Here is a 288,358-nt window from a genome sequence, read left to right on the forward strand (position 1 = left end):
TCAAATGTAAGTGCTGATCGCCTATTGCAAAGCGAAGGAACTTTTGGAAGTCTGCTGCCACTGGAAAGTGAAAGTAGGCATCTTTCAACTCTATTGAAACCAACCAGTCCCCTTGATGGACCGACTGCTGAATCATCAATAGTGACTCCATCTTGAATTTTTCCTTTTGAATAAACCAGTAGAGATGAGTCAAGTCTATGACTGGCCTCCATGTGCCGTTCTTTTTCTGTACCAAGAATAGAGGGGAATACATGCCTTCGCCTCGTTCACCATCTGGAACAGGAAGAGCTTACGTAAGCTAACGGCACTTGTTTCTTTTCTTCTGCACATGGAAGACGTAGGCATAAATATGAGCCTGGGAGTGTTGTTGAAGACCCAGGTGTGGCCTGAGGAGACCGTCTTGATGGTCCAGAAGTCCCAAATTGAGGCCGCCCAAAGATGCCGGAAGTGGGGCAGGGGAGCCCCCACTTATCATGTTTGAGCGGGCCCAATTTCAAAAGGACTTTCTGGAATCTCGGTTACCAGGGAAGCCTTTTTTGTGGGCTTTTAAAAAGAGGACTGCCTGGATCCAAGATCTTGTAAACTCACGGCCAGGCCTGTATCTGCGTGAATCCCTTGCACGATCAGTATTCTGTGCTCTCTGAAAGGCGCGCTTCTGGTTCTGTAAACACCTATCCTGAGGGAGGAACCCCAACTTACCACCCATAGCCCAGGTTATGGCGCTATTAAGCTTGTTGCCAAAAAGAGATGTGCCCTCAAAGGGAATATTGCACCAGGCTTGTTTAGAAGCTGGATCCGCCAATCAGGGACTGAGCCACAAGGCCCGATGGGCAGTAACCGCTGACAATTATCACCCGGGCCACTAAGCAAATAACATCAATAGAGGGCTCCCCCAGAAAGGCGGATGACAGCCTGATTTCCTGGATAGAGGAGCTCTTGGCTACCTCTTCAGAGATACCTCTAACATTGTCTGACCATACCTCCAAGGCTTTAGAGACTGCTGCTAAGGCCAGGACAGGCTTGCAAACTGTGCTTGCTGTCAAATAAATCTGTTTTAGGTCACGATCAATCCATCTCTCCAAAGGATCTTTAAATGAGACTGTATCTTCCAAAGGAAGAGTCACATACCTTACAAGTCTCATTAATGCTGCATCCACCAAGGGAGCTGACTCAAGGTGTTTAACCTCTTCTTCCCTGAAAGGATATAGTTTTGAAATTTTTGATTGCATAGAACTTTCTGTCCATTTTGCCCCTTTCTTCAGAAATTATAGCACCCACTTCAGTGAGAAAGGAGAAAGAATGTTTGGGAGTCAGGACCCCACCCAAGACTCACCAAGGGAGAGAGGCAAGTGGACTATCTCGGTACAAGTAAAGAAAATATATATCAGAAATACAAAGCAATTTAAAACCAAGTTAACAAAGTTTATTCATAAAAAATATAAAAAATATACATAGGAGCTAAAAAGCTACACAGATGACATGGTGTTTTGACTAGTTTCGCGGGTTTACTGCTTCTTCAGGAAATACATCTGTGAACAGAAAGTACAGTACTTTCTGTTCATAGATAATCCGCTTGACTCTTTCCCTTAGTGAGTCTTGGGTGGGGTCCTGACTCCCAAACATTCTTTCTCAATTAATTTGGATGATGGTACATATATAACTGTTCGCACATTATTATCAACTTGTTATGAGACCTATTCCATTTATTCAGTGAGAAAAGGAAAATATTGACGCTCCTTACTGAGCTGTTTTAAAATTTTTCTCTGTTTAGGAGGAGAAATCACTGGGTCTTCCCAATTCAGAGCTTCTTTAACAGCTTTCACCAGAGAAGGAACCAAGGCTTACTCAAAGCCCATCCCAGGATCATCTGCTTCCGACCCACTATCTGAAGGGGGAGCTGACTGGTGACCAGGTTGGGAAGACTCCCATATCTCATGGACTTGCCCCTCAGCTCCTGACAAGGAGATCAGTGGATCTGGAGGGGAATCACAAGGCTTTCCGGCATCTTTCTCCTGTAGTGACTCTTTCACGACCCGTTTAATTAATGTCTCCAGGTGTTGGTTTGTACCTTCCATCTCATTAGCTGCTTTAGAGAAACAGCAGTCACAGAGAGACTTGCTAACAGGAACAGCCAACATGATCTCCCCGGCCCTTTACTGTGAGATGGAGGGGGGTTGAGGAGAGCCTCTCTTTTGATGTCTGGACTCAGAACAGAAGATGAGTGCCGGTGGTGTCATTTGGAAGACCCGCTCCTTCTATGGGAACTGTGCCTTTGATCAGACCTAAAATGGCTGAAAAGAGGAAAGAGAGAAAAAGGATAGCGAAGATAGAGAGACACAGAGTCACAATAATGCCCTATACTCCACTACCTCATCCCCCCAGCAAGCAGAACATAGAAAAAAAAACTTCTGCAAGAGGGCTGGCCACCAGCAGGCAGTGAAGAATCCATAACTTCAACCTAGACACTGCAGGTGGAAAGCACAGTTAGATATCAGCAAGGGAAAGCATAAACCCCTTTTAGCACTAGTACCTACCTGGGGAAGACTCTGCAGATGCTCCGGGAAGTCGCTACATAAGCCCACGATCATTCCCGAGGCTCTGCAGGCCTCCCAAGGATTTGAATGTGGCAGCGCGTGATGTCACGGCGGCGCCAGGCCCATGTGCGAACCAAGCCTTGCTTTTGTTTCTGGGACTGATAATGCGCAGAACGATAACGAAACCCAGAAGAGGGTAGAGCGGTGGCTGGAACGCACAGGGAACCAGCTGCCATGTATAGGAAATCAGAAGCAGGAAATACATTGAAAAAAACCAAACAACATATACAAACACTGCTGCCATGAAGGCGATACTATCTTACCACCACCTATGATCGATTCAGCCGAGGATACCGCATAGGCACACACACACTATGCTTTAATGCAGGTAATGGCCATCTGCAAACTGCTAGACAATCAGGCCTGTGCGCGCTTGTTTTCAAATGACAGACATGCGTTCAGCTTTTCAGCGCTACTCTGCAAATACATTCCATACACTGCTTAACAGTCAAGGTTTATCGGAGGGACATGACACCATATTGTGCGACCGATCTTGATCGTAGAAGAATCGTCTTCAGGTAGGAGAACCAAACATAGAAAGAAGGAACATGACTAGGAGTCTGGAGCTGAAATTTATGGGTGAGGGGTCCTATTGGGTAGTTATGGAGGCGGGGTCAACCCACACGTATGCTGCCATGGAGCCTATCAAGAAACAAAAAATTCCAAAAAGCACCTTGCAAAATATAACTTGTAACCATCGTAGCAAGAGATTAAGGCTCACTTCACACTGCTGTGATTTGAGATTGAATTTGTGAGACCCCCAAGTCGGGTGACATGTGAAATTCCATTTTAGTCAATGAGAGCTGTCTTAATTAGCACTACTGAAGTTGCTCCGACTTTCTAAATGGCTTCTATACTAATTCAAGGTAACTTCTATCCAACTTGTGCCCGTAGACTTTAATGGAAGTCACCTCCAAGTTGGATCCGTATCTTAACCACTTCAGCTCCGGACCAATAAACACCTTAAGGACCAGAGGTCTTTTTGCAATTTCGCACTGCGCTGCTTTAACTGGTAATTGCGCGGTCATGCAATATTGCAGCCAAACGAAATTTGCGTCCTTTTCTTCCCACAAATAGAGCTTTCTTTTGATGGTATTTGATTGCCTCTGCGATTTTTTTTTTTTTTTGCGATATAAATGGAAAAAGAGCGAAAATTTTGAAAAAAAAAAGATATTTTCTTCTTTTTGTTATAAGAAAAATCGAATAAACTAAATTTTAGTCATACATTGAGGGCAAAATTTATTCAGCCACATGTCTTTAGTAAAAAAAATGTCAATAAGCGTATATTTTTTGGTTTGCGCAAAAGTTATAGCGTCTACAAACTAGAGTACATTTTCTGGAATTTACACAGCTTTTAATTTATGACTGCCGATCTCATTTCTTGAGGTGCTAAAATGGCAGGGCAGTACAAATCCCCCCCAAATGACCCCATTTTGGAAAGTAGACACCCCAAGGAAATTGCTGATGGGTATGTTGAGCCCATTGAATATTTATTTTTTTTGTCCTAAGGGATTGAATAATGACAAAAAATAAAAAATAATAATTTTTTTACAAAAAGTTGTCACTAAATGATATATTGCTCACACATGCCATGGTTATATGTGGAATTGCACCCCAAAATATATTCCGCTACTTCTCCTGAGTATGGGGATACCACATGTGTGGGGCTTTTTGGGAGTCTAGTCGCGCACGGCACCCCGAAAACCAATCACCACCTTCAGGATTTCTAAGGGTGCAAATTTTTGATTTAACTCCTCACTACCTATCACAGTTTCGAAGGCCATAAAATGCCAAAATAGCACAAAACCCCCCAAAATGACCCCATTTTGGAAAGTAGACACCCCAAGCTATTTACTGAGAGGCATGTTGAGTCCATGGAATATTTTATATTTTGCCACAAGTTGCGGGAATATTACAAACTTTTTTTTTTTTGCACCAAGTTGTCACTAAATGATATATTGCTCACACATGCTATGGGCATATGTGAAATGACACCCCAAAATAAATTCTGCTGCTTCTCCCGAGTACGGGGATACCACATGTGGGGGACTTTTTGGGAGCCTAGCCACGTACGGGACCCCGAAAACCAAGCACTGCCTTCCGGATTTGAATATAAAATGCTATAAAAAACAAACTAACCAGAGTCACCCGTAACACTTATACGGTGATCAGTGGTGAAAGGGTTAACTAGGGGCAATCAGGGGGTTCAAATTTTTATTAGGTAGTATATGGGGGTCCCTGGCGCTATATAAAAACCTGACGGGGAACCTAAATAACTAACTGGCTAACCAGCGTCACCAGTGACACTTATACTGTGATCGCTGGTGAAAGGGGGTGAAAGGGTTAACTAGCAGCAATCAGGGGGTTAAAACCATTATTGGGTAGTATATCGGGGTACCTAGCGCTATAAAAACCTGGCGGTGAACCTAAAAAAATAACTAGCTACCTAGCGACACTAGCGACACTGATGCAGCGATCAGAAAAATTATCGCTTAGTGACACTGGCAAAAGGGGGTGAAAGGGTTAACTAGCAGCAATCAGGGGGTTAAAACCATTATTGGGTAGTATATCGGGGTACCTAGCGCTATAAAAACCTGGCGGTGAACCTAAAAAAATAACTAGCTACCTAGCGACTGTAGCGACACTAATGCAGCGATCAGAAAAACGATCGCTTAGTGACACTGGCAAAAGGGGGTGAAAGGGTTAACTAGCGGCAATCAGGGGGTTAAAACCATTATTGGGTAGTATATCGGGGTACCTAGCGATATAAAAACCTGGCGGTGAACCTAAAAAAATAACTAGCTACCTAGCGACACATGCAGCGATCAGAAAAATGATCGCTTAGTGACACTGGCAAAAGGGGGTGAAAGGGTTAACTAGCGGCAATCAGGGGGTTAAAACCATTATTGGGTAGTATATCGGGGTACCTAGCGCTATAAAAACCTGGCGGTGAACCTAAAAAAATAACTAGCTACCTAGCGACTGTAGCGACACTAATGCAGCGATCAGAAAAACGATCGCTTAGTGACACTGGCAAAAGGGGGTGAAAGGGTTAACTAGCGGCAATCAGGGGGTTAAAAACATTATTGGGTAGTATATCGGGGTACCTAGCGATATAAAAACCTGGCAGTGAACCTAAAAAAATAACTAGCTACCTAGCGACACATGCAGCGATCAGAAAAATGATCGCTTAGTGACACTGGCAAAAGGGGGTGAAAGGGTTAACTCTAGGGGCAATCAGGGGGTTAAATCTTTATTGGGGGGTGATAGGGGGCTACCCTGGACCTAACACTAACTGTCCTGACAGTTTTTACTGTCACAACTGACACTGAATGCATTGATCAGTAAAGAAATGATCAATGCAATCAGTGACACTGTGACTGGGGGGGAGGGGGGGCGGGGGGGGGATCGGGGGGCGATCGGGGGGGGGATCGGGGGGGGGGTTTGTGTGCCTGTGTGTACCTACATGTCAGTGTAGTGTTGGTGCACACTTACTTTTAGTCTTCTCCTCGTAGTCCGGTCAAAAAGACCGCCCCGAGGAGAATGACATCACTTCCTCCTTCCTGTGTAAACAATACACAGGGGAGGAAGCTTCTCATTGGCCAGGAGCGATCCAGAGGGGGTGGCCGAAAACCAACGGCCATCCCCTCATCACGGAGCGCTCCTGGACCGAATCGGACCGCCGTAAACAGCGGGAGGGGGTCCGATCGGACCCCCCACCCGCTGGAAGGCAATCACGTAGATGTACGTGATTGTGCCTGCCTGTGCCATTGTGCTGACGTACAATGGCAATACGGCGGTCCTGAAGTGGTTAATTGATGTGATTTGGATCCGACATTACAGGAATATTACCCAGGCATTCCCTGAATTTTCTTCAAAGTTTCTTCAAGTCACTTCAAAGTTGCCTTGCAAAGTCGCTTCAAGTCACTTCAAAATCGACTTGCAAAGTCGCATGACTTTCAGGTCGCGGCAGTCTGAACCGGGCCTGAGCATTAGTTATATTGCAGATTTTCCAGATGACAGACTCATTTTAAATAGGAGTAGGTGCAGTGCTGGATAGTGCTTCATTTTTTTTGGGGGGGGGGGGTGACAAATAAACCACCTGAACCCCCCCATTCAGTCGGTCCATCAGTCAAACAGCCCCCCCGTTTGGTTGGTCAAAATCACCCACTCTCAGGACCCTGGATTCCAAGTTTTTGGACACCTGATTGCCTCTGATTGGCATGTTTTATTTCTCTCTCAGTGGAGGGAGAGATATGTTGTATCTTTCTCTCCTTGCAGGTAGAAAGATGCAATTAAACAAAAGTGTGTAAAAAAAAAAGAAAGAATAAAACATAAAGCAAAAAATAGCTAAATCAAGTTTTGATCTAGGTCAGTGCCAGGGTTAGTGCTTGGGTCATGTCAGGGTCAAAAGGTCATGTTCTGTATATTTTGGGCAGAATTTAACCACTCGCCAACCACCTAACTGTAAATGTACGTCATTACTTTTCATGGTAAATACTGGAGTTATGGGGTTATGGCAGCAGCTAGCAGCTTTAACCCCAGTATTCTTTTTTTTGTTAGGCAGTCGGCTTTAAGTTAAAATTGATCCTAGTGGTGGATTCACCACGGGATCACTTTGATAGGCGGTGGGAGAGGTGCCCCCTACCGCTGCTTCCGGGTGGTTCCCGAGCTTACGGGAGTGGTCGGTAAGCCTGGAACTGATCCAGTTCAGCCAATGGCTGGGCAGGAAGTCGAGTGAAGACAAGAGCCCCCACTTGGCTGTATGTCCTTGGAGGACTGGAGCAATCTCCGACATCAGTTCTGATCCTTGGGCAGATAGACAGGATTTTTTTTTTCCCAAGTCAAAACTACATTTATATTTCTATTACAAGGGATGTTTACATTCCTTGTAATAAGAATAAAATTAATAAAAAAAATAAAAGTTAAACATTGGACAGTGTAAAAATAAAAAGTAAAATAAAGAAGAATTTTTTTTTTTTAAAGCGCCCCATACATAAGTCGTGCCCGCATATGTAAACACATGTGAGGTATCCCCACGATCGTTACCACAAGACCTCCTCTGTAAGGCCGCGTACACACGGGCGGACTGTTCGCCCAACTTTGTCCGCTGAACAGTGTTTGGGCGGACAGTCCGCTCGTGTGTGGGCTTTCAGCGGACAGTTTCAGCGGACAGTTTGACGAACAAGGTTTTTCGGAAATTCCGTAAAACTGTCCGCTGAAACCTTGTTTCAGCGAACAGTCCGCTCGTGTGTAGGCTTGTTCGTCAAACAAAGTTGCGCGCATGCTCAGAAAGGATTTTCACGCCGAAAGTTATAATGCAGTGTATAGGACGTCGTATTTTTCGTCCCGTCGTACGTGCCGTTCACGTCATCGCGCACGGTTTCAGCAAACTGTTCGTTCGTCGTGTGTGGCCATGTCCGTCCATGCTAATTTTGAGCGGACTGTTTGCCGAAACTGTTTGACGGACAAAGTTGGTCGAACAGTCCGCCCGTGTGTACGCGGCCTAACTCTAAACAGGTAACCTGTAAAAAAAATTAAAGTGTCACCTTTGGAGATGTTTAAGTACCATAGTTTGTCGCCATTCCTTGAGCATGCCCAATTTTAAAGCATGACACATTAGGTATGTATTTACTTGGCGTAACATAATCTTTCACTTTATATAAAAAAATTGAGCTAACTTTACCGATGCGTTTTTTCTTTTAAATTCATTGAAGTGTATCTTTTCCAAAAAAATGCCTTTGAAAGATTGCTGCATGAATACAATATGACATAAAATATTGCAATGACTGCCATTTTATTCTTTAGTACCTCTGCTTTAAAAAATATATAATGTTTCGTTTTTTTTTTTAAGTAATTCTTGAGCAAAAAATACAGATTTTTACCTGTAAACAACAAATGACAGAAAAGGATCTGGTCTTAAAGTGGTTAAAAAAAAAAATTAAACATACATTTTTTATCAGTGTCAGTATGTTTTAGGTAGCATTAAAAAAAGAAAAAAAAAAACCCCCCGAAATGCACACTAGTGTTTCTGGGCTGTACTACGGGTACGAACAACAACTAAAGCCTTGTATACAATTGGATTTTCCGCAGACAAACCATTAAACTTGTCAGAAGGGAGTGTGCCATGAACTTGTCTTGCATAAAAATGGTACACAATTGCCAACAAACACGAACGTAGTGATGTACTAGACATACTACGAGCCAATAAAGAGGAAGTTCAACTGTCAGGCGCCACCCTTTGGTCTCCTTCTGCTAATTTCGTGTTAGTAGAAGTTTGGTGAGCGTTGATTTGTGCTTTTCATTTTCAGCTTTTCATTTCGTGCTTTTCAGTTTGTTTCTGAACGGCCGTTCGTCATCCAGACATGTTGCAGAATCAGAGGCGATGACATGTTATTTATAATTGGCCTTGTAGTTTTTGCTTTGACCCAAGTCCAGTCCAGGAACAGGAGGAGGAGGATTTCTTGGACCAAAAATTGGTTGCTTTATTAATCGTGAGCAATTATGTCATATCCCTTTGCTTACGGGAGCTCCAGGAGAATAACCCGGATGGTTTTTGGAATTGTCTCTGGATGACGGACCCCTGTTTTCACCAACTTTTGCCATTGTTGACCCCATATATTAAGAAGCAGGATACATGCATGAGGCTTTTATTTTATTTTTTTGATTGAATAATGATTTGATTTGGTATATTTTCTATATTTTTGGATGCATAGAATGCACTTTTTGGTTAAGTTCTATTGGCAGATAGCATGTCTAATTTTATTTGTTTTCTTTTTTAAATGCTCAATAAAAAAAATTGTGGAGAAAATTACTTGGCTATGTCTTTTACTTCAAATAGTTTGGGAATAGGCACTCACTACTTTACAATTGTAGCAAAGTGTAATTTCTTCAGTGTTGTCACATGAAAAGATATAATAAAATATTTACAAAAATGTGAGGGGTGTACTTTTGTGAGATACTGTACACACACACACACACACACACACACACACACACACACACACACACACACATATATATATACTGTATACATATAAATGTTTTTCAAAAGTTTTTACAAAGAAATATGTGAAAAGTGTGGCGTGCATTTGTATTCAGCCCCCTTTACTCTGATATCCCCAACTAAAATCTAGTGGAACCAATTGCCTTCAGAAGTCACCTAATTAGTAAATAGAGTCCACCTGTGTGTAATTTAATCTCAGTATAAATACAGCTGTTCTATGAAGCCCTCAGAGGTTTGTTAGAGAACTTTAGTGAACAAACAGCATCATGAAGGCCCAGGAACACACCAGACAGGTCAGGGATAAAGTTGTGGAAAATTTTAAAGCAGGGTTAGGTTATAAAAAAAATATCCCAAGCTTTGCACATCTCACGGAGCACTGTTCAATCCATCATCCAAAAATGGAAAGAGTATAGCACATCTGCAAACCTACCATGGCTGTCCACCTAAACTGACAGGCTGGATAAGGAGAGCATTAATCAGAGAATTGGCCAAGAGGCCCATGGTAACTCTAGAGAAGCTCAAATGAGAGAAATAAATCAATGTACAGTAATTGCTTGTTATTTTAATTAACTGTCGTGGTGCCCCTGCATGTGCTGCTGGTAATTGTAGTCTGTCTGTAACCCTGCCCAGCCTGCACACACTTATCAGTCACTCCTTAGACAGAAACAAATCCTTGCACTTGTTTTTATTGAGGGGAATAAACTTGGATGGGATAGGGAAATTATGAGATGCCCTGATGATTGAAAGTGAGTGTTGGGACAGAACTATATACACTCCTGGTATATACAATCTCCTCTCTTCCTCCAGCACAACACTTGCTTGCAGACTATCTCTCCTTAACACCTCCAGTACATTACTTGCTTGCACTCTGCAGACCAGCTAGCACAGATAGATAGGCCTGACACTGGCTCAGCCAGGCCTTTGCAAATGCCCTTTGCAGGCAGGTACTGCTGGCCCCTATAGTGTAGCAAAAATATGGTAGTCCTTGTAGCTGTTCAGGTGGCTACTGAGCCCAGTACCACATCTTCAGGCCCTGCCAGCACTCCTGGCTGCAGCTGCCTCTCTCCCCACTTCCAATAACACCACAGCCCATCTTACTGGCTCTGCACCCATCTCAGACTGCAATTTCCCAGTCCTCTCAGGCGTGCCTCCCCATTCCACCTGACCATGTGTTGGACTCACCAACCCTCCTGGCTATAAACTGAAGTTCCTGTCTGAAGACTTGCCAGGCAGTGACCTCTCACGCTGTCCTCTTGCTGCTCCTGTGCCTCTTGTCCAGGACACCTGTGTGGGTTGTAAGAGGGTCCCATCCGCAGGTCCATGGTCACACCCTCCAGACTGGGGAGCTCCCTCAAAGGTCACGACAGCCTATAATTCCACCTCCAGCTTCCTCCCGCACAACTCCTCCCCATCTCATAGTTGCCAACATTGTAAAAAAAAAAATCGGGACACTTTTTTGGCAGTAGGCGGAGTCATGGTATAATTAGGGGGCGGGGCATGCGTTTATAGGTGTGGCATAAGAAAAGGTAAAAAATGTGGCGCGTGAAGCGCGTCGCCGCAAAGTATGGGCGTGGTTTACGTTAAATAGTGGGCGTGGCTTACATGGGGTGTGGCTCAAAGGGGTGTGGTTACAGTCTGAGATGAATGCGGGATGGAGAGAGGGAAAGGAGGGGGATGGAGAGAGGGAAAAGAGGGGGATGGAGAGAGGGAAAGGAGGGGGATGGAGAGAGGGAAAGGAGGGGGAGAGAGAGAGGGAAAGGAGGGGGAGAGAGAGAGGGAAAGGAGGGGGAGAGAGAAAGGAGGGACAGCACCCCCCCCCCCTATCCTACACCACAATAGCAATATGTGGTTTCCAGAGTTTGACAATCAGTAGACAAGGATACTCCAAATACCTGGTGTTAGCGCTTCAACCATCCCGGCGCCATGGTTGTTATGGTGTCAGGATGATTGAAGCGCATTATTTCTATTATTACTTTGTAATATGAAATGAAATCATTCAATTCACCATAATGCAGAATCAGTGGGAGCCCTGAGCGCGTCACTAGCCACGTTGCCTGCCATCAGATGCCATCAGGTGTCCCAAGCGGAGTCTGTCCTTACATCAGGTGCCCCATCAGAGGTACCGTCCTCACATCTGTGTCCATCAGCGGAGCCCCTCCTTACATCTGGTGCCTCTCTGACATCCACAGACCGGCCCCCCCACATACTCCACAGACCTGCCCCCGACAGCCACAGACCGGCCCCCCAACATACCACTGGCCCCGACAGCCACAGACTGGCCCCCACAGCCACAGACTGGCCCCCCGACAGCCACAGACTGCCCCCCCGACATACCACTGGCCCCGACAGTCACAGACTGGCCCCCCGACAGCCACAGACTGGCCCCCCCGACAGCCACAGACTGGCCCCCGACATACCACTGGCCCCCCGACATACCACTGGCCCCCCGACAGCCACAGACTGGCCCCCCGACATACCACTGGCTCCCACATCCACAAAAATGTGGCGCGTGAAGCACGCCGCCGCGAAATATGGGCGTGGTTTACGTAAAATAGTGTGCGTGGCTTACATGGGGCGTGGCTAGAGTCTGAGATGAATGCGGGATGGAGAGAGGGAAAGGAGGGGGAGAGAGAGAGGGAAAGGAGGGGGAGAGAGAGAGGGAAAGGAGGGGGAGAGAGAAAGGAGGGACAGCAGCCCTCCCGATCCTACACCACAATAGCAATATGTGTTTTCCAGAGATTGACAATCAGCAGATAAAGATACTCCAAATACCTGGTGTTAGCGCTTCAACCATCCCGGCGCCATGGTTGTTATGGTGTCAGGATGATTGAAGCGCATTATTTCTATTATTACATTGTAATATGAAATGAAATCATTCAATTCACCATAATGCAGAATCAGTGGGAGCCCTGAGCGCGTCACTAGCCACGTTGCCTGCCATCAGATGCCATCAGGTGTCCCAAGCGGAGTCTGTCCTTACATCAGGTGCCCCATCAGAGGTACCGTCCTCACATCTGTGTCCATCAGCGGAGCCCCTCCTTACATCTGGTGCCTCTCTGACATCCACAGACCGGCCCCCCCACATACTCCACAGACCTGCCCCCGACAGCCACAGACCGGCCCCCCAACATACCACTGGCCCCGACAGCCACAGACTGGCCCCCACAGCCACAGACTGGCCCCCCGACAGCCACAGACTGCCCCCCCGACATACCACTGGCCCCGACAGTCACAGACTGGCCCCCCGACAGCCACAGACTGGCCCCCCCGACAGCCACAGACTGGCCCCCGACATACCACTGGCCCCCCGACATACCACTGGCCCCCCGACAGCCACAGACTGGCCCCCCGACATACCACTGGCTCCCACATCCACAAAAATGTGGCGCGTGAAGCACGCCGCCGCGAAATATGGGCGTGGTTTACGTAAAATAGTGTGCGTGGCTTACATGGGGCGTGGCTAGAGTCTGAGATGAATGCGGGATGGAGAGAGGGAAAGGAGGGGGAGAGAGAGAGGGAAAGGAGGGGGAGAGAGAGAGGGAAAGGAGGGGGAGAGAGAAAGGAGGGACAGCAGCCCTCCCGATCCTACACCACAATAGCAATATGTGTTTTCCAGAGATTGACAATCAGCAGATAAAGATACTCCAAATACCTGGTGTTAGCGCTTCAACCATCCCGGCGCCATGGTTGTTATGGTGTCAGGATGATTGAAGCGCATTATTTCTATTATTACATTGTAATATGAAATGAAATCATTCAATTCACCATAATGCAGAATCAGTGGGAGCCCTGAGCGCGTCACTAGCCACGTTGCCTGCCATCAGATGCCATCAGGTGTCCCAAGCGGAGTCTGTCCTTACATCAGGTGCCCCATCAGAGGTACCTTCCTCACATCTGTGTCCATCACCGGAGCCCCTCCTTATATCTGGTGCCCCTCTGACATTCACAGACCGGCCCCGCCCACATACTCCACAGACCTGCCCCCGACAGCCACAGACCGCCCCCCCCGACATACCACTGGCCCCGACAGCCACAGACTTGCCCCCACAGCCACAGACTGGCCCCCCGACAGCCACAGACTGGCCCCCCAACATACCACTGGCCCCGGCAGCCACAGACTGGCCCCCCGACAGCCACAGACTGGCCCCCCGACAGCCACAGACTGGCCCCCACATCCACAGACTGGCGCCCGACATACCACTGGCCCCCCGACATACCACTGGCCCCCCCGATAGCCACAGACTGGCCCCCCGACATACCACTGGCCCCCACATCCACAGACTGGCCCCCGACAGCCACAGACTGGCCCCCGACATACCACTGACCCCCGACATACCACTGGCCCCCACAGCCACAGACTGGCCCCCTGACATACCACTGGCCCCCACATCCACAGACTGGCCCCCGACATTCACAGACTGGCCCCTGACATCCACAGACTAGCCCCCACCATCCACAGACTGGCCCCCACCATCCACAGACTGGCCCCCGACAGCCACAGACTGGCTCCCCGACAGCCACAGACTGGCCCCGACATACCACTGGCCCTCCCGACAGCCACAGACTGGCCCCCACCATCCACAAACTGGCCCCCGACAACCACAGACTGGCCCCCGACATACCACTGGCCCCCAACATACCACTGGCCCCCACATCCACAGACTGGCCCCTGACATACCACTGGCCCCCCCGACAGCCACAGACTGGCCCTGACATCCCACTGGCCCCCACATACCACTGGCCCTCGACATCCGACAACTGGCCCCCGCCCCGACATCCATAGACAGTGACAGACACTGGCCCCCCGACAGGACATGCCGCCGTTGCCGCGCGGAGAGTGTGGCGCCGCCACCACTGCACTTTACACATATACACACGCTGGCAGCGGGGGTGGGCGGCGCCACAGGTACTCTATATTGTAGACCAATTTCCCGGGACAAACCGAATATCCCGGGACATTTCCCGGGACAAAATTAATTCGGGACAAATGTCCTAATCCCGGGAATGTCCCGGGAAATTCGGGACAGTTGGCAACTATGCCATCTGGGCTGACCCTGGTTACTTAAGGAGGCGTGCCCCCGGCCAATCCCGGATGGGGATTGGTCAGGGCTCCTCAGAATACCCCAGGCAGCTCCAGGTGTTAGTAATGCTGCCCCGTTCACATCTCTGTGTAGGGGAAACTCACATTCCTGCATGTGTTTTTGAGCATTTTCGCTTGTCACTCATAGGGCAGCCCATTCACTTGAATAGGCTGCCCCTACGCTCACCAATCACCCCAAGCAAACTATTGTGGGGGGGGGGTTGTGTTGATGTGAGAGGGGGCAGTGCTGTGGGTGGAGATGTAAAGGGGAGGGCAGTGTTGTGGGGAGATGTGAAGGGGGCACAGTTCTGCTGGGGGGCAATGTGAAGGGGCAAAAGACAGTACTGTGGGGGGGGGAGTGATATGAAAGGGGCACAGTTCTGTTGGGGGGTGATGTGAAATCGGCAGAGGATAGTACTGTGTGATAGGGATGTGAAGGGGTAGAGGACAGTACTGTGCGGTGGGGGTGATGATTGGTGATGAGGTGGGGGCTGAGGACTGCTGTGAAATAAGGGGGTGTATGATGTGAAGGGGGTTCAGTAGACTATTGATAAGGGTGGGGGGTGATGTGAAGCGGGCCTAAGAACATTATTGTAAAGGGGAAACTGATGTGAAGTGGGAAACTGTGATGTGTGGGGGGAACTAAGGAGACTGAATTAAATAATTGTCATATAGAAAGAGAGGACTGAAAAAAAATTGGTTCAGGCCTCTGGTGGAAGAAAATTTTACGGACCTCCATGAATTTTAATTCAATACCCCTTCTCTAAAGTGTTACTAAACCGAGGACCCTGCATTCACTATATCTGGTCTCCCACAGTACACAGAACATGGAAATACAATTATTTTAGTATATATAAACTGCTAAATACCTTTTCTCATCAGCGATATATAGCAGTCTTATGAATTCTATGATTGTCTGGTTAAAACTTGCAGGAGGAGTTTTAATTCTACTCTAGTATACTCTACTCTACTGTGAGGCTGCATGATCCCTGACCCTCTGTCTGGAGAATGCTGATTGGCCCTGTGCTGACACTCTCTAGCTAAAGAGAGGAGAGACAATACAGACATACAGTACAGGACTTTGTGTATGCCTCTGAGAACATATTACACCAGAGATATAAGTAAAAAAGTATTTATTAAAGTTTATACATGGATAAAAAGATGCCTTATGGAATAAAAACACACAATTCCTACCATACAATGTGAAATACAAACTATGAGGTCACATGAGTATATATATTCTAGGTATGCTTGATCTGGAGATGTGTTTCGCGGGCCTCATACTTTTTCAAGACCATACAAGCAAATACAATCTGTGACTAAAAGTAAAAAAACATAGTTTTGAGAATTTATGAACAGTCAAATCCAATAATGTTTCTGTATGAAAATACATTGATCAAACAAGAGAATATACCATTTCAGTGTATAATACGCAGAGGTTCAGTGGAGGAAAAGGGGAGGGAGGGGGAGAAAGAGAAAGGCAGGGAAGGGGGGTGGGGGAGGGAAAAAGGAGGACAGCAGATGGATTGGGGACTGCGGAAGAAGGTTAGGATCAGAGAAGACAGGATCAAACAGTCTTTTTACACAATGCAGAGGATTAACCCCTTTACTTCAGATACAGACTGATTTCACTGTTGTGGGTTTAGTAACACTTAAAGGATAGTTTGCTTTTTAGAAAAAAATATAAATGCATATTTTTTTCCAATGCAAATGTGCATTTACTTATTTATTTATTTTTAAGCATGTAAAGCATTTCACCAGCGATCAGCAGATCACTAGTACCACGCAGGTCTCCTCCAGATCTGTCAGAGTATCTGTGTGCCGTACAACCAGATACAATCTGACAGGGAGATTCAATGACCACAGCGCCGTGGTAGTTTGTTGAGAATTACATAGCCGCAAAGGATGTTGGCGCTTATAGTTAACTCACACACAGAGGTGTGTGTGAATGAATGACGTGGCTGTGTGGCTGTGCTGATTTTACAAAGTGACACCAAGTACAGGCAACTTCTCCCCGTACTGCTGTCATGGGGGTGGGCGTATTGCATGGTGCCTGCAGCATTGGGAACATGTTACATGTGCCACCCTAAAAATGGGTGGAATGTGTAACATGTTCCCAAAGGTGAACTTATCCTTTTTGTCCAGGTTCACACTGACAGCGGGATTGAAATAGTTCAGCTGAACTCACATAATTTCATTCCCGCATGTCACTTCCGACTTCGGGGGCGATTTCAGAGACATCTGTGCGGCTTGCTGCAGGGATGTCTATACAACTTGCACCCGAAGTTGCCAAAAGTAGTACAGAAACTACTTTTAGGAATTGGTGCGGCATTGCAAAGTCAGCGTCGCACCGATTCGGACGGTGCCATTGCCCACAATAGCCACCGATTTGGCATGCGATTTGACATGTCAAATCTCATGCCAAATCGCTGCACTTTGAACCTAGGCTGAAGGTTTAAACACTATGGCTCCATGCACACTGGAGCTCATAAACTGCAGTTTATTGGAGTTTGGGCATTTTTTTTTAAAGCCCATAAACTCCACTCTATGTTAGCCTATGTGTTCATGCACACATGGACGTTTTTTAGCTTTAATGAGCAGTGGAGTTTATGGGATTTTTTTCTAAACGCCAGAAATTCGCATTAAAAGTGCACAAACGCCGATCATAAACACGCGTTAGTGTTAGTGTTCGGCATTCTATTTTTTTCAATGCATTGTGGGAGTTTGGAATGCACTGTGGGATTTTTGGAGTGTCCTCTGTATTTTTATTAAAAATGCCCATAAACGATAATAAACGCTCATAAACGCTAGTACAAACTGATGTTAAAAGCATGTTCAACCAGCGTTTTCTGACAGCAATCTGGCATCCAGAAAAAGCTTTTTTGAGCTTCAGTGTGCATGGAGCCTATAAGATAGGCCTCATACACACGGACGTTTTTACAGCAGCTTTTTGAGCTTTTTTTGCTGCTTAAGAAGGCAACTCCATGTTATTCAATGGGCTCATACACACCATGGCGTTTTTGAGCTGTAATAGGCATGGTCGTTTTTAAGCTCCAAAAAAAACAAAACAAGGACCAGTGCCTTTAGAGGTTCCAGCGCTAGAGCTGTTTTGACGCTGACGCCGAAAAAAGCTCAGAAACGTACATTAACGCTATACTGAAATTTTTAAGCTGTAAAAATGTTTATGTGGGTAATTTGAGAGTGGAAAATAGCAGAGGGATGTTTTTCTTTTAAAAACGCGCCTTAGCGTTAACACTTAAAAACGTTGTTAAACGCGAATTGACGCCAAATCAAAACGCTAATAAAATCGCGTTTTTAAGGCTGCTTTTTTCCCAGGTGTTGTTACTAGCTTTACAGCCCGTTTTTTAAAACGTCTGTGCAGGGCCGTCTTTAATATTGATTGGACCCTGGGCAAAACTTTTCTTGGGGCCCCACCCTATGCAATTTTGCTCTCCACCTGCTCTGAGACATACAATAAATAGCAGCTAAACTCAAAATCAGTTTACTGGATCAGATTGGGTGGCTATTGCGATTGTTTGCCAGAGGTTACAGTGTATCATGACCGCTTACTGACTGGTTGCCAGAGGTTACAGCACACATTACGGTTCACTGGTTAGTTGCTAGAGGTTACAGCACATGATTTTTGCTTGCTGATTGGTTGCTAGAGATTACTGTGGATATGACCTCAGGGGGACACGATATACATATGAATGCCGCTGGCCGCCGCTATTTACATATGAATGCCGGTAATTTACATCTAAACACAGGGTCTGGAGGTGAGTCATCTGTACACAACAATAGGGCAGAGCTGGGCAGCATTAGTAGCAGCACTTCACACTGAGATATCGGGACACAGCACAGGACTAAAACCTCAAGGGGCGAGGAAATTTAAACCAGTATAGTTGGCAAGTATGAGGCAGCTGCTTTGGGCCCCACAACAATGACAGTTCCCAGGGCAGCTGCCCCTTTTGCCCTGCCTTAAAAACGGCCCTGCGTCTGTGTGTATGAGGCCTTAAACTGATCATTGTGATTGCAAGACAAGTGGCAAAAAAAGGTATTTGAGCTTAGTGAAATTATGTGATTTATGGGCAGTTATTTTTAGGTCTTATTAATTCCCTATATGCAATAAGTAGTTCTAATGGGTTTACATACTGTGGGAGTTTAGCGCAATGGCTTCTATGACTCAGTGCACTTGTCATCGTTGTGTTTAAGGGCTTTCTGTCTATGTTTATTTAAAAGAATAAAATGCTGATAACAGGGTTTCTTACACAGAGGTTTTCAACATAATTTGAAACTAGAAGAGCTGGTGTGGCCTTCTATCTATTCTGGTTTGATCAGACCCTCCAGTCTATTACCACGCAGACATTCACATGCAGGCATTGGCCTGGTCAAATGAAAATACCCCCCCCCCCCTTAGGCCCTGCTCACACCTGCATAGATCCCAACATTTTGAAATGGGAATGAGGGACACCTACTAGCAAATGTATGTAGGCATAGGACACGCCCCCTGCCATGCCCCTTTAAAGGAGAATTGACAAAGAAAAAGGTCCATTAAATCCACGTATTTTTTTTTTTTTACACTACTATTCCTTTATATTGGCTTTTAAAATTTACAAATGCAGCAATTTAGAATTTGGATGAAAGGTTTAGCACTGGGAAACACTGTTTGAAAGATAAAAAGTGCATTTTATATACAACTATATAGATCAGACCAAAATGAGGGACAAATGAGGAGGAATGGAGGACAGAGGGGCATTGCTCCAAATCAGGGACAGTCCCTCGAAATCAGGGATAGTTGGGAGCTATGCTCACCTGAGTGATTTAACATGCGTTTATGCACAAGAGGATTTCCATTTTTTGCTATGGAGGCCCATTCATACCTATAAACTGCACTACCCTGTGTTGGGAAAAATACTACAAGTGCTTTTGTTGCGCGGACACATTTTTGTCCCCATAGGCTTCAACAGCAACGTGAAAAGCACATAAAAAATGCATGAAAATGCAGTGTCTGCAGTGCATACACAGACACTGCTCCTTTGCCTCGTGCCTTTCTCCTAGAGAGGGAGGAGCTCTGAACCTTTAGGCTCCAGTGAACAGACCAGAAAGGACTAAGCTCTGGTACAAAAAGATTTTCTCCATAGGAGACACAAACTCTGGAGTCCCTCATCCTGTGTAGGTGAGAAACCTAGATGACACAAAAAATACCATCCGCAAACCTACTAGCTAGTCTCACACTTGTTCAGGAACCCTGCAAGCTAAACTGTGCTCCTACCGCCAGTTCTTGCTGTGACAGAGCACTAGTCTGTTACCTTCCCGGGTTTAAGCCTGGGAGTTGGAACACATTACACTCCTGCAGCCAGCTACCACCCTCATGGGCCTTTTCCTGCTGTACACCACTTCCAATGGTACCTTCTACTGTTGACCATGGCTACTATGTCATGGTTCCCAATGAGTCTTCCCGGAACCTCTGCCATTGCCCTCTAGATTCTCCCTACAGGTAGGTTTCCATGAGCGATGTCTGGAAACTTTAACCATGGTCATACCAGCCACATTGCCATCAAGACTGTTACTGAGCCTGGTATCTTTATGGGTGATAGCGCTCCTAAGTAGGGGCATCCCTTTGTTAACTTATTAAGCTATATGGCCTTTATGGGGTTGAACTCTAGCATCACTCTGCAGGTGTTGTCCCATCTTTGAGCATGAAGGACAACTAATATTACAAGGCTCACCTTCAGATATTTTCTCTAGACCAGGGGTGCTCAACTCTTTGACAAGCGAAGGGCACTTATGTGATTTGGTAACCAGTCGCAGACCACAATGAACTATGGGGTTTATCACCCCCAACCACAAATGTAAACAAGCCCCCACTGTCAAGAGCCCCTTATAAGGCTGCTTTCACACTGATGTGCTATGGTTTACCCACACCTGCAGCTTTCCTGTGGGTTAGCTGCATTGAGCCATAGACTTCTATTACAACTTTCAGGTGTGATGAACTTTGACAGAGCGCACCAAACCCGCAGGATATAATAAAAGTCTATGGCTCAGTGCAACTAACCCGCAGGAAATCGGCATGTGCACTGCGCTGCACCTGCGGATCAGTGTGAAAGCAGCCCGATAACACTTTTTTTTATAAGTGCTAACATACCCTGCTTTCTCCACTGCTGGCATCGGCTCCATGCACTCTAATTCTCTGGGATGCTCTAGTGGATTGGCAACCTGTTGAGCGCGATCTGGGCTTGCCATCCCAGAGCATGAATATGCACTTCCCTGGTTTGAGGCCACATTGGAGGAAACTGCAGGCCATGGGTTGAGCACCCCTACTCTAGGCCAACACTTTTCCTTTTACTCAGTTATGGAAGGTCATGTTTTAAAAATAAATATTCCAGATATGGATGTTTTCTACATAGTCTTGTCCGTCTGTGTTCCATTTATTGGTACTGTGCAATGTCAGTCCATCCTTCAGAGGAGGAGACACAGATGTGTATAGAAACTGTAGATTGGACAATTTACACACTTCAGCCAATCCAGAATCCAAGGTCAACATCTTTTTGCAAACTCTTACATGGTTAAGCCTGTAGAGATACTCCTTTGCTGGAGCTTTACAGAATATGCTTCTTAAAGGAACCTCCTTAGAGCTGGAGATTGTGTTACCTATACATGATACCATAGCCTGGTTCTCTTAGCCCTTGTACACGCGGTCGGACATTCCGACGGAAAATGTCAGGTCGGACTGTGTTGTCGGATAATCAGACCGTGTGTGGGCTTCATCTGACTTTTTCCGTCGGAATGTCCGACCAACAAAGTTTGAGGAATTTTCCGACAACATGATCCGATCGGACAAAGTGCCACGCATGCTCAGATCAAATTTCTAAACCAAAGCTATTGGCTACTAGCCTGAACGTAGTCCCGTCGTAACGAAATAACGTCATCACGTTACAAACGATCGGATTTTTAGGCAACTTTGTCTGACCGTGTGTATGCAACACCAGTTTCGGACAAAATCTGACGGATTTTGTTGTCGGAATGTCCGACCGTGTGTATGAGGGCTTACAGAGCATTGATGTGCGCTATATATACTATAATCCCCTCAGAGTCAGTCATAAGCTAACTGCACAACCTCACCAGGAACATTGTCAATTTGGTACTTCACATTTTTAATAATGGAAAACTGTATTAATAATTTACAACATTGTGAACATGTGGCTCTTCATTGAACACATGCATATTCTCCTCACTCTTGGAGGGAACACTCACCCAGCAGGGTGGCGCCACAATTTTAATGAGAAACCTCTAGGTTCTGCACTCTGAGCACTTCACGAGTTTATAGGAACACCTCAGTTGCACCTTGGCATGTTTGCTAGGGAAAAGGCGCACTTTTCTCAGTGGTCATGCTTATCACATTTAGATAAGCACTTTGCCTAAATGGCTCAAACACATAAACAGAGTTTTTTTTTTACATTATTAGCCCCCATTTACACTACAGCATTTTGTAGTGTGTACTTGAGCTATTCTTTGAGCGTAATCAGATGTTTTTGGCACCACAGACCTTAATGATCCTGGCTGTTGTGCCAAGCAAGTGACCACTTGGGGTGAGTGTGTAGGTGGGAAGCCACTTGGTTTTCGGAGCTGGAAGTTTGTGATTACTACAGTTCAGTTTTGGGCACTGCAACAGACCCAACCCAGAGGATTGTGGGAGTTTAAATTAAAGGGACCTGCACCTGACTGTAGATAAAGGGGCACTCATCAACACTACACTGGGTGTACTGTGGAACGGCGGAGGTTATAAGAGGATGTCTTTTCTATTTGGTAACTTGCTGCAGCCCTTCCATCGCCATGGGCATTAACTAGTTGCCAACCAGCCCCGTAGTATTACTGCGGCAAGTTGTCACGGCTGCGCGAAATGCATCATTGTACGTCGGCTGCTTTAAGGAGCTATAGGGGGCGTGTGCGCACCACTGGAGCAGATGAACCTGGCCAGCGGCTGTTATGTCCTCCCGCCACCCGCGATTGCTCCTCAGAGAGCCAGAACTGGAATCTGTCAATGTAAACAGACAGATACCCTTTCTGACAGGGAAGTATAGAGAGATCTGCTGTTCCTAGTGATCAGGAACAGCAATCTCTCTCTACTCCCAGTCAGTCCACTCCCCCCACAGTTAGAAACACCTCCCTAGGGAACATTTAACCCCTTAATCGCCCCCTAGTGTTAACCCCTTCCCTGCCAGTGACATTTATACAGTAATCAGTGGCTATTTTTAGCTCTGATCGCTGTACAAATGTCACTAGTCACAAAAAAGTGTTTGATCTGTCCACCGCAATGTCACAGTCCCGCTAAAAATCGCAGATCACCGCCATTACCAGTAAAAAAATAAAAAAATAATAAAAATGCCAAAAATCTATTTCTTATTTTGTAGATTCTATAACTTTTGTGCAAACCAGTCAATATACGCTTATCGCAATTTTTTTTTACCAAAAATATGTCGAAAAATACATATCAGCCTAAACTGATAAAAAAAAATTATTTTATTATTTTTTTTTTATATATTTATTATATCAAAAATTAAAAAATGTTGTTGTTTTTTTTCAAAATTGTTGCTGTTTTTTGTTTATAGCACAAAAAATAAAAACCGCAGAGGTTATCAAATACCACCAAAAGTAAGCTCTATTTGTGGGGGAAAAAAAGACATAAATTTTGTTTGGGTACAATGTCGCACAACTGCGCAAATGTCAGTTAAAGCAACGCAGTGCCGTATATCGCAAAAAATTACCTTACCATTAAGGGGGCAAATCTTTCCGGTCCTTAAAGTGTTGTTCCCGTTATAAAACCAAAAAAAATAAAAGTCAGCAGCTACAGATACTGCAGCTGCTAACTTTTAATAATTGGACACTTACCTTCCCAGGGTCCAGCGATGCGGGTGATCGAAGCCCCACTCATCTCCCCCTCCGTTCGGCGGCGCCGGCATTGTAACTGTGGGTGCCCAGCTGTGGCCCCTGGAGTGATCAGCGGGGTCTGTACATACCCCCGGAGTGATCAGCGGGGTCTGTACATACCTCCGGAGTGATCAGCGGGGTCTGTACATACCTCCGGAGTGATCAGCGGGGTCTGTACATACCCCCGGAGTGATCAGCGGGGTCTGTACATACCCCCGGAGTGATCAGCGGGGTCTGTACATACCCCCGGAGTGATCAGCAGGGTCTGTACATACCTCCGGAGTGATCAGCGGGGTCTGTGTGTAGGATGATGGAGAGGATCTTTGTAAATTGGGGAAGTTTGTCTCTTATTCTCTGTTCTGGAGGTTTTTGAAGTTGGACATTCCATAATTCCCTGCCTACCATTTTTGTTTAAGGGGGCAAATCTTTCAGGTCCTTAAAGTGTTGTTCCCATTATAAAACCCAAAAAAATAAAAGTCAGCAGCTACAGATACTGCAGCTGCTAACTTTTAATAATTGGACACTTACCTTCCCAGGGTCCAGCGATGCGGGTGATCGAAGCCCCACTCATCTCCCCCTCCGTTCGGCGGCGCCGACATTGTAACTGTGGGTGCCCAGCTGTGGCCCCTGGAGTGATCAGCAGGGTCTGTACATACCCCCGGAGTGATCAGCGGGGTCTGTACATACCCCTGGAGTGATCAGCGGGGTCTGTACATACCTCAGGAGTGATCAGCGGGGTCTGTACATACCTCCGGAGGGATCAGCGGGGTCTGTACATACCCCCGGAGTGATCAGCGGGGTCTGTACATACCCCCGGAGTGATCAGCGGGGTCTGTACATACCTCCGGAGTGATCAGCGGGGTCTGTACATACCCCCGGAGTGATCAGCGGGGTCTGTACATACCCCCTGAGTGATCAGCGGGGTCTGTACATACCCCCCGAGTGATCAGCGGGGTCTGTACATACCCCCGGAGTGATCAGCGGGGTCTGTACATACCCCCCGAGTGATCAGCGGGGTCTGTACATACCCCCGGAGTGATCAGCGGGGTCTGTACATACCCCCGGAGTGATCAGCGGGGTCTGTACATACCCCTGGAGTGATCAGCGTGGTCTGTACATACCTCAGGAGTGATCGGTGGGGTCTGTACATACCCCCGGAGTGATCAGCGGGGTCTGTACATACCCCCGGAGTGATCAGCGGGGTCTGTACATACCCCCTGAGTGATCAGCGGGGTCTGTACATACCCCCTGAGTGATCAGCGGGGTCTGTACATACCCCCGAGTGATCAGCGGGGTCTGTACATACCCCCCGAGTGATCAGCGGGGTCTGTACATACCCCCGGAGTGATCAGCGGGGTCTGTACATACCCCCCGAGTGATCAGCGGGGTCTGTACATACCCCCCGAGTGATCAGCGGGGTCTGTACATACCCCCGGAGTGATCAGCGGGGTCTGTACATACCCCCGGAGTGATCAGCGGGGTCTGTACATACCCCCGGAGTGATCAGCGTGGTCTGTACATACCTCAGGAGTGATCAGCGGGGTCTGTACATACCTCCGGAGGGATCAGCGGGGTCTGTACATACCCCCGGAGTGATCAGCGGGGTCTGTACATACCCCCGGAGTGATCAGCGGGGTCTGTACATACCTCCGGAGTGATCAGTGGGGTCTGTACATACCCCCAGAGTGATCAGTGGGGTCTGTACATACCCCCGGAGTGATCAGCGGGGTCTGTACATACCTCCGGAGTGATCAGCGGGGTCTGTACATACCTCCGGAGTGATCAGTGGGGTCTGTACATACCCCCGGAGTGATCAGTGGGGTCTGTACATACCCCCGGAGTGATCAGTGGGGTCTGTACATACCCCCGCAGTGATCAGCGGGGTCTGTGTGTAGGATGATGGAGAGGATCTTTGTAAATAGGGGAAGTTTGTCTCTTATTCTCTGTTCTGGAGGTTTTTGAAGTTGGACATTCCATAATTCCCTGCCTACCCATCCAAGTGATCATCCCCTAATAAAACAACAAAAAGAAGCCAAGGACTGATTTTCTGTGTGTGAGATAGTGAAGGAAATGCTAAGTGACTGGCTGTGCAGATATCAGTGGCCCCTATGGAGGTACATATGTGACTATGTACAGTGATTGTCAGCTTAGCTCCCAGTGCTCCATATGTATGAGATCAGCATATTTACACCGTACCAGGCTGGACCAATGTACAATGAAGATGCCTGGAGGGATGCAGACAGTGCATGGTGTGTGACTATGACGAGTCTATGAGGAGTACACTCCATATGTACTGTACGAGCACACCAGCTGCTCTGACTCATGGCAGCGGACATGGCAGTCTTCCACAAGCAGAGGGCGCTACTGTATTCTCTAGCTCGGTCCTAATTGGCCCAGGAAAGGCGAGATCAGGATGTGGATTCAGGCTGCTAGTTGTGAGAGGTGAGCGGCTCATACGGACACAGCTGGGGGAGGATCGCAGTGCCGGGCTCCGGAGGACTTATCTGTGGAGGGGACACAGCCGGGACACCAGCCGAGCAGTCATGGAATGAGCGGGGAGCCTGTACGGGACTCCTCTCCGCCGGCCCGGGGAATGGTGCTGACATCTGCCCGGGGCTCAGCCAGCAGCATGGAGACGTCGCCTGTCACTGCAGTGTAAGGAGCCCTGTGTATGGAGCATGGATGGAGGATGGATGGTGTGCATGACCGGGGTGGGGATGTGCACCATATCTCCTGGAATGGATGCTATTCTATGGGAGAGGCTGACATTTGTTGCAGTCATAGATGGAGATGAGTTCTGTTCATCCTTCCTATGGAAGCCTATAGGGATCGCCCCCCTCGTAACCCTGTAGGGATCGATCGCCCCCCTCGTAACCCTGTAGGGATCGCCCCCCTCGTAACCCTGTAGGGATCGCTCCCCCCCTCGTAACCCTGTAGGGATCGCCCCCCTCGTAACCCTGTAGGGATCGCCCCCCTCGTAACCCTGTAGGGATCGCCCCCCTCGTAACCCTGTAGGGATCGCCCCCCTCGTAACCCTGTAGGGATCGCCCCCCTCGTAACCCTGTAGGGATCGCCCCCCTCGTAACCCTGTAGGGATCGCCCCCCCCTCGTAACCCTGTAGGGATCGCCCCCTCCCTCGTAACCCTGTAGGGATCGCCCCCCCCTCGTAACCCTGTAGGGATCGCCCCCCCCCTCGTAACCCTGTAGGGATCGCCCCCCCCCTCGTAACCCTGTAGGGATCGCCCCCCCCCTCGTAACCCTGTAGGGATCGCCCCCCCCCCCCTCGTAACCCTGTAGGGATCGCCCCCCCCCCCCTCGTAACCCTGTAGGGATCGCCCCCCCCTCGTAACCCTGTAGGGATCGCCCCCCCCTCGTAACCCTGTAGGGATCGCCCCCCCCTCGTAACCCTGTAGGGATCGCCCCCCCCTCGTAACCCTGTAGGGATCGCCCCCCCCCCCTCGTAACCCTGTAGGGATCGCCCCCCCCCCCTCGTAACCCTGTAGGGATCGCCCCCCCCCTCGTAACCCTGTAGGGATCGCCCCCCCCTCGTAACCCTGTAGGGATCGCCCCCCCCCCTCGTAACCCTGTAGGGATCGCCCCCCCCCCTCGTAACCCTGTAGGGATCGCCCCCCCCCCCTCGTAACCCTGTAGGGATCGCCCCCCCCCTCGTAACCCTGTAGGGATCGCCCCCCCCCTCGTAACCCTGTAGGGATCGCCCCCCCCTCGTAACCCTGTAGGGTTCGCTCCCCCCCCTCGTAACCCTGTAGGGTTCGCTCCCCCCCCTCGTAACCCTGTAGGGTTCGCTCCCCCCCTCGTAACTCTGTAGGGATCGCTCCCCCTGTAGGGATCACCCCGCCCTTGTAACCCTATAGGGATCGCCCCCTCGTAACCGATCTGGCTCACCCTAGTGGCCTATGGGGATCGTGCCATTGTAGCAAGTAGGGATCACCCCTTCTTAACCTATAGGGATCACCCTCTAGTAGCCTATGGGGATTGCCCCTTCAAAACCTGTAGAGATTGCCCCTTTGTAGCCTGTGAGTATGGTGCCGTTGTAGCATGTAGGGATCACCCCCTTGTAGCCTATTGTGATTGCGCTGTTGTATCGATTGCCCCCTGGTCACCCCCTGGTAGCCCATGGGTCCCCCCCACTGGAAGCCTATAGGAATGCAACTTTTTTTTATTTTTAGCATTTATTATCATGCTTCCATATTACACAGTGCTTTACCCAATACATTGATCATTTACATGGTGCACTCAGTGAAGGGAATAGAACAAGGACCTTCCATATCTGAAAAAAAGTTGTCTTTGTTTACTGGAGAGTCCAATAGAATATAGAGACTTGTCATGAGAGAAAAGTAGTTGTAAACCTCAGACATTTAATATAAACAAGAAACCTATCCCTCTATAGTGTGCTCTTGTCTAAATGAAGAGCGCTAAGTGTCATTTCTGTCTGGTGCTTTGTTCCTCTGCTTTCAGTGTGAATCGCTTCTGAATAGTTTTCCTGATAGCAAGGGGAAAAAAGGGTGACAGGGGAGGGAGCTCAGGGCAGGCTTCTCTCCAATCAGCTCTCAGAGCTCTCCTCACTGAGTTGTGCATAGTGTGACTTCAGCTCCCCCCCCCCTTCTTTTTTTCTTTTTTCTTTTTCTGACAGCTCAGATGAGCTTTATCATTTTAGCACTTTGAACAGATGTAGTGATGAGAAGACGGTAGATAAACAAGTGCAACTTATGTAGGTGGATTTGTTTGATCTCTGTGTATAACCTGAGGCCAGTCACTTCGCTGGGTATATATGAGGGTTTATAACCACTTTAGCAATGGCACTTTAAGCTGCCATTGCTGAGCGCTACTACTGCAAATGTAAGCTGCCTGGCTGTCTTGCTGATCCAGCGGCCTTGGGACTTGCTGACCAAGAGCAACAACATATTTCTGAAGTTCTGATTGAAGTGGTTGCTTTTTCTAAGTCATGACTTACCGGGGGATCGAACCCTGGGCATGTGCAGCTCAGTCTACATTCTAAGGCAAAATGTAAGAAAACATTTACTGTGAAAAGGCGTAATACATCTTGTGCAAAAAAAAACAAACCCTCTTCCGATCATGCTATAGATGAATGATGGCTACAGCGTGGTCACACATTTCCGGGAGGACGTCTGTTGACTTCTCCCAGAAACCCACCCCGCACCCATGGGGTGCGCTCTGTGATCACTGTGTCCTTCACATCTGCTAACAGATCGAGGTAAGGGGCCAATCACAGCAGCCATTTACCATGTGATTAACTGTGTCCAATCACAGCTCATCACATGTACACAAATGCCAGTTATCAGCATTTCCTTTCCTCTGCACTGTCACTGTGTGTGGAAATGGAAGCCCATAACCAGCTCTCTGGTGGCAGGGCGCATTTACACTGATAATTAGTGCCGCCTATCAGTGAAGCCTTATCGGTGCGCATAATGAGCCAGATTATGTGTGTATATATAATATATTTTTACATGATTTATATAATGCTAACAGTTTGCACAGAGCTTTACAATGTAGAGGGGGGCACAATTGCAGTACAGTTCAATACAGAAGGGACAGGAGAGCCTTGCTTGTAGAGCTTACATTCTAAAGGGAGGGGGTGGTGGTACAAAAGGTAATAGATGCGGGGAACGGTTTGATGAGGGATGACTCGGGTACAGTTGTTAGGTGGATGTGGGTTAGGCTTCCCTGAGTAAGGGAGTTTTCAGGGATCTCCTAAAGGTGGACAGGTTAAGTATGTATGTATGTATGCATACATACACAATCTCTGCATGATTCTGGCCAAAATGAGACTCACATTTTTTTTTTTTTTTTTTATGCTTAGAATAAAAAAATCTATATTCTCACAATGTAAAATCTTTCACATTATCCCCAAAAAATTGGGCTAACTTTACTGGTGTGTTTTTATTTTTTTTATTTTTTTATTCATTAAAGTGACTTTTTCCCCAAAAAATTGCATTTGAAAGACCGCTGCACAAATACAGTGTGACATAAAATATTGCAACAACCACCATCTACTAAAAATTATTTATATAATGTTTGGGTGTTCTAAGTAATTTTCTAGCAAAAAAAATAAAATAAAAGATTTTAACTTGAAACCAACAAATGTCAGAAAAAAGGTTTAGTGGTTAAACTTTCCTCACTTAAAAGTCTATTCCATTGACAAATTGTTACAATGTTTCTACTTAGGTTTCACTGCTAAAGAATGTTTTGATTCTTGACAGACTGCCCGTGTTTTTTTTTTTCTTTCTTTCTTTCATTTGATGTGGCTTCAGAAGAGCAGAGAGAATTCTTTGCATAGTAAGAATCGTGAAAAAATGCTTTTGTCAAGATTTGCAACGGGGAAAAAATTGTGTAGTATTGTTATATATATATATATATATAATATTACACGTACGTGTGTGTGTGTGTATATACAATGTATGTGTATAATATGATCGGGCGCACAGGTGACACCCTGTAGCAGTAAAACTGGTATAGGGCATACCTGAACAGGTTAAAAAAAGCTTTTAGTATAGCTTTAAGTTCAACTTTAGAGTAACCCTGTCATCTCCTAAAAATAAAATAAAAAATAAAAAAAGATTTATTTTTATTTTTTATATGCTAGAATTTTTTAAATAATGTAAAAGAAGGATTATTGGTACTTGCCTGCCTGTTTACCTGTGCCTTGGCTCTTAGACTGTGCTATTTGAGGATCTTCTGCATCTGACTCATTGGCTCGCGGGTAGCAGTCTATGATCCCTTATATTGGTGTGCGTTTCTTTATAGATTTTAAATGTGGACAGGCTTTCCAGAAACACGGAGCGGCTTTGAAATGAGCTATTCTCCCATGACCCTGTATTCCCTGCCAGTGCACTCTGTGTGGTCAGTACCTATGACCACATTGTAAGGGTGAAGTATAGGAATGGCAATTTTTTACATAGTTATGTTAATCCTGTTTGGATCAATACAAATATACATATACTATACCCATGAAAGCTGGACTTTTTGCATGTTCACGTTGTTTACATATGCAGAGCTCCGTCCAATATGTCTCCTCGATGATCAGCAGGTGTCGGCGGTCATATATTGGCCGGCACCCACTGATTGGCTTCTGCCATGACTAATCATAGCAAAAGTGGTGCATGCGCAAAAGTTGCGCTCCAATAGGGAGGTCATTTACTGGTTAATGAGAAAAAAAATGAGTTTAAGCAACTGCAGTATAAGGCTGCAACATAACAAAACTGAAAAAAGTTAAGGGGGTCTGAATACTTTCTGAATTCAGTGTATACAAATTGCTACAAAAGCAGAATCGGTCCAGCGACGGGCAGCTGGAGAGGAAGTTTCCGTGAGATAAGCCGTGTAATCAGTTGTATATATGTTCTCACATATTTCATAACCAAGGAGTTTGGTTGCAGAAATGACCTTAAGTTTTCCTTGGTTGCTGACATTTGTTGGTGGTGGAAGTGATGCTTGTTCCAGGATGTGCCATGTGTTTCCTGTCGAGTAGAGTACATTAGGCATTCCTGTTTTGTGGGAAGGAAGACGAATGGGTTTTCCACAGTAGAAAACAGATCTGTGTGCCCTTTTGGAGAAGCATGTACGATTAGTTTAGGAATTCTTGTTCTGTGATTTGTTCTTCTAGGCACATGTCATTCCTGCTGTGCTTTAGAATCCATCCATGGTGTGGGGGCAGCTCAATGAGTGGCACAGTCTCTAGCAGCCACGTATTTCATCTTAGAAGCTGTTCATGCTTCGATTTACAAACTAGACACGTTCTGTCTTGTCGGGGACATCTTCTTTTATTGTTTCTTTAGACCTCCTTTAGTGTCCTTGTCCTATAACTGCCAGCAGAAAGTCCTAGGAACTTTGACTGTTAGATGGAGTTTGTCACCATGCCAGTCTGTGGTGTCTCCACAGTATTCTTTTGTCTTGTGCTTTGAAGTATGTTGCCAAAGACAAAAAAGGGTTGTGTTATTTTAAGGAGTAACATTTTATCAAGATTAATGAAGGCATGTGGCCAGCTGAATCAAAGTTTACATGTTCAGATTTACGGATGTGCCATTTATGTCCAGAGCGCTCAAATGTCTGACTTCACATGGCAGTCTGCCTACTACAGGAGCCAGCAGACCACTTTAGACCATGTTTACACTTACAGTTGGGGGTTTACCCTTGCAGTTAAAGAGTAACTCCACGTTGGTAAGAAAAAAATAGAAAATTTATTAAAATGGCATATACAATTGCAACAAAAGTCATTACCTTTCCAATCTGCAGTGCTGTAATTTTCTGTAAAATGCAATACAATATGGCTACCTGGAGATGTTCTGTACATAGAACACCCCCTAGATATGTCATTTCCTGCTGTGTGATTGGCTCTGATTTTCTCAGAAGTCTGCACCAAGATACAGGTCAGATTTCAGGCATCCCCTGCAACAAAATATGGTGAGATGTTCATTCTGACCACCGAGCCATATAGGTTTTTTTTATTATATATAATGTGCGTGTGTGTGTGTGTGTGTGTATGTGTATATATATATATACACACACACACACACACACACACACACACACACACACACACACATATATATATATATATATATATATATATATATATATATATATATATATATATATATATATATATATACACAGGGACCTCTGAGATCTATCTCTTCAGGTCTCCAGGTGGATTTAGTCTGTGGTTAACAGTATAGGAGTGTCCACACACCAATTTTATATAGGAACCGCTGAGATCTCCAATGCATGGTTTAATGAGGAAGTAAACCTTCTTCTTTATCTCCCCGCAAAGGTAAAGCATAATGGGCTACTATGCATCGCATAGTAGCCCATTATGTGTCACTTACCTGACACAGGAGCCACCACTGTCCCCTGTAGTCCAGGAGTCTATCTTCTTCCGGGTATCGCTGCTCCAGCCAATCACAGCGCCGGAACAGCGATGACGTCACTCCCACGCATGCGCACGGGAGCCGCCACTAAGTGCATATCGCCGTTGGCAGCGGCATGCCGCTAACGGCGATGGTGTGCTTGCGTGACTCTGTCTGCGGTGCATGCGCAGTAGACAGCTGTGCCTGTCTTTTCTTAAATATCTCCTAAACCATATAGGTTTAGGAGATATTTCTTGGACCTACAGGTAAGCCTTAATCTAGGCTTACCTGTAGGTCAAAGTGGTTTGTAAGGGTTTATAACCACTTTAATGACTACAGGGACCACTGTGATCCTATATGCATGGTTTGAATGTCCCCAATATTAAGATCCCATAGGACATATGACCATAGGGAGAAAAGCCCACTCGCTCAAATAAGGTTTCAAATGGTAACATCTGACAGGTTTTGTTGGTATCCCAACTTCCTCAGAGACTATGGTCTTCCAAGGCGTCAGTAACCCCCCCCCCCCCCCATGTGAGTGAGTGGATGTTTTTCTCTTTGGTCATCTGTCCGATAGGCTCCTAATAGTATGGATGACATCTAAGACATGCATATATATCAAAATTGTCTTTCTATTTTGTTTATAGCACAAAAAAAAAACCAGAGAGGTGATCAAATGCCACCAAAAGAAAGCTCAGTTTGTGGGGAAAAAAAGGACATAAATTTTGTTTGGGTGTAACATCGCACGACCGTGCAATTGTCAGTTAAAGCGACACAGTGCCGTATCACAAAAAGTGCTCTGGTCAGGAAGGGGGTTAAATCTTCCGGGGCTGAAGCGGTTAAGCTCCCAAAGTCGCTCTTGATATGTTTTGTGGCTCAGACCTTTCACCACACCTCTTTAGAGCAGGAGTTAAAGGGGAAAAGATGTAGCTACTAAAGTTTTTTCCTTGATGCCAAGTTTATTTTAAAGTGTTCTCTGTCAAATTAGGAATACAGCAGCTGCTAATGCAGTTTTGTCTTTGAAGTTTCATGTTCTGCTCTGGCATCCTTACCCTAGCATTACTTTTGCACCAGGTTTACATTATTGCAGTGCCCCACCCGTCATAAACTTTGAATTGGCTGTTAATGCCCTGAAACGCAGGTTATAATGCAGCACACAGTGACATTAGACATGTGCATTAATTAATTTGTTTCAATCACGCACAATAAAATAAATTACAGTTTTTTTTTTTTTTTTTTATTCAACACGTAACTGTAAATACATGCTCAGTGAGTCGTATGCAGATTCCATACCATGACACCTTGATGGTGCAGAGAAAGGATGAGTATGACATTCCTGGCGTTTGACAAAGGCAGCAGCTCCCATATTTCTGTCCTGACTGGCTCCTTTTTATAGAAAATCTGTCATGAGACAATTGCCTCTCCTTGTGATGATGTTACATAGGTTGAAAATAATGACACAAGTCCATCTAGTTTAACCAATTAAAATAATACATATTTGGAGATGAAATCTCTTTTCCTCTAGATGTAAAGAGTGCCCCCCTTGTCCTATGTGATGACCTTAACTGGTTACCAAACGGCTCACGCAGATTAACTGTGGCAGAATAGCTATCCTGGGTGAAACCCCATACGGGTACGTCTTTGCCCTTTTCGACAACCAGAGGACATGCCAAGCCTAGCTGGGGACCCGATGCGTGTGGCCACGGTCGTGATCGCCAGCACAGGGATTTGTGTGTAAACGCACAAATCCCTGTTCTGTCAGAGGAGAGGAGACATGTCGTTTGTTCCTCTCTTACTCAGTCCTATCTCCATACAATTAGAACACACTAGAGGGAAAACATTTAACCCCTTGATCGCCCCCTAGTGTTAACCTCTTCTTTGCCAGTGACTTTTACCCAGTAACCAGTGCATTTTTATGGCACTGATCGATGTATAATTGTTGTCAATGGTCCCAAAAACGTTTCAAATGTGTCTGATCTGTCTGTCACAATACTGCTAAAAATTGCAGATAACCACCATTAGGCCTTATGCACACTGGACGTTTTTGGACGTTTTTACAGCAGTTGTTTTTGGCAGTAGACTTTATTTTTTATTTTTTCCGACAGTCATTAAACTCTCCATGTTATCCTATGTGTCCATGCAGACATAGGCTGTTATCAGCAGTTTTTGGCAGTAATGTTTTTGAGCAGGAAAAAAACCCTCAAAACTAGTGGGTTCTGAGAGACGTTTTTCAGCTGTAAAAACGCTCTAACACTGATAAGCGCTCAAAAATGTTGCTCACCAGCGTTTAAAGTTTTTGATCCATTGGGGGAAAAAAAAAAAGAGTATTTTTTTTCTTAAAAAACAAAAACAAAAAACGATAATGTGGAAAAATGCTAAAAAGCACTAATAAATGCTATTGCAAAACGTTGAAAAAAGTTGAACAACTCACTGAAAAGCTATGGCGTTTTTTATAACATTATTTTAACGTCCAATGTGCATGAGGCCTTACTAGTGATGAATAAAAAAAAAATGCCATAAACTTTCCCATAGTTGGTAGACGCTATAACTTTTGCACAAGTCTATCAATGTACGCTTATTGGGTATATTGATTGTCTTGCGCAGAGGTGATCAAATACCACCAAAAGAAAGCTCTATTTGTGGGGAAAAAGACGCACATTTTTGTTTGGGTACAGCATTGCATGACCGCGCAATTGTCAGTTAAAGCGATGCAGTGGCAAAATGTAAAAAGTGCTCTGGTCAGGAAGGGGGTAAAATATTCCGGGGATAAAGTGGTTAAAGTGAATGACTCAACACCAAGTTCACTATATGATCACTTCTGTATATGTACATGTTGATCATGCCCCCCTTAAAAAGGAAGTAAACCCTTGCTAAAAAAAAAATGTTTCTTCCTCCCCTGCAAAGTAAAGACATAATCTGCTAATATGCATCGCTTACTAGCACGTTATGTGAATCTTACCTGCATATGAAGCCTGCGGCATTCACGCTGCGAGCAGCATCCATGTTCGCCCCTTTTTCTTCTGGTGCCGTGGACTCAGGCTCTGTGACTGGCCAGAGCCGCGTGATGTCACTCCTGTGCATGCATGTGGGAGCCTGGCGGTCATGGCACTTACTACTGAAGAAACGCCACGGGTGCCTGTTTCTTCAGAGCGCATGCGCCAATGACATTATCGGCGCAGTATACTGTAGATATCTCCTTAATGGCGCACGTTTAGGAGATATTTACAGTACCTATAGGTAACCCTTATTCTAGGCTTACCTATACTTAGAAAGCGTAAAGGGAGGTTTACAACCCCTTTTAATCTCCCCTTCTCAAGCAAGAAGAAAAACTGAATTTATTCAAATTTTTCTTAATTACCGTATATACTCGAGTATAGGCCGACCCGAATATAAGCCGAGGCCCCCAATTTACCCCCAAAAAACTGGAAAACTTATTGACTCGTGTATAAGCCGAGGGTGAGACATGGCTGTCCATCCCTGTGTGTCCGTCCATCCCTGTGTGTGTGTCCGTCCATCCATCCCTGTGTGTGTGTCCATCCATCCATCCATCCATCCATCCCTGTGTGTGTGTCCATCCATCCATCCATCCATCCCTGTGTGTCCGTCCATCTATCCCTGTGTGTGTATCCATCCATCCCTGTGTGTGTGTGTGTGTATCCATCCATCCATCCATCCATCCCTGTGTGTGTGTGTGTGTGTGTCCGTGCAGCCTTGTGTGTGTGTGTCCAGCCTACCTGTGTCCCAAGCCTCCGTCCCGAGCCGCCGTCGTCCCGAGCCTCCTCTGTCCCGTGCCTCCTCTGTCCCGTGCCTTCCGGTGTCCCGTGCCTCCTCTGTCCCGTGCCTCCTCCGTCCCGTGTCGTGCCGATGGATCGCCGCTCTTCTCGGCGGCCATTCTACGATTCAAAAGCTGCGCCTCCGTCCTCCGCCTGTGATAGGCGGAACACTCAATTTCCCAGCAGCCTGTGTTCCGCCTATCACGGACATCCTCTCATACTCGTCCGTAGTATGAGAATGAACGGATGTCCGTGATAGGCGGAACACTGACTGCTGGGAAATTCAGTGTTCCGCCTATCACAGGCGGAGGCGGAGAAGGAGGCGCGGCTTTTGAATTTTAATGTCCGCCGTCTGTCTGCTCGATACGCTGATCGAGCAGTCAGACAGCGGTGACTCGAGTATAAGCCGAGGGGGCACTTTCAGCCTCAAAAAAGAGGCTGAAAATCTCGGCTTATACTCGAGTATATACGGTAATTGCCTGTCTGTGATGCTTCTCATCTGAGTCATTTCAGCAGCCTGTACATTTTAATCTTTTTCTTTGTTCAACCAGCAGGTTCAATTAAAAGAAATTAACCGATCACCCCACCCACACACTTTATGTGGATGGAGGAATCCTTCCCACTGTGGTATTATATTCTGAAAGCGAGGAGCCATTCCTGCCATCAGAATACAACGATCGGGGTTGCAGGCTATAGTTGGCATCACTAATCATTTGGGGAAAACTAAACAGGCTGGTTGTTCACAAGTTGATATATGTAGATGGACTTGTGTACGCTCAGCCTGCCCATGCACGGACAGTCCTTGCTGAACTGAACCATATATGGCTGGCATTTCATGAAACAAGTATAAAACTGGGCATACAGTAATAGAATTTCAGTTGAACTTTTTTCAATTTGTTTGATTTTTCTCATTAGTGAGGCCAAATTGACCAACATTTTTGTTTGTGGTGATGGGAAACTTTGAAGGAGCAGCACAGAACATTCTTACTGTGAATGTGGTTTTCATTTACTTTTAGTTATTGACATGGAACACATGTAGAAGGTTGGCCAGAGTAAAACTGAAACTCCTTATCACACTGGTCCTGTAGCAGTAACCAATACAAATGTTAAGTGTCAGATTATTTTTTATTTTTTTTTGTCCTATTGCGGAGATTTCACCTCACTTCCTGTCCCATAGCCAAACAGGAAGTGAGAAAATATCTGCAAATTCAGGGAAATCCCTTGAGGAACCCCAGGTCACCAGAACTAGTGTCTCCATTGGAAGATTTCCCCTCTATTACTTTTCTGGGGACAACCCAAAATTTGGGATTGTCTTACTTTTGCTTTCAATGGTAAACAGGACAAATGGAGAGGGGGGATCTCCATAACGGTGGCACATGTTTCAGTGGTGGGATGCTTCCTGTGCTTGTATCTGTTCACACCATTAACATGCAGCATTTTTATGCAGTACATTTTTATGGTGTGAACAGGGCACATAAGGGAACAAGTGTTTTTTTTTTTTTTTCCGGTGTCTTTTCCTTGAGCCTTCCTTCAAATGCCCCAAATGTGAATGAGCCGCAAAAGTCAAGCTTGGTCAGAAGCCTACCAATTAAGCTCCAAGTTGAATGCTTCTTAGTCCACTTAAAACTAAAAATGTTTTGCATGGACAGTTATATTTTCCTATGTTCTTGGCCAGTACCATATATAAGAGAATGTCTTCACTCCCTGGTTTCCTGTAGTCCTTTTCAACCAACAGGAAGGGTCGCACACAGATCGAAATTCGCCTGCTCCCTGCCCAATTTCAATCTGTGTACCCACTGTAGGCTCTCCAATATATGTTATAATCAGATGCTGTGAGAGCAAACGATAGGGCCATCATGTAATGACCGATAAATCAAATAATAATTTTTTTGCTCGTTTTTTCACATATACCTAGTGCAAACAGTTTGGACGGGAAACGCATTAACAATTAAGGACCGGACCCATTTTTCACACTGTTTACAAGTTAAAATCAGTTATTTTTGTTTATATAATGTTTGAGGGTTCCAAGTAATTTTTCTATTTTTTTTTTTTTTTTTTTTTTATATAACACCCTAGAGAATAAAATGGCATTCGCGGCAATATTTTGTCATACTGTATTTGCGCAGCAGTCTTGCACGCGCACTTTTTTTTTTTTTTCTTTACATACTTTTTTGACTTTAAAAAATAGAAGAGTAAAGTTAGCCCAATTTTTTATTTTATTTTGTGAAAGATAGTGTTGCACTGAGTAAATTGATACCCAACATGTCACACTTTAAAATTGCGCCCGCTCGTGGAAGGATTGGCAACATACTTTTACCTTTAATCTCCCTAGGCGATGTTTAAAAATTTCTACAGGTTACATGTTTAGAGTTACAGAGGAGTTCAACTGCTAGAATTATTTCTCGCACTGTAATGATTGCGGTGATACCTCATATGTGTGATTTGAACACAGTTTTCATATGCGGACGTGATTGCTTATGTGTTCGCTTCTGCGCACGGGCTTGGTGGGACAGGGCACTTTAAGTTAATTTTTATTTTTTTCTTATTTTACTTCTCTGATCTCATTTACACTAGAATACAATAATAATAATTTTTTTTTTTTTTTACAAAAGAGCATTGGGCGAAAATGACGTTAGCCATCGCTTCTGCCCTCCAATGCTGTGGAGCGGAGCAGGGGCCATCTTTTCCGCACTCGGCATCCAGCAGTGAGGGGAAAGGACCGATTGTCTCTGCTGCTACCAACAGCTCTGGTAAATGGTGGTGATTACCGGAGCACAGCGGGAGGGGCCCTCTCCCGCCGCCAATGAAAGTGACCTTGCAGTGAATCCCCTGCAGAGACCGATTTTATCTGCTACCATAACAAAGGTATTTAACGTCAAAGTACCAGCGTAATATCCATGGTGGACAGTCTGAAAGTGGTTAAATCCTACGCATAAAGATGAAAAAACACCTGGCAGTGACCGCCCCCCCCCCCCCCCCCCTTTTTTACTTGCCTGAGCCCCATATTGCACTGTCTCTCTCTCCACTAGGTCCTGGCTGTTGATTGGATAGATTGATAGCAGCACAGCCATTGGCTCCCGCTTCTGTCAATCAAATCCAATGACGTGGGCACCAGGGGGCGGGGCGTGTCTATGGACGCCGAATGCTGGACTCTGGAGCACACCCACAAGGTAGCCCCCTGGAAGAGTGCTTCTCTTAGGGGGTTATCTGATGCTGGGAGGAACTACCAGTGCCACTGGGGGACACCAGAAGAGGATGATCGGGCCACTCTGCAAAACGAGCTTGACAGTGGAGGCAAGTATGACGTGTTTGTTATTTTAAATAAAAAATAAAAAAAAAGAGGGTTTATAATCACTTTAACCTTTCAATTTATCATTCGTTTGGCAGAAAACTTCCCAACTTGTCCTTCGTTTTTTTTTTTTTTTTTGCCTCAAAATGCCCCAACCGATTACTGATCTGTGTCCATTACTTGGCCAAAAAACACACTGTCAGAATGACCGAATTTCGGACTATTTTTTTTTTGTATAGTGTATGGCCAGCATAAGGCATGCACTATTCATTATTTTTTTTTTATTTATTTTTTTCATGCAACTAGCAGGTTGAACGGGAAAAGAAGGACCCAATTCCCCCATCCACACACTAAGTGTGGATGGAGGAATCCTCTCTGCCTAGTCATTGTATTCTGACAGCAGGGAGCCTTCCCTGCCATCAGAATACATGGATCACTGCTGTCGGTGCGCTGATTGATCAGGAAAAACCCAACAGGCTGGTTGTACTCAAGTTGTTCAGTAGACTTCTGTAGATTCAGCTTGCCCATACATTTTTCGAAATTCAGCCATTCCGTCCTGAACTGACCAAATTTTGATTTATATATAGCCACCTTAAGCGATCCATTCAGATTTGTATCCAAACTGAGAGGCATTTGCACTACAAACTTTATGATGGATGTAAGGCTCCTTTCACAATGAATGGAGTCCAATATCAGCAGGGGATCTGTAGGAAGGATGTCACATCTGTGCTCCTTACATTTTTCACCTGGCAGACACAGACAGGCCACGTCAGCCCTTTGGATGTAAACGCATTCTGCTGTCTGTTTATATTAGGCTGCCTCCTGTCTTGTCCTTTTTTCCTTTTTATTTTTATTTTTTTTTTTTTTTTGTACCTGATCAGATCCAGAGGTAGGTGGCTGTAAACATACACAATTATTTTTTTATTTATTTTTTTATAAATTGTGACTTGATATACAAGGGATGTCTTGATATAAGAGTAGTGTCACACCAAAACTGAGTATAAAAGAGGAGAGAGACACCTCTAAGTGTAGCAATATGGTTACATTTAATGTAGGTACAACATTTAGCAACTCTCATGGTTGAAGATAAAAAGAGGCACATCTAAGTATGCAGGCACCCGGGGTAAAGCAGTCTACATAGACCGTCCTCTGCACCGCCATCAATGTCATCCCTTCCACGCTGAGCTCCATCAGTGGTTCAAGCCTCGCTTTCAGATCGCTCTACTGCAGGGTAGTCTTTCCAGTCACAACTGCAGACTGACATCGGTGAGAGCCGGCAGTGTGGAGGACGGTCTATGTGGACAGCTTTACCTCGGATGCCTGCATACTTAGATGTGCCTCTTTTAATCATCAACCATGTGAGTTGCTAAATGTTGTACCTTCATTAAATGTAACCACATTGCTACACTTAGAGGCACCTCTCTTCTCTTTTATACTCTGTAGCTCCTGATGGATTTTGCTTCTAATCCCCTTGTGGAGGCTGCCATTTGTAGATGGACATTTTATGGTTATACAACCTGGTCACATTGCTATAATCTTGTTATATGGACTATAAACTGAAGGACCTAGGAATAAATGGTTGTGGAATGAATCATCTGAGTTTCCCATTTCTTATGGGGAAATTTGCTTTATTATAAGAGTGATTTGGATTACAAGCATGTTTCCGGAACAAATTCTGCTCGCAATCCAAGGTTTTACTGTACTTCTCCTTTTATTGTTGAAGTGTGTGTCATATTGCATAATGTTTTATACTGAAATATATAACCAGGTTATTTTTTATTTTTTCTCTTCTGGTTTACAGAATAGATTGGTGATAAGTTGGGTTGTAAAATTGGGGGGAGGGGGGGAGAACAAGCTGACATAATTGTGCTAACATTAATGTAAATGTCCCCAATCTGCTCAGCCAGAGTTACTGGTTGGAGAGGCAGAGCTGCAGCAGGTTAATGTGTGACTTATTTTAATGGCATAGATGACATTTCAGATAGCTATAAAGTACCCGTGTATGACATTGCTTGGTGTATGTTACATGAATGAGAAATGTGTCACAAAAATCAGGTCTGGATTAACCAAGCAACTCTGCTAATAATTGTATGAGGCAGATAATTGAGTGGGTGTAACATAACATGTAAAATGATTATAGCACAATTCTGCTTTCAGCACAGTGTGATTTAAAGCCTCTTGCACACTGGAAAAGAAGAAAACACCATGTTAGAAGCCGTGTATCCTCTCCTCTTTTTTATTCTTTCCCCAAAAGGGGAAGTTCTACTTTTCTGCCTCCTGCATTCTCCACTACTCCCCCTTCTCCCTCCCTGCAGTCTTCTGAGACATGTCACAGGTCCCAGAAGTTTGCAGGAGCATTCACAATTATTATTATACAGGTTTTATATAGCACAGCGCTTAACAAAATAAATGCAGACATTACAGTTACATTCATAAAGTGATAGACTCCAAGCTTGGGATAAAAACAGGTTGCAGCCCCCCCCCCCCCCCCCCCCTCATTAGGCTTACAGATAATAATAAAAAAGGAGACGGGGTAAGTGGCGCTACCCTAGTGTAATAGGGGGTGATAATACTCTGTAAACCACAGTGGTATACCACCCACCCCATATAAACAAAGAGTGGAAAATCATACTTGAAATAACTATAGTGTGACATATGTAAATACACACATCAGGAGGTGATGTAAACCACCTGTGCCTTAAATGAGATACCTACATCTAAAATTGAAAAAAATAAAATAAATATTGGGTAGAAAGAAAAGTGCTCACCACTTAAGTATAAGATTAAATTTTTGTGTTCAAACACAAACTACTAAGATGATAAAAACACAGCATGTACAGCCGACAATCGTGTTAGTTCCGTAGGGCAGCAGCGGGTGACGTCATTCGTAGCTCCTCCCCCATACGGGTTACGTTCAATCAGAACGCCAACGTCCCCGGACTCCTCCCCGCTTCCCTTCGTTAGCAGACGGAGGCACTAGGGGAAGGGGGGAGGAGTCCAGTGACGTCGATGTCCGTGACGTCCCCGGATCTCTGATGGAATCTCCTGAAAACCCGGAAGCCAGCGGAGAGGTTGAATTTTGATTGATCAAAAAAATTTATCGATTAATTGAGGAATTAATCTTTAATTTACACAGCCTATATATATCTATCTCAAATATCAATTCATGTACGAAGATGTAGGAGTGCTATTCCATAGTCCCACATATGTGATATGCAAAACATTTCTGCAAGAAATGCCAGCGATTCCAAGGCGACCACAGTGCTCAGCAGATCAGGTGATTTTTGTGCTCCCCCTCAAGGGTCCCCACTCACCAGCTCCCACTACTCCTACAGGGGTGATTAGCATGTGTAGATAACCTGGGGGGGTTAGATATCCCTTGGTGTGTCCTCCACCCAATTCACTGTCACGCCTTGAAGCGATTTGGTTCACGTTGTGCGCTATACAAATATTTCATTCATTCACCTTGCGTGGTGTCTCCTAATGGCTCATCTGGTCTGTCCTTCAAATCGGAATCTCCAACACTTGATTTCCTAATCAAAGCTCTCCAATTTCAGTTTCCAGAAAAAAAATCCAATGAATTTTCAGGGATTGATCCTCATATAAAAAAGAGATAGGGCTCCCATAGTGTAGTATAAGGTAGGTTTATTTCAAAACAAATAAGCTTCCCACCATGTGGGTACAGCTCATAAAAAAACGACCGAATCGAATTCAGTGTGCGCAGGGGCCCGCTCGCAGTGTGCGCTCCAACTGCATTCCAGCTCCCTGCTAGCGTATCGGAAGTAATGTGAGTGTGTGGCTCCGCCTTATGCGTTTCATCATTGACATTCTGAAAGGCAGCCAGTTGCATTACAATTTGGTAAAAGAGAAATCAGAGGGACCTGCTCATTAGAGCTTACAATCTAAAAAGGAAGGGTCAATTGATACAAAAATTGATAGCTGTGGGGGATGAGCTGATGGAGGAAGTAAAACTGTGTTGGAAACAGGATTAGGCTTCTTTAAAGATAAGGGGTTTTTAGGGATCGTCTAAAGATGGATAGAATAGGGGACAGTCGGACAGATTGGGGTAGGGAGTTCCAAAGGGTGGGAGAAGCTCTGGAGAAATCCTGGAGGCGAGCATGGGAGGAGGTGACAAGGGAGCTAGAGAGCAGGAGGACTGAAGAGAGCGGCTTGGTTGGTATTTTGGGACTAGTTTGGTGATGTAGCTGGCGGCAGAGTTATGGATGGCTTTTTAAATTATTGTTAGTACTTTGGGTGAGTGGAAGCCAGGGATGTTGGGTGTCATCAGCATATAAAAATGGTAGTGGAAGCCATGGGAGGCTATTGGCTTACCCAGGGAGGACATGTAGATCGAGAATAGTAGAGGTCCAAGGACAGAACCCTGGGGAACCCCAATGGTAAGAGTAGTTGGAGAGGAGGAAGTGGAGTTGTGACATTGAAGGTGTGATGAGATGGGTAAGATCTGAACCAAAAAAAAAAAATGTGGTGTTTTTTTTTTTTTAAAAGCCAGCAGCTACAAATACTGCAGCTGCTGACTTTTAAAATAAGGACACTTACCCGCCCAGCGCGCCCGCGATGTCGGCACCCGAAGCCGATCTCTCGATCGTCTCTCGGGTGCTGCCGCTGCCATCTTGGCTATGGGAATCAGGAAGTGGAGCCCTGCGGCTTCATTTCCCGGTTCCCTACTGCGCATGCACGAGTCGTGCTGCGCAATAAGGATGGTCCCCGCTGTCTCTGGGATCCGTGTGTTTCCCAGCAGACAGCCGGGCAGCTGCGGAAAGGGGCAGGCATAAATTCTGCGGAAAGGGGCGTAGATTCTGCTGATATCTATGCCGGAAGTGGTTGCAGATACCTGTACTGTACAGGTACCTGCACCCCCCTCCCCCCCTGAAAGGTGCCAATTGTGGCGCCGGAGGGGGGGGAGGGTTCCAATGAGCGGAAGCTCCACTTTAGGGTGGAGTTCTGCTTTAATATGTAAAGTTTTTTAAAAAAAAGGCAATTTTATTCTTGAATATCTCTATGCAGTGGTAAATATAAACAACTACAGGCATTCCCCTAGTTACAAACATCCAACTTAAGAACAACTCCTACTTACAAGGGAGGGAGACAACAGGAAGTGAGAGGAAAGCTACCCCTAGGAAGGGGAATTCACTCCTGTAAGCCCTTGTACACACGGTCGGAGAATCCGTTTGAATGTGTCCTATCAGACCGTGTTGTCGGATAATCCGACTGTGTGTGGTATGCATCAGACTGATTCTGTTGGACCCAATTTTCCAACATGTTGGAAATATTTCCCGACCAACTGGGCCGGTCGGACATACTCCGATCATGTGTAGAGAATTTTGATCGGACCAAGTGCCACGCATGCTCAGAACAAATTCCTACATCAAAGCTATTGGTTACTAGCCTGAATGTAGTCCCATCGTAACGAATTTACGTCATCACGTTCTGAAAGATCGGATTTTTCGCCAACTTTGTCCGACCGTGTGTATGCAACAGTTTCGGACAAGATCCGACGGACAAAATCCGACGTGCAAAATCCGACGGATTTGGTTGTGGAAATCTCCGACCATGTGTACAGGGGCTAAGAGTTATTATGGGAAGAAGGTACCTCCACACTGATCCTTTTATCACTAAGGCTTGTTTCCACACAACCCAAAATTTTCAAAATTCTGTTGCCATTGGGACAGAAAGTGAGGTAAAATCTTCTGAACAGGGGCACAAGTAGCAAAACAAACGTTACATGGGGTGTTAACTCCTCCCTATGCTATCCAAAAAACTTTTTTTGCTTTGAGCTACACTTAAAAAATGGACCTGTTCCAAATTACAAACAGACCCTATCTTGTTTGTAACCCGGGGACCACCTATATATGGTTAGGGAGCAAAATACCGAATCCACTCTGAGAATAGCAGACAGAAGAGAGATACTGTATATACTATTAGAAGAGATATATACTCTTAAAGGGTGAATCTGGTAAATATCATCAGTCTCAGAGATCAAATTTTTTATTTAAAAAAAACAGTGTCTTCCTTCAAGAAAAATGTAATTTTAAGAACATTCGTTCGATTTTCTATTTGTTAGTGGGGTCAAGTCAACGTTCATTTTCAACCACAGTGATGGGAAAATTTGGAAATAATAGAAAACTTCTTGGTCAGGAATTTTCAGACAGTGTATGTGGTTTTCGTTCAGAAATTACATTCATTTTAAAAACGGAATGTTAAAGTGGTTGTAAACTCTCCCCCACAACTTTGTCCCATGTGAATCAGCATAAAAAAAAACCCTAATGAACACTGCTTGTAGATATCGCCTTACTTGCATAGTATTGTAATCCATTTTGTTCTTTAGAGTAACGTCACTGAGCATGCCCATATCTCCCATAGGGCATAGGACAGCATTACTGCAGTCTTATCAGCTGTAGCTGATAAGACTGACATAGGCAAACACTAGATAATCGGCACAAGTAAATACTATGAAATAAAACAAGCTAGCTATGCGCAGGAAAGCGGGGTGGCCATAGAAACGTTGGATTGAGAAGGAGACTTGGTTAACAGTACAGGAAGTGCTCAATGTAAGGGCGGAAATACACTGTGGACTTAATACTTAAGATGGCGCTGCCTTACCCCTGTAAACAAGTTTTTTTAAAGTTTCTTTAAGTGGTAAGTAATTTGCGATTTGGGCTGGATTACAGTGGGTATAGTTTGATTATTATAATGGATTAAATTGAAAGGACGTCAGAGTGGGAGAGTTTACTTCCTCTTTAAAAACAAGTGAAAATTTCAAACAAAATTCTTTCAGCGAATGTGCAAAGATTTTTTGTCTGAATATTCTTGTCTGAAAATTGAACCGTGTGGCCAGCATAAGGACCTATGCAGTTTGCTTTTGATCTGTTTCTGCAGGGCTTTTTTGCTGTTCGTTTTGAGCATGTTATTTTGCTGCAATTTGTGGTTTTTCCTATTTTTTTATTTTTTTTGCCCAATTTGTTGATGGGCAGATTAAAAAACACAAATTGCTGCAAAAACGCATTACATGTTTTTCTGCAGCTAGCTTCTCCATTGAAGTATATTAAACCAAAAAAAGCACCATTTTGCGTTAAAAAAAAAGTCCCTGACCGATTTCCAAATACGCAGCGGCTGAATAAAGCATAGATGTGAACGTGTCCCATAGGAAACCATGTAAATGAACTATAGTGCGTTTCTGCAAAAAAGCACCAAAAAACACAGACTCATAGATGTGAACCAAGTCTAAGACGTTTAGTAACCTAATGGGGTTAAAAAATAAATAAAAAATTAGCCCTTTTATAGTACAAAAAAAGCAAATAACCGCTACTGTAAGGGTTTAATTTTTTTTTTTTTACTGTAGAACTGTGAAAGAAATATTTACAGTAGCGATTATTTGCTCTTTTTGTACTATAAAGGGCTAATTTTTTGGTCTTTTTAACCCCATTATGTTATTGGCATATTAATCGATTATGAAAATAGTAATCAATTAATTTCATAGTCGATTAGTTGTTGATTAATGGATTAGTTTCAGCCCTAGTGTTAATGAGAGTGATAAAGTAGGTCTGTTTGGCAGTGTGGAGGCAGGAATGGTATTCTTGGAGGGCAGATTTATATTGGCTGAAATCTTGCTGTGACTTTGTCTTGTGCCACAGACGCTCAAGAGCACGGCTACGTTTTTTGAGGCTTCTGGTATTGTCTGTTCACCAGGGTTGTAGTGGTTGGGGCCTGATTCTGTGCGTAGTGAGGGGGGTGAAGGTATCCAGGGTGGGTGACAGTGAACTGTTATAGACAGAAGTGGCAAGGTTGGGGCAGGACAAGGAAGAGATTTTGTTGCAGAGACAATCTCTGTAGCGGAAAATAGAAAAAAAGGGTTAAGATGGCGAAGGTTTCTACGGGTAATAGTTTGGTAGTTGGAAGTCAAGGAGGAGGCAGACAAGGAGAGAGTGAAACTAATAAGGCGGTGATTCGAGAGAGGCAAAGGAATATTGGAGAGGGTGTGCGGAGTGCATAGATGAGAGAATATGGGATCAAGGCAGTTGCCAACAGAGTGAGTGGAAGTGTGTCCATTGCTTTAGGTAAAAAGAGGAGGTTAGGCTCAGCAGCTTAGAAGTAGCAGGAGTGTTAAGATTAACAGGGATGTTGAAGTCACCAAGAATGATTGTTGGAATTTCAGAAGAGAGTAAGGTAGGCAGGCACAGAAGTCATCAAGGAAGTTTGATACCGGTCCAGGGGGCCGATAGATCACAGCAATTCTCAATGAAACGGGAGAAAAGAGACGAATACAGTAGTGTGCTTCAAATGAGGAGAGGGAAAGAGAGGTGGGGTGGAGGAAGAACCTGAAAAGTGCTTTGAGGGGATAGGAGGATTCCAAAACCACCTCTTTCCGTCCACTAGGCCTGGGAGAGTCCACAGGAGGCCACCATAGGAGAGAGCAGCAGGAGAAGGAAAGTCAGATTCTTGAATCCAGGTCTCAGTAATTGCAAGTAGGTTCAGGGAGTTTTTGATAAATAGGTCATGGACGGTGGCGAGTTTGTTACAAACAGAGCGGGCATTCCAAAGGGCACAGGAGAAGGAGAGGCTGGCTCTAGGCAGAAGAGGAATAGAAATGAGATTGTGTGGATTGTGGCTGCTGTCAGAGGATTGGGGGGGGGGGGGGGGGGGGGTGCTGGGTATGTTGGCCGAAGGTAAATGAGCTGACATACACAGAAATGGCAAGCAGATCCCAGTTTGAGTTAAAGGTGGAAGATGCGGTTGAGCTGACACATACCTGTGGAGGGGTAGAGAAGACTTGTGTTAGTGTGGAGCCGAAGTGTAATACTTAATCCAATATGAATACTTTATCCAAGATGACAGTTGCCAATGCAATCCCTGGCTGTGCATCCCCTAGAAAAGGCCTCAATTTATACTGAGTTTGGGTGGGAGTATTGCCAATTAATTAGTCAGGATTGTATAGGAGGAACACATGGCTAACAGAATGAACTTCTCACACCAAAGGCTGACTACAAGACACAGCAAGAGAGCAGAAGGCTCATGGTCATAAAGATAAGAACGGCTCATAATTTAGGTATAGACAATAAGAAAGCAAATTAAACATCACAGTGATATGGACAGAGGTAAAGAATTGCAATGCACTAAACACTAAAAATGCCGGGCCCAGCTGAGGACGGTGCTGGATCCTTGGACAGGTAAGTGTCCTTTTTCTTAAATGTCAGCCGTGACCGTATTTGTAGCTGCTGACTTTTAATGTTTTGTTTCTAGGGTGAAGATCCTCTTTAACCACTTGCCGACTGCCGCACGCCGATGTACGTCCCTACTTTTGGGACGGATATTGTTATGGCAGCAGCTAGCATAACCCCAGTATCCCTGTGTTTGGCCGGCAGTGGGCTACAAGATAAAAGTGGTCTCTGTGGCGAATGGGAATAATAGGAATAAAAGTGACCCATTTTTTTTTTTTTTTTTTTTTTAAACAGTGTAAAAATAAAATCAAGTAAAATAAGAATTAAAAAAAAAATTTTTTTTTTTTTGAATGCCCGTCCCGACGAGCTTGCGCACAGAAGCGAGCCCATACGTGAGCAATGCCCGCATATAAAAACGGTGATCAAACCACACATGTGAGGTATCGCCGCAATCTTTAGAGCGAGAGCAATAATTCTAGCCCTAGACCTCCTCTGTAACTCAATACATGCAGCCTGTAAAAATCTTTTTAAACGTGGCCTATGGAGATTTTTGAGGGTAAAAGTTTGACGCCATTCCATGAGCGGGCGCAATTTTGAAGCGTGACATGTTCAGTATCAATTTACTTGGCGTAACATTATCTTTCACAATATAAAAAAATAAAATTGGGCCAACCATAATGTTTTAGAAAAAAACTGCGCTTGTAAGACCATTTGTATGTTGTTTAAAAAAATAAATAAAATAAATACTTGCCTCCACTGTGCAGCTCATTTTGCAGAGAGTTGCCCTGAACCTGCCCTTCTGGGGTCCCCCGGCAGCTCTCTCAGCTTCTCCTTACATCAGATAACCTCCTAGAAGAAGTGCTCTCCTGGGGGGGGTTACCTTGCGGGTGCACTTCCGAGTCCAGCATTCGTGTCCATAGCTGAACTAGCTTCCTGACATAGGGTGTTACTACTACTCTTACTACTACTACTCTTGCTACACTTAAGGTATTTAGTAGTATTTTTTTTTTTTTTTTTTAACACTCCAACACAAAATTAGTATTAATTTATTTTTCTTGTTCAAGTTTGGATGTTTATTATTTATAATAATTTAATATATTTTAAGGCTAGGGGTTAATTATTTATTTTTTACATAATAATTTTATTTATTGTGATGATTTTTAGCTATTTGTGTATGCAGTTCACATTTATTCATATATTATAATTTTATTTATTTTAAAATTTAATTTGAGCAGAAAATTGCGCCATTTGCACGTCTCTATTAATTTCTATGGGAATAAAAAAACACACCAAAAATGCTCAAATCTGCCAGATTTGAGCTGCAAAAAAGCTCCAGAATTTTTTTGAGCTTCAGGCGTTTGGCTTGGGGCTACTTGGAGTGGAGATTTGAGCCATCTCAATAGAGAATAGCTGTGTTTTTTTTTTTTTTTTCTCCAGATTTTTTTGGAGCTCTGAGCTTCATGCTACTAAACGCTGAGGTATGAATGGGGCCTTATATCTAATCAACAGCATAACATTCATAGGCCTGTTCACATCTGAGAGTAGCTCCGAAGCTCCAAAGAGCTCAGCATCCAAATCCCATGATTTTCACTTCTACCTGTTCAAGGTAGTGTCGCTTGTAGCTGAAAAAGGGTATGTAAGCTTCTTTTGAGCTACAAGCGTCACATGTTTTTTGCCAATGGACTTCGATGAGAGTACCTTGAAAACATGCAGTTATGCACATTTATTTTCCCTAGTTACTAGCTTTCCATTGCCCAAAAATACTTCAAAAACATAAATGCTCAAGCCCCAGACACCTGCAAAACGCATGTAAAAAAGCTCCTGTAAAACCACCCAAGTGTAAATGTAGCCTTACCAGAGAAGTGGGAACAGTATTTATTTGCAGAATCTATTTGGGGTAAAGGAGCTTCTACTTTCAGATGTATTTTATTGTATTTTTTTTTTTTTTTTTGTTCCAGCTTTCAGTTTTAAAGTAGTTGTAAACCTCAGACATGAAATACACTATTACCAAAAGTATTGTAACGCCTTCCTTTACACAGACATGAACTTTAATAGCATCCCAGCCCGTAGGGTCCAATATTGAGTTGGCTCACCCTTTGCCACTATAACCGCTTCAAATCTTCTGAGAAGGCTGTACACAAGGTTTAGCAGTGTGTCTATGGGAATGTTTGACCATTCTTCCAGAAGCGCATTTGTGAGGTCAGGCACTCATGTGGACGAGAAGGTCTGGGTCGCAGTCTCCACTCTAATTTGTCCCAAAAGTGTTCTATGGGGCTGAGGTCAGTACTCTGGGCAGACCAGCCAAGTTCCTCCGCCCAAAACATACTCGTCCATGTCTTTATGGACCTTGTTTGTGCGTTCGTGTTGGAACAGATAGTGGCCATTCACAAACTGTTCCCACAAAGTTGGGAGCATGAAATTGTCCAAAATGTCTTGGTATGCTGATGCCTTAAGAGTTCCCTTCACTGGAACTAAGGGGCCAACCCCAACTCCTGAAACGCAACCCCACATCATAATTCCCCCTCCACCAACAGATTTGGACCAGTGCACAAAACCAAGTCCCATAAATACATGGATGAGCGAGTTTTGGGTGGAGGAACTTGACTGGCCCGGACAAAGTCTTGACCTCAACCTGATAGAAAACCTTTGGGATGAATTAGAGCAGAGACTACGAGCCAGGTCTTCTCGTTCACATCAGCGCCTGACCTCACAAATGCACTTCTGGAAGAATGGTCAATCATTCCCACAGACACACTGCTAAACCTTGTGGACAGCCTTCCCAGAAGAGTTGAAGCTGTAATAACTGCAAAGGGTGGGCCAACTCAATATTGAACCCTACGGACTAAGCCTGGGATGCTATTAAAGTTTGTGTATGTAAAGGCAGGTGACCCAATACTTTTAACATTACTATACTACCTACCTAATTATTATATTAAGTAATACTTTTGGTAATATAGTGTGTGAACAAAGTATATCTCTCTATTGTGTGTTCTTGTCTCAATTAGAAGCACTAAGTGTAATTTCTGTCTGCTGCTTCCTTCCTCTGCTATCAGCATGAATCACTTCTGAGAAGTTTTCCTGACTCCAAGAAATAAAAGGTGACGGGGAGGGAGCTCCAGCTGATTTAAAGCCTCTGCTCTGTTCCTGTGTGAAGGGTGGGGTTGTCACTTTCCTCCATTCACTGCTCAGAGATCTATTGACTGAGCTCTGCAGAGTGTGACTTCAGCTCTTCACCCCCTTTTTCTGACCCATAGGCAAGCTTTATAAATTCTGGAATTTGAACAGATGTAGAGAAGTAAAGACTGCAGATAATCAGGTACACCTTATGTAGGAGGATTTGTTTAATCTCAGTTTATCACCTGAGGCCGGTCACTTCACTGAGTATATGTGAGGGTTTACAACCACTTTAACTGTCCCTGAGAGAGTTTAAAAAATCATATGCTTTAATCGATTGCTGATCACGCTATAGCTGAGTAATGACTACAGCGCGGCTCGATAACTCTGGGAGGGCGACCAGAATCCCGCTCTCGCGCGTCCCGGGAATATCCGTATCGCAGTAAACAGCCACTGATGGCCGCAAAGGACTGAGCGATCACTTGTAAACAAACCAGTGTCACGTCCAGTTCCCCTTTCCCATCTCTGTATGGATTGGTACAGTGCGAGGGGAGAGATCAGTGGCAGCAGCTCTGTGGGCTGGATGTGTAGTGCCCACACCGCTGATATGTGCCCATTCCAGCCATCCATACTCATCCATACTCATCCATACTCATCCATACTCATCCATACTCATCCATACTCATCCATACTCATCCATACTCATCCATACTCATCCATACTCATCCATACTCATCCATGCTCACCCATCCATACTCGGTATACTCATCCATCCATGCCCACCGATCCATACTCTGCATACTCAGCCATCCATACATGCTCACCCATCCATACTGGGCATACTCATCCATCCGTGCTCACCAATCCATACTCCGCATACCCATCCATCCATACTCGGCATACTTGTCCATCCATCAATCCATGCTCAGCCATCCATACTATGCATACTCAGCCATCCATCTATCCATCCATCCTCAGCAATACTCATCCATCCCATCCACGCCCAGCAATACTTGGCCGTACCCAGCAATACTCGGCCGTGCCCAGCCATGCTCAGTCATCCCCATCCACGGCTCATCCATCCCCATTCATGCTCATCCATGCAACTAGAGTGCCTCACAAAAGTGTATTAGGTAATTAAATTAGATTTGGCATTTATGCCCCTAGAACACCTGAGAGTGCTCCCTGCATGTTGGGCCTCTCTATGTGGCCACGCTGTGGAAAAGTCCCACACATGTGGTATCGCTGTACTCAGGAGGAGTAGGATAATCTATTTTGGGGTGTAATTTTTGGTATGCATATACATGCTATGTGTTAGAAACATTGCGTAAATGGATAACATCGTGTAAAAAAAAAAAAAACACGTTTTCATTTTATTTTCTTTACACTTTTTCCAAAAACTTGTAGAAAAAAAAAATTACACGTTTTAAAAGACTCATTATGCCTCATAAATTATACATTAGAGTGTGTTGTTTCCAAAATGGGGTCAATTTTGTGGCGTTTTCACTGTCCTGGTGCTCCAGGGCGTTCAAAAGTGCAAGAGATAGTCAAGAAATGATATGTGTAATATATGTCCCTAGAATGCCTGATGGTGCTCCCTGCATGTTGGGCCTCTGTATGTGGCCACGCTGTGTAAAAGTCTCACACATGTGGTATCGCCATACTCAGGAGGAGTAGAAGAATGTGTTTTGGGGTGTAATTTGTGCTATGCATATACTGTGTGTGAGAAAGAACCTGATACTATAACAATTTTGTCAAATAAATAAATAAATCTTGATTTTTGCAAAGAATTGTGTGAAAAAAAATTACAACTTCAAAAAACTCACCATGCCTCTTACTAAATACCTTGGAATGTCTACTTTCCAAAAAGGGGTCATTTGGGGGGTATTTGTACTTTCCTGGCTTGTTAGTGTCTCAAGAAATGAGATAAGTCATCAGTACATCAGGTGTGATCAATTTTCAGAGATTGGCACCATAGCTTGTGGATGCTATAACTTTCACTAAGACCATACACTGATTTGGGTTATTTTTACCAAAGATATGTAGCAGTATAAATTTTGGCCAAAATATATGAAAAAAAATTACTAATTTGCAAAATGTTATAACCGAAACAAAGAAAAATGCCTTTTTCTTTTTTTACAGAATTTTCTTTTATAGCACAAAAAATAAAAAACCCAGTGGTGATTAAATACCACCAAAAGAAAGCTCTATTTGTGTGGGAAAAAGGGACAAAATTTCATTTGGGTACAGTGTTGCAGGACTGAGTAATTGTCATTCAAAATGTGAGAGCGCCGAAAGCTGAAAATTGGTCTGGTTAGGAAGGGGGTTTAAGTGCCCAGTGATCAAGTGGTTAAATGAGAGCAAGATGAGAGGAGAAATCTCACAGATTTAGGACAGCTGTCTAAGATAGAGATTTTCCCCACTTTGAGGGGTTTTTTTTTTCCGCTTCCTTTCATATGATTAGACAGGAAGTGAAGGCAAATCTCTCTAGCAGGAAAAAGCAGCAAAAATAATCTGGTGGTTTTAAAGGGGTTGTAAAGGCAAATGGGTGAAAAAATATCTGACAGCGTCGGCGCCCCCAACCCCCCCGTTCTACTTACCTGACCCCTCGAAAGTCCCGCACTCGTCCCCGACGTCCTCTTAGCCGCTCAGCCTGGCCGCTGATTGGCTAGGGTGAATGGATTGAAAGCAGCGCAGCCATTGCCTTGCGCTGCTGTCAATCACATCCAATGACGCAGCGCGCCGGGGGCAGGGCCGAGGGATACAGCGAGTGGCTATAGCCGCCAGCTGTATCATGGGAGCGCGCCCGCAAGTACTTCTCACATGAACGTGAGAAGTACTTGAGGGAGGAAGCAGAGACAGCCGCCGGGGGACCCCAGAAGACCAGGTTCGGGGCCACTCTGCAAAACGAGCTGCACAGTGGAGGTAAGTATAACACGTTTGTTATTTTAAAAAAAATAACTTTACAACCCCTTTAACGCGTCCCTACTCCCTTCCCTATATTGAAAATAAAAAAAGAAATTGACTACGTACATTTTCAATTCTCAGCCCATTGCTCCCTTTAATACTCACTGGATCATGTGACCCTGAGTATAGTAGAGGCATGTTTTACACGGCTCACGTCGGCTAAATCCTGTTCCTTGTGGTAATCGTCTTCCCACACATTATTAGAATCTTTCTGTACCCGTGCTTTACTTTTTTCCCAGTCATTTGACTTTTCTGTGAGGTATAAAATTGCAAAATGCAGTACAGATAAAAGCCATTTCCCAGTGGAATCCTTGTACTTTGTCATTTTATTTTATGTTCCATGTTGACATTTATCATCGCTTCTTGTAGCGTACTTAGTTGGTGATGCTCTATTTGACATTTATCGGTGCTTCTTGTGGGGTACTTAGTTGCTGGGGAAAAAAGTATGATTTAAAAAAAATATATATTAAATTTTTTATTTTTTTTTACGTATTGTGTGTGTGAATGCTTAGTAGCTACAATGCATATTACTGTGATGTGAACAACATTTTGTAACTTGTTCCTTACAGAAACACTAAAATAAGCCAACAGAAGCCTGTGGAAGTGAAAGAGAGCACCGAGAAGTTCTGCCCTGTAACTGTGAATCCACGCCACACCAGAAAGGCTTTCAAGGTTATGAATGAACTGAGAAGGTATAGTATCTGGGCCTTTTTGAGGGTTTTTTTTTTTTTTTTTTTTTGTATGTTTTTCATCCTGCATTTATTGTCACTAAGCCCACATCATCAAAAACTATCAATTAATGGTGTATTCACTCAGTCACTGAGATTCGTTTCCTGTATTCTGCAAAAAACCTGGTTGATCCTGCTGCTCTCCATCTCCCCCTTCTGTACATGTCCCCAATTCAGCGAGGGATTTTGTAGCTGTGGTGGCAGCTCTGCACATGCTCAGTTTTTTCAGTGAGTTTCTATGCTAAGCATTTCCTCCCTGTCACAATAGAGAAGTCCATGTGACTATAGAGTCACACATGTGGGCGTATACACAGTGGTAAATGACAGCACACTCCCTCCCTCATCCATGTCTATTAACCAGCTAAACGCAAAGGGGGTGGGATATTCCATGTAGATTATCAGTGACTTCAATGCCCTCTTATTCTAAGACGCAGGCTGGAGGGGCGTGACACAGCCTGTGACTGGCAGAAATCCACCTACGCCATGTTATTTCCACAAAATAATGATTTAATTTCAATTGTTTTTACTGAGATAAGCCGGCTGCTTGCTGAATTCCTGTTCTGCCCCTCTTTATGGTCATAAACATAAGTTCTGCTGAGCACTTGTATTTTATTCCTAGGTCGGCTAGATATTCTTCATAAGGGGTGCTTGAACTGGATATCGGACCAGTCTCTCAAGGCTGTGGGTGGCTTTAGGTGGATTTGAGAGTTTGAGGCCTTTGAAGGAATAAAACTAGCCATACACTTCCTGAATTTTGGTCCATTCTTGCTTAATCAACCAAAATTTGAGTCATGGGCAGCTCTATTGGCGCCACCCCGCTCAAAGAAATTTGATTCACAAAATGAACTAGCTGAATGGAAAATGATCACCTGAACAGTGACTGCATCCATTCCGGTGAAATCATTGCTTGGGTGTTTAGACCGCTGTGGAAGCTGCGTTAGGGGAATCTGCATTGCAGGCTATGGTATCCAATCTGTGCTGTTTGTTATAAATCTTGATTGTATAGCAGGGGGCTATACAGAGAAATCTAAAAGTTTATGGCTTGTTTACTGTTGGCTCATGTCTGATGGAGAGAGGTGGTTTGGAATGAGGAATTTCATAAGATTCCCCTATAATAAAGAAAGACGGGGGACAAATATGAACCTGCATTACTGACATGAGATACAAACACTGGTTCTCATGTTAACCCTGTTTGTGCATTGTATGAGAGCCGTGTTTTACAGCCCCTCGGGGTGTGTTTCGGGAAACCTTGACCCCTTAAACCTTATTCACACAGTCATCTAGGGCCGTACACTGCCCAGATCAGCATATTTCTGTAGCGGGTACAGCCAGGAGTTTGCCATCAGTGGCAAACAGGATGCATACAGAAATCAGACAAATTGTCACTGTCTGGGGCTGTTGATAAGTAAATGAATTGAATTCCATTTTGGAATAAGGCTGTAACATAACAAAATGTGGAAAAGTGAAGCGCTGTGAATATTTTCCGGATGCATTGTATAAACGGACTTCAAGTGGTACAAATTGCACAGATGTGGACAAAGCCTTGCGGGTCACAAGTCCACTATAAGATGACACAGATGACCATAGAAACCTGATTGTCTGTCACTCTGTCCAAACCGAACAGAAAATCAAATCCTTATTTGTACTTTAAAGTGCTGTAGTAACATACAAAAAGTCTGTTTTGTCTTTACAACACTCTTGCTTTAATGTTGGCTTCTGAATGAGAAGTCAAAATGGTTAACATCGGAGATAAATACCTTTTAACACATCTGTGTATTCCATTAAACATGATGCTGGGGGGGGTGTTATATTTTATTTATAGAACTTGTGATTTAGATCTGTGAAATTCACAAATCTATGTGTGTATACATATATAAATAGTTAAAATGTGCCAATTGTACAGAATGGGCAAAGCTATTTTTGTAGGCTATGTATGCATTTAGTTTAGTACGGGTATTTTTATAAATAGATTTAAAAAATAACTTTTAATCTTCAGTGTTCTGAACAGATAGCAAAACATAAAAGAAGTACGGCCAAAGTTGTTTGGCCATACTTCTCTTGTGGGTCATAGGAATTAACCAACTTGTGCTCTCCTGTCACCCAGAAACAGTCCACAGCAGGCTAAAGCCCGCTGTCGGCTGACATCACAGAGCCATTCAGGCTCTAGAAGAATCCCGACTGTATTGCCGGGATCCACCCAGATGCCTAATTGGCAGCCTCTTGGTACAAGGCTGAGAACTGGAGCCAGCCGCTGCTATCTATTCCCCAGTCCGGTGCTCCAGTGAGCATTGGAGGCGCAGAGACTGATGATTGACAGTCATGGTTCTCTGCTCAGCAGACTTAAGAACTGAGTAGTCAGCGGTCATGTTCCTGGACTTAGAGCCAGCAGAGACCAGCTGCAGCATCAGACCAATGCTGCAGCATGGAGGTTGAGTATGTATGTTTCTTTTTTTTTTTTTCTTTTTTTAATAACCCAAACTTCTCCATTAACCACTTCAGCTCTCTGGATAATTTTACCCCCTTAATGAGTGCTTTCTTTTGGTGGTATTTTATCGCCTCTGGGTGTTTTATTAAATAAATGAAAAAAATACAATTTTTTTTTTTATTTTTTTTTTATTTATTTTTACTTTCTGCTGTAAAACAAAACAATTAAACATACAAAATAATAAGTCTCTTAAAAAATCCCAATAAGTGTATATTGGTTTGTATGAAAGTTATAGCATCTGTAACCTATTGGATGCATACTAGAATTTTTTTATTTTATTCTAATAATGGCGGAGATCAGGGCTTTGATAGTGTGGTGGGCAATCTAACACTAACTGTCGCTAGGGGGGGGAACTAACTGCCACTGACATCACCAGTGACATAATTACAGTAAACAGTGCTAATGTAGAAAGGCCGTTTTGTCACTGTACTGACACTGAGCAGGAAGCGGTTAACATATAGAGCGATCCAGGGGTTAAATGTGTGCCTAACCAGTGTTTGTGCCTAACCAGTGTTTGTGCCTAACCAGTGTTTGTGCCTAACCAGTGTTTGTGCCTAACCAGTGTTTGTGCCTAACCAGTGTTTGTGCCTAACCAGTGTTTGTGCCTACCGTGTGCTTTGTTTACTGGGCATCTAGTTGTTTTCATTCTCTGCTTGGCAGGGAATGAACAGACACAGCACAGCCAGACGGGGCTGCGTATGCGTGCCCCCTACCTGGGAAATGCTGAATTGCGTATATATAATATAATTCTGTGCAGCCGGCCCGCACTTTAGCTGTAAAACTACAATGCACGGTCGGCAAGTGGTTAAAGTGAACAGGTCCCCATGAAACTATTTTTATATGCATTTATTTTCTCTGATTTCAGAGGTCATAAGTGTGGGACCTCACATCTACTTTACTTGTATTTTTTTCTTCCAGCCTGGAGTTGGGCTTGTTGGAACTTCAACTGGAAAATGGAGTAACTGTATGCTAAAAACAACATTTTAATTTAGCTATAGGGCTATTGCAGTCTCGGCCATAATTTTCATAAGTATCTAAGGTGCTAAGAACGACCTGAAAAATATCAGTTAAGTTGAACACAATCTGCTTGATGTGCAACCATAACAAGTACTGGTTATATGGTACACACTGTAGATTAAAGCCTCTTGCCCATGATCGTAGTAATTTACTAATGTTCTTACTTAGGATCTTGTTGACAAAAAGATCCTGACTACAATGTGTAAAAAAAAGTTCTTTGTTACCCTATTCAAGTTACTAGTGTTGCAGTATAATTTACACAGCACACCTACCCCTCAGTATACACGTGTATACAATGTATGTGCGTAAATTACTGCACACAAATGTTCACATTTCCTATTTTTATTTTCCAGCTTTGTAATCCTCACTGTATTTGCTGATCTTTATGCATCTGTGTGCATTGTTCCATAGACCGCAATGCTTCTGTTTTCAGGAACCCCCATCCCTGCATGTTACCCCATAGGCAACATCTTTGTCTCCTCACTCTGTCTAGCTAGGCGAAATTGGTGCATTCGGGGAAACTTACCGCATGAGCAGGCAAATGCAGATGCCCTTGATGTTTGCACAAGTATGGTCACATATATAACCACTCACTTGTATGGGGGGCACTTGTATACGACACCTTCTTTCCCCCGGGTGTGGGGAAGCACCAGATATTTTACTCTTGATGACTTGTAGCCTTTACAGTATTATGTGTTTACATGCTTTACTACCTTCAAGTCTACAAGGGAAGTAAGCCACTTCCAGTCCGCTGTACGTTTATAAACATCCTCAGAACGGAAAGGTGATATCTCAGTCATCGTTGCAGCAATGATTAATCTCATTTTCTTCTGCCAGTGATTCCCTACAAAGTAACATTAATCCTAGCAGCTAAAGAGCCACTGGATTACTTTTATAGGTGACAGAAATGGGGTCTGACCCATCTCCCGCCACTGTATTTACTGGGCTCTCCTATGCAATCATAAAGCCCAGTAAGGGTGCGACTGGCGTCATCTGGTTCCTGGGACACAGCAAAAGGAACTGTTGTTCCTCCTACTATATGATGTCAGAAACTGGATTTCATTGCTTCCTTTTCAGCCTCGTGTAACCAAGCCATTACTGGCTCGTAAAGGCACCAGATCAAACAGATTGAGGCCAGAGGAGAAATCTATCCATAAGGATGACCTTCCATGCCCCGCTCCTAACACAAAGGATGTTTGTGTTAAAAAAAAAAAAAGAAATATACAAAAATGAATAAATAAATAAAAAATGAAGTTACACATCAGACTTAAAGGGGTTGTAAACCCTTGTGCTTCTTTTATATATAGCAAACATGCCTATTCTTACCTGCTCTGTGCAATTTGCAAAGAGCAGCCCCGATCCTCTTCTTCTGGGGTGCCCCGCCGGCTTCTCCAGGCCCATTCTTGTCATCAGGTGCCTCATAATAAAGCCTCTTTCCTTTGAGGCACCAATGTGGGCTCGCTTCCAAGTCCCGCTGCTGCGTCCATTGACACAGACAATGGCACTCCTCCCCGCTCCTGTGTTTTTCATCCTTAATGCATTAAAGTAAAAGACCTTAGGGATTTACAAGCACTTTAAGGAAGAACACACAGTGACTGTATGAGTTGCTACCTGAAATTGCAGTGGATTATAGAGACTATAGGTTGACGTGATATTAAAATGCCTTTAGTGCTGCAGATTTCAGCACTTACCATCACTGCTGTGTGCCTTTTTTTTCACAGCTGGAAATCCCTAGTTCGGGTCTTATAGGTGTCTCCTTCCCCTTACAGGGCTCCATTGGAGACACCTTCTGCTGGCACCATGTACGCTGCCTCCTTCTCCTGTCACTCCCCCCCCCTGAGTGATCGTCAGTGCAGATTGAGCCTATGCTCTCCTTACTACAGGGTTGATGTGATGTAGCCAGATGTTTGTGGATGCTCTGTGACCTGGAGGTGGTGGTGAAGAGAACCCAGAATTGTAAGTATTTTACAGAGAGGAACAAAATATGGGGTTTGTTTTACAGGCTTCCTAGGATGCATTATAATAGAAAACGTGGAGTCTTTAAAGGATAACTTCACCTTTTACAAAAAAATAAAAAATCCATGCACTTACATTTCTTTTTGCAGGTAAAAAAAAAAAGCATTATTATTTTTGTTGGCCACCTGTAAAGCATTGCAACCACAATCAGTGTCTGTGTAGCTGTCTGGCCATACCTCCGATGTGGACAGGCAGTTACTGAATGACGGGAAGATCTCTGAACTACAACTGTCAACAGCGCCCCTAGTGGTTCATTGAGGACTACAAGCTGACAGCTGCAAAGGCTGTCAGTACTTGTACACTGTGAATGAATTGCATGGCCCGGCGGACAGGTCCCCGCACATTTTTTAATGTTTTTTTAAATTTTTTTAGTTTGCGACCGCACTCGCTATCAATACGGTGGGGGTGCTGCATCTGTAACATGTTACGCCTTAAATATGGATGTAACCAGTTACAAAAGGTGAACATACCCTTTAATACTACTTTAAAGGAAACCTGTGCTGAGAGAAATGTTGAATCTATCGCTCGCCTCCTTTTGAAAATGGTAATTGCCGGATTGCCGGATTGCCAAGCTTCGGTATTTTCTTTAGTTACTAACTTAGAACAAGCATGCTGCAAGTGGTCAGCGAAAAGCCAGATATGACCTGCAGACTTTTTCAGAGTTTGTCTCAAAAAGCGGAACAAAAGTTTTCCAAGCAGGATATTCGTGTTGGCAGCCTCTGTATTTCTCTGGAGAGGAAAGTATTCAGAGGATTCTTTTGCAGTCATCTTTTATTGGGTTTGCTTTGTCTATAAATTAGAGCTCATTTAGGTGAACTGAGTAGGCTTTCTAATTTTAGGATATGTTCAGTGTTTTTTGGATGGCACTGATTGCTTTCACTTGTCTGGAATTTTAATTTCAAAAACTTTATAAAAGTATTCACCGAGGGTGTATTTTAAAAACATATTCAGTACATATTTGCAGTACATGTACATTTCCCCATGTTTTGTCTCTTTAGAGACACTGGAACTACAGAAAATAGCCGGTGATTTGCCAGAAATCCAGAGGCTTCCTGTTTGAAATCTATAACTTCCTGTTTGAGCAGTCAGCGCAGTGTCACTGTTCTACTGAAATCTCAGGCCCCGTAGTCAGCCCTGACCACTTCTCCTTTGTTGGACTAGGGATCACCTCTTCATCTACTCCTCTCTGTAACACAAGGGTGGGGGTCTATAGTTCAGTAGGAGAGAAGTCATGCAAAGCTGATAACATTGGCTGGTATTTTAGTGCAGCAGAAGTAGAGTGATCCGCTGAAACAGGAGATAGGAGCTCACTGGATCTTTGGAACAGGTGGTTTCCTGTACTTCCAGGGTTTTAGCCATATGTGTGTGTGTGTGTGTGTGTGTGTGTGTGTGTGTGTGTGTGTGTGTGTGTATATGTGTATATATATATATATATATATATATATATATATATATATATATATATATTTAGTTTGTTTTTTTTCAATGCGTTACCGATATTTCGGCCACCTCTCCTGAATATATATATATTTATATTACATTGTACATTTAAACTTTTCAAAAATAACACCAATTTTATGCACAAATCTGGTATAAACTGAACATGTTAATGAAACATTAAGGGCTTGTTCTTCACACCATGCCTGCATTAAAACTGATGGGAGAAAAACACACACAGATTTCAAAACTGACACTTCTGTCTACAGTACACTATGGTGTGATGAACGAGGTCTAAAAGTAAAACGAATGGGGAAAAATAAAGTGCTTGAAAAACGTCTTCTAGGCTTCGTGTACCCAGGACATTTTTCAAACCTCTCCTGAATGATTTAACTTGACAGATAGTAACTCACGCTAAAAAAAGCCATCAGTTTACATGCGAGTTTAGCGGCGCCGTGCCGCATTTGCGCTTAGAAGCGTTTTTTATATATATATATATATATATATATATACAAAATGTTGTGGGCGAGTCAGTCGAACAGATGTGCCAGCAATTTAGTCCTTCCTGGGGACCAAATATAAAAAAGCAAACACAGATTGCTGCACAACCAATGAAAATGTATTCCTAAAAGTTATATTACATCGGGTATATTTCAGGCAATGTTTCAGGCTAACCATGATATCGCCCTTCCTCATGATCACATACCTACAACTGATAGTATAACAGATTCTATATATAAAGACACATAGCTAGAAAATGCTACTAATCAGTTAATTCAAGTCAGCTGGAATCATTACGTATGGCAAACACTTTGCATCTCATTATTTCCGCATTCAATCTACCGGTATACACATTTGGAAAGACTGCTGAAAACTGGTCAATAGGATCCTTCCCTAGATGAAAATATACTTGGTGATTATAGTTCATCTATAAAAAGATATATAAAACATAATCAATTAACAATCAAATTCATGTTATATACACACTTTTTGGAAAAAATACAAAAAGGTAGAATTTCAAAACAATCTCATAATGTGGTGTCATATCGGCCGACTTTCAGCCGACCGATCCACATATTGCAGATCTGAGCACAAAAACAATACAAAAATAAAGATCAAAATCCGTATTTAAGCCTTTGGGTTGCAAAGAGTCTAAGCGATTTATCCAGTATACTTCTCTTCTTTTCAATTCCAGTTCTCTATTACCTCCTCGTCTATTGTTTGGAATTCCGTCAATCACCATGTATCTCAATTGGGAAACCGTATGGTTCGTTTCTAAAAAAAAATTCTAGAAAGGGGCAACTTGTCAATTTTGTCCCTAATGGAATACTTATGCCTGGCAATTCTATCTTTGACTTTTTGTGTAGTTTCTCCTACATAAATTAATCCACAGGGACATTTAATTATATAAATAACATATGCTGATTGGCATGTAAAATTATCTTTTATGGGAATATTATAACCTTTTATATGGGTGTTAAAGCATTTTCCTTTTAATCATACTTGTATGTATTGTTTTCACAAGGAAAGGAAAGGCAAAGGAAAGGAAATTAACCAAAATTAGGGGGTCCCAGAAATGTAACCCGAGAAGTAGGTGCATTAAATTGGTCCGATTTGATCAGTAGATTGTATATAGTCCTACCCTTATGATATGATAGTAAAGGGGGAAATCGGAATTCCGCAACAGCAGGATAATTTTTGTTTAATATTGACCAATGTTTTCTAATGATGTTATTAACTTTATTAGAAAAAGGATGGAACTGAGAAATGAAAGGAAGCCTGGGAGTAGTGTTTTTTTTCTTTACTCTTACCTAAATTGATTCGTTCCCGGTGTACTATATCACCGGGATAACCACGTTGTCACAGCCTCACTTCCATTTCATTCAGTCTATCCTCTTTATGAATGGATTTATTAGTGATCCTTGCTACTCTTTTTAATTGGCTTCTCGGAATATACTTAAATACACCAGGAGGCTGGAAGCTAGAAAAGTGTAATGATTGATTACAATCTGTCGGTTTACGATAAATATCACTAACAATCCGACCCTCCAGGATATATAATAGAATATCCAGGAAAGGGACATTCTTATCTGCAACCGACATATTAAACTTTAGGCCTGGAACCAACTGGTTAAGATATTCATTAAATATCCATAATAATTCACTGTCACCCACCCATATGCCAAATGCGTCATCAATGAATCTAAAATATGCCATACAGTTGTCTTTAAATAATTTACAATGATAAATGCATTTTCCAACATATTCATGAATGAATTGGCATATGGGGGAGGGGGGCAACTTTAGAAACCATTGCTGTTCCAGTTAATTGCAAAAAATATGTATCCTTCAATAGAAAAAAGTTTTCTTCCAATACAATCCTTAATAGTTCTAAGATAAATCCTATTTGAGCAGGACCATGTATTCCAGATTCGTTTAAGAGACGTTTACATGCCTCGATACCTGGCTCATGTGGGATAGCTGTATATAAGTTTGCTACATCTCGCCCCTGGGGGTAGAATGAGCTTCTCCACCTTTTCTAAAAAAAAATCCTGAGTGTCACAAATATAAGAACGTGTATTAGAAACCAGGGGAGTTAAACATTTGTCTAAATATTTTGCAAATGGCGTTGATAGAATTCAGGCTAGACGATAGGACGTCCAGAGGGATTTTTTAAATCTATGTATTTTGGGTAATACATAAAAAATAGGGGTAGTGGGAAAATCTGAAATTTAAAAATGTTTGCGTGATATTATCTATAATCCCTGCTTGAACCACTTGTTTAACTACCTTTTTTATTCTATCAGAAACCCGTATAGTTGGATTACTGTCCAATCATCTATAGGTCGCAATGTCTTTAAGTTGTCTAAGTACTTCCCCTTCATATTGGGAGGTATCCATCACCACTATGGATCCACCTTTATCTGCTGGTTTCATTACTATTTCCTTCCTCTTTGAAAGCATAGACAATGCGTCAATCTCCTCCTGATTCAGATTGCACTGTATATGATCTTTGTATGGGCACTCAAAAATTTATATATATATATATATATATATATATATATATATATATATATATATATATATATATATATATATATATATATATATATTTAGTGTGTGTATGTATATATCATCATTATTATTTTGTTTTCAAAATGGCTAAAAATGAAAAACGCCTAAATGCGAGTTACCATGTTTAGCCGCATTTGGAGCTTGAAATGCCTTTAAACTCGGCTTCTGAACCCAACTGCCTAGAAACTACGACCCTGTGTACATAGTACTGATAAGATAACATAGAGGAGAGTTCAGGGGCAGTTGAAAAAAATGCCCAACTGCTCCTAAACGTCCTTGTCATTTATACAGGGACCAGTGCTATAAAAATGCATTGATTACTGTGTAAATGACACTGGCAGTGAAGGGGTTAACCACTAGGGCAATGAAGGGGTTAAATGTGTCCTAGGGAAGTGATTCTAACTGTGGGGGCTTCAAGTCACATGACAGCGATCGCCGCTCCTAATGACAGGGGAGCGCTGATCTGTCATGTCACAAGCCGGAACGGAAAAATGCCTTATTTACATGGGAACTTCCCCATTCTGCGGGTCCGTGACACGTACAGTTACGCCCCTTTTGCCCACCGCTGCCTTTGTGCCAACATATATCGGTGTGCAGCGGTTGGCAAGGGGTTAAAAGATTACAGAGTGTATATATTAAAGAGGAAGTAAACCCTGATGAGTTTACTTCCTCTTTAATTCCCTGCAAAGGCAAAGCATAATGGAATACTATGCATTGCATAGCAGCCCATTATGTGTCACTTGCCTAACACAGGAACCAGCGAAGTCGCCGCTGTCCCCTGTAGTCCACCGCATCCATCTTGTTGGTGGGGTCTCGCTGCTCCGCCGCTGACATTCGCTGAAGCCGTGATGACCTCACTCCCGCGCATGCGCACGGGAGCCGACATGCGCGGCAGCTCCGTCGCTGAGAATGCCATGCTCAGTGCGCCTGCGCGCCGCTGTCTATGGCGCATGCGCTGTAGACAGCGGTGCCTGTTTTCGGGCAAATATCTCCTAAACCATATAGGTTTAGGAGATATTGCTTGGACCTACAGATAAGCCTTAATCTAGGCTTACCTGTAGGTCAAAGTGGTTTGTAAGGGTTTACAACCACTTTAAAATACTATGGGCTCAAAACTAGGGATGCACTGATACCATTAATTTATCTATTTTTTTTTGTACTTGCTGATGCCAATTACCAATGCCTACTGCAACTGATTTGTTTTCAATGCTGTGTACCATTGCTGACAGATGAAATGTAAAGTTAATTCCAAATATAATACATTTATTTTCTTTTAAATTTGTGTTTTTTTTTTTCAATGTGAAACAACATGTAAATGTATGTTAAAGGTGCAAAAATATTAACCAACAAAGCAAATGAAAACAAAATTGAATTCTTAATTAGTTTAGTTTGTAAAATGGTAGTGAACAAAAAAAAAAAATCAGGAAAATAATTAAATGCAGAAGGATTATTAAGGGCTGATTAGCGTAAATGAAGGGTTCATTTTAGTGTAAGTATGAGATTGGAAGACTTTTTGACCCCAGATCTCATATTTAAGAGGTCCTGTCATGCTTTACGAGGGGGGGGGGGGGTAGTCTTTAAAAGTGTACAATAAATAAGAAAAAAAATGTAAAATTGTTTAACAAGCCCATCCCGCCGAGCTCGCACACAGAAGCAAACGCATAGGTGAGTAACGCCCACATATGAAAACGGTGTTCAAACCACACATGAGAGGTAACACCGCGATCGTTGGAGTGAGAGCAATAGTTCTAGCTCTAGAACTCCTCTGTAACGCAAAACATGCAACCTGTAGAATTTTTATTATATTTTTTTAAAAGTTGCATATGGAGATTTTTAACCACTTACTCACTGGGCATTTAAACCCCCTTCCTGCCCAGACCAGTTTCCAGCTCTCAGTGCTGTCACTCTTTGAATGACAATTACGCAGTCATGCTACAGTTTACCCTAATGACATTTTTATCATTTTCTTCACACAGAGCTTTCTTTTGGCGGTATTTAATTGCTTCTGGGTTTTTTATTTTTTGCTAAATAAAACAAAAAGGGACCTAAATTTAGAAAAAACAAAAAAAAGTTTCATAGTTTGTTAAACAATTTTGAAAACATTAAATTTTTCTCCTTCTGATGTGCGCTGAGGCGGCTGCACTTATGGGCACTGATAGGCGGTCTGGTAGGTGACACTGATGGGCACTGGTAGGTGACACTGATGGGCAGCACTGATCTGTGGCAATGATTATAAGACACTGATGGGCACTGGTAGGTGGCACAGGGGGCACTGGCAGGTGACACTGGTGGGCACAGCTGCGGCTTTCTGAGTGAGGGACTAATGTCCCTCAAAAATACGGATTACCAAGTTTGTTTACATCATGTGATCAGTTGTCATTGGCTGACAGCTGATCACGTGGTAAGGGGCCGGGATCGACCCCTTACTCCGATCTGTGATCAGCCAAGTCTCATAGAAGGCTGGCGCTGCAGCTGTCTTTCAGCTATAGGCGGCAAGTAGTTAAGGATAAAAGTTTTTCGCCATTACACGAACGTGTGCAATTATGAAGAGTGACATGTTTGGTATCAATTTACTCGACCTACCGTCTTTCATTAATATAATAAAAAATTTGGGCTAACTTTACTGTTTTATTTTTGAATTTAAAAAAGTGTACTTTTTAAAAAAAAAAGTGCGCTTGTAAGACCACCGCGCAAATACAGTGTGACAAAGTATTGTAATGACCGCTATTTTATTCTCTAGGGTATTAGAAAAAAAATTATATAATGTTTGGGGCTTCTAAGTAATTTTCTAGCAAAAAAATGATTTTAACTTGTAAACAACAAGTCAGAAAAATAGGCCCGGTCTTAAAGTGTTTTTTTTTTTTACTTGACAGGTTGCTTTAAACTGACTTCATCTGCAGATCAAAGTTTAATCCTTTGATCTGTTGCTGAGTAAACAGAAAGATACAAAAATAAACCGATACATGATGCATAGAAACATTGCTCAGCTGCTTTTTTTTGACCACTCCAATTGCCGGTGTTCCATCGGATAGTGCCCGCGCATGCGCAGTATTGAAGGCCACTCCAGCTGATTTGCCAATCAGCTGGCCTGATGTAAACCATGGCGCATGTGCGCATCGTAGGAGGTATCTCTCGATGGAAGATACCATTTCACGGGCACAATTGAAACCTATACAACCAGTGGAGGGAGACCGTAGTTGTCAGATTGGCTTTACTGATGGTCCAGTTTTGTCTGTGTTGCAGGGTGGGTTTGGTGTGTTGAACGGCCGGTTTTGCCTGTGTGAAAGGGCGGGTTGCAACACAGACAAAACCAGCCCTTAAACACAGCTTTTCAATTGTGCCCATGAAATGGTATCTCCCATCGAGAACTCCTACGATGTGCGCATGTGCCATGGTTACATCAGGCCAGCTGATCGGCAAATCAGCTGGAGTGCAATTCCATATAGCGCGGGCACTTTTCAATGGCGAGCACTATCCGATAGAACACCAGAACTTTATTTACACTTCAGCTGTTAACAGGGTAACCCCACTGCCAGCTGAATGAGTCATTGGTTAAGGATGTGTTCCTTAACAGCTGATAATTGCTGGCTTTTTTTTATTTATTTTTTTTACATTTACATTTCAGCTGTCATGGGGGGATTCCCGCTGACAGCTGTAAGGACAGAGCCTGAAAGTGTTCATTTCAGACATCTGAGTATTTGCATGAGTACCAATACTCATACAAATACTTAATACCGGTAACCATGCAACCCTACTCCAAACCATTATGGTTTCCTTTTTAATATCAACCAAGTGCACATAGCATTAACCTAAAGGCAGATTCAGCAGAGTAGTTACTTGTTAACCTCACTGCTGAACTTGGCTGGTTTTTAGGTTTGGTAGTTTCAGCATTGCATGTGAATTTGTTTAATTGACCGTGCCTTGTTGACTCTGGTTCTGTCTGGTTTACCTTGTGTTTATGCTAACTGTATGTTCAGCTTGCTTTTATTGACTTTCTGTCCAGTGCTAGACCATGGCCTGGCTTTGTTCTCAGCAGATTTTTCATTGTTCGTACTTGGGATAATACTGCACCCAATGGGAGATTTCTACTTTTTGGTATCCCCATGTGTGGCATCCTATAAACAGATTTTAGATGTTTCCAGAGACACCTGTATGAGGCTGGCCATAATGGGATATGCTATAGATGGATGGAAAGAAGGCCAGTCCCTGCTGAACTGACCAAATTTAAATCCATCTATGGCCAGTTTTAAGCCACGTACACACGGGCCGTATTTTAGACGACGAAAGCTGGTTCAAAAAAAAAAAGCCCAACATTTGGCCCTTGTCGGTATGTGTGTATGTCGGTCTGTCCAACAGAAGATGTCCAGCTGACGGCCGACTCAGTGCTCTCAATCAATAGCAGAGAGCGCTGATCGGAGTGTTCTGGCGGTGGGGTCGTCCCCCTGTCAGAACACAACAGCTCAGAGGGGGAGATCGCTGAACTAACCTCACATGGTTAGTACAGCAGCTCCGACCCCAAAAAGAGTTTGTAGCAGACTTTAAGGGAGACAATGCTGCTATGCTGAGTTTTTTTTCTTATGGTGGCTTCAATTAAAAGTAATTCCAAGTGCTCCTCACATTTTATGTAACTTTCTGTATCATATGAACTGCTTTATGAAACACTTAAATTGGTGGGTTTAGTTCGGTTGCAATTTGTTGGTCAAGTCCATCTAAATCGTACATCTGAGGCTGGCTTCCAGGCTCCATTCTATACGGTATGGGTGCTCTGCCTATTGTATTTTTACAGATGACCCCACTGTCTGTAAAAATGCCTGGACTCCTGCTGAATCGGATTAGATGATGTTTGTGTTCTGGCCAAAAATCTTGCAACTGGCTGCTTTGATTTATTTATTTTTTAATTGAAAAATGTCAGGTGGGAGGTAGCAGACAAGGACGCTCGATAAGCAAATCAATTGGTTTATTAGGAACTGGGTACAATTTGAACAGTGTACGGCCAGCTTAACACTGCCCTCCGCCTAAAGAAACTCTAACAAGAAAAACTACAGGACTTTTGAGGTACCAAGACATAACAGTATTTTCTATAATCGCATGTTTTGTATTCGTATCATTAGAAATGTAAAAACACTGCTTGTTTGCTGTTTTTTATTTAAAAAAAAAAAAAAAAAAAGTTATACTTACTTTACGCAGTGGTTTTGCACAGAACAATCCCGATCCTCCTCTTTCCAAGTCCCTTATCGGTGCTCTTGGCCCCTCCCAGCTGCTGAGTGACCCCAGAGCAAGCAGCTTGCAATGGGGGTGCCCAAGCCGGCTCTCTCCTGAGCTGCGGCTCTGTGTCCATTCACACACACATTCACATCCACCCTCTCCCGATTGGCTCAGTGGCTCTGATTGACAGCAGCGGGAGCCAATGAGGAAGCCAAGTCCCTGGAGTGCTGTGGCACTCGTGTACATCGCTGGATCAGGATGGGGCTCAGGTAAGTATTAGGGGATGGAGGGGATGCTGATCCAGATTGGTACCAGATATAACAGCATACCTTTAAGGGGTCTAGTGGCATTCGTGCCGCAACAGGCCAGGGCTGTTTTTGCACCCCTGCCTCCCTGTATATTTAGTGAAGTCCTATCTCGATCCAGCTCTGTGCCCATCTGCAGTGGCACCGGTCTGTGTTCCTCTCCTCCACAGGACACAGTGGAAACTATTGGCTCCTGCTGCTGTCAATCTAATCCTGTGCATGGGGAGTGGAGCCAAGCCTGCACGTCTGACCCATAGCAAGCAGTTTACTATAGGGGGCACACAGAAGAGGAAAAAAAGACAGCGCAGGTGGGGGAGAAGAGGAGGTTCAAGGCTCATTATTTTAATTTAAAGAATATCTGAATATCCTTTACAGTCGCTTTTAAATGTTGGTGTTGGGCAGGGCTTAAAAGGGTATGGTAAATAAAACCCAAACCTATGCTGCTGTATGTCAATAGAGTGTAACAGAGTGTTCAGAGGTCAGGGTTAAATTCATGGCGTGCAGGGGTCAGGATCAAATAATGGTCAGAGTTGATGGTTCAGGGATCAGGTCAGCATCAAGTCACTCACAGATTGCACCCAGTGTTTTGGTAATCCTCAGGGCCCACCATGGTTCTGGGAGCCTACTAGTTTGCTGTAAACTTTGCAGAGAGCATGCTCCAACTTCTCATGCTGCACTGCAAGGATTGCCAATCTAAAATGGCATTGCTGGGGCGGTCTGCGCATGCGCAGCAGCATGAGTTGACGTACACAGTGCTCTAGCGATGCCATTTTTTAATTCACACTTGTGCAGGATGATGAGTTGAAGCCTAGGCACTGCAAGTTTCCTGGGGACAGACCTCTTACAACAGGGACGATCTTTGGAAAAATGAGAATGAGTGGCTGCCCTAGTCACATGAAGTCCCTCTACATTTTAGTACATCAGTTACACAGAACACTGGCAGGTCCCCAGCAGGGAAATAGTATTGTTGCAGCCTGTTCTGCCATGAAGCCCCTGTAAAAGATCGCTCTTAGATTGTGTTTTATATATCTATTTGCTATACATCCATTTATTACATTTGCTTTTCTTCACAGTCAGAATTTGCTGTGCGATGTGACAATAGTGGCTGAAGATGTGGAGATATCTGCTCACAAAGTGGTTTTGGCTGCATGCAGTCCCTACTTCCATGCAATGTTTACAGGTACGAAATTTCTTGTGTTTATGTACTAGTATACGTTTGTATCATTTTCTTGTGTCTGAAAGTAAGATTACAGTAACAAGTTTGTTGAAATCCAGGTAGAGATTAAAGGGCCAGTTGTATCTTTTGCAAAAGATCACACCACACACACACACACACACACACACACACACACACACACACACACACACACACACACACACACACACACACACACACACACACACACACACACACACACACACACCACACACCACACACACACCACACACACACCACACCACACCACACCACACACACCCACACTGAATAGATGTGCAGTTTATTATTTTTTTGCATTGGAGCCTGAAAAGTATTACAATCAGTGGATTATATGTGCAGTGCTCTGGATCGTGCAGACTCCTCTTCTGGCGGTGTTCTGTACTTTGATGCTGGCCTTCACCTATGGAGCTAGAGGAAGTATCAGTGTACCTAAAGTGTCGTGATTGTGTTCCATTGAGAGCTACGAGTTCATGTGCTGTGGTGCCAGATGGGACTTGTCGTTTTTTATTCGTGCAGAACCACACAATTCGGGAAGTGGCGGAAGACTCTGACCAGGTTTCATATTACACAATATATGGATAGTCAGAAACAGTCAGAAAGATGGACTTGACATTTAACGACACAAATTTAATGTATCTCTGTATTCTTATCTATAGCTAACACGTTTTTATTTGGCGATGGCTACAAATGGTTCGCTCTATTCGCTTTTTTGCTGTCTGTGTCCCAGTGGTGAGATTTCCTCACGTTTACTGTATGTGTGTGTGTGTATGTGTGTGTATATGTATATGTATGAATATATATATATATATATATATATATATATATATATATATATATATATATATATATATATATATATATATATATTCAGGTACTGAGAAGTCTTTTGGACAGTTGTCCTCCCAATAGGTGCCCCATTTGACAAACCAACATTTTTCATATCCCCTCAGTTTCAGTCCCAATTTCAGTGTTCACTATGAAAATTGTGAGGATCTGACAGATTTGATAACTCCTCTTCTCTATCCAAAATATAACAAAAAAAGAAAAACAGGTTGGACTTTTACTACATCAATATTTATTTTTATTCAAGCTACCAGAATTTTACTTGGTATAGGCCTTTTTCTGTTGGGAAAAGACCTAGTTAAAATAATTAAAAGTTGTATAGCCAAGGCGTATTTTAGTGTGGGGAATGATCAGATCCCCTGGGGGTTTAGGCTCCATTCACACTTGTGCGATTTATGTGACTTTGGGCATGAAAGTTGCATGCCAAGTCACACCCCTGTTCTTTTCAATGGCACCCGTTCAATTTGGTGCGACTTAGAAAATGTGCCTGCACTACTTTGGTGCGACTTTTGATGGGTATTTGATCAAACTTTGATCAATTGAAAGTTGGTTCAAAATTACACCAAAAGTAGCACTCCTAAGGTGCACTGAAAATTGTGTAACTTTGGAGACGTGCGAATGTGAATGGGGCCTTACTGTCTTCACCAGATGGAAAGTGAAGAAAACTTTGCAGGGACAGAGACAGAAATAAAAAGCTGTGCTTTAACTCCCCCCTACTTCACTGTAAAAAATAAAATAAATTCTGTGTAGGTGATCTACACCATCAAATGACTTTCCAACCTCGTCTGTCTCTCCTCCCCCCTAGTAACCACCTCAACAAAAGTTCCCCATATACACTGTATGATGATGATTGATCTGAACTGAACAACTTGTTTATTATTTGCCATTTGGAATTTGTTCTTGCTTTCATTGCTCACTTGAATTCGCTTGTGTGTTTTTTTTTTTTTTTTTTTTTTTTTTTTTTTTTGTTGTTTTTTTTTTTGTTTTTTTTTTTATCCTCTCCAAGCTTGTAAACATTTTAGTGCACTTGACAACGAAATATGCTCTCTATGTATTCCCCACCTATAAGGGTCAGGTCATATCTGTGCATCGCTTTAGATGAATTACCATTAAACTGTATATAATGTGCATTTTGATGGAAGCACCGATAATGCACAGGTGTGGACAGACAATAAAAATATAATAATATTATACAGGATTTATATGGTGCCAACGACGGAGGGAGTGAGCTGAGGGGTAGAAAAATAGATTTGGGTGTCGTCTACGTAGAGGTGGTATTGGAAGCCATGAGAGGTGATCAGCTGACCCAGGGAGGTGGTGTAGATTGAAAATGGGAGAGGTCCAAGAACAGAACTTTGGGGGACCCCAACAGAGAAAGGAAGAGGCGAGGAGGAAATAGAATTGTAAGTAACGATAAAGGTGCGGTTGGATAAGTAGGAAGAGCACCAGCAAAGAGTACAGTCATGGAGACCAAAGGCGTGGAGTTTTTTTGTGGAAGGGGTGGTCAACTGTATCAAAGGCAGCAGAAAGGTCCAGTAGTAGGAGTACAGAGTAGTGTCCATTGGTTTTGGCTGTTGGTAGATTGTTAGTTTTAGTAGAGCAGTTTCTGTGGAGTGTTGGGTACAGACCCCAGACTAAAGGGGATCAAGAATGCTATTATCAGCAAGGTGGTCGCTCAGTCAGTTGTAGACCAGACGTTGAAGGAGTTTGGATAAAAGGGGGAGCAAGGAGATGGGGCATAGGTTAAAATATTGTAAAGGAAAGCATCTCCCTCTGTGAGGTGGCCCACTGCAAGGTACTTTTTTCTGCTGCTGAGTATAGCTATACATGGTTCCAGTTTTGACCGATTCTTGTGGAATTGGCTGAGATACGGGCAGCCCTATCGCCACCACCTGACCTGACAGGTCAACTTGAAAATTGACTGAGCTGGGTGGAAAGTTATTGGCTTCAGTCCTCAGATGCTTCTGTCTGAATACAATATCTGGCAGGATAGATTCCCTCATCCACGCTGTTTAGTGCAGATGGAGGAATCAGTTGTTTTCTCTTGTTCTGCTATACATGCATTAAAATTCAGCCAGTTCAGCAGGGACTGGCCATACATGAATTTGAAGTTGGGCCATTTCAGCAGGGACCAGCCAATTTCTAATCCAAGTATGGGCAGGCAGGCTGTACAGGTTGTCTACCAAATCGACGTCTGTACAACTAGCCTGTTGGAAAATGTACACACAATCAGCACTGCCGGCTATAGCCAACAGAGCTGATCAGTATTTTGGGACGGTGGGGGAAGTCTCCCGGTCTCTCAATACAAAGACATAGCGGTAGGATTCTCCCATCCACCTTTAATGTGTAAATGGGGGGGTATCAAATAATTTTCTTCCTTCAACCTGCTGGTTGAATGAAAAAAAAAAAAAAAAACTTGTGTATGGGCTGCTTTAGACTTTAAAACGTTATATAGAATTCACTATTGTTACAGATCAGTTGGGGCTATACACAATCAGATTATGAAATAAGCAGCAAGTTACAGTATTACAGAATGTGCCGAAGGTAATAATTGCTGTCAATGTGTCGTCTTCCAATAAAGTGCTGTGAGCAGAGCACAAACATGAATGCAAATGAGGAGAAAGTGACAACAAAATGGCCAGCAGCCAAAGAAGGGTTTATATGGAAACCGTCTCTATTGGCAGCATTAGCATGGGATGTCTTCTCAGGACCTGGAGATCTACTTTAGGGTCTTGTATTTAATGACATTTTCATTTAGTAGTAAGCCAGTTTTTATATATGGATTGGCTTTTTCTTCACAATCTTCCCTCGTTATGACGGATAAAAGTGGCTTCCTGTACTGAACAAACCAGGGTGTGGTACCATTGTTTACTTTTTCATTGCTGGCTGCAGTGTGGATGTGTAGGGAAAATCTAGACTGCTCCAGGTACACCTCCCACCTCCGTTTTCTGTCTGTCAACATATGGTATGTCATGTTTTTTACAGAATTGTTAAAGTGACACTAAACTCAGGTTTAAAAATAAGAAAATTCTATTAAAGTAAGTATTCTTAACTCCAAAAATACTTTCTATTGCTGTCGGCCTCCTCTAAATCTCTGTATTCCCTTTTTTTTTTTTTTTTGCTGATGTGACCTGACTTTCTGTTAGAGGATGGCTACGTTTGTCTGCGCGGTCCCACTATATGTAGGAACGTAGCCATCCTATTGTGCTTGTTCCTGTGATGTACAAGGGTCTAGGGCAGTGATTCTCAACCAGGGTTCCTCCAGAGGTTGTAGGGGTTCCTTTAGCATTGGGCCATTTCTGCCTCTCGGATAAGTTCCCACCGACACCATTGATCTTTTTAGCCATCTGTAAGGGGGAAATTTTTCCCAATGACCACAAGTGTAAGGACCATTCTTCCAATTGACTATCACACTAATGTATCATGAGTTGTAGATTTCAAATTTTTAGCAGGAGTTCCCTGAGACTGGAGAACTATTTCAAGGGTTCCTCTGTGTTTAAAAAGGTTGAGAAAGGCTGGTCTAGGGAATATGGAATTTGTATTGTGCATGACTAACCAACGTGCACTGCTCATTGCAAACAAACATAAGGAGAGGGTTGGGAGCTCACAGAGGCTGTTCCAATGATTAAAAAATCACAATAAGAAACAATTTAATGCAAAATAGACTACAGGACCATTAAGTAGTGGATTTTTATTGGTTGTTTTTGGAGAATAAGGATATCGTTAAAGTGATACTAAAGTCTCCTTTTTTGTTTTTTTTCAATAAAAATAACAGACGTGTTATACCTACCTGCTCTGTGCAGTGGTTTGGCACAGAGCAGCCCAGATCCTCCTCTTCTCTGGCCCCTCCCGCCAGTTGTCCATTCAGACATGGAGCCATGGCCTGCCCTGCCCCCTTTCTCTCCTCATTGGCTCTCTGACTTTAATTGACAGCAGCGGGAGTCAGCCAATGAGGAGGGGAGTCCCAGACAGCAGAGTTTTTCGTGCAACATCGCTGGATGTAGATGGGCTCAGGTAAGTGTTAGGGGGGCTGGTGCACACAGAAGGTTTTTTTATCATAATGCATAGAATGCATTTATGGCCAGTTCACACCACAAACACAGTTCAGATGCAATCCAGATGCTTTTCTGCATGTGTGTTTTTGATGCTTTCCATTGTGCTTTTGGTGTGTTTTTGCAGTAGTCCAATGAATATTTTCTCCCTCCTTCTTCTTTTTTTTTTTTTTTTTTTTTTTTTAAACTTTAAATAAGGACGTGTGTTCTAGTTCATTTTTGGAGTCCAGTGCAGCAAAAATGCTCTACCTTTTTTTACTGTAACGCACTGACACTGCAAGCATTGGTGTGAACTATGCCATTGAAAACCATATAACCTACTTTCAATGCGTTTTTAGTGCAGGGAAAAAATGCACTAGACTGCAAGTGGCGTGAACTTGCCCTAAGATGAAAAAGAAACTTCTGCCTTTACAGCTGTCCACAGTACTTTTCTCTGGTTCTCCAAGAAATGCCATTACTAGATTTGGGCCCCTTTCACATGGGCTTTCCGATCAGGACGCTCTATTCACCCCTATGGAGCAGTGACTTGTCCGCTGACATCTACTGCTATCTCATCCCGTCTGTGAAATCCACATGGGTGGCGACCCTATTTTCCATCCGTCTAAATGATCGGATGAAAACAGACACTGGCGGTTCTTTTTTCATTCAAACTCCCCATAGATGAGAGCAGGGGTCTGACAGGTCCGTCTCTGCACATTGAGGGGAGACGGACCTGTCATCCGCCTGCTCAGTGGGGATCAGCAGATTGATCCCCCGCTGGGAAAAGCGGAGTCCGCCGGGCGGACCACCCGTGTGAAAGAGTCCTTATTGCCCTGCACAAGATTTCAGTATAATGATTTCATCTGCATCATTTTCAGCATTGTGATTGTCAGAAGCTGAAAATATGGTATATTCTGTACTTACTAAAAACATTTTATGTACCTTTCAAAATAATAGAATACTGGAGTTTCATGTCGGGGATCATGCACAGTACAGAAATCATCCTACTCTCATCTGGAACAAATTTTAATCGTGTCTCTGTAATATGCTGTAGCAGATAACTGGAGATTTGTTTTTTCTTTTATTTTCATCTAGTCAAGCTAAAAAAGCATTCCCACTGATCCAAAGTGTATGGGTTTTGTTAGTAGAACTGGAGACCAGTGGTCTCCAAACAGTGGCCCTTTGCTTGCTTTTATCTGACCCTTGATACAAGATAGTATTTATTTCACTGATATTAACAGTGGGACATGATTCTTCCCACTGACACTAGTGTTGGGGCACGGTTCCTCCCACTGGCATTGACGGGGCACAGTTCCTCCCACTGGCATTAAAGAGGAACTGCAGTCTGCTCACTTAATTTGTAATAAAAACATCTTTGCCACTCTGAAGCTTCCTTCTAACCACTTTACATATTATTTTATATATACTGTGATTCTGTACTTGCCAAATATGCTGCAGAAATCTGGCTGCATCCATTTTAACTGTGGGCAGCTGAAGCTGCTGCCTGTTCACTTCCTGAATTTACACAGACACACACCTCCAGCTCTGCAGCTCTCATTGGCCCTCTCGCCCCCTCCCTTCCTGGCAGACTCTCATGAGTGGGAGAGAGCTGTGCTTGATGTCATAAGGTTCCGGCCACTGGCGCCAGTGACGGGGCACAGTTCCGCCCACTGGCGCTAGTGACGGGGCATGATTCCTCCTCCTCCTCCTACTGACCACATGCACTCTATCATTTTCTTATTCCCACTGACCACCAAGCTTGAGGCATTCTATTCCCATTGATGCTAAGACATTTTCTACTCCCACTGGCCATAGGCTTGCCCCCCTAAAGTCCAAAGGATGGTAAACTTGCACTTTGTTTAGAAGGTTTGGAGACCCCATCTGTAGATCAGACACTTGCTAATGGGATATTTATTATTTGTTGTAAATATTTGGACAGAAGAGAACATTGGGAAAAGTTGTTCCAGGTATAATAATTTCCACTCTAGGTTCTACCCACTGGAACTAAAATCTCCAAGTATTATTGGGTGGCAGTTGGGACTATGGAAGATATGTTCATACAGTGTGCTGTAATGGAGAAGCAGTGATGGGAATGCAAAGGAAAACATGAAAATCTATAATATGTCAATGTACACAGACAGTGTAATATATTGTTAATCGGATGCTGGATTACTTCTGTTTGTGGTCCATTGTGTGAGTAAGCTTTCAAGTGTTCCTCTCATGAAAACATTAAAGCTAATATATATATATATATATAGATATATAGATATATAGATAGATAGATAGATAGATAGATAGATAGATATAGATATAGATATAGATATAGATATAGATATAGATATAGATATAGATATAGATATAGATATAGATATAGATATAGATATAGATATAGATATAGATATATAGATATATAGATATTTTTTTTAATACAATAGCACCACCCTACATGCCAGACAATACCGGGTTTTAGTAAGAATGTTTTATTAGGAATTGAATTTCCGGCAGCATTTTAGGAACCGAGGAGTCTGTACATAAAAAGAGAAGAAATTTGTAGCTTGTGACACTTGAAGTCTTTTATTTGTAGGAATGGAATAGATGTGTCTTTGATGTCTTGGTGCCAGTTTACACCCCCAGCTTTGCAGTATCTAAAGTGGGAACTAGATCTCTGCCCCTTTGTCAGGGGTGCTGTTTTTACCAATACCTGTGTGGGTGTTTGCCAGTTCTAGTGATCTGATTAATATTTCTGCAAAGACTCAGAAAAGTCAATACAAATAACTGAAGAGAAGTATGGTTTTTTTTTTTTTTTTTTGTTTGTTTTTTTGCATATTCATACTTGCCTAGATGGATGCAGCATCAGATCAATGCTGCATCTGTCCCCCAAGGCCTCTGCACCGATGGCTCGGTTCTCTCACCTCCCAGAGTGGAGAGATACTGTCAGCCAGCTTCTCTCTTGGAGCACTGAGCTGAGGAAGGATGGGGAGCGGCCGTCTCAGTGGCTCGCTGAGAGGCTGAGACTGCCATCAGTCCAGGCAGCTGGTGGATCCAGACTTCTGAAGTTGGGATGATGTGGTGCCTGGACTGATTCCAGTGATGTCAGCAGAGAGCGGACTTCAGACCGCTCTCCCTTGAAAATGGGTCTTAGGAGTGCAAAACAAATTGCACTCCTGTGACCCTAAAAAGCTCAGGCTGGACTTCTCCTTTAAAGAGGAACTGCAGTTATTAGATTGTAAGCTCTTCTGAGCAGGGCCCTCTTAATCTTCTTGTATTTTAACTGTATTGTCTCCTTTTTATATTGTAAAGTGCTGCATAAACTGTTTGCGCTATATAAATCCTGTATAATAATTTGTAATAAAAATATCTTTGCCATTCTGAAGCTTCCCTCCAACCACTTTGCATATTATTGTATATATACTGTGATTCTGTACTTGCCAGAAATGCTGCCTAAATCTCACTCCATGGAGTGTGGCTGCATCCATTTTAACTGAAGCTGCTGCCCATTTACTTCCTGGATTTACACAGACACACAGAGGTACACCTCCAGCTCTGCAGCTCTCTTTGGCCCTCTTATGACTCCTCCCCACTCATGATGTCATAAGCCTAGGCTTTTTACCAGACAAAAAGGAAGTGGGTTGTATAAGGTATTTACTGGCAGAAAAAATGTTTTACTATCCAAAGTTAAAACAACAAGGGCTGAGGATTTAATGGATGGAAAGATGAAAAAAATGACTGAAGTTCTGCTTTAATGTAAGAACTCCATTCACCTTCATATTAACATTATGATTGGATTGCTACGATAACTGTAGCAGAACAAACACCCATCAGATAAGTAGCATTATGGTATTGTAGTCACATTGTCACTGTGATTCTGTTTTTAGTTAATGGGCTAGGTTAAGGTTTTACTCCTATTACTGTTTATTACCAGTGGTTTTACCTTGCCAAGAAGTCAGCCTTAAGTACACACAATCAGAAAATTGGAAGAAAAATGTCGCTTTCGAATCGATTGTACAATAATATGATCGTTGGTACAGAGCTGTCACGAGCCGATCATGACAGTTCATGTGCTATTATCCAATGGGACAAGCATGAACATTTTTCTCATACAATACCAGATCGTATGATTTTCATTTAATCAGTATGGTTGTCATCTGAATATACAATACCAATACACTACAACGCATTACATCACTTCCGAATTTTTATTCTGTCATATGAGAATTTTCATAACTTTAGTAAACTCTTCATTTTCGATTTATGAGATTGGCATGCATCTCATCGTGTGTACCAGGCATTACTCACTATAGATCGAAGTCACATGTGGTCAAACTAAGATACAGAAATCTGTCTAAAGAAATGGGCCATCAGTGTCTTTGGCAGTCTGCTAGCTATTTGTAAAATAACTGTGTGAACCTGGTATAGCTGCTAACACACACCCTTATCTGCAGTTTCTGGATAAAAGGAAGGTTGTTCATTTTGTATTACTTCCCAAATTATACATTTATTTTTCAGCTGTGCTTGCCTAAGCACCCAGATCCCCAACCCTCTCAGGCGCTTCGGAGACGACATGCTTAAAGTACTTGTAAAGGCAAACTTTTTATTTTTTTAAAATAAACCTGTTATGCTAACCTGCTCTGTGCAGTGGTTTTGCGCAGAGCCCATCCTCCTCTTCTTAGGTCCCCTGGCAAGTGCTGCCATAGCAAGCCCATACAACACACAAAGGGCGGCTTGGCCCTGCCCCCCCCCCCAATTCCCGCCTCATTGGCTGTGATTGACAGCAACAGAAGTCAATGGCTTCCACTGCTGTGTCTGAGCTGAGAAGAGTTTTTGCTTTCATGCACATCCGAGATCGAGCTCAGGTAAGTATTTGGAAGGGCTGAGAAGGGGAGCTGCATTTAGAAAGGGGTTTTTTTTTTTTTTTTTTATTTTTTTTTTTTTTTACCTTTAATGCACTTTAAGAGGAGATATCATTACAATATATTGATATATTGTAGGTGATTTTAGTAACTGTAATAATGTCCCTGAAAAGGAAATGCGGCCACGATTCTGGGTTAGAACAGTTTAACCTTAAGCCTTGTACACGTGATCGGATTTTCGCCAGGGAATTGTGTGATGACAGACTGTTTGCTTAAAATCCGACCGTTATTACGCTGCATCAGACCATTGTTGTCCAACTTTTGGCCAACAAACGTTGGGTGGCATTCTAGTAAATTTTTGACGGACAACGGTCTGTTGTCAGATTTTCGTATCGTGTGTACACAAGTCCGTCACACAAGGCCAAAGTACAAACACGCATGCTTGGGAATGAATGCTCACCAAATACAACATTAGCAGAAGGTGCCCAAAGGGTGGTGCTCAAGAGCTGAAATTCCATGTAGTATGTCACTACGTTTGTGTTTGTTGGCCGAAAAGTGTGTGCCGTTAGTATGCAAGACAAAATCCAGGCGCACGCCCTTCAGACAAAAGTCTGACACTTTGCTGAAAATCTGATTGTGTGTACGAGGCTTTAGATTGTGGAAAGGGTTCTTTACTGTAAGAGCAGTAAAATTTGTAGAACTCCCTTCCTCGGGAAGTGGTGCTAGCTAAGGCTGGGTTCACACCGCTGCGGCAGCGAGAACCGGATGTGATTCGCACCGCACTGCAGTGCAAATCACATCCGATCTCTGTGCGATGCGAGTTCAGCCATACAGATAGTATGGCTGAATTCACATCGCAAACTCACACGGGACCCTTTTTTTGGTCCGCAGCAGAATCGGATCGCATGGATGTTCACACCATGCGATCCGATTCTTGTCCGAGTTTGCAGATTGCACTGCGATATGCGGACTGATCTGGGGGTGTCATTAACATTTCACTGACACTCCCAGCAGTCTGCATAGGGCAGTGTGAACTGCCGGCGGGAGGCATGCGATGCGGGAGAACGCAGCGGATTTGCGGCGTTCCCGCATCGCTCTGGTGTGAACCTAGCCTAAAGAGTGTAGACAACTTCAAAACATGTTTTGGTTGCCTTCTTCAGGAAATGGAATATACAGGGCTATGGGAATATAATTGGAGAATAAACATTTACAGAAGCGTAGGTTGAACTGAATGGTCCAGGTTTTTTTTTTTTTTTTTTATATCCTATCTCATTCCAGAAAGGTTTCACAGTTACCATTTTAACCTGACCAGGGTGCCCACGCCACATGGTGGTGTGCAGCTCATTCTTGACCTAAGGTGCCAAGTTCCTACATGTTCAAATGTTGCATATGAAGTCTGTGAGGTCAGTAGTTGCTTCCCTCCATCTTGAAGATTTCCTTGCTTTGGTGGACATAAAGCATGCCTATCCTCACATCCCTATATTTCTGCTCAATTCGTTATTACCCGTGCTTTGCTATGGGGGAACAATATTTTCAGTTTGTGGCTCTGACCTGTGGCCTAGCCATGGCACCACGAGTGTTCACAATTTTGGCCCATTTTGGGTTACCTCGTCCTGGTACAAGTTTTTCTTTCCCAGGAAAAGCTTTGGACCATTCAGTCCAAGGTGCTGGAGTTGAGGTCCTTGGAACACCCTCTGTTTGCTTTTGCATGAGGGTGCTAGGGCTGTTTGTAAACGCCTACAGGACCTCCTTCAATACTGTTGCAACTCCTGACAGTTTGGGACAGAAGAGCTTTGTCCTAAGGCTCGGTTCACACAGCGGGCTGCACGACTTGCAGCGCCGCGACCTGCACACTATCAGCGGCGACTTGCAAAACGACTTCTGTATAGAAGTCAATGCAAGTCGCCCGAAGTCGCCGCAAAAGTAGTACAGGAACCTTTTTTCTAAGTCGGAGCGACTTGAGTCGCTCCTATTAGAACGGTTCCGTAGTACAGAACGGAGCACGACTTGTCAGGCGGCGAAGTCGCCTGGACAAGTCGCCCCTGTGTGAACCGAGCCTTAGATTTCCCCATGCTTCTAAACGCCCAAACTAGGCTATTTTTGGAATAGTGACGACTTTTTTTTTTTTTTTTTTTTCTCTCTCTCAACCTTATAAACTATGTAAGCTGTAAAACAATGAAGGTCTGTGCTTTAAAGTACATCTATCATGAAATGTTTAAAGCGGCTCCTATTGTATCCTCCTTTTGAAAAGTGTTAGTTGACTTGCTGCATCTTTCTTCAGTACTAATGGATCAAAGATATAAAACAAGCATGCTGTAAATACGTATCCCAATTCCTTATTTCTCTTTTTACTTGTTCCCGGCCAGTGGCTAACAACTAATATTTCCAACACGATGACCATGGATCTGACCTTCTCAAAGGAAAGGTCAGCAATAATCAGGCTGCTTTCTGTAGTTGCGGGTGTACTTTAATGTGACAAGCAGGAGTAGCTATATACATATTGTATTTTTGTTTATGATTCTTGTAGGTTTTGCTAAGTGACTTGTATTGTTCTCAATAATCTGCTCCCTAATCTCTGTCACGCGTGCTTGCTTTCATATCTGTTTTGCTTTAGAATGGGTTACTAGTTTTCCGATGCGAGTTGGACGCTGAATATTTATTGGGGGTTGTCATGAATGTTAGTGGGTGATGAATTGTGATTAGTTTAGGCACACTGCTTCTTGTGACGCACACACAGGTTCCGTTGCCCTAGTCACGTTCTGCATGATGCTTATAGAACATAATGAGCTGTGTACTGATGTCACAGTAGTGTTTATAGGTCTGAAACTGTTCAGCAAGCTTTTAATCGTTTTGTGACAGCTGGAAAAGGCAGACACCTAAAATCTGATCATGTATTTACACAGACACTTGTCCATCTGTTGTCACTTTACTTCCTTCAAGTCATTTGCTTTCTTGCATCGTGATATTTTACTGTCTCCCTAGCAACATCGTATGAACGTCTGGTTAAAAATATTAATAAGCAGGTGGAAGCATTACTTAGCCTGTGTCTAGGATAACTGGATTTTCAGTCTTTGTATTATAAGTTGCCTTTACATTAGTGAGCCTAACTAGCAGCATGTGACACACGAGCCTATGAATGCCTTCCAGGTAATTCTTGGGGTATCTTCCATTAGGAGCTTGGTACCTGTGTATCTGCGCACCTGCTGCACAATACATTACAGAGTTGTACGCTGCCAATAGTCAGTTTGAAGTTTTTTTACACTTCCTGACTACCTATCAGTATGTACACACAGCCTAATGCCTTGTACACACAGTCGGAAATTCCAATGGAAAAGGTCAGATCGGATTTATAAAATCCGATCCTGTGTGGGCTCTATTGGACTTTCAGTCGGAAATTCCGCCAGGAAAAATTTGAGAGCAGGATCTCAAATTTTCAGACAAAAAAAATCCTATCGGACTTTTTCCGATCGTTTGTAGAGAATTCTGATCGGACAAATTGCCACACATGCTCAGATCAAATTACGAGACCAAAGCTATTGGCTACTAGCCTCAACGTAGTCCCGTCGTAACAAACGAACATCATCACGTTCCGAACGATCGGATTTTCAACTTTGTCCGACCGTGGGTATGCAATGCCGGTTTAGGACAAAATCTGCTGGAAAAAAATTGATGAATTTTGTGTACAAGGTATTAATGTTGCCTTGCATTATGGCGGGGCATAAATGACACTGGCTGCAGAATTCAGCAGCTGTTAACATTACGCAACCTGCTCCATTCACTCCTATTGAAATGCACCATAAACATGCATGTGGCATTTACAGCATATTGTGCAGTTGAAAAATTTCAAAAGCAACCATTTCCTATTTTATTTTGTAAAAAGAATCTCGCAGGGTGTTTGAGGAGCATTGCTTGATTGTGCAACGAGTCTTGAAATGCAAAGAACGTTCAAGGCCGCTTTAAAAATCAATGTGTATAGAACTTAAATAAAAACACTAAAATGTTTGTTAGCTTAACTACTCAATGTCCCCACATCATTGCCAATTGCTTGCGGCACACTCTCTCCTTCTCTCCTTGCTGCTTGAACAAGTTTATACATGTTTAAATGTTCCATATGTAATCTGTAAGGTCAGTAGTTGCTTCCCTCCCTCTTGGAGATTTCCTGGCCTTGGTGGACATTAAGGATGCCTAACCTCACTTTATTTCTGCTTCATCCGTGTTACCTGCGCTTTACTGTGGGGGAACAACATTTTCAGTTCGTGGCTCTGACCTGTGGCTTAGCCATGGTATCACGAATGTTCACAATTTTGGCCCATTTTGGGGTATCTGGATGATTACTCCTGCGGGATTGATCGAGAGACCGCTTCAAGGCCAACGTACAGCAGACAGTGCAAGTTCTGCAGGACTTTGGCTTGGTCTTCAGTCTTAAGTTGATTCTAGAGCCTCTGCATCAACTGTAATATGTGGGCCCTGTCCTGGTACAAATTTTCCTTTTCCAGGAAAAGCTTCGGACTCCTCAGTCCAAGGTGCTGGAGTTGAGTTCCTTGGAACAACCCTCCATTAGCTTTTACATGAGGGTGTTAGGTTTAATAGTAAACACCATTAGGACCTCCTTTCAAGACTGTTGCAATTTAGTATTCTGACCGTTTGCGACAGAAGGACTTTGTCCCTTTGTTTGCCCCCATGTTTCTAAACACCCAAACTAGGTTCTTTTTGGAATAGTGACTATCCAGTCCAGTCCTGGAAGCACAACCACCACCCGACCACCCCACCCCCCTTCTAGCTTAATTCTGATATTGTGTTCTGACAAAACTGAGGCAATGTTGGGAGGGGTTATGTTGGGTGGTGTCAAGCCTTGCTATTTGCTGGTGACCAATAACCTGGTCTTGAAATGAACTCTCTTGTGTCGAACTCTCCTGTGAATATACTCCAAAAAAAGGGGTTTTACCCTATGTTTAGAATGAGTATTGCATGCTGGCTATAATCATGTGCAGTGCTCTATGTACACTACAAATCCCATAGTCTATAGTCAACCAAGAAAGGGTAGCTGTTCCCATTCGAGAGCAATTGATTGGCCCGTGTGCACTGGAGTCAGTCCAACAAAAGCCAGAACTGCTGGCTTCTGTCAAAGGGGTATGACCGATAAAGGGATGCTGATTGGCTCCCCACCAGCGCTCTCAGGCAATGGCAAAAATCGCTGACCAGAGTGTTGTTGACTAGAGCTGTCAGTTTTCTGTCGTTCAACCCGCTGGGTTGAATGGAAATGAACTAGTAGTATGTACGAGGCTTTTACATGCAATTTAAACATGTATTTTGTATATAAGTAGCACAGAGAGTGCTTTAGGGTTGCCTGATGCATAGATTTGCCTTGTAAGAAGGAGCAGTAAAGTACAACCATGTTGTTATAACTGCAGGGCAGGAAGCAGGGACTGCATATGTAATGAGCTAATAAGTCTGTCCTCCTGTACATATTTAATTTAAAAATCATACATTTTTAATTCAATTTTTAAAACCTACACACATTGAGAAGAGTATTCGTATCTTACTGAAATTGTACTCTCATTTCCTCCCGATAGTTCATTTACCCAGCTTTTGTCTTTCGGGAAATGGAGGTGTATAGTATGGGATTCAATGTTGTTGTTTAAAACCCAGAGGAGCATTTCCCTTCTTTTGTGTTGTTTTCCAAGTCTTGGTTGTTGGAATCCTTCGAGGGCAGCTGTTTGTCTTTTAGTAGTTTGCCAGAGAAAACTGCAGTGTAATTTTACCCAGGTGCATGAGCACATAATTACTTTCGGAACACTATCGGAAATACTATCTATGATTTTCCACAGCATGTAAATGTGTGGTGAAGGGTGAATGGTCTTTAACCTCAGGGTTTATGAACTTTTCTGCTTCATCGTATACTTCATTGGTTCCTACATTTTTGCAGGCTATACACAAGCATTTTCTACAAAATAACCAATGTCCAATGCACTGTAAGTGAATTCTTTGTACATACAGATATGACGTTAGGTATTTGAAAGGAACCACCCATTAAAAGTCTTTGGGCTTAATGCAGTGAAGGCAAATTGCTGCAGGTATGAAGTGCAGGCGCCTGAAAGTCATTTTTTTATTTTTACCCAGCTTTCCCAGTTAATATCTAGGGCTGCCCTGGAGGAACCCTTGAAATGCTGTTCAGGTTTTGGGGAACTCATGCTCTAACCAATTCCTTGATGACCCATGGGAAGAATGCCCCTTTACAGTGGTGGTCAAAATGCCACTCTCTTAGCCTAGGTTCACATATGTGCGGGTCGGGAACGTGTGATTAAACCATTTTCATTCCTGACCTGCAGACGTGCGGAGGTACCCCATGCACAATGCGGTTCCGTGTGGCTGTGTTTTTAAAAAAGGGTCAGGGACTTCTTGGCCTACTGTGCCTGCGCAAACTCGCACACGACCTACACAAGTGTGAACCTACTCTTATTTTTATTTTTTTTCTTAGTTCAACCAGAGGGTTTAAATTCCCCCATTCACACTGAATGCGTGAATGGGGGAAATTATTTCATCCCGTTGAGCTATTGTATTCTGCAGGTGGGTAGTATTCCCAGAATACAGTGATCAGTGTTGCTCGCTGCACTTGATTGATCATGAAAAACCTGATACAGGGACCAAGCCTAATACATATTAATGAAAATCAGACAACAATCATTTTATTTTTTTTGAATATTCATACTATGTTGAAAACAAGCGTGCCAAATATTGGTACAAGAATTCTTCAAGATAGGAAAACTTTCACTTATGTAGCTATGTTCCAGCATGGAGTCAGAAGTGATCCGTGTGACCCTTCAAATCACAGTAACAATCATATTATTAATGACTGTAATCGTGACCCTTTATTTGCAGTCAAAAAGATAATCTACGGTATTATTATTATAGTCAATTGTATACTGCTTTTAACTTATCACTATCACAGACATTTCAGTTTACATCTCCTTAAAAAGTGTTATCCTATATATGATCTTTCTTTCATGTTTATGAAAATAATTTTCATTGCCTTCATACTTTATTTCCGATTACGCATCGCCCTGCTCATTCGATTCTATATTTTTTTAAAAAATTTTTTGAGGATGGATACTGTACTAATTATACTAAAATAGTTCTGGTCACAAGAAATTTTCCAACATTTCCCTTAGGAAATTTCCGTCTGAACAGTCGACATTGACTCTTGAAAGCTGTATACTAATGGACAGAATATTGAACGATTGTTTCAAATACAGATATTTTTGTCCTATTTTTCTAATAATGTGTACTAGGGTTATAAATCAATTTCTTTTGTTTGTTAAAAAAAAGTAAAAAAATAAATAAATAAACCCCTTTAAAGTGATAGTAAACAAAATCTTTATCTCCAAAAATAATCCATAAACATTCACTACTCGTGTCCCCATCGTCTGTTTCTCATAAAATCGTTCTTTACTGTGTTTGTTTTTCTGATTTCTAGTAACGTCTTCCATGAGCCCCCGAAATCTCTCCTTTTCACTTTCACCTCCCTTTGTTTAGAAGGAGCCGTGCATGTTAGTTACGATCATATGCACTGCTCTGTGCGCACTACATATTACATCGTCCCTAGTTCATCAAGAGAGGGTGTCTGCATTCCTACATGCAGTAGGACCATGTAGAACAAACGTAGCCAACGGAAAGTCAGATCACAGCAGCAAATGGGATTTGGAGACGTGGGGAGCAATAGAAAATACTTTTCTGAATACATTCTTGAAAATATTTTTTTCTTAAAGCAGAGTTTTTAGCCTCACTTTAACCCAAAGACAAAAATTTTATATTTTTTAGTTTACCAGTTCTTAGACTAAAAAAACAAACAAACAATTGTAACAATCCCATCTAAGAATTTCCAGGAAGTACAACTACCTGTTGATGTGCCAGAAATGTCTTATCACGTCCTGTGAGCTAAACCGAAAGATAACACAATCTTCTTTCCAGGTTATTTTGTGTAAACAGCTCATTTTCTTAAGCTGGCCATAGATGGATCTAATCTCAGCCAGTTCAACAGGGGCCTGCGGAGATTCTGACCCATCTATGGACAGGTTGATTGTACCCAAATTGATCCATCGATTGACTTGGGTAACAGCCTGTGGGATTTTTTTACTTGCGATTACTGCCAGTGGCTTTAACCGCTACCATTATTCGGTGTGTTCTGCCAGTCGGGAGGGCTCCCCATTAGCAGAACACAATAGAGCTGCGGGAGGGATTCCCCTATCGACTGATAGTGTTGATGTGGGAATTGAGTGAGGAAAGAAAATCAAATCATTTATGGCTTGCCTTACCCCATCTAAGTGCCAACAAGACTGGGAGTGATCCTAACAATAATTGCCACCATGTGTCTTAACAGAAACACACACCGTTCAGTGTTGTTCAAGTTCTTTCTTCCCTTTAGAAAATGGTTATTTCACTGAGGGATGTAATTTAGCTGATCTACTTTATGTACTTTAATGATTCAACTGTCTATATATTAGTCGTACTCGCCATTAAATACACTCCTGAAAAGGTGAACGCTGCTGATTAAACTCGTAGAGAGAAACTTTTGGTCTAAAAAATATTCTGCATACAGTAATTAACATGTCACGGAAAGCTCCCAAAGCATACTTGCAATTGGGAGTGTCCAATCATGTGGCCACATAATCATGTGACAGCCAATCACAGCGATCACATGATTGGAATGCCCACCTCCACCTCCCAGCATTTAGATTCTCTTGGGCTGCATTCACACTACGTTTTGAATCGCGGGCAGATTTTCCACGGATCTGCCCGCCATTTGACATGACGAGGTGTGAAGGACAAACCGCAGTACTCGCATTTGAAATGCCATTTGTTTGACACCTCATATTGTGGTGTGGGTCTGCCACAATTGTTGCGCGATAAATTGTGCTGCAATCGGAGCAACCTGCACTGCGGGATGCATATCGCCCCAAAGTAGCGCCGGAACTATTTTTGGGCGACATGCAGCACATTTTATCGTGCGACGATCGCGGCAGACCCACACCGTGATTTGAGGCGTCATTCAAATGAATGGCATCTCGAATGCGAGTCTTGTGTTTTGTCATTCACACCTCAGTGCTGTCAATTCGTGGGTAGATCTGCGGCAAAAATGCCTGCGATTCAAAGCGCTGTAGTGTGAATGTAGCCTCAAAGAGCCAGAGGTGGCGGCAGGAATGGGTTAAAGGTTGTGATGAACTCTGACTATTGTAAACAATTGAATATGTACAGTTTGAATAGATGCACTAGCTGCAATTATTGTTTTTAATTTTGTCATGTATAATTGTTCAATTTTAACAGATTCTTCTTTTTGTACTAATCATTGAATATACAGTAACGAAAAATCTCCAGTAGTAAATAATGTCTGTTTTTCTGTTCAGGTGAGATGAGTGAAAGCCGAGCAAAGAGGGTCCGCATAAAAGAAGTGGATGGATGGACCTTGAAATTACTTGTTGATTATGTTTACACTGCAGAAATTAAAGTCACAGAGGAGAATGTGCAGGTAATGTTACTGAAAGTAAAAGGGACCAGCTTGTGTCTGACCACTTTTTCTTTGTATTATTTCTAACCGCAGCAGCCATTTTCCCCTATCAGTACGGAGCGCTTTTTTTTTTTTTTTTTTTTTCCTTTTGCTAAAATGTAAATTACAGTATCTCCTGACTACAAGAATTTATACATAACGTATCTGAGTGTTAAAGATAAATGTTCACCCTGCAGTTTACGGGAGCTTGTTTTCACTTTTGCTACTTCATAAATGTATTTGTGTAAATCAGGGGTCTACCAGCTTTTCAGTACGAGTGCCACATTGTGATTTATTTCTTAAATATTTGCAAGGCAAAAAAAATAAAAAATCTGTTTTATAAAGAGTGCCGCCTTTACATCCGGCAGTGCCCATCCCAGTCCCAGCCTTTATATCCGGCGGTGCCCATCCCAGTCCCAGCCTTTACATCCAGCGGTGCCCATCCCAGTCTTTACATCCGGCGGTGCCCATCCCAGTCCCAGCCTTTGCATCCGGCGGTGCCCAGCCCAGTCCCAGCCTTTGCATCTGGCGGTACGCCCAGCCCAGTCCCAGCCTTTGCATCTGGCGGTACGCCCAGCCCAGTCCCAGCCTTTGCATCTGGCGGTACGCCCAGCCCAGTCCCAGCCTTTGCATCTGGCGGTACGCCCAGCCCAGTCCCAGCCTTTGCATCTGGCGGTACGCCCATCCCTGTCCCAGCCTTTGCATCTGGCGGTACGCCCATCCCAGTCCCAGCCTTTGCATCTGGCGGTACGCCCATCCCAGTCCCAGCCTTTGCATCTGGCGGTACGCCCATCCCAGTCCCAGCCTTTGCATCTGGCGGTACGCCCATCCCAGTCCCAGCCTTTGCATCTGGCGGTACGCCCATCCCAGTCCCAGCCTTTGCATCTGGCGGTACGCCCATCCCAGTCCCAGCCTTTGCATCTGGCGGTACGCCCATCCCAGTCCCAGCCTTTGCATCTGGCGGTACGCCTATCCCAGTCCCAGCCTTTGCATCTGGCGGTACGCCCATCCCAGTCCCAGCCTTTGCATCTGGCGGTACGCCCATCCCAGTCCCAGCCTTTGCATCTGTTGTTACGCCCATCCCAGTCCCAGCCTTTGCATCTGGCGTTACGCCCATCCCAGTCCCAGCCTTTGCATCTGGCGGTACGCCCATCCCTGTCCCAGCCTTTGCATCTGGCGGTACGCCCATCCCTGTCCCTGCCTTTGCATCTGGCGGTACGCCCATCCCTGTCCCAGCCTTTGCATCTGGCGGTACGCCCATCCCTGTCCCAGCCTTTGCATCTGGCGGTACGCCCATCCCTGTCCCAGCCTTTGCATCTGGCGGTACGCCCATCCCTGTCCCAGCCTTTGCATCTGGCGGTACGCCCATCCCTGTCCCAGCCTTTGCATCTGGCGGTACGCCCATCCCTGTCCCAGCCTTTGCATCTGGCGGTACGCCCATCCCTGTCCCAGCCTTTGCATCTGGCGGTACGCCCATCCCTGTCCCAGCCTTTGCATCTGGCGGTACGCCCATCCCTGTCCCAGCCTTTGCATCCGGCGGTGCCCATCAGAAGGACTGCAGGAGGGTCATAACTGGCTGTCTGGCAGTAGATGTGCCAGTCTCTGTATTATGATACACAGACTAATGTATCCACAGCCAGCTGAGGTATTTTCACAGACACTTGCAGCAGGCCAGATACATTATTGTAATGGGCTGGATGTGAATAGCAGTTATTAGTACAGCCATGGTGCAATTTTGCAGGCCTGCAATTGAATATGCTTACATATGTTTTGGACACTCAAGCAATAAGTGCAGATGTCATCTAAAGTAGTAGCAGTGGTAAACTCTCTTCCCCTATTTTTACCTACAGGATAGCTTATAATAAATGTTACCTCTAGGTAAAATGAAAATCTATGCCAGTGAGCAGCAGCAGCCAGTGACGTCACCGGTGCAAGTGTTCTGAAGGAACAGCATACCTGTGCCATAAGCTGTTCCTTCCGAGCTCCTTGCCAGGATAGGACTCCCACATGTATATGCATGAGTGATGCCATCGTGGCTCCCCCATTCAAGTGGCTGCAAACCCAGAAGGAAGACCTAGTGAAAATGGAACCCTCTGTAGCCGTGACAGCGCGCCGCTGGAGGGCTTAATTTTAAGGGAGAGCTCTCATAATGTTCTAGTATGCGATTGATACTAGCACATTATGAGATTACTTTGCAGGGAGATTTTTTATTTGGAAAAACGTTACTTCGCTTTAACGTGGGGGGAGGTTTGACTTTGTATTTATTTATGCCTTTTTTTTTTTTTTTTTTTTTTTTACACTTTTTCAACTCAATGGATCCAGTAAAGGAGGACTTCACAATCCAGTTCTGCAGCAACAGATCACCATTCTCCAAGCAAGCAAAGATTATACTGCTGTGATCTGTTGCTCCAGGGGGATGCAGAATACCGCTGGGTAATTTTCTTTGCTTCCCCTACAAGTCTGCCAGAGCTTACAGAGGTTCCCAATTAAGCCAAGTGAAATTCTTGTTTAGCTCTGGTGGGAAGGAGTAACGGGGCTATGGAGCACTTTTATAGAACAGGATCACAAATCCAGAAGGGTATCGATTTGTAACTACTGATGTTCTAGCACTGAGTAGACGTGAAGTTAAAATGATGGATAAACTGCAATCACAGCACTATTAATGACACCTGAAACTCTGTTATCAGTTCACCACTTGTGAAGTCTGCAGGCAGGGAAACTTGATAGAAGGTATTGGCAGTCCCTGTTGTCCTTTTTGGCACATTCCCTGTCCCTACCTTTATCTTTCGTATTTTCCCCATCTGCAGACTGAATGTGGCATGCAATTTTCTGGAAAGCTGATACTTGCAGAGTGAAGGCAGCACTGGACAGGGCAGGCCGGATGTGGGAAAGTTACATTACAGCAACATTTAAGGTACATGTTTCTGCTAAACTTTTGGGTGTTGCATAGTGTGATTTCTTGGTATCTTTTCAGACTTGGGAGCAGCTGTCCCTGCATTGGTTTTATACAGTCTGAATGAGAGGACCTTTTTATAATCTTTCTGAACAGAGGTATTAGTTGCATATAAAAGGCATTGGTTGCATAAAATACTTGTGGAAGCTATAAAACTGCACCTCTGTAAAAGTCCGTCCTCTAAGCAAAGAACGGCAACAGTGGGACATATAAGTTTTGGAGAGAGAGCAAACTTACTTGGGAGTCACCTCAGTACTTCCGAAAATGCATGCTACATAAAAGGCCCGTATATGGCAAAGCTGATTTTAATTGAATGTATCCAGCTTAAATGAACATTTTCAGCTGTACACAATAAATTATAGTGCTAGCTTTCTATGCACTACAATCTATTTTGTTAGCCAAAAAAATTGTATCACTCTAAAGCCCCATACACACTATCCGATATTCAGCTGATTTTTTTTTTCTTCAGATTTACAAAAACCATGTAGTGCAAGGGCCTGCCTGATTGCACACAAATTGAAACTCCTAAGGGTTCACCTCATATTATATGGTTTTGGTAAATCTGAAGGAAAAAATCTGCAGAAAAACAGAGTGTGTATGGGGCTTAAAGTGGTTGTAAACCCTTACAAACCACTTTGACCTACAGGTAAGCCTAGATTAAGGCTTACCTGTAGGTCCAAGAAATATCTCCTAAACCTACACGGTTTAGGAGATATTTGCCAAAAGACAGGCACCGCTGTCTACGTAGACAGCGGCACGCAGGCACACTATTGCCGTTAGCAGCATGTCGCTGCTAACGGCGATATGCCGTTAGTGGTGGCTCCCGTGTGCATGTGGAAGAAGATGGATGCTGCGGACTACAGGGGACAACGGTGACATCGCTGTCACCTGTGTCAAGTAAGTGACACATAATGGGCTACTATGCGATGCATAGTAGCCCATTATGCTTTACCTTTGCAGGGAGACAAAGAGGAAGTAAACCCATCAGGGTTTATTTCCTCTTTAAGGCTCAGTTCACACTGCCATGACTTGGGATCCTAGTTAGTCGATGAGAGCTGTCTTAATTGGCACTACTGAAGTTGCTTTGACTTTAGAAAAAATGTATGTACTACTTCAAGGCGACTTCTACAGTGCCTTGCAAAAGCATTCAACCCCCTTGGCATTTTTCGTGTCTTGTTGCCCCTCAACCTGGAATTAACATGGATTGTTTGAGGATTTGCATCATTTAGATTACAGAATATGCCCACAACTTTGAAGATCTTCTTCTTTTTTTTTTTTTTTTTTTTAATTGTGAAGAAAACAACAAATAGGACAAAATACTAGAAAAAGTCAATGTGCATAACCATTCACCCTCCCTAAAGTCAATACTTTGTAGAGCCACCTTTTGCGGCTATCACTGCTTCAAGTCGCTTTGGATAAGTCTCTATGAGCTTCCCACATATTACCACTGGGATTTTTGCCCATTCCTCCTTGCAAAACTGCTGCAACTCCTTCAAGTTGGATGGTTTGCGCTTGTGAACAGCAATATTGAAGTCTTACCACAGATTTTTCTATTGGATTGAGGTCTGGGCTTTGACTAGGCCATTCCAACACATTTACATGTTTCCCCTTAAACCACTCAAGTGTTGCTTTAGCAGTGTGTTTGGGGTCATTGTCCTGCTGGAAGGTGAACCTTCATCCTAGCCTCAAATCACACACAGAGTGGTACAGGTTTTGCTCAAGAATATCCCTGTCTTTGGCACATCCATCTTTCCATTCACTCCAGTTTCCCAGTCCTGACTGCTGAAAAACATCCCCACAGCATGATGCTGCCACCACCATATTTCACTGTGGGAATGGTGTTCTTTGGGTGATGTGATGTATTGGGTTTGCACCAGGCATAGCGTGGAACTCTACCCAGCTCCTCCAGAGTTACTTAAGGTCTCTGTGCTGCCTCTCTGATTAATGCCCTCCTTAGCCGGTCCGTGAGTTTTGGTGTGCAGCCATCTCTTGGCAGGTTTGCTGTTGTGCCATGTTCTTTCCATTTGATAGATTTGATGGTGCTCCTAGGGATCATCAAAGATTTGAATTTTTTTTTTTTTTTTTTATAACCTAACCTGACTTGTACTTCTCAACAACATTGTCCCTTTACTTGTTTGGAGAGTTGCTTGGTCTTCATGGCAGTGTTTGGTTAGTGGTGCCTCTTGCTTAGGTGTTGCAGTCTCTGCAGCCTTTCAAAAATGTGTGTGTATATGTAATGACAGATCATGTGACACTTAGATTGCACACAGGTAGACATCATTTTACTAATTATGTGACTTCTGAAGGTAATACATACGCACATGCCAATTATACGTTTTTTTTTTATTTATGAAAAATTGTTTTATGTATATATTTTTCAAATTTTTACTTCGCTACCTTAGACTATTGTGTTCTGATCCATCACATATAATTCAGATTTAAAAAAAATTTGACTTAAGTCTGTAATGTAACAAAATGGGTAAAAAGCCAAGGGGGTGAATACCTTTGCAAGGCAATGTATCTGGCTTGTACCCATAGATTTTAATGGACGTCAGATCCTCATCTATAGTGATGTGATTTGGATCTGACATTACAGGAAGATTTCCCAGGCATTCCCCCAGTCGCCAGTGAATCACCAGGAAGTTGCCTGGCAAAGTTGCACTGTAAGCTTCTACATATGATGATGATGATTAATATGGTATATTACTCTGCTACAGCTGGTCACAAATATTATCTGAGCAATGCACCAAATTTAAAAAACAGAGCTCAAAGCACATGCCCTACCAATCAGTAAAGAAACCTACCTAATATTTCTAGTAGTGCACAGTGCCTCTGTGACAAGTAGTTGTAAACTAATCCAGAAGTGCACCAGTGTTGGCACATCGAATTCAATATATACGGGAGTTGCCCATAATGCTCAGATATTGCTGGTAAAGGTACAACAAACAGTGCTTACAAATAACCTGTGTGTAATCGGATGTGCCCTGCGTGGACAGCGTATTTAGCTCTCACCTACCTCAACTCTAAAATGAAGAATACCGCAGTATTTCTTAATTAGCATGACGGTACTACTGTTTATTGGTTTGACATGTATCCAGATTATATATATATTATATTTAATCATAGGCGGGCTTCACAGTAAATGATCACTCTGGTAGCCAAGCTGAGGCTATTACATCGATGTGACCCGGAACCTGTGTACCAATCTTAGTACAGGTCCCTGGTCTCTGTGCTGGGAGCATGCTTTGCAGCATATATGTGGCTCTACAGGAAAAAAAGCCCAGTCCAGTGGGGCCTCATATATTCGTTCTGTCAGTGTGAAGGGGTTAAATAACGTGTGGTGGATGCCCTTAACCTGCCAGTGAAATAGTGTATCTGCATAATGTATAGAACCTGCTGCAGCAAAACTGAGAGCTACAAAGAGAAAATGCTGTTTACTAAGTAGATTGCTCGTATATGACAGCTTCTAACAGTTGAAACTTTAAAGAGGTTTTTAACCCACTGTAAGAACTTCCTATAATTCTGTCTGTTTCATAAGAATAGGTGCTTCTGTGTCTGTGTTTTATAAAAAAAAAATGCAGATTATACCTCATTTAAGAGTGGCACTCACGTTACCAGCCGGTTTGCTCTTCTCTCCATCTGACAGATGCAGCGGGCGGGGTAAAGATTCCCGTGCTGACATCAGTCGGGAGAGGAGAAGAGAGCTGGCTGGTCACGTGAGCGGCACTCTGAAATGAGGTATAATTGCCAATTAAAAAAAAAAAAACGGACACAGGAGCACCCATCATTAGGAAAAAAACAGGAATATTTAGGACGTTAAATTTTATTTCAGCAGCAGGAGGGGAGGGGGCGAGGAGAGATTGGATAACAGAGGCACGTAAACTGACCACTGTGTCAAGCCTCAGCAGCCATGATACTGTGGTCAGTTTATAAAGGAAAGGGTAGAAACTGGCAGGATCAGCCAGGTATTTCTGGTCATACAGGGGGCCAAATTACACAGCACATGCACTGTGCTGTATAACATGCTTTAAAGGAAAAGGATCCTTTGTTAACCTAAAAACACAAAAAAACACCACTAGTGATGAAGTCATTGCAGTGCATTCTCTCATCAAATGGCTCCCTCCAATATTTTAGCCAGGCAAACCGCGTGCTTTCAAGCTTCTTCTGCTGTGCTCTTTAGACAACCCAGAGTGCTTTGGAAAGCCTTTGTCATATGTTATAATGTTAATTTGTAAAACAATGATTGTATACTGGGGGGGGGGGACAGTTTTTTAATTACATATAACCAAAAAGTGTGAAGTTGACCCAAAATAACTATAATTTCCCTGTACAATGAACTCTTCTTTGTTGTCTGCATAGATTCAAATTTCCAGTCAGAATCATTCCAACTAGCCATCTGTTCTCTGACCCATGTTCTAGAAATTGATTATAACAAACTCCAGATCTCTGTTTTGTAAGTTGATGCTTACATAAAGCTGCTCTTGGAACATGATATTAAACACGTTCACAAACACATGTAGTCTCCGTAGCCTTAAGCTGTGTGCTTTTGCATTTGGTGAGCTGTTTTATCTAGTCCAGAGTAACTTCAATGGCAAGAGGAGCATTGTTTGTTTGAGTGAATGAGTAGAGCATCTTCTAACCGAAAGTAAAACATTCACAACACTTAAACAATTCAAATATTCAGACATGATTAAGGTACTTCTAAAACCAAGCGTCATGTAAGCTTTATTGTGTTGATGTAAAATTTAAAAAGTTCTTTTTTTTTTTCCCCAACTTGCGTTTTCAATAAGATATGCTTAATAAAGGTTATCTTGCCATGAAGGTCCTTAATTAGGCACTTATTGTTGTGGGGTGACAACTGTCTACTAATTGCATCCCTACATTGTCGCCCAGTCACACCCAAGTTGAGACTGCAAGTGGCTGCATTAACACACATTGTTCAGGCACGGTCCACATAAGCTGTGCCAGAGCAATTATGTGGTGTAGATGCTAAAGTGCAAATTGACGAAGTAGTCGAACACTGATGGAGACCAGCAACACTGGGGTAATAAGAGTGAAGAAAGTGTTCAGGAAAAAACTTGCCAATTTATAATACATGGAGTTTTAGCAAACAAAATATCACAGCTGACTGGGCTTCCATCTTCAGCCAGTATTCCTGCTGGGTTTGCGGGCTCTAACCATTTGAATGTTTGAACCATGATTATGTCACTCCTGTGCATGCACTTGGAAGTCACGACCATGGCACAGCACTCTAGATTGGTGGCACACTTAATGCACTCTCTATTTAGAGCGCAGTGCGCATGCATCAGTGACATCACAGGCTTCAGAAATTGTGAACATCTTCTAAACTGTGCACGTTTAGTAGATATTCATTGTACCTAGAGGTATGTTTTTATTATGAGCATACCTGTAGGTACACGTGACCAAGCGGTTTACTACCACTTTACTGCATTCCCTGTATTAAGGTAAAAAATGTCCTATTGGTTATATTGCTCCCCCACCTTCCTAAATACTTACCCGAGTCCCATTTTGAGCCAGGACTCGGTGAGAGCAGCGGGAGCCATTTGCTCCTCCTTATGGCTATAAAATCCCGTGAGGCGTAAGTGGGAGACGGGGCTTCGATGTGCTCTGTGTTTCATACATTCAAGAACGAGCCTGCAGTTGCGCCCCCAAAGGAAGCGGCTTACAGTGGACAGAGCAGAGGCGGAGTGTGACGGAACCGATCCCACACTCCAATTGAGTGCTTCCGTCTATATACCACTTCCTAAGTCCTGGAACACAAGTCCAATGGATCTGGCTATAGGAACCCCCAAGAACTAGATGACACCCGTCTTAGAGGACATCAGGAATGACCTTTGTTTGAGGTCTCACACAAAATATATACAGCGGGGTGACTAAAACCTAACCTAATTAGCATGAGCTAATTATCTAAAACAACGCTCAGATTAGTTGACTGAGGGATAAGACTTTTCGGCTCCTAGCTCACTAACAATTCAATTGCAGGTTAATTAGCACAAACAACAAAACAATAGGTGAAATACTCTTTAGAATCTCTGACAAGCCAGACTAGACTCATTTACATTATACAAGACAGGATGATAAGAGTTTGTGTCCCTATAGTGTGATTTAGTCTATTGCTAACATGGCATTTACATATCCAGTGTCTGTGTGTCTTGGGGGGGGGGGGGGGGGGGCACGTACCTGAATCCAAGTAACACCAGCTCAGGGGTCCCCAGGCATACAGCTCACAAAGAGCACCGTTCCCCCAAATGCGAGGGCCCATAACCACAAGGCAAGAGGCTCGCATTCAGTCCCCTCCAAGAGCCTCGGTCCCAGCTAGGTCTGTCACACGGAGCTAAGAAAATTCCCAATAAAATACATTTACATTTTTGGTTTTAACGTGACAAAATGTGGAAAATTTCAAGGGGGGTATGAATGTTTTCAAGTCACTGTACCTGAAATTGGCATCAGTGTTGGTAATGTTACTAAAACTGGTATAAATGCTTTCCTGAATGAAGTGCAGGTAGTTTTAAAGTGTATTACCCCCAGAAACTGTGGTCTAAAGTGCAACACGGCTGGCACCGCCTGAAATAAGCTCGCTTCCAGCACGCAGTCAGTCAGCCAGCTCAATCCTTCCATCAGAAGGAACATATGGCACACCTTCTGTCATAAGGACTTCCTCAGGAGATGCACACTTCGCTCTTCTCCCTGTCTTTCTCCTTCTTCCTGTAGCTCCTAAAGTGGCACCTTTTCCAGCTGCTTCATGTGATGTACCGACTCCTTCTGAAGACTGCATATCCTACTGTACATTGTGGCCAGCAAGCCTTGGTGACGCCATGTACTGGGGCACTTCTGTAATTACTGTGCTTTCTGACCTCCCTCATCTTCAGCACATTTTCTCTTGATTGAGAGCTGTCCTAAAGACAGAGTTTTACTGTTAACTTCACCGCTGAATGCATTGAATGTCTACATAAACTAGCTGGATTGCTTTTTATAGGGTGCTAGGTATTCAGGAGGTATGGTGATGCCTCCTGAATGCCTTTCCTGAATTTTTTTTCTCAGCGGAACAGGAATTTTGTATCGGAATACCACTCCACAGCCATGAACCAAGCATTTAGCTTGCAGCTGCATACATACATTTAATCAGGTCACATTTGGCAGCTGTACTGCCAAATGTGACCTAATGCCTGTTGGACACAACCTGATGTATACATTTTACCGCACCACGGCTGCCTGAATTCCAAAATTAACTTATAGTTGTGTAACCAATATTTTGTGTGGGGGTAGAGTGTTATCGATTTTCCTATCATTAGGAGGTACCATCCACTTCATAATATGTACCTTTGGGTATAATATAGACAGAGACAAACTGGTTAATATATATATATATATATATATATATATATATATATATATATATATATATATATATATATATATAATTATTATTATTAAAAATATCACAAATATGTTGAAGTTTTTCTCAAAGCCTATCCACAGATAAGTTATCTAAGATAGTATTTTACCTGGCCTATGGGGCCAATGCGTTTTCACGGTTAGTCCCACTTCATCAGGGCCTCAGATCTTATTAGAACATACTATAAGCAGGTGCGTAAATTGTTGGTGATGGAAAGCCTGCCAGGCCTGTGGGATACAAACCAAACCCTCAAAAAGGGTACTCCACATCCAAAAATCATGAATGGTAATTATCAAAAAACTCCTATCTAGAATATAATTATTCTCTTGTGTCCCAGTGGTGAAAAAGGTGGGGAGAAAATATTGGCGCTCCAATTGGGGTCCACAGTGCTATGTGTGCTGTAGCTAATTTCCCACATGTAAACAAGGCCTCAAAGTAGGGTTGTGTAAAACTAGCAAAAACACCTTGTTTGATCCTCTGGTAATTCCAAGAAACATGTAGGCTGGGACAGGGTAGGGCCATTCTGTAAACCAGTCAGTAGCTTGAACGTGCTAATAGGAGGAGAGAGAGCAGAGAGAAGATTGTGCTGCCTCTCCCTTATTGTCCCAACACAGATTGGGAACAGGTTTGTACCAAACATTTGCTGTACTGATCATGGCTGAACACAACCAATGTATATGTATGAGTAAATGTAAATGTATGAGTATCTCATCTTTGTATTTAGTGGTTTGCTTGAAGTTCAGCTTTAATGAATGTATTTTCAAGTATCCAATAAATATGCTGCGAGATTGGGAAATGTATTGCAGTTATTATGAATGAGTATTTGTAGCACATTTAAATGTCATTATGCCTTTACCATTGAGGAATGACTCAGACTAAACAGTTCAACTAGCTGAAATTATAAGCGAACTATAAAAGTCATGATATGAGTAATAAGTCTGCTATGATCAATGCCCCTGCTGGCATTTTCAAGTCATGATTTTTTTCTTCTTCCTCCTTTTCTCTCGACTCTTTGCTTTTAGGAATATTTATTGAATAATATTTAAATAGTGTGTTGTATTATAAGTAAGCGGAGTTATTAAAATACCACACAATACAGCATATTATTTCTCTGTTCTGTCATTGGTCAACTTGAAGTTCCAAAGCACCTTCCAAACCTTAGTGGTTGTGAAGCCTTCCATATAGCCAGCAAAGTGGCAAGCCTCAAATGAAACGCAGAGATTAAACATATACTCCTACATAAGTTGTACCTGTTTATCTGCAGTCTTCTCTTCTTAAGATCTGTTCAAAATCCAGAATTTATAAAGCTTGTCTGCGCTGTGAGAAAAATGGTGGCAGGAAGCTGAAATTTACACTCTGAGGAGCTCAATGAGGAGAGTTCTGAGAGCTGTTTGGATTGTATCAAATGCACTGGAAAATGTAAACACCTAAAAAGAAGTCCATGCAAAAACGCATCCGGACCACAGAGATTTTGGTGTCAGAAGGATGACAGCTGTCAGTTTGGTTACTTTAGTCAAAATAATCATTTGTAGCAGTAAATGTATTTTGAATCTTGAGGTAAACTAATCCTAATTAAAGGAAAGCACCATACATTTAAGCTATTCTTTGTCAAGTTTTTTGTGTTTTTTTTCAAATCAAAAACCTGATGAAACCAATTATTTTAAACCTATAGGTCAGTTACTTTGGGTTTTTGTGTAATTTTCTTGTGCACTTTACACTACACTACCTATGGCAGTGATAGCGAACCTCGGCACCCAAGATGTTTTGGAACTACATTTCCCCCGATGCTCACCTACACTGCGGAGGGCATGAGCATTATGGGAAACATAGTTCCAAAACCTCTGGGGAGTCGAGGTTCGCCATCACTGATCTCGGGTATCTCCAAGATATTCATATCGTAAGCTCTAACAAACAGGGCCCTCTGATTCCTCCTGTATTGTAACTGTACTGTTTGCCCTCATGTTGTAAAGCACTGCACAAACTGTTGGCACCATATACATCCTGTATAATAATAATGTGTTCACCCAGTGTTTTTGTTTGGTTCCATTTAACAAGCCTCATTCACTCTTGCAGGATAAAAGGTATCAGAGTTTTTATGACTCCCTTTGACAAAGCTCTACCGTGATGTTCTATCCACAGTGACCCAAACTAAATTGACAGGTGCCGCTCAAGGCTCCACCGGGTAGTTTTTATGTAGCAACGGCTTGGAGTGCAGACGTCCCAGCTCTAGACTTCTATGCAAAACCCTGTAAGAAGGTGTCCGACAGCCTCTGCCTGGGCTCAAACCAGGCCACACCCCCAATACATACTTCACTCCGCCCATGACTAAGCTCCGTGGGCGGAGTGAAACATGGGGCGTGACCTGGTAGGAGTCTGGGCTGAGGCTGCCCTACACCTCCTCACTGGCTTTTGCAGAGATGAGCAACTTTGAAGAATTTTCCCTTTTTTCTTTTAGATGTTCTATCCACACTTATGGCAATGCCCTATACTTGCATCTATACTATCTGCCTTACAGACGCTATTACATTAATTGCACAAAGGAAATGTCATTGACATGCTTTTAGTGTTACGAGTTGCTTAAAGTTATATTAAAGGCAATTTATTTTTAAATAAAAAAGATGCTCTACTTACCTGCTGTGTGCAACAATATTGCACAGAGCGGTTCCTTAACTCGACTTTGGCAGTCCCCTATCGGTGGTGTCTGCTCCTTCTTCCTGCAGTTGCTCCTAGACCAGTGATGGTGAACCACCCCAGATGTTTTGGAACTACATTTCCCATGATGCTCAACTATACTGCAGAGTGCATGAGCATCATGGGAAATGTAGTTCTAAAACTTTTGGGGTGCCAAGGTTTGCCATCACTGTCCTAGAGTAAGCGGTGTGCTATTGGGGGGGCGACCTGTGCGGGTGAGCTTCCAAGAAACGGGCACGTTTTTAAGTGCAACTCCAGCCACAAAATCCTTAAAGCGAATCTCCATCCTAAATTGGAACTTCCACTCAGTGGATTCCCCCCCCTCCCCCAGGTATCTGCACCCACTTCTTAGCATAGCTAGCCGCAGAATAGTCGCAGATGCCCGCCCCTCTGTTGTGTTCTGGGAAACGCACAGTTCCCAGAACACAACAGGGACCAGTGAAGACGCACTGCGCGACTCTGGGCAGTGAAACCGCAACGCTTCACTTCCTGATTTCCTGACAGAGAATGGGGGCGGGGCCAGCGGAGAGATGAGTGATTGCTTGTCATCTGCTGCCGACATCGCGTGCACCCTGGAGAGGTAAGTGTCCATTTATTAAAAGTCAGCAGCTGCAGTATTTGTAGCTGCTTTAAGTTTTAAATAGCCTAGGGAAGGGTTTCCTGGCCGTGCATTGATGTGGGATTGCTAAACGCCTCTGCTGGACAGTAGGTAGCAGCAAGTTGGCCGCCTGGCAATTTCCGGGACCAGAGTGCCATCACGCTGCCTCCGTTCTTAAGTACGAGTCGTATGCAAGTCTGAGGTTTGTAACTCGGGAACTGCTTGTATTGCATATATGAAACATAAATTATTCAAGGCAAGAACACGATCTCTTCTGTATATATATATTTTTTTTTTTCTTAGCATAAGGCCTCATGCACACTGGACGTTTTTACTGTTGCTGTTTTTGGCTTCAGATGTTTTTTTTTTTTTTTTTTTTTTTTTTTTTTTTCTTCTACAGTCAAAAACCTTTCCAGCATGTTATCCTGTGTGTCTATACACAAATAGGCTGTTATCAACTTTTTTTGGGCTGTAAAAAAACCCCCAAAGCTAGTGGGTTCTAAGAGGCGTTTTTCGCCCTAACGCTGAGAAACGCTTTAAAAACTCAGCTCACCAGCGTTTTTTAATATTTTTGATCCATTGAAAGAAAAAAAAAAAAAACATACGAAAAAACGCTATTGCAAAAATGTTGAAAAACTCACTGCAAAGCTACTGGCGTTTTTATAACATCCAGTGTGCGTGAGGACTAATGACTAGAAATGATCTCTTATACAAGAAGAAGAAGTTTAAGGTTAGAACCTATGACACTATTTATTAAAAGCCCACAGCTGTTGCGTTTCCTAATTTGTGCATCTAGTCGCCCAGCTTCTCTTTATACATGTTTACTATGATAACATGGAATCTGATGTGTTGGGAGTTGTTCTTGTTTTTAACATGGGACACTCCTGCATTCTTTGTCATGGCTGACGAATATTGTGTCCTAGATATACAGTAATCCAACCTCTCCTTGGAATAATGACTTTGATGTGACACATTACACAACTTTCTGGAATTAATAGCCATCCTTTTAAATAGGAGTGGATATGATGTTACTTGTTTTAGGATCACCTCTATGTAATTCAGGGTCTTGGGGGGTATAATGTGTTTCTTAAATCTCTGGATACGCTTAAAGCATATGTGAACCCAACATTTCATAATTCCTGCTGTACTATGTACTTGTATGAAAAAGTATCCTGTTTTCTTTGTATTGCTCATTTTATGTGAAATTGCCTCGCAATCCCTCTGCTTTCCTATTAAAAACTGATCACACCAAGCGGGAGAACACACTGTGGTCAGTTTTCTAGCTGTGCTGGGAACTCGGCCTGCTATCCTCCATTGATCAGATTTGTCCTGACACCTTTCCCCTTCAAAGCCATTCACTGGGAATCTCAGTGTGCCGCTGTTTGTCTTCCCCTAGCTCTTATGCAGCTGAGAATGGAGGGAATGTGATCAAATTATTTATAAAAAAATTAAGTTTTATTTGTGTCTATACACAACTGTTTTGCCTTTCATTTCCTTTTTTTTAAACAATGTGTTTTACAAGACGATTTGTTTTAGAGCTGCCATGACGAGTCGACGTAATCGATTACGTCAACTACAAAAATAGGTTGACATGCGTGCAAGGCGTCGATGCGTCACACAGTGACCCCACACACCCTCGCCCCTTAAAAAAAGAAAGCACTGTAAAAAATTATAAATATGCATGAACTTCTCAACAGAAAAAAAAAAAAAGCTAAGATAAATGAATATATTCTTTTATCTTAACTTTACAAAAAAGAAGTACATAAAAAAAAAGGTAAGATAAAAGAATATAACTAATACCTACATACATACATACCTACATACCTACATACATACATACACACTAGATTAATTAAAAAAAAAAATTGATAGATTAGTTGACAGACAAACTAATCGTTAATTGCAGCTCTAATTTGTTTACAATCACTTTAAGGATTGTTCTATTTTCCTTGTAGAACCTTCTTTCCAGCACTGAAGTCATGTTGAGTGTATGGAAAGTAGTAAGTTTTCTCTTATGGCAGAAAGATTTCATAGGCTCTTTTCTTTGCTGAGAGATGATCTGCCTATGGGCAGTCATATATAGGATTGTTAAATGGGATCTTGTACAAGTAATCCTTACATATTTCCATGAGATATTTAAAAAAACAACTGGCTGGTGAGCAAAGGCATTTTATTTATTTGTCCCCACTTTTTTAAAAGTTCACTGCTTTTCTTGCGTTTTATTCCCTATTGGTATTTCATGGAAATTCTTTTTAATCGGGGGTGACCTGCATGATGGCCAATAATATTTTTAAAATTGTCATTTAAGTGTGACTTAGACTGGAAGTGACAAGCAACTGTTGTAGTGAATGGACGTGTATGCCCTGACATATAGACTGTACTGACTGGATAGACTTGAACCCAATTACTTAAATCTCATAGAACCTTTACGTGCAATTTCAAATGTGTTTTTATTTTTTTTACTTAAATATTTCCTAGTGTAGTGATCCTATTGTAAATATCATTGTGCAAGCACTTTCTGTTATAAGGTGACAACTGTCTCCCAAATATGCTCCTGCGTTGTCACCCTGTGACATACATACCCGCTGGAAGCTACAAATTACAGTGCCAACACACAGACCTGGTACACCACTTACCAGGAAGACAGTCCAGAGCAATAATGTGCAGCCAACACTGGAGAAAATACCTTTAAGTGGTCAAAAAAGGCTGTGGGCATCAGCAGTACCGAGGTGCAAAAAAAATTGGAAATCTGTCAAAGCAATATCTTGTAAGAGAAAAAAACATGGCATGTGTTTTAAAACATTGTGTGTTTGCCAAATAAATGATGTTCTGTTGCAATGTAGATCTAGTATAATTTTGCATCCCGTAACAGTATACACAGACTGGAAGAAAGACCTATTAGGTTCAACCTATTCTGCCCCTAATAGTCCTTTTGAAAGAAAACAAATGTCCTGATTATCCTCCAGTGAGGAAAACCCCCCCTGTGATCACATGAATGGTAATCTGATGATTTTTTATTTATTTTTTTTGCATTGGGGTCCTTTAGATTGGGGGAGGAGAGCGGGTGGAGGTCACATGACCAAACAATCTGAAGGTATTTAGCAGCATAATTTTATACAAACCTTTACAATCACTGTGTAGTATAGTTTGGTAGAGTGGCTGGCATTAATCCTTCTGACTTTACAGTCACTTTAACTCTAGCCCTTAACCCTAACAGGTGATTTGAACACGTAACATTCCCGCACTACTTTGACTTGATTGGCAGAGTGTAAAGTCGCAACTGTCATATTTCATTAGCCAAAAAATGTATTAAAAAAAGCAAAATGCAACAAAAACCCATGTTCAGAAATGCGCCGGAACAATGCATCACCCGCAACCTGCATATATGTGAAGATGGCCTTAGAGGAGATGAGTGCCAGCTGCTGAACCAGCAAGGGATATATTTGGGCGGCACAGTGGTGTAGTGATTAGCACTCTCACCTAACAGTAAGAAGGGTCGCTGGTTCAAATCCCAACCACGACACTACCTGCCTGGAGTTTGCATGTTCTCCCTGTGCCTGCGTGGGTTTCCTCCGGGTACTCCGGTTTCCTCCCACAATCCAAAGACATGCAGGTAAGGTTAATTGGCTTCCGTCCAAAATTGGCCCTACTATATGAATGGAGACCTTGGATTGTGGGCTCCTTGAGGTCAGGGACCGACCGATGTGAGTGTGCAATGTACTGGGATAGGGACAATTGTAGACACTCACTCAGGTTGAACTGGATGGACTGGTGTCTTTATTCAACCTTACTAACTATGTAACTATGAGATAAAACTTTTTATGTTCTCTCTAGACAAACTTGCAGAGGGAGCCCTAATGCAGGTGGTACTTTTTATTGTACCCAGAGTTCAGTGTAGTTTCTGATATGTTCATGTTATCTTTGCAGGTTTTACTTCCAGCAGCCAGTCTCCTACAGCTTCAAGATGTGAGAAAAACCTGCTGCGAGTTCTTGGAATCCCAGCTACACCCTTCCAACTGCTTGGGAATCCGAGCTTTTGCTGACATGCATGCTTGTACGGAGTTGTTAGATCAGGCCAACATATTTGCAGGTGAGTTTAAAAAAAAAAATGTTATGAGATTGTATATTATATGTAATCAACATCTCTTTATGTGATTCATGTTTGATGACAATACCTTTTTCAATAAAAAGTTTGTAGGAAAATAGATTGAGACGTTTATGTGTTTTTGGTGCTTCGTATAATTTATATATTTACAGTATAGTTTAATAGGACACCTGTGGACATATGGATGGAGATTATATATATATATATATATATATATATATATATATATATATATATATATATATATATATAATCAAAGGTGATCATGGGGATCCAATGTCTTGGAATTAAACAAATGCCCACGTGTCAGGGGGATCTCCCCATTATAGATTATGGGAGCCGGTTAGCTTTGTTGAAGAAGACGCATAGCCAAAGATACTTTAGCTGTACTTTTCTGCGGGATCACAATAGTGCAATTCGTTCTGCACTCCTGTGACCCCCCTTCAGCTGCCAGTGGGTTAGATTCTGCTGTTGGCTGATGTCACTCATGCTCTGGATAGAGCCTGACTTTACAGTCAGAATTCACTCAGGTGTCTGGACTGGCTGCTGGCTCAGCCTCTCAGTGAGCTTTAACATAGAAAAAATATTTCGCACTAGTGCTACCGTGAACCGCTGCAACACAAATACTAGGATACTGGATAAATAAACTACGAATACAAAAATGGTGCGCTGTTTATTTAAAGCATATACAATATAGCACAATGCAAATTAAATGCAAAGAAAAACCAAATTGCAAGTTTTGATATACTGTGCAAACATGCAATAAGTGACAAAAAATGTAAATGGATCACGAACAGTATCTCAACAAAATATGTGTGACAAGTTAAACACACAGTCCTTTCAAAATTTGTGTTGCTGTAATAAAGTGCTAGGTAGCAAACATTCCAATATCGCTCCAAACCATGTTTCAGCGTTAAAAAAAGGGGCATGCTCCTTGGTGCAACAATTAGCTTCTTACCAAATGGTATAGATCTCCATCACGGGGATTAAACACAGCCTGTAATCACTCTCCACAGCAAATACTTCTCATTGAGCGTGTCTCCACAGCCATCTTGCAGTGACATAGACCTTTCTTTGGGTGAGATCCACTCGCCACAGGAACATATATGTCATGTGAACAGGGAGAAGCCTCATAGCGTGAATCACTTTAACAGGTTTATTGGAAAAAATAGTTACTCTTTACATTGAGGCACAGAAAAAACGAGCAGTGTTATGAGCCAACCGCAGTGTCACTTGTCCTACCAGCCGTGATGACATCATACGTGCACTCCACCCCATGCGTTTCCCCAAAACTATCATCTTCTGGGATTGGAGTAGCTGCTGGAAGACTGAGCTAGCTGCTCCTGCCCCCTCCACAGCCCATCGCTCCAGTGAGCTCTGGAGGAGCAGAGAGCCGACGGTTACCAGCTCACTGAAGTCTGAGAACCAAGTGATCAGCAGTCTTTGATCACTCCGTTCTCAGTCTAAAGCAGCAGGGGACATATGCAGCATCAAATTAATGCTGCATCCACCTAGGTGAATATAAATGTTTGTTTTTTTATTTATTTTATTTAAACCCATACTTTTTATTCATTAATTCTGATAAAGCATTAAAAGAGAATATCAGGGAAAACAGTCAAGCTTTTCTGATTTATTAGTGATATACAGTGACTTGCAAAAGTATTCACCCCCCCCCCCCCCCCCCCCTTGGCTTTTTACCTATTTTGCTACATTACGGCCTTTTAGTTCAGTGTTTTTTTAATCAGAATTATATGTGATGGACCAGAACACAATAGTCTAAGTTGGTGAAGTAAAATTGGAAAAATATATTTTTCAGAAATAAAAAACTGATAATTGGCACGTGCGTATGTATTCACCCCGTTTTTTATGAAGCCCATTAAAAGCTCTGGTGCAACCATTTACCTTCACATAATTAGTGAAATGTTTTCCACCTGTGTACAATCTAAGTGTCACATGATCTGTCATTGCATATACACACCTTTTTGAAAGGCCCCAGAGGCTGCAACACCTAAGCAAGAGGCACCACTAATCAAACACTGCCATGAAGACCAAGGAACTCTCCAAACAAGTAAGGGACAATGTTGTTAAGTATAAGTCAGGGTTAGGTTATAAAAAAAAATATCCAAATCTTTGATGATCCCTAGGAGCACCATCAAATCTATAATAACCAAATGGAAAGAACATGGCCTAACCGCAAACCTGCCAAGAGACGGCTGCACACCAAAACCCACGGAGCGGGCAAGGACGGCATTAATCGGAGAGGCAGCACAGAGACCTAAGTCAACCCTGGAAGAGCTGCAGAGTTCCACAGCAGAGACTGGAGTATCTGTACATAGGGCAACAATAAGCCGTACACTCCATAGAGTTGGGCTTTATGGCAGAGTGACCAGAAGAAAAGCCATTACTTTCAGCAAAAAACAAAATGGTATGTTTTGAGTTTGCGAAAAGGCATGTGGGAGACTCCCAAAATGTATTGAGGAAGGTGCTCTGGTCTGATTAGACTAAAATGGAACTTTTTGGCCATCAAAGAAAACGCTATGTCTGGCGCAAACCCAACACATCACCTAAAGATCACCATCCCCGCAGTGAAACGTGGTGGTGGCAGCATCATGCTGTGTGGATGTTTTTCAGCAGTTGGGACTGGGAAACTGGTCAGAGTTGAGGGGAATATGGATGGTGCTAAATACAGGGATATTCTTGAGCAAAACCTGTACCACGCTGTGTGTGATTTGAGGCTAGGACGGAGGTTCACCTTCCAGCAGGACAATGACCCCAAACACACTGCTAAAGGAACACATGAGTGGTTTAAGGGGAAACATGTAAATGTGTTGGAATGGCCTATTCGAAGCCCAGACCTCAATCCAATAGAAAATCTGTAGACAGACTTAAAGATTGCTGTTCACAAGCGCAAACCATACAACTTGAAGGAGTTGGAGCAGTTTTACAAGGAAGAATGAGCAAAACTCCCAATGGTAAGATGTGGGAAGCTCATAGAGACTTCTCCAAAGCGACTTGACGCTGTGATAGTTGCAAAAGGTGGCTCTACAAAGTATTGACTATAGGGGGGTGAATGGTTATGCACATTGACTTTTTCTGTTATTTTGTTTTATTTGTTTGCTTCACAATAAAAAAAATATCTTCAAAGTTGTATGCCTGTTCTGTAAATTAAATGATGCAAACCCTCAAACAATCCAGGTTGTGAGGCAACAAAGCACAAAAAATGCCAAGGGGTGTGAATACTTTTGCAAGGCACAGTAGTCTTTTACTTACAAAATGGTTTTTCTTGCTGCACACATGTGCCATTTGTATGGTGGGCTTCATGCACCAAATATTGTTCCTTTTACCCTAGCAAGTGATTACACTGTTTGTACACTTTCTGCCTCAGAAAGCAGTAAAAGGATCCCACAACTACATGTGCTTCCTGTCCAACATTCATATTTTTGCTAGGGAAACTTTGTAGTGATTTCATAGTTTAGGAAATACATAGATTTTCAGTGAAAGTGCATCCATGCTTATGATGGCATGAGGACAGTAGAGCCTAGCTTAAAGTGTCACTAAAGCCACATCATAAAAAAACTATCAATAAATGGTGTGTATTACTTGCTGTTCATACGCACTCATCCACTATGAGATTTATTTTCTGTATTCTGCAAACTACCTAGGAGACCTGGTTGCTCTCTAGCGCCATCTTCTATCCATGTCCCAATTCAGCTAGGGATTTTGCAGCTGTGGTGGCAGCTCTGCACATGCTCAGTTTTCAGTGTGTTTCTATGCTGAGCATTTCCTTCCTATCGCATCCGAGCAGCCCATGTGACTATAGAGTTACACATGTGGGCGTATACACAGTGCTAAATGACAGCACACTCCCTCCCTCCATGCCTATTAACCAGCTAAACACAATGGGTTGGGATATTACATGTAGATTAATGGTGGCTTCACCTCCCTCTTATTCAGTGCGACAGCCTGTGACTGGCAGAAATCCACCCACACCATGTTATTGCCAAAAGATAATAAAGATTGGATTTCAAATATATTTTTGTATGACATTTTAAAACTGTTTATTGATATTTATTTTTACTCCTGTATTCCAAAGGACTTTAAAAAAAAAAAATTTATAACGTGACCAGAAGCAGAGGATTAGAAGATCCTCCAGCTTATATTTCCCTGCAGACAGGCTGAGAAGGAGCTGGGTCATGTGACAGCTGCATATTTATTAGGAAAAAGGTACTTAGATTTTTAATTACTGAGGCTTCACCCATATACAGAAAGAGACGAGACAATGTAAATTAAACAGTGTGTGTTTAGTGACATCAGAGTTTCTGTCATAGGCAGCCATTTGACAGGGTCAATATCTCTAAAATTCAACTCCCTTTTTTCTATCCTAAAACTTAAGTGGATCTGTTGCAGCTAGGGATTGGAAATCGGCAGCTTTTTCATACAGCTAGGGCACATTTATTTTGCATTTTGGTGATCCCTCACCTGCTGTCAGATTCTCAGTGTGAGGACAATTATCTCTGCATCCTCCTAAATGCAGTTACTTTTGCACAAACCCTTTGACATAACCTTTAAAGTGGTACTAAACTGCACCTTTAAAAAAAAAAAAAACCCTGTAAAACAATGCCATAAGGTGCGAATATGTATCGCATACTAGCACATTATAAAATATTTACCTTACAACGAAGCCCTTCAGCGGCGCACTGTCAGCGCTGATGGGGCTTCCATCTTCACCCGGTCTTCCAGGTTCAAGTGCCATTTGATTGGTTGCACTGTTGTGAGGGAGTTACAGAACATGGCACTGAGCTCTGAAGGTACAGCACTATTATGCCGTCGCTGCAGCGTGCATGCGCCTGTAGCATCAACGGCTGCATGCAGTGTGAATCTCCTGAACAGTGCACGTTTAGGAGATATTCACTGTACCTATAAGTGAGTCTTATGATAGGCTTACCTGTAGGTACAAAAACAAAATACTACCACTTTAATGGAATAGCAAAAATGCTGCTGGGGCTCCTGTGGTTTTTAACAGTGGTACGCGTGTGACGGTTAAATCTAAAAAATGTGCAAGCTCTTTGTAGATTATCAGGTCTAATACCCACACCAGCCCACGTGATAAAACAGTGCAGGCTGGTGTCCGCTGTTTAGGGTGGTGAGGTGTGGCACGATGCAGTACAATAAACTGCACTGTTTTATAAACTTGAAATGTCCCAATTTACACACATCTATCTGTGCACCATAGCATATTGTGATGCAATGAGGTGATGTGTGGTGCAGCGTGTTGTAAAGCAATACATTTGTACTCACCGGAACCTACCTCAATGATGGTGGGAGGTGGGCACATAGAAATCTATTTTTTTCTGTGTGCCCTTGTGCTGGAATAAGCATTGATCTGTGCAGCTCAACTGATATGGTATTCTTAGCCTCTATCTTGGCTGTCTGCTTTAAGACCGCTAATTGATCGTTTATTTAGAATATTTGAGTCGTAGTAGGTTCCTGTGATTCGAATCAGAATTCTTCTTTATTACGGGAGCTGATAGAAAAATGGAGGAGAGGGAGAACCATATAAGAATGTTGTATAATTCAGACGCATCATCGGTACTTCTTGTACAGTACTCTTAGTAAGACCAAGATTCTTCCCCCTCACCATCTGCTTTTTCTTGAGCATTTTTTTTTCGTGTGGTGCCGCCTTCGCTTTGTTATTGTATTTCTTATGTATAAAGTAAAATGGACATGCATGCAGCAGTATAACACACTTGTTCATAAACACTTAGGGCAGAAGTGTGACTGTGCCCTGCAGATTATTTTCATGATTCGTCATTAAACAGCAGGACTGACCTAGCCTGATTGTTATAAAAAAGATCTATTACACATAATTCTTCTCTACTGCCAGATCGGATGTCTGCTTGTGTGCCTAATGCATTGTAAACGGTTCTGTGCCACTGACAGTCATTCTTGTTTTCTGGCTGATCATGTTGATGACTTTGCAAGAAGTCTAATGCATGATATAACGTCGCTCATCCAACAGGTCTGCGCTGCCCTTGCTGCGTGTTAGGTTTGTAAACTACGGTATATTTATGGACCACATAGCTGACATGGCAGGGTGATTGTGAAAACTGGAACAAGCAATCATGTATTGTTTGACACTACAAATATTAAAAAGGTATAGGTAGATATGGCGCTCCCCTCTATATGCTCAAAAAAAACTATGTTGAGAGGGAAATCTGTTATCTATAAAGTGGCAAAGTAAATTACATCTAGAATGTGAACAGTGTCCTGTCCACTAAAAATAAATCCTAATTACTTTAACTTATGTGACCACATAAACTTCAATAAGATGAAAATCATTTAAGCTACAATGAAGTAAAAATCATTTGATTTATGTTTTAGAACCCCTGTTTATAGCCCCTGCGTCGTGTTTACGTCCACTGGTTGGGAAAAAAGGTGTGCATTCAAGAGGTGTCAGTATAAGACACCATACCACATTTACTTCTGAGAAAAAAAACAAAACTTCGTATCGAATGCAATGTGGGTGATTTGTGCTCAAAACCAATATATATATGTGTGTGAATACAATACATTTATCCACTGATGTAACACGGACTCAAAATGTATATTACTTCAGGTAACAATAGAAAATGTCCCTTAAAAACGACTGGAATGAATGAAAATTATCCAAAGTGTAGCAAAGTGATTGGTGCTCAGGTAACTCTTATTCTCTGAAGACGGGAACCCGTGCGATTTTTGTGCAAGTAATGGATTTGCACTCACCAGAACCTCTGCCCCTGCTGGGGTAAAAACGCCTTCACAGTGTGAGCCCGTGTCGCTTTGCGGTGCTTATCCTGATTCTTCGCTTTTCTCAGCACAAATTCATTAGTTGAAAGGGAAATATCCATAGTGTAGTATTTTAAAAAGAATCCAGTTTATTAACAAGAAAATTACTCACAATGTTGTTGTGTTAAAAAAATGCCACACACAAAAGAACCTCCGTTTGCTGCAGCCCTGAGAGTGTGTTTGTCCTATGGCCACTCCCTACACGTTTTGTCATCAGACGTCATCTGGAGCGGCCATTTTGGTACACCTCTCTCATAGTATAGGGTGTAGTGCCTATACCGCGCCTGCGCGTGCTTTAAATCGCCATTTTAGTTAAGGGCGGGTGGATTATCTTGTTTAATTGAGAGGTATACCAAAATTTTTTAGGTATGTTTAATATTTATTTTATTTTGCTTTTTTTGGGGGGGGGGGGTGGGCGGTGTCTTTGGTGAGATCACGGAGGTCTAAACAGACCCCCATATCTCTCTTTGAGACAAAGTCCCTTTCTCTGCAGCACTTTACTTGAATGAATAAGGAATCTGTGTGGAAATTGCTAATTCATTCATAAAATGACTGTCTAATACATAGTAACACTCGTGGACTACCATGATCAGCTGTCAGTGGGACATATAGGAGCAATCTATAGTGATCAATGCCTGCGCCCACTCTACTACAATAGAGGGCCCCAACCTCACCTCTTACACACTCCCTCCCCCTTGCCGCGCTCCCCAGCATGACCGCTCGCTGTAGCTCAGTGCAGGGAGAAGTTGCAGCGAGGGAAGCCGCTTGGAGCAGGCATGAGTCGGGGGTGTGGGGGCATTACAGGGAGTGCTCTGAGTGATGGGGGGGCATCTCCCCAAGCCCCATGTAGCACCTGAATCCAGCGGGAGCGGCAGAGGAGGGATGCCGGCTAATGATGGGGGGCTGTAGGGATCAGGCTTGGGGTGGAAGGGAGGGGTGGGAATCGGTGCTAGGGGGATACTAAAGGAAAGTGGGGGGAGTAGTTTCAGGTGAGAGTTAGAGGCGGGAGGTGGAGAGGCAGGTGCACAGGGAAGTGGTGGCATGGGTGGGGTGGTAACAGTTGGGGTTAATTGATCAGTAGGTTGTAATTCGCTGATCAGAGTTATAGGATTGTACAGCTGAGTCTGCTGAACAATTCTGATATAAGGTTATAGTCATTAACCTGACCATGAGCTTATAGCAGAGGGAGAAATTAGGCCACTTGTGAGCACTTCTGTAGGTCTGTATGGCGTATGGACCTGGCAATGAAAGGGTTTAAAGCATGTTATACAGCACAGTGCTTGTGCTGTGTAATTTGTCCCCTTCTATCATCTACAATGCCTGGCTGATCTTGCTTGTTGCTGCCCTTCCCTCTGTAAACTGACCACATTTATCATGGCTGCTGAGCCCTGATACCATGGTCAGTTTACATGCCTCCGTCATCCACTGTCTCTCCTTGTTCTTGCTCCCCCCTCCCCCCCTCCTCTGCCTGTTTGTCAGCTAGTGTCAGTGCCGCCTCTCCCCTCCTGCTAATATAACTTTGTTCTCTTTATACAATCCCCTGTGTTAGATAAAGTTATGTGCCCTAGTGTATGTTTCAGCCATTTCATACCTTATTTCAGAGAGGCGCTCACATGACCGCCCGCCACTCTCCTCTTCTTTCCTCCTCCTGGCTGACGTCAGTGGTGGATTCTCAGCCCCTCCGGCTGTAGTTGTCAGTCGGAGGAGGAGAGCGGCAGGGAGTCACATGAGTGCCGAGTGGTGCTCTGAAATAAGGTATAAAACTGAATATTTTTTTATAAAGCACGTACACTGGGGCACATAACATTATCTAACACAGGCGGTTGTATGAATGTAACAAAGTGGCTTTACAACCACTTTAATTTTGATGTTGTTTTTTATTTTTTTTGACTAAAATGCCATTTTACTTTTAGTGGTATTTTAATCGACTAAACTGTCTGTTGAATGGGTTTAGTTATGATGTAATGCATTATTTAAACATTTCTCTAGAATTTCTAAACTACTTATATACTCCTGGAGTAAAAATCTAATAACGTAATGGGGATGGGGAAGTAAATGAGGGTGGGCACAGGGTACAGAATTGGTCTAGAAAAGCTGTTATTTTACACAGTGCTAAGCACTGGTACCTTGCTGGGAGGGGTAACACTCACAAATGGTGGTTTGCAAGGCATTGTTCCAAAACTCCCAGGCAGGCAGAGGGAGCCTGTGTCCCTCACCCAATACAGCTTGTCAGGGGGCTGGGGCTCTAACATGCAGGCGGAGCTTTGGGAAGTAAACGTCCCTCCCTCACCTTTTTGTTCTTTGACGAAAATTAGAATTTATTTTAATCATAGTTTTTATCAATTAACTTAATTAGAATTTTATTTTCATTTAGTTTTCATCACTGAAAACATTCAACTGCCACAAATTGCGATGGGACTTTTTTTGTTGATGAAATTGACAATGTTGAAAATTAAAGGGTAGTTGATCAGGAATTAGAATGAACCGATGCATTCTTGGCTGCAGAATCTTTTGTTAAATGACAGCGGGGATCTCCTCTGATGCGGTTCGCGTTTTTAAAGATTTTTTTTTTTATGTGGATGCTAGAAGTAGGACCCATTGATAGGTGTGTTAAAGTGCCTTACTTGCATTTTGGTTGGGCTGTAATTGCACCAAGTGGACTGAAAAACACGACTCCACCTGTATTCAGACTTATTGCGGCACAACCCACAGTAGTGCATTACCACGTGTTGTCCAGCCATTCAGAATGGCATTACTGCAGTGCAATAGTGGGAATCCAGCCTTTGGCTTCTAATATAATATGTGAGAGAGATGTGTATGTATGTATTATACAGTGGATATAAAAAATGGTCTACACACCCATGTTAAAATGTCAGGTTTCTGTGATGCAAAAAATAGACAAAGATAAATAAATAATTTCAGAACTTTTTCCACCTTTTTTAATGTGTACAACTCAGTTGAACAACATACTGAGATGTGGTTGCGTAAGTGTGCACACCCTGTTATAACTGGGAATGTAGCTGTGTTCATAATTAAGCAATCACATTCACACTCATGTTAAATAGGAATCAGTACACACTTGCCATCATTTAAAGTGCCTCTGATTAACCCCAAATAAAGTTCATCTGTTCTAGTAGGTCTTTCCTGAAATTTCCTTAGTTGCATCCTGCAGCAAAAGCCATGGTCCGCAGAGAGCTTCCAAAGCATCAGAGGGATCTCGTTAAAAGGTATCAGTCAGGAGACGGGTATAAAAGAATTTCTAAGGCATTAGATATACCATGGAACACAGTGAAGACAGTCATTATCAAGTGGAGAAAATATGGCACAACAGTCACATTACCAAGAACTGGACGTCCCTCCAATATAAATGAGGAGAAAACTGGTCAGGGAGGCTGCCAATATGCCTACAACAACATTAAAGGAGCTGCTGGAATATCTGGCAAGTACTAGCTGTGTGTTCTTCATATGTCTGGGCTATGGGGTAGAGTGGCAAGATGGAAGCCTTTTCTTACGAAGAAAAGCATCCAAGCCCGGCTAACTTTTGCAAAGACATAACTGAAGTCTCCCAGAAGCATGTGGGAAAATGTGTTTTTGTCTGATGAAACGAATGTTGAACTTTTTGGCCATAATTCAAAAGATGTTTGGTGCAAAAACAACATGGTACATCACCAAAAGAACTCCATACCCACAGTGAAGCATGGTGGTGGCAGCATCATGCTTTGGGGCTTTTTCTTCAGCTGGAACAGGGGCCTTAGTCAAGGTAGAGGGAATTATGAACAGTTCCAAACACCAGTCAATATTGACACAAAACCTTCAGAAACTTCATCTTTCAGCATGACAATGACAAAAATCATACATCCAAATCAACAAAGGAATGGCTTCACCAGAAGAAGATTAAAGTTTTGGAATGGCCCAGCCAGAAACCAGACCTGAATCTCACTGAAAATCTGTGGAGTGATCTGAAGAGGGCTGTGCACAGGAGATGCCTTTGCAGTCTGAAATATTTGGAGTGCTTTTGCAAAGAGTGGGCAAATATTGGTCAAGATGTGCCATGCTGATAGACTTATACCCCAAAAGACTGAATGCTGTAATAAAATCAAAAGGTGCTTCAACAACTTATTAGTTTAAGGGTGTGCACACTTATGCAACCATATTTTAGCTTTTTATTTTTACTTTCCTCCACCTAAAAGATTTCAGTTTGTTCAAATGAGTTGTACAGTTTATAGATCACATTAAAGGTGGAAAAAGTTCTGAAATGCTTTATCTTTGTCCTGTTTTTTACATCACAGGGGTGTGTAGACTTTTTATATCCACTGTATATAATATACTACTGCTGTGCCTCCTTGTCACATCTGGGGAGGACCCCCCCCCCCCCCCCCCCCCCCACACCACACCACACCACACCACCACTTTCACCTTGACTACAAATAGAAGATGTGGGAATGTTCTCTGCACTTATCCAGATACTAAAGTCATAAGACTGCCCATTGGTTGCATAGAATAGTTAACTATTTCTCTGCCATGTATAACTTCGAAAAGTGTCAAGTCTTATAGTGGAGCTAATTTTCCAGGCATTTCTGCCTTACTGCTTGCACTACTTTATTATTATTATTATTATTATTATTATTATTATTATACAGGTTTTATATAGCGCCAACAGTTTGCGCAGCGCTTAACAAAATGATATGGAAGTCTTTGTCCATGTTCTGTTGTATTGTTGATTGCAATGGAGATTCTTCCATACAAAAAGAATTGTGTAATGGAAGAGTGTGACACGTGGGGAAATAAATCATGCCAAGCTTGTGATAGTTGCTGACTCACATCTTTCTTTGTAGACCGGTTTTTCTACACAGAGTGCATAATCTGACAAAGGAAGCGCAACGGTGATGTAATATGTTTTGGTCTGCAACCCTGTCTAACCAGCGTAGTATATAACAAGTATAGATGTTCACCAGGATTTACTGTGACCCACAGAATACAGCACTTCAATTGGTGTAAGGCTGCAACTAACGATTATTTTCATAATCGATTAGTTGGCCAATTTTATTGTTGCGATTAATCAGATAATAAACTTAAAAAAAAGTGTGGTGTATAATTTAATATGTAAAGTTAAAAAAAAAAAGGCAATTTATTCTTAAATATAAATAACCAAATATATGGTTGGGGAGCAAAATCTCTAATTCACTCAGAGAATAAGACAGAAGAGATATACTGTATATACTATTGGAGTTTGAATCTGGGAAATATTATCAGACTCAGAGATCAATTTTTTTATTTATGAAAGAAGAAAAAAAACCCTGATTGGATGGGATTTTAAATGACCACCAACGTCAAACAAAAACATATACATACTTTTATTTATGGTTACAGCATGAATACAAAATACAAACAAACAGACACCCAGACCACTAGTGTCTGCGTGGTTTGTCTACAAATACACAAACCCATAAATCAATAGGACAAACAGAAGAAAATGAATGATTAAAATACACTTCTTATATCACCAATGGGTATTTGTGTATTTGTAGACAAACCACGCAGACACTAGTGGTCTGGGTGTCTGTTTGTATTTTGTATTCATGCTGTAACCATAAATAAAAGTATGTATATGTTTTAATTTTTGTTTGACGTTGGTGGTCATTTAAAATCCCATCCAATCAGGTTTTTTTTTTCTTCTTTCATAATTTATCAGGGATGTGACCACCTCGCCATATTATTTGACCCATTGTCAGCCCCTCTCTATTATAATTTTTTTATTTAGACCCCTTTCACACTGGGGCGCATGTAATATGCCCTGCTCCCACATAATGTGCCATGTGCCCTGCCTCCATGAAATGTGCCCTGCTCCCACATAATGTGCCATGTGCCCTTCCTCCATGAAATGTGCCCTGCTTCCATGTATTGTACCCTGTTCCCACATAATGTGCCATGTGCCCTGCCTCCATGAAATGTGCCCTGCTCCCACATAATGTGCAATGTGCCCTGCTCCCACATAATGTGCCATGTGCCCTGCCTCTATGAAATGTGCCCTGCTTCCACATAATGTGCCATGTGCCCTTCCTCCATGAAATGTGCCCTGCTTCCATGTATTGTACCCTGTTCCCACATAATGTGCCATGTGCCCTGCTTCCATAAAATGTGCCCTGCTCCCACATAATGTGCCATGTGCCTTGCCTCCATGTAAAACTTTACATGTAATTGTAATGCCTTCTATTACCTCCAGTCTATCAGCCTCCACCTTCTCTGGGTTCAGATGCTGATCTTCCCTGCACAGAGTCTTTAAAGTATTTTTTTTTTTTTAAAACAACAATGTTATACTTGCCTGCTCTGTGTAATGGTTTTGCACAGAGCAGCTCTGATTATTCTCTTCTGAGGTCCCCCATTGATGCTTCAGATGGCTCCTCCTGCCTTCAGAGTGCCCCAATAGCAAGCTGCAAATTATAGTATAGTGTGACCCTAGTAGAAGGTAAAAAAGCTTCTGTCTTTAGACCTACTCACTTCCTGCCCAGGACTACATGTTCCATGAGGCATTGCTCCTCTCACATTCAGAAGTTCTCAGGCACTTACTAACATGTATGGATGGTGTACTGAGCTTTATGTGTGCTGTACTGTGTTTCCTGATACGTAAACAAATAATGTATTCTGAATGCAGGCCAACTAATCGGTTGACCGATTAATCGATTATGAAAATATTTGACAACTATTTTCATAATTGATTAGTTGTCGATTAATCGATTAGTTGTTTCAGCCCTAAATTGGTGTATAGGTTGGTTCATTGAGTTAGTGATCCTTGATGCTCTAAGGGCTCATTTACACTTGCTTCAGCTTCAACACACATTAAAGCGCCTACCACTTCAACATGCTTCGGTGGCCCTCTTTTTAAGCTTTGTTGATGCTTAACAGATGCGTGTGTATCTAATACTTGAAATTTCTCCAAAACAAAGTGAAGCTAAAGCTGAATTAAAGCCTCTCAAAAGCTGCAGGTGCTTCAAGCGAGCTTTGCCATGGACTTCTATGGAGGCTTTGAAGCACTACTAGAGCGACATGGGGTATCATTTTTGAAGCAAAGCAAAAGCAAGGTGTAAACAGGACTGTAAGCTAACCATTTTATTTAGTGACGGGGCTTTGACTGTAAAAAAGCCTGTCTGAAGCAAGTGTAAACTAGCCATATCTGTGATTTGTGTTTTTTAGAATTTTTTCAATTTGCATTTATAGTTTTTCTAAAATTCAAAGTATGATTAGTCTGCAGACAGATTGGCGTTCAGCTGGACTGTGAAGACCACCATCCTTGAAAACTGTGATTTGTATTTTATGTATGTTTCCTTTGTTGCGTCAACCCCAACAATTACAAATGCTCTGCAATGGCAGCATTAAATAAGGTTTCATTCAGTGAGTCCACTGTACAGCTTTGTGACCTTCTTGCAACATTCAGCAAGTGCCTCTCAAATTATTGTAGAAATTAGAATTTGATTAAATACTAAACCCTCGTACACACTGACAGATCAGTTCGGAACCGATGTACTAACAATCTGATGTTGGTACAGCGATCTTCTCTGCTGTGCTACAGTCTTCTGACGGGTACAGTTGCCCCCCCCCCCCCCCCCCCCCTGAACACTCTGGTAAGCGGCAAAAAAGCACCGACACGGAACCAGTCAGCAGACCTTTTTCAGTCATCGCCCTTGATAGAAACCGGCTGAACAGCTGGCTTCTGTGAGACCGGCTGCTGTACACAAGGGCCAAATTTAGGATGGTTTTCTTCTGTTTTCTATCCTTTGTTTATTTTTTGGAAAAAGTTATAAATAAAGAATGCAAAAAAAAAAAAAACCATACAGCAAGTGAATGAATAATTCTAGAGCTGGTTGCAGGCTGATTTATCCACATTTCCTGTACGTTGGCCTTTCTGCATTATATACAGTGCTCTTCGTTTTTCAGGTTAACTCTGTTTATATTAACCACAAAGTAATGAGATGAATTGCCTTATGGCCATCCAACTTCTAAGGTAATTACTCCAGGCCTTTGGTTCATAGTCAGATTTGCAATTTACCTAAAAGCTTTTCCGCTAAAACTTGCGTTAAAAATTATCTTTCATTTTATGACTCCTTGTCGACTTCGAATTGTGTTTACGGTTTATTTGGTTAAAGTGACTAATAAGGGTTAAAAAGTAACTTCTGTGTTGGGGAAAGATGAAGCGGCCTTTCTGTTTTAATTCCAACAGTCGCAGCCAATTCAACAGAAAAAAAACACGTGTGTGTATGTATGTATGTATGTATGTATGTGTGTGTGTATATATATATATATGTGTGTGTGTTTGTGTGTATATGCATGCATATATATATATATATATATATATATATAATAAAATATTTACACACAAGCATAACTTGAAAAAATATTTAGGGGGTAACGCTATTTTCATTGGGGGGGGGGGGAATGGCTAATCAAAGAAAAAATTTAAACGAATACAATTGTAACTGAAGTCATATTGTAATTGAATATTATTAAAATTACCTTTCCTTTTCAATCTGATGCTCTGTAATTTATTGTAAAATGCAATGCAATATGGCTACCTGGAGGTGTTTTGCTGCTTGTGTGATTGGCTCACCGATTTTCCCAGAAGTCTGCATTAATATACAAGTCAGATTTCAGGCATCCCCTGCAACAAAAATTTTATTTTTGGTGAGATACTCCCAAAGGTAAATCATGTCGCGCACACACACACACAGGTTTAACTGGATGAAAGTGTCTTTTTTCAACCTTGCCTACTATGTCTAAAGGGCCTTTTCCCACTGGTGCATTTTTGGCGTGCATTAAAAATGATTTGCCTTTAAAGCTTATGAGACTTTTCACAGTGCTGCGTTTGAGCTGCGGTTTGAAAAGTCCTGCATACTGCATGTTTGGTGCGCTTTTAAGAAGCGCACCAAAGCTGTACCTTCCATTGAAGTCAATGGAGACCACAACAAAAATGCATCAAAAACACACCCTGGGTGCGTTTTTTGCTGCTTGTTAAGGAGCTAGCACATTCTGGCTTCCCTGATAATTATCCTGTCCCCTTGGTGCTCAACAATAGCTTGGTGTGAACCACCCCCCGCCTCTCCCCCCCCAGATCTGTTCTTCCCTGCCTCCCCCCCCCCCCCCCCCCAGATCTTCTCTTTTTCCCACCCTCAGATTCTGGGAGCCGATGCTCCCTGCTGTTCCACCCCCTGTTTCTTCACCGTCCATTGGTACCATTGCTCCTGAACTGGAGCATCCTGACAACGGGAGGCATTCACTGGTTGTTAAAGCAGAGTTCCACCTAAAAATGGAACTTGCGCTTTAAGTGATGGTAACCCCCTGATATGCCACATTTGGCATGACATTTTTTTGGGGGGGTTGGGGGGGGGGTAGCTGGTACCCTGCCTTTAGAGGCACCCAGCTCCCAATTCCTCCCTTGGCGCCATGGCACCGCTGGGGAGAGATAGGGCTCAGGTAAGTATTAGGGGGTGCTAGGGCGGCTGCTGCACACAAAAGGCTTTTTATCTTGATGCCATTGAATGCATTAGGATAAAAAACCTTCTGACTTTACAGCTCCTTTAACCAGCTAGTCATGGCTTATGCGCTGCATGTAACACATTTAAAACATGTTATGCATTATTTTTAAATGCATAGTGCATTTTAAAAGTGCTGCAGTGTAAAAATACATGCACTGCAGCTTGAAAAGGCCCTAAAAAATGTTTCCTCTACAGATTCACTTTGACAAAAACAGCTATTTCTTCAGAACAGGGACCGGTTACAAACGGCCTGCAGGCAGGGCCGATCCTAGGCGCATGGCAGTGGCTGGGAGCTTTCCTTTTCTGTCTCCTCTCCTCCGCGTGCTGCTGCAGCCCAGCGTGGACAACACAGGCAAGCAGAACGGAGGGAAGATACGCCCATTGCCCCGCCCACCCGTTCTGTCGAAAAATGCCCCCATCGAATGGCCCAACGCATGCGACGTACGTAACATCACAACAGCTGATTTTACCATCAGCTGTTGAGACGGCACAGGCGCACAATAGCCGACAGAATTTCTTTTTTCTGTCAGATTGTGCCCCGTTCTCCCGTGGCGTGTTTATGTCCATGATGGGTGAATTTCTTCACGTTATGGGCGGATTTATGGGCACTCGGGGGCGGAATTACATGTCCAGTGCTGCAAAACAAAACTTTGTGATAGGCGCATTTTTACATTTCTTGTTGGCGGATTTATGGCTACTTTGGGGTGGAATTAGATGGCCAGTGCTGCAAAAAAAATAAAACTTTGATATTCTGCCCCAAAGTACCCATAAGTTCGCCCACATGAAATATAAAAATCCGCTCATCAAAGTTTTGTTTTGCAGCACTGAACATGTAATTCCGCCCCCAAGTGCCCATAAGTCCGCTCACAACATGTAGAAATCCACACATTATGGACAGGAACTCTCCACGGGAGCACAGGGCACAATCTGACAGGAAAAAAAATAAAAAATTCTGTCGGCCGTTGTGTGCCTGCGCCGTCTCAAGAGCTGATGGTAAAATCCAGCTGTTATGTTATGTACAGTGCATGCGCCCTTCAGCCTGGGCACTATTTAATGGAGGGCATTTCTTGACAGGACACCTGGCCGTACGTAATACCACAATGGCTGATTTTACGATCAGCTGTTGTGTCGACGAGACGGTGCCTGCGCACAATAGCCGACTGAAGACATTTTTCAGTCAGATTGTGCCGAGGCATGTTCATGTAGGTGAGGGGCAGAATTAAACAGGAAGGGGCAGATGTTTTTAAGGATGGCTACTGCTGCAAAGATGGGGCAGAATTTTAAATGTTTAGCTAGCTAAATAGGCCCTCCAGGAAGAATAGCAGATAAAGATTTATTTGGGCATCATTAAAAATTCTGCCTCATCTTTGCAGCACTGGCCATCATTGAAAACATCCGCGCCCTTCATGTTAGATTCCGCCCCTCACCTATATGAACACTCCTCGGCAGCGCGAGACACAATCTGACTGAAAAATGTCTTCAGTTGGCTATTGTGCACGGGGGGGGCAGAAGATCAGGCCACCAGCTGACTGCCGGGAGGAGAGGTAAGTGAGCCATCACACAGAGGCTGAGCAAAGTCCTCAGTTGCATGACTGGGGTTGAAATTTGTGAAGAGGGGGTATTTGTGGAGTGTGTGTGGGGGGGGGGGGGTGGAGTTGGTATTTGTGGAGTGTAAGGGGGGATATTTGTGGAGTGTGTGTGGGGGGGGGCGGGGGTGTATTTGGAGGTTAATGGTGCATCTGCTGACACCAGTGTTCCGGGCTAATATTGCATCCGCTAACACCAGCACTGGGGGTTAATAGTGAGTCCGTTGACACCAATGCTGGGGGAAAGGACAGTTTGCATGTGGCCCCCATTGGATGTGAAAATTTGTCCTGTGGCCCTCAGGTAATTTGAGTTTGAGACCCCGGCTTTAGAATAGCAGGTAGGAATCTGCAACAAATTTTGTTACTCTCAGTTACTCTTTCAAAATTGCAGCCTACCTATTTAGATTCTCTTTTCTGGAACTTCAAGCAAGAGAAAATGCGGCCTGGTTCTGGGAAGCGGTGTTTACCATAATTATCCCTGTATGTATTGTGCTGGCAGTTATTCTAATCTCATCGGCTGTGCTAGACCCAAACATGGTATGTCCTTACAAAGGGTTAAAGTGGTTGTAAACCCTTACAAACCACTTTGACCTACAGGTAAGCCTAGATTAAGGCTTACCTGTAGGTCCAAGAAATATCTCCTAAACCTATACGGTTTAGGAGATATTTGCCCGAAGACAGACAGCGGCGCGCAGGCGCCCTGAGCGTGGCATTTCCAACAACGGAGCTGCTGCGCGTGTCGGCTCCCGTGCGCATGCGCGGGAGTGACGTCATCGCGGCTCCGCCGAATGACAGCGGCGGAGCTGCGAGACCCCACCGAAAAGATGGATGCGCCGGACTACAGGGGACAGCGGTGACATCGCTGGCTCCTGTGTCAGGTAAGTGACACATAATGGGCTACTATGCGATGCATAGTAGTCCATTATGCTTTGCCTTTGCAGGGAATGAAAGAGGAAGTAAACTCATCAGGGTTTACTTCCTCTTTAAAGGTTTAAGAGCTAGGCTTCTCCATTGTATGGTAATGAGAATCCATGAGCGCCTCTCTTCAAATATCTAACAGGTAAGAGATATGTTTTTCAAATTTATTTTAGGTATGCTGTGTAAATGGGAATACATAACAAACATATAGTAAGGGTTTTCTCAAATTTTATTGCAAGAGCGGAAATACACTTTAAGTAGCAGAAGGTCTGCTGGTGTTCAGCGTGACATTTCTTCTGGCAAGGAACTGGTGTCACAGTAGAAAAGAAAAGAGATGAGGCATTTCAGCACAAGAAGATATGTGAGCAGATAGCAGAATTCTGAAATCTAGCACCAGCTGAGATTGGAGCCTCTAGGAATGTCATTTTAAGGAGAATTGCTTCTCTAATCTCGGAACAGAAGAAAAGGAACTGGCGTTGTCTATTTTACCAGCACATTCATGTGAAGAAAATGGTCATATACATTGCAGTTTATTGCTGACATTTACTAACATGTACACATTTCTCATACAACCTCTAAGTCTTAATATACACGGGACGTTTTTACAACCTCTTCTGAATGATTGAACTTGACAGATGGTAACACACGTTTAAAATGTCTGTTTTGCCACGTTTGCGTTTGGAAGCTTTTGAAAAAAAAATATATATTTTTCCTAAATAGGCAAAAATGAAAAACGATTGTAAACGAAAAGCGAGTTATCGCGTTTAGCCGCTTGAAATGCCTCTAAACTCAGCGTCTGAACTCCTTTTTTTGCTTTCCAAAAAAGGCCTCTAAACTCAACTGCCTAGAAACGACTGTAAACAACCCTGTGTACATTTAGGCCCCTTTCACACAGGGCGAATCAGTAATGATCCGCCCCGTGAAGATCCGCTCGCTCAGTGGGGATCGCTCCGTTGTCCCCGCTGAGCCGGCGGCGGACAGGGCGGTCTCCGCACACTGTGCAGGGACCGCCCTGTTAGCTCTCCTCTCTCCTCTATGGGGTTCGGATGAGCACGGACCGTCTGTCCATGTTCATCCGATCTGCTCTGCAGACGGATAGAAAAATAGGATTTTACTCCGTCTGCAGAATCGGACAGTAGCGGAGGCGGACAATAGCGGGTGTCTGCGGATGTTTATCCGCAGACACCCGCTATCCCATAGGGATGCATGTATGTCTGTATTTCATCCGCAAACGGATGGATGAAATACGGACATACTGTCCGCATGTGTGAAAGGGGCCTTACTGATAAGATAACTTAGAGGAGAGTTCAGTGCAGCTGAAAAAAATGCCCAACTGCTCCTAAACGTCCGTTTTACCAGCGGCAGTGTACATGAGGCCTAAAAGAGCAACAACTGAAACCAGTAAGTGCTACGAATACAGGTCAGCAAATTTGGCACTTGTGCTAAATAAGAAAGTTTACTCAGTTTAGATTTAATTGTAAGAAAAGTATTAATCGGCATTCCTTACCTTTTTTTTTTACTTTACTTTGTAGGCATACCTCCCAACTTTCTGAGCTGAAAAAGTGGGACCTTTTATCAGAAAATACATAGGCAAGGACACATACCTGCCATAACAACCACACACCCCGTCTCTGCTTACACGTACCATGAAGAATTAAAGGCTCCCCCACATATTTATCTGATTTATGCTTGCTTAACATTTACTACAATGATCACATGAAATGAAAACTACCTGGCAATCCTGCCAGGACTTCCTCAGTCACGATGGCAATGGTCTGCTGGCAGACCTTCCCTCGGCTGCTTGCCACCCATCTGCTCATGCTCTGGCTTTCTCTCTCAAATAGCTGTGCGTTCCCTGTTTCTGTCATCCCACATATCTCCATGTGACAGACTGGAAAGCCTGGTGGGGAGGTTCCAGCAAGACACGTGTTACTTTGTGCCATAGACCCCCCCCCCCCCATAAATTGGACTATGTACTGATCCAGCTGGGTGATTGATGGCCCAGGCCAGCATTAATGTCAGCAAGGCTTCCGTGCACAGAATAAGAATAAGGTGTAGACTAAAAAAAACAAGATTAAAAAAAAAAAAAATTCTAATAGTTGCCTTGCTGTAGTATATGGTTAAATTGTTTAGCGTGATTTTTCGCAAACATAGTTACATAGTTAGTCAGGTTGAAAAAATACACAAGTCCATCCAGTTCAACCAAAAAAAAAATCTATCAATAATAAATATCATACCAGCCCATGTACCCAATTCTATAACCACAGTTGATCAAGAGGAAGGCAAAAAACCCCAGCCGAGCATGATCCAATTAGCTAAAGCAGGGGAAAAAATTCCTTCCTGATCCCCCGAGAGGCAATCGGATTTTCCCCGGATCAACTTTACCTATAAATTTTAGTACCCAGTTATATTATGTACACTTAGGAAATAATCCAGGCGTTTCTTAAAGCAATCCACTGAGCTGGCCATAACCACCTCTGCAGGGAGTCTATTCCACATTTTCACAGCTCTTACTGTGAAGAAACCTTTCCGTATTTGGAGATGAAATCTCTTCTCCTCTAGACGTAAAGAGTGGCCCCTTGTCCTCTTTGTTGACTGTAAAGTGAATAACTCGACACCAAGTTCCCTATATGGACCCCTTATATATTTGTACATGTTGATCAAATCCCCCCTTAATCTCCTCTTATCAAGAGTGAATAAATTCAGTTCCCCTAATCTTTCCTCATAGCTGAGTTCCTCCATGCCTCTTATCAGTTTGGTTGCCCTTCTCTGCACAATGTGGCTTAAAGCGGTTTGAAGCACTGACAAGTTTTTACCTTCATGCATAATACTTACCTGAGACCGATCCTGTTCCATGTTATCTCCAAGAACAGCATAGGTGCTCTGTCTTTCTCCTCACTGGCTCAGAGGCAGCAGTGGGAGCCATTGGTAATCACAGCCAGTGATAAGGGAGCTGGGGCCACATAGAGTGCGGCTCAGAATCAAGCCTACATAAGTGCCCCCATAGCAAGTGGCTTTCTATGGGGGTACTTAGCAGGGGGGAGGAGCCAGGAGCGCTTTTGGGGGACCTGAAAAGGGGAGGATCGGGGCTCCTCTGTGCTAAACCATTGCACAGGTAAGTATGACATGTTTGTTATTTTAAACAACATTTTACCTTTACAATCTCTTTAAAGGTGTATACACTTAAATAAAGACTGTCAAATAGGTTTGGTTATTTGTAAGTATCCCAGATATAGCCGAGAAGTCCCAAATGTTGTATGTGTGTGTGTGTGTGTGTGTGTGTGTATATATATATATATATATATATATATATATATATATATATATATATATATAATTTTTATTTTATTTTTTCATTAGTACTTTTATTTAGACTTAGGTTTTTAAAGTAATAAATACAATAATTTAGAAGTTGGCAGAAAGGTTTAGTGTAGTAGAACACTTGGGATAGATAAAGTAGTACAGTGGTCAGCGGTTTGGGGACCAGCTGGGAAACCAAAAAAAAGGAAAATGTTCAGGGACTATAGCTGCTATGTAATGAAAAAAATAAATATATATATATATATATATATATATATATATATATATATATATATATATATATATATATATATATATATATATATATATATATATATATATATATATATATTGTATATATATATGTGTGTGTGTGTGTGTGTGTGTGTGTGTGTGTGTGTGTATGTATATATGTATATATATATATATATAGTTTGTGTAATTTTTTTTTTTTTTTCCCCCGTGCATACGTCCAGACTAAAATAAAATTGACAGAGCTTTACAAAAGGATACTTCTTTCAAATGATGGACAGCTGGGATCTATGTTGGATAAGCTTTCCACCATATGTTCATTCACAATGCCATTTTTAGTTTTGATTGATGTTTACTTTTAAAATCACATCTCACACTTATGTCCGTTAGCAACAATTTTAATATCCTTCCATATTAGGTTAGTAATAACCTTGTTTTAGTCATTAGACGGGACATTGTACATATTATAGTTTGGAATGTTAAATGTTTTCTTTCTGATGAGCTCCTGTAATATGTGCATCTTGTTACCAGAAACCGTATTGAGCAGCAGTATCTTCAAACTGCCTTCTTATGTCTGTGACTAGCCTTAACGGAAATGTTTAAAATTCTATTTCATTCCCTTTCTTCAAACTGTTTAGGAATCCCACGTTTAGCTATAGATGGCGCACTGCCAGCCTAAACCTGTTTTCAAGGTTTTCTTTCAAGGTCCCGGTTGGTGTAAACACCTCACATGGCCAGTGAAATACATTCCTGCGATCCTATCTGTGTACTGCTGTAAACAGCAACTTAGATTTACTCAGGAAAAGGATGCCCAGCAGGCAGGCACTATTTATTTTTGTGGGAGACACTCCAAAAAATCACTCCAAAACATTTTGTGAGCCGCGATTTTATTGGTTGTGGAACCAGCAATGCACTTCCTGTAATTTACAATATGTACGGTGCACTATGAGAGCACTTAGAACATGAGCATTCCCTTGAGGCATCTTATTTCAGTGATATAGGACTATCCAACGTGTCCAAACGTTTTAACCGCTTCCGCCTCGGAAGATTTGGCTGCTCAATGACCAGGCCATTTTTGCGATTCATCACTGCGTCGCTTTAACTGAGAATTGCGCGGCCATGCGACGCTATGCCCAAATAAAGTTGATGTATTTTTTAAAGCTTTCTTTTTGTGGTATTTGATCGCCTCTGTGGTTTTTAGTTTTTGCACTATAAACAAAAGTAGAGTGACGATTTTGTAAAAAACACAATATCTTACTTTTTGCTATAATAAATATCCCACGTTTTTTATCCAAAAACTATTTTTTCCCCCTCCGTTTAGGACGATATGTATTCTTCAACATATAAAAAAATTGCAATAAGGGCATATTGATTGGTTTGTGCAAAAGTTATTGTGTCTAAAAAAAAAATTAAGGGATGGATTTCTGGCATTTTTATTATTATTATTATTATTATTATTATTTTTAATATATTTATTTAGTAATGGTGGTGATCTTCGATTTTTATCGGGGCTGCGACATGGCGGACGCGTTGGACACTTTTGACACATTTTTGAAACCATTGACAATTAAATAGTGATCAGTTCTATAAAAATGCACTGATTACTGTGTAAATGTCACTGGCAGGAAAGGGGTTAACACTAGGGGGCGATCAAGGGGTTAACTGTGTTCCCTATGTGTGTTTCTAACTGTAGGGGGATGGGACTGTCTGTCTAGAGATATTGGTGTACATACATAGTATGTAAACGATTTGTCTCCTCTCCCCTAAAAGAACTGAAATCTGTGTGTTTTTATATACCGTATATACTCGAGTATAAGCCGAGATTTTCAGCCTCTTTTTTGAGGCTGAAAGTGCCCCCTCGGCTTATACTCGAGTCACCGCTGTCTGACTGCTCGATCAGCGTATCGAGCAGACAGACGGCGGACATTAAAATTCAAAAGCCGCGCCTCCTTCTCCGCCTCCACCTGTGATAGGCGGAACACTGAATTTCCCAGCAGTCAGTGTTCCGCCTATCACGGACATCCGTTCATTCTCATACTACGGACGAGTATGAGAGGATGTCCGTGATAGGCGGAACACAGGCTGCTGGGAAATTGAGTGTTCCGCCTATCACAGGCGGAGGCGGAGAAGGAGGCGCGGCTTTTGAATTGTAGAATGGCCGCCGAGAAGAGCGGCGATCCTGGAGCGGCGATCCATCGGCACGACACGGGACGGAGGAGGCACGGGACGGAGGAGGCACGGGACGGAGGAGGCACGGGACGGAGGAGGCACGGGACGGAGGAGGCACGGGACGGAGGAGGCACGGGACGGAGGAGGCACGGGACGGAGGAGGCACGGGACGGAGGAGGCACGGGACGGAGGAGGCACGGGACGGAGGAGGCACGGGACGGAGGAGGCACGGGACGGAGGAGGCACGGGACGGAGGAGGCACGGGACGGAGGAGGCACGGGACGGAGGAGGCACGGGACGACGGCGGCTCGGGACACAGGTAGGCTGGACACACACACACACACACACACACACACACACACACACACACACACGGATGGATACACACACACACACACACACACACACACACATGGATGGATGGATACACACACACACACACAGGGATGGATGGATACACACACAGGGATGGATGGACGGACACACACACAGGGATGGATGGATGGATGGATGGACACACACACAGGGATGGACGGACACACAGGGATGGACAGCCATGTCTCACCCTCGGCTTATACACGAGTCAATAAGTTTTCCAGTTTTTTGGGGGTAAATTGGGGGCCTCGGCTTATATTCGGGTCGGCCTATACTCGAGTATATACGGTACACAGATCCCAGTTCTTGCTCTGTGTCAAGCGATTGTGGAAACCCGGCAGTCATCGCGCCCGCCGGGCACGCGCATCTGGGTCGGGCACACGCTGCGGGCGCACGCCCTAAGTGGCCAAAAGGCGAAGTGACGCAAGGTAACGTTTTGCCCTGGCTTGCCATTCTGCCACAGTAAAACTGCAGCAGCTGGTCGGCAAGTGGTTAAACATTTACGTTCTGGTAACATGTCATCCTTTTGTCTTTTTTATGGTCTGGAAAAGGTTAAAAATTCACCTCATGGAGGAGACATACACCTCAGACTCCTTGAAAGAGAGGTCTGGTGGATTTTTAATCTCCAGACAAAGATACCGACCAGTATGAATTTTGCAGTGTGATGATCTTTTTCTCTATTAATTGCATGTTTGTATGGTATTCTTGTTTGTGATCTGTCCTTCATGTTTACTTGGTCTTTGCTTAGAGCCATATTACTTATCCATTGAACCCAATAGCATCATGTTATGTTTTGTAAGGTATCGCCCCCTAGAGATTGCACACCTGCAGCTGGGTGTCTCGTTTACTACAGTTGAATATCATTTAAGGAGTGGGATTTTTTTCCTGTGTGTGTGTGTGTGTGTGTGTGTGTGTGTGTGTGTATATATATATATATATATATATATATATATATATATATATATATATATATATATATATATATATATATATATATATATATATATATAATATTGTTGTGTTTCTTATTTTAATTGTGCTGTGAACACAGACTGCTGCGCCCATGCGCGCTAGCTGTTACTTTTTACATGGTCATATTATAATAAGGACTTCAGATGGAATCCCCGGAGTTGCTGCCCCCTCTGTTTGTGTGTTTGGACTAGGTCTATGGATGTACAGGAGGACATCTGAGCCAGAGCACCTGGAGTGGGTTTGCCACTGTTCGCTCATCACATCCTTGGTTTCACAGTCAAGAGAGGTGGTCCTCTGCATTTTTACTATTTAATTGCATAAGATGCATATAGGTTAGCTGCTTTAATATTCAAAAGGCTTTGTAATGGTAGAGAAATAGCAGTGATGACTCGCGCATGCCTTGTAGTGACATTATCACTACCATATTGCTGATGCCATTTGCTACTGTGCATGTGCGGTAATAACCAAACAGCCCACCCACTTTATTACTTTGCAACTTCAGCTCCATAGTGGCTCCATTACCTACAGCTGCCATGCACGTGGACACTTTTTTCATCAGTGCATGCGATATTTATTGCTACCTTAAAGTGGTTGTAAACCCTTACAAACCACTTTGACCTACAGGTAAGCCTAGATTAAGGCTTACCTGTAGGTTCAAGAAATATCTCCTAAACCTATACGGTTTAGGAGATATTTGCCCCGAAGACAGGCACCACTGTCTACGGCGCATGCGCCGTAGACAGCGGCGTGCAGGCGCACTGAGCGCAGCATTTCCAACAACGGAGCTGCCGCGCGTGACGGCTCCCGTGCGCATGCGCGGGATTGACGTCAGCGCGGCTCCGCCGAATGACAGCGGCGGAGCTGCGAGACCCCACCTAAAAGATGGATGCGCCGGACTACAGGGGACAGCGGTGACATCGCTGGCTCCTGTGTCAGGTAAGTGACACATAATGGGCTACTATGCGATGCATAGTAGTCCATTATGCTTTGCCTTTGCAGGGAATGAAAGAGGAAGGAAACTCATCAGGGTTTACTTCCTCTTTAATTTGTGCCGATTTCCTGTCATTGCTGCAGAACCCAACCATCTTCATTTAGAAGACCCAGGAAAATTGTATTCTTTCTTTGTCTCTCAAATAAAAATGTTCACTTTAAATTCTCCAGCATTTTGTATTCTCACCTAAATTATTGAAAATTCTCCAGTATTATGTTGGTCATTAGATTTCTGATGAAAGGTGCCTTTGGCATGTATTTATCACAACTTGAATGATTGTATGCCCTTTTTATTGTAAAGCTTGCCTATACCCTAGTGGGATTTCAAACAAACATTCTTACAAAAATTCTCAGTAAATTTAAGTACTTTAAAATTGTGTTTGCTTTTAACATTTGATTTCCTCAAAGACAACCACATTAGAAACTTGTTCAAGAACAATTTTCAGTTCTGCTCCTTTGACTTTTCTGGTCACTGCAACTGAAAATTAATGTTGATTTTAATCCACTAACAATTAGAAAATCAAACAAATATTCTTAAATTGAAAAATTCTACTAGTTTATGGCCGCCTTTAATTTACACTGGCAGTACTTGAAGTAGATGTAAAGACAGAAGGTTTTTTAATCTCAATGCGTTGTCTGCATTAAGATAAAAAGCCTGTGTGCAGCAGAAGAGGAGGATCTGGGCTGCTCTGTGCAAAACCACTGCACAGAGCAGGTAAGTATAACATGTTTGTTATTTTTAACTAAACAAAAAAACTAGACTTTATCACTACTTTAAAGTTCTCTCTATTTTGAGATGTGAGCAAACTGTCCTGGTCAGTGGATCTGAGAGGGGAATGGGTATCAGAGATCCTTAGAGAAGTCACAAGAATCTTTGAGGAAACATTCTGTCAACTGCTGTTCTCCGAAAGCTGAGAATAGAGCACCCTGCTTGAAATCGAACATTCTGATTTTACATTTTAAACATGGCCAATGGGAATAAAGTAGAAAAGCCTTGGTGGTACCAAATTCATGTTTACCTTGGACAGCCTGTGCCTTTAAAGTGATGGTCCAGGCAGATATGAAAAATTAAACCATTTATAAAGTAATTTGGATTTAATAGTTATAGTATATTCTATTTTCTCCCCATATATAAAATGTTAATACTTCCAACAGTACTAACAAATGGCCCCACCTATAACCAACCTTTGCAGCAAGGAGCACATGGAAGGGCAACACATGTCAAACAAAACCTAACCAAAAAGAACATTAACGCATACTGTTAGACAGGACAATTTGGTTGGTTGAAGGCTGGTCGGTAAGTTGAGCTAAGAATTTTCTTTGGTTTTGTTTGACATGCATCACCCTTCCATGTGCTCCTTTCTGCAAAGAACAGTTATAGGTGGGGCAGTGGCCATGTGTTGTAATTTCATCTAAGTCAGGGTTCAATGAACAGTTTGGGCCTTTGACGCTAGGTACTACCCAGGGATTGATCTGTGTTACACCTAAGCAGTAAAGTTATCTTAGAAATGTTTAAGGCCAGGTCAGCCTCCCTTTAAGGTAAGCCTATACTATGAGAAATATGGTGTCTGACATTGCTGACCTCTTTCTGGAAGTACCTGTTGCCTGGTTGTTGTGTCAACCAGTATGAATACCATCAAATTAAAGTTAAAATGATTGTAAATGATCACCTTGTAAAATAACCCATTCGGTTTAAATGAGAAATGAATGGCAAAACATTTTTGTATAGATATAAAAAAGGAAAAATGGCTATTTATCATTTTTTTTTTTTAAAAGATCACATTCCCTCTGTTCTCAGCTGCATAGGAGCTGGGGGAGGAGAAGCAACAGAAGACTGAGCTTCCCAGTGAATGGCTGTGCAGCTGGAGAGTGTCAGGACAAGTTTGATCATTGGAGGAGAGCACATTGTGTTCCCAGCATAGCTAGAGAACTGACCACAGGGTGCTCTCCTGCTTAGTGTGTTCAGTTTTTAATAGGAAATCAAGGGAACACCAGGGATTTCGAATAAAGGAAGCAATACAAACAGAACAAGAGCCTTTACCATACAAGTACTTTCTACAGCAGCCACTTATCAGGAATATGAAATGTTGGGGTAACAAATGCTTTAAAACCCCTAATTTGTCTTATTTTTCTTGGTTAATGAAGCCAGAGGGTCCACAAGGATGCCAGGCAGTTCGAATTTACAGAATGGAAAGTCCACAATGACAGCTTATTTGTTTCTCCCAGGAAATGTTCTCTTTGCTGTGGGAATGTGCTGCTACTGTGAATGAAGATAAACCTTGCCATATTGTAGACTCCACGTTGAACAGTTTTTCTTGTTGCTTGTGGTGTTAACATAGCATTGACAATACTCTCCATCTTTTTTTTATTTTTTTCAGAACAACACTTTTCAGACATAGTCGCAGGTGAGGAATTTCTAAATCTTGGAATAGAACAAGTGTGTAGCTTGATTGCCAGTGATAAGCTTACGGTGGTTTCAGAAGAAAAGGTAATTGCAAATTTTACAGTGGTTTCCTGTGCTTTTATTTTTTTGTTCAGATCTAATTTCCACGCTTTTTAACAGTAATCTATATGTTAAATCAGAATGCAGGAAACCGCTTTGGAAAAGTTATTTTATAGTGTTAGCCATTGCCTAACAGGTTTGTATAAATGGGCAATGTATCAGTGGCGCCCTTAGCCACCCTGCGTCTCCTCCTCTTGGGCTTCACGGCGGCTTCCACTGCATCTCCTCCCTTCTCCTTCTCAATAGCCAATATAATCGCTTCTCCTCTCAGCCAATCAGGTGATGGGTCTCGAGACAAACTTCCTGATTGGCCGGAAGGAGAATCTGGAAGACAATAGCGGATATTTGCTATTGTCACAAAACTGGGTGGGCCAGAGCCTACCATTTTTTTAAGCCAATTAGACCCTCATGCTAATTGTGTGCTTCTTAAAAAAATAAAATAAAAAATCCTGGCAGTTGTGGCTGAAATTTTAGTTGTTCTACCTGACCTTGGTTTGGTTTCAGCAGAACCCCCTCATTTTCCACTTCTTGATTAGAGTTTGAACACTGCTGATTGGCATTCTCAATTCCTTGGATATCCATATCCCTTTCCAGTTTTATACAGTTTAATTACCCTTTCCCGCAGATCCTTTGACAATTCTTTTGCTTTCCCCATGACCCAGAATCCAGAAACGTCAGTGCAGCACAGGATGAAAGATGCAAGGGTCTGTCAGGAGTCCAGAAACACATTGATATATATATATATATATATTATATATATTTAATTAATTACAAGCAAACAGATCATAGGTGGGGATGGTTACCTTTAATAGCCAACCCCTTTGTGTCAATTTGTGAGCATGTTATCAGGCCAAAATCACCAGGGTATGTAAACTTTTGATCAGGGTCATTTGGGTAGTTTCTGTTGCCATTATGATTTTAAAAAGAGTAAGCACAGTTGATTGATAATAAATGGCTTCAGCCAAACACTAACCATGCGTGAAAAATGTTTTTGTGTTATTCATATTCTCTGAAAAATGGCCAAAAAAATCATAATTCTGCCAGGGTATGTAAACCTATGCACACAACTGTGTATGTATGTGTGTATGTATATAAAAAAATATATATATTCTATATTCTTGAAATTTGTCACATTTTTTAGTTGTTTTCATTTTAAATCTAAGATTTGTCATGTGCTCATATGTTGCCATGTGTTTACTTCAAGGTTTTTGAAGCAGTTATTGCTTGGGTAAACCACGATAAAGATGTACGTCAGGAGCACATGGCACATCTGATGGAACATGTCCGTCTTCCGTTACTTTCCAGGGACTATTTAGTACAGGTAAGATGAAACAGATTCACAATATACTGAATTTGAATTCCCTTTTCTCTTATTCTCAGAGACTAGAAGGAGTGGTATGTTGTAAGAACCAACAGCTTTCCTCTTTTTTTCTTTTTTTTTCTTTTTTAGGGTGATAATTGCTTCTTGATTTCCTTTGGGCTGGGTTGGATTTTGATATTTCAATACCAGTTGGATTTGGCAGGCACAGTTCTGCAGGGGAGCGAAAAGGCTTGATCATTGGAGCAAGTCTTTGAGTTCCTTGACAGTACTGTGCAGCCCACTTTGGCAAATTACTTTGAGATGCACTGCAGTATGGAGCTGCACAAAAGTCTTTGGTCAACATCCCCCTTGCATAGGACCCTGTCTTAGAGGATGTTCATCACAAACACAAAAGCAAAAAATATATTGCTTTTTGCTAGGATCTACATGTGGTGGCTGTATCAGACTTGGTTCACACTGCTAGCAGATGGGGCTCACAGCAGAGGTCTGCTGGGTCCCTGTTTTTCCGTTTCAGAGATGAACCAGGGCCAAACTTTTGCCTGAATTCAGCCCCGAAATGGAGCCAAAGACACACAGGACTCCTGTGCAAGCCTCTCCGCAGCTGCCCGGAGATATGTGAACCAGCTCCATAGAGAGCCGGTCCCAATTTCCTGTCATGAGATTTGGATGCGGCGAAATATGCATCCAATTTGCACTAGTGTGAACCCACACTGAATGTTTTTTACAGGCTTTTTCCTGTTATTTTTTATTTGGCGATTATGCCAATAACACACTTCCTTTTCCATGATGACAACACTGACTGATCAGAGAGCAACAGATGCAAAGTGCACAGGAAGATAGGAGCTTACTCGATTTCTGGCAGGATCAAAACATGTAAGACAAAAACAATTCCATAGCTCAACTCTCCAACCAGTCTGCTGACCAACCAAATTAACCTGTCTAACAGTCTGTTAAAAGCAGGGGTTTAGTTAGCACACATTTGCAAACGCATGTGAAAGCTGCAAGGCCTCGTCATGGCAGCCTGTGTTGCTTGCAGTCCTAACACTACAAATTTATAAGTGTCTCCACAGTAGAAGCACATGCATGGAATGGATGTGGGACAGGTGAGCCTGGAGGCTGCCCAAGCCCCCTTAAAGGAACAGGAGCGCACTGGACACCCAGCAAGAGCTCAATGGCAGCGAAGGTGCCCAGTGGGTCCCCAAACCATATATACAAACAGTAATAAAAAACTGGCCACTACCCACACCCATAACTGGCCTTCACAGTAAGGAACACATGGAGGGCATATACATGTAAGACGAAAACAATTCCACAGCTCAACTTTACCAACCAGTCTGGATCAAAACATAACTAAATTCTGAGAACATGCTCCACTCAATTTGATTGTGGTTGCTACCTCTCAAACTATATTACATTGTTTATAAATGTCCTCTATAGTAGTTATTAAACACTTCTGAGAAAACTAGGGTTTTCTCACCACGGGAGGGATCCATTTTATGGGCAAGTCTGTCATTATGTGCTAGCATGTGATGCATATTAGCGCACACTGACACTAACCTGAAAGGGGTTATATATATTTATTTTTATTTTATTTCTCGTACATCATGGGACACAGAGACTCAGTAATTACTGGTGGGTTATAGGGTATCACTAGGTGATTGGACACTGGCACACCCTACACAGGAAATTCAATCCCCCATATAACCCCTCCTCCTAGTGGAGGTACCTCAGTTTTTTCGCCAGTGTCTTAGGTGTTGGCCACAAGTAAAGATGTGATGTGCTGTGCTGAGCTCTGCTGGAATATCCTTACTGGGGCCAGCTATGCGACCGGATCCATTCAAGGTGTCTTTTCCAGGCCGAATTGGATGGTACCCGGGCCTCGTGTCCGAAGAAACAAGGTTTTACCTGTAACGCTTCTCTTTTTAGAGAGCTGGACCCTGGGATCCAGTATTTGTTTTTTTCAGCCATATTCCTGGCAGGGTGCTTTACGGGCCCAGAACTGCGGATCCCCCTATTCAAGGGGGCCCCAGTCTCTGATGGTTTTTTCCTAACGGAGCCCACCGTGAGAGGTGAAGATTGGGTCTGTTCTTCAGACCCTGCAGCTGGATAAGGTAAGGGAGACTCCTCAAGAATTTTTCTAGTTCTAGTAGGTTTTCTCCTTTTAAGTAAATGTATGCTATGTCTATAGTCGCCACCGGGGGCTGCCAAGAGCACACACCTTTTCATGCCTTGTCTGTCTGCTGCTGTCCACGCTCTATGCTTCTCCAAGCCATGCCCCAGGAAGGATGAAGGTAAGGGTTTTTTTTCCTTCTGGGATTCTCCCTCCACGGATTACGGGGCTGAGACAGGCCTGGGTAGAGAACGGTAATATACCACCACCCGCCGCCGTCCGCTCCGTCCACCACTGCCATTACAGAGGCCTCACATCCACCGGCCCTTCCCTCTCCTCTGTCCCAACCTCCCCTCCATGCTTGCCGGCAGGGTTAGAGCCTCTGCTCGTGCGGGAAACGCTCGTTTTAAAAGCGGGGGGGGGGGGCGGAAGTGGTCGGAGGGGGGGGGTGGAGCACAAGGCTACACAGGCTTTAAAGTTCACTCTTTTTCAGATTCACACAGCCTATGGAGGGACACAGAGCTGACAGGCGCGTGTGGGAGACACGGGCATTCCCAGGCAGCATTTACTTAGGCACCAGACTGAGTCTTAAGTAGTTGCTGAACTACAGGGCTTAGCAGTCAGTGCATTTTTTTGTGTGGTACCTCTACCTTTTGTTGCTTTGCACTATGGGTAAAAGAGGTACAAGTACCCCGAGGAATAGGGGCTCTAAGGGGTCCCCTTCAGGCTTCGAGGACCCCCCCCCCCCTCCGCAGCACCTTCCCCCCCCTGCAGGACCCGGGGAGGCTGGCCAGGCAGAGCCGTTGGGGTTAGGGGCTGCAGCTGCTTCTGGCACTTCAACCCCTGTGTACATTACACAGAAGGTTTTTTCCTAAATCCATAAACAGTTTAGAGGAAAGATTAGTGGCCTTAATCGCATCTTCACTCATTGGAAGAAAATGCAATAGGCCTCCCCTCTGTCACCCAGAACCTAGGCCCCCCTCTGTCACCCAGGGATAAAGGAGAGGAATCCCCCTCAGAGGATCGGGTGGAAACAGATGATTCCACTTCTGAGGAATCTAGTGGAGAAGGGCCCTCTTCAGCTTCTCAGGATGAGAAAATGTTGGTGCAAATTCTTGCTGGATTGGTCCGTTCCACGTTTAAGTTACCCGTACCTGAGTCAGTTAAAGAACCCACTTCTTCTCTGTGTTCACTGAAACCTCCTCAAACTGCACATGCTTTTCCTGTGCATGGTTTGCTGGAAAAGCTTATCTTCTGAGTGGGATCACCCAGTTAAAAATTTTTTTCCTCCTAAAAAGTTTTCTACACTTTATCCTATGAAGGAAAAATTTACTAAGATGTTGACGCCGCCATTTCCTCCGTAAACCAAAGCCTGACTTGTCCTGTTGACCACGCTCAGATGTTTAGGGATCCAACTGATAAGAAAATGGAATTCCTATCAAAAAATGTTTTCTCCTTGGCAGGTTCAGTAGCACAACCTGCAGTGGCAGCAAATTGGAGTCTGTCAATATTTGAGAGACCATGTTAAACAGGTGCTTAAAGCCTTACCTGAACAGCAAGCCCGGGGGTTAGCTAACCTTCCAGCGGCTCTGTGTTTTGCTGTTGATGCTATCAGAGATTCTATCCTTCAGACGTCTTGCCTTACGCTTGGCTTGGTACACATGTGTAGAATCTTGTGGCTGAAAAATTGGTCAGCCAAATCACCATGTAAGAAACTCCTGGCAGGATTTCCCTTTCGTGGTGCAAAACTGTTTGGAGAGGACTTGGATAATTATATCCAAAGGATCTTTAGTGGGAAAAGCACCCTTTTACCGGTCAAGAAAAGGAGTAAACTTCCCTCCTTTAAACGGGCACTTTCTCCAGTACCAGGGGCATCAGCCTCCAGGCAGTCATGACGGCCTCCTCCGTCAAGCTCTAAGGTTAAAACTCAGTCAACCCCAGGGGCAAAAGAAGTCCTGGGGGACAAGGTCTTCAAGACAAAACGCTGAGACCTCCTTATGAAGGGGCACCCCTGCTCACTCGAGTGGGGGGAAGACTACTAAAGTTCTCAGGGCTCTGGCAGGAGGCATTTCGGGACAAATGGGTGGTCTCTACAATAACTCTAGGTTACAAACTAGAATTCCGAGAATTCCCTTCTCCTCGTTTCCTTAGATCAAATGTACCCAGAGACCCAGAGAAAAAGAAGTCTCTCCTTCTAGTGTTGGAGCGACTATTGTCGCAAAAAGTTATCATGGTAGTTCCCATGCAAGAGCAGGGAATGGGGGTTTTATTCAAACCTTTTCACGGTACCGAAGCCAAACGGAGATGTCCGACCCATTCTATATCTCAAAGATCTAAATCGATTTCTAGAGATACGATCCTTTCGCATGGAATCGATCCGATTGGTAGTCTCCATCCTACGAGGAGGAGAACTTCTGGCATCAATAGACATCAAGGATGCATACCTACATGTACCCATTTTGCCTGCTCATCAAAAGTTCCTGCGTTTCGAAGTAGAAAAACGCCACTTTCAGTTTGTAGCTCTGCTTTTCGGGCTAACTACTGCACCTCAGGTGTTTACAAAGATCTTGGCCCCTCCTCTGGCCAGATTAAGGGCCCACGGTATAACGATAATAGCATACCTAGACGACTTGCTCTTGATAGACTGGTCCGTAGCCCGCCTGGACCAAAATCTGGTCACCACAATCAACTACCTGGAACGCTTAGGTTGGGTCCTCAACTTAGAGAAGTCTTCTTTAAAACCAGTAAGAAGACTAGAGTATTTGGGTCTGGTCATAGATACAGCCCAGCAGAGGGTATTCCTACCCCAAGCAAAGATCAGTGCTATAAGAGAACTGATTCAGGTAGTCAGAGCAAAGAAGGGTCCTTCTATTCGTCTCTGTATGAGGTTGTTGGGGAAGATGGTGGCTTCATTCAAAGCAGTCCCCTACGCTCAGTCTCATTCAAGGCTACTGCAAAACAGTATCCTATTGGCCTGGAACAAGAACGGAGCCTCAGTGAAAATGGCGGAAGGCTCTCCTTGGACCCTACCGTCCTGTCCAGACCTGCTATCCCAGGGACCGGTATTCCCTCCTACCTTACAAACGCTAAATTTAACGGTTTGGCTATTGAAACCCACATTCTGAAGAATCATGGGCTTTCGGGCCCGGTGATATCTACCTTGATTAATGCAAGAAAGCCAGCTTCCAGAATGATTTATCATAGAGTCTGGAAAGCATATGTCTCCTGGTGTGAATCCAGGGGTTGGCACCCCAGAAATTATGTCATAAGCAGAATCCTTGAATTTCTGCAAAATGGGTTAGAGATAAAAACTGGCCCTTGAATACCATCAAGGGCCAAGTCTCTGCCTTATCTGTTCTGTTTCAACGTCCACTTGCTTCACATTCTTTGGTCCGAAGCTTTATAGAAGGGGTAACACGCCTTAATCCTCCAGTTAGGGCGCCTCTGAACCCCTGGGATTTGAATTTGGTTCTGTCAGCTTTACAGAAGCAGCCTTTTGAACCGATACATCAGATTCCCTTAGTTCTGTTGACAAGGAAATTCATTTTTCTGGTGGCCATTTCTTCTGCCAGAAGAGTATCAGAATTAGCGGCCTTCTCTTGTAAAGAACCGTATCTAATGATGCACAAGGATAGAGTGGTGTTACGCCCTCATCCTAGTTTTCTACCGAAGGTGGTCTCCGTTTTTCATCTAAACCAAGATATTGTTCTGCCTTCCTTTTTTCCAAATCCCTGTTCTACGGAAGAGAAGTCACTACATTCTTTGGATGTAGTGAGAGCAGTCAAAGCCTATCTGGAAGCGACGGCTCAGGTTTGCAAAACAAATGTTTTGTTCGTGTTGCCAGAGGGTCCTAAGAGGACAGGCAGTATCAAAATCTACCATTGCTAAATGGATTTGACAAGTAATTATTCAAGCTTATGGTTTGAAGCAAAAGATTCCGCCTTTTCAGATCAAGGCGCACTCCACTAGGGCTATTATTGCTTCGTGGGCGATGCATCACCAGGCCTCCATGGCTCAAATCTGCAAGGCCGAAACCTGGTCATCAGTCCATACATTCACCAAATTTTATCAGGTGGATGTGAGAAGGCATGAGGACTTCGCCTTTGGGCGTAGTGTGCTGCAGGCAGCGGTACAGGGTCCTCAGGTCTGAGTACACCCTATGTTGTGTGGTTCCCCTCCCCTTAGATAGCATTGCTCTGGGACATCCCACCAGTAATTACTGAGTCTGTGTCCCTTAATGTACGAGAAAGAAAATAGGATTTTTATAACCGCTTACCTGTAAAATCCTTTTCTTTTGAGGTACATCACGGGACACAAAGGTCTCTCCCTTCTTCTAATACTTATATTGCTTTGCTACAAAACTGAGGTACCTCCACTAAGAGGAGGGGTTATATGAGGGATTGAACTTCCTGTCTAGGGTGTGCCAGTGTCCAATCACCTAGTGATACCCTATAACCCACCAGTAATTACTGAGTCTCTGTGTCCCGTGATGTACCTCAATAGAAAAGGATTTTACAGGTAAGCTGTTATAAAAATCCTATTTTTTAGCAGATTTTAATACTTCAAGCGCAATGGGATCAGAAGATTGACACTCCTGGTCAGTTTTTGCCAAGACTTTGGGATATGATAGGATTCAGGGGCATGGGAGAAATATTGACTTTCTTCTTTGCAGGATGTGCTTTTACTCAGTGTTTCAGTTATGTGACGGAATCACTTTAAGAAATATTCAATGCATTTAAAGGCCAAGTTCCCCTTTTCAAACATAATTTCACTTTTCGTAATAATTAGAAGCCTGTTGCAATGTCTTTTCTGCCCAAGCCACCCCAAAATGCTTATCTCTCACTTAGTAATGGTAGCTTTGAATCTTCACCTCCCCATATAAAATTAAAAAAAAAAATGCATTCTGATCCCTTACTTCCTGTAGCACCATGTGACCATCAAGGAAATTTCATACCCTATCATGCACAGCCTCATTAGTATACCACCTCCTTTTTTTAATTCAATTTTTTTTATTACATCCTATATTTCTAGTTCTTCCTTTTAGACCCTTTTTACACTGGGGCTGCCCGTGCGTTAGCGGTAAAGCGCCGCTTGTTTTAGCAGCGCTTTACCACTGTTTAACCACTTCAGCCCCAGAAAATTTGGCTGCTCTCAATGACCAGGCCGTTTTTTGCATTACGGCACTGCATCGCTTTTACTGACAATTGCGCGGTCGCTGCGACGCTGCACCCAAACAAAATTGACGTCCTTTTTTTCCCAGAAATAGAGCTTTCTTTTTGGTGGTATTTGATCATCTCTGTGTTTTTATTTATTTTTGTGCTATAAACAAAAAAAAAGACTGACAATTTTGAAAAAAAACCACACTATTTTGTACTTTTTGCCATAATAAATATCCCCAATTTTTTTTTTTTAAAAAGCAAACTTTTTTTCTCAGTTTAGGCCGATATGTATTCTTCTACATGTTTTTGGTAATTAAAATCACAATGCACGTATATTGATTGGTTTGCGAAAAATTATAGTGCCTACAAAATAGGGGATAGATTTATGGCGTTTTTATTATTTTTTTTACTAGTAATGGCAGCGATCTGCGATTTTTATCATGACTGCGACATTATGGTGGATTGGCAGGTTTCGCCTTTCCTTTATTTGGTGATTATTTGGACAAATATATCAAAAAGATTTCCAGAGGGAAGAGTTCTCTACTTCCTGTTAAGAAAAGCACCAGGCGTCCCCTCGTTTAAAACCTTTTAGGGGGACTGCTTTCTCAAGTGTCTCGGCGCCAATGCAGTTCCGCCGCCAACAGGGCGCTAGAGCCAGGGGCAAGCCGCAAGGCCAGGGCCAGAAAAAGCACTGGGTCCAAAACTCTTCTAAACCCAGCACCAAGCCCTCCTTTCAGGTGGGGGGAAGGCTGCTGCACTTTGCGGACATTTGGAGAACAATAGTTCAGGATGAGTGGGTCACCTCAACTGTATCCCGCAGTTACAAGCTGGAGTTGCAGGGGGATACCCCTCAGAGGTTTCTAAGATACAGCACTTATTGCTTCAGGCACTACATCATTTAGTAAATCAAGGTGAACGAATATCTGCGCTAACCCAAAAAAACACACACACAGCAGCCATCACAGTTTGCTGATTCGTCAAACAATAATATAAAGTCCAGTAGTGCAGCGCTAAACAAAAGTTCTAAATGTGATTGTCAATAAAAAACAAATGCGGTGATTGTCCCTAGAAAGGTGACGTAAATCTTCCACCAAGATTCAGTGTGCATGTATAAAGCACACCGCACCCCCGTGCTCTCAATCTGCTTACCAGAATGATAAGAAAACAAGCATATAATCATATGATGCAGGTGGTAAATGGTAAACTTGGATGGCACACTCCAAACTTGATAGATGAATCATAGGGTTAACCAGGTACATCAGTATCAGATGGAACATCAGAACTCACACCAGGGTATGGATTTAAACAATAATCACCAAAACAAAGGAAAGGAGCAACAATAGTGAAGCCCGTAAGAGTAAAAAAACGTTAAAAATGTATTGTTGTCTACATACAGGACACCAGCATCAGAACATATAAAAATCCACAGTACATAACGTGCTTGCATCAGCCAGCCTGACGTGTTTCATCCTATGTGGATATCATCAGATCGGACACTTTAGGACCATTTTATACAGCGATAAAATGGCGATAAATATGGAGGTGCTAAAGAAAAATGCACTGATTGCTGTGTAAATGTCACTGCCAGGGAAGGGATTAACACTAGGGGTGGTCAAGGGGTTAAATGTGTTTCTAACTGGGGGGGGGGGGTGGGACTGACTGGAGGAGGAGAGAGATCGATGTTCCTAATCACTAGGAACAGCAAATCTGTTTCTCCTCCCCTGTCAAATCGGGAAACTGTCTGTTTACATTGACAGATCCCCATTCTGGCTCTTTCCTGCAATCGCAGGTGGGTGGAGGACATCGCAGCCGCCGACCACACACATCGGGTTCACCCGCCATGCGGTAGAGTGTGCGCCTCTGCTATGGCTCTTAAAGCCGACGTACAGGTATGGTGACTCACAGGAACTTGCCGACCTGCCTCCATATAATGAGGGCGGCAAGTGGTTAATCTCCTCTTAAGAGAGAATAAATTCAGTTCCTCTCACCTTTCATTATAGCTAAGCTTCTCCATGCCTCATCGGTTTGTTTGCTACATTTTCTCCAGTTCCCTGATTTGTACTTTTTGTGAACTGGTGTCCAAAACTGAACTGCATATTCCAATTACTATTATTTTGTAGAGAGGCAAAATTATATCTCTCTCTGGAGTCCATACCTCTCAATACAAAAAAGGCCTTTGCTCACCTTGGAAACCGCAGCTTGGCATTCCATGCTATTATTAAGCTTATGATCTACCAGAACACCCAGATCCTTCTCCACTATGGATTCCCCCAGTTGTACTCCCCCTAGTATGTATGATGCATGCATATTCTTGGCCCCCAAGTGCATAACTCTACATTAATCAACATTAAACCTCATTTGTCACAGTTTGTAAGTTGGAGACAATCCTGTAAGGTCGTTTTTCCACTGCATAACTCTGTCATCTGCAAAGACTGAAATGGTACTTTTAATTCCAGATCCTAGATCGTTTATAAAAAAAATTCAAATGTAAGGGTCTCAACACTGAACCTTGGGGTACACAATTGATAGACCATTCATATTATGAATCTTTAAAACCAAACGTGCACTATACTATCTAGATTAAAAAAAAAAAAAAAACCTACATGGGTTAATGGGGTAACATACCTTAAATACACTTAGCAGTTATGAAAGGACAAAGAGCCTTATGGGCTTTCCTTAAGACAATTGAAGAGCATGCTGAGAATTCGAAGTACAAAACTCATATAATTTATCATATATTTATTAATTTGGCATTTATACATTCAAGGTCTCTGTTTAAAAGATGTGATCTGTTTTCTTAGTTAAGCTGTTTAGACCAAGATGCGCACCTTAACCAATTCCCGTCCAAAGACGTCATACGACGTCTGACTTTCAGTGGGAATATCTGAATGACGCCTGCAGCTACAGGCAGTATTCAGATAGCCTTGTTTTCAGCTGGCGATTCTGTGCACCATAAGAATGATCATAGCGGCGATTCCATCTCGTGATTGTTCTTACAGGCGATGGAAGGGGGATACCCCCAACCCCCCCATGCCGCCATCCGGTGCTTCTCCGGGCTCTCCAGGCTCTCCCGTGCCTTTGGGGACCAGGAGAAAGAATTGCCCGCCGCCAGAATAACCACCATAGAGCTTTCCGGTGACCAGTCATCTCTATGACCGTCGGAGGCCTGGGCGTGACGTTATGATGTCATGTATGGGCCACGAATTTAAACAAAGCCCAATCGTGGCTGGTAAACATGAGATCATGGGGTTTTTTTTTTCTCCCAACCTCATTCTTTCCAGCCTGGAGGAGAGATGTGGAGTCTTATTGAGCCCACATATCTCCATAAAGAGGACCTGTCACAAACAATTCCTATTACAAAGGATGTTTACTTAAATAAATTAATAAAAGTGATCAAAAAAAATTGTAAAAAAGTGTAAAAAAAAGTAAAATAAAATTAGCTTGCGCTCAGAAGTGAACGCACACATATGCAAACGCTGATCAAACCACACATTTGAGGTATCGCCACGTGTGTTAGAGCGCAAGCAACAATTCTAGCACTAGACCTCCTCTGTAACTCTAAACATGTAACCAGTAGAACATTTTTACATTTAAAAAAATTATTGCGCAAATACCATGCGAGATAAAAAGTTGCAATGACTGCCATTTTATTCCCTAGGGTATCTGCTAAAAAAAAAAAAAAAAAAACATCATGTTTGGGGGTTCTGAGTAATTTTTTAGCAAACAAATGATGATTTTTAAATGTAGGAGAGGAGTACCAGAATAGGCCCAGTATGGAAGTAAACAGCCTTACACCATTGAAAAGTTACAAATGGCAGTGAAAGCTCTGGTCCCATTAGTGTAATGCGGAAATAACTATTCAAAAATGGCTTTATTATAAATTTTCATTAAGGCTTAATGCCATTTGAAATCTCATCTAGATAAGGAATGTGGCAATGCTACAATAACCACCATTTCCTCTGTTACTTAACATTTCATCTTAAAATGCTGATTCATCAGATAAAATAAAGCCGTTAGATTAGCGTGCCAGAATACATGACAGGAATTACTGAAAACTTTTGGCATACAATAACTATTTAATACTCGCCCTTTCCTGTCCAACAGAATTTGTATTAGTAGCTCAGGAAACTATTGTTAGGTTTGGAACAGTTTTAGTTTCCTCTGTCAAAATGCATGCAACTTATTTTTGATATGATAAAAATGGGAAATTCATTTAGATGACAAATAAACTTTCCACTTAAATTTCAGCTTGATTACATCAGACATTTAGATATAAAAATGTGGTGCAGAATGTGGCCATAATTACGATGAAGGGCCCAGATTTCTGCTTTTAGTACAAACTCTTACAGGAGTTCTTCCTGAAATATATCTTGATTTAATAAGACAATTTTATTTCTCTTGAGGATAATAAAGATTTTAAAGCGGTTGTATAGTCATAGTTTTAACTTTGACCTACAGGTAAGCCTATAATAAGGCTTGCCTTTAGGTAAAAAGAATATCTCCTAAACCTGTATGGTTTAGAAGATGGTCCCCTTGCAATGAGCCGCTGCGCTCTGGGTATTCTCGGCTGAAAGTCCGGCAGACGCGATACCTGGAAGACACGCCGAGGGAACATGTCAGCTCCCTCTGCGTGGACCGAGTGAAATGCCGGCGCTTCGTTCTAAGGTAAATAAGTATTTCATAATGAGCTAGTGTGCGGTGCATACTAGCTCATTATACCTTTTCCCTTACAGGTGTATAAAAAAGTCAGCAGGTTTACTCCTGCTTTAATTTTGACAATTTTTTTTATAGTAAAGTTTCATGTTTTAACGAACAGACTCTAATTTCCTTTATATATGATGAGGCCAAACCTCTCCATGTCACAGGAAATAATTAATGCACTATGCAAAAGTATTCTAGTTTTTTTGAATATTTTTGTCAATTTAATGTACTGTGATCTACAGTAAGTATAAGATTGTTGTACGAGACTGCTTCCATGCACTCCTTGATCATTGGTGTATGTGATGTTGGTTTCTAAAGCTGGCTATAGACGGACAGAGATCGCCCTGGGATTGACAAGCGAGGAGATATTTGCCTGTCCTCTATAAATGTAAACAAGCATATAAAGACCATCTGCAATGCACCAATACAGATGGAGGTACAGGTCTAATATTCCCGCTCCTTCATCCTTCTGGTGGCCGGTTTGAGCTTGGGCCCAGCTTGCTGGTTGGAATTTTGGCTTTGCTGGCTGGGCTGAGTTCTAATATAAATGTCTGGGCCTCCCCTCCTAATATGCAGAGAATCACAGGGAAGCATTGACAAGACTTTGCCACTTGTTCTGGTCTTCACCAATCAATTTTTCACACACATCTCAGGCACCTGTTATATAATGTCTTTAATATTTTCTTATTTCTACTTTAAAAGAAATCCAATAAAATCTAATTTTGTCATAAATTTAAGCCAAAATGTATTCTGCTACATGTTTTTGGTAAAAAAAAATTCCTTTAAGTGTATAATAATTGGTTTGTGTGATCACGGACATATGTACGCAAATGATCATGTACAGATGTGTGCAAGTGATCACGGACATATGTCTGCAGATAATCATTGGGACATGTGATTTTAGTGGGACATATATGGGGGACAGGTGTATTTATTATTTGGGGACATTGTGTGGGTGAGTAAAAAGCTGGTGATCGGTGAGTAAAAATCTGTAAAAAAACAGCTCATACGCACTGATCACCAACCAGCTGCAGCGATCCACTCTCCTCTCCTTAGCGACAACTTCCGTGTGAGGAGAGGAGAGACGATTGCCTAGCAACCGGCTGTTTACATCACATGATGGCTGTGATTGGACACGGCCATCATGTGATCAGGAGGGCCAGTCACAGAGCCCTCCTGCCGATCGGATGTCCCCCGTGTCCGGGTGACACAAGCACATTGGGATGGCGCTGCTGCACGTGCGTGATCCCCCTCCTTCTGAAGGACGTTCCTGAACGTCCACACAGAAGGAGAGGGCACCCACCCGGCTGTATATATACATTGGCCGGGTGGGAAGTAGTTCAAGTGTTCCACTTACTGGCTTTGACGCATCACAGGAACCATCTGTTCTCATACTGCATATCCCAACAGTTGACTAGGAGATCTGGTTAGCTAGGAAGGAGGCGAGAAGTGTTTTGGACCACTAATAGCTGGCCTCTGTGGATGTTACCGGTGATATAGCCATGGACAAATGTTTTGAGAATGACACCAATATTAATTTTTTAAAAAGTCTGCTGCCTGTTTTTATGATGGCAATTTGAGTATACTCCAGAATGGTATGACTGGTGATGAGATGAATTGCAATTGATTGTAAAGTCCCTCTTTTCTTTGAAAATTAACTTAATTCCATAAAAAACATTTCTACTGCATTTGTGAAGAAGATTCAGGGCACCCATGAAAGTCCAGCAAGCGCTAGGACGGTCTCCTACAGTTGATTCAGCTGCGGGATCTTTTCTCCAGGAAAAACATCAGGGACAGACTGACATTTTGCAAAAGGTGCAGGGGCTGGACTGCTGAGGACTGGGGTAAAGTGTATTTCTCAGATGAATCCACTTTCCGACTGTTTTGGGCATCTGGAAAAAACCTTGTCTGAAGAAGAAAAGGTGAGCGCTACCATCAGTCCTGTGTCATGCCAACAGTAAAGCATCCTGAGACCATTCATGTGAGGTTGCTTCCCAGCCAAGGGAGTGGTCTCACTCACAATTCTGCCTAAGAACACAGCCGAGAATAAAGAATGGTATAAAAACATACTCAGATAGCAACTTCCCCCAAGAATTCAAGAACAGTTTAGTGAGGAACAATGCCTTTTCCAGCATGATGGAGCACCTTGCCATATGGCAAAAGTGATAACGAAGTGACTTGGGGAACAAAACATCAAAACTCCCCAGACCTTGATCCCATTGAGAACTTGTGGTCAATCCTCAAGAGGTGGTTGTCAGAATTTGGGTAGTATTTTTTTGTTCAATCTCCAAGTATTGATTATGCAAGAATGGGCTGCCATCAGTCGGGATGTGGCCAGGGAGTTGATTGACAGCATGCCAGGGTGAATTGCAAAGGTCTTGAAAAAGCATTGACAATGCAAATATTGACTCTTTGCATAAACTTAATGTAATTGTCAATAAAAGCCATTGACACTGAAATGCTTGTAATTATATTTCAGTATACCATAGTAACATCTGACAAAAAGATCTAAAAACATTGAAGCAGCAGGCATTGTGAAAATGTATATCTGTGTCATTCTCAAAACTTTTTGCCAGGGCTGTACATGAATCAGGCGCAAGCAGAGTCAGTTAGGTGCAGAGCCTTGATCTAACTCTAAAGGATGTCTGATACCACTTATGAGTTTACTTGATTGTGTAACATTAATCTACCAATATGGATAACACAGCATAAACAGACATCACCTCTCCAAACGTCATCCATCACATATTTGGATGCTCCATAGGAGCAAGAACACTACAGGCATTTGCCTTTGTAATTACTTCAGAAGTGCTATGTTCTTAAATATCAAAGTTCTCAGATTCTGCCTGTATGACACTGTAAGCTGAGAAATGTGAAGACTTTGTGTTGTTAGAATACACTGATGCATGTAACATAATGTATGTTTACAAATGCAATAAAAAAAAAATCTTTAAAAAAGTAGTTGAAGTCCCTGAAAAAAATCCTTTTTTAATCCCTTATACAAGAAGATTGAACGTCTTGCTGTTCTCGCTACAGTTTTTCTTTTGTGTTGAAGAGCAAACCACCCACACAGTGTTCAGTATTCCTGTTTTCTCTCTCTGTAAATACTGCAGTAAACAAATATTTAAGGGACATTCATTGTTGTAGCATGCCTGATCAAATTTTGTGCATTTAACTTGTGTAAAGTTGCTGACATTCTCTTGCTGAAGCATGGAAGATTTTAACCCCATTAACAAGGGGTTAAATGCATTCTGTGAGCTCTAAAATTCTTTCTTCCCTGTGTATGAATAACGCAAGTAGTATATTGTGTTGCACCAAACAGATATGAAATCAATTTTTAATCATACATTAAGACCCCTTTCACACCACACACCGCACCTTGCGTCGGCGGTACAACGCCGCTATTTTTAGCGGCATTTTACCGCCGGATTTGCGGCACATTTCGGCCGCTAGCGGGGCGCTTTTACCTCCCGCTAGCGGCCGTGAAAGGGTTAAAACCACGGGCAATATGCCGCAATAGCATTACAGCGCTGCCCCATTGATTTCAATGAGCAGCAGCGGTGGAGGAGCGGTAAACACACCGCTCCTTCCCCGCTCCAAAGAAGCTGCTGGCAGGACTTTTTTCTGACGTCCTGCCAGCGCACCGCTGTAGTTTGAAAGCCCTCGGGGCTTTCACACTACAGACAATGGTGCAGCTTCTTTAGGGCGTTTTGCAGTCGCTATTTCTAACGCTATAGTGCCTGCAAAACGCCCTGGTGTGAAAGGGGTCTAAGGGACACAGGGGTGTTCAGGTACATCGGGTTATGCAACTGCTTTCAGAAGATTGAATCTTGGGACACCAAGTTTTAAGGCAGCCCAGTATAACTCCTCCCACTCCCAGCATGTTTTTGCTAGAATGCTAGGAGAATGGACATTTTCTTTTTTCTAAGAGAATCAAGCTACTTCTTCCTTTTTGTTTGACCTTTTATCAATACACTTTTTTTCTGCTTGCCAGATTCTTCAGTTGTTGCAAAGCCGGTATGAATCATTTTGAAGCGCTATGACTTGGCCGACACCTGGCATAGCTTTGGAGCCCATACCTGGACCTTGCTGTGAGTAAGACCCAGGCTGGTTCATATAGTTTTCTTTATCTCCAGACTCTAAGGTGCTCTCCTAGACACCCCTTATGTAATGTGTGTGTTAGCCACACGGTGCTTTGCAGGTCCAGGGCCGTGCTGCACCTGCTAGTGGAAGCATGTCCCTGAAGCACCCTGGGGGGTATTCCCACTGGAGAAGTGAAGTCTGGCATCTTCTTGAAGCCCAGCATGGACTACGGTCACCCACCCAGACTGCCATTGGTGAGTAGGTTTGTTCCTGCCCCAGTAGGAGGTGGCACCCTTACACCTGTATTTCCTCTCCCTCTTTGGGGGTTACACTGCAGGTTCCACACTCTGTTGGAGCACTGTGACTTTTTTTTATTTTTACTTTTGCATGCACCTCCTGAGGCCAGGACACACATTTTTGGTGCTTTTTGAGATGTTTTAAATCTGTTGCACATTCCTTCCATGCCACATGCTGCTGAACAAATGCACTTTTTCTGCATCTCTGCTTGACGTTCAGCCAGCTCCCTGCAAGGTCCTGGATATTTCCTGCTTTCTGCTGCCACGTTTGAGTTGTCAACCTCATTGTGTAAGGAACCCTTTTTTTTTTTTTTCTACACAAAAAAAGGTTGTTTTGAGGCTTAATTTTTTTTTCTTCTAAAGGTCATCTCTTCCTTTCACAATAATGAGAACCTTGTTCTCTCATCTTTCTGTTCTGCTCCATGTCTAAAATCGAAAAGATTTCTTCATTGTCTGGATGTATAGTATGTCCTGTTCAAGTCTACCTCTCTTTTTATACTGACTGACTTCCTCTATTTAGGAGGTACAGTAGGTGTATTCTGAATCTTTTTAACTAGTCCATGGAATTAAAGGAGATCTAAAGGCAAAAACTTTTTTTTTCTATTTTGGATAGAGTAAGAAAGTGTTGAAAGCCCTGTTAGATTTTTTTTTTTCCATCTGTGTCCCATTTGTGAGAAATACCTTCATTTCCTGTCCCATGGCCAAAACAGGAAGTGGGAGAAAATGCCTTCAAAGCGAGGGAATCCTTGGGTATCAGCAGGGTCACCAGAACCCAGTGTCCCCATTTAAAGATTTCCCCTCCATGACTGTTCTGGTGTCAACCCAAAATTTGTGATTTTTTTTTTTTACTTCCACCTTGGATGAAAGCGGTAAACAAGACAAATAGACTTTAGTGCCACTTTAAGGGCACGGTTCCACCTGTTCTCTATCAAAGTGTACTCCACTATATCAATTAACGTTTCCTGGACTTTTAAGCATCAGCCACATGTTTATCACATTTGCAAGGCTGCCACTTCGTCTTCTGTTGATACATAGTCAAGTTTTACCAGGTGAATGTTCAGGCCTTTTCACAGATAATATAGAAGGGTGTGCTCAAAACATGGTTCCACATTCAGGATAAGTTAAGATGTTTAGATTGCCTGATGCCAGCTTTGAGTGTATGGTTCTGGCTCGGTAGGCTCTTTTTAAGTGCTCTAAACCTAATTCTCAATCAGTGCAGCCACTATGTCATTACCCCTTACATCACAAAAATCATCAAACATATAAACAGAAGTTAAAAATAACATATGAATCAATTTAAACATGAGGTTGTTGCTTGCACCGTAATGTGGTTTCACTCCACTCAGTAAATAATGCAGCAAAAAAAATTTTGCAAAACCCACAAACCTTCACTATAAAATGCTGCACAACTCACAAACCTTCACTTTAAAATGCTGCACAACCCACAAACCTTCACTATAAAATGCTGCACAACTCACAAACCTTCACTGTAAAATGCTGCACAACCCACAAACCTTCACTGTAAAATGCTGCACAACCCACAAACCTTCATTGTAAAATGCTGCACAACCCACAAACCTTCACTATAAAATGCTGCACAACTCACAAACCTTCACTGTAAAATGCTGCACAACCCACAAACCTTCACTGTAAAATGCTGCACAACCCACAAACCTTCACTGTAAAATGCTGCACAACCCACAAACCTTCACTGTAAAATGTTGCACAACCCACAAACCTTCATTGTAAAATGCTGCACAACCCACAAACCTTCACTATAAAATGCTGCACAACCTACAAAACTTCACTGGAAAATGCTGCACAACCCACAAACCTTCACTATAAAATAATGCCCAACACCTAAAGTCCAAAGTAGTCCGATCTTCCACCAAATTATCCATGTGTACCACCAAATTATTTACTTGTTCCAATATCTCTGTGCACCAATATCTTCTATAACTAATCACCAGTGCTAATTATGCATATACCTCCTGTGAGCAATGTATGATCACCTCCAGACTAGACCCTGATGGCTAGTCAAGGGTCACATGCACTTTTGCCCCCTTCACTACTGCAAACAGGATGGGTCCAAATCCAAAAAGCCATCCTGTTTTCAGCCCGCGATGGGGGCTAGCTTTAGACTCTAGTGTGGAGGTGAGCATATATTCAGGGGAGGTGTATGCATGAGTAGCACTGGTGATCCATTATAGAGGATATTGGGACACGCAAATAAGTCAGTATATGTGGATAATTTGGTGGAAGATCTGACTACTGTGGACTTTAAGTTTTGGACTTTATTATTATTTTTTAGTAAAGGTTTGTGGGTTGTGTGTCATCTTGTTAAACTGTGTTTCTAACCCCTCCGTTGGACTGATTTTGGATGTACCAATATTCCTGAATACTCACCTGCCCCTTAGGCTGCATTCACACTGATCCGCTGCAAAATCACATATGCATTTATGCTGCAATTTTACCATGTTTGCAGCGCAGTTTTAAAAGGACATGCTACACAAGAACCACGCCAAAAGTGCATCGCGGGTGCAGTTTGCCATGTTTTCCATTGCTTTCAATGGGAAGGTGTATTTTTGGTGCATTTTTTATTTTAACTCCCCAAACATGTTCCAAAAATGCTGCAAGCAGGATTTTTTTTCACCGCAACAGTAGCACACCACCCTAGAGTGCACACATTCATTGATTTTAAAGGGAAGCATTTTTTCTTGAGCTTTTCAGGCACTTTTTTTGTAACACAGAAGTGCTTGGAAAAACTCCTCAGTGTGAAAGCAGCATTAATGTACTCCAAGAAAAGGATTTTGCAGGTAAGGTCCTTATTTCATTGCTATGACTTATACATTTTGTCATATGCTTCCATAACTAACTGCATGAACATTCTATGTTCATAGCTCAACATTCTCTCCCCCTGAATATATGGTAATGGTATAAACCAATCTGCTGTGTGACAAAAGGATGAAAATAGTTGCTGAACTTTTGTTTCCTTAGTAACCTCTCCCCCAATTCCATGATCAAGAGAGTAGTAGCACATTATATGTAGTTATTCTTGTGTTTTCTTCTCCCATAAGAAAGTTTGGTTTTAGGTTGAGCAAAAAAACAACAAAAAAAACAAACCACCTGAACAGTGTCATAATTAACTGCGCTCATGTAACCTGAACTGCACTGTTTGTAGGAATGGGTAGGGGGTTTCATACTGCGGGCGAGTCGGGTTTGCTGCTTTGTGTGACATAGCAGTGGTCCAGCATTCCGGATTGCTGCAGCATAGAGGATTTTAATTCTGACGGCAGCACAGCATTTACCAGTTATGTAGAGTAAAAGAAGGTCCAATAGACTACTGTGTCTGCAGCACAAGAGTTTAATTGGGATTTAAAGGAGATCTATGGTCACAAAATACTTTAATTTTATAACATCACCATGACGATAGCAATACAAACAATAGTAATTCAAAATAAGCTTACTTTAAAAAATCTCCTTTTATTTTGTGATTGCCGCCTGTCTGCTGACCATCTCTTTGCACAACTTCCTGGATTACCTGAATTCTTTGCAGCTTCTCCTCTGCTGTTTATGTTCAATTTCTAAGGACTACATATCCCATGGTACTTCGCTGCCTGCAAGCAATACCATACCAGTTCTATACCACCTCTGTAGTTCCGAAGGCAGGCTCTGTGAAAAGGGTGACACAGGAGTATAGAATAGTTAGTGTAGCGCTAGGAAGATTTATGTGTACAAGTATAGTGTACAAATAAAGTGCCAATATAGCTGAAAAAAAAATTTGTGAAGTGAATACTGAGGGGATGTATAATCCCCAAAAATGTGTACAATTGAGTGAAACTATAACTTCATATAATTTATACTAAAGAAATGGACTTCCATTAGTTCTTTCCACTGTAAACAGTCCTCCTAAAGTGCCAAGTATGGAAATATGGATGGAAATCTTCCCATAAGATGATCCCAAACAGGAAGAGGGACTGTATGAAGGGATGAAACCAGCAACAACAATTGACTGAAGCTGCGTCTGCAATCAATCTTTCACTAGTAAAAGATGGGTACTCTTACCGATGGTGTTGGACCCACCTGTCATACGACAGTGGGTCGGTAAGGCTTGTAATCTCAATGGGTCCCAATAAGGCTCCGTAGGATGGATCCTAGAAAGGAATCCTCGTTTCACCATCTTGGAACTCAAACAAAACAGTCTCTCCTAGTGGGGGTCCACACCTGGTCGTCTCCAGACTCCAGGGAAGCAGATATTTGGGATGGAGTATATCCAGAAATGAATTTTATAAAAAACTCATAGGAATGATGTATAGGAAAAAGAAAAAACAAAAAGCTCCGGATGGTGCAGGTCAAAACAAACCAATGGGTTTATTAAAGGTCATATGATGTACAAATGACACAAAAAATGTTAAGTGATCACAAAATTAAAATATAAAAGCAATGTGGAGTACAAGAAATGTTGGTCCGATACGTTTCGACACTAAGGGTCTTCAACAGGGGCATACTGACACAGGAGTGCCTACTACGTACGTGTCACAGAATTAAAGTAAACGTGTAGGGATCTTCACACCGTAAAGGCTCATACACACTATAAGTACAATTTTCTGCTGGTGTGTTCACAACCCAGAATTTTTTTTGGGTTCCGTCTCTCCGAACACTAATTTCTGAAGGCACAAACTCCAAATTTCTCGTACGGCAACAGAACGATCGATTTTCGTTTAATGTGTACTGTTTTCATACAGTTTTCGTATGAGAAAAATCAAATGAAAGGCTGCACATGACCAGAAATCGTATACAGAAAAAACTGAAAAAAAGCATTTGTTGCATTAGAATTTTCATACATTATTTCCTTCCTTCATTCCGCCTTGTTGTGAAACGACGAGGAAAATCTAACAGTAAAACCCAAGACGAGCAACATTTTGTTAATAAATTTTGACTTGATATACAAGTAGCGTCACATCACAACTGAGTATAAAAGAGAAGAGAGGCACCTCTAAGTGTAGCAATATGGTTACATTTAATGAAGGTACAACATTTTGCAACTCACATGGTTGACAATTAACCACTTAAGCCCTGGACCATTTGACTGGCCAAATACCAGAGCACTTTTTGCGATTCGGCACTGTGTTGCTTTAACTGACAATTACGTGGTCGTGCGACATGGCTCCAAAACCAAATTGATGTCCTTTTTTTTTCCCCCACAAATAGAGCTTTCTTTTGGTGGTATTTGATTTCCTCTGCGTTTTTTTTTTTTTTGTGTGCTATAAACAAAAAAAATAGCGACAATTTTGAAAATGTGCATTATTTTTTACTTTTTGCTATAATAAATATCCCTAAAAAATAATTTTTTTTTTCCCTCAGTTTAGGCTGATATGTATTCTACATGTTTTTGGTTTGCGCAAAAGTTATAGCGTCTACAAAATAGGGGATAGTTGTAGGCTTTTTTTTATTAATATTTTTTTTTTTAACTAGTAATGGCGGCGATCAGTGATTTTCATCGTGACGGCGACATGGCGGACAGATCAGACACTTTTGGCACGATTTTGGGTCCATTCATCTATACAACAATTGCTGAAATTAAAAATGTACTGATTACTGTGTAAATGCGACTGGCAGTGAAGGGGTTAACCACTAGGTGGCACTGTAGGGGTTAAGTGTGTACTAGGGAGTAATTCTAACTGTGGGGGGAGGGGCTGTGTGTGACATGACACTGATCACCGCTCCCGATTACAGGGAGCAGTGATCAGTGTCAGTAGGCAGAACGGGGAAATGCTTGTTTACATTAACATTTCCCCGTTCTTTCTCTCTGTGAGACGATTGCAGCTATCCCCGCGGGACCCACGATCACATTCACGCCCGCAAGCCGCTTCTTAAAGGGCAACGTACAGGTACGTGATTCCACCTGTACATGCCCTTCTGACGCAGTAGATGTACGTGAAGTGGTTGGGAAGCAGTTAAAAAGCCACATCTAAATATGCAGGCATCCGGGGTAAAGCTGTCCACATAGATCGTCCTCCTCACCACCGTCGACATCATCCCTTCCACTGCGCTCCAGGAGCGCTTCAAGCCACGCTTTCTGATCGCTTTACTGCAGGGTAGTCTTTCCGGTCACTATTGCAGACTGACAGCGGTGAGAGCCGGCAGTGTTGAGGACTGTCTTGTGGACAGCTTTACCCCAGATGCCTGCATACTTAGATGTTCCTCTTTTAATCATCAACCATGTGAGTTGCTAAATGTTGGACCTTCATTAAATGTAACCATATTGCTACACTTAGAGGCGCCTCTCTTCTTTTTTTTATACTCTGTAGCTCCTAATGGATTTTGCTTTTGATACCCTTGTAGAGGCTTCCATTTGTGGATGGACATTTTATGGTTACACAATCTGTTCACATTGCTATATTCTTGTTATATGGACTATAAACTGAAGGTGTATAGAAATAAAAAAGGAAATGCTGCGCTAATCTGTGAAAAAAAGACCAAATAAAGCTGCTACATACGAATGTGACAAATATTCATGTGAGAAGGTAAAATGTAGCGCTAGTGTCTAAGTAACATAAATAAACGAATCTAGTTTAGTTTGCTTTGTGACGGACCCATCAAGTATCTGGATGGACACTTTGTGGACTTATTTATTTTAATCACTGATTAGTTTATTTATGTTTGTGTGGTATGAGCACATGTTACTTAGAAACTAGCGCTACATTTTACCTTCCTATAGACTGAAGGACCTATAAATGGTTGTGGAGCAAATTATTTCTTATGGGGAAATTTGCTTTGATATACAAGTGCTTTGTGATTATAGGCATGCTTCTGTAATGAATTATGCTCACAATCCAAGAATTTTCTGTATAGGCAAAACTTTATTTTATTTTTTTGTATAGAACAAAGGAGGGTTATAACCCCTGTCCATTTTTTTTCGTTATCTGTGTCCCATTGCAGAGATTTCCCTTCACTTCCTGTTCCATAGCCAAACAGTAAGTAGGAAGAAATCCCTGAAAATGTAGGGGAATTCCTTGGGGATCCCCAGGTCACCAGGACTAGGGTCCCCATTTGGCCTCTTATTACCTTTCTGGGGACAACCTAAAAAATTTTTATTTTACTTTCAATGAAATGGTAAATGGGACAAAGAGGATGAATCTCCTGAACAGGAGCACAGACGGCAGAAAAAACTGACATGGGTTCTAGTTCCCTCTCTACTCTATCCAAAATTACAAAAATAAAATTGCCTTCAGTTATACTTTTAGTTTGCAAACTTCTAGATTGTTAGCTTAATAGGAGTAGGTTATAAATACAATGTGGAAATGAAAATATGATTTTATATTTTGACCATAGATACGCTTTGAGCCTTTGTTTACACCAAAAGTATCAAGACAACTTGCCACCAATTGGGTGGAAATTCTTGACGGTAGGTTTCTTTAATCCCATGTGCTGGACAGCTCCTCTACCCTTTCCTGCATCTGTTTCTTGTAGGCCATTATGATATAAACACTAACAGCTAGAGGATTCTAAATATGTGAATGATCTTGTCTTGCAGAGGGTCGAGGAAGAAGCTCTGGTGAAGAATAGCAGTGCCTGTAAAGATTACCTCATAGAAGCCATGAAGTATCACTTGCTTCCAGGAGATCAGCGAACATTAATTAAAAGTGCCCGCACAAGGCAGAGGACGCCTGTTAGTCTTCCCAAGGTAGGATTTCTCATTTGTAGTTTTTTTATATACAGTATGTGCATGCATTCCAACCTTGAAAACACCATTCCTATGGACCAGTGTGTTCTTGGAAATAAACACTTTAACCCTTGTTTATAAAGCAGTGAATGTGACATTCACCAGACATTCATTGCTGGTGAATCAATCACTGTCATTTCAATGCACTACGTACACCTGCACTGATTCATGAATGTCACCTTCACTGCTTTACCCCTTATCTAACAACCATTCATTTTTAGGTATGTTGTATGCCCTGTTCACACTTGCAAATGGAACTGTGTTTGATCATATGCAGGAACCCTAGCAAAAGTTCTCAACGATTAGCTGCCATATTACAAAACATCAGGAGGCTGACCGCTTCCGCAGTTTTTAATTTAAAGTGTTACTAAACCCAGGACCCTGCATTCAATTAATCGGGTCTCCCACAGAACATGGAAATTAAATGATTTTTAGTAAATATAAACTGCTAAATACCTTTTCTAATCAGCAGCATATAACAGCCTTATGACTTCTATCAGTGTCTAGTTAAAGCTTGGAGGAGGAGTTTTCATTCTACACTGAGTATCCTATGAGGCTGCATGACCCCTGACCGCTTGTCTGGACAGTTATGATTGGCCCTGTGCTGATCAAATGCAAAAAAAAAACTCTAGCAATACACACCAAACTGAGCGTGTGCAGAGTGACTCCAAAGGCTCTGTTCCATCAGGAGATGGATTGGGGACATTAAAAGAAAGGGAGGATCAGAGAAGACATCGAACAGCCTTTTTACACAATGGGGAGGATTAACCCCTTAGGTTTCACAGTGAGTTTATCAAGCATGCTTTACTGCATATACAGACTGATTTTACTGTTCTGGGTTTAGTAACACTTTAACATTAGATCAACCTCTATTGCATTCAAGCTTTTTTTTTTTTTACTTAAGATGTAATCAATTAGGTCAGCCGCTTAAAATGTCTAGTTTTCACAGACCCTGTCCAGGATTCAGAGCATGGTTTGGATTTCATGCAGAAGAAGGGACAAAGTCAATGTATATTGATTGCATTTTGCTGTTCTAATAAATAAGCTTTATGTGACTCATGCCTGATGGAAAGTTCATCTTGTTTATATGCAAATTAAACAGCTGGGATAATTTATTAGCAGAAAAGGAAATTGTGTACGATATGAGTAATAGGAATATGCAAAGGGATTTCAAGCTGAATTAAACTTAACGGTGGAAAAATAAAGTAGTAAAAATAAAGAGTACCGAAAGAGGTTAAATATAAACTTTAGACAGATATACTGTAAAAGACTCGCGTTAATGCAGCTCTGTAATCCTTAATACATAACTAAATAGATTTTTTTTTTAGATTTTAAACAGTGTAGTTGCCATAATTGGAGCCAATGTCAGGCTCTTGTAGTCCTCTTGCAGCAGGGATGGAGTCTTGGAGGAAGAATCAGCACAAGGAGCCAGGCAGTTTGTGTTAACAAGAAGCATGCAGATAGGAAGAAAAAGCAGAGTGACAGAGACAAGTTCATCACTGGACTGCTTCTCCTTTTACCTAATTTGTGTGGATGGAGAAATTATTATTTTTTATTTTTTTTGTTCATCCCGCTGAAGCAAAACCAGCATATAGCCAGTTTTAATCCATTGAATAAGACTGTCCTAGCTGTGAGGAGCAGTTGTATACCCCCATCTGACTCAATCAGGTCTCTGTTTAGCACTACTGCTTGTCATGGTAAAAGCATATGCAGCCCTACTTTTACAACCAGATTAGTTGCCAATGATTAGAACCTCCATAAGGTATATTCAGGTGGAGTCTTTTTATATCTCGTATATCTAGGGGTCTGGCATTCTCTTTGATATTGACATGCAGAGTCATCATGCCAAGACCACAGAGCTCTTAATGGCCTTCAGAAAGTAGGATGTGGATGCCTCTGAGTCTGGAAACAAACTTAAAGCGGAGGTCCACCCTAAAATGGACCTCCGCTCATCGGAATCCCCCCCCCCCTCCGGCGCCACAATCGGCACCTTTCAGGGGGGAGGGGGGTGCAGTTACCTGGATAATCCAGGTAACTGCACCCACTTCCGGGCTAGCTCTCTGCGGAAAGGGGCGTACGTTACGCCCCTTTCCGCAAGCGCCCGCCCCCTTCAGCAAGTGCCCCGCTGCCTGCTGGGAAACACACAGCTCCCAGAGGCAGCGGGGACCGTCCCGATTGCGCCGCGCGGCTCGCGCATGCGCAGTAGGGAACCGGGAAATGAAGCCGAAAGGCTCCATTTCCTGATTCCCATGCCCAAGATGGCGGCGGCACGAGCGAGTGATCGGCTTCGGGTGCCGACATCGCGGGCGCGCTGGACAGGTAAGTGTCACTATTTAAAAGTCAGCAGCTGCAGTATTTGTAGCTGCTGGCTTTTAAAAAAAAAAAAAAAAACGCGGAGTCCCGGTGGACTCCCGCTTTAAAAAGATTGTTAAATCATTTGAAATCAACGTTTAACTGTAATCTACTAAATAGGATTTTAATCAAGTGCAGATTTGTCCAGGACAGTCTAGCAAATTCCGCTCAAGAGTTCAAAGTTTAATGCTAAAAGTAGTCTCTAAACCCAAAATTTACTTGCAGTATCTGCAGGATAATTAAGAAAGACATGTGAAAAGTGAAATTAAAGCCTAATTAAAAATAAAATAACAAGCATATCATACTTGCCTGCTCTGTGCAATGGTTTTGCACAGAGCAGCCCCGATCCTCTTCTTCTGGGGTCCCCTGCTGGTGCATCAGGATCTTTCTCTTTTCGAAATGTGCCCCCAGTAAAAGCAACTTTCCATGAGAGCATCCATGTAGGCTCACTCCTCAGCTGCCCTGTCTGTATCCATTGACTTAGAACTTGCTTGGCACAGCATTTGGCTCCCACTGCAGTCAATGAGCCAATGAGAGAGAGGGCGCAGGGTCGAGCTGCGGCTTCATGTCTGAATGGACACACACAGCAGCGGCTCTGATCTGGTGCACCATAGCAAGTTGTTTGCTGTGGGGGCAGTTGGCTGGGGGGGGGGGGGGGTGCTTGGAGCGCCAGTGAGGGACATGAGAAGAGGAGGATCTGGGCTGCTCTGTGTAAATCCACTGCACAGAGCAAGTAAATATGACATGTTTGTTATTTTTAAACATAGAAGACTTTAAACCCTCGTGTTTTATCACCTTAAAGTGGGAGTCCACCGGGACTCCGTGTTTTTTTTTTTTTTTTTTTTTTTTTTTAAAGCCAGCAGCTACAAATACTGCAGCTGCTGACTTTTAAAATAGTGACACTTACCTGTCCAGCGCGCCCGCGATGTCGGCACCCGAAGCCGATCTCTAGGTCGTCTGTCGGGTCCTGCCGCCGGCATCTTGGGTATGGGAATCAGGAAATGGAGCCTTTCGGCTTAATTTCCCGGTTCCCTACTGCGCATGCGCGAATCGCGCTGCGCAATAAGGACGCTCCCCGCTGCCTCTGGGATCTGTGTGTTTCCCAGCAGGCAGCGGGGCACTTGCGGGAAGGGGCGGGCACTTGCGGAAAGGGGCGTAAGTTACGCCCCTTTCCGCAGAGAGCTATCCCGGAAGTGGGTGCAGTTACCTGGATTATCCAGGTAACTGCACCCCCCTCCCCCCTGAAAGGTGCCGATTGTGGCACCGGAGGGGGGGAGGGTTCCGATGAGCGGAAGGTCCACTTTAGGGTGGACCTCCGCTTTAATGCATCCTAATGGATTTCTTCAGAATAACAAAAGGTAGGAATCTGCAACAAAAGTTGTTCTAATCCTTGCAAAGTACATAGATCACCCAGAGGGGAATGTTTTTTTATCAACAAAAGTGGAGTTGCACTGTAAAGTCTTCTATCGATATCCGTGGGTTTTACACCTTTGTTCATAAGAAACGTTATCACCACACGCTTTTCCATGCACACACTAGCACTGTTGTCTGCCATCATGATTAAGGGTCTCTGGACTGGCCCGTGCGCTGGCTATCATTAATAGGACACACCTGCCAACTTACTACTGCATTTATTACCGCCATGTTAGCATCCCTTTTAATGCCTGTAAAATTAAAAGTCCCGGTTTGACTTGAACGCACCTGGTGTATATATTTGTTTCTGCACAGTTTGCTGATACATGGTTGATTATACTTACCTCTGTGAAAGCGTGGCCAAGTCCTTTGTTTTTTTTCCAACACTTTTGGTGCTTAGTATTTTGCAAGCATAGTATTGAAAATGTTATGGTTTGGGGTTGCTTTGCTGCTTCGTGGCCTGGATGCTGCATCATATCCAAGCGTGCTTGATGAGAATGTGAGGCTTTCTGTTTGAAAGATGAATTTGAAACAAATGGAACATTTCACATAATAATCTGAAGCTCACTACCTTAAGTCCTCAAAAAATGATGTAAATGGGTGTTTATGGATTGGCCTAGTCAAAGCCATGGTTTTAAGTCGATGGAAAGGTTGTGAGGGATTTGAAAGGGACAGTCCATGTAAGGAAACCCACAAACCTGTTGCGACTGAAGGAACTTTGCATGGAGGAGCAGTCAAAAATATTAGAGTCTGTAACAGAGACTGGTGGACAGTTATGCAAAACGCTTATGTAGCACCCTGATATTTAAGCGGTGTTGTTAGTAAATTTGTTTTCCAAGTGATAATTGCTTTGTCCAATTGATAGGTGGTCAATTGATATCGCCTTAATTCTGGAATTGCTGCACTTCTCTCTTATGTCACTAGATGGCCGGGTATCTGGTGGCATTAGATAAGACAAGGGCATTGCAAGGACAGATTAGGACTGAATGGGGGTGTCATCCAATGGGCAAGGGTTTTCTTGGGTCCCTTGGCCTGCTGGGAGACCCTATTTATTTGGGTGAGGTCAGGTGATCAGGCGACATTGCGGCTGACAAACCTGACATTAAGGCTCCATGCACACTGAAGCTGATAAACTGCAGTTTATTGGCGTTTGGGCGTTTTTTGTAAAAGCCCATAAACTCCACTCTATGTTAGCCTATGTGTCCATGCACACATGGACGTTTTTCAGCTTTAATGAGCAGTGGAGTTTATGGGCTTTTTTCTGAACGCCAGAAATTTGCGTTCAAAGTGCCGTTTTTCAGCGGCAAAAAACGACAAACGCTCATTAACGCTCATTAACGCTCGTTCATTAGTGTTCGGCATTCTATTTTTCAATGCATTGTGGGATTTTTGGAGTGTCCTCTGTGTATTTTTATAAAAAACGCCCATTAACGCTAACGCTGTAAAACGCTCATTAACGCTAGTATAAAACGCTGTTAAAAGCAGGTTTTTCAACCAGCGTTTTCTGCCAGCAATCTGGCGTCCAGAAATAGCTTTTTTGAGCTTCAGTGTGCATGGAGCCTAAGTGACACTTCTTGGAGAACAGTGACACCAATACAGTGATCAGTGCTAAAAAAAAAATGCACTGTCACTATATAAATGACACTGGCAGGGAAGGGGTTAACACTAGGGGTGATCAAGGGGTTAAGTGTGCTCCTAGGGAGTGTTTTCTAACTGCGTGGTGAACAGATGCACTTGAGGAAAAGAGAGAGAAGTGTTTCAGCTTATCTGAAACACGAATCTCTCTTTTACACTCGGACAACCAAAACCACCGATTGGCTCCCACTGTGTCCAATCACAGTGGGAGTGGCGCTCCCCTGGATCTCGTGCACAAAATTACCTAACTGTACCTGGTTTTGCACAGCCGCGTCCAGTTGCCACAGTGTATATGCAGTGGGCGGTCCAGAACTGGTTAAATCCATAATAGAATTCACCCAAATGGCACTGATCAAAAGTTTACTTACCCTGGAATGTTTGGCCTTGGTACAGACACACAAGATGACACACCGGTTAAAATGGCAATTAAAGGTTAATTTCCCACATCCCACATGACTTTTTAAATTGCATTTAATGTCTATGTATGCAGAGTCATGGGGAGCAGAAAATAACTGTCAAAAGACCTGTGTATCAAGATAATGGAGCTTTATAAAGATGGAAAGGGATACAAAAAATATCCAAGATCTTGAATATGCCAGTCAAGTACTGTTCAATCATCTATTAAAAAGTGAAAAATGTAGGGATCTCTTGATCCCAAGCCAATGTCAGGTAGACCAAGAAATATTGCAGCCACAGCTGCCAGAAGAATTGTGTGTGGGGGGGGGGGGATACAAAGAAAAACGCACAGGTACCCTCAGGAGAAATACAGGCTGCTCTGGAAAAAGACGGTGTGGTGGTTTCAAGGAGCACAATAAAACAATACTTGAACAAAAATGAGCTGCATGGTCGGGTTTGCCAGAAATAAGCTTTTACTATGCCTGTGCCCAAAACAACCCAGTTACCTAATGCCCAAAAACACCTTGACGCCTCACAGCTTCTGGCACACTGTAATCTGGAGTGACCAGACCAAAATAGAGCTTTATGGTCACAACCAGTATGTTTGGAGGGGGGTTAACAAGGCCTATAGCGAATAGAATACCTTCCCCACTGTGAAGCATATCTCACTGATGGGTTTTTTTTGGGGAGGGGGGGCACAGGGAATCTTTTGAAAATTGATGGCAAAATGAATGCAGCACATGATCAGACAATATTGGCAGACAATTTGCATTCATCCGCACGGGAATCTCTTGGAATTTCCAGCACATCAATGACCCTAAGCACAAAGCCAAGTTGGCCCTCCAGTGGTTACAGCAGAAAAAGGTGACGGTTCTGGAGTGGCCGTCAGTCTCCTGACCTTCATATCATTGAGCCACTCTGGGGAGAGCTCTAATGTGCATTTCATGCAGGACAACCAAAGTCATTGCATGACCTGGAGGCATTGTGCCAAGGCGAATGGGTCGCTATACCACCTGCAAGAATTCTGGGCCTCATAGACCATTATTACAAAAGACTGCACCCGATTATGATGCTAAAAGGGACAATACATAGTATAAAGAACTAATGGCATGCAGACTTTTGAACAGGGGTGTTTAATGATTGTGCTATTCTGTTATGACCTACAGTTGAATATTAATCCCATAAGAAATAAATGAAAAGTTTTTTTTTCCTGCTCACTCATGTTTTTTTCAAAAATGGTAGACTGTATAATACCAAGTCTACAGGGGTGTGCAAACTTTTGAGCACAACTGTTTGTTAATAAGTAGAGTGGCATGCTGCTCTAGGCTCATGCCAGCTGTACACTGTGTAGTCTCTACTATTGATGTGATTATTCTGTGCTGTGTTAATTATTATGTTGTAGGATATGCATTATTAAGCAAGTCAATATGCCAAATATTTAAATACCGCTTTTGTCCATTCAACAAAATAGTGCCCAGCTGAGAATGACTTAAAATGGGTTTTGAACTGTCAGTGATTATACCAACTACAGGCCGTTTTCATGTTTTTTTTTTTTTTTTTTTGTGTGAACTCTGACAAAAGATCCACACATATGCCTGGCCTTTACAATGGCAGCATCATCTTTTCAGAAAGCTGTGGATGAAGGGAAAAACTGGTTTTAAGCCAGTCATGTTGAGGAAGCACAGATGATCTGCACAGCAGGGACAGGCATCGCTGCTCTAAGTGGTTTCTCAATGCCTTTGGCTCAATATTTCTGCATCTGTAACAAAGCACTTCTTTGTAGACCCACATCGCAAACACAGCTGAGAAGAAATAAACACATGTAGCATATCATTATGTCACATAAACTGAAAAGCTTGCCTAGGGGATGAGGACCAGAACATGCATCCTACTGTGTAGTATTTTGCACAAAAGCTGAAAGTATGCAAGAATTGAATATGATAGAATCCTTGGCTGTACGTAGACTTTGCAAAATCATTAAATCCAAGGAAAGATTTTCTGATCATGCAGTACAGTTGACTAAGGTTTATACAGTGCCTTAAAGTCTTCATACCCCTTGATTTTTTTCCACATTTTGTCATATTACAACCAAAAGCGTAAATGTATTTTATTGGGATTATATGTGATAGACCAACACAAAGTGGCATATAATTGTGAAGAGGAAGAAAAATTATAAATGGCTTTCAAAGTTTTCTTTACAAATAAACATGTGAAAAGAGTGGCATGCATTTGTATTCAGCCCCCCTGAGTCAATACTTTTGTAGAAAACCACCTTTCGCTGCAATTCTCTTTGGGTATGTCTCTACCAGCTTTGCACATATAGAGAGTGACATTTTTGCCCATCCTTCTTTGCAAAATAGCTCAAGCTCTGTCAGATCAGATGGAGAGCGTCTGTGAACAGCAACTTTCAAGTCTTGCTACAGATTCTCAATTGGATTTAGTTCTGGACTTTGACTGGGTCATTCTAACACATAAATATGCTTTGATCTAAACCATTCCATTGTAGCTTGTTTTCTTCTAAAATTGCCCTGTATTTGGCTCCATCCATCAACTCTGACCAGGTTCCCTGTCCCTGCTGAACAAAAGCACCCCCACAACTTGATGCCGCTACCACCATTTTTCACAGTGGGGGTGGTGTCTTCAGGATGAGTTACAGTATTTTTTTTCCGACACATAGCGTTTTGCTTTTAGGCCAAAAAGTTACATTTTGGTCTCATCTGACCAGAGCACCTTCTTCCACGTTTGCTGTGTCCCCCACATGACTTCCCCCAAACTGCAAACTAGACTTATGGCTTTCCTTCGAAAATGGCTTTCTAATTGCACTGTTCCATAATGGCAAATTTGTGCTGCACACGACTAATAGTTGTCCTGTCTACAGATTCTCTTAACTGAGCTGTGGATCTCTGCAGCTGCTTCACAGTTATCGTGGGCCCCTTGGCTGCTTCTCTGATTAATGCTCTCCTTGGCCGGCCTGTCAGTTTAGGTGGGCGGCCATGTCTTCGTAGGTTTGCAGATGTACTATACTCTTTCCTTTTTTGGATGATGGATTGAACAGTGCTCAGTGAGATGGTCAAAGATTGGGATATTGTTTTATAACCTAACTCTACTTTAAACTTCTCCACAACTTTATCCCTGACCTGTCTGGTGTGTTCCTTGGCCTTTATGATGCTGTTTGTTCACTAAGGTTCTCTACCAAACCTCTGAGGGCTTCACAGAACAGCTGCGTTTATACTGAGATTAAATTACACACAGGTGGACTAATATCCTATTTACTAATTAGGTGACTTCTGAAGGCAATTGGTTCCACTAGATTTTAGTTAGGGGCATCAGTGTAAAGGGGGCTGAATATAAGTGAACGCCACACTTGTTCAGATATTTATTATATAAAAAAAAAAGTTTAAGTCATTTTGCATCCACTTCACAATTATGTACCGCTTTCAGTTTGACATAAAATCCCAATAAAATACATTTATGTTTTTGATTGGTACATGACAAAATGTGGAAAATTTCAAGGGGTATGAATACCTTTTCAAGGCACTGTACGTACTTAATTGTATAACTTATTGCATTAGTTGTGCTTTTTGTTTGTGGGTCTTTTCTTTTTTTTTTTTTTATATGGATGAGTGATTACTTTTTAACGCACCTAAAAACGCCAGAAGTGAAAGGGGGTATGAGGCAGTCAATCATCCAACGTTTACATAGGGTGAAATCTCAGTAGTATGCCAGTACCAATTCTATAGGAAACATCAAAGGACCCGAGGAGGGCTTTCAACAAGGAGAGCAAGAAGGAAACATTCCTCAGGTGTATACACTATAACAACATAGTTATAGACAGACAAACGTGTAGAAGTCTGAACAAAATTGTAGTAAACAATAAACACGGTAGAAGAACTGAGAGAAGGGAAGAAAAAAAGAGGGGGGGAAAGAAGGGGGGCGGGGCTATGACCCAAGCAATTTAAAGAGAGCTAAAATTGGGTACCCAAGAAAAGATAGCAAGTAGTAGTATGATGGAGAGATCAGAGTTAGGAGGCGAATTTAGAGTAATGTCGGAAGTGACCGCCCAGGTCAAAGTGTAATCGTCAATTTCCCAGGAGATCAAATTTTCTAGATGGCAAATAGAATCCATCTCACGGGCCCACGAAGGATGGGTGTTGGGTTTTCGCCATGCTTTGGCGATCAAAGTACAAGCAGAAGTCAGAAAGTGTTGAACACTTTTGTTTGTTTATAGGATCCAGGCATCATTGATGGCAAAGTAATGAGACGAGAGTTAACAATTTTGTCCCCTAAATCATAGTAGAGGTGGAATATTTTGTCCAGAAAAAATAACTTTTTTTTGTTTAACATCATTTTTCACTCCCAAATTACCTCAATGCAAACTTTTTCTAGTCGCCATTTTGACTGAGATCACTGTGAGAGCAGAGAGGTTTTCTTTTTTTTTTTTTTTTTTTTTTTCTATACTTTACTACAATCATCATGAATTGATTTTTTTTTTCTATATACTTTTGAGGTGCCAAATCAATCCATTGGTAAAACATTTACAGATTTTATTAGTTAAAGATAAAATAATATAAAAAAAAACCTTATGGATATGGAAGGACCAACTTGTAACCACCATATACAGTTTGTCATATCATGAGCATTGTACAGAGAGACTTTCTCTATGACCCATCCCTTTAGTACACATTGCATCGTGAAGTTAGGCATAGCCATTCACCTTTGCAATTTTTCAATCCTCAAACCAAGAAGAAACATATAGGGAGTGGTTTTTTGCCGCAACGCGTTTCATACTTAGATTTCGATCCTCCTGAAGATGGGTCATGAAAAAGTTAAATTAATGATTGTCATAGCAATGACAATCGTTGGTTTTACTTTTTCATGATCTTCACACAGTCATCATTTAAAATAGTTGATATGCTATTACATTTGACTAACTTTAGAATAGTCTGCACAGACTTGGCTATGCTACCTAGTGAGGATGTAATGACTAGAATACTGGCTGAACAGGATAGCATATCTTTTAGTAAGGAATTTACCTGTCTATACTGTATATGTAAAATATGTTTAGTAAGCCGATTGGCATGAATTTGTGCCGATTGCACTTTCTAATGGTTGGTATAGGAAATGAGTACCTGCTTTGTTAAAGTGTTACTAAACCGAGGACCCTCTATTCACTATCTGGTCTGCCACAGAACATGGAAATATAAATATTTTAGTAAATATAAACTGTTAAATACATTTTCTGATCAACAGTATAAAGCAGTCCTGTGACTTCTATCAGTGTCTGGTTAAAGCTTGTAGGAAGAGTTTTCATTCTACTCTGATTGTCCTATGAGGCTGCAGGACCTCTGACCCTCTGGACAGTGCCGATTGGCCCCATCACATGCACCCTTCCAAAACCACTCTAGCAATACACACCAAACTCTGCAGAGTGCCATCAAGGCTCTGTTCTATCAGCAGATGGATTGGGGACAGTAAAAGTAGGGGAGGATCTGTGCATACAGGATCAAACAGCCTTTTTACACAATGCAGAGGATTAAACTTTTAGGTTCCATAGTGAGTATAACACGCATGCCTTACTGCATATACACACAGATTTTACTGTTGTGGTTTTAGTAACACTTTAAGATACAGTGATAACAAAGACCATATCAGACCTATAGTTTACCAATCTAAAGGCTCGTATACGCACTAAGAAAATCAGGTGAACATTTTTGTTCGAAGTATTTATGGGAACAGAACAAACGATCTTAGTTTTTAATGTGTGCCATTTTCGTACAAGAAATGCACCCAATCCTGACTAATTCTGGATCTGCATTTCTTATAGAATTGTATATATAGATATTGTGTTCTGGTGAATTGAAATGTATTAAGATAATTTAACAATTTAATTAGAGTGTGGTTGTACATATGTTTCTTTTTCTTGAATATGTAACATTTTGTCATTCCAGATTTTTATTTTATTTTTTTTCGCTTTTTGTTTTTACATTGAATTTCTAGTGTTAATGTATTCACAATCGTGCTGCAGTTTTGTGTGCTGTCCTTGTTTGTCTCTATATCTTCACCAATAGTCATAGAAACCACTACCAATCCATATGACTAGGGGAAAACGTTGCTTAGATCTACTGTGCTTGAACTGTAAACATTACCCTGTAATTCCATTTAAAGGTGTTGTAAAGGAAGAAGTTTTTTTCTTTTTTTTTCTTTTATCTTAATGCATTCTATGCATTAAGATAAAAAAAACTTCTGTGTTCAGCATCCTCCCCAGGACCCCCTAATACTTACCTGAGCCCCAACTCTCCATCGAAGTCCACAAATTTCTCAGCCGTCCCTGACTCTCCCTCCTGATTGACTGAGACACAGCAGTGGCACCATTGGCTCCCGTGGCTGCCATTCGGGAGAGAGGGGGCGGGGCCAAACACTCGCTCCATGTCTGAATAGACGCACAGAGCTGCAGAAATTGAACAAAGTTCAGGATGGCCGCACTCCAATGAAAACTATTTCTTGTTATAACAAATCCATGCAGCAAGGATAAAACCGCTGACGCGTTTAACACCATTACAGCAGGTACTTATTCATAGCTAAGTTTTAAAATGATGACAGACATATGCAAGCAAACAAAACTGTAAATTGGTGTCATTAGGCATGGTGCATGCCCACTACAGGTGATACAATGCTCTCAGTTGATGTAAAGGTAAGGTGGGTCAGCTGAACTTCTCTCTCACATGAGTTAGACCCCTTCACACTGAGGCAGTTTACAGGCTTCTTAGCGCTAGGAATAGCACCTGTAAAGCGCCTGGAAACTGCCTCCCATTCATTTCAGTGGGAATGGGCAGCACTTTGGAAGCGTTGCAACACGGGCGCCTTTAACCCCTTCTTTTTCGGCTAGCAGCCGAAAAGCTGTGCCTAAACAGCGCTAACGCGAGCTGCACTTTAGCGCTGCCGCGGCCTCAGTGTGAAGGGGATTTAACAGAGGTTCTTCACCCTGTTTGACAAAAAATTTCAAGTTGCTAGCTACAAATACTGTATACACTCATCTGTCCAGGGATCCAGCGGCGTCCTTGCCCGGGCCGGTTCTTCTCCAGTCCTCAGGTCCCCAGTGTTGGCATGTTAACTGCGGTGAGCCAGCTGTGGCTCCTTGAGGCTTCAAAGCCTGCTTCCCAATGCACATGCACGAGCCGAGCTGCGCCCTGTGCAGCTTTCTAGGACCTGTGACGTATCCCAGAAGGTTGCGAGGAGGGAGAACTTGTGGTGAAACTGCTTATAGGCCAGTGGTCTCCAAACTGTCTCGAGGGAACTTTCCTACAGACTAAATAATATACACCAATTTATACATTTTTTTGTACCAAAGAAATGTAGCAGAATACATTTGGTATTTATGAAAAAAGGTTACTTATTTGCAAAATTTTATAACAAACGAAACGCATGTTTAAAAAAAAAAAAAAAAATTGTCTTTTGCATAATAAAAAAAAAACCCAGTGGTGATTAAATACCACCAAAGGAAAGCTCTATATGTGTGAAACAAATTATAAATATTTAATATGGGTACAGCATTGCATGACCGCACAATTGTCATTCAAAGTGTGGCTGCGTTGAAAGATGGCAATTGGCCTAGGCAGGAAGGGGGTAAAAGGGCCCGATATTGAAGTGGTAAAAAAGATAGTTTTAGGCCAAATTGGCCCAACTATTTTCATTACAGAATCATACCCTAGAAATATAACTAAGGCTGGCGATACATTATACAGTTTTCTTAATATTTACCAAAACCATACAATATGAGGTCAAACCTAAACACTTTAAAATTGTTTGCAATCAGGCAGGCCCTTGCACTACATAGTTGAAGGTAAATCTAAAGGAAATTGAATAAGAAAATTGTATAATGTATAGACAGCTTAAATGCGTATTGACTTTAGAGCACTAAAAAGCAATGAAGATAGTTGGATCCCGTATAAATTATGTTTATACGTTCTTTTTATTGTGGTGTTATGAAGTTCCAGTTGATAGAATGTTTCTTAGTGGTACAAACCATTCTGTCAAATGCTGCAATGTCTGCATTGCTCATTGCTGATAAATGTGGAATATGGGTTTAGTCGTATTGGCATACCAGTGACAACTTACCAGTAACCGTAGAATACAATTTTTTTTTTACTGCTCCTTGTGGACGTGCCCTTACAAGTGCATCTAAGCCCATCATCTCCAAACTGTGGCCCTGGGGGTAGATATGTGGCCCTTTGCTTTATTTTATTTGGCCCTTGGGGCACCATTCCATCCACTTATGCCAACAATGGGAATAATTTCGCTCATTGACCCCAGAAAAGGCCAAAATTGTTGGCACTGATACCAACGATGGAGCACAATTTCTTTCACTAATACCAATGATAGGGTACTATTCCTCTCAATGACCCCACAAAGGGGCAAAATTCTTTCCACTGACACCAACGATGGGGCAGGATTCCTCCCACCGATGCCAACGATGGGGGCGTTATTTTAACCACTTCAGCTCTGGAAGGTTTTACCTCCTTCATGACCAGGCCATTTTTGCTATTCAGCACTGTGCTACTTTAACTGGCAATTGCTTGGTCATGCACTACTATACCCAAATGCATTGTTTTTCTCACAAATGGCTTTCTTTTGGAGGCATTTGATCACCACTGGGTTTTTTATTCTTTGTGCTATATACGGGGGAAAAAAACATAATTCTTGAAAAAAAAAAATATATATATATATATATTTTTTTTTTTCTACTGTTATGAAACACATGCAATACAATTACCTTTCTTCATAAATTTAGGCCAAAATGTATTCTGCTGCATGTTTTTGGTAAAAAAAAATCCCAATAAGGCTGGGTTCACACTGTTGCGATGCGGGAACGCTGCGAATCCGCTGCGGGTTCCCACATTGCATGCCTCCCGGCGGCAGTTCACACTGCCCTATGCGGACTGCTGGGAGTGTCAGTGAAAAGTTAATGACACCCCCAGATCAGTTCGCATATCGCAGTGCGATCTGCAAACTCGGACAGGAATCGGATCGCATGGTGTGAACACCCATGCGATCCGATTCTGCTGCGGTCCAAAAAAAGGGTCCTGTGCGAGTTTTGGCCGGATGCAATGCGAATTCAGCCATACTATCTGTATGGCTGAACTCGCATCGCACAGACAGATCGGATGTGATTTGCACTGCAGTGCAGTGCGAATCACATCCGATCTCGTCACCGCAGCAGTGTGAACCCAGCCTAAGTGTGTATTGGCTTTCCGTTGGTTATAGCGTCTATAGACTATGGTATATATATTGAAATTTACAAGGCTTTGACTTTTAATTATAATTTTTTTAAATCAAAATGAACATAATCATTCACATAATCATATGAAATGTGAGACGCACAGCTTTTACTTTCTGACTGCCTGTTACATTTCTTGAGATGCTAAAATGCCAAGGCAGTACAGACACCCCTAAATGATCCTTTTGTTAGGTAGACGCTCCAAGACGTTTGCTGAGAGGCATGTTGAGTGTATGGAAGATTTTATTTTTTGCCACAAGATTTTGGAAAATTACACTATTTGTTTTTTACACAAAGTTGTTACTTTAAAGTGGATGTAAACCCGATTCATGAAATTTGAGCTGGGCACATATTTCTGCAGTGTTTTCTTATGTCGCACTGAGTTCCGTGTGTTTTTTCTGTTAGCTCTGTTATCAGCCTGATAACTTCTGACAAGTTCTCCAGGATGGGATATAAAAGCAGCCTGAAGTTTTTGTCAGGAGAGGTTGCTATAAATAGATTAGCTGAGGGCTTGTCCTTTCACAGCAGAGCTCTTCCTTCCTTTGCCAATGTGGAATGGGGGCGTGTGCCTTTCCTCCAATCAGCTGTCTTGGCTTTATGCCAATAATCCACTCCCAGTGCTGAACAGGAAGAGAACATCTGTAACACAATGTGCGCGTACTAAAGGATATATAAAGCTGCAGACAGCAGATATACATGTATACTTGTAGGGAGCTTTGTTTCATCTGTGTATCATCTGAGGCTGTTCACTTCACTGGGTATATGTGAGGGTTTACATACACTTTAAGTGTGTCCCTAGGGGGTGCTTGCTAACTGTGTGGGGGATGGTCTGGATGAGGACAGATATTGATTAGATGTCGACCGATATGGGTTTTTCTCTGGCCGATGCCGTTATTTAGAATTCATGGTGGCCGAATATATAATGCTGATTTTTTTTTTGGGTGCCGATATGTTAGGCCAATTAAAAAAATATATAAAATTTCCCCCCTTCATCTCATAAAATCTAACAGACACCTTTCACACTGGGGCGTTTTTCAGGCGCTTTTGGGTTAAAAATAGCATCTGTAAAGTGCCTGCAAAATGGCTCCTCTGCAGTCTGTGTGAAAGAGTGCTCTAATATTGATGTTCCAGCTTAGCAGGATCTCTATCATCTTCCCTGTCAGAATGGCGATCTGCTTGTTTACATGGGCAGATTGCTGTTCTACCTCTCTGGGGAACAATTTCGGGTGGCTGGCGGACATTGGGGCTGCCGGACTCGCTGATTGGCTCCCCCTCTGTCCAAGCAGCCCCCAGTGTCTTGCACAAAATGACGTACAGTTATGTGGTTTCGCACCATAGAGCCGATCTGCCGCAGTACACCTGTAGTAGGCAGTCAAGAAGTGGTTAAAGTGGATGTAAATCTTTTACATATACCCAGTGAAGTGAACAGCCTGGGATGATACGCAGAGATGAAACATGTCCCTATATATGTTTTACCTGTATATCTGCTGTCTTTATATTTTCTTTACAAAGTACACATCATTTTAAATTGTCTCTTCCTGTTCAGCACTAGGAATGGATTATTGCCATACAGCCAGGACAGCTGATTGGAGGAAAGGCACACACCCTCACTCCACATTGGCAAAGAATGGAAGCGCTCTGCTGTGAGAAGGCAAGCTCTGTGCTAATCTATTTATTGCAACCTCCGCCTGTGGCACTGCTGAGGTGTTATGGAAGCCCATGTTGCTTTGATAGTGGCCTTCAGCTTGTCTGCATTATTCAGTCTGGTGCCTGTCATCTTCCTCTTGACAATACTCCACACATTTTCTATGGGGTTTAGGTCAGATGAGTTTGCTGGCCAATCAAGCACGGTGATGCCATGATCATTAAACCAGGTATTGGTACTTTTGGCAGTGTGGGCAGGTGCCAAGTCCTGCTGGAAAATGAAATCAGCATCTCCATAAAGCTGGTCAGCAGAGGTAAGCATGAAGTGCTCTAGAATTTCCTGCTAGAGGGCTGTGCTGACTTTGGACTTGACAAAGCACAGTGGACCAACACCAGCAGATGACATGGCTTCCCAAATCATCCCTGACGGTGGAAACCTCACACTGGGCCTCATTCAACTTGGATTCTGTGCCTCTCCACTCTTCCTTCAGACTCTGGCACCTTGATTTCCAGATCAAATGCAAAATTAACTTTTATCCAAAAAGAGCACTTTGAACCACTGAGCAACAGTCCAGTCCTTTTTCTCCTTAGTCCAGGTAAGAAGCTTCTGACGTCTCTGGTTCAGGAGAGCCTTGACACAAGGAATGCGACAGTTGTAGCCCATGTCCTGGATAGATCGGTGTGTGGTGACTCTTGAAGCACTGGCACCAGCCGTAGTCCACTCCTTGTGAATCTTCCCCAAATTCCTCAATGGCCTTTGCTTCACAATCCTTTCAAAGCTGCAGATATCCCTGTTGCTTGTTTATCTTTTTCTACCACACCTTTTCCTTCCACTTAACTCTCCATTAATATGCTTGGATACAGCACTCTGTGAACAGTCAGCTTCTTTAGCAATGACCTTTTGTGACTTACCCTTCAGTGACTGTCTACCGGACAACTATCAGGTGAGCAGTCTTCCTCATGATTGCGTAACCTAGACTGAGACACAATTTGGCTTAGGAAACCTTTACAGGTTAATTAGCTGATTAGAGTGCGACACCATGAGTCCACAATATTGAACTTCTTCCCAATATTCACATTTTCTGAGATGCTGCATTTTGGGTTTTCACTAGCTGTAACCCAAAATTTAAAAGAAATGCTTGAAATATATCAGCCCATGTGTGTAATGAATGTATACAATATATGAGTTTCACTTTTTTAATTGCTGAAATAAATTAACTTTTTTGATGATATTCAAATTTTTTGAGACACACCTTTATAAATGTAAAAAGACCACATTTTGAAAAAAAATTTTTTTTTTACTTTCTGCTATAAGATATATATCCAATAAAAAAATGCTTAATAATTTTAGGCCCAAATGTATTCTGCTATGTCTTTGGTATGGTTTGTGTGAGAGTTCTAGCATCTATAAACGATGGTATATACCAGTGATGGCGAACCTTGGCACCCCAGATGTTTTGCAACTACATTTCCCATGATGCTCAACTACACTGCAGAGTGCATGAGGATCATGGGAAATGTAGTTCCAAAACATCTGGGGTGCCAAGGTTCGCCATCACTGGTATATACAGTATCTCACAAAAGTGAGTACACCCCTCACATTTTTGTAAATATTTTGTTATGTCTTTTCATGTGACAACACTGAAGAAATGACACTTTGCTGCAATGTAAAGTAGTGAGTATACAGCTTGTAAAACAGTGTAAATTTGCTGTCCCCTCAAAATAACTCAACACACAGCCATTAATGTCTAAACCACTAGCAACAAAAGTAAGTACACCCTTAAGTGAAAATGTCCAAATTGGGCAAAATTAGCCATTTTCCCTCCCCGGGGACATTTGACTTGTTAATGTTACAAGGTCTCAGGTGTGAATGGGGAGCAGGTGTGTTAAAATTGGTGTTATCGCTCTCATACTGGTCACAGGAAATTCAACATGGCACCTCGTGGCAAAGAACTCTCTGAGGATCTGAAAAAAACAATTGTTGCTCTACATAAAGATGGCCTAGGCTATAGGAAGATTGCCAAGATCCTGCAACTGAGCTGCAGCTTGGTGGCCAAGACCATACAGCGGTTTAACAGCCTCTCCATGGTTGACCATAGAAGTTGAGCGCACATGCTCAGTGTCATATCCAGAGGTTGTCTTTGAGAAATAGATGTATGAGTGCTGCCAGCATTGCTGCAGAGGTTGAAGGGGTGGGGGGGGGGTCAGCCTGTCAGTGCCAGACCTACTCCACACACTGCATCAAATTGATCTGCATGAATGTCGTCCCAGAAGGCCTATTCTAAAGATGATGCACAAGAAAGCCTGCAAACAGTTTCCTGCAGACAAGGACAGGGATTACTGGAACCATGTCCTGTGGTCTGATGAGACCAAAATAAACTTATTTGGTTCAGATGGTGTCAAGCATGTTTTGCGACAACCGGGGAGTACAAAGATAAGTGTGTCTTGCCTACAGTCAAGCATGGTGGTGGGAGTGTCATGGTCTGGGGCTGCATTAATGCTGTTGTCACTGGGGAGCTACAGATCATTGAGGGACCCATGAATGCCAACATGTACTGTGACACACTGAAAAAGAGCATGATCCCTTCCCTTCGGAGACAGGGCAGTATTCAAACATAATGTCCCCAAACACACCTCCAAGGCGACCACTGCCTTGCTGAAGAAGCTGTGGTAAAGGTGATGGAAAGGCCATGTATTTCCATCCCTGGAAATACGTGGAGACATGGAGCAGTGGAAGAGGACTCCAGTGGCAACTTGTGAAGCTCTGGTGAACTCCATGCCCAAGTGGTTTAGGGCAGTACTGGAAAAAAATGGTGGCCACACAAAATATTGACACTTTGGGTCCAATTTGGACATTTTCACTTAGGGGTGTACTCACTTTTGTTGCCAGCGGTTTAGACATTAATGGCTGTGTGTTATTTTGAGGAGACCGCAAATTTACAAGCTGTACATTCACTATATTACATTTTAGCAAAGTGTAATTTCTTCAGTGGTGTCACATAATCACTGTACAAATGGCACTGGCTGGGAAGGAGTTAACATCTGGGGGTAATCAAGGGGTGAAGTGTAAGCCTAACAAATGTAAATGTGTGTAATATGTGCTGCTTTTTACTATTAATAAGTTTGTTCCTTCTCCCTGCAACAGGTTGTTCCCCCTGTACAGAGCTCTGTGTGCTTTTCAACACAGGGCTTTTGGCTGTGATTGGACTCAGCCATGAATCTTTGGCTGAAACCTGTTGACAAAATCCAGCGGTGTCCAATCGCAATGGGAGTCAGCCGGGTGCAGGGGGAGGGGGTGCATACACATGCCCTAATTTCAGAAGAGGAGCGTGTTTTACAGGCTGTGCCTATATGAGCTACCTGCAGTAAAGCGCAAGCAAGTGTTAAAGTGACATCACACCCTCAATTTTGTGAGCACTTTCACATGCTGGTTTAATCACTTCCTGAGTATGCAGAATTTTTTATCTTTTAATCCTTGTCTATATTCAAGTTTAAGTTGGTGCCATGACCGCTGCCCCGGGTTTCCTGTTTCAGGATGGCTCATTTCTCTTGCAGCATCCTATGGAGCCACTCTTGTATGCAGAGACTGGAGTTGTCTCCCTACACTGTGTACATCATTCAAACCACACAGCCCCATAGCCTAGGATGGCAAGGCATTGCCCTTCTTCCCTTCCTTCTCCCTCCTCCCTCCTTCCCTTCTCCATACTAACAGACTGGCTGGAGACTACATAGTCCACTGTGTGATGGCTGGAAGTTCAGGAAAGCAGCACCAAGAGAGCAGGAGCCAGCAGCTTTGAAAATTGTAAACTGCAAGTGCTGGGGTAAGAATTTTTAACAAATAGTTTACTAGATAATGTGTATCATGTTGCAGCTACAGCCATGATCTTGGTATGTTTTATACACCAGGCGATTCTCTTTTTGGTTAAAGTGATCAGAGTGGCTATAGAGCAGCTTGATCACTTTTATAGGTGGCAGAAAGACCCTATCCCTACCACCTGTCCCAGACTCTCCCTCCCACAGGGGAGCCCGGGACTTATGGGACCGGCTCTATACACCAACGCGACTGGTTCGGCATACACTATAGAAGTTCCCCCCCCATCCTTCTCTGACATCAGAAACCAGTATCGGCAAGGATTTTGTCACTTCCAGTTTTGGTTTGTTTAATTACAAGCCACATGTACAGAATCTGGTCAAACCGATCTGGGATTCATCTGATGTTTTTTGGAGGCCAGAGGAGAGATATGGGGTCAAATAGACCCCCGGATCTCTTTTATAAAGAGGACCGCTATCAGAACCGCCATTAAGAAGTAGCTTCCCGTTCTTCATCTACAGACCAACGTGGAAGATTCAACTGCACATGAGATTGCAATTTTTTTTTTTTTTCAAAAGAGTTTTATTGGAAAAAGTATGCATGATATCAAACATGCAAGAGGTAATTCAAAATCAGTAATGTACATAGTGGGTGTAACATTGTTCATTGAAGCATATCAAACCAGGTAAATTGGCCAATGGTCCCAACATTCAACATAGATCTGTGTATGAATTGAAACAAGGGATTCAATCAAGCCTTAACTTATGAAGTGCGGAGCATGTTGTAAAGGTATTTCTTACTTCTCGAGCTAAGATGTGGCCTTAAATTTTTTATTTTAATAAATAATGATTTTAATTTTGAGTACAATCTCTTTATCCTTTTAAGTACTGCCATGGACCCTACTTATATAAATATAAGATTGAGGAGATGTCAGATTATGGGTTGTTACCCATATTTATATTTAAGATTTCATATCTCAAAGATATGATGTGGGTTAAATGAGAGTTCTTTGACCAAGAGTGAAAGCTTTAAAAATAATATTTATTAGGAAGTAGTTGAAAGTCTAGCTAATACACAAACATCTATCTCTAATCTTATACCAAAGGAGGAAATAGTAGGTTAAAATAAAATAATACAGAGTATATTCATCAAATAACAAACATATTTAGTTACAAGTAAATACCTTTCCCACAATTACCCTTTCTTACCAAGGTCCCATCCTGATGGCTGGTCTCCCCCCCAAAAAGAGTGTTCCCTCCCAGCTAGTCTGTGTATATCAATACAGGCTGATGCCTCATTGGTCGGCATAGCGTGACTTCTGATTGGTTAGCTTCCCTATACCTTGCCTAAGTCAGCCCCCTTTCATGCCAATCCTTGTGAGCCAGAGTTTGACTTGAATGGTCCTGGGAAGTTTAAGTATTCCAGGGTGGGTCTCCCTTCATTGCATATCCCAGCATGGGATCCTTTGAAGTGAGTTTGTGTACCACAATGAGGTTTGAATCTCATTGTTTGTACACAAAAGCCTGTACCCCGTCTTGTCTGGTCTTCTCACAGATGTGTGAAGATAATCTTCCGGCCTGCCTACATACAAGCTAAATAATATATATTCATAATTACAATATTTTACAGCTATTATTAATGGATATTTCACATAAACTCATAAGGCAACAGGGTAAGGATCATCCAGACAAGTTGACATTTTTAAGACCTTTTATAATTTTAAGGTATTTCATCTAAGAAAGTGGTCTCGAAACTGGCCTAGAGGCTGGATGTGGCCCTTTTGCTTGCCTTTGCGCTATTCCTTCCACTGGTATCAAGATGTGATACTTCCTCCCACTGACACCAATGATGGGACCTTATTCCGCCTACTGACACAGCAATTGAGCACTATCCCTTCCCACTGAAAGAACAATTGGGGCATCATCTCTCCCACTGACACCAATGATGGGGTACTATTTCTCCCATTGAAACCTATGATGGGGCATTATTTCTCCTACTGACTCCAAAAATGGGGCACTATTCCTTCTACTAACACCAACAATGGGGCACTTTTCCTTCCACTGACACAAACGATGGGGCACCCTTCCTTTCACTGGCACCAATAACGGGGCACTATTTCTCCCACTGACACCAACTATGGGGCATTGTTCCTCCCAGAAATGGGGTGCCTGTTCCCCCCGCCAACAATGGGGCACCTGTTTCTCCCACCCACGCCCAACGATGGGGCACCTTTTCCTCCTGCCGACACCCAAAAGTGGAACGCCATACCTTCCACCGACAACCAATGATGTCTAATCACAGCTGATCACGTGTAAACAAACTTGCCAGTTTTTGTCATTTCATTCCTCATGTGCGGTCACATCAGGAGTAGAGGAGAGCCGGTAACAAGTAATTCTGACGGGACACATTTACACTATCAGGGCAGTGATCATCAGTGCATTATCAGTGCTGCCTATTAGCGCCCATTGGTGCAACAGAAACTAAGAAAAACATGTTTGTTTGTTTTTCCAAATTTTCGGTCTTTTTTCTTTCAGTAAAAAATAAAAACCCCAGTGATTAAATACCACCACGTAAAAGCGCTTTTTGTCTCAAAAAAAATTATAAAAATTTTATGTGTTGCATAACTGCGCAATTGTCATTCGAAGTGTGACAGCACTGAAGGCTGAAAATTAGCCTGGGCGGGAAAGTGCACAGTATCAAAGTGGTTAAAGTATAATTTCAGTCTAAACCTAACTAGTCTTAAAAAAATTTCCCCTCCTAACACCCATGCTGACTGTCATGCTGTTAAAAAAAAAAAGATGGTCTATATTGACCCAATTTCAGCGCACTCTGTCATCTGACTCCCCAGCTAGAAGTGGCTGCAGAGGAGAGCAGGGGGCACCAACAATAGCTAGGACATGGCAGCCTATGGGTGGTGTCACTGATCCCAGGCATTCACAGTAGTTATCATGTGTTCTCTCCCCTACAGCCACCTCTGGCTGACAAAGGTGGTCACGTGACCAGGTGCTAGGAGTGGGGAGGGGACATTTTCAAAAGGAGCTGGTCACGTGACCAGGTGCTAGGCAAGGGGAGGGGACATTTTTAAAACTAACTAGGTTGAGGCTGGAATTCTTGTAAGCCTAATGCTAATAACTAAATATGTATTTATCAAAGTGCTTTTTGCTGTCTATATCCAGCAAGGAGTTTTTTCAGTGAGACGTATCCCATTTTTATGATTGATATGATTTTATGATTAACTGAAGCATCCATGGGTTTAGGTACTCTCCTTGTGCCAATTTACTAGCCCTAGGCATGTTCTATATATCCTCTGCATCCTGCCCATCTAGTCCTCATTTTCCGTTTTAATCATTTTTTATAACTTCTCATTTTTCATTGTTCTATTGCAGTGATAGTGAACCTTGGCACCCCAAATGTTTTAGGACTACATGCTCAACTACACTGCAGAGTGCATGAGAGCATCATGGGAAATGTAGTTCCAAAACATATGGGGTGCCAAGGTTCACCATCACTGTTCTATTGTATCATATCAGGATTACATTGAGAAAATTAAGTTACATACATTCACAGAAAAATGGATGGTATGGTTAGTAAATGTTCACATATTGAGGCAAACACGCTTTAATTGAATACAGTTGGTTGTACTCCTGTATAGTTCTTCTAACTACATGTAAGGGTCTTTATGCATATATGGATGCAAAAACACCCTTACATGTAATTTCTTTTGACACCATTTGGCAAGTGTTAACCACATATACGTTGGGGTATATACGTTTTTTAGATTTCCCCATATTTTTAAATTATGCATTTTATGTAAATGTGCATAAATTTATATCTAATTTTCACTAAATGTTTTTATTAGGTGTTTATTAGATACATAGGCATGGGGTGTCATGTTTTGGTATACAAGTACATCATATGCAATTTGGAGTGGGTTGGCAAGCAATCTTTTATAGATTACTTATTGGACCCTAGATTTCTGAAGTATCTTTAATTTTTGGTCTTCTCTTAATGGGTTAATTTTCTAAACATATTGTTTGCTCTGATCGCCTCCACGCCCATCCCTCTTTTCAGGTGTGTGAAAGCTTTAGAGGATTGCACCCGATCGCAGTCTGGATTAGATACGATTGGTCAGGTGACCAATGGTTTATACATGTAAAAAACAGATTGGGGTCAGTGGTCCTACAGCTATGACTAAGCACCACTAATGGTGCGAAACGCGTCAGCTATCATCTGTACCTGTACCTCTGCTGGTGTATGGATCCGTTTATATCAATAAAGGTATTATATTAGAGGCCATCCAATTTCATTTCTTCTACATCCAGCAATGAGTGTTCTTGGAATTATTGGGTAGGAAAGTGGCATCATCCAGAATATCATAAGCTGTGAAATTTCAAAACCGAGATTTTGTTAATGTTTTAAGTGAGTTTGGCAAATTGTGTCAGACTGTGAGTTAGTGTTACTCCAGCAAAGGGATAACGCCTACATAGTGCAGTGTAATGTGTTGGTGGGAAAGTGATGAAGAACAATAGTGTGGGAGAGCAGATTCATGCAAAGGGAGATTGTTCTTTCATATATAATTACATGCCCACATATCACTTTTTTTATGCCTGCAAAGTGATATTGTGTTGTGTGTAAGAATACCTGATTGTCATCCTACAAAAAGTTTGAGCCCATTCTGGAGTCACTTCAGAAGGAATGTATATACATCGCACATGTATTGCCTTACTGTTTGTTTTTGTCTTTTTAATTATGGCCAAAAAAACATATACATTGCATTGTGTCATAAAAATGTTACTAAACCCAGGACCCTGCATTCACTATATCTCATCTCTCGCAGTAAACAGAACATGGAAGTGCAATTATTTTAGTAAATATAAACTGCTAAATGCCTTTTTTCATCAGCAATATATAGCAATCTTGTGACTTCTATGAGTGTCTGGGTAAAGCTTGTAGTAGTTTCCTGACCCTCTGTCTAGACAGTGCAGATTGGCCCTATGCTGATCTCATGCACCATCCCAGGAAAAAAAAAAAACTCTCTAGCAATACACACCAAACTGAGCATGTATAGCTTGCCCCTAGGGCTCTCTTCTGTCAGTAGATGGTTTTGGGGGAATGTGGAAGAAGGGGAGGATCAGAGAAGACCAAATCAAACAGTCTTTTTACACAATGGACAGGATTAACCCCTTAGGTTCCACAGTGAGTATAACAAGCATGCTTTACTGCATATACAGACTGACTTTAGAGTTGTGGGTTTAGTAACACTTTAAGTCCACGTATAACTGAAGTCCAAGTGATATGCCAAATACAGTGCACACTCCCTGGGCTAGGTTGCAACAGAATTTCTGCATTCAGTGTGCATTTCCAAATTAACATTTACATGCGGTTTTAATACATCCAGTGTGTTTGTGTTTTTTTTTTTTTTTTTGTTTGTTTTTTCACTTGAATCTTCAAAGTTCTTAGGAGCACTGTGCATTTATGTGGTTTCTGGTGCAAAAAATGCAAGCACTGGAACTGAACACAGTGGTGTGATGTACGGCCATTTAAAAACATTCTTTTTACTGTGTACACATTCAGGACGCATGTAAAAAAAAAATGCACCTAAAGCATCTGGTATGGACAAGCCCTAACCGTATGATCACACATTTTCCAGCATGTGCCCATATTGGGAGTCAGCCCCCATGAGTTTGATTGTCACAAGCAAGACTGATGTGTTCTGTTAGTGTTCTTGTATGACTGGCCTTCTGACAGCCACAGCGGCCCACAGCACTTATAGAGCAAAGCACAGGCATACTACCATTTTCTTTTCCAATATTTGTATTTTTGTTAAAGTCGTATTATACAGGGTTTATATAGCACCAACAGTTTGTGTAGCGCTTTACAATATAAAAAGAGACAATACAATTTAATAAAAGAGGGTTAAGAGGGCCTGCTCCTGGGAGCTTACACTCTCTAAGCCCTTGTACACACGGTCGGACATTCTGACAACCAAATCCGTTGGATTTTGTCCGGATTTTGTCCAAAGCTGTTGCATACACACGGTCAGACAAAGTTGTCGGAAAATCCGACTGTACATAACCTGATGACGTTATTTCGTTACGACGGGACTGTTGCCAACAGCTTTGGTCTAGGAATTTGATCTGAGCATGCGTGGCACTTTGTCCGTCGGAGTAGGCTACACATGATCGGAGTATGTCCGATCGGAGCATGTTGTTGGAAAATTTTACAAACAACTTGGAAAACTTGGTCCGTCGGATACTCCGAAGGAAACAGTCCGACGGAGACCACACACAGTCGGATTATCCGACAAAACGCTTTGATCGGACACATTCCGTCGGAATCTCCGACCGTTTGTACAAGGGCGAATAGGGAGGGGTTGTACATACAGAAGCAAGTACAAACATACTATATATTTTTTAAATCGAGCTACCTCCATTATATAAACATGAATTCTTCATAAACTGGACGTGTGTGTTACCTATCCCCCCCCCCCCCTTTCCTTTCGAAGAGTGCAATATCCATTAATGGACATCTCTTGTAGGACACTGTGCTCTTCCAGAAAAAAAAGATAATTTTTAGCATTATACATTTTGAAGTATGCGTGTAAAAATAAATAAGATAGAAATAGGGTTGAACCAATATCAGTATCGGTGCCGCTGCTAAGCATACTCATACAGATGCTCCGATACCTGAAACCAATACCTTTTTGCAGTGCTATTTGAGCTCATACAAAATAAATGGGCTCAAAGTGCACTGCAAGTAATCAATGTGATTGAAACAGGAATGCCAGAATTACATGCGGTTCCCCCCCCACTGCTCCTGTATGAACCAAGGCTTGTCATAGTGACTTCAGCCTGGGTTCACACAGGAGTGGTGTGGGAAAACGCATGAAATTCAAACAAGAATTGCATCGTATTCCCATTTAAATCACATGCGATTCTTTGCAGTGCGATTTGAGCCCATTCATTTTGTATGGGTTCAAAACTTGCCGCAAAGGTATCGGCACGTACTTGAGCACAAGTATCGGTACTCATACTTATGGAGGGAACAGTATAGGTGCAACCCTAGATGGAATAGAACAAGCAAGACAAGCAAAGAACAACAAATTTAAAACAGATTGCCACTTTTGGTCCATGCCACGGGTCCACAGCACAGGGCTCTGTACATTTTATTCAGAGATGTATTGTATCCATGGGTCCAAGATTTTTGCAAATAGTTTAATTTTTTATTTATTTTTTGTTCAAAATGGCAGAGTTTTTTATTTACCAATAACTAAGTTTTTGGCTTTTACTAGTGCAAACAGGATGGACGAAGACTTCCAGGACCTAGTGATTTGCTATCATGGCAGCAATGAATATAAACGAGATCAGCTTTTTAGTATGTCCTGGTGCTCCCTATTTTGAGGTTTTCTCGTACAGTGCTGTGAAAAAGTATTTGCCCCCTTCCTGATTTTTTATTTTTTTTTATTTGCCACATTCAAATGATTGAGATCATCAAACAAATTTTAACCACTTCCCATCTGGGCCAATTCTGGTACTTAGCTCCTACATGTAAAAATATATTTTTTTTCTAAAAAATTACTCAGAACCCCTAAACATATATATTTTTTAGCAGAGACCCTAGGAATAAATTTGGCAGTCATTGCAACTTTTTATGTCGCACGGTATTTGCGCAGCAATTTTTCAAATGCATTTTTTTGGGAAAACCTTTAGATGGATTAAAACAAAATAGTAAAGTCAGCCCAGTTGTTTTGTATAATGTGAAAGGTGATGTTATGCTGAGTAAATAGGTACTGAACATGTGATGCTTTAAAATTGCGCACACTTGTGGAATGGCACCAAACATTGGTACTTAAAAATCTCCATAGGCAAAGCTTTACAAATATTTACAGGTTACCTGTTTAGAGATTTAGAGGAGTTGTGGGCTAGAATTGTTGCCCTTGATCTAATGCATGCGGTGATACCATGTGTGATTTGAACTCCGTTTACATATGTGGGCATTACTTGCGTATGCGTTCGTTTCTGTGCGTGAGCACGCATGGATGGGGGCGCTTAAAAAGTTTTTTTTTTTCATTTCTTTTTTCATTTTACAAAGGAAAGGTGAGAAAGACAGAGATCAGAAAAAATAATCTGTCTAGGCTTTTCCAGCCGCGTCCCCGGCATTGTTTACATCCACTGGCCTGGACGTAACGTCATAACATCACGCCCGGACCTCCGAGAGTCATAGAGATGACTGGGAACCATCTGGTCACCAGAAATCTCTATGCTCAAATTCTGGCGGTGACCAATTCATTCTCCGGCTTGCCGATCGCACGGGTGAGCCATTAGAAGCACCGGAAGGAGGGGATGGGCTGAACTGCCGCTATGATTGTTCTTAGAGTACAGGGAATTGCTGGCTGAAAAAGATATCTGGATGGTGCCTGTAGCTGCAGGCATCATTCAGCTATCCGCACACAAAATCCAGGACGTCATATGATGTACCTTGGGCGGGAAGTGGTTAATATTACACAGAGATCGCTTGAGCAAATTTAAAATGCAGTTTTTAAATGATTTCATTTATTAAGGGAAAAAGCTGTCCAAACCTGCCTGGCTCTATGTGAAAAAATAATTGCCCCCAAACATAACTGGTTGTGCTAATCCTTGGCAGCAATAACTGCAATCAAGTGTTGCGATAACTGGCAATGAGTCTTTCACATCGCTGTGAAGGAATTTTGGCCTACTCTTCTTTGTAGAATTGTTTTAATTTAGCCCCATTGGAGGGTTTTGGAGCATGAACGGCCTGTTTAAGGTCATGCCACAGTATGTTATTCAGATTTTAAATCCTATTTTTTACGTATATATATATATATATATATATATATATATATATATATAATTTTTTTTTTTATATATTTATATTGAGCCATTTAGAGATGGACTTGCTGGTGTGTTTTGGATCATTGTCCTGCTGTATAATCAAAGTGTGCTTGAGCTTGAGGTCACGAACTGATGGCCAGACATTCTTCTTAAGGATTTTCTGGTAGAGTGCAGAATTCATGGTTTCCACCAATTATGGCAAGTCGTCAAGGTCCTGAAGGTGCAAAGCAGCTCCAGACTATCATACTACCACCACGTTTGATTGTTGGTATGATGTTGTTTTTATGAAATGCTGTTAGTTATTTGCTAGACGTAACAGGACACGCACCTTCCCAAAAGTTCAACTTTGTCTAATTAGTCCACAGAATATTTGCGCAAAAGTCTTGGGAATAATCAAGATGTTTTTTTGGCAAATGTGAGCCGAGCTTGTGTGTTTTTTGGTCAGCAGTGACTTTCACCTTGGAACTCTCCCATGGATGCCATTTTTTGCCCAGTCATTCTTATTGTTGAATCATGAGCACTAACCTTAACTGAGGCAAGTGAGGCCTGCAGTTCTTTTGGATGTTTTTTGGGGTTCTTTTATGATCTCCTGGATGAGTCATCATTGTGTCTTAGAATGGTTTTGGTAGGCCGGCCACTCCAGGGAAGGTTCACCACTGTTCCAAGTTTCCTCTGTTTGTGGATAATGGCTTTCACCATGGTTCACTGGTGTCCCAAAGCCTTAGAAATGGCTTTGTAACCCTTTTCCAGACTGATACATGTCAATTCCTTTGTTTCTGATTTGTTCTTGAATTTATTTAGATCACAGCATGATGTGTTGATTTTTGAGATCTTTTTTAGCGTGCTCCACTTTGTTAGCTTCCAATTTCTAGGGATTTCTTAGTTCAACATTACCTTTTCACATAGGACTTGGCAGGTTCAGACAACTTTTTTTCCCCTTAATAAATGAAATCATTTAAAGTGGTTGTAAACGCTGACAGATTGCTGCCATTACCAGTAAAAAACATAAAAAAAAAAAAAGTCCCTAAATCGATCTCAAAGTTTGTAGATGCGATAACTTTTGCGCAAATCAATCAATATGCGTCTATTGCAATTTTTTGTTTTTCCATACCAAAATATGTAGAAGGATATATATCTGCCTAAACTGATGAATACATTTGTTTTGGGTTTCAAAATTGTCGCTCTTTTTTTTGTTTATAGTGCAAAAAATTTAAAACAGGGACGGAGGTAGAGCTGCACGATTCTGGCCAAAATGAGAATCACGATTGTTTTGCTTAGAATAAAAAGATCACTATTTTCTCACGATTCTCGCAACATAAAATCTTTCACATTATATAAATAAAATGGGATAACTTTACTAGTCAGTTTTTCTTTGAATTCATTAAAGTATTTTTTTCAAAAAAAATTGCATTTGAAAGACCGCTGTGCAAATACAGTGTGACATAGAATATTGCAACAACCACCATTTTATTCGCTAGGGTGTCTAATAAAATAATATGTAGCATGTCAGCTCCCTCGGTGTGGATCGGGCCAGATTTCGGGGCCTCGTTCGTTCTAAGGTAAGTATTTCATAATGAGCTAGTATGCGGTGCATACTAGCTCATTATGCCTTTTGCTTTACAGGTGGTTAAAAAAAAAATAAAAAATTAGCGGGTTTACTACCGCTTTAAGTTCAACTGATAAAGAATGTTTTGATTCTTGGCAGACTAACCAGTTTTTCTCTTCCTTCCTTTTGAGGGCTGTGGCTTCAGAAGAGCAGAGAGAATTCTCTGCATAGAAAGAATTGTGAAACACTTTAGTCAAGATCGCAATAACGATTCTTTACGATTAATTGTGCAGCTCTAGGCGGAGGTGATCAAATACCACCAAAAGAAAGCTTCATTTGTGGGGAAAAAAAGATCACTTTTGTTTGGGTAGTGCCGTATCGTCAAAAATGCTCTGGTCATTAACCTCCCTGGCGGTATGATTATTTCGGATTTTAGGTGCTAAAAGCGGTACAATTATTTTGCATGAAAATTTGGCATTTTATATTGTAGTCCTGTAATTCTTAGGAATAACTCTCTTAAATCTGTTCAAACCAGAGTCTAGCAGACATCCCGGGTATGATAAAGTTTGAAAAATGAAATCATAAATTATAATATAATAAATAACTATAAATAATTGTACCAAATAATAATATAACAATAATAAAAATTATTCAATAATGTAATCAAATCAAAAACACTGAAATTTGCTCAGTTGCAGAATTGTCGCTGTCATTACTTTTCAATATTTGATGACAGATCTCCCCACAAATCGCTATCCCTCAATTCTGCAAGTGATTCTAATTTATTATCGCTGTTTTCTAGCTGGTCTAAAATCATTTTTGATGTAAAGTGACAGTTTTGGTTGCTATGGACAATCTCCAGTTTCCAGGCAGAAAGAACAGTTTTTATAATATAAAACTGCATGCAGGACACTGCACAGACCACTAGGGACAAAGGGGATGTGAAATAATTACATACAGCAATGTAATCTGTAAGATTACATTATACTGTATGTATAGTGTGCGTTTCACTTTTTGAATTTGGCGCCAATCTCCGTCCCTGTGCGTCGCAATGCCCGCAGGGAACGGAGCTCGGCTCTGTGATAGATCCGGCTTGTACAGCGGGGGGACATCGCTGGACCCAGGGGAGAAGGTAAGTAATCTCCTCCTGCATTCAGCGATGCGGTCCCGAGTCTGGCTCGGGGTTACCGCTTTTGGTACAAAACTTCCACCCGAGCCAGACTCAGGAACACCGCCAGGGGGGTTAAGGGGGTAAATCTTTCCGGTGCTGAAGTGGTTAAGAACTGCATTTTGAATTTACTAGGGTTATCTTTGTGTAGTAATAATGTATTTAATTATCTGAATCATTTAAGTGAGACCTACTACAGGACTACTTTTTCCCAGCACTGTATATACAAATCCAGAATCCTTTGACCTTCGGACAAGTCCACTATTTGTGAAATGCTGTTCCTTCCTGTCCACCGCGTCTGGCATACTACCACTTAGACAATGATTCTGAGTTGTATGTGTTATTATAGCGTGTGTATACACTAATAAAACATGGTAAATACATTACACATGACTGTAACATACAATGCACACGAGCTTGCTTTGCCGTCACTGTTTACTACCTACTGCTTTACATAGTTCACGTGGAAAGCAGTAGGGGAGAAGATGTTGATCACATTCTTTCTTTTTTATTTCTGCAGTTAATGGTGGTAGTTGGAGGTCAGGCTCCAAAGGCGATTCGCAGTGTGGAGTGCTATGATTTCAAAGAGGAACAGTGGCACCAAGTGGCTGAATTACCATCAAGACGATGCAGATCAGGTTTGTTCACCTGTATTCCACAGTCCTGTCTGCTGTGAACCCTGACCCAGACAGTGGCTTCAGTGTGACCATGACTGTTCGGGAAGGGCTGATCATTTAACTGTTTTCTTACTAGAAGTGTATTTAAAGTGACAAAGCAAAATTCTATTCAAGTATGTATTGTTGGCTCTTTCTATTACTCTAAAGCAGGGGTCTCAAACTGGTAGCCCTCCAAGCAGAGGCATGATGGAACTTGTAGTTTCGCAATAGCTGGAGGGCCACCAGTTTGAGACCCCCTGCTCTAAAGCCTCGTACACGCGCTTAGATTTTCTGATAACTGAAGTCCGTTTTTTTTTTTTGTGGCATGCTAGTCTCATGTCGAAAATGAAGAGGTTACTCACAATACAAAAATTTTCGTACGACAGAATACAACTTCAGAAGTGTAGTAATATGTTGAATAGTTTTGTATGTATTCTTTCGTTTCTGAGCATGCGTAGTCTTGTTCTTACGATTTTTTTTCGTATGAAAACCATACTACTTAAACAAAAATCGGACATGGAGTTCACATCCAACAAAAATTTTATAGTCTGCACATTCAGCTTTTGTCTGACGAAAAAGTGAAATCTCCTGTTGAAAACGCTGTACTAACGATCCGATCCAAAAATCGGCAGTCAGCTCTTGGTACGAATTTTTCCATCCAATTTTCGTATCGTGTGTATGGGCCTTTAGACTGTTACATTCCTTCTCCAAGGTCCCATTGTATGCAAGAACGTAGCTACCCTCACTTGCTCAATCCTGAGGTGAACTGAATTATAGACTATGGTAATTGTATTGTGCATAGAGCAGTGCAACCAACGTGCAATCCTCTTTACAAACAAATGGAAGTGAGGGGGGAATAAGAAGTTTGGGAGCTCACTGACGATGACAGACATGAAATATGAACAAAGCATATCACGCTATTGTGTTCACTTGTCTCAAAAGCACTAAGGCCAACCATACATGGTGCAAACTTCTTTTCTGCAATCGCGGGTTGCAGGAAAGAAATTTACGCGATTCCCCCATCAACACAGATGGTGCTGACAGGCAATAGCCGCTATCGATAATGGCAAGAGAATCTGGCAAGATGGTTGTACCCGAGTTGATCGATCAACTTGGTACATGCAGCCTGCCTGTTAACAGTTCTTACCGAACCGGCCAAGATTCTAACTGTATGGCTGGCCTAAGGCTCCATTCACTCCATTGTGCGACTTGTCGTGTGACTTTGGACACTAAAGTCACAACCCCAAGTTTTTCAATGACAGCTGTTCAAATATGTGTAACTTTAAAGAGGTTCCTGCACTACTTTGGTCCGACTTTCATGTGACTTGAGTGCCATAGACTGCAATGTAATCCCTCAAAGGTTGCATAAAATTTCAAACCTATCAAAAGTTGCACTCCTAAGTCGAGCAAGTGTAAATGGAGCCAAAGTGTAATTTCTGTCTGCTTTGTTCCTCTGTCAGCATGTATCACTTCTGACAATTTTTCCTGATGCCAGGAGAAAAGTGGTGACAGGGGAGGGAGCCCCAGCCTATTGACAGTCTCAGCTCCATTCATGTGGGGTGTAGCTCCAGCTCTCTGCACCCTTTTTTATGAACTCTGACAAGCTTATAAATTCTGGACTTTAAACAGACGTAGAGAAAAAAAACTGCAGATAGACAGGTACAACACTTTGAACAGACGTAGAAAAAAAAAAAAGGAGTGCAGATAAACAGGTACAACTTATGTAGGAGGATTTGTCTTATGTGTATCACCTGAGGTCAGTCACTTCATAACCACTTGAAGTAGTAGATGTGTGTGGATTATTTTTGAAGGATCAGTTACTGTCACTTTTAGAAAATCAATTTGCAATTGGGCACTAGAGTGAAAGCAGGCAAATCTTTATACTGAGGGGCTTTAAGTGAATTTGTTCATACTTCAAGTCTAAAAACTTTTTTCACTCTTTTTTCCAAAGTAAATCTGAAATATTGCATATGAATTTAATGCAGGATATGAAACTCTAGTCTTTTTCTCGCGTTTCCTTTTTCTTTGTTTTTATCATGTGTTATAATAAGCCTGTTTAGAGATCAATAACTTGAGGTGAAATTTAGACACAGAAGCCTTAGAGTCGGGGCTTCACACCACAAAAACGCATTCCTTATTTTAAAATACTGCTACTACCTGTTCTCTGTCTTATATCGTCAGTGTTTTTTAAGCAGTATCAGCCCAAAACCAAAAATGTTATATATAGCAGCTTACCAATCCTTAAATGCAGTAGCCGCATTACTTTCTTTTTTTAGGCTTCATTTCCTCTATTTTCATCTGGTGTTCAGTAATGGGAGAAGCAATGGAGACACCTTTGTTAGATGCACAAGTAGATTTAGATGGACTGGGCCTTTTTAACCACTGAGCCTATTCTGACACTTCAATCCTACATGTAAAAATCTATATATATTTTTCATAGAGCATCAATTTGGGGGGGGGGGGGGGTGGTGATGTGAAGGGGCAGAGGATAGTACTCTGTGGGTTGATGCTGTAAGGGGGGGGGGGGGGCAGGCGCGGATACATAGGATACTACTATGGGAGATAATGTGAAGGGGGAGCAGAGGATACTACTGTGGGAGATAATGTGAAGGGGGGGCAGAGAATACTACTGTGGGGGTTGATGTGAAGAGGGGGGGCACAGACACAGAGGATACTACTGTGGGGGTTGATGTGAAGGGGGGGGCGCGGACACAGAGGATACTACTGTGGAGGTTGATGTGAAGGGGGGCGCAGACACAGAGAATACTACTGTGGGGGTTGATGTGAAGAGGGGGGGCACAGACACAGAGGATACTACTGTGGGGGTTGATGTGAAGAGGGGGGGCACAGACACAGAGGATACTACTGTGGGGGTTGATGTGAAGGGGGGGGCGCGGACACAGAGGATACTACTGTGGGGGTTGATGTGAAGAGGGGGGGCACAGACACAGAGGATACTACTGTGGAGGTTGATGTGAAGGGGGGCGCAGACACAGAGGATACTACTGTGGGGGTTGATGTGAAGGGGGGGGGCGCGGACACAGGATACTACTGTGGAGGTTGATGTGAAGGCTGCTTTCACACTAATGTGCTGCACTATACCCACACTGTGGGTTTGGTGCACTTTCTGAATGCAGGCATTTTGGTGTGCTTTTAGAAAGTGCACCACACCTGCAGGATATAATTCGTCTTGGGCAAAGTGCAGCTAACCCAGGAAAGTCGCAGATGCACTGCGCTGCACCCACAGTACATCAGTGTGAAAGCAGCATTATATGGGGCTCAGAACTGTAAAGGTTCATTTATGTTTGTTTTTTTAATTTTATTTTTACCACCCCCATCCCAATTGCACCCTCTTTAATTGCAATGACCCTGTCATGGTTGGTGGTTGTGGCACCTGCCAAGCATGACTTATTAAAGTGAATGAGGCTGCTCTGCAAATGTCCTGCAACCCTGTGCAGTACAACAAACTATCACGACACAGAAGCAAGCAGTTTAAGGGCACTTGCACAGTGGCCCCATTTACTTGAATGTTTCGTGATTGGCAGGCGGCAGCACCCACCAAAATTAACAGGGAGCTTAATTCCTGCTGCAGCATGTGTACACCTTTGGCTGCTGCCTCAGCAGCTGAAGGGGGTAGGGATTGGGGACGGTAAATCTGTGACTCAACCACAGGGTTTAATTCAAACCCCAAACGTTGTGTGAACGAGCCCTAAGGGTGCCGCTGCGGAATGCAAATAAGCTGCTCCTCTGAAAAGCGATCCGAGTGTGTTTTGACAGCTGGTGAGGTGGCGATATGTAGCCTCCTCTCTACCTGATTTAAGCTTATGATTGACATGGAATGCACGTGATTGCGGCACGGTAGTACAGCAATTAGAGGTTTAAATCAGGTGTGAGGGGGGCAACACTGTGTCCAGTGATCTTTGACTTCTCCCTTGTTCAGGTAGATGTCCGCCTCTTTAAGGTTGCCTACCCCGATTTACAGTATATGCAGTTGTACACAGATAGCAGGACTCTGCCAAGTGCTTATAATTAACTCACTGCTTTTCCTTGCGATGTGTTAAAGACCACAACGACCACTGAAACTTCTACTTTACTGTACACACAAATATTCCCTGTGGGTTTTGCATTTGTAGGTAGTAATGTTGGCAAGTTATAAAAGTGATATGACCATTATTAATGGCTGTTTCTGCAGGTGTGGTATACATGAATGGGCATGTGTTCGCTGTTGGTGGATTTAACGGTTCACTTCGGGTGCGTACGGTAGACTCGTATGACCCAGTGAAGGATCAGTGGCTAAGTGTGGCCAACATGCAGGACAGGAGAAGTACTCTCGGGGCTGCTGTCTTGAATGGGCTGCTCTATGCTGTTGGAGGATTTGACGGCAGTACAGGTAAATGCGTAATTTGGTATATGAAGAGCACTGTGAGGTGATATCAATATATAGTGTACATTTTGCAATGCAGTGTGAAAAGGCTTGCACTATTAAAAGCATTAGAAAAATGGCAGATCTCCTATTTTTATTCCAAAAGTGTAACTATATAGACAAAATGAACAAAAAATTACCTATATGATGCAATCTGTTGTTGGCATTAAAGTAGTTGTAAAGTCAGAAGTTTTTTTTAAATCTTAATACATTCTGTGCATTAAGATAAAAAAGCCTTTTATGTCCTGCAACCCCCCTAACACTTACCTGAGGTCCCTCTAGCTCCAGCGATGTTGTAGAAATGTCTTGGCCATCCGGAACCCCCCTCCTCGTTGGTTGAGACAGCAGCGTGGCCTCATTGGCTGGCTGACTTTGACAGCAGCGAGAGCCAATGATAATAGAAAGGGGTCAGACCTGGGCCACAGCTCCGTGTCTGAATGGGACCCCGTGAAGAGGAGGATCCGGGCTGCTCTGTGCAAAACCATGAAACAACAAAGTCTGGTGCGAGGAAACAGAGACGTAGATTGCACTGGGAACCATATAAGTGTCCTAGGGGAGCTCAAAAAGCAGCTGTGTGGGTCAGGACACCAGGAGAGTGGTGTGAAAACAAGTACAAACATTCAGAGGCGGCCACAACTGAAAGTGCTGAAACCACTGTACAAAAACCACTATATAGAGGAGGTAAGTATAACATGTTTTACTTTTTCTTTTTTTCTTTTTTTTTAATTAAAAATGAGACTTTACAATCACTTTAAGACAGCAGTTTTTGTTTCTATCAAGAGTCCCCCTGTAACTGTTTTATTACCTATAATCATACCAGTAGATCAAGTTTTTCTACTTTAACAGGGTGATCGTGAAATTACTGCCATGTTATCACCTATGGGTTGATTTATTAAAGCTGGAGTGCAAAATCCGTCTCGCTTCTGCATAGAAACCAATCAGCTTCCAGGTTTTATTGCCAAAGCTTAATTGAACAAGCTGAGGTTAGAAACTGATTGGTTTCTCTGCAGAAGTGAGCCTGATTTTGCACACTCCAGATTTAGTAAATAAACCCCATAATGACAACTTAGGCTTGTAAGCCCAGGTTCACACTGAGCTGCGGGAATGAAGCCATGTGAGTTCAGCTGAACTTGCATGATTTCACTCCCGCATGTCAGTCCCGATTTCAGCCGCAATTTTAGAGACATCTGTGCAGGTTTCTGAAATTGCGGCAGAAAAAATGGCAGCGCTTTACCGCCGACGCACCCGCTGCCCCAATATGAAAGGGGCCTAACGTGATTGGCTAAATACATAATCAGGGCCACCTGTGCATTTTGACCAAGGAAAATCCTTTTCCCTAGGCTACACCCCATTCCCTAACCAATGAGAGGATGAGCTCATCAACATACAAGACACCAGGAGATAATTCAACCTCTTGCTCCCTACTGTTCAAGCAGCTGATGGGGGGGGGGGGGAGTACTGCCACCTAGTAGCAAATTTTCCCAAGAGCTAATGCAAGTCTTCTGTCCTACATGTACATTGCTTTTGCTTTAAATTTTGTTTTCACACACATAAATGGATCTTAACATTGGTGCTTGAAAGCTGCAAGCCAGAAAAGATAAAGCAACATGTTAATCTTTAAACAGTGATTTTATTTAGTTCTAGATATTACAGCTCCAGCTCTTGGTAAAATTGCATATGTCTCTTTTTGTAGGACTGGCAACTGTGGAAGCATATAATTTCAAAGCCAATGAGTGGTTTCATGTTGCACCAATGAACACTAGAAGAAGCAGTGTTGGAGTTGGTGTTGTTGGTGGTAAGCTACGGTGCAATAGTTTAAAAACTTGTGCTATGGTGTAAATGCAAAGGCTAATAATCAAGTGATATAAATGTATAACTAAGGCTGATATCACACCAATGTTGAACAGCTGGAATGGTTGATTCTTACAATGACTGCATGTTCCTGTGTACAGTGCCTTGAAAAAGTATTCATACCCCTTGAAATTTTCCTTGTTTTGTTATCTTACAACCAAAAACATAAATGTATTTTATTGGGATCTTATGTGATAGACCAACACAAAGTGGCACATAATTGTGAAGTGGAAGGAAAATGATAAATGGTATTCAAAATTTTTACAAATATGTGAAAAGTGTGGCGTGCATTTGTGTTCAGCCCCCTCTGAGTCAATACTTTGTAGAACCGCCTTTCGCTGCAATTACAGCTGCAAGTCTTTTGGGGAATGTCTCCACCAACTTAGCACATCTAGAGTGTGAAATTTTTGCCCATGCTTCTTTGCAAAATAGCTCAAGCTTTGTCAGATAAGATGGATTGTGTCTGTGAACAGCAATTTTCAAGTCATGCCACAGATTCTCAGTTGGTTTTAGGTCTGGACTTTGGGCCATTCTAACACATGAATATGCTTTGCTCTGCTCAGTCTCTCTACAGACACAAAATTAAGACAACAAAATACTAATTAACAAGAATTAAACTACAGGTGAGTGTAATTATTCAATAAACAGGTATCCAGCAAACAGTTGATTATAAAAGGGCATTACTTAACAAAGAAAACCTGTCCCATTTAATGCCGTCAGCAATGATATCACATAGAAGAGAAATATCACAAGGCCTGAGAAAGAAAATTATTTCTTTACACAAGAAAGGTGAAGACTACAAGAAGATCAGCAAAGCATTAGACCCCTTTCACACTGAGGCAGTTTTCAGACATTTTAGCTCAAAAATAGCACCTGTAAAGTAAACTGCCCGAGTGCTTTCACACTGGGGTGATGCATTTGCGGCGGTGTATACACCACTTCTACACTGCCCCTGCTAGCGTGTGAAAATCTCCACCTGAACAGTGGTAAAGCGCCACTAAAACTAGCTGTGCTTTACTGCTAAAAGACCCGCCGCCCCAGCGTGAAATGGGTCTTATCAGTCAGAATACTGTAGAAAAATTGATACGAACCATCTCAGAGACATCCAGGCCATCCATGGAAGTTGACTGCAGTTGGCTAAAGGAGTAGAAAGCCAAACTGGGGTGATTGTTTCCCACGACACAATACGGCGTACACTGTAGAGAAATGGCATGCACGGGTGTTGTACACAAAGGAATGCACAAAAAGCCAGACTAGAATTTACCAGGGCCCATTCTGAAAACAAGACAACTCCTGGAACTCTGTACTCTAGAGTGATGATACCAAGATGTTTTTGGAGCTGATGGCTTCAAAACTGGCGTCGCAAAGGTGAGGAGTACAAAGAAAAATGCATGGTACCTACAGTGAAACATGGTGGTGTCCTTCTGTGGGGCTGCATGAGGTCTGCTGGTATCGGGGAGCTGCATTTCATTGACAGTATCATGAACTCACAAATGCACTGCTCTATATTGACAGAGAAGATGCTACCATCACTCCGTGCCCTTGGTCGTCGTGCACTTTTACACCATGACAATGATCCAAAACTCCTATCTAAGGCCACTGTTGCATTTCAGAAGAACAGGGTGAAAGTGATTCAGTGCTCAAGTATGTCTCCTGGTCTGAACCCAATCAGAGAACACCTATGGGGAATTCTGAAGAGGCGAGCTTCATCCAGGCTCTAAAAAAGGTTGTTCTTGAAGAATGGAAAAAGATGTTGCAATATGTTGCCAACTAGTTCATTCCATGACTAGAACAGTTGGCGCTGTCCTTAAAAATCATGGAGGTCATAGAAAATACTAGATGAAGTCGTTTTTGTTCTGAAGTGTGTTCATTTTTGCATCAACTAATTTGAGTAGGACTGAAGATTTTGTAATCTAAGTTATATTATTAACCTTACATTTTATATGAGCTAAACAAATGTTCTATAAAACTCAGTTTTGTCAACATTTTGAAAATTGTACTTGTGTTCATTGAGATATTGATTAAAATCTTACATTTTAAAGGGGATGTACTCATTTATGCTGAGCAGTGTACACCCAATACAAGCTTATATTTTTCTACAAGAATCAATAATAAAAATGATGGTTCAGGAATGTATGGTGTATCACGGTCTAGTGTCTCTGGGCACCTTAATATGCACAAGTCTTGCTGTCTGTATCTTATAGACTTCAGTTGGGATTACCAACTGATTTCCTATCCAACCAAAATGAAAATACAGTATCACTTTAAAATAGACTGAACATTGACAAATACATTTAATTATATCAATTTCAATTAATAATTGTAATTCATTTGTAATGTGTCATTTAAAATATTGGTTTTGCACGGTATTATATATGGCTTGAAAGCTAAAACCTATGTATTTGTTTAACTTCAATGCTTATGTGATATGTTCTTTTCCCATTTCTAGGTATGCTTTATGCAGTTGGTGGTTATGATGGAGCATCACGACAGTGTCTTAGCACGGTTGAATGTTATAACCCCAGTACCAATGAATGGACTTACATATCAGAAATGGGCACACGAAGGAGTGGTGCAGGTACTGCAAATAAAAATAGAGTAAAATTATACAGCCTATGGCTTAATACCTGCCTACAGTATTCATTTATTTAGTGTCAACAAAACAGCACACTAATAATTCTTATAGATCCCTGCCATGCAGCCCACAGTATTCTAAATACTTTGAGTTTTGCATACAATTGTGCAATATAATTAGCCATCAGTAGGCAATTGGTGTCTTTTATATTGTTATATTTTTATGGTTGTTACAAATCTTATGTTTAACGCATGCCTATAATATTTTAGTGGTTTTAGTTTAGGCAGTTATGTGGAAAATAGAGTTTAACATCGGTGGTTACAAAAGACCCGTTATGTCCATGCTCCTATGAAAAGCCCTAAGCCTTAGGTGAGAGATTTTTGCCTTGCCAAAGTAACTTCTAATATCCCCGTATTTACTATTAGTTGGTTTCAACAAATGAATTGCATAAGCCTAGTACACATGGGCCGAATGCCGGGTGACATCGGCCGGTTCAATCAAAATTGGCCGACATTCGGCCCGCGAGTATGGCCAATGGCTTAGAGCACCAACCAGAGTGTTCTGGCGGGGGGAGCTGCCGCCCCCCCCCCCCCCCCCCGTCTTGTTTGTTGATGCACGGGTGCGCAGTCATGTTGGAACAGGAAGAGGCCATCCCCAAACTGTTTCCACAAAGTTGGGAGCATGAAATTGTCCAAAATGTCTTGGTATGCTGACGCTTTAAGAGTTCTCTTCACTGAAACTAAGGGGCCAGGCCCCAACCCCTGAAAAACCACCCCGCACCATAATCTCCCCTCCAACAAATGATTTGGAGCAGTGCACAAAGCAAGGTCCATAAAGACATAGATGAGCGAGTTTGGGGTGGAGTAACTTGACTGGCCTGCACTGAGTGCGGAGCTCAACCCGATCGAACACCTTTGGGATGAATTGGAGCAGACTGCAAACCAGGCTTTCTTGTTCAACATCAGTGCCTGACCTCACAAATGAGCTTCTGGAAGAATGGTCAAACATATACACACGCCTAAACCTTGTGGACCATCTTCCCAGAAGAGTTGAAGCTGTTATTGCTGGAAAGGGTGGGCCAATCCATTGTTGAACCCCTACGGACTAAGACTGGGATGACTTTAAAGTTCATGTAAAGGCAGGTGTCCCAATACTTTTGATATTCTAGTCTATATGAGAAAGACAGAGTGATAATTATTCTGGCTAACCATATGAAGATCTATGATGTGGTTTTCATCTAAAAGTTCTACTGATTAATATTTGTTTGTTTTATACATGAAGGTCTAGTTTTTTCAACTCTGATATGACTATCTGTTTTGTAGGTGTGGGAGTATTGAATGGTTTGCTGTATGCAGTGGGAGGCCATGATGGTCCCTTAGTGAGGAAGAGTGTTGAAGTTTTTGACCCATCTACAAATGAGTGGAAGCAGGTTGCTGACATGAACATGTGCAGGAGGAATGCAGGTATGTACGGATAGGGTTTCCATGAATTTGGAAATGATTATTTGATTTAACCACTTGAAGACCAGGCTTTTTCTGGCATGTTTTGTTTACAATTGTAAATCTGTATTTTCTGCTAGAAAATTACTTGGAACCAAACTCCCAAACGTTATACATTTTTTTTATTTGTTTTTTTTATAAGAAACCCTGGGAAAAATGATTATTGCAATTTTTTTATATAACACAGTATTTGCGCAACAGTTTTTCAAATGCATTTTTTTGGAAAACATATTTTAATGAGTTAAAAACAAAAATATATACCCCATTTTTTTTGTAAAACGTGAAAGATAAGCCGAGTAAATAAAAAAAATAAAAATTCTTCCCCAAGTAGAAAGGCTGTAATGTGACAGAGTGTGGACCACTGTATCAAAACATTAATTTTATTAATCAAAAATAGTGCCATCTAAAATCATGGTGCTGCTTACAGCCACCAAGTGGGGAAACATAAAATCTGCTTAGACAGGCAAAATATGCACGCTAGCTGTATCAATGGCACACAAGCACAAAACCTAGAAAAAAAAATACAAAAACAACAAACAGTTGGACGCCAAGTCAATTTACAGGGGACACCTCCATATTATCAAATGTACTCTATGATGGAGATCAAAAACCAGTGTGTAACACTATATTGCTCTTTAGAAAGTTATATCCATAGATCAAAGGGTCTCTAGGGCCGCGGCTGCTGTATACAACATGTGCTTAAATCGGTCATTAATAAATGGAAGTGCTGCCGATCAACCTCAAAGGGAGAGGCAAGGGAAATGGTATAGGTGTTTGAGGGACTGGGTGTGGGGATTGGTGTTGTTACTTCCCTCCTATAGATCCCGGTACTTCACATGTGGTCTAGACAGACCAGCAGCCAAGGTGACGTTCATTATCCCCCTCCAAAGCCGCAAAATCCCCTTGTGTGCTCTCCAACACTGTAGGGGATAAAGTTATGTCAGATCGGTGATGACATCAACGCGTTTCGTGTGCATTTGCTTAGCTTCATCTGGACATCGGGTGCATAGCCGAGGGCTCCCTTTCAAAGTATCTTTAACTCAGATAGAGCCACCCCTATTCAATTATTTTAAAGGAGCTGTTGGGAATCTTCTCTTGTGATCAGTCAAACTCCTGATGTGGCCCACAAAAGGGAGACATGCTTACAAAGCAGAAGTTACAGTAAGAGTCCCACTGAAGAATGTGTCTTCCCCCCTCCTCATACCTACAATAATACCACCTCTACGCTTCTATTGGCTGAGGAAACATAGCGTAGCTGGTACCCGATGGTACTTTATTTTGGCTATCAGGGTTTCCTGTACAATCTTATGCTACCATATATAGTAAAGCATAATCCTACTTACTATGGAGTTAGTTAAGACAAAACAATACAAGTTAATACAACAATGTCCTCAGAAGTAAGTTTTAAAAATCAGTCTCAGGAATATTGTTTTTCTAATAGTCACACAATAAACATTTCTAACAGAGCCTACTGTGTTATGTCATACTGTGATCATGTTAAAGGAAGTATTAGCAGTTTTGATTATGACATTCAGGTTTTATTTTCATTCCACATTTAGGATATGAAAGCTTTGGGGATGATTAAGATCTTATATCAGCTCAAGAAATATATTGAGGGAGTTTTGATATTCTGTTCATATAATTGTATATAAACTAGATTCATTAGAGGGGCCTTGTCCAACCAACATCTGCTATTGATCTCTTTGCAGACAGGTGGTCAGAACAATTATAGTGGAGGGGGCAAAAGGACCACACACATAAACCAGACAGAATACAATATACATCAGATATTGGTCACACTACCAGAGATTATATGAATAGATATTCATAATCTAGCAAAGAGACTAATGTATATAATGTTTACACATGCCATGTATATGCATTTTGGCGGGTAGGGAGAACACTACTTATATGTGCGGACCCCCTGAGGTTGGGAACTGCTGAAAAGCTACTGATGGAGAATGGGTGGTGAGATTGTGGTTATTTTTCTAAACAAAACTGGAAATTTATTTCAGTGTTAAGGCCTATTGGCATAAGTGACTTCAATCTGTATATCCACCACTTTTCTTTCTGTAATAGTATCAGCTTGAAATCGCCTCTCCTTGGTGACAGTTCCAGTGTATATAGATGCCCTTAACCCGCATGCCTTCCAGGCTGCCTTTATGGAATTGGGCAAAGTGCCTTGCTAGAGGTTTGTCTGGGTTTTTCTCACTGATTTCACAAATACATGCTTATCCTAAGCTGGCATTTAGTTTACCCTATATAAACCTTATTATAGGGACAAGTCAACATATAGATGACTTTGGTTGTGGCACAGTTTATAAGGTCCTTTATTTGGAAACTTCATTCATCCAATGCATCGTTAAGTGTATCATTTCTATTCACATGGGGTCATACCTGGCAATGTCCACATGGGAACATTCCCTTACTACTTGGGTATTCTGACAACCAGGAGGTTCCCACCCCTGTGTCTTGGAAAACTCTGATCTAATTAGGGTATGCCCAATTCTTAGCTCTTCTAGCTACCATCTTTGGGTAGAATTCCCCATTGTTTGTTGAGAATATCCCTTACTGTGTCCCATTGAGTCCCAAATTGGGTTATCTCTCTCACCGGACCTGGGTCAGTTTCACCGTCTGATTTTTCTTTTTATGGAGGTCTTTTCTATCCAGGCTGCTTTTTATTTAGCTCTCTTGAGTTGTCTGTGCGAATAGGCTTTTTCACAGAAGCGCCTGTAAAGATCATTACTTTCCTGTCTAAAGTCAGCTGGGTTGGTACAATTCCTCTTGATACGAAGGAATTCGGAATACCATATTTTAGCGACTTAGGATGGTGGCTATCTGCTCTCAGTAGCGCATTGACTGCTTTCTCTTTTCGAAACATGCATGTTGACAGGGAGTTGCCCTCAATGGAAATGTGTTTTTTATCGAAGACGTAGATGAGTCTAAAATTGCGGTCATTATTGTTTAAGTCGCTAATAAACTTATATAGGGTCTCCATCTCCTTTCAAAATTACCAGCATGTCATCGATGTACCTTAGCCACATATGTATATGGCCCAGGTACATCGATAGTGTATACTGTCTCCTCCTCCCAGAGCCCCAGGTGTAGGCATGCGTTTGCCCGGGCCCATGGGGTTCCCAAAGAGGCCCCTTCTTTCTGTTTAAAGCACCAAGAGGGGAATTAGAAAAAAATTGTTTTCTAAGGCAAAAGACAGTAAATCGATAAATTAATTCTGGGGCCCACTTGTCAGATAATGTTTTTTAAGAAACATATCTACAGCTCTAATTCCCCAATCATTAGGGATCTAGGTGCAAAAGGACTCCACATCCACTCCAACCAACTATACTTCTTCTAGAGGTTTGAAATACTGACTAGGATGTCTCTGGTATTCTTAACATACAATTTAAAGCTCATCACCATTTTCTTCAAGAGTGAATATAGATACTTTCCTCTTTTCCAATGGCCCTTTTACCTTGGACACCATCTGTCTCCCTGGGTTTTTTTTATTTATTTTTTATTAGTGATTTATGCACCTTGGGTATTATATAGAATGTGAGTATGTTAAATTCTTTAACACTAAGGTAATCAAATTCCCATTTACAGAGGCCTCCATTTTTAGCCATTTTTAGTTGTGTTCAGTTCTATCACTAGTTCAGGGAAAGGATCCATGTCTATCTTGTCATAGGTCCTGCTGTCACCTAACAGTCATTTAACCACCTTCTCGTACATTTTCTCGTCTATCAGGATGACATTTCCTCCCGTATCACTTTGTTTGATAACTAAGTGTTTTGTCTCTTTCAGCTATCTTATAGCACAGCGTTCCTCCTGAGAGATGTTATCCTGTCCTCTCATTACATAGTTACATAGTAGGTACGGTTGAAAAGACACAAGTCCATCAAGTCCAACTTATATGTGTGATTATATGTCAGTATTACATTGTATATCCCTGTATGTTGTGGTTATTCAGGTTCTTATCTAATAGTTTTTTTGAAACTATCAATGCTCCCTGCTGAGACCACCACCTGTGGAAGGGAATTCCACACCCTTGCTGCTCTTACAGTAAATAACTCTCTACGTAGTTTAAGGTTAAACCTCTTTTCTTCAAATTTTAATGAATGGCCACGTGTCTTGTTAAACTCCCTTCTGCAAAAAAGTTTTATCCCTATTGTGGGGTCACCAGTACGGTATTTATAAATTGAAATCATATCCCCTCCCAAGCATCTCCTTTCCAGAGAGAACAAGTCCAGTCCTCGCAACCTTTTACGAATATCCTCCAGACCCTTTATTAGCTTTGTTGCACTTCTTTGTACTCGCTCCATTTCCAGTACATCCTTCCTGAGGACTGGCGTCCAGAATTGGACAGCATACTCTAGATGCGGCCGGACCAGAGTCTTGTAGAACAGAAGAATTATCAATTTATGTTTGGAATTGATCCCCTTTTTAATGCATGCCAATATTCTGTTTGCTTTGTTATCAGCAGCTTGCCATTGATGAGCTTATCCTCTACTAGGACCCCCTGGTCCTTTTCCATCCTAGATTCCCCCAGAGGTTCTCCCCCAGTGTTTAGATTGCATTCATATTTTTACCACCCAAATGCATTTTTCGATTTTTGTACATTAAACTACCTCATTTGCCATGTAGTTGCCCACCCCATTAATTTGTTCAGGTCTTTTTGCAAGGTTTCCACATCCTACGGAGAAGTTATTGTCCTGCTTAGCTTGGTATCGTCCGCAAATAGAGATTTAACTGTGTGTTTACTCCATCCTCCAGGTCATTTATGAACAAAATAAATAGGATTGGTCCCAGCATAGAACCCAGGGGGATCCCACTACCCACCACTGACCACTCAGAGTACTCCCCATTTATCACCACCCTCTGAAATCGCCCTTGTAGCTAGATTTCAATCCATGTACTCACCCTATGGTACATGCCAACGGACTTTATTTTGTACAGTAAATGTTGATGGAGAACTGTGGCAAATGCTTTTGCAAAATCCAGATACACCACATCTACGGGCCTTCCTTTATCAATATGGCAACTTCCCTCCTCATAGAAGGTTAATAGATTGGTTTGGCAAGAACGATTAGTCATGAATCCATGCTGATTACTGCTAATGATACCGTTCTTGTTTCTAAAATCTTGTATATAGTCCCTTATCGTTCCCTGCAACAGCTTGCATACTAGTGATGTTGGGCTAACCGGTCTGTAATTCCCAGGGGTGTATTTTGGGCTCTTTTAAAATATTGGTGCTACATTGGCTTTTCTCCAGTCACCTGGTACCATTCCAGTCAGTAGACTGTCAGTAAAAATTAGGAACAATGATCTGGCAATTACTTGTTCCCGAAGTAACCTGGTTCCCCTGTTTTATTAATGTTAAGTTTCCCAAGTCTAATTTTAATTATGTCCTCTGTTAATCATGGAGGTGCCTCCTGTGATGTGTCACAACAATAAACACTGCAGTCGTGTTTAGTGAAGCCCCCCAATTCCCTTATGAAGACTGAGGAGAAGAATAAATTCCGTACCTTCGTCATCTCCCCATCCTTTGTAACCAGATGTCCTTCCTTATTCTTTATGGGGCCAATATGGTATGTCCTCCTTTTTTACTGTTTATATACCGTATTTATCATCATATAGCACGCACCTTTTTCCCCTTAACCACTTAAGCCCTGGACCATTTTGCAGGCCAAAGGCCAGAGCACTTTTTGCAATTCGGCACTGCGTCGATTTAACTGACAATTGCGCGGTCGTGCAACGTGACTCCCAAACAAAATTGATGTCTTTCCCCCCCAATAGAGCTTTCTTTTGGTGGTAGTTGATCACCCCTGCGGTTTTTATTTTTTTGCTATAAACAAAAAAAGCAACCATTTTGAAAAAAACGTATAATTTTTTACATTTTGCTATAATAAATATCCCTATACCCCTTTGCTCTAATACATTTTTCCTCAGTTTAGGCCGATACGTATTCTTCTTCATATTTTTGGTAAAATAAATCGCAATAAGCGATTATTGATTGGTTTGCGCAAAAGTTATAGCGTTTACAAAAAAGGGGATAATTGTATGGCATTTTTATAAAAAAAACATTTTTTTTACTAGTAATGGCGGCGATCATCGATTTTTTTTTTTTTTTTTTTTTTTTTTTATTTATTTTTTTTTTATTGTGACTTCGACATTATGGCGGACACATCGGACACTTTTGACACTTTTTTTTAGACCAGTGTCATTTATACAGCAATCAGTGCTATACAAATGCACTGATTCCTGTGTAAATGACACTGGCAGTGAAGGAGTTAACCACAGGTGGCAGTGTAGGGGTTAAGTGAGCCCTGGGGAGTGTTTCTAACTGTGGGGGGAGCACAGGGAGCAGAGATCAGTGACACTGTCACTAGGCAGAACGGCAAAATGCTTGTTTACATTAGCATCTCCTCTTTCTTCCTCCTCGTGAGACGAACGCGGGTATCACTGCGGCAATAGAGTCCGCGGGACCCAGCGATCGGACTCACGAAGGCCCCAACCAGTGCATGCGTGCACTGCCGGCGGCACAGGTGGACACGCTGGGCAAGGCTGCATTGATGGGGGTTTAAAATGTAAGTTTCTTTTCCTTAAACTTCCCTCCTAAAAGTTTTTTTCCTTAAATTTCCCTCCTAAACTTGGGGTGCGTGTTATACGCCGACACGTGTTATACCCCGGCACTTGTTATACATCGATAAATACGGTACTTAAAGAATTTCTTTTTTGCTCCCCTCCACTGTGTGTCTTTCGTGTTCTATCTTAGCTGTCCCAATTGCACCCTTACATTTCTTGTTGCATTCTTTCTAAAGTCTGAATGCTGATGATGATCTCTTGTATTTTTTGAAGGCCTTCTCCTTTGCTTTTTATATGCATTTTTAAATTAGAGTTAAGCCATCCAGGACTTTTGTTCGCTCTTTTAAATATATTACCCAATGGGATGCATTGGCTAATGCCCTTATTTAATATGCTCTTAAAGCAAACCCATCTCTCCTTGTTCTTTGTTCCTAAGATTTTATCCCAATTCATGCCTTCTAGCAAGGTTCGTAGTTTAGGGAAGTTGGCTCTTTTGAAATTCAGTGTCTTTGTTTTTCCCTTATGTTTCCTATTTGTGTGATGTATACTGAAGCCAATTGACCTGTAATTGCTGTTTTCTAAATTGTCCTGTATTTCCAAATCCGTGATCAGGTCTGTATGGTTGGTAATCAGTAGATCTAGAAATGCTTTATTTCTAGTTGGTGCATCTACCATATGAACCATGAAATTGTCCTGCAAGACATTTAGGAAATGGCGAGCCTTAGACGAATACGTGGTTCCCTCTGCCCAGTCTGTCTGAATAATTAAAATCCTCCATTATGATAACACTTCCCATCCTTGCTGCTAATCCAATTTGTGATAGGAGATCCATCTCCCCCTCCTCTCTCAAATTAGGGGGCCTATAGCATACTCCCAGTAATGTTTTCCCCTAAGCTTCATCCATTTAGAATTCTAGCCATAAAGATTCCACCTCCTCCCTAGCTCCCTTAGTGATGTCATCTCTCACATTCACTTGTTCTTTATTCTTGATATAAAGGCATACCCCTCCCCCTTTTTTACCCTCTCTATCCCTGCGATAAAGGGTATACCCTTGAATGGTTGCCAGCCAATCATGAGAGCTGTTGAACCAAGTCTCTGAAACTCCCACAATAAAAACTAAATTTTTATTATTTTGATCCCACAAATAGAGCTTTCTTTTGGTGGTATTTGATCACCTGTGGGATTTTTATTTTCTGCTAAAAAAAATTAAAGTCTGAAATGTTTTATTTATTTTTTGGTTTCTTTTACAAAACTTTGTAAATAAGTAAGTTTTCTCCTTTACTGATGGGGCTGCACTGATAAGGCGACACTGATGGGCACTAATATGTGGCACTGAAAGGTGGCACGGATGGGCACTAATTGATGGTTTGGATGCCAATCAGTGGCAAACAATGCCTGCCAATCAGTAATGCTCATTGTAGGCACTGATTGGCATCCCTGGTGGTCCTAGTGGCGTCCCTGGTGGTCTCGTGTGGGCTTCCTCGGGGGGGGGGGGGGGGGGGAGTCAGCACAGACCCCTCTGTCAGAGGAGCAGCCGATCAACGGCTCTTCCTGTTTACCCCGTGATCAGCTGTGTCCAATCACAGCCGATCACAGTGTAAAGAGTCTGTCAGAGACTCTTTACCAAGATCGTTGTTGCGGTGTGTCAGACTGACACACTACAACGATCACCGCGATGCGTGCCCCTATATCCTGGCAACGTCCTATGAGGGATGAGGGGGAAATTAAATAGATTGATGATCTTTATATTTGACCCTCTGGTTTCTGTGGCTCCTTGTTCTTGTGACCCCCCCCCCCCCCCCCAGTAGCCCGTTCTTTGTCCATCTGTTTGTTGGATTGTTTTCTGTTGGCGGTATTGTTGATTAGTTGGGAGTGGTTGTCTAGATTTCTTTCTATCCCCCCCCCCCCCCCCCCCCCGATCTGACAGTTCTAGGGGCAGGCTCTTCATCGGTATCACTGTGTGACCTCCCTTCTTTAGAACCTGATGTAGATCTAAAATTTCTCCTCCTTGATCTACTCCTATTGCCACAGATATTTCACCTCTTTCCCGATCTCTTAGTTCTCGCCTACATTTTTATTGTTTCGTAACTTTCAAATTATATTGTCTTTTCAACCTAATTTTTGAGTGTTTCGTTTTTGTTTCAGAAATTTGTCAGTGTTTTTAATATCAGCCGCATCACTGCTACACCGTTATCAGTGCAGGTCACCTTCCATATCTCAAGAAATTTCTCATTATGGAGGTATCACTCTGTCCCTAATTCTTCTCTAGACTATCTTGTGTTCTATATATAGTATCTCACAAAATGAGTACACCCCTCACATTTTTGTAAATATTTTATTATATCTTTTCATGTGACAACACTGAAGAAATGACACTTTGCTACAATGTATAGCAGAGAGTGTACAGCTTGTATAGCAGTGTAAATTTGCTGTCCCCTCAAAATAACTCAACACACAGCCATTCATATCTAAACCACTGGCAACGAAAGGAAGTACACCCCTAAGTGAAAATGTCCAAATTGAGTCCAAAGTGTCAATATTTTGTGTGGCCACTAGGGATGGGCTTTATGTTCGAGTCGAACATGAGTTGAACTCGAACATTGGCTGTTCGCCGAACAGCGACCAATTTTGGGTGTTTGTGGCAAATTCGAAAGCCTTAACCCTTTAAAAGGCCTATGGGAGAAATCCAAAAGTGCTAATTTTAAAGGCTTATATGCATGGTATTGTCATAAAAAGTGCGTATCAATGCAAAAAAAGTTTTAAAAACGTCAGTTTTTTCGGGAGCATTGATTTTATGCTTAAAGTGAAACAATAAAAGTGTAATATTCCTTTAAATATCATACCTGGGGGGTGTCTATAGTATGCTTGTAAAGTGGCGCATGTTTCCCATGTTTAGAAAAGTCTGACAGCAAAATGACATTTCTAAAGGAAAAAAGGTCATTTAAAACTACTCGCGGCTATAAAGAATTGTCGGTCCGGCAATACACAGAAAAGTTAATTGATAAAAATGGCATGAACCAAATTTTTTTTTTTTTAAATGCGTGGGGGTCCCCCCTCATTCCATATCCGGCCCTTCAGGGACCTGGCAGGTCTGGTATAGATATTAAGGGGAACCCCAGGCCCTTCAGGTCTGGTATGGATGTAAAGGGGAACCCCTCTCCAAAATGTTCAAAAAATGGTGTGGGGGTCCCCCTCAAAATCCATACCAGATTTTACGGGGAACCCTCCACCAAAATTTAAAAAAAAAATGGTGTGGGGTCCGCCCAAAAATCCATACCAGACCCTTATCCGAGCACGCAACCTGGCAGGCCGCAGGAAAAGACCAGATGCCCTCAACATTTCCCAGGCCACATGCCCTCAACATTGGGAGGGTGCTTTGCGGTAGCGCCCCCCCCCCCCCCAAAGCACCTTGTCCCCATGTTGATGGGTAAAATGGCTTCATCCCCACAACCCTTGCCCGGCGGTTGTGGGGGTCTGCAGGCGTGTTGGCTTATCAGAATCTGGAAGCCCCTTTTAACAAGGGGACCCCCAGATCCCACCCCCCAACAAATGTACCCCTACCATTTCGTTTCCCCCCCCCCTCTTTTCCTGTGGCCTGCCAGGTTGGCGTGCTTGGATAAGGGTCCGGTATGGCTTTTTGGGGGGACCCCACGCCATTTTTTTAAAAAATCAATGAACTTTTGTGTGTATTGTAGGACCGACAATTCATTATAGCCGCGAGTAGTTTTAAATGACTTTTTTTCCTTTCGAAATGCCGTTTTGCTGTCAAACTGTTCTAAACACGGGAAACATGCGCCCCTTTACAGGCATACTATACACACCCCCCAGGTAAGAAATTTAAGAAATATTAAACTTTCATTATTTCACTTTAAACATTATTAAAATCACTGTTCCTGAAAAAAACAGCCGTTTTTAAAACTTTTTTTTTGCATTGATACATGTTCCCTGGGGCAGGACCCAGGTCCCCAAACACTTTTTATGACAATACCATGCATAAAAGCATTTAAAATTGGCACTTTTGATTATTCATGTTCGTGTCCCATAGACTTTAACTGTGTTTGCGTGTTCAAACAAATTTTTTCCTGTTCGCATGTTCTGAATGCGAACCAAACAAGGGGGTGTTCAGCTCATCCCTAGTGGCCACCAATGTTTTTCAGCACTGCCTTAACCCTTTTGCGCATGGAGTTCACCAGATCTTCACAGGTTGCCACTGGAGTCCTCGTCCACTCCTTCATGACTACATCACAGAGCTGGTGGATGTTAGAGACCTTGCGCTCCTCCACCTTCCATGTGAGGATGCCCCACAGATGCTTAATAGGGTTTAGGTCTGGAGACATGCTTGGCCAGTCCATCACCTTTACCCTCAGCTTCTTTAGTGAGGCAGTGGTCGTCTTGGAGGTGTGTTTTGGGTCGGTATCATGTTGGAATACTGCCCTGCAGCCCAGTTTCTGAGGGTAGTGGATCATGCTATGCTTCAGTATGTCACATTACATGTTGGCATTTATGGTTCCCTCAATGCATTGTAGCTCCCCAGTGCCGGCAGCACTCATTCAGCCCCAGACCTCCCACCACCATGCTTGGCTGTAGGCAAGACACATGTCTTTGTACTCCTCACCTGGTTGTGGCCACACACGCTTGACAACATCTGAACCAAATACGTTTATCTTGGTCTCATCAGACCACAGGACATGGTTCCAGTAATCCATGTCCTTAGTCTGCTTGTCTTCAGCAAACTGTTTGCGGACTTTCTTGTGCATCATCTTTAGAAGAGGCTTCCTTCTGGGATGACAGCCATGCAGACCAATTTGATGCGGTGTATGGTCTGGGCAGTGACAGGCTGAACCCCCACCCCTTCAACCTCTGCAGCAATGCTGACAGCACTCATACGTCTATTTCCTGAAGATAATCTCTGGATATGACGCTGAGCACGTGCACTCAACTTCTTTGGTCGACAATGTCGAGGCCTGTTCTGCTTGGAACCTGTCCTTTTAAACTGCTGTATGGTCTTGCCACTGTGCTGCAGCTCAATCTTTAGGGTCCTGCCAATCTTCTTATAGCCTAGGCCAGGGGTGCTCAACCTGTGGCTCCCCAGCTGTTGCAAAACTACAAGTCCCATCATGCCTCTGCCTCTGGGTGTCATGCTTGTGGCTGTCGGAGTCTTGCTATGCCTCATGGGACTTGTAGTTCCACAACAGCTGGAAAGCCACAGGTTGAGCACCCCTGGCCTAGGCCATCTTTATGTAGAGCAACAATTCTTTTTTGCAGATCCTCAGAGTTCTTTGCCATTAGGTGCCATAATGAACTTCCAGTGACCAGTATGAGAGAGTGAGAGCGATAACACCAAATTTAACACACCTGCTCTCTCCATTCACCCCTGAGACCTTGTAACACTAACAAGTCACATGACACCGGGGAGAGAAAATGGCTAATTGGGCCCAATTAGCCCAACACACAAGAGTTACAGCCAACTTCCAATCACCATACAGGCAGCTTACACGAGGGGTATGTGCACATAGTAGCCAGAGGTGGCAGTAAAGAGCTTGATGTCTGAGCTCAATGACACAGAGCAGCAGAGGCTACTGGGATTGTTTCTATAGTGCACAACACGGCTCCCTTTCATCCACTTCTGGCTTGGTTGGGCCCCTCCAGACGCCTAGGCCCCTTACAATTGTATCGGCTGTCCCCCCCTTGACGCGGCTCTGGTTTCTCCTATTCTTCTTTGCAGGACCTCTCAAGCGCCCTCGGGTTGGATAGGTAGTGTCGGTGCATAGCCATTTTCAGATCTCTCCAGAGATGTTCAATCGGATACAAGTCTGGGCTCTGGCTAGGCCACTCAGGGCATTCACAGAGTTGTCCCGTAGCCACTCCTTTGTTATCTTGGTTGTGTGCTTAGGTTTATTGTCCTGTTGGAAGATCAACCTTTGTCCCAGTCTGAGGTCTGGAGCAGGTTTTCATCAAGGATGTCTCTGTACATTGCAATATTCATCTTTCCCTCAATCCTGACTAGTCTGCCAGTTCCTGCCGCTGAAAAGCATACCCACAGCATAATGCTGCTACTGCCAGGGTTCACTGTAGGGATGGTATTGGGCAGGTGATGAGCTGTGCCTGGTTTCCTCCAGACATGACACTTGCCATTCAGGCCAAAGAGTTCAATCTGTGTTTCGTCAGACCAGAGAATTTTGTTTCTCATGGCCTGAGTGTCCTTAGGTGCCTTTTGGCAAACTCCAGGCGGGCTGTCGTGCCTTTTACTGAGGAGTGGCTTCCGTCTGACCATTCTACCATACAAGTCTGATTGGTGGATTGCTGCAGAGAGGTTTTTTCTTCTGGAAGGTTCTCTTCTCTCCATAGAGAAATGCTGGTGCTCTGTCAAAGTGACCATTGGGTTCTTGGTCACATCCCTGACTAAGGCCCCTCCCCCATCACTCAGTTTGGCTGGGCGGCCACTTTATGGATGATGAAGGCTACTGTGCTCTTTGGGACCTTCAATGCTGCAGAAATCTTTCTGTACTTTTCCCCAGATCTGTGCCTTGATACAATCCTGTCTCAGAGGTCTATAGACAATTTCTTGGACTTCATGGCTTGGTTTGTGCTCTGAAATACACTGTTAACTGTGGGACCTTATATAGACAGGTGTGTGCCTTTCCAAATCAACTGAATTTACCACAGATGGACTCCAAGTTGTAGCAACATTTCAAAGATGATCAGTGGGAGCGCCTATGGTCACGATGGTTGGACACACCAGGGCTGAGCCCAAATGAGCTCGTAATGTCCAGACTACTACAGGGTCTATAAACTGGATTGCTTTGGTCGGACAGGACAGGCAGAATGTGGTAACCCTGAGCGGAATGGGAGCTGACGGAGGGAATTGGGTGATGTCATGCCTGTATGTACATTAACAAGTGAAAGCTGTTTATCTGTAACTGTGCACTGGAAATTGTTGTATACCTATGTATCTAATAAAAACCTTTTTGATTAAAAAAAAAAGATGATCAGTGGAAACAGGATGCACCTGAGCTCAATTTTGCTTGTCATCGCAAAGATTGTGAATACATGGGTACATGTGATTTTATTTATTTTTTATTTTTTTAATACATTTACAAAGATTTCAAATATTCTTTCATGCTGTCGTTCTGGGGTATTGTTTGTAGAATTTTGAGGAAAATAATGAATTTAATCCATTTTGGAATAAGGCTATAGCAAAATGTGGAGAATGCGAAGTGCTATAAATACTTTCCGGATGAACTGTATTTTTATAGCATTTTTATAACTGCAGATATTAAAGATGCATGTCACCAGTATGGTGGATCATGTAATTCCACCACATATATTAAAAATAATTAAAGGAAATCTATTGCCATTACAGTAAGGACCACTAAGTTCAAGTGCACATCACATGTCTAAGCTGACAAGGTATTTCTCTTTTTCAGGAGTTGCAGCATATCCAGTTTGATCTGTGTAAAAAGCCCCAGCCTGCGAAAACACAGTTTAGCCTTGAATAGCTGACTTTTGTTCAGTATAGATAAGATAATATATTTTTAATCTATTGAAAACTATGTACACTAGAAAGCACAATGCAGAGTTGTGCACAACAATTTAAGCCAGTCATAGACGGTTCAAATCTCAGCCTATTAAGCAGGGATCAGCTGAGATTCAAACCATGTTTGGGCAGGCTGATTGTACCCAAGTTAATTGATCAATCAACAATGTTGATTTTATAGGCGATTATTGTTAGCAACTATTATAGTCGCTAGCAGCAATCACTATGTTCTCCAGGACAGCTCCCCGTGCTCCCTCACAGGGAGAACACAATGGACCAACGGGAGGGATTATCTCATCAATACTGACAGTGTTGATGTTGGAATCAAATGATTTTCTTTACTGTAACCCATGGTTGCTGGAAAGAAAAACGCTCCGTCTATATCTAGCTTTAGCGTGGTGGCTACTGTAACATCATACATTACCAGATCTTTTGTACACATTTGGCTGAGAACTTCAGCCTAGCATCTGGACCCAATGGGAAAATGGATATTATCAAAATATTAGCTTATAGATGCTCCTTGATTCTTGAGCCACAAGTTCTATTCCAGCCATTAACCTTTCTCAATGCTGATCATCATATTGGCTACAGGGGGAATTCATGACATTTACCACTATCCAGAAGCCTGTTGGATATAATAGAGTATACAAAGATAGGAGTCAGAACTTTTTGAGTGCCTCCATGTTGAAGTGCTTGCTCTGTATTTATAGATGTATTGCACTATCAATACCCATTAGTATGAATCCCTGTTTGCCAAAGGGACTCCCATTCTAAAGTCTCTACCACTGCACACACCAAGTTAGGATTGACTGAATTAAAAAAAAAACTTGTGTCACAGTTGGACACGCCAAGGACCCTTGGCTTCCAACACAAGCATTCATCACTTTTTGGGGGTGGGCTTATACACATTTAAATACTTGTCTAGGGAATTTTTTATTACCAGCATTTTGTTACCTGGCTATTTTAGAGTATGATTAATTCTCCCCAGGGGTACACCTGCACTGGGCATAGGGAGAGGAGTCTACTCCGATGCTTTCTATTGCAGCAAGTACCGGTGTACACCTCAGAGGGGCACTGACTATTGAGCTCAGTTTAACTGCTTAAATTAAAATAGACTTCTTTCTATTTTATTTATTTATTTTACATTTTTGGATTGTGCATGGAGGGGATAGATCCACTGTTAGGTTTCACTTCTGTTCCCAATGGGGAAATTAACCCTACCTCCTGGATACAGCAGTAAGGAGAGGGAAAATCTCTCAACATGCACACAGATGGCAATAAAAAGCTAACCAATTTTTTCTCTCCCCAAATGTACAAAACAAATTTTGGCTGGAGATCGTCTTTAGCTTAAATACAGTAGCCTGCATATCAAATTGATCCAATGCAAACTGGCAACAAAGAAAATGTTACGTTTTTTTCTTCTTTTAGCTTTGTGTTCATGTTTTAATGTTCCTTGTGGTTTTTTCCTTTTTTTTTTTTTTTTTAATCACTTAGGTGTTTGTGCTGTGGACGGCATGTTGTATGTTGTTGGAGGTGATGATGGATCCTGTAATTTGGCATCTGTAGAGTACTATAACGCAGCAGCCGACAAGTGGATACTTTTGCCTTCATGTATGAGCACAGGGAGAAGTTATGCAGGTAAAATGTAGTGTTATATAATAGCATTTCATATATACGTATTTACATTGAGTGTATAGTCAAACTTCTCTGAAAATTTCTAAGTGCATGTAAACCCTAAAAATGAATGTCTCTGATTTGCTTTCTTTTGGTCTGTTACGTATACCATTGAAACTATTTTGATCTATCTTTTTGATGAGTGCAAAAAAACAAACAAACCAGGTGATGTGCCAGAAATCCAGTGCTGTTCTGTACACTTTGCAGTGTTATCAGCCCAGTCCACATCTGAATCACAGTCCTGGCACATGTTCTCTTCTAGGGAGACCTCACTGCTCTTTCATAGATACCATACAGTAAAAAGTAAAAGTGTTACTGTCAGGATCACCAGGTGGGAATAAAGGCCCAAAAGAAGAAAAAAAACGAATTCAGTCACGACATCTAAGGGCTGGAACACTTCAATATATTCAATTTTTGTTCTTGAGTTTAGATGATATTCAATATTTGGTCAGTTTCATAATTTCTCTTCTTTGAGAAAATGTATAGTATTCTATCAAAGTATTTTTCATTTCCATTTATTCAACTTTATAGTATTCTAGCAAAGTCGTTTGCTTTTCCATTTAGTCAAGTATTTATTATGAAATAATGTATATGATTATTTCATATTTGCATTTTTCAGCCAGCAGGTAGGACTTTAGACTACTGACAAAGCCTTGTGTTAATATGATAGTACGTAAAAAACAAAGGCAAGCTGCAGTTTGGGTGTCATTTGGTAGATAATATGACCCCTTTGCCACTGGCTGGTGGGCTTTACTAATACCATTTTGGAAGAATGCTGATTATTTATTTTTTTCTAAGCCTTCAAATTGTGTCATTTTTAACCTTGCTTCTCGGTAAATGCCTATTAGTAAAAATAAGTACACAAATTTCAGCACGTTTTGCTGTATACTTTCCATTCACAGTGCAGATAAAACCGCAAAATAAAGTTTGCCATTTGTAATTCTGAATGTCCTTATTTTTTAGTTTGTTATATTTTTAAGACCTCTTTTAATAATGCAACTGTTATACATTACTGTGGAGCTGAAATTCAAGTTATAAGCACGGTTTTTGTTACTGTTGTCTGGGGGCACATTTAATTAGCAACTTACACAGATCAAAACATCTTATAACTAGGTCAGTATCATTCAAAAACAAAAATAGTCCATGTGGCTTCATGCTAAATTCATGTCTTGTTTATCAGCAGCTGTTCATTTTGAATATTTCCAAAAATACATTAGCATAATGTATGTATCATGATGGTTTTCAATTTTTTTTCTTAACAATTGTGACTCCTCATTACCTCATACAATATATAGTTGTATGTTTTATATCAAAATGGGACACACAGGCTTATAAGTCTATTGTAATCAGGTAGAGTGCAGTGCTCACGTTGCATTTTTTGATTGCCAAGAGCATCCACTTGGTAGTCTTTAATTGTTGTGTTTGGTTTGACTGCGGGCAAGTGCACTCTGGATATCTTTATGGCTGTTGGCACTCTATTATTATACAATAAGCCAGCATACTATCTGCCAACTTTGTTCAGAATATTTGTTTTCACTAGTACCCCATTGCAGACACAAATATACACTCATTTATTAGTGTGATTTCGCATTAGTCAGATAAGCCACCGTTTTCGAGACTGCGTAAGGTCCCTGCCTCAAGGCAGCCACTATGTTGCCTTGAGGAAGAGAACCTGAACGGCCCCAGAACGTAAGCTTGTTTGACTAATAAGGTGATATCCATGGGTAATTTAGTAAAAAGCTGAGTGGCTGGTATAGATAACATTACCTTGAGACAACTATTTACATGAGGCCTTAAAGTGGGTCTAACGGCAAAAGGTCTTTTGCATGAAGGTAAAAAACCTGTGTGCAGCAGCCCCCCTAATACTTCTACCTGAGCTCCCTCTCGATCTAGCGATGTGCACAAGAGCATCGACTCTTTGGGGGCTCATTGGCTGAGACAGCAATGGGAGCCATTGGTTCCCACTGCTGTCAATCACAGCCAGTGAGCCAATAAAGAGAGAGAGGTTGCGGAGCCGAGCTGTGACTGTGTCTATATGGACATACAGAGCAGCGGCTCGGGAGCAAGCCTGTTTGAGTGCTCCCATTGCAAGCTGTTTGCTCTGGGGGCATTCAACAGGAGGGAGGGGCCAGAAGGGGATGCCAGATGAGTAGGGTCCGGGTTGCTCTGTGCTAAACCGTTGCACAGAGCAGGTAAGTATAACATGTTTGTTTTTGTTTTTTGCCTTTAATATCTCTAATAAATTGGTAAATGAGCCTTTTTTTATTGGTCTAATGTGTTTTCTCTCTCCTCTTTCTCTCTAGGGGTTACAGTTATTGATAAGCCCTTATGATCTAAGGGAGGACCTCTCCTTGTTTATCCTACGAAAGAGCAGGTATAAAGTGAAGTGTAGCTTCATGGCCTTCCTTGCTTGTGACTGCAAGCTGTGGCAGAGAAAATTCAAGGCTTTTCTTCTGCAGTAAAGCACAGCAGCCACCGAAGATTACAATAGGGTGAAGTATTGTGCAGAGGTTTTCTGCAGTGAGCAGCAGCTATCTGGATGTTCCTATGATTTGTGACTTTTGTTCGCAGAAATTTGCTTCCCAACTGTTACAGAAGAGAAAACGTAAGCTGCTTTTCATATCATCTAGCAATCGCTAATGCTGGATTGACTAGAGAATGTCATTAATAAGGAGAATAAAAAGCTGTGTATATTGGTGAGGTGAAGTTGTATGTAGGGAATTATACATTCTGTATATGAAGTATAAATATTTTCTGAAGCCACATGGGTAGACATGTAGGGACCCTATTTTCACATAAAAGATGCTTTTTTTCAGCTATGTGAATAACCTGTAAAGTGTGTGTGTGTGTGTATGTATGTCTGTGCATATGTGTACTGTACAATTGTAATTGCTGATTTTTTTTAAAGCGGCCCAAATGTTGGGTTTATGCACTATTTATATATTGGAGCACTCCTACGAGAATTTGCCAGTACTGTTGTAAGACAAAGTTGTATTTTTTTTAACATGTATATTTAAATTTGCAGAATAATATGTGCAGTGGCACTGGGGGGAAACAAATGTATAGGCTGCCAAATGTTTTTTTATAGAAATAAAAGAAACATGATTTGATTGTTATTTATGATGATGTTTGTATAAATTTGCACATATCTCTTTGTGATTCCTCATTTTTGGGTGTGAAGGAATTTTACAGCATGTGATTACTTTTTTCCCCGATAATCTTGTGGATATCAACTGACTATGCATGATTTGTTTAACTAATTGTCCATGTAGTTAAATTATTTTAACCTAAGAGTAATACATCTGCTTTGTTTGGCGGGGTTTATTACTGTTTTGTTGCTATGAACATATGAATTAGAAGTTCCTTGGCCCAGAATTTTGTGATCAAATATTTGTCAATAAATTCTTTTTGTATTGCAACTGTTTAGCTTTAAAGGGAATGTCCAGTGTTTGTATATATTTTATTTTCCAAATGGTTTAAATTATTTTCATTTTTTTCTTGACCACCTCCCGCCCACTGTATAATAAAATGACGGGCGCAAAGTGGCTCTCTCATTCTGGGCTCCCACTCTCGCAGTACTTGCACACCCAGGCAATCGGTGGTGGGCTCTGTCCCTGAGACATGGCGCATCACCGATCTCGGTAAAGAGCTGATGACGAGGCTCTTAACCCATGTAATCAGCTGTATCCAATCACAGCTGATCACATGTAAACAAGGAAATGCCGGTTATCGGCATTCCTCTCCTGACACCGACAGCGTGAGAGGAGAGACTATTAGCGGTATTTGCTAACAGGGAAGATCTGCAGAGATAGGGCACTGATCAACGGTGCAGCCCCAACAGTGCTGGCATTCAGTGCTGCCCATAAGTGCCACCCATCAGTGCCGCATATTAGTGCCGTTTCCTCAGTATCAGTGCAGAAACATCAGTGAAAAATAAAAATTACTTATTTACAAAATTTTATAACTACGTTTTTTTTTTTTTTTTTTCAAAATTTCCGTTCTTTATTTTTATTTTTTTAGCAAAAAATAAAAAAAACTGTGGTGATAAATTACAACCAAAAAAAGCTCTATCTGTCTCAAATAAATTTTAAGAATTTTGTTTGGTTGCAGCGTTGCACAACCGCGCAATTGTCATTCAAAGTGTGACAGTGCTAAAAGCTGAAAATTGGCCTAGGCAGGATAGGAGTAAAAAGTGGCCAGTAGGCAAGTAAAGTGTAAAAATGAAATATTACAAAATAAATATGTGATATTCACGATTTCCAACCAGCAGGTGGAGCCTTAGGTTCCTTTCATATGGTTTTCAAGCAAACCTTAAAGCATTATTAAATCCAAAAGCAAACCTTTATCATATTGCAGCTTACCAATTCTTAGATTCTTACAATGATCAAGTTTTATTAACCACTTGACCTCCGAAAGATTTACCCCCCTGTATGACCAGGCCATTTTTGTGATACACCACGGCGTTACTTTAACAATTGTGCAGTCGTGTGAAATAAATAAAATGTATTTCCTTTTTTTTCCCCCCCACAAATAGAGGTTTCGTTTGGTGGTATTTGTGCGCTTCTGTGTTTTTTTTTTATTTTCTGCGCTATAAACAAATAAGACAGACCATTTAAAACTTATCCAATAAAAATTTTTTACAAAATCTAATTTCTTCCATCAATTTAGGCCAATATGTATTCTGCAACATATGTTTGGTAAAAAAAAAAATCCAAATAAGTATATATTGATTGGTTTGTGCAAACGGTATAGTGTCTAAAAACTATGGGATATATTTATGGAATTTTAATTTATTATTTTTACTAGTAATGGCAGGGATCAGCAAATTACTGTGGGACTGCAATATTGCAATGGACAAATTGGACACCCAACTGACACTTTGGAAACCAGTGACACTAATACAGTGATCGGTGCTAAAAAAAAAAAAAAAATATGCACTATCACACTACTAATGAAACTGGCTGGCAAGGGGTGAGCAAAGGGTTAACTGTGTGCTTAGCCAGTGCTTTTACTAGGGGAAGGCATGGATCCATGTCCCTGATTTGCAGTAGCACAGGATCAATACATTTCCTCCCTTTTACATAGGCCGATCACTATTTTGGCCCTCTGTCTAATGATCGGCAGGTGCCGACGGACATAGTCTGCTGTACCCGCAGGTCAGCTCCCACTGTGTATAATCACAGTGGGAGTGTGTCATCATTGTCACACATGCGTGCCCCAGACCCGGAAGTGCGGAATCACATACTAGATATTAGGGCTGCAACTAACGATTATTTTCATAATCGATTATTCGGTTAATAACCTTAGAAAAAAGTGTGGTGTATAATTTTAGTTAATATGTAAAGTTTAAAAAAAAAAGGCAATTTATTCTTAAATCTCTATATGCAATGGTAACTATAAATAACCAACTATATGGTTAGGGAGCAAAATATCTAATCCACTCTGAGAATAACAGACAGAAGAGATATACTGTATATATTAGAGGGGATATATACTCTGTACACTATTAGAGGAGATGTACTGTATATACTATTGAAGATATACTGTATATACCATTATAGGAGAGATATACTGTATATACCATTATAGGAGAGATATACTGTATATACTATTAGAGGAGATATATACTGCATATACTATTAGAGGGGATATACTGCATATACTATTAGAGGGGATATACTGGATATACTATTAGAAGAGATATACTGTATATACCATTAGAGGAGAGATATACTGTATATACCATTAGAGGAGAGATTATAGTGTATATATTATTAGAGTATATATAGTGTACATACTATTAGAGGATATATACTGCATATACTATTAGAGGAGAGCTATACTATTAAATGGTCAATCTGGTAAATATCATCAGACTCATTAACTTTAACCCCATTTTGTTACTGGCCGATTAATCGATTATGAAAATAGTAATCGATTAATTTTATGATCGATTAGTTGTCGATTAATCGATTAGTTGTTTCAGCCCTACTAGATATGTGATCCTGTGCAGCAGAGCCACCTTGCCACCGCATATGTAAGTTATACGTCAGCAAGTGGTTAATTTATGTAAAACCTTTATTCCAAATGTATTTAAATCTGCTAGTACGTCTAATACCCCCCCCCCCCCCCCTTGACTGACGATGCCCCTGTCCAAAGGTGCCCTTATGCTTCTTCATCCAGAATGGAGACGCCCTTATGGGGGGGTGAGTTACTGGCCAGATCACCAGGTGAAAACGGGGAGAGGCAAAAAAAAAAAGAAAACAAATGCAATCGCTACATCTAATAATTGGCAAGATGCAATATATTTTTGGTTTGGAGTTTAATACAGCTTCAAGTGCTTTGCTGATAAAAAGACTGTTTACAGAGTTGGATTACTAAGCAAATACGTTTTTTTTTTTTTTTTTTTTTTTACACAATCTTGACAGTAAAATGCTGCTGTTCTCTCTTTAGAAAACCTAGAATATGCTGCATTGTGGGTTCACCCTGTATTAAAGCGGGAGTCCTGCGAAAAATTTTTTTTTTTTAAAGTCAGCAGCTACTAATACTGCAACTGCTGACTTTTAAAATAAGGACACTCGCCTGTCCCAGGGTCCAGCGATGTCGGCACCCGAGGCCGAACCATCCCTCGGTCCTCGGATGCTGCCGCCACCATCTTTGGTAAGGGAATCAAGAAATGAAGCCTTGCGGCTTCACTTCCTGGTTCCCTACTGCGCGTGTGCAAGTCACGCAGCGCAATTCGAATGGTCCTTGCTGTCTCTGGGACCCGTGTGTGTCCCAGCAGACAGCGCAGCGGGACAGGAAGAGGCATAGACTCCCGTGGGAGTCTATGCCTGGAAGTGGGTGCAAATACCTGTCTTAGACAGGTATCTGTACCCCCCTCCCCCCTGAAAGGTGCCAAATGTGACACCAGAGGGGGGGAGGGTTCCGAATAGCAGAGGTTCAATTTTTGCGTGAACCTCCGCTTTAAATATATACTGATGAAATGAAGATAATTGACTTGAACCGTACAGGACACAGCCTGGATATTCATAGGCCCTGGGTTATAAGCTGCTACCTTCAGTTGATTGGATACTGGCAAGGATTTTGGATGTTTTTTTTGTTTTTTGTTTTCTAGTATTTTTAGGTGATGGACTTCATCTCCCTTTATGGAGAAGACTTTTCTATGCTTAACAATTTTCCTTATTGTGGATGCTTAATTAACTCTTCTGTTTTGGATTCATCAGTCAATTCTTCACTGCCTTCTACTATAACATTCTAATCATGTATTTGGATCTGTGTAACTTCAGTAATACCTTGGGCATTGTACTCAGACCCCACACTGTAGGGATGGCCTGTAATGTTACTTTGCGTACTGGATCCTGCTTGGTCTCTCACAGTGGCACTAAGTGCAACACAATTAATATCATCCTTACTTACAGTACACCTAAATGTCTCCTGAATAGTGTAAAACTATCACAAAACTGGGAATGTGTTTGAGTTTATTCACTAATTGAGTGTTTAACCACCTCAATACCAAACACTTTTACCCCCCCCCCTTCCTGGCCAGGAAATTTTCAGATTTCAGTGCTGCCATACTTTAAATGACAATTAGTCATGCAGCACTGTACCTAAATTAAAAAAGATCATACATTTCTAAGTTTGTTATACAGCTTTGCAAATAGGTAATTTTTTTTCAAAACATCTAGGCCTAAATGTGTACTGCTACATTTCTTAGAATTACAAGCTATGGTACATATAATTGAAAATTGATCAATCCTGATTTACTTATTGCCTCATCCAAGGACAGTACAAATACCCCCCAAATGACCCCTTATTGTAAAGTAGATATCCCAAGGGATAGGAGGCATAGTGAAGTTTTTTAAGTTGTAATTGTTTTCCCACAATTCTTTGAAAAATTAGGAAAATAAATAAAATTTGTTTTTTTTCACAAAATTGTAATCTCTGTAAGTTATTTCTCACAAGCGGCTTAGGTATTCTTGCACTCCTCCCGAGTAAGGGGATAGTGCGTGTGGTAGACCTTTCCATGTAGAGGGGTCCAAAAATCCAAGAAGCACCTCTGGGTTTTCAAGGAGCATCAATTGCATATCTACCGTATATACTCGAGTATAGGCCGACCCGAATATAAGCCGAGGCCCCCAATTTACCCCCAAAAAACTGGAAAACTTATTGACTCGTGTATAAGCCGAGGGTGAGACATGGCTGTCCATCCCTGTGTGTGTGTCCGTCCATCCCTGTGTGTCCATCCATCCCTGTGTGTGTATCCATCCATCCATCCATCCATCCCTGTGTGTGTGTGTGTGTGTGTGTGTGTGTGTGTATTCATCCATCCATCCATCCCTGTGTGTGTGTGTGTGTGTGTGTGTATCCATCCATCCATCCCTGTGTGTGTGTGTGTGTATCCATCCATCCATCCATCCCTGTGTGTGTGTGTGTGTGTGTGTGTGGGTGTGTGTGTCCGTGCAGCCTTGTGTGTGTGTGTGTGTGTGTGTGGGTGTGTGTGTCCGTGCAGCCTTGTGTGTGTGTCCAGCCTACCTGTGTCCCAAGCCTCCGTCCCGAGCCGCCGTCGTCCCGAGCCTCCTCCGACCCGTGCCGTGCCTCCTCCGTCCCGTGCCTCCTCCGTCCCGTGCCGTGCCTCCTCCTTCCCGTGCCTCCTCCGTCCCGTGCCGTGCCTCCTCCGTCCCGTGCCTCCTCCGTCCCGTGCCGTGCCGATGGATCGCCGCTCTTCTCGGCGGCCATTCTACAATTCAAAATTCCGCCTCCGCCTGTGATAGGCGGAACACTCAATTTCCCAGCAGCCTGTGTTCCGCCTATCACGGACATCCTCTCATACTCGTCTGTAGTATGAGAATGAGCGGATGTCCGTGATAGGTGGAACACTGACTGCTGGGAAATTCAGTGTTCCGCCTATCACAGGCGGAATCGGAGAAGGAGGCGCGGCTTTTAAATTTTAATGTCCGCCGTCTGTCTGCTCGATACGCTGATCGAGCAGTCAGACAGCGGTGACTCGAGTATAAGCCGAGGGGGCACTTTCAGCCTCAAAAAAGAGGCTGAAAATCTCGGCTTATACTCGAGTATATACGGTAATTTCTTGACTATCACATTTTTTAAGGCACTGGAGCACCAGGACAATGGAAACACCCACAAAATGACAACATTTTGGAAAGAAAATACCTCAATGTATTTTCTATGAGACATAATGAGTCTTTTGAACACGCACACGGTATCCCCTTACTCGGGAGGAGTAGTTGAATGTGTTCTGGGGTGTAATTGCAAGAACTTTCATGCAATTACATGTTCAAAAGACTCATTATGTTTCATAGAATATACATTGGGGTGTTTTCTTTCCAAAATCCAGTCATTTTGTGAGCGTTTCCATTGTCCTGGTGCTCCAGGGCCTTCAAAAATGTGATAGGTGCTTCTTGGATTTTTTGAACATGTCTTTTTTTTGCCACAAGTTTTTGAAAAATGTGGCTGAAAATTTGTTTTTTTTACACAACTGGCCAAGTAATAAGGTATTTCTAACGCACAATATGGACATACTTAGAATTACACCCCAAAATACATTCTTCTACTCCTCTTCCTAAGTATGAGTATACCACATGTGTAGGACCTTTTCAATGTCTCGACCAGTGATTCTCAACCAGGGTTCCTCCAGAGGTTTCTAGGGGTTCCTTCAGCATTGGGCCATTTCTGCCTCTCGAATGAGTTCCACCGACACCATTGATCTTTTTAGCTATCTGTAAGGAGGTAATTCTGCCCAATGACCACAAGTGCAAGGACCATTCTTCCCACTGACCATCACACTAATGTATCATGAGTTGTAGATTTCTAATTTTCAGCAGGGGTTCCCCGAGACTGGAAAACTATTTCAAGGGTTCCTCTGTGTTGAAAAGTTGAGAGAGGCTGGTCTAGACTGATTATGCACCCAACATTGCAACCTGTGTAACACAGCAATCAACAACACTATATAGAAGACAATGTACCCTAATGGTCACCTCTTTAGCAGTGCAGTTGTCCAGAGGATGAGTGAGACTGGTTTTGCACAGGAACATAGCCAGTGGGATGTGTAGCTGGGTCAGTACTGGTGCCAGGCAGAGACATAGCCCACAAACAGGCAAAGCATTGGCCCGGGCGACAGGCAGGAACACGGTCCATGAGGCTAGGGTCCGTACTGCCACCAGGGGGTACATGGTCCATAAACAGTCTAGGGTCAGTACATGAAGCAGGCAGAGACATGGTCAGCACAGCCAAAGTAATGGTCCATAAACAGGCCAGAGACAGTGCAGGCAGAGGCATGGTTAATTAACAGGCCAGGGTCAGATGGCAGCAGGCAGAAACCTCAGGCTTAGAGCCTTCCTCAGATAAGACCTGGACACTGGTCCCAAAGCTCTTCAAAACCTCAGGACTCCAGACCCTTCACTAGGAATTACAAAACCAAAAACATAGTTTTTTAACTCTGGAAACAATACTCTGGATCCCATGACATACGTGAGACCCCTGTGTTGTTGTTAATCCATCTACTGCATTGTCAGGGCAACATATCAGTCCAGATGGTAGGCAAAAAACATGGATGATTATGAGGCTAAGGTCAGTTCAGATGGAAGGCAAAAATGTGGTCGATAAACAGGCCAGGCTCAATTCAGGCAGCAGCCAGAGGCATGGTCCATAAACAGATCAGGGTCGGTTTAGGTGGTAAGCCTTTGTAGTGAAGTATGGCAAGGACAAAAGCAGTCTCCTATGCATAGGCCAAATTGGGAGGGACATTTGGGAAGAATAATTGGTGTCGCATCTTACTCCACCTCTGATGCAAACCCAACAGTTTTTTTTTTTTTTTTTTTCCTGTGGTTTTCGTCCTGTTTCTGTGGCAGGGATTATATCTGGAAATTTTCTTTTATGCAGTCTGTTCACTGCATCCAAGTAAATGTTTTCTGTTGGTTTTCTGTTGGTTTTCTGTACGGTGTAGGAGATATCCACTTTGCATGCAGCCGCTGTCGTCAGCGGTGCATGTGCTGTGAAGGTCCAGCAGACCCTGCTGGACCTTGCTGGGAAGAAGACTCCCGCATGCGTGAGCAGAAGTGATGTAATCGTGGCTCTGGCCACTCAGTGCCGGAGCTGCGAACCTGGAAGAAACGCAGGGGAAACATGTCGGCTCCCTCGGCGTGGACCGGGATCAGATGCCGACGCCTCGTTCTAACTAAGGTAAGTATTTCATAATGAGCTAATATGTACTGCATACTAGCTCATTATGCCTTTGCCTTGCAGGTTTTTTTGTTTTTTAAATAAAACTTTCTGTGCGGGTATTCGTCTATTCATTTTCTTAAACAAACCAAAATCTTTCTAGTCCATACCTTTCTCAACTGTTACCAGGTGGCAGTCCAAGCTTCTGTGCTTATAGCTATCGGCTGCGAGGTTTTTGCTTCAGCACTCTGAGTTGAGTCTGTTGCCACAGTTATTTGGCTTTTTTATTGCCTACTAGAGCTGCACGATTAATTGTTAAAGAATCAAAATTATACTGCCCTCATGATCCTAAAACAGCATTTCCCGATTTCTATGTAACAAGTGAAGAAAGTTCTCTGCTCACTTCTGACAGCTGACAAAAAAAAATCCAGGCAGCCTGCCAAGTTTATCTTAACATTGGAGATAAAGAGAAACATTGTAAACATTTCATTCTTACAGCAAAGGAATGAACTTCAGTTTGTAAATGAGGTCAGTTTAACCACTTGCCAACCCTGCCAATAGCAGGGTGTGCCTGCGGGTCCCATGGACTCTATGTCCACCTGCGATCACGGCGAGGAGAGGGAGAACGGGGAACTGTAAACATGGCATTCTGCCTAATCACATGATAGGATCTACCGTCCCCAGTGATCTGTCATTTCAATAAGCTCATCCCCCCTACAGTTAGAACACACTAAGGAAGCACACTTAACCCCTTGATATCCCCCTAGTGTTAACCCCTTCCCTGCCAGTGTCATTTTAATGTCACTGGTCCCCAAACACACTCACTTTTCTGTTCTGTTAGGGGTGACAGATTGTGTGTTCCTATTAGCTAGGAACCACGATCTGTCACTTTCTGTATTTAGTCCCTCCCCCCTTCAGTAAGAATCCCCTCCCAAGGAACATAGTTAACCCCTTCACAGCCCCCTAGTGTTAACTCCTTCACTCCTAGTGACATTTTTACAGTAATCAATGCATTTTTAATCTCACTGATTGCTGTATTAATGGCAGTGGTTCCAAAAATGTGTCAAAATTGTCCGATGTGTCCACCATAATGTCAGTCAAAATCGCAGATCGCCGCCATTACTAATAAAAAAAAAAAAAAAAAATGCTATAAATCTATCCCTTATTTTGTAAATGCTATAACTTTTGCGCAAACCAATCACTATACGCTTATTGCAATTTTTTTTTTTGTTACCAAAAATATGGTTAAGAATACATATCGGCCTAAACTGAGAAAAAACTTTTTTATATATATATATTTTTGGGGGGTATTTATTATAGTAAAAATCTCGCATTTTATTTTTCAAAAGTTTTCGCTTTTTTTTGTTTATAGTGCAATTAATAAAAAACGCAGAGGTGATCAAATAGCACTAAAAGAAAGCTCTATTTGTGGGAAAGGACGTCAATTCTGTTTGGGTACAGCATCGCACAACCGTGCAATTGTCATTTAAAGTGACAGTGCCATATCGCAAAAAATGCTCTGGTCATTAACCGATTCAGCCCGGAAGAATTTACCCCCTTCCTGACCAGAGCACTTTTTGCGATTCGGCACTGCGTAGTTTTAACTGACAATTGCGCGGTCACAGGACGTTGTGACCAAACAAAATTTACATCCTTTTTTTCCCACAAATAGAGCTTTCTTTTGCTGGTATTTGATCACATCTGCGTTTTTTATTTTTTGCGCTGTAAACAAAAAAAAGCGTCAATTTTGAAAAAGAGCATTATTTTTTACTTTTTGCTATAATAAATATCCCCCAAAAATATATAAAAAAAACAATTTTTTTCCTCAGTTTAGGCCAATATGTGTTCTTCTACATATTTTTGATAAAAAATAAAAAAAAACGCAATAAGCATATATTGATTGGTTTGCACAAACGTTATAGTGTCTAGAAAATAGGGGATAGATTTATAGAATTTTTATTATTATTTTTTTACTAGTAATGGTGGCGATCTGCAATTTTTATTTTGACTGCAACATGGCGGACACATCGGACAATTTTGACACATTTTTGGCATTAACACAGTGATCAGTGCGATTAAAAATACATTGATTACTGTAAAAATGTCACTGGCAGTGAAGGGGCTAACACTAGGGGGCAGTGAAGGGGTTAACTACGTTCCCTGGGAGGTGATTCAAACTGAAGGTGGTGGGACTAAGTACAGGAAGTGACAGCACGTGGTTCCTACCTAATAGGAACACACAATCTGCTACTCCTAACAGAACAGGGAAGTGTGTGTTTACACACATTTGTCTCTGTTCTGTGTCTCATGTTCACGATTGCTCGTGGCCGGCAGTCATCGCAACCGTTGGCCACAAGCATCGGCACCTGCTATGTCGAACCGTTGGTGCCTGCTATCCAGACCCCGCAGGATCACGTACAGTGACGTGATTTCGTGCAGGGGAGTCGGAAGCGGTTAAAGGGGTAAATCCTTCTGGGGCTGAAGTGGCTAAAGACTAAACCTTTTTTTGACATGTTACTTACAAGTTAAAATCAGTATTTTTTTGTTAGAAAATTACGTTTTATATATATTTTTAGCAGCTTATATATTTTTATATTTTTTTACAAATGCACACTGTATTTGCACAGCTGTCTTTCAAACGCAACGCTTTTGGAAAAGGATTATGTTAAACAGCGAGAATCGTGATCTTTATTCCAAGCAAACAAATTGTGATTCTCATTTTAGCCAGAATCGTGCAGCTCCATTTCCTACCCTTCTTTTTTTTTTTTTTTTTTTTTTTTTTTTTCAAAGTTTTATTAGGTTTTATCATATAATACAAAACATAGTAAAACAGTATCTGTTGTATTGCAATACAATGTAAAGGTACAAAGCCATGTGGTTGCAGATGAAAGAATAGAAAAGAACAGACCAGGTAAAACATCATTAGTGCTTTGTCGTAACAGGAGGTGAAGGGCATTATCCTCCCCCAGACACCCCATCTGGGAACATACTGTGTCCTGAGGGAGAGACAACACATCCAACCCCCATGTTACCATGTGTTCAATATAGAAGGGTGGCCAAAGATGGGTAATACAGAAAGAATATGAGGCTGATCATACGGGTAGCATAACAAAAGTAAAACAATGCAGCTAGGTATAGTCATCAGTGATGCTACAGTTGTTGTTTTGTGACTGAAAAAGAAAATCACAATATAACCATGATATGTGACCTACAACATCTAGGGCCAGAGATCAGTGACAGTAGCGATAGAGCAGGTGTTCCCGGTGGGTATCCATAGCTTAGGGTTGTTACAAGCTTAGGAGTTTAAGGTAGAGACATTTAGGATGTACTAACCAGGGATTCCATCTACTTAAGAATGCGGGGACTTATGTGGGCCCTGTCATACATGTATTCCATGAGACAATGGTTGTTAAGCAGTTGAATCACTTCTGTGAGTGGGGGGGGTGGGGGGGCTCGGAAGATTTCCATTTTCTGGCAATTGTCAACCTGGTAGCAATAAGGACGTGAGTTAGGAGGTGAGTGGCCGGGGGCCAGGAGTCAAAGCCTAAACCCAAAAGGATCAAATGCGAAGACAGTGAAATAGGAGTTGAGAAGATGGAGGAAAGGAGTTTCGTAAGGGCAGCCCAAAAGGTTTTCAATTTGGGACAGGACCACCAAATATGTATTGTTGTGCCAGAGTGGCCACAGGTTCTCCAGCAGGAGTTGGATGTGTTTGGGTAAGTTTTTGCCAATTTAGATGGTGTCAGCTACCAGTTATGTAGGATTTTTTTGTACCATTTCCCATTGGGTGATACATCAGGAGAATTTGATGGCGCTGAGCCATTGCTGGTGGGTGTAAGTACATTTTGACAAGGTCTTCCCATTTCAGTATAACAGCAGATTTGACATCCTGAGCTGGGTTGGTGAGTAGTTTGTAGGTATGAGATGCCCTTTAGACGAGTATGCTCTGCATTTGTAGAATTGTAGTAGGAGCCAAAAGAAAGCATTTTTTGACCAGAGTACTTGTGAAAGCGCAGATCGGATTCTGAGGTATACAAAAAAGTCTTTGGATGGAATGTGGTAGGTCATTTGTAGTTGCTGAAAGGATGAGAGCAGGGAGTCATGGTAGAGATCTCCAATGGCAGTAACTCCTTTACGTATCCAGCTAGAGATTGGGATATCAGGTAGGATCGTTTGTAGAGTCTTGAGAGGTATGTCCTGAAGTATCCGGCGAGGTATGCCATCTAGCTTTTGCAAGATTGCTCGCCATTTTTTAAGAGTAGCATTCACTGTGGAAAGATAGCTAGGCTTTGTATGATGTTGCAAGAGTAGTGCAGTAAGGTTCAGTTTAAAGTGAGATCCCATGACTGTTTCAATTTGTAACCACGGGATTTGAGTATCTGTTTTCCACCAGTATTTGGTTTGATCCAAAATAGTTGCTTTGAAGTATGCTGAGATTTTAGGAGCTCCCATTCCACCAGTAGATTTTGGTGAACAAAGGGTGGATCTTTTAATTCTGGTGTGTTTCCCATTCCAAATGAAAGAGGTCAGAATAGCGTGAAGTTTGTTGAGCTGTGATTGTAGGAAGGGAATAGGTAAAGTCCGAAATAGCTATAGTATATGAGGTAGGAGGTACATTTTGGTGAGTGCGGTACGTCTGGCCCAGGATGCTTGCACGTTTCTTCATTTTTGTATAGTTGTCTGTAGATTGTAGATAACTAGGTAAGAAAAATTAAGGAAAAGTAGGCGGGAAGTAGGAGTAGTCAAGTGCACACCCAGATAAGAGAGAGTGGAGTCTGGGGCCCATGAGAAAAAGGAGAGTTGAGCAATGCTACGCTTCGTGTTGGTATCAATATTAACTCCAATCATACAGGATTTAGAGTATTTAATTTTGTATAAAGAGGTTTTGCTGAAAAGGTCTAGGGTTTGATGAAGGTGGGGGAGAGACTGTGTGGGGTTGGTAATAGAGACGATCACCTCATCTGCATAAAGACCGATTATGTGATTACATTTCCCAATTTTGATGCCGGTGATTGCAGGGTTTGAACGAATGGAGTGTGCTAGGGGTTCCATAATAAGAGTGAAAATTAATGGGGATAGGGGGCAACCTTGACGAGTACCATTGGATATGTGGAAGGGATCTGAGAGAATACCCAAATTTATGACTCTCGCACTGGGAGAAGGATATAAAGCTAATATAGCATTCAGTATAGGGCCAGCAAAGCCAAATTTTATTAGGACTGCTTTTAGGTAATTCCAGTTTACTCTATCGAACGCCTTCTCTGCATTTAAAGAGATGAACAGAGAAGGCGTTTGGTGATGTTTGACCCATTGCAACAAATCAATATATCTGTGAGTGCCATCCGATGCTTGCCTTCCATTAACAAAACCCACCTGGTCTGGGTGGACCAAGTGAGGGATGAGATCGGAGATAAGTGAATCTAGGAGCTTAGCGTATAGCTTTGTATCAGTATTTAATAAAGAAATTGGTCTATAGCTAGCCGGATCGTCAGTTGGCTTGCCTGGTTTGGGAATTGTGGTGATGAGTGCTTCAAGGGCTTCCGAAGGTAATGAGCCTGTGGAGAGTGTGTGATTGAATGAGTTGCAAAGATATGGGGCTAGCAATGTCGAGAATTGTTTGTAATACTCATTGCTAAAGGGGCCAGGGGCTTTATGTAGTGGAAGAGAGGCTATTGCTTTTTCCAGTTCTGAGACCATGAAGGGTTTAGAAATGGAATGTAACTGATCGGGAGATAGAGATGGCAAATGTAAATGATCTAGGAATTTTGCTATATCAGATGATGTGGGAGAGGGGGTTTCACCAGAGATGGTTAAGTTGTATAAGTTGGCATAGAATTGACTGAATTGATTGGCTTTGGGATTAGTGAGGCGAGTGTTGTTAGTGGAGGTGAGGTAAGAGATTTTGGTGTGCATTAGGCGGCACTTAAGTTGCTTTGCAAGGCAGGCTCCTGGTTTATGGTGTGCATAAAAATTTAGTTTTAGCCTTTTTAAGAGTAAGTCAAAGTTCGAGTGTAGGTGTTCACTTAGTTTTCGTCTGATATTCTGTATTTCGGTATGTAGGAGTGGTGATGGCTGGGCTTTGTGTGCCCTTTCAAGAGAGTGTAACTGTTCTAGTATTTTCGTGTTCGTAGCATTGCGTTCCTTTTTCTCATGTGCCCCTAGTTTTATCAGGAGACCTCTGAGATGCGCTTTGTGCGCATTCCAGCATACGGTGTGATCCGATACAGAATCTTTATTGAGAAGGAAATAGTGTGCAATTTCAGATGCAACATGTTTCTGGAGATGAGGGCGAGAGATTGATTAGGGTTAGGAGGAAAAAGCTTGAGTAGAATAGGGGCGTGGTCAGACCACGTGATTGTTTCAATTGTTGCGCTTTGTACGGTTTGGAGGGTATATTTGTCTACCAGAAACATGTCTATCCTGGAATAGGATTTTTGCATGTGTGAATAAAAGGTATAATCCTTCTCATTGTCATGTAGGCATCTCCATGGGTCATACAAATTTTCACAATGAAGTAGGGAAGAGAGAGCAGTGAATTGTTGTCTTGTTGGGTTAGAGGAATCAAGGGTTGGGTCTATAATTTGTTTAACATCCCCACAAATGATTAGGGGGTGCTGTCAGAAAGGAGTTAATTTCCCCATGACGGTTTTATAGAATTGGCCCTGGCCAGTATGGGGGGGCATAGAGATTGACAATAGTCAGCATATGATTATTAATGGAGGCATGTAGGATGATATACCTGCCAAATATGTCTACTTCTAAGTGTATTAGCTGAAACGCTACTGTACAGCGAATGGCTATGAAAATGCCAGCTTTTTTCTTAGGGGAGTTGGCAAAGAAGCAGTAGGGAAATTGTTTGTGAGAACAAGATGGTGGTTTAAGAGATGAGGTGGATTTCTTGTACGCACATGAGATCTGCATTAAGTCTCAGTGCTTCCTTCCATAGTAAATGCCATTTAAAGGGGGGAATTTTTTGACATTCAGGGAGGCTATGTTAAAAAGACATAGTGAGTATGTGTAAAACAGGGTGTTGAGATGCTGAAGGAGGGAGGGATGAAAACACCTGTTGCCTCGCACACTAAGCTTGTTTTTTTGTGTTAGCAATCTATAACAATACTACTTGTTGATAACCAATTTAACAATAGGTACCAAAAAAAAAACGTAAATAGCAATAAAGATATGTTATAGAACTTGACTTGTATTACAGTATAGAACTTGTAGGGCGCGTAGCACTCTATAATATTCAGGGGGAAGTATGAGAGAAAAAAAAGAAGAAAGCGAAAATTCTAAATAAGCATGGAATACTCATCTGGGACGTTCAGTTGTAACAGAGAGAAGTGATGTCTAAATCGTTTGTTTAGGAACATAGTTGGTCACGAGTGAGATTAGGATGTCAGCATAGGTGTTGATCGTGGGACGAGGCACGATTGGTGTTGTCACGACCGTATTTGGATGATTGCGGTTGGCGGGGGTCCGTCAATGGCAGAGGTGAGGAGATGAGGCCTCAATTTAGCTATCTTTTGATGCCTTCTGTAGGGGTGAAAATGGTTGATTTTGAAATGTCACCATCAATTTAGTGGGGAATGTAGCGGTCATGGAAGACAGTAGTGACCAGAGCGAATTCTTTCCGCTTTTGCGATGTGGCAGCCGAGATATCTGTGTAGAGCATAATTGAAGAGTAAGGATCGGGCAGGGGAGCATTAGTGCAGGCTGTAGACATTACTTTTTCTTTAGTTTGAAAGAAATGAGTATGTGCTAGCACGTCTTTCGGAACTTTTACCGGTAGATCATTTGGTTTTGCGATCCTGTGAGCACGGTCTATAGCATGGGTCTTCAAACTATGGCCCTCCAGTTGTTCGGGAACTACAATTCCCATCATGCTTAGTCATGTCTGTGAATATCAGAGTTTTACAATGCCTCATGGGATGTGTAGTTTTGCAACAGCTGGAGGGCCGTAGTTTTAGGATCCCTGGTCTATAGCAAGATCAGCTTGTGAAAGTTGAGGAATAAGCTTGAGGAACAATTGCTGGATATAGTAGATGAGGTCTGGAGGTTTGATAGTTTCAGGGATACCTCTAAATTTGATATTGTTCCTCCTGGAACGGTCCTCGAGGTCGGTGACTTTTGCGTGCAGATTTCTTGGGCATGTTGTTGATATGCCTCAGAAGCTTCATGGTGTGCAGCAGTATGGTCTGTGACATGCCTCTCTAGTATGTCTGTACGTTCCTCAATGTGGTCCATTCTGGAATGGAGGGAGGATAGGGATGAGTGGAGCTCATTGTGCAGGTCCTTTTGCAAGGACAATAACATCAACTTCAGGGTGTGTTCTAAGGCAGGCTGATCACTAGCAGGTAGAGCAGCTAGGTGTTCCTGTGTACTTTCATTCCCCTCAAGTGTGTCCCAATGCTGTTTCTTGTACAGCAGTGCTTTGGAGGGAGAAGGTGCTGGGGATGGTGCTGCCCGCTTGCCTCTGTCAGCAGGAGTTTTGGGGAGAGGAGAGGTCTGGCTCAGTGCTATCCATTGCCTCCAGAGGGCTTGCTGACACTTGTGGTGCCTCAGGTGCTCGGGCAGGAGGAGGGGGAGACGCCGCTCCGATGCCATTTTGGCTGTGCTGCATGCCTGTGTCCCTGTTTCTCTGAGGGAAGAAATCAGTGAGGTGGCACAGGTTGTTTGTACAGCGGTATATCTTTTTTGACATACCGCTGTGATCGGCAGAGTTCCAGCTCCCCTCCGGTGTAGGAGAGGGAGGAGAAAGGCTGCTGTGTCAGGCGGAGGGTTGCTATTTGTCCCAGGGCTGAGCAGAGTGTGTGAATTAAGCGTCCATCTTACTCCACGGCCAGCCACGCCCCCCCTATTTCCTACCCTTCTTATTCCGTGCTTGGGGAAGTCCCAGGATGTATTAATGTCCAGCCTCTCCTGTACTTTTGGATTAAGATGAGATACATTTCGACTTAACTGTAAATTCAAAACTTCCTTGCACGTGTCCCATGTACAGTATGTTAAATCTTTTTTTTTTTTTTTTTTTTTTTTTTTTATTGTAGAGGCACATCATTTTATACCAACTGTGGCAAGAGCTACCTGAACACCTCACAATTACACTTTGGAGTTCTATGAGACTTTTTTTTTTTTTTTAAGCATCAGTCAGTTCTTGGACTGGACTGCTTTGACCAGTCCTGAACAAATTAGCAGTTGTTTAAAATCTTCAACACTTATTTACTTATTATTTCAAATACTTTTGAGAATTTCTTTTTTGTTTTTCCCGCACCAGAGTTGTAGGCATACACCAAGCTTCTTCTGCCTATAATGAGACTTACCTGTAGGTACTGTAAATATCTCCTAAACTTGCACAGTTTAGGAGATGCTCACAATCCGAGGTATTACTATATAGTGAATAACGCGGTTTGCGAGCGTTTCGCAATATGAGCTATTTTTTTATTTTATTTTTTTAATCTTGTCCCGGTTTGCGAGCTTAGTCTTGCAAGACTAGCAGGATTCAAGCCTCTGGGGTGTGTAGTACCACATTTGGCCAGAGGTGCGGGGGCACTGGTGACACTTGGAGCCGCTCGGAAACACTCCGTTCCCACCTCTGGCAAATGTGGTGCTGCATATAATAGCAGTCTCTGTGGAACGAATTATCTGAGTTTCCGTTTACTCCTATGGGGAAACTCACTTTGATATACGAGTGCTTTGGATTATAAGCATTCTTCTGGAACGAATGATGCATGTAATCCAAGGTACCACCATATACACTTTTGCCGACGTCATCGGCATATGCGCACTGAAGAAACGGCCAGCTGATGCCCTTTCTTCAGGGCCCATGCCGTGACCGGCGGCTCCAACGTGAATGGGTGGGAATGACATCATCGTGGCTACGGCAAATCACAGTGCTGGAGGCTGCAAACCCGGAAGTAACTCCGGTGAAAGATGTCGGCCATGTACTCAGTGTGCTGGCGCCAATTCAGGGCATCGTTCTAAGGTAAGTATTTCATTATTTTTGAGGTTTACAACCTCTTTAATTGAGCTAATGTTGAGTGGGAGATTCTATGACATTTTGAGGTCCAAATAAACTCTAATCCTAGTATGTAGTTTAAAAGAAGAGAAAGTAGAATTTGTATAAATAGAATCTGATATAAAAAAGAACTCTTGGGAAGTATGTTCATTTTTAAAATATTTATGCTCCCCTCCCATGAACAAGAGATTTTGCTCCAGGATAGTGCACCTTTTCTTATCACCTATAAGGTAAGGGGGATTGTTATTTATTTCAAATATACTGGCCAGACATGGTAAGACTTATTCTCAAATATCTGAATTCTTCCTGCTGATACCAAAGAGATAAGTATAAACCCAACATAGAGGCTTTGGATGGAGAAGACTAATTTCAGGTTTGGATAAATTGTCCTTTATAATTCACAATTGTGTAGTAACCCTGGCCCTTACAAACGACAAAGGGATTGATATGGGTGCTTGTTGGATAAAGAAAAGAATATTACTGACAAACATTGCCAACTAGTATTCCTGAGGATTATTGTATACCACATATATCAGGATTTAATCTCATCGAATTCAAGAAAGGTTACAATGAAATAATGAACAAAATTGATGAGAGGGCAGCATGCCTAGGCCCATTGTGCAAAACAAATGAGGATGAGAGCAGCCTGTTAATCCTAACTCTTGCTGATGGGTGTGAGTAAAATACACTAATAGGGTATCCTTGGTCCTAAACCAAAATAGGATAGAGTTTTCTTAACCACCTCAATACAGGGCACTTATACCCCCTTCCTGCCCAGACCAATTTTCAGCTTTCAGTGCTCTCACACTTTGAATGACAATTACTCAGTCATGCAACACTGTACCCATATGAAATTTCCGTCCTTTTATTCACACAAATAAAGCTTTCTTTTGGTGGTATATAATCACTAGTGGTTTTTTTTTGGGGGGGGGGGGGGGGGGGGGTTGTGCTATAAATAAAAAAAAATTAAATTTTGTGAAAAAAAATGCCTTTTTCTTTGTTTCTGTCATAACATTTTTCTAATTAGTCATTTTTCTTCATAAATTTTGGCCAAAATTTATACTGCCACATAGCTTTGGTAAAAATAACCCAAATTAGTGTATATTATTATTATTATATATCTTTGTGAAAGTTATAGTGTCTACAAACTATGGTGCCAATCACTGAAAATTGATCACATCTGATCAGGCCTTCAATACATCAGGTGAATCTCATTTCTTGAGACACTAACAAGTCAGGAAAGTACAAATACCCCCCAAATGACCCCTTTTTAGAAAGTAGACATTCCAAGGTATTAAGTAAGTAGCATGATGAGTTTTTTTTTAAGGTGTCATTTTTTTCCCCACAATTCTTTGCAAAATGACATTTAAAAAAAAACAAATTGTCATATTATCAGGTTATTTCTCACACACAGCATATGTATACAACAAATTACACCCCAAAATACATTCTGCTACTCTGCCCGAGTATGGCGATACCACATGTGTGAGATTTTTACATAGCCTGGCCCCATACAGAGGCCCAACATTGAAGTAGAACCTTCAGGCGTTTAAGGAACATAAATTACGCACCTCATTTCATTCCTACCTATCACACTTTTGAAGGTCCTTGAGCACCAGGACAGTGGAATTACACACAAAATGACTCCATTTTGGAAAGCAAACACCCCAACTTATATTCTATGAGACATGGGCTGCAGGTAGGTACTCGGGCACTCTTATGGGCTGCAGATAGGTACTTGGGTACTCAGATGGGCTGGTAACAGGTACTCGTGTACTCTGATGGGCTACAGATAGGTACTCGGGTACTCAGATGGGCTTGTGACTGGTATTCGGGTACTCATGTGAACTGTGACAGGTACTCGGGTACTCAGATGGACTGTGACAGGTACTCAGATGGACAGTGACAGGTCCTCTTTATTGGGGAGGCAATCAGTGTGTGTTGGTATACACTGTATGCGGTAAGGAGATGTTATCACAATCTCCTTCTTACACACAATCGATGTGGGAGGAGGAGAACCTGGTAACATTTTGTTACCACTCTATGTTTACATTTAGTGATTGGCTGTGAAAGGATCACAGCTGATCATGTGGTAAACAGCTGCCGGCCAATGGCTGTTTACCAGTGTCGGTGATGAGCAGTGTTCCCAGGAACTCGCTGCAGGTCCTCTTTATTGGGGGGGGCAATCAGTGTGTGTTGGTATACACTGTATGCGGTAACGAGATGTTATCACAATCTCCTTCTCACACACGATCGATGTGGGAGGAGGAGAACCTGGTAACATTTCGTTACCACTCTATGTTTACATTTAGTGATTGGCTGTGAAAGGATCACAGCTGATCATGTGGCTGTTTACCAGTGTCGGTGATGAGCAGTGTTCCCAGGAACACGCTGCCACCGGCGTACGTTCGTGTGCATGCACCGTGCAAAGTGGGGAGGTACATCTGTGATCGGCCATGAATTCATTACGGCCAATCACATGGTAAACAGCCATGGCCAATGTCTGTTCACCCCCCTCAGTGGCAAGCCGTGTCTTCATGACACACCACCACCAAAGGTTCAGGGCTGCACGCACACGATCGCGCGCATGCCCTGTTTAAATGGATGGATGTCATATGACGCCTGGCCATCATATAGCGGGCGGTAAGCAGTTAAGGAACCTCCAGTCAATTTTACATAAAGTTTTTTTCAGCATCAGTAGATATGCATAAAAATGCATAATTGACATAGCCCTAAATACACTATCTCTAACCTCACTGTCTGGAATAAAACCCATCTGGTCCATATCAGTCAGGTGGGAGAGCATTAGTGTAATCCTTAAAGCCAATACCTTAGCATACAGTTTTAGATCTGCATTTAGTCGAGATATTGGTCTAGCTAGCTGGTTCAGTAGGATTTTTACCTTGTTTAGGAATTAGATAACTATTTGCACTAAATGTTTCAGACTGGGGATTATTACCATCAGCTAGATAATTCACATATTGGTACAGATGAGTGAAGAGAATATCCCTAAATTCTTTATAGTAGGAGACTGAAAACACATAAGTGGTCTGGGCTCTTACCTAAAGGCATCACCGAAAGAGTGTAAATTAGTTCAGCTTCAGTAACTGGGAACAATCAGTTTCGGTTAACTCTGGTAGTTTTGTCTTTATTTTATACACAGAGGCTAATTTATGTATATTTTTCCATATATTATAAAGGTTTTTATAGGAATTTTTATACACCACTGCAATAGTCTTAAAGGTATACACTAATGTGCCTTTTTTGAGTTTTATTCTTAGAAAAAAAGGAAACTTTCTGTTTTAATGCATTAGCTAACAGATTACCTGGTTCATTTCCCCATTGATAATGGTTTCTAGAAACCAAGGATAAACTGTCTAGTTTTCCTCAGCAGGAGCAATTTCAGTTCATCCCTTTTTACTAAAGTTTGTAAAATTGCAACTGCTCTTTTTTTTTTATTTATTTTTTATTATGCAGAACACCTACAGTCAGAAGGCACCAGCGAACATCTTAATACACCCAGCTACGTCTTGAAATTCAGAGTAATTTTAGCAATAAAGTGAGCGTATATAAATAAATATAGTATGTTGACATTTGTGATGCTGTTTTGATGTTACATTTTGAAAGAAGCTGGACATCAGCAGTAGGAAGGTGATGGAGACCATGTTGGTACACCACACACTGCTCAGCGCTAAACCTTTAGGCTTTCAAAATTAAATATCCAAACAGCATCACAGATGTCAATCTACTATATTTATATACACTCACTTTACCCACGGGTAACCTCAGGAGAAATACAGGCTGCTCTGAAAAAAGATGGTGTGGTTGTTTTTAAGGAGCACAAAAAAGAGCTGCATGGTCAAGTTGCCAGAAAGATGTCTTTACTGTACAAGTTCCACAAAAATGCCTGGTCACACTATTCCCAACAACACCTTGACATGCCTCATTGGCTTTTTTGTGGCATTGGTGCAGTAAAGGCTTCTTACTGGCAGCTCAACCATGCAGCTCTTTTTTGTTCAAGTATCGTTGAATTTTCTATTTTTTTTTAATCAAATAATTTTTTTATTCCTTTTATATACCTACAACGATAAAAACATACAACTCAGCACATAGAGAGGGAATAACAAAAGAAGAGAATTTTTTTTTTTAATAAATAAAATAAAAAAAGATTAAAATAAATCCTCCCCCCTGGCCCCCATGCCCCCCCCCCCTCCCCATTGCTCCCACACTCATCATATATCCAGAATATCAAACCATCTTCTCCATATCCTTTCAAATTTCCATAAACTACCTCTATGTAAAGAGGTATATTTTTCCTTAATTATGGTTTCCCTTACTTGCATTTTCCATTCTGTTACTGTAGGTGGGTATGGTAACAACCATTTTTGTGCTTACGAGCTTGAAATAAACTTCTATTTATAGATACCGTGTATTCCCCGGGTGTTCTTAGTAAATCCATAATACCCAAGAGACATCCCCCGGGTCTATAGACATCTCAATCTCAAATACATTATTAATCGTAGATACCACCCCGTACCATTAGCGATGGAGTTTAGGGCATCTCCATATCATATGTATTGTCTGCCCTCCCTTTACATCTAGGGCATTGGTCTGTGTCCCTTCGTTTCCATTTAAATAATTCCTCTGGTGTATAATGTACTCTGTAGAATGAATAGCTGTGTTAAATTTTGAGTTGGAGATAGAATGGCCATAGGTATTGCCGACAGTGCCAGTGCCCACTGTTCATCAGAAATTGGCCCTATATCACCAGCCCAAGCTGATCTTGCAGGTATATCCACAGCACCTTTAGTTTTCTCATATAATATATCATATAATTGTTATATAAAACTTTTTTTTTCTTTCCATCTTATTGAGCAAGGCTATTACCACTGATTTATTAAACTTCAATTCATGCGATTGACCCTGTGCTTTTAATGCATGCCTGAGCTGTAAAAATTGAAAAAAAATCTTTGGTTTGGGATATTATATTAATTTCTTAATACACTAAAGGTTTTCATCTAATTTTCCTGAAATAACTGTATCATGTGCCTTAATCCCCTTTGCCTCCAAAATTCAAACCCTTCCAGTTTCAACAGTTCTGTATAACTACTATTTTTCCAAATTTGAGTATATGACGTATATCCCTTTATTCCAGTAATTCTCATTTCCTGCCATACCTTATCAAATAATATTCCCGTAAAAAATCCTTTATCGGACAATTGATTTCTCGACTCTAGTAGGGAAATCAATGGGTAATCTTCATAAACTGATAGTAACAATATCTGTATAGGATCAGAGTCTAATACTCTTGTCCAACCATAAAAATGTTGTAATTGAGAGGCTAAAAAATAACTTTATATGTGGTTGCTTTTTCCTCCAAATCAACTCTCTAAATAGAGATTCTATTTTCCTAAACCAAGGTGCTGTAAGCCATATAGGTGAATTATTAAACACATAAAGTAATTGCGGGGTCCAAATCATTTTGATCAGATTTGCTCTACCTATCCTTAAATTTTTTTAATAGAGGTTTCAGTTCAAGTTAATATAGTCTTTTACAACCCGAGAGATCTCTACCCCAGATATTTCACTGTATCCTTAATTTGAATTTTGGAGGCTTTATTTATAGAGGGGTTTTTAAATCATCTAGGGGTAATAATATGGATTTATCCCAGTTAATCTGGAAACCAGAAAATAGCCCAAATATGAAGACAAGACTTATAAGTTCCGTTGAGTCTTTTTTGAGGTATCCCCCAGGAAAATAAGAGCGACATCTGCATAAAGGGCTATTTTATCCTCTCTTCCTGGCTGACGGAATCCTACTATTTCTGTTGACTGTCTAATGGCAAGGGCAAGAGGTTCCACTGCTATAGCGAATAATAGTGGGGACAGGGGGCAGCCCTGCCTTGTCCCTCTTGATAAAGTAAATGGGCTGGGTAGTATATTATTAATTCTTACCCTTGCTTTAGGATCCCTATATAATATTTTGACCCATTTTAAAAATCCAGGGCCTATGCCAAATGCTTCCAATACAGCCCATAGATATTCCCACTCCACCATATCAAAGGCTTTTAGAGCATCTAAGCACAATATTGCCCTAGATCCCATATTTTCCATAGGTAATTGTAAGTTCAAAAATAACCTGCAGGGGAGAGGGAGGCTTTGCTTGCCCAGACCTCCACTCCTATTTCTTGGCGGCTCTCTTATCCCACGCCCACAACTGGCTGATCTTGGATGAGTCCAATGTGGCGGTGGTCCTGGAAGCAGGATGTTTGGGAGGCGCTACGGAACATACTTTACTGAGGCCCTAGAGCTCCTTTCCCTCTCACCTCCGCAATGAAAGCGGTCATAAGGGCATGGTCAGTGGCTAATTCAATACGCCCCATACCCTCGGGACACATTTCCCCGTATAATCCTCTTTGGTTTAACCCAAATTTATCAGAATTCCGATCCATTCCTGACCCTAGCGTGTGGGCAGGCAGGGGAATCAAATATATTAATCAGATCTGTTTTGAGGGCAGAATACAGACTTTTGACAGGTTGAAAAAACAATATATTTTACCGAACTCACACCTATTTAGATTCTTGCAACTTAGTCACGCTTTTAAGACGCAGTTTGAAAATGCCCCCGTAGCTTTTTATACCTTGAGTTTGGAGACTCCGCTCAGAGATGAAAATCTATCTAAGCCCCTATCCACCATATATAAAGCATTACTCCCTAACGTCCATACGGGACTAGAAAACCTTAAGGCAAAGTGGGAGGTAGATTTCCCTACGCTAGACACAGAGGACTGGGAAGAAATGTGGGAGTATCCATTTTCACAGCTAGTGTCAGCTAGAGATAAATTAGTGCAATTTAAAATATTACATAAGGTGTACTACACACCTGTACGTCTCCACAGAATCTATCCATCTGTTTCCGCCTCTTGTTGGAGATGCAACTCACACTCGGCGGATTTCACTCACATGTTCTGGGGGTGCCCTCAGATCGAAATTTTTTGCGTGAAAGTGACCACATTTATTCTGACAGTAATCACTGTGCCACTGTCTGTAGAGATATGTCTGCTGGGATTAGTCAAGCCACTGGCCCCACGCCGGGCGATCAGAACACTGCTAGGACTATTATTATACTATGCCCGTAAATCTATAGTACTCAGATGGAAGGCCTCGGCCACACCTTCAATAAGTTTCTGGAAGAGCGTAGTGAATACGGCTCTATCACTGTATAAGGCTACTTACCTGTCATGTGGCTGTGGCACCAAATTTCACAAAATATGGGATATTTGGACGGAATCGCAGGACACCAATGCAGATTCGAACGATGATTAGTACCTATTAAGCATTGGGAAGGAAGTGGGGGCATCCCTGATGTATTAACATCCCTGGGCTCTCAGGTAAATACTCTGTGGCGAGGAGGGGGAGTAGCACATTGAAGTGTATTGTACAATTCATCCCAGGAACAATCAAAGGAAGTTGTAGGGTATGGGCGAAATTGGAGGTTTGCTCTGCATAGGTGGTAGAGCGTACAGTGGTTTTGTTAGGCATACATGCAAGTAGCTGTATGTTTGTTGGAGTTTTGTGTTTTTTTTTTTTCCTTTTCTTATCTGTCTCAGTGGTTATATAGTAATGACCAGCCTGGGTAGGCCCAATAGGCTGTGATGTTTGCTCTGTGTTTACCTTGCAATTCAATAAAAATTACTTTAAAAAAATAAAATAACTTGCAGATGTTTGTTGATGCGGCTCTCTTTGGAATAAAACCCGTTTGATCCTCATGTATCAAACTATTGATGTAATTTGATAACCTGTTTTCAAGAACCCTAGCCAGAATCTTGACACCTGAAGTGAGGAGAGATATAGGGCGGTAAGACTCAGGTGACATTGGGTCCTTTCCCTGTTTAGAAATCACTATTATTATCGTTTCCTGCATTGAATCTGGAAGTTTTTGTTTTTCAAACGCATCGTTTTGTACCTCTAAAAGTTCTGGTAACAGAATCTTATCAAATTTTTTATATATCTCTGTCGGTAGTCCATCCATCCCTGGTGCTTTATTATTATGAGTTTGTGTAACTGCAAGTCTTAACTCTTCCAGGGATATAGGACTATCGAGAGATTCTCTATCCTCCGATTTGAGTTTTGGGAAAACCAATTTATCCAAAACTTGTTTGGCTTGGTTGATTGACCTCGACACCTTTGACTCATAAAGTGAGGTGTAGAAGTCAACATATATCTTCTGGATGCTACCCGTATCATGCATCACCACTCCTTCCTAGTTTTTAACCGTTGTGATAGTTATTGGGCCATCTTCTTCGCCCATCTCATAATGTTTTTGCATTTGATAAAAGTCTGCTATTTTCTGCTGTAATTAAGGATAAAGTTGTATAGGTTTCCTGGGCCTCCTGCCATGCTAACCGCTTTTCTTCTATGGGATCCGTAATGTAATCCTGCTCTGTTTGAGTTACCTTTTGCATTTCTTCCTCCTCTCGCTTCCAAGATGACCTCTTTATTTTATGAATTTCTTTCATCATAATTCCCCGCATAAATGCCTTCATAGTATCCCAAACAACTAGTAAAGATGTTGAGTTTTTTTTTTTTTTTTATATTTCTTAGAAATCTTTCTTGATCTACCTGACCTTGCTTGGTATCAAGAGATCCCCAAATTTTCCACTTCTTATTAAGTGATTGAACAGTATTGACTGGCATATTCAAGGCTTTGGATATCTTTTTATATCCTTTTCCATCTTTGTAAAGTTTCATTACCTTGTTATGCAGGTCTTTTGACTGTTCTTTTCTACCTCCTCATGGCTCAGTGTCTAGTCTGCTTACTGCATCCATGTGAGAGCTAACAAACTCATTGACTCATTTATACACAGACTCTAATTGGGATTTAAAAAGCCACAAATGTGGCAAATGAACCATTAATTCCCATTTAACCTGTGTGTGCCACCTTCTGTGTCGGTACCAAGGCCAAACATTCCAGGGTATGTAAACTTTTTATCAGGGCCATTTGGGTGATTTCTGTTATTATGATTTAAAAAGGATCCAAAAAACTATGTGATAATAAATGGCTTTATGTGATTGCTATCCTTAAATAAAAGACAGTTTTTTGGCATGATCAGTCATATTTTCAATACTAATGCCAAAATTTCACAATTTCTGCCATGTTATGCAAACTTGTGTGCACGACTGTATATATATTCATAAAACTATTTATAATTAGAAACCTCTACTCAGAATCCACACACCTATCAGTAAGATTGAAACTTACTTGAAAAATACAAATGCAACTGTCTTACTTTGCTTAAAAGTGGAGCTCCACTCAAAAGTGGAAGCTCCGCTTATCTGCCTCCTGGGGAGAGGATGGCAGCAGGTACTTTTTTTTTTACCCCCCTCTTCCTTCCCCTGCCATCGGGCCATTCAGAAAGCGCAGACAGTTTTCCCTTAGAAGCAATGGCGGTGACAGCACCCAAGAGCTGATGGAAAAATCAGCTGGGGTGCTGACATTGCAGGATCCCTGGACAGGTAAGCGTCGTAATACCGTATTTGTAGCTGCTGACCTATTTTTGTTTTCTAAAAGGAGGCTGGATGTCCTATTTAGGCTGGATTCACACCTATGCATTTTTGGTGCTTTTTGCATTTTGCAGATTTGCACTACAGTCCAGTTAACATGGTTTCCTATGGAACACGTTCTGTAGTGCAAATCTGCAAAAAGCACTAAAAATGCACAGGTGTGAATCCAGCCTTACTATTGGAAAAACTTTGGAATCAGCAAAGGAGATGGTTAATTTCTGCAATGATCCCTAAGCCCTGGTTTACACCAGTGTGATTTGTCATGTGGTTTGACAGTTCAAAATCTTATGACGCACCCCATTGCTACCAATGGAAGCATTCAAAACATTGAGACCCTGAAAAAGGTTTGTGCGCTACTATTTTGTGAATAGATTGCGACTTGCATTGACTTCTGTTAGATGAAGTCGCAAGCTGCAATGAAATCAGAGGTCCAAATCTCACTGATCTGCAGCTTTGAAATTGTGCCAAAGTAGAGCAATTTCAAAGCAGCACTGGTGTGAACAGGGGGGGGGGGAGGGGCTAAGCGTTTTTCCTATAAACATACAATAGTTGCAGAATAATGCTTAGGTCTTTGCAAAATTGTATTTCTTTTTACAGGTGAGTTTAGACTAACATTATAAGAAACAACTTTCATCTCACTCATAAGTTTGAATTTTTTTTATTTACATTCTGGTATCCTTAGTAGTTGGTGCTCCAAAACAGAGAGAGAAAAAAAAGAGAAAAAATAAAAAGGAAAAACGGAGAGCAGAATCACACCTGAATAAGCACCAACTGAGCAGGTGAGGCCCCATTCCTCCAACATATTTTACGCTCATTGTGCTGTATAAGACACAAGGGGAGTGATTTACGAAAGTCAAATCCACTTTACACTACAAGTTCAAAGTGCACTTGAAATTGCACTGAAAGTGCACTTTGAAGTGCAGTCGCTGTAGATCTGAGGGGAAGATCTGAAAGGAGGGGAAGCTCTGCTGAATTTATCATCCAATCATGTGCAAGTTAAAATGCAGTTTTTTTTTTTATGTTCCTTGCATGTCCTCCTCTGGGACTGCACTTGTAGTGTAGTGCAAAGTGGATTTGCCTTTCGTAAATAACCTCCAAGGTCTTTTCTACAAGGGATGAAGGTAGGTAGAAATGATGTCTAATGTCAAGTATTGATCATAGGTTTTGAAACTAGAAGTAAGAAATAGTCACTGGAATGGGATTTTTATTCCTTTCTTCTTTACCTGCTTCCTCCCAACAATATTGCATACTCATATTATCACATTACAGGAACAAAATATTAATCATAAATGTCACACCGCAGACTTAATTAAGACTCAGTAATCAGATCTTTTTTAAATGGAGCAATAACCTTATCTTTACAAAAACTCACTATGCAAAAAAAGTTAGGCTCCATAATCATTTTAATAACTAAATATGCACCAAAAGCCGATGTGCATGTGAGGATATTATATCATAAGTTACAAAAAACACAGTTCTCATCTTTAGTTTCTCTTCTTGCAACTCATACACAATTATTCTAAGATCTGATATGTTGAGCCTCAACACCGCCAACAGCACAAAATAATTAAGTAGGTTCTAATCATTGGCACCTAACCTGATTAACTCCATGAATTTGGAGTGATAATTACAAGGTCTATGGGATGTACTTTTTCACATAACTATACATAGTGTATGTGTATATAGGGCTTTTTGTTCCCTCAGAAAATAGGTGCAGGTTCTCCCCTCTTACGGTGTTTTGGGAGGAGGTTGACAAATACAACCACCTGGGGCAGTATCTGCATGGTGGGTTTTCATCCCCCTGCACAAACCCCCTCTCCACTTACTGGAACATGAGGGACTACTGCAATCACCAATTCCGAGTCACATTTTTGGAGGCACGGTTCAAGGGACCTTTGTGGGAACACTGGGGCCTTCGGACGGGTTATGTCGCATCACATTTCCAGCTGGTGAAACTAGATTGGGTTTGATTTAATTACACATGGCTGTATGACAGTCTGATTATCCTATATGAAATTCAAAACACATGAACCTCCTTCAAGTATACCCGTGAAGAAAGGATTATTTCCTGAAACGCGTCGGTGTGAGTGGAGAAAGTACTGTTTCGTATACTCTACTGCAGTGGTCATCAACCCTGTCCTCAGGGCCCACTAACAGGCCAGGTTTTATGTATTACCTTGGGGGAGATGCAGACTAGAATACTGCAATCACTGAGCAGCAAATGATATCACCTGTGATGTATTTCAGTTATCTTGCAAACCTAGCCTGTTAGTGGGCCCTGAGGACAGGGTTGATGACCACTGCTCTACTATGAGGAAAAGGGTTCATGACCACTGCTCTACTGTGTAAATTGCAGCCGTGTATTCTGCAATGAGTTTTTTATTACTGTGTTACTAACATGAAATTTCAAGATTTATCAATAGATTTGAAGAGTGAAAAGAGAAATGGACTTTCCAGGCACATATAAAAATAAAATGTATCAAAATTCTTTAATAGTTCACAATGCATAATGTACAAATACACATCAAAAAGCAATACACATTAATTGGACAATACAAAGAAAACAAAAGGAAAACTAGAAAAATGAATAAAGTTGTCCCATTGATCAACCCGAAATAATCGAAACCACTTGTATACTTCCTGTGGGGTATTATTAACCTCCCTGGCGGTATGATTAGTTCTGGTTTTAGGTGCTGAAAGCGGTACAATTATTTTGCATGGAAATTTGGCGTTTTATATTGTAGTCCTGTAATTCTTAGGAATAACTCTCTTAAATCTGTTCAAACCAGAGTCTAGCAGACACCCTGGGTATCATAAAGTTTATAATATAATAAATAATAATAAAAATGATTCAATAATGTAATCAAATCCTAAAACACTGAAAAAGGGACACTTTTTGGTTGCTATGGACAATCTCCAAATTTCAGGCAGAAAAAACAGTATTTATAATATAAAAGTGCATGCAGGGCACTGCACAGACCACTAGGGACAAAGGGGGTGTGTAATTTTTTTATACAGTATTTTTTCACACAGTACTGTAATCTGTAAGATTACAGTACTGTGTGTGTTTTGTGTCTTTTTACTTTTTTGAATTTGGCGCCGATCTCCGCTCCCGTGCGCCGTAACATCGCAGGGAACAGAGATCGGCGGCATTCCCGGCACTGTGTGAATCGAGCGGAGGACAGCTCAATCACACAGCGCGGAGGACATCGCTGGATCCAGGGGACAAGGTAAGTAACTCTCCCTGTGTCCTCCCTGTATCCAGCGATACGATCCCGAGTCTGGCTCAGGGTTACCGCTTGTGGAACTAAAATCCCAACCCGAGCCAGACTCGGGATCACCGCTAGGGAGGTTAACTGAATCAGAAAAACCTCCACTAGGATGTGGCATGTATGGATGGGATATTCATAGGTCCTGATGATTAAAAAACAACTGGATGCTCGACATGTTTCGCGATTTACATATGATTGCTTCCTCAGGAGCTTCACACTTAGTATTTAAAAGGCTCAGATCTGCCCAGCCGACAAAAAGCTACCGCTATCACACCACCAGCCCTCCTGATGGAAAGACGGGGACGACCTCAGGGATCTGTGGGGTCCCCCCAAAAAACCGAAAGGGAAAAAAGGTATGCTGGACATCTCCACACCACAGGCGTCCTTGGTGTGGAGATGTCCAGCATAACTTTTTTCTGATCACAAAAGGATTTTCGGGATCAGTGCTGCTTTGAATAGACATCGGGTTTTTGAGCAATCTAACATAGTCAGCATTTGCAATTCTTCTTCAATACACGGCACAAGCCTGGAATAGTGGTCCGCAATAACATTTTTTACCTGCTGCAGTCTGCATGCTGTTTTCAATATCAAATATCAATATTAAACATATCTTAAAACATCTTTACAGGTTTTTAAAAATATTCAATGGAGATTAATTTACAGAGAAACATAAATCCATTTCAGAATTAAGTCCTCTGGGGGGGGTGTCCCAACCTCTGGGGTGTGGCCTCTCTGCAGCCATGCCATGAGTGCAGCAGGGGAGAAAGCAGGCCAACGAGCAGAGTGATTACATCATCTCTCACTGCATGCCCTCACTCTGGGAGCCATATGCTGAAAAGCTGGGGTGAGACTACCAGATCTGTTGTCACTGTGGCATGCCACCAAATTGCCTTTACATTTAAAAAGTGACAAGCTGCATCTAGTATTTTTTGGTTTCAGGCAACAGTGGGAAGCTTCAGCTGGTGACAGGATAGTGACAATCCACATCTGGTGGCAGGCGACGTGGCAAGTGACAATGCGCATCTGGTGGCAAGTGGTAATCCACATCTGGTGGCAGGCGACATGGCAAGTAACAATCCGCATTTGGTGGCAGGCGACGTAGCAAGTAACAACCCGCATCTGGTGGCAGGCAATGGTAGCAAGTGACACGCTCAGGACTTCCACTGATTCAGTATTATGGTGAGTTAAACTACCGTATTTTGCACTCCATAAGACGCACCTGACCATAACACGCACCAGGTTTTAGAGGAGGAAAACAGGAAAAAAATATTCTGAACCAAATAGTGTACTAAAATATTTACCAGTGCCCATAAAATGCAGCCTGACCTGTGCCGCCCATTAAGAATGCAGCCTGACCTGTGCCCATTAAGAATGCAGCCTGACCTGTGCCCATTAAGAATGCAGCCTGACCTGTGCCCATTAAGAATGAAGCCTGACCTGTGTCCGGCTACTGGCGAGGACGTCATCATAGCTGCCTGTCACTCAGACAGAAGACAGAGCAGCAGGAGCGGCAGTACTCCATTTGGCCACTGGGGCTTCTGTCTTCTGTGAGTGACAGGCTTAGTCAGGAGATCACCAGGCTCGCGGGAGGCGGCCACCCACTATTGAGACATAGCAGTGGCAGCTAGCAGTGACGGGGGGGGGGTCTGGTCAGTATTCGCTCCATAAGACGCAGGGACATTTTCCCCCATTTCTTGGGGGGGAGAGTGCATCTTATGGAGCGAAAAATACGGTATTTCATTTTATATTACAATATAATTATAGAAATAATGCGCTTCAATCAGTCTGACACCATATCAACCAGGTGGCGTGATGACTGAAGCACCTTCTAAAGCCCCATACACACGATCAGAAATTCTGTCAGCAAAATCAGATGTGAGCTTTTGGTCAGAAATTCCTACTGTGTGTATGCTCCATCTGACTTTTGCTGGCAGAATTCCAGCCAGCAAAGGATTGAGAGCAGGTTCTCTATTTTTCGGTCAGAAAAAGTTCCGATCGGAAATTCTGATCTTCTGTACAAATTCCGATACGCAAAATTCTTATGTATGCTCAGAAACAATTCAACGCTTGCTCAGAAGTATTGAACTTAATTTTCTTGGCTCGTCGTAGTGTTGTACGTCACAGTGTTCTTGATAGTCGAAAGTTCAGAAAACGTTTGTGTGACCGTGTGTATGCAAGCCAAGCTTGAGCGGAATTCTGTGGGAGAAAACCATCCAAGTTTATTCCGCCGTAAAATCCGTTCGTGTGTAGGGGGCATTAGGCAGCCTTGAAGGAACTAAATCTACCACTTGGACTGAAAAAGCCCACCTATCAATATTTGCTGTTAACATCCCTGGAGTGGATAATTGGAAGGCAGATTTACTCATGATGATTGCCATTATTTCCTGCACCGAGGAGAATAGTCTCTCCATCCTAAGATCCTTTAATCTCTTATATCAGATGTGGACACCTGGTCCTAGTTGCCTCTGAAGCTCTGGTAATCCCATGGACTCAGTTCAGGTTATTACATGTCTTCACTCCAGTGGAGATTCTTCCTTGACTGCACCACAAGATAGAGAACAAAATGTTGATTTTTCATTTCACCATCTGGGCCAGAGGAACCTGTTACACAGACCCACGCCAACATACAAAAAGACAACCCCTGGACTCTTCCAAACAGGCTAGACCTGTTGCCCCAAGGCTCCCTGTCATCCTGCTCTGCTTCAAGAAAAATGTACAACTCGAAAAAACTACACAGTACCTCCTATTATAGTTTTTCTGCAATCAGGACTTGACAAAAACATAGCTCTAAGTACTCTTAAGAGACAGATTTCAGCATTGTCCATCCTATTTCAAAAACATTTGGCTTCTCTCTCTCGTAAAACCTTTATTCAAGGTGTCTCATTAATCAGACCCCATTACAGCACCCTGTGCTTCCTTGGGATCTTAATATGGTCCTTTCTGCCCTGTAAAAACCGCCCTTTGGATCCATTAGGTAACTTTTCTTGGGTGATCTCTCAAGCAAAGTGGCCTTCTTGATGACTATCATGTCTGTCAGATGTGTCTCTCTTGTAAGGAACACTTCTTAAACCTTCACAAGTACAAAGCAGTCTTACACCCAAAACCCTCCTTTCTAACTAAGATGGAATCAAGCCTTCTACACTAATGAAGACATTGCCCTATCTTCCTTGGGTATTGTACCCAAGCATCACAAAGAAATTGCTCTCCATAATTTGAAAGTAGTCAGGGCTGTCTGAAAGCCACAGCCTCTGTAGGAAAAAACTGACTCTTTTAATCCCCCCAACAGAGTCTTAAAAAGGACACCCTGCCTACTATTGCCAGGTGGAAGTTGGTTCATCATAAAAGCCTGGGAGCCACGCTGCACACGAGGAGGAAGGAGAGAGAACAGCCATGGAGCTGCAGCTCCAAAACAGCACACTCCCACAGGTTGAAGTCAACAGCCCACTTAGGCACACCTATGCATTTTTAGGGCTTTTTGCAGTTTGCAGATTTACACTACAGAACATGTTCCATAGGAAACAATGTTAAATGGACTGTAGTGCAAATCTGGAAAATGCAAAAAGCATTAAAAATGCATAGGTGTGAATCCAGCCTTGACCAGTTGCCGACCGCCGCACGCCGATGTACGTCGGCAGAATGGCACGGGCAGGCATATTGGTGTACAGGTACGTCCATGCCTTCCCGCGGGTGGGGGGCCCGATTGGGCCCCCCCCCCCGGTGGCAGCCGCGGTCGGATTCCGTGCAGGAGCGATCCGGGATGAGGGGGCGGCCATTCATTCATGGCCACCCCCTCGCGATCGCTCCTGACGAATGAAATGCTAGCACTACATTACTTCCTCTTCTGTATTGTAAACACAGGCAGAGGAAGTGATGTAATCTCTCCTCGTGTCGGTCTTTTTCATTTCGGCACCGAGGAGAGAGGATCAGTGAGTTGCACCAACACACTACACTAACAGTAGAACACGCCAGGCACACTTTCACCCCCCGATCACCCCCCCAATCACCCCTGCACCCCCAGTCACAGTGACACCAATTGCATTTTTTTATTTTTTTATTATTGCATTGGTGTCATTTGTGACTGCAATAACTGTTAGGGCAGTTAGGGTTAGCCCCCTTTAGGTCTAGGGTACCCCCTAACCCCCCAATAAAGGTTTAACCCCGTGATCACCCCCCGTCGCCAGTGTCACTAATAAGCGATAGTTTTTCTGATCGCTGTATTAGTGTCACAGGTGGCGCTAGTTAGGCAGGTAGGTATTTAGGTTCGCCGCAGCTTTTTATAGCGTCGGGGACCCCCATATACTACCGCATAAATCCCTCTGATTGCCCCCTAGTTAACCCTTTCACCAGTGATCACCATATAACTGTTACAGGTGATGCTGGTTGGTTAGTTATTTTTTTATAGTTTCAGGGCACCCGCCATTTATTACCTAATAAAGGTTTAACCCCCTGATCACCCGGCGGGTGATATAAGTTTGAGGGTCAGATAGGGTCTGCGTCGCCCCAGGCAGCGTCAGGTTAGTGCCAGTACCGCTAACACCCACGCGCAAAGCATACACCTCCCTTAGTAATATAGTATCTGAACAGATTAATATCTGATCTGATCAGATTCTATATTAGCGTCGCCAGCAGTTTAGGTTTCCCAAAAATGCATTGTTAGCGGGATCAGCCCAGATACCTGCTAGCACCTGCGTTTAGCCCCTCCGCCAAGCCCAGCCTAGCCCACCCAAGTGCAGTATCGATCGATCACTGTCACTTACAAAACACAACACACATAACTGCAGCGTTCACAGAGTCAGGTTTGATCCCTGCGATCGCTAACAGTTTTTTTGTAGCATTTTGATACAGTCGCTGACAGCCTAGGTGCTTTTGTACCTGTGAGTCTCACTAGTGTACCCCTAAATTTAGAGCTCAAAATGGCAAAGCGAAGGTACACTAGTGAAGAGGCCTACACGTTTCTGAGCATGACAGATAGTGAAGAGGAAGTCACTCATCTGTCAGATTCAGGCTCAGAATACGATCCTAGAGGAGGACAGCGGCTCCATGACAGATAGCTCTGACGAGGGGATGAGGTCCCTGTTAAGGGCAGGCGTACCCGATCCCGAACTTCTTCTGTTGTTGAGGTGCAGGAACCGCAGGTCCCTCGTATGGAGCAGAGACATACTAGAGCCGCTCATCCTTCTGGTGAACTGGCAAGCACCAGCGGCCTAGTACACCCTGGATGTACATCCAGCACTGCAGTAGCACGTGGTGAGTCCCATAAGTGCAGTTCAAGCTGGCGAGGTGGCAAGCACAAGTAGTGTCCCGCTGCCACCAAGACAAAAGTCAAAGACAGGCCCGTCGTACCCATAGTGCCCTTCCTGCAGAATTCGCCAATCCTGATTGGGTGCCCACCACTTCTGCAGAACCCGTACTTCCCCCAATTACTGGCCAACCTGGCATTAACGTGGAAACAGTTGATTTTACGCCACTTGATTTTTACTCACTGTTTTTCACCGAAAATCTCTATAGATCGCCACTATTCCGCGGTCCGCCCTTGCCAGACATTGGAAACCAATTACGGTTTCCGAATTTAAGATCTTTCTGGGCCTCTCCCTCAACATGGGCATAACCAAAAAGAGTGAGTTGCGGTCATATTGGTCCACTGACCCAATTCACCATATGCACGTGTTCTCTGCTTCCATGTCCAGGGCACGATACGAGCAGATTTTGCGGTTCATGCACTTCAGCGACAATGAACTCTGTCGTCCTCGTGGAGACCCTGCATACGATCGGCTCTACAAAATTCGGCCCCTCATAAACCACTTCAACCAACGTTTTGCAGACTTGTTTACTCCCCATCAAGTTGTCTGCGTTGATGAGTCCCTGATTACGTTTTCTGGTCGCTTGTCATTCAAATAATACATTCCCAACAAGCATTCCAGATATGGGGTCAAGGTGTATAAGCTCTGTGACAGGGCCACAGGCTATACACGTAGTTTTATGGTTTATGAGGGTAAAGATAGTCACGTAGAGCCGGAGAACTGCCCTGACTACATAGGAAGCGCTGGCAAGATAGTGTGGGACATGGTGTCACCCTTATTCGGAAAGGGGTACCATTTATATGTGAACAATTATTACACGAGCGTGCCACTGTTTAGTCACTTGTTTGATCAGCAGATTGGAGCATGTGGCACCGTGTGACCTAATCGCCGGGGCTTTCCCCAGCGGCTTGTAGATTCTCGTCTTAGGCTGGGGGAGAGAGCCTGCTTGCGGTGTAATAATTTGCTTGCTATGAAGTGGAGGGATAATAAGAATGTTTTCGTTCTTACCTCCCTTCATGCAGACACGACGGTCCAAATTCATACGGCGACTGGTGTTGTGAAGAAACCCCTCTGTGTCCACAAATATAACCAAAATATGGGAGGGGTGGACCTCAATGACCAGTTGTTGGCGCCGTACCTAGTTGCCCGTAAGGCCAGACGCTGGTACAAAAAAGTGTCTGTTTATTTATTCCAATTGGCTATGCTGAATGCTTATGTGCTACACAAAGCTTCAGGACGGACTGGATCCTTCCTTAAATTCCAGGAGGATATCGTCAGAGCCCTTCTGTATCCAGACGGTGCTCCACCTCACCTTCCCCAACCAAATGCAGTAAGCCGGCTGCATGAGAGGCATTATCCTTATGTCCTCCCGCGTACCCCTACCCAACGAGCCCCCCAAAGAAAATGTTGTGTCTGCAGAAAGCGTGGATATAGGCGTCACACCCGTCATTATTGTCCCCTCTGTCCTGACAATCCTGGTCTTTGCATTGGTGAATGTTTTGAATGTTACCATGAACTAGTTGAGTTTTAGAGTAGGGTACAGCATTGCACAGGCTAGACACACGTTAACAGGGTCTCCCAAGATGCCATCGCATTTTGAGAGACCCAAACCGCTGGAACCATTATAACAGAACTGTTAAAGTTACATAAAAAAGTGTATAAAAAACAAAAGTAAAAAAAACTAAAATAGTTGTCGTTTTATTGTTCTCTCTCTCTATATTCTCTCTCTATTGTTCTGCTCCTTTGTACTGTATTCTATTCTGCAGTGTTTTATTGTTAACCATTTTTTGTTTTCAGGTACGCCATTCAGCTGTAGCGTGGATTTATTTATCTTGACAGCAACAGCGTTTGCTCCCACGATACATAAAGCCTTGACTCCAGCGCTGTTGGAGGTGATTTCACCACCACAGTTAAAAAAAAGAGCATATATGCCGAAGCATGGGGGCAGCAGGGGTGGAGGAGCGATTTGCTCCTACCTTTTGCGGGAGGATGCCCCCATGCTTCGGCATATATATATTTTAGGCACATGTTACGTTAAATGTGTTATTTTTTGCTTCTTTTTTTTTTGTATTTGCTTTGCAGGTATGGTAAGTCCTACTGTTATACTGTAATGTTACTTTGTTTTATTGTTAACCATCATTTGCTTAGCAGGTACGCCATTCTGCTGCAGCGTGGATTTATTTATCTTGACAGCAACAGCGTTTTGCTCCCACGATACATAAAGCCGTGACTCCAGCACTGTCGGAGGTGATTTCACCACCACAGTTAAAAAAAGAGCATATATGCCGAAGCATGGGGGCAGAAGGGGTGGAGGAGCAATTTGCTCCTGACTTTTGCGGGAGGATGCCCCCATGCTTCCGCATATATAAATGGTGCATGTATGCCCACCATTAGAAGTGGGTGGATGAAGGGAGGTATTCTAATGGTGGGCATAGCCACCGATCAATATTTTTTTTTCATTCAGCCCACAGGCTGTATGAAGAAAAAATTACAATATATGCCCAACCAGTTCCAGCAACATACTGGTATGTTGCTGGACTTTGAGTGCTTATACCAGAATGATGCCTGCAGGTTTAGGTATCATCTTGGTATCATTCTTTTCAGCCAGCGGTCGGCTTTTATGTAAAAGCAATCCTAGCGGCTAATTAGCCTCTAGACTGCTTTTACGAGCAGTGGGAGGGAATGTCCCCCCCCCCCCACCGTCTTCCATGGTTTTCTCAGGCTCTCCTGTCCCAACAGGGAACCTGAGAATGCAGCCGGTGGTTCCGCCAGCTGACCATAGAGCTGATCAGAGACCAGAATGGCTCCAATCATCTCTATGGCCTAAGAAACCGGAAGCTACGAGCATTTCATGACTTAGATTTTGCGGGATGTAAACAGCGCCATTGGGAAATTGGGAAAGCATTTTATCACACCGATCTTGGTGTGGTCAGATGCTTTGAGGACAGAGGAGAGATCTAGGGTCTGATAGACCCTAATTTTTTCAAAAAAGAGTACCTGTCACTACCTATTGCAATCATAGGGGGTATTTACATTCCCTGAGATAACAATAAAAATGATAAAAAAAAATATATAAATGAAAGGAACAGATTAAAAATAAAATAAAAAAGCAAAATAAATAATAAAACAAAAAAACAAAAAAAAAACACCCCTGTCCCCCCCTGCTAAGGCGCAACGTCGAACGCAAGCGTCGGTCTGGCGTCTTATGTAAACAGCAATTGCACCATGCATGTGAGATATCACCGCAAAGGTCAGATCGAGGGTACTAATTTTAGCAGTAGACCTCCTCCGTAAATCTAAAGTGGTCACCTGTAAAGGCATTTAAATGCTTTTAAAAATATATGTAGTTTGTCGCCGCTGCACGTTTCTGCGCAATTTTAAAGCGTGTCGTGTTTGGTATCCACGTACTCGGCCTAAGATCATATTTTTTATTTTATCAAACATTTGGGCAATATAGTGATTTTTAGTGCATTAAAATAAAAAAAAAGTGTGTTTTTTCCCCAAAAAATGCGTTTGAAAAATCGCTGCACAAATACCGTGTGAAAAAAAAATGAAACACCCACCATTTTAATCTGTAGGGCCTTTGCTTTAAAAAAAATACTTAATGTTTGGGGGTTCAAAGTAATTTTCTTGCAAAAAAAAATATTTTTTCATGTAAACAAAAAGTGCCAGAAAGGGCATTGTCTTCAAATGGTTAGAAGAGTGGGTGATGTGTGACATAAGCTTCTAAATGTTGTGCATAAAATGCCAGGACAGTTCAAACCCCCCCCCCCCCCCCCCCAAATTACCCCATTTTAGAAAGTAGACACCCCAAGCTATTTGCTGAGAGGCACGTCGAGTCCATGGAATATTTTATATTTTGACAAAAGTTGCGGAAAAAATACATTATTATTTTTATTTTTTGCACAAAGTTGTCATTAAATGATATATTGCTCAAACATGCCATGGTTATATGTGAAATTACATCCAAAAATACATTCTGTTGCTTCTCCTGAGTACGGGGATACCACAAGTGTGAGACCTTTTGGGAGCCTAATCGTGTACGGTACCCCAAAATCCAAGCACCACCTTCAGGCTTTCTAAGGGTGTAAATTTTTGATTTCATTCCTCACTGCCTATCACAGTTTCGTTGGCCATGGAATGCCTAGATAGCACAAAATCCCCCCAAGTGACCCCATTTTGGAAAGGAGACACCCCAAGCTATTTGCCGAGAGGTAAGTATTTTGTCATTTTTGTCACAAAGTTTTGAAAATTTAAAAAAAGAAAAAATATATACATTTTTCTTAATTTTCAAAAACAAATGAGAGCTGCAAAATACTCACCATGCCTCTCGGCATATTCACACAGATTGTGGCAAAATATAAAATATTCCATGGACTCAACCTGCCTCTTAGAAAATAGCTTAGGGTGTCTACTTTCCAAAATGGGGTCATTTGGGGGGGAGGGGGGTTGTGCCATCTTTGCATTTTATGGCCTTCAAAACTGCGATAGGTAGTGAGGAGTGAAATCAAAAATTTACACCCTTAGAAATCCTGAAGGCGGTGCTTGGTTTTCGGGGCCCCGTACGTGGCTAGGCTTCCAAAAAGTCTCACACATGTGGTATCCCCATACTCAGGAGAAGCAGGGGAATTTATTTTGGGGTGTAATTCCACATATGCCCATGGCATGTTTGAGCAATCTATCATTTAGTGATAACTTTGGGCAAAAAAAATAAAAAAAGTTTGTCATATTCACACAGATTGTGGCAAAATATAAAATATTCCATTGACTCAACCTGCCTCTTAGAAAATAGCTTAGGGTGTCTACTTTCCAAAATGGGGTCATTTGGGGGGGGGGGGGTTGTGCCATCTTGGCATTTTATGGCCTTCAAAACTGCTATAGGTAGTGAGGAGTGAAATCAAAAATTTACACCCTTAGAAATCCTGAAGGCGGTGCTTGGTTTTCGGGGCCCCGTACGTGGCTAGGCTCCCAAAAAGTCCCACACATGTGGTATCGCCGTACTCAGGAGAAGCAGCAGAATTTATTTTGGGGTGTAATTCCACATATGCCCATGGAATGTGTGAGCAATATATAATTTAGTGACCATTTTGGGCAAAAAAAAAAAAGTTTGTCATATTGCCGCAACTTGTGGCAAAATATGAAATATTCCATGGACTCAACATGCCTCTCAGCAAATAGCTTGGGGTGTCTACTTTCTAAAATGGGGTCATTTGGGGGGGTTTTGTGCCATCTTGGCATTTTATGGCCTTCAAAACTGTAATAGGTGGTGAGGAGTGAAATCAAAAATGTACGCCCTTAGAAAGCCTGAAGGCGGTGCTTGGCTTTGGGGGCCCCGTACGCAGCTAGGCTCCCAAAAAATCCCACACATGTGGTATCCAGAATTTATTTTGGGGTGTCATTTCACATATGCCCATGGCATGTGTGAGCAATATATCATTTAGTGACAACATTGTGAAAAAAAAAAAAAGTTTGTAATTTTCCCACAACTTGTGGCAAAATATAAAATATTCCATGGACTCAACATGCCTCTCAGCAAATAGCTTGGGGTGTCTACTTTCTAAAATGGGCTCATTTGTGGGGGTTTTGTGCCATCTTGCCATTTTATGGCCTTCAAAACTGTAATAGGTGGTGAGGAGTGAAATCAAAAATGTACGCCCTTAGAAAGCCTGAAGGCGGTGCTTGGTTTTCGGGGCCCCGTACGCGGCTAGGCTCCCAAAAAAATAAAATATTCAATGGGCTCAACATGCCTCTTATCAATTTCCTTAGGGTGTCTACTTTCCAAAATGGGGTCATTTGGGGGGGTTTTGTACTGCCCTGCCATTTTAGCACCTCAAGAAATGAGATAGGCAGTCATAAACTAAAAGCTGCGTAAATTCCAGAAAATGTACCTTAGTTTGTAGGCAAGACAACTTTTGCGCAAACCAATAAATATACACTTATTTACTTTTTTTATTTTTACCAAAGACATGTGGCTGAATACATTTTGGCCTAAATGTATGCCTAAAATTGAGTTTATTGGATTTTTCTAATAAAAAAAAGTAGAAAATATCATTTTTTTTTTCCAAATTTTCGGTCAAATACCTTTAAAAGAAAGCTCTATTTGTGGTAAAAAAAAGGACGCAAATTTTGTTTGGGTACAACATTGCATGACCGCACAATTACCAGTTAAAGCAGCGCAGTGCTAAATTGTAAAAAGACCTCTGGTCATTGACCAGCAAAATGGTCCGGTCTGAAAGTGGTTAAGCAGAAAAGGAGATTAAACAACTCAGCTGGGAATGTAAGTGAACCTTCTCAAAACTTTGACATGACAATATATAACAATCCATACGATTTCAGACTCAACCATTAAAGAGATAGTCATGTCCTTAAGGGGGGCTCTGCACAAGACATGTTCAATTTCATGCAACAGTCCAAGAGAGATTTTGATGGAATTGGTGACAGAGTAGACTACATTGAAAATAAAATGTGCGACTTTACTGTGGCACACAATGAACTAGATGAAGCACACTTTGATGTAGAAGATGAATTAAAAAACCTAAAATTAAAGGTGGCAGACCTTGAAGACAGAAGCAAAAGGAACAACGTTAAGTTCCGTTGTATCCCAGAAAATGTTAAACCCAGGATCTGAAGAAATTCATGAAAGGAATGATAACCGTACTAATGCCCACAGTCCCACAACAGGAACTATCAATTGATCGGGCACACAGACTGCCTAAGCCCTCACATATTCCAAAACGATTACCCAGAGACATAATCGCACAAATACACTTTTTTCAAGTGAAGGATCACCATTCACCTCTACCCAACCCCTATGCAGAAATTGTGCTATACTCAGATCTATCACAAGCTACAATACTAGCACGCAAAAACTTGAACTCAATAATAAAAACCTGTACCCCAAAAGATATGGTACCTTCTGTACCCTTACATTCCTACTCTACCAGATAATTTGGAGTTTTTGGGGGAATCTGGTATCCGGTGTCTGTTGCTCAGCTATGTGAAGCCACCACCTGATTTTTAGTTCATACATTCTGCAAGTTCTACCAGGTGTATGTGCAGTACAGCTGCACAATTCTGGAAAAATTAGAATCATGTTTTCTTTGCTTAGAATAAAGATCACGATTCTAGCAGCCTAACATCATCTCTAACATTATACAAAAAAATTGGGCTAACTTTACCGTTTCTTTTTTTTAAAATTAATTGAAGTGTATTTTTTCCCAAAAAATTGCGTTTGAAATAGCGCTGCGTAAATACAGCGTGACAACAAATATTGCAACAACCGCCATTTTATTCTCTAGGGTCTCTGCTTAAAATATATATATATATAATATTTGGGGGTTCTAAGTAATTTTCTAGCAAAAAATACAGATTTTAACTTGTAAGCAACAAGTGTCCGAAAAAGCAGTCTTTAAGTGGTTAAACTGACCTCATTTACAGACCGAAGTTCATCCCTTTGATCTACCAAATGATACATTGTTTATAGGTTGAATCAAGATTTTTTAACCATTAATCGTGCAGCTCTAATGTCCAGGCCTCTGCAGATGTAAAATACAAAACAATGGGGTTTATGTACTAAAGGCAAATCCACTGTGCACTACAAGTGCACTGCAAGTGCATTTGGAAGTGCACCTGTAATAGATCTGAGGGAGACTTGCAAGGAAAATAAAAAACAGCATTTTTGCTTGCACATGATTGGATGATAGAAATCAGCAGAGCTTCTCCTCATTCAGGTCTTCCCCTCAGATCTACAGTGACCGCACTTCCAAGTGCACTTGTAGTGACAGTGGATGTTGCCTTTAGTAAATCAACCCCCATGCATTGCCTCTTTGACTAAGCCAAGCAAATATCTCATCATTAAGAGATAGACTTCATTCTACCAACAAATTTTTGAGCCTCTGCCAGCTCTGAATCAATCCTCAATTAAGGTACTTACCCTTCCTTTGTCAACAAGAATAATATGTAGAGAATCTTGGTTTTGTAGTACTACTAATTACTAATCTCAACTTTTTCTGTAAGATCATCAATACTATCAAATGCTTTGTTAAAAGCATATTCAATTATTTTAGACATTCTACTCAGCATTTGCAATGCTTCAACCATTTAGGAAGAATAATCATTACTAATCTACCTCTTCACTTACATCCCAACCCTCAAATATATTTTGTACCTGGGAAATAGTAGTATCTCTATCTCTGTGCAAGTATATTTTGCATTGCTGCCTAGGCTAACTGCTCTGTTAGACAAAATAATTAAATCTCCTCCTAGATTCCATACATGCATGACACATGTCAGCAAACTTTCACCTGATTTCTGTGCAATCTTTTATCCTAACTCCATTCACTCCCCTGCTGTGTAAGGCCTTGTGTTCTGTATATTGTTGTTCAGCAGCTTGTTCTGCATGGGATCATCTTTCATCTTACCTATTTCCTAGATCTACATAAGGGATGAGCTTCGTGTTCGAATCGAACATACGTTCGACTCGAACATCGGCTGTTCGCGCGTTCGGCAAATTCCGAACGTTATGGGCCGTTCGCGCCAAATTCATGTGGCGCTCACGGCCCACAATGCACTGCGCCATCGCAGTGCATTGCTGGCTCATGATTGGCCAAGCATGCACTGTGACCCCGCATGCTTGGCCAATCACAGCGCCGGCAACGAGGAGAGCCATGATTGGCCACAGGCAGGATGCCTGTGGCCAATCATAGCTCAGGCTGTGTAGTACACGTCCCACACTATATAAGGCCGCCAGCGCGGCGGCCTTGTGTAGTGTGTTGGCGTCTGTAGCAGTTAGTGGGTGTTCTGTGTACCTTCAACACAGTATACACCGACCGTTATTGGCCGATTTTTCGTTCTTGCTCTTCTTTAGTGGTTGTTGTCTGTGTGCCCTGACCGCAGTATACACCGCTATATCCACCTATATAGCTAACTATCTTGCTCGTTTTAAATAGAGCTTGCAGTCAGCATTAGGAGATTGTGCGTGCTGTCTGCATGCTCTGAACCCAGTATACACCGCTATATCCACCTATATAGCTAACTATCTTGCTCGTTTTAAATAGAGCTTGCAGTCAGCGTTAGGAGATTGTGCGTGCTGTCTGCGTGCTCTGAACCCAGTATACACCGCTATATCCACCTATATAGCTAACTATCTTGCTCGTTTTAAATAGAGCTTGCAGTCAGTGTTAGGAGATTGTGTGTGCTGTCTGCGTGCTCTGAACCCAGTATACACCGCTATATCCACCTATATAGCTAACTATCTTGCTCGTTTTAAATAGAGCTTGCAGTCAGCGTTAGGAGATTGTGCGTGCTGTCTGCATGCTCTGAACCCAGTATACACCGCTATATCCACCTATATAGCTAACTATCTTGCTCATTTTAAATAGAGCTTGCAGTCAGCGTTAGGAGATTGTGCGTGCTGTCTGCGTGCTCTGAACCCAGTATACACCGCTATATCCACCTATATAGCTAACTATCTTGCTCGTTTTAAATAGAGCTTGCAGTCAGCGTTAGGAGATTGTGCGTGCTGTCTGCGTGCTCTGAACCCAGTATACACCGCTATATCCACCTATATAGCTAACTATTTTGCTCGTTTTAAATAGAGCTTGCAGTCAGCGTTAGGAGATTGTGCGTGCTGTCTGTGTGCTCTGAACCCAGTATACACCGCTATATCCACCTACATAGCTCTTCTCTATTTGAGCCATCTGCAGGAGTTAGTGGAAGTTGTGTGTGCCTCCAGCACAATATACACTACCCAATTGCTGGTTTTCCCAACTCCCTTCAGGCCATTACCATGTCTGGAAGGCCAGCAAGGAGAGGTAGACAGGCGCGAGCCGATAAAAGAGGGCAAGCAGGCTCTGTGTCTAGAGACAACAGTGCGGGTCGTGGACGCGGTGCGTCATCATCATCATCAGCACGTGGCCATGGGACACGCTTGTCCTTCTTTTCGGCAGCTGGACATGTTGAGCTGCAACATGCCAACGACTTGGTAGAGTGGATGACCAAGCCCTCTTCATCCTCCTCATCCTCTCTCACACAGGCTCAGGGTACTAGCAAAGCAGCTGCCAACGCATCGTCTTCCCTCCTCTCAATGTCATCATCAGTGACTCCTTCCCTAGACCCCCCACGTCCTCCTGAGGAGTCTCCTGAACTCTTTGAGCACAGTGTTGAGTACATGCTCCAGGAGGATGCCCAGTGTTTTGTAGGCTCTGATGATGATACTCGGCTAGAGGAAGGCAGTAGCGTGAATGCAGAGAGAGGGGATGCTCAAGGACAGCAATCTGGCAGTCATGTTCCACAAGCTGCAGCATACTGCCAGGTTTGCTCCAGCGATGAAGAGGGAGGAGATGATGAGGGCACTGACTCCACGTGGGTGCCTGGTAGGAGAGAGGAGGAGGAGGCACATGTCCAACGAGGCAGGATGCCCTCCGGGGGCCAGCTTAGGGGCAGCACACCGACTGAATCACACCGCAGAGCTCCGCCTGTGCAGGGCGCTGCCTCTGCGCGTTATTCTAAAAGTTTTTTGGTGTGGGCCTTTTTTGAGACAAGTGCATCAGATCGCACCACTGCTATTTGCAACATATGTCTCAAGCGTATCTCGCGTGGCCAAAACATCAGCCGCTTGGGCACCACATGCTTGACCAGACATATGTTGACCTGCCATGCAGCTCGTTGGCAAGCGTACCTCAAAGACCCACACCGAAGAACAAAGCGGACCTCTCCTTGCTCCTCATCAGCTGGGATCTCCAACACCACTAGACCTTCAGTCCTCTCTGAAACCTGCTCTGAGAGGAATGAAGGTGTAGAATTAGGTGTGTCACAGCCAAGTGCTTCCGGGCACTCTGCTAGTAGTACACCCACGTCCGATTATAGCAGGCAAATGTTCCTGCCCCAGCTGCTGGACCGGCGAAAGAAGTTCACTCCCAGCCATCCACATGCCCAGCGGTTGAATGCTAGCTTGGCTAAATTGCTAACACTTCAACTGCTGCCTTTTCAGTTGGTAGACTCGGCCCCCTTCTGTGAGTTTGTACAATGTGCGGTTCCTCAGTGGCAGGTCCCCAAACGCCACTTTTTCTCACGGAAGGCGATTCCGGCTCTCTATCGGCATGTGGAAGGCAATGTCCTTGCCTCGCTGGACAGGGCAGTCAGCGGTAAGGTGCATATTACTGCTGACTCATGGTCCAGCAGGCATGGACAGGGACGTTACCTGTCTTTCACGGCCCATTGGGTCACTCTTCTGGCAGCTGGGAAGGATGCAGGACAAGGTGCAGTAGTGTTGGAGGTTGTTCTGCCACCACGCCTCCAAAATGCTACTATTGGTTGTGACACACCTCTCTCCTCCACCCCCTCCTCTTCTTCTTCCTCCATGGCCTCTTCCAGTGCTCTGTCCTCAGAACCAGCGGTGCTCCGTAGGCGTTCAAGGGGCTACGCAAGTACGCAGGCAAAACGATGCCATGCCGTGCTTGCGCTGGTTTGTTTGGGGGACAGGAGCCACACTGGGGCGGATGTTTTGTCAGCTCTGCAGGGGCAGGTCGAGAGGTGGTTGACGCCACACCAGCTTAAGCCAGGAATGGTGGTTTGCGACAATGGCACCAACCTCCTCTCCGCCCTCTGACAGGGACAACTGACCCATGTGCCCTGTGTGGCTCACGTCCTTAACCTGGTGGTGCAGCGGTTCTTGGGCAGGTACCCGGGCTTACAGGATGTCCTGAAGCAGGCCAGGAAAGTCTGTGTGCATTTCCGCCGATCATTTAATGCCTGTGCTCGGCTGGCTGAGCTCCAAAAGGAGTTGAACCTGCCCAAGAACCGCCTTATATGTGACATGCCCACCAGGTGGAACCCAACGTTGGCCATGCTGCAGCGGCTGCCCATGCAGCAGAGGGCCATCAATGAGTACCTGTGCGACTACGGCACCAGGACAGGGTCAGGGGAGCTTGGTTTTTTCTCACCACGCCAGTGGGGCATGATCAGGGATGCATGCACTGTCCTGTCACCGTTTGAGGAGGCCACAAGGATGGTGAGCAGTGACAGTGCATGCATCAGTGACACTGTACCTCTTGTCCACCTCTTGGAGCATACGCTGCATGGAATAATGGACAGGGCACTTGAGGCAGAACAGAGGCAGGAAGAGGAGGACTTCCTTGCCTCTCAAGGCCCCCTTTATCCAGACAGTGTTTCTGCTGTGCCACCCATCACACAGGAAGAGGATGAGGAGGAGGAGGAGGATGATTGTGTCAGCATGGAGGTGGAGGCTGGCACTCAGCATCAGCAGCAGTCTTGTAGGGATGATTTACAGTCCCAAGAAACCCATGGACTTGTACGTGGCTGGGAGGAGGTAGCTGCGGATCATGTTGTCCTTAGTGACCCAGAGGACTCCGGACCAAATGCCTCAGCTAATCTACGCTGCTTGGCCTCCCTGATCCTGCAAAGCCTGCGGAAGGATCCTCGTATCCTTCGGATCAAGGAGAGGGACCATTACTGGCTGGCCACTCTCCTTGACCCACGGTACAAGGGTAAGGTTGCCGACCTTATCTTGCCGTCTCAGAGGGAGCAGAGGATGAGAAATCTCCGGGAGGCCTTGCAGAAAGGTCTGTGCAACGTGTTTCCAGAGACTGGGAGGTTACAAACTCCTGGTCCTGGACAACGTGTTGCTGAGGCATCGGTCAGAAGGAGCCGTGGAGAAGGTGGCCGTCTGACCGATGCTTTCAGGCAATTTTTTAGTCCGCAGCCCCAAGGTATGATCGGTTCCAGCAACCATTGCCAGCGTCTGATTTACATGGTGCAGGAATACCTAGGGGCAAGGTCAGACTTGGACACCTTTCCCACCAAAAATCCTCTGGCTTACTGGGTCTTGAGGATGGATCACTGGCCAGAGCTTGCACAGTATGCAATTGAGCTACTGGCCTGTCCTGTATCCAGCGTTCTTTTGGAACGCACCTTCAGTGCTGCTGGTGGCTTTGTTACCGATCACAGGGTGCGCCTGTCCACCGAATCAGTTGATCGACTGACCTTCATCAAGATGAATCAGTCTTGGATCACCCACAGCTACCAAGCACCTGAAGCTGATGTAACCGAATATTTTTTTTGGAAATATCACATCCCTTCAAGACTGCCTATGCTGATGCTGAGTGACTGTCCTGTTATGTTGATTGTCTATCCTCTTCCTCCTCCGCTGATATGTTGGAAGAACATTTTTGGTTCTGGGTGATGCCATCAGCCCAATTTTTCTGCCCCTGTTTAACAGGGGCGTTTAATTACAATTTTTGATGCAATGCTTTGCAGCAGGGCTAATTCCTGCACTAAAACTAGAGTATATGGGAGAGGTTGCAGTGTTGTGGCACCAGCACCAGTGCCTAAGGCCCAATTTTTCTGGCCCTGTTTAACAGGGGCGTTTAATTACAATTTTTGATGCAATGCTTTGCAGCAGGGCTAATTCCTGCACTAAAACTAGAGTATATGGGAGAGGTTGCAGTGTTGTGGCACCAGCACCAGTGCCTAAGGCCCAATTTTTCTGCCCCTGTTTAACAGGGGTGTTTAATAAAAATTTTTGATGCAATGCTTTGCGGCAGGGCTAATTCCTGCACTAAAACTAGAGTATATGGGAGAGGTTGCAGTGTCGTGGCACCAGCACCAGTGCCTAAGGCACAATTTTTCTGCCCCTGTTTAACAGGGACATGTAATTACAATTCTTGATATAATATTTCACAGGAGGGCCCGTTCCTGTGCCCACCCAGAGTAACTGTGAGGACTTATAGTGTTGTGGCACCAGCACCACAACCACCAAAGGTCAATTTTTCTACCACTGTTCAACAATGGCATTTAATTACAATTCTTGATATCATCGTTCACAGCAGGGCGCTCCAGCGCCCACCAAGAGTCACTTTGAGGGATTACAATGTTGTGGCAAAACCAACACCTTGTTCTGCCATTTCTGCAGAGCATATAGGGCAGGCCCCTACTTTCAAACATCCAACTTACAAACATCTCCTACTGCAAACGGAAGGAGACAACAGCAAGTGAGATGAAAAAAGACGGACGGCAAAACAAATTATACAGGGGTGATAACCCTTCCCTATGTTTTCCAAAAAGCTTAAAAATAGTTTTTTTGACTGGAGCTACACTTTAAAAATGTACCAGTTGAAAATTACAAACAGATTCAACTTAACACAACAAATCTACACAGTCCCTGTCTTGTTTGCACCGTCTGTATACTGCTGTTCTGAGTATATAGGGCCTGGGGGCCACACGTATTTCCTTTTTTTAATATGGGTACGGGGTTCCCCTTAATATCCGTACAAGACCCAAAGGGGCTAGTAATGGGCAGGGAGGGCTACCCATGCCATTTTTCTCAATGATTTTCAACCATATTGCAGGAACCAGATATAACATTAAAACCGCAAGCTGTTTTAAATGACGTTATTTCCGTTAAATGTCATTTTGTGCAGGGACTGTTCTAAACAGGGGAAACACGTGGCACTTCACAGGCATACTATAGACACCCCCCAGGCACGATATTTAAAGGAATATTTCACTTTTTTTTCTCACTTTAATCATCATTAAAATCAGTGCTCCCGCCAAAACTGACATTTTTAAAACTTTTTTTTGGGGCAGGAGCCAGGTCTCCAAACCCTTTTTAGGACAGTATCTTGCATATTAGCCATTAAAATTAGCACTTTTAATTTTGAACGTTCGAGTCCCATAGACTTCAATGGGGTTCTAACGTTCGTGCGAATTTGGGGTCCGTTCGAAAGTTCTGGTGCGAACCGAACCGGGGGGGTGTTCGGCTCATCCCTAATCTACATCATGTGCTAATCCACTTTCCTGGCTCAGCCTCATGACAGCATGACCTCGGGTCAACTCCGCCCCTTGATCCCTGAATAGACACATAAAAAAAGGGAATACTTGGTGCAGATGTCCTTGCGCTGGACATTCCTGTTATCGTTTGCCAGCCGTGAGTGCCTGCAGTGGAAGGTCCCTTGTTGGGGGTAAATCCCTCTGATAGTGGCTCTCCTGGTGCCAGAGTAGGGCACAGGCATAAATGCCTTAAGTCCCACATAGGGCAGCCGTCCTGGGCTTCTGTTTTTAAGCATTTTTTTGAAGCATGGCTCCCCCTGGCTCGGGCTCAGCTATTGGGAGGTTTCCCTGTATGCCTCCTCCATGCGGGTCCGGCATGCATGTCAGGCTGGCTGGGGACCGGGTGGTAACGTCAGGCCCGGCTACTGTCTCTCCTCTTCCAGGTACTCTGCGTTCCACCTGTGTCCCAGTTGAGGCGGTGCAAGCGGTTAACGTCACCGCACCCTTTCGGATTGGTTGATCGGCCATGGCTGTTGATTGTTGTCCGTTCCGCCGCTTCTGATTGGCCAACAGCGGAAGGGCGATGGTTTTTAGGCTTCATGTACACTGCTTCTGGCAAACGAACATTTAGGAGCAGTTGGACATTTTTTTCAGCTGCCCCTGAGCTCTCCTCTGTTATCTTATCAGTACATGTTCACAGGGTCGTTTCTAGGCAGTTGAGTTTAGAAGCATTTTTTGGAAAGCAAAGCAATGCATTCAGGACGGGTGTTCAGAGGCATTTAAAATGCCAAATGCCTGTACCTGGATGTAAATGTGGTAGCCATTAAGCTGTGTTTCGTTTACAGGCGTTTTTAATAGAGATTCATTTTTGACTATTTGCAATGCAAAAACTGCTTGGAAACATGAAATGTAAATGCGGCACAATGGACATTTTTAAATGGCCGTTACTATCTGTCAAGTAAAATCGTTCAGGAGAGGTTTTAAAATGTCCTGTGTACATGAAGCCTTAAAGCTCCTGGGCTGCTCTTCAGACTTTGGCTGTCAAAAATCGGGTCAGACGTTCCAGGCCAGTAAGCAGCGGGGTGAGTGGGTACATGCTTCAAACCTAAAAATAAACACAAACACCCCCCCAATGTCCTCCTGGTTAGTAGTGGTTCCTCCTTAATGCAGGGGGTGAGGTCCTTCACTCAGAAGCTGCAAAAAAGCAATCTCTTCTTCTAGCGATGATCGTTCTCCATCTCCTTGGGCCCCCCACTCCAACAGTGATTAAGGAGTTAATGTAGGAGTAATAGTCTAAGCCGGACAGAAAACCGACAGTGCAAAATAAATTCAACAAGTTATATCCATTCCGACAATCAGATGTGGACTCTTGGCATACCCCTCCGAAAGTAAATGCGTCTTTACAGCGCCTCACAAGGCATATCACCTTACTGCTGGAGAAGACTGTGGGGTTTATTTACTAAAGCTGGAGAGTGCAAAATCAGTCTCACTTCTGCATAGAAATCAATCAGCCTCTAACCTCAGCTTGTTCAATTAAGCTTTTGGAATAAAACCTGGAAGCTGATTGGCTTCTATGCAAAAGTCAGACTGGTTTTGCACTCTTCAGCTTTAGTAAATAAACCCTTCTATCCTTTAAGGATTCTATGGAGCGGAAGGCTGGCTTGGAACTAAAAGAAGGTCTTCACCACAGCAGGGGCTGCCTGCAGGCCAGCTGTGGCCCTGACCTCAATGGCCAGAGCCGTTAGGGTCTGGGCTTAGAGTGTGGAGTCAGCTTTAGGTTCCCGGTCAGAAGAGGAATTATTGTCATCAAGTCTTCAGGGCCTGAAGTTGTCAATTGAATTCATGGCAGAAGCGGCGGTTGACTTAGGTTTACCTACCGCATCATGGTGCACTCGGTCATGGCTAGATGGGCTCTTTGGCTGAAATACTGGTCCACAGACTCTGCCTCAAAACAGGCTTTTTGTTCCATCCCCTTCTCAGGGGGCACTCTCTTTGGTAAGACGTTAGAAGAGGCAATTCGCAGGGTGACTGGAGGGAAGTCTGGTCTTCTGTCCCAGGATCAGAAGCATTGTCCACATTCGTTTCGGACTAATAGAAGACCCTGTGATCAATTCAAGCATGCCAGGTCCTATCGCCCTGGTAGGGAGTTCCTGTGCCAGAAGTAGAACAAGGCCAAAAGGTATACTCCCCTCTCTTTCTCATCTGAAAATTGTCAGGCAAGTGGCACTCTGTCTTAGATCTAAAAAACCTGAACTCCTTTCTGAAGCCACAGTCATTTCGGATGGAATCCCTCAAAACCATCACAGTAGTAATCTGCCGGGGTGACTGGATGGCCTCCGTGGACCTCGAGAATGCTTATTTTAATATCCCGGTGGCCAACATTCATCAGCGCTTTCTGAGATTTTCCGATGCAGGCAACCATTTTCAGTTCAGGTGCCTTCCATTTGGCCTCAGCTCGGCTCCAAGGACTTTTACAAAAGTTCTAGTAACAGTGATCGCTTATCTTCAACAAAAAGGAATAAGAATATTTCTTTATTTGGACGGTGTCCTAAATCTTGCTTAATCCAAGAATCTTTTGCTACAGCACCGAGATCAAGTTCTTGCCACCTTAAGGTAGTTTGGATGGATGATAAATACAGAGAAAAGCCATCTCACGCCATGCCAAACCCTAGTTTATTTGGGCATGTCTTTCGACACGCTCCAATACAAGGTGTTCCTTCCCCAAAACAAGATAGTTTGCATATCATCGGAAGCTTTGTAGATAGGTGCCTCTCCTGTGATCATGGTACACAGAGGAATGATTTTTTTACGGAGCCCGACGACCTGTATTCCAGCAGTTCCATGGGCATAATGGTACACAAGAAGGTTTCAATTTGTTCTTCTCAGCCAATGGTATCGTGGTTCGCCGCAACAGAAGATACACATCCCTCTTTATTTGCAACGATCTTCGGTGGTGGAGCAGTAGAGACAACCTAGCCCGGGGCAAGCCCATCAACCCTGGGGACTGGATCAAGATCACGTCAGATGCAAGTCTCCACGGTTGGGGTTCACATTGCCAGGGGTTGAACGCTTAAGGAGGAGAAAGTCTTGGCAATAGTAATCGCTCCTTTCTGCCCGAGGAGGCCATGGTTCTCCCTCCTCTGTCACCTGACGACATGCCCACCAATCAAATTGCCTCAAGCCTGGGACCTGCTGCTTCAGATTGACCAGTTTAACTTTGATCCGGCCCATCTGGCCTTGACTGCATGGCTTTTGAAAAGGGACAAGCTGAGCAGTCTGAATCTCTCTGAATCAGTAATGTCAACCCTGCTTGCAGCAAGAAAGCATTCTACCGAGACCACCTTTCACCGAGTGTGGAAGAAAGTTTTTTCTGCTCAGCAAAAGTTTTATTTTCAGATGCCCTCATGGCTAATGTGCTGGGATTTATTAAGTCTGGTCTGGATGCAGGCCTGAGCTACAATACTCTTAGGGACCATATTTTGGCGGCGCTAGCAGCATTAACTGATATTGCTTGGGCTAAAGATCCATTCGTAATCCAGATTTCTCAAGGTTGCGATCAAGATTCGGTCCCCCGATCCATCCGATATTTCCAAAATGAGATTTACCATTGGTACTAAGAGCAACCCTCAAATTTTACACTTGCCTACTTGCATTTTGTGAGTGGAAAATTACTGCTGGCGAGTGTGGGCTGCCTCAGAGCGGGGGGGGGGGGGGGGGGGGGCTGGGCGGTCTGAAAAAGCGCCCGAAAAAGGGTTAAAACTGCCGGCAAAGTGCAGCTGCAGCTCAGGCTTTCACATTGGAGTGAGAGGAGAGGCTCTTTACAGGCTCTATGCGGGCACTATTTTTAGCGATATATAGCGCCTGTAAAGCTCCTCAGTGTCAGTTATGCCACGTACACGCGATCGAATTGTCCGGTGGACTTTTCCATCGTAAGGTCCGGCGGACTTAGAAAGTAGTTTTGACTCAAAATTTGTCCGCCACTATGGTATCAGCATCTTCTCCTGGGGGCCAGGCTTGGGGTATTTTCATTGGCCAGCTTGGGATAATGCAACTCATCTGCATGCACAAGTGTCACTCATCCAGGCACACAGGGACTATGCTGGTGATGTAAGCTGAGCTGCACAGCTCAGTGTATACTTTAACCACTTGCCTACAAGGCACTTTCACCCCTTCCTATCCAGGCCAATTTTTAGCTTTTGGTGCTGTCACATTTTGAATGACAATTGTGCAGTCATGCAACATTGTATCCATATGAAATTTGTATCATTTTTTGTGACAGAGCTTTCTTTTGGTGGTATTTAACCGATTGAGCCCTGGAAGATTTTACCCCCTTCCTGACCAGAGCACTTTTTGAGATTCGGCACCACGTGGTTTAACTGACAATTGCGCGGTCGTACGACATTGCACCCAAACACAATTTGCGTCCTTTCTTTCCCACAAATAGAGCTTTCTTTTGGTGGTATTTGATCACCTCTGGGGTTTTTATTTTTTTTACGCTATAAACAAAAAAAGAGCGACAATTTTGAAAAAAAGCAATGTTTTTTACTTTTTGCTATAAATATATATAAATATCCCCCAAAAATATATAAAGAAACATTTTTTCCTCAGTTTAGGCCCATATATATTCTTCTACGTATTTTTTTCCTCAGTTTAGGCCCATATATATTCTTCTACATATTTTTGGTAAAAAAAAAAAAAAAAATCGCAATAAGCGTATATTGATTGGTTTGCGCAAAAGTTATAGCGCCTACAAAATTGGAGATAGTTTTATGGCTTTTTTATTATTAGTTCTTTTTTTTTTACTAGTAATGGCGGTGATCTGCGATATTATGGCGGACAAGTCGGACAATTTTGACACATTTTTGGGACCATTGGCATTTTTACAGCGATCAATGCTATGAAATTGCATTGATTACTGTAAAAATGTCATTGGCAGTGAAGAGGTTAAGTGTGACCTGAAGGGGGGGTGGGACTGTGCAGGGGAGATGGCAGATCACTGTTCATACTCTGTTTACACACACAGATCCCGGTTCTTGGTGTGCCCCGATTGATTGCGGGAGCCCATCGGTGATCGCGACCACCGGGCACTCGCATTGGCTCCATGGGTGAGCAGGGGGCGTCTATGTTACCGTCATAACATGACGGCGATTTGTGCAGCCAAGCCATGTTGCCACAGTACAACTGCGGCAGCTGGTCGGCAAGTGGTTAATCGTCACTAGGGTTTTTATTTTTGGCTATGCAAACAAAAAAGTCTGGACATTTTGAAAAAGAAAAAAAAAAGCTTTCTTTCTTTCTGTTATACAATTTTGCAAATAACACATTTTTCGTCTTCACTGGTGTTCTGGGGAGGCTGCACCTATCTGTCACCACTAATAAACAGTGCAAATTTCCCATCACAGGATCGCCGGTTATCGGCTTTCCTCTCCTCAGACAGTTATGAGGAAAGGAAATGCCGATAACCGGCATTGGTTTACATCTGATCAGCTGTGATTGGACACAGCTGATCACATAGTGAAGGGCCGCTGTGATTGGCCCTTTACCTCAATCTGTGATCAGCTGTGTCGGAAGGACACCACAATCACAAAGGTGACTCTGAGGGTGGAGGGGCAGAGGTCAGAGGACAGAGGAGAATGGGCAGATTGGTTTGAGATAATAGAAAAGCAACAGTAACTAAAATAACTACTCGTTACAACCAAGGTATGCGGAATACCATCTCTGAACACAACACATGGACTCTTGAAGCAGATGGGCTACAGCAGTAGAAGACCACATTGGGTGCCACTTCTGTCAGCTAAGAACAGAAAACTGAGGCTACAATTCACACAGGCTCACCAAAATTGGACAACAGAAGATTGGAAAAACGTTGCCTGGTCTGATGTGTCTCATGGTAGGGTGAGAATTTGGCGTAAACAACATAAAAACATGGATCCATCCTGCCTTGTATCAATGGTTCAGGCTGGTGGTGTAATGGTGGGGGGGGGATTTTTTCTTGGCACACCTTGGGCCCCTTAGTGCCAATTGAGCATCATTTAAACACCACGGCCTACCTGACTATTGTTGCTGACCATGTCCATCCCTTTATGACTACAGTGTACCCATCTTCTGATGGCTCCTTCCAGCAGGATAATGCACCATGTCACAAAGCTCAAATCATCTCAAACTGGTTTCTTGAAAGAAAAGTGTAGTTGCTGACTTTTGATAATCAGACACTCACCTGTTCTACGGTCCAGCGATGCGGAAGCAGGAAGCCCCGCTCCTCTCCACGGCACCGGCATTCTAACTGTGGGCGCCCAGTGCATGACGATATACATTGGCACAGCTGCGCAAATAGGAGTACGGGTACGTCCCCTTTAAGATGCGGCATTGTGGGCACGCGCCCTCCGTGACCGTGCCTGTGGGTCCCACAGATTCCATGTCCGCCAGTGTCCCATGATCATGTCACGGAGCGGCAGAACGGGAGATGCCTATGTAAAGAAGGCATTTCCCCATTCTGCATAGTGACATGACAGAGATCACTGCTCCCTGTCATTGGGAGTGGTGATCGCTGTCATGTGAGCTGTAGCCCACCCCCCCACAGTTAGAATCACTTCCTAGGACACACTTAACCCCTTGATCGCCCCCTAGTGTTTAACCCCTTCCCTGCCAGTGTTATTTACACAGTAATCAGTGCATTTTTATAGAATTGATCGGTGTATAAATGTCACTGGTCCCAAAATAGTGTCAAAAGTGTCCAATGTGTTCTCCATAATGTCACAGTCACAATAAAAAAATAATAATAATCGCTGCTCACTGCCATTGCTAATAAAAAAAGTTATAATAAAAATGCCATAAATCAATCCTCTATTTTATAGACGCTATAACTTTTGCGCAAACCAATCAATATACGCTTATTGCAATTTAGTTTTTTACCAAAAATACGTCGAAAAATACATATCGGCCTAAACTGAGAAAGAAGTTTGTTTTATTTATATATTTTTAGGGATATTCATTACACACCAAACCGCAGTCTTCGATCAGCCAACAAAAACCTCCTCCTCGTGCCCAAAGCCCGGTATAAATCCAAGGGAGATCGGAGATTCGCTGTCCAAGGTCCTCGGCTATGGAATGCTCTACCAATCAACATCCGCCTGGAAGAAAATCACCTGGCTTTTAGGAAAAAACTCAAGACCTTCCTCCTTTAGCAGATGATCAAAGCTCAACACAGCGCCTAGAGGCGATTCAGTTCGCATTGTGCGCTATACAAGTATTTCATTCATTCATGTATTATAGCAGAAAGTAAAAAAATATAGTTTTTTTTTCCAATTGTCACTCTTTTTTTGTTTATAGCGCAAAAAATAAAAAGCGCAGAGGTGATCAAATACCACCAAAAGAAAGCTCTATTTGTGGGGAAAAAAATACGTCAATTTTGTTTGGGTGCAACATTGCCTGACTGGACAATTCTCAGTAGGACCCCTTTCACACAGGGCGCTTTGCAGGCGCTAAAAATAGCGCCTGCAATGCGCCCTGAAAGAGCCGCTGCTGTGGTGTGCTGGCAGGACGGTAAAAAAAAAGTCCTGCTAGCAGCATTTTTGGAGTGGTGCACTCCTGCCCATTGAAATCAATGGGGCAGCGCAGCTATACCGCCGGCATAGCACTGCTGCAGCTTTCTCGGCCGTTAGCAGGGGGGTAAAAGCGCCCCGCTAGCGGCTGAATAGCGCAGTGAAATTGGTGGTAAAGCGCTGCTAAAAACAGTGTGAAAGGGGCCTGAAAGCGCCGCAGTACCGTATCACAAAAAGTGCTCTGGTAAGGAAGGGGGTAAATCCTTCTGGGGCTGAAGTGGTTAAAGTACATTTTCTCCCTTCAACAGTTTGCTGAACCCCAAAAAAAATAAAAAATAAAAAACGGTTGTTGAAATGTTTGCAACTATGAAAACGTCTCTTCTAGTTCCCCCTAGTGGTGTGGGTTGGGGAGGTGGGGTGTGAGGTGTGGAGTGGTGTGAGGAGGTGAGGTGTCTGCTCTTCTGCATCCTCACACTCCTGACATGCAGTAAAACCTGATTGGAGGCACTGCACGGGGTATTTGTACACAGCACCGTACATAACACCTCACCTACACACATGACTGCGCACCACTGAGGATCTCGCTGAGTCACATGGCGGTCTCCTGCTCCCACACCCATGCAGCGTTTTTAACCCTTTCATACATTGTCAAGCGAATTTTAACTCGAAGCGAGTGTTCGCCGCCCCGCATCCTGTCAGCTCCGAGTCCAACTACAACAAAACGCTAAACGACAAGCGCTTACTTCCCGCGCCTCAGATTTGAAGGGCGGTGCTGTTACCCTAGCAACCACCCTAGCTTCCAGCTCCGCCCATTGCGAGCAATTCGTCGGTCATGTAACAAACGTAGTGCCTTGCTGGGGGCGTGGCAATAGTGACAAGAACCAGCCCCGGATGCCGATTGGTTACCAGTCCGAGTCGGCTTAGGCTCACTCCATGCCGGCTTCCAATAGAAACCGAAGCCGCTCCCGTGACGTCGGTAGTGCGTAGCAGTGGTGGCCAATCGCAGGCCGGGAAAGACATCGCTCGGTGTTTGCGTGACAGCTGAGCATTCTCTGTCCCGGTGCTGAAGAGGAAAAAGTTCAACATATAAAGACGAGGGAAGGGTTTAGAGCGCTGACAGACTGCCGGCGTCCTGAGGAAGGTGAGCGCTTCCATCCTTCTATAATACACGACTGTATATTATTGTTATATTATGATATATATCATTATATAGGGATATTAGAATTATACATATCAGAGCAGATTTACACACAGAATCTGGTGTGCATAGTAACCAATGGGCTTCTAGGTTTTATTATCAAAGATTAATAGGACAACCTGAAGTTAGAAGCTTATTGGTTACTATGCAAGGCTTCACCAGATTCCGAGTGCTCCAGTTTTAGTACATCTCCCCTATAGAGCGATCGAACACCCCTAGATCTACTTAGAAGGGGCGAGCAGACAAAAAACATCGGTTGTCAATCATTGATCATACGATCGCTGCCCACATATCAATATGCATGTTTATTATTTCTGATCGTTTAATTAGAAACATCCAGCTTGGATTATTAGAATATAGTGTGCGTATTTAATTTATTAGTAGATTATTGTGTGTGTATATTTATATATATATATATATATATATATATATATATATATAGACACAGGCACAGTAAAATGTATATTGGTATTGTCTGTATGAATTTAAATATATATATATATATATATATATATACAGTATGTATGTATGTATATATATATATATATATATATATATATATATATATATATATATATATATATATATATACACATACATAAGAGAGAGAGCTGTACACACAGTAGAATGTATATGGGCATTGTGTTATATAATGTTTGGACAAGGACTGCCCCTGATGTTGCTGTATTCTCTATGATGACAGAAGTGTATATGTGTTTGTTGCAGGCTCCCCTGAAAACCCCATCGCTCTCTGTCACTCTTCGTGTACTAAGACTCCTCGATGGCTTCCAACGACAGCATCCTCAGCTCGGCATACCTTGCTGTTGAATACATTGACTCTCTCCTGCCAGACAATCCTCTACAACGACCATTTAAACATGCCTGGATCTACATGCTGGACAACTACACCAAGTTCCAAATTGCCACATGGGGATCCCTCATTGTCCATGAAGCCATCTACTTCATGTTCTGCCTGCCTGGCTTTCTTTTTCAGTTCTTACCATTCATGCAGAGGTTTAAAATCCAGCAGGTGCGTCTGTCTTTTCATATTATTTTTCCTCTTTATCAATCGCTCCAGATATATGATGTTTATTGCATAGTTACATCAGCCCAGCTTGGCACAGTGTAAGTTTGCATATCTTATAACTGAAGGACCTCGGGGAAAGTTGAGAATCCCTGTAGTAGTCAGTGCTACTACAGTCAAAGCTCCGGTCTTTTCAGGTTTAGGATAGATTCAAACTTGTGCGAGTGGTTGCGGCTGCAGATTCACACCTGTTTCCGCAGCTGCAACCTCCCGCACTGAAAATCGCTCTGCCACTCAGGAGATGCGTAGAGGGTGCCATTAACCCTAATTGCACCCCTACACACTGGGAACAGAAAGGGTGCAGGAACCTTTTCCCTGCATTTTCTGGAGGCACAGAAGCCCATTTAAAAGAATGGGCTACTATGCCCATGCAAAATTCATCTTGCAGAGCTGCATAAGTGATGTTGACACCTAGCCCAGTGATACCTTGGCACCCCAGATGTTTTGGAAATACATTTCCCATTATGCTCATGCACTCTGCAGTGTAGTGGAGCATCAGGGGAAATGTAGTTCCAAAACATCTGGGGTGCCAAGGATCGCCATCACTGACCTAGCCTTACAGGTCAGGGCTTACCTTCTGCACACTGACCACAGGGTTTCACTTGCTTGACACTGTTACTATTCCTAAAACACCTTGTAGTGGAGAATTGAGGTGGTGATGTAACAATCTCTACCTTGTCCAAACTGAGAACTCCTTATATCCATTGGAAAAAAATACAAGGCATTCTGGCAGCAGTGCTGAGTGAGCGAGCCCTTGCGGTCACTTTGTAGAGAGGAATTTACACAGGACCCAGTACCACTACTATGTAATTGTCAGCTTCCACAGTAGCCCATCAGGTATGAGATATGCCCACTTACACTGTGCCAAGCAGGACCAATGTAAATAGGCAATACAGATCAAGCCAAGGCTTCAGCTTAAAGCTTACCTGCACAGGCTTCAGAATGTGAAGATGTTTAGGGATGTTTTGTAATACAGGTAAGGGATCTGTAATCCAGTGCATTTGGTCCAGCACTGGTCTATGTATTTTTAGACATATGGAAAACTGCAAAGGTCTGCCCACTGCACATGCACGTACTGTACTGTGTGAAGAGTCCCACAGGGAGGGAGGAGAAGAGGGGGTCGTGGGAGTGGGTACCTGTCAAAACTAGTTACCTGCACCCCCCCGCCCATAGAAAAAAATACCCTGCCAAATGTGCAAGAGGAGGGGGGGGGAGGAGAACTTAAAGTAGAACTTCCCCTTTTGGGTGAAGCTCCACTTTAATGAACATTTATCCCTTGTAGTGCAAGCGGGGGGTGGGGCACTACAAGGGTATTTGTTTCTGCCTGCAGGGTTTAAAACACTCTGCAGTGCCACCAAGCTTTTTATTCTGCATAAAGGAACATTTCTCAATGAAATGA

At 42.6% G+C, this 288,358-nt stretch overlaps 2 protein-coding genes across 3 annotated transcripts in view; both read left to right on the forward strand.

The window, feature by feature from the left end:
- The first annotated feature begins 26,000 nt into the window (after window positions 1-26,000).
- KLHL2 (kelch like family member 2) lies at window positions 26,001-226,445 on the forward strand. 2 transcript variants are annotated; one of them, XM_077477161.1, is made up of 15 exons: window positions 26,001-26,263; window positions 55,379-55,501; window positions 72,151-72,257; window positions 91,422-91,543; window positions 109,148-109,310; window positions 138,618-138,727; window positions 139,947-140,063; window positions 163,950-164,099; window positions 196,750-196,867; window positions 201,078-201,275; window positions 203,002-203,103; window positions 205,609-205,737; window positions 207,057-207,197; window positions 222,847-222,990; window positions 225,330-226,445. In XM_077477161.1, exons 1-15 carry the CDS (start codon window positions 26,157-26,159, stop codon window positions 225,356-225,358), a joined length of 1,860 nt encoding a protein of 619 aa, XP_077333287.1. In that variant the 5' UTR covers window positions 26,001-26,156; the 3' UTR covers window positions 225,359-226,445. The 2 variants fall into 2 exon arrangements, with proteins under 2 accessions (XP_077333287.1, XP_077333288.1); XM_077477162.1 differs by lacking the exons at window positions 26,001-26,263; window positions 55,379-55,501; window positions 72,151-72,257 and adding an exon at window positions 94,369-94,475.
- Window positions 226,446-285,659: 59,214 nt separating this feature from the next.
- The window catches only part of MSMO1 (methylsterol monooxygenase 1), a 13,695-nt gene continuing 10,996 nt past the window's right edge, over window positions 285,660-288,358 (forward strand). The window contains exons 1-2 of the mRNA XM_077477163.1: window positions 285,660-285,818; window positions 286,602-286,905. Of these exons, the coding sequence (XP_077333289.1) occupies window positions 286,657-286,905 (249 nt within the window). The 5' untranslated portion in view covers window positions 285,660-285,818; window positions 286,602-286,656. The remainder of the gene's footprint in view (window positions 285,819-286,601; window positions 286,906-288,358) is intronic.

Source organism: Lithobates pipiens, unplaced genomic scaffold (genome assembly GCF_037356315.1).
Source record: "Lithobates pipiens isolate NorthernLeopardFrog02 unplaced genomic scaffold, aLitPip1_a1.2 Scaffold_13, whole genome shotgun sequence".
Taxonomy (NCBI): domain Eukaryota; kingdom Metazoa; phylum Chordata; class Amphibia; order Anura; family Ranidae; genus Lithobates; species Lithobates pipiens.

Excerpts from the sequence above, each read along its gene's own strand:
- KLHL2 (XM_077477161.1), top strand. The coding sequence starts at position 26,157 with ATGAGCGGGGAGCCTGTACGGGACTCCTCTCCGCCGGCCCGGGGAATG. Across the intron at positions 55,502-72,150 it reads GTTATGAATGAACTGAGAAG|TCAGAATTTGCTGTGCGATG; the intron begins GTATAGTATCTG and ends TTTTCTTCACAG. Across the intron at positions 203,104-205,608 it reads TGGAGTTGGTGTTGTTGGTG|GTATGCTTTATGCAGTTGGT; the intron begins GTAAGCTACGGT and ends TCCCATTTCTAG.